At 47.2% G+C, this 243,793-nt stretch overlaps 1 protein-coding gene across 1 annotated transcript; it reads right to left on the reverse strand.

Moving 5' to 3' along the window:
- Positions 1 to 49,740: 49,740 nt before the first annotated feature.
- On the reverse strand, positions 49,741 to 243,447 carry LOC121282410 (tubby-related protein 3-like). Its single transcript, XM_041196126.1, has 17 exons — positions 243,353 to 243,447; positions 230,888 to 231,011; positions 224,778 to 224,879; positions 224,527 to 224,602; positions 221,161 to 221,222; positions 212,336 to 212,483; positions 208,201 to 208,365; positions 206,811 to 206,873; positions 204,722 to 204,838; positions 199,176 to 199,307; positions 194,859 to 194,944; positions 193,785 to 193,967; positions 190,482 to 190,594; positions 178,618 to 178,726; positions 177,433 to 177,531; positions 175,497 to 175,668; positions 49,741 to 49,874 (listed from the first exon to the last, which is right to left on the reverse strand). The coding sequence occupies exons 1-17, from the start codon at positions 243,445 to 243,447 to the stop codon at positions 49,741 to 49,743; spliced, it is 1,980 nt and encodes a 659-aa protein (XP_041052060.1).
- Positions 243,448 to 243,793: the final 346 nt, after the last annotated feature.

Here is a 243,793-nt window from a genome sequence, read left to right on the forward strand (position 1 = left end):
TCATCAACTGCTACTCTCCAACTTGGATGGCTCTGCATCCCTTTATATAGACCCATCAAGTTTCAGTCTGACCATAAGCTTTGGTTTCAAAATCTGAGTTGCAGTTTTTGTTTCCATAGAAACTTGGGGGGGGTGAGGTTTCAGTTTTCTTTCTCAGTTTCCTCTTTCGTTTAGGGTCTGCCTCAAAAAACACAAGATGGCATCCAAGGATTCCATGACACTGTGTAGAACCATAAAATCTTACAGCACAGAAAGAGACCATTCAGCCCATCATGCCTGTGCCAGTTCTTCGTTAGAGCTATTCAATTTGTCCTAGTCCCTTGTTCATTCCCCTTAGCACTGGAAATTTTTCCTCTCGAAAGTTACTATTAAATCTGCTTCCACCACCCTTTTAGACAGTTGTTTCCTGATGCTAACAATTTGTTGCATAAAAATACTTTTCCTCATTTTACCCTGGTTCTTTTGCCAATTATCTTAAATCTGTGTCCTCTAGTTACCAACTTTTCTTGCGCTGAAAAATTTTCACCCTAATTAACCTATCAAAACTCCTCATCATTTTGAACACCTCTATTGATTCTCATCTCAACCTTCTCAGCTCTAAGCAGACAGTTATAACTTCTCTTGTTTCTCCATATAACGGAAATCCCTCATTCCTGCTATTATTTTAATAAATCTCTTAGGCAACCTCTCCAAGGTCTTGACCTCCTTCTCAAAGTCTGTGTCCCAAATATTTTATTTATAGCCCCGAGCTACCTTCAAAAAAGAATTGGTTCAGGCACAGTCAAGGTATATTCCATCGAAAGGGAAAGGTAGGGCAAACAAATCCAGAGCTCCCTGGATGACAAAGGAAATAGAAATTAAGATAAAGAAGAAAAAGTGTGCTTATGGCAGGTGTCAGATAAATAGTGTTGTACTCTCAAGTGAGAGTAGAAATTGCAGGGGCACAGGCCATGATCTTTCAGTCTTCCCTAGACCCAGGGGTGATGCCAGAGGACTGGAGAATTGCAAACATTATGCCCTTTTTCAAAAAAGGTTGTAAGGATAAGCAGAGCAATTGCAGATCAGTCAGTTTAACTTCAGTGGTGGGCAAGATTCTAGAAACAATTATTTGGTATAGAATTGGTAGTCACATAGAAAAATATGGGTTGATAAGGAAGAACCAGCATGGATTTCTAAAGGAGAAACTGTATTTAACTAACTTGCTGGAGTTTTTTGAAGAGGTAATAGAAAAAGTCAATGAGGGTAATGCTGTTGATGTGATGTACATGGACTTTCAAAAGGCATTTAATACAGTGCCACACAACAGACTTGTGAGAAAAGTTATTGTTCATGGAATAAAAGGGATAGTAGCAAAGTGGAAACAAAATTGGCCAGAAAATAGGAAGCAGAGAGTAATGGTCAATGGATATTTTTCAGGCGGGAGGAAGATTTGTAATGGAGTTCCCCGGGGGTTGGTGTTGGGACCATTGCTGTTCCGGATATATATTAATGATCTAGATCTTGGTTGCAGGGGACAATTTCAAAGTATAGGGATGGTATGAAGCTTGGGAGTGTCGTGAACTGCGAGGATGACAGAGTGGAATTTCAAAAGGACATAGACAAGTTGGTGGAGTGGGCAGAAAGGTGGCAGATGAAGATCAATGCGGAGAAGTGTGAGGTGATGCATTTTGGTAGGAAGAACATGGAGAGGCAATATAAAATAAGGAGTGAAATTTTGAAGGGGATGCAGGAGCAGAAAGAACTGGGTGTATATGTTTGTAGGTCTTTGAAGGTGGCAGGACAGGTGGAGAGAGCAATTAATAAAGCATATATTATCCTGGGCTTTACTAATAGGGGCACAGGGTACAAGAGCAGGGAGGTTATGGTGAATTTATATAAGATACTGGTTAGACCTCAACTGGAGTATTGTGTATAGTTCTGGGTGCCACATTATAGGAAGGATGTGAACACATTGGAGAGAGTGCAGAAGAGGTTTACAAGAATGGTTCCAGGAATGAGAAACCTCAGCTATGAGGATAGATTGGAAAGGTTGGGACCATTCTCCTCGGAGAGAAGAAGGTTATGAGGAGATTTGATAGAGATGTTCAAAATCATGAGGGGGCTGGATAGAGTAGATAGGGAGAAACTGTTCCTGCTCATAAAAAGATCTAGAACGAGAGGGCACAGATTTGCAAAAGAAGCAAACGTGACGTGAGAAAAGCTTTTTCACACAGCAAGTGGTTCGGGGCTGGAATGCACTATCTGGAAATGTGGTGGATGGTTCAACTGAGGTATTCATGAGGATATTAGATGATTATTTGAATAGAAAAAATGTGTAGGGGTATGGGGTAAAGGCAGGGCAATGGCACTAGGTCATAAGGCTCATTTGGAGAGCCGATGCAGACACAATGGGCCGAATGGCCTCCTTCTGTGCTGTTAAAATTCTGTGTTTCTGTGATTCTAAGTTCTGGTCCTGCCTGTAAGAGAGGAAATTTTATCCATAATGACCTTATTCATACCTCTTTCATAATCATGGAGACCTTTAGCAGATCACCCCTCAGTCATCTCTTTTCTAGTGTCTTACCTGCTCAATATTTCCTGATAAGTTGCTAAAATCAACTGAAGAGGCAGCATTTCCAGAAGCTGGTTCCAATGCTGCTGCATCCAGAGCTCACTCAGGCACTGTGCATGTGTGTGTATAACTTCCTCTAGAAAAGGGGCTAATTGTTTGTAGCATTTGAACGAGGTAATTTTGACAAGATTTGACCATCATTCAAATTTAACTTGGGTTCCCCATCACCACTGGAAGAAAGATGAAAAGGTTGTCTGAAAATTCAAGGGGTAAATTAAAAGATACAAATTTGGGCATCAGTAAATGCTCAGTGCTCACAGCTATTCTCTTACTTCCTTTTGGAAAATGGTTTGTTGAGAGTACTTATGAGCTCAATTTGTGGTCTTCCTTGTGAAGGTATTTAGAGCCACAGCGTCAGGATGAATGGGACCACTGGTGTCTTAGCTAAGGCCTCCAAAGAGGAGCTAAATGACCATCAGCAGCATCCTGGAGCGGAGAACACCAGAGCCCCTCCAAATCAACCAGGAGTATTCAGATACTGTAAGGTATTTCATTCCATCAATATGCAGTTGGTGTGCGGATATTTCAGCAGGCGTGAGCCATATTCTCAGGGAACTGCCCTGGTGCCTTTGTGCTCTGGCAGCCCAAACTCCTTGACCTTTATAGATCTGCAAGCGGACTTAAAGGGTGGTTGCTAGGAGACAAAAGATATAAATTCAAACTTGCCTGGTGACTCCTGTCAGAAAGCCTACCAATGAAGTCCAAGGGCAGTACAATGACAGCCATATAACAACCTGACATGTGGGTTGGCATGTTTAAGACATGCTTCAGGTGCCTGGATGTCCAAGACATGCCCTTACCGGCGGGGTCTCCAGAATAATCGGTGTGTGCTGCACTCTGCAACATTTTTCAGCAGCATGTATTGGGGCTGTAGGAGAAGCATGGATCTGAGCTACAAGAGCAGGCCAGAGGATGGGAATTCTGCAGAGAGTAACTCACCTCCTGACTCCCCAAAGCCTGTCCACCTCCACAAGACAATCAGGAGTGTGATGGAATACTCTCCACTTGCCTGGATCAGTGCGGCTCCAGAAGCTCAACACCGTTCAAGACAAGCAACCCAATTTATTGGCACCCCATCCACGACTCTAAACGTTCACTTCCTCTACCACTGACGCACAGTAGCAGCAGTGTATATCATCTACAAGATGCACTGCAGAAATTCACCAAGGCTCTGAGGCAGCACCTTCCAAATCCATGACCACTGCCATCTAGAAGGACAAGGGCAGCAGATACATGGGAACGCCACACCTGGAAGTTCCCCTCCAAGTCACTCACCATCCTGATTGGAAATATATCACCCTTCCTTCACTGTCACTGGGTCAAAATCCTGGAGCTCCCTCCCTTACAGCACTGTGGGTGTACCTACACCACATGGACTACAGCAGTACAAGAAGGCAGCTCACCACCATCTGCTCAAGGGCAATTAGGGATGGGCAATAAATGCTGGCCTAGCCAGTGACACCCACATCCCATGAACAAACTTAAATAAAAACAACCCTTCAGTAAGTCACAGATTCTGTATAACTCTCAGCAGTTCTCCTTTACATTGACTGGCCCACTGTATAGCGCCTTGAGCTTAGAGAGGGCTGTACCTGAAATGTGGACTCCCCACTGCTGACCCTACCATCACTTCTCATACTCACTTGTGAATTGTGATTCACTAGATAAATACCCAACTATTTGTCTAACTTGTCCCATGAACTCCACAACCGCTGCCCTGCTGAATGGCCCAGTGGAGAAAAAAGATACAAATTAGAATTGCCTTGGCAAAAATGTTGCTACATTATGAAGGTGATTATATTTCACTCACTGCTGAAATCAAGTTAGTGTGACTAAGTGTTTTATGACATGTTGGCTGCTGATATTGAATTGAGTCATTGATAGCTGGGAGTTCCCGATCTCTCCATCTTCAATGGCCAGGGGTGCTGAAACACTAATGACCTCCAGCACTTCCTGCTCTGAAGCTGTCAACTGCATGACCTTTAGAGGTTCATCTCTGGCTTTCTCTCTCTCCCTTTTATTCTGCACTCTTTTCACCCCCATCGTGGGAAAGAACAGGCCTATGACTGACTGTAATGGCATGTGTCCACTTGATGGCTGGAGTGCATTTAATGAAGGTGACTATCAGGGAGAGGTATGAAGCTGCATGAAGATCTGGTGAGTCGGAATGGTGGCTGGATAGATGGGGATGTGAGGAAGCGCATAGAAGATAAAGGAAGGGTGTAGCTTCAAGATAAATGGTGTGGGGGCAATGTGATGGAACAGGTTCAGAAGATAGTGAAGGTAGGGGTGATATGCACAGCAGGATGTGGTTGATCATGCGACTGTGCAACTCCTTTCCTGACAAAATTAGATCATTAAAGCACTTCCTGCACTGGATCCAGGAGTGTGGTGCCATGCTCTTGTTGCTGACCTCCTGGGCCATCTCCAGCCATTCTACTTCTTCCTCCTGTTACTGGGGAAGAGAATCTTTCTGACTCCTCACTGATCCTCACTACAATGCATCAAAGGATGTATCATCCTGAATCTATTATCTCCTTCATTTTGATGCAACTTCCCAACTTCTCCAAATGCCATCCTTGCATTAGCCTTTTTGATACTCCAGGTGAGGTTACATTGGATCATTTGTGTCATTGATGGGGAGATTGTAGTGTCATGAAAATATAATATTTCTCATAATATTATTGTGATTTATTGTAAAAGTAGGTTAATAGTGGGGTTGGGATAGCTTGTGTGTGTGTGTGTGTGTGTGTGTGTGTGTGACTTAATTGAATTGGAGACAGCCGGTCTGGAGGCATTGACTCATCAAAAGAAACTAGGTTTGAAATGCTAAATACGTAAACATGGCCGAAGTCTTAGAATGTGAGATAAAGAGAATCTGTATTTTTAGATAACTCAGGGTAGTTTGAATTTCAAAGAGATGGTAGGATGTTACATCTAGCCAGGGAAGCTAGGCCAAGCAGTGTGTTTATTTTTCCCAAAGGTTACTGATAATACTAGCACCATGAAAAGATTTATATTATGAGAAAGGTAAAATTCCAAAGACATATAGGAACAATGGGATCTACATTAAAAGGGAGAAACATGTATAAAGGAGAAGAGGCTATGTGTCAGGGAAGGCATTGTAAGGTCTACCAGAAGTGTGAAAAGCCTCCAGTATTTGTGTATCAAGTCTGCTGTCTACAGAAACCGAACTGGGAAAAGCCACTTTGAATTCTACTGTCCAGGGTACTGTGTTGACTTGCCTGGATCTATTTAAATCTATTTATTTTTACTGTAGCCTTAATGGGGGTGTAACCAGAAACCAGATTTTAGGAGTTATTATAGTGGTAATTTGTAGGCCTATGTATGTGCCTGAAATCTTTTCTTTTGTTAATAAATGTTTAATTTAGTGTTGTAAAAATCTCTGAAGTCTTGATAAACTTATTACTTCTGAATTCAAGGCACGCATCTTGAAATAAATACAAATTGCAAAACAGTTGTGACTGCGTGATCTAGTTTCCCTTGTGGATTTGATCCTCCTGGCACACATCAACTGCCGCATCATAATGTCATTGGAATAGTAATCCAGAGGCCCTGGCTAATGCTATGAGGACATGGGTTCAAATTCCACCATGGCAGCTGGTGGAATTTAAATCCAATTAATAAATCTGGACTATAAAGCTGGTCTTGTGACAACAATCACTGATTGTTGTAAAAACCCATCTGGCTCACTCACTAAGGAAAGGAAATATGCCATCCTGACCTGGTCTGGCCTACATGTGACTCCAGATCTACAGGATTGTGATTGACTCTTAACTGCCCTCTGAAATGGCCTAGCAAGGCACTCAGAATGGGCAACAAATGCTGGCTTTGCTAGTCACATCCACCTCCCATGAAAGAATAATATAAAAAGATTTGTCTGCTGTCATGCATAACACAAGCCAAACCCTGAAAGTAATTTTATAATGAGGTGTCCCTTTTGACATTCCCATGGCCGAGATTCATTCTGGGTTTCACAGCAGTTCCAAACATGCCTCTGAGTTATTATCGGGTCCACTGTACCTGCTGAGACCTAACCAGAGATTCATTAAGGTTTAGCATAATGTCCTTACATGTATGTTATTTATAGGATAAAATAGCTGATTAGCAAGAGAGCAGCATCCTCTCATTGTTGAATCTGGCAGGGCATAAGAGGACCACTCATACAAAGCCATCAGAACTGATAATGAGGTTTGATCCACCACATGGCTTTAACTGACTGATCATGTCTACACTACAAGTTGTTTTGTCAGTGCTCCCTGGAAAGTCCCTGTTCATTGTATAATCTACACTCTTGGAACTTTTATATAATTTACAAATTCAATTGCTTGCATTACCTGACAAAGAAATAATTTAAAACATTTTCCACAAACACATCCAGTCACTCGCACAATACATTGATTTATTCTTTAAATCTACTGAAATGCAAGTGAAAACGCTTTGAATGAAGCTACTTTCCTAAATTTTCCCTGTGAGTGTCAATGACCACACACAAAAAAAGATGCAGATAGGAGGCTTTTCCAACACATGGGGCAGAATTTTGCCGTCGATGTGCGGGGGGGTGCCCGACACGCTGACACGTAAAATGACACGTGATGACGTTGGTTGTGTGTCCTGACATCACTGCCTGCCATTGCGAGATTTCAGAGGCATGCTATGACTTCTAAGGTGCACTTGCCATTAATTACTGGGCCAGTTAAGGCCCTTGAAGTATTAATTGATAGCGATTTCTAGCAGCCCGTGTGATTTTCAGTGCATCGCACAGGCACTACAGGCAGATGGGTAGGCCACATTGTTAAAAACCTCATCCACGGATGGGATAGAGGGGTGACCGAGCTCGCGAATGTGAGTTGTTAGTACTTTACTTTTTAAACTTACTGCTGCTTGCTTGTGTGAACAGAACAACTTCATTTCACTTCAGAGCTGCTTTGACAGAAATAATAGGTTTCAGTTTAGGAGTCTGGAGGAAACATAATTCTTGGGGCCTTGCAGGTTTCATGCATCCCTTACCCTGAGAATGAAGGTTGTGCTATCCACTGGAGGCTCCTCCTGTGAGGAGGAGACGGCCAGAAGGGGAAGGAGACCAGGAGTCCATATTCAGCTCCAGGGAAGCCACCTATGGGAGGACAGGCACAGGCACAAGGGGCACAGGGCCAACAGGAAGTGCAAGGCAGAAGGGGCCACAGAAGATGCCACTATCCTGCTGCCAGGGTTTACAGGCGACGATATAGCTACCTCAATATGTCTGAGGTGCAGTGCCGAAGGAGGCTCTGTCTCTCAAGGGAGATAGTGATCTCCATCTATTAGGTGATTGGCCCTGAGATCAGCTCCAAATGTGTGGGTGGACACCCCATGCCAGTGGCTCTGAAGGTCACAATTGCCCTCAACTTCTATGCCTCCGGCTCTTTCCAGGGGTCGGTGGATGATCTTTGTGGAGTTTTCCAGTCAGCTGTCCACAGTTGTGTCAAGCTGGTGACAGACGCTGTCTTCAGGTGGGCATTGACATTCATTCACTACCACTGGGACAAGGCCAGACAGACACAGTGAGCCAGCAGCTTCGCGGCAATTGCTGGCTTCCCCCGCATCCAGGGTGCTATAGACTGCACACATGTGGCCATCAGGGTGCCAGTGGGCGAGCCCGGTGCCTTTGTCAACTGGAAGGGCTTCCACTCCATGAACGTGTAGATAGTGTGTGACCACAAGGTGCTGATTCTACAAGTCTGTGCAAGGTATCCAGGTGGCTCCCACGTCGCCTACATCCTGAGACATTCCCAGATGCCGGGGCTCTTCAGTGCTCCAGCTTGGCAGGATGGATGACTGCTGGGTGACAACGGCTACCCCCTCAGAAGGTGGCTCATGACGCCTCTCCACTATCCAAGAACAGAGGCTGAGCAGCGGTACAATAGGAGCCACGCCTCCACAAGGGCTGTGGTGGAGAGAACCATCGATCTTCTCAAGATACGCTTCAGATGCCTGGACTGCTCAGGGGGCGCACTCCAATACCCCCCAGATTGTGTGTCACTGATAGTGGTTGCATGCTGCGGTCTCCACAATTTGGCACTGGAAAGGGGGTTGCAGTGGAGGAATAAGAGGTGGTGCAGATGCTCTGGCTGCAGTCAATGAGACCAGTAGTGAGTCCGAGGATGAGCATGCTCAGGAGAACGTTGAGGAGATAGACACCAATGCAGGCACCCTCCAGGGAGGCAGGGAGACCTGGGAGGCTTTGTTCTAAAGCTCCTTCAGCTAGCCTACCAAAGATGAACCACCAACACATGCCAGGGCTGCAGGCTTTATACTCGATACCTGAGAACAACATTTGCCTGGTTAGGAACATTAACAATGTTCCTTGTCAATAAAACTCAATGACAAACAAGCCACTCATAACATCATGGGTTCCCCTTCACCTACAGAACTAATGAAGCACCCAGAGACTTGTTGAGAACAAAAGTTAAATGCTTGCATACTTGCAAACAGAAATCAAAGTCGATTAAAAGGTGTTGAACAGCACATCTACTGAGAAACAACTGAAACGGGGGAAAAAGAAACCCACCCCAGTGATAAGCCCATGTTGTGCCTAAGGTGATTTACGTTTATGTTTGTGGGTGCTATGTCTGGGTGCTCCCCCCTCGCTGGCACCGGCATTGGAGACATTCTGCTCACTCTGCTGTCTTATTGGCTTTGATGACCTTGGAGGGCATCCTCTGGCCCATGGAGCCTGTGCTGGCCACGCCTGAGAGGGAGTGGCCAGTGCCACAGCTGGCATCACCCTCATCAGATGCCATGGTCACTGACGGAGGGGCGGGGGAGCTGCTGCCGTCATTCGGAGCGCCCTGAGAGGAGACAACAGTGACCTCCCTGCTCACCATTTCCCTCATTGACACTGACCACCTGAGGTCAATGCCGCTGTGAAGGCTTGCAGGTCTGAGTGCATCCCCAGGAAGGCCTGATTATTCTCTAGGAGAAGCCGCGCCGTAAGAGTCGCCACTCTCTCTATGGAGGAGGCAGTGCACTCGGCCATGAGGGTCATTGCATTGTTCATGCTCTGCAGGGACTCCTCCATCACGGACCCCATGGCACACATTCCCTCATGTATCTCCGCCAGATCCTCCTGCACACCCTGCTGGACTTCCAGCATCTGCTACCTCAGGGACAACTCCAGAGGCTCATCATCAGCCACCGACTGACCACTGTCCTGGTCCCCAGCAGCCCTCTGACTGCTGGCACCCTGGTCACTCTCTGCCTCCACCTGCACCTCAAGTGATTGTGAGGTACCCTCACTGCTGTGCACCAAGACACTAGCTGACAATCTTAGCCCCACCGAGGTGCTGGTATCTGTGCTGTGCCTGCCTGGCAGAGATGGTGTGACACTGGTGCATTTATACCTTATGGTCCACAGGGGTCAGCGGCGGTCCCTCTGCCTCCAGAGTGTGGGCGTGCTCCGGAGAGGCTGAAAGGCAGATCAAGGACATTTGATTAGCAGAAGTCACTACAGTGTTAATGTGTATGCCTGGCACCTGGATCAGGATGCACTCCTCCTTCTATTATCAATGGACATCCCATGTTGGAGGCTGAAATCAATATACAGTCAACAGTGGAAGGTTTGCACTGACAGACATTGTGACCTCAGAGCATGTCAATCTTACCTCCCAGTGGCAGCCCAATCTCACTGCAGCGGTTGACCTGGGCACATGGTACCTCTCCAGCTCCAGTGCCTCCTGCTCGTATCTGGTCATGATGAGAACATGGGGCTGCCCTCTGCCAGTCTGCGGCCTCAGCATATTGCGTGCAGTCTTCTCCAGAAAGGAGAAAGGAGAGAGGAGCATTGATTAGTCCACCCTGTTCCTGCATTGCCATTGCAGCCTGGCCAATCCCACCTGAGTGAAACCTTGCAGGGCTCATCCAATTCATGACTGTGGAGCCGCCATACACTCACTCTAAGCAGCCAGGGCTGGCCCCCTTGCCCAGATGCTCCCTCCATCACGTTTGCCACTCACACTCTAAGACCTTCCAAACCCATGAGCACTACCACCTAGAAGGACAAGGACAGCAGATAGATGGGTACACCGCCACCTGGAAGTTCCCCTCCAAGTCGCTCAGCATCCTGACTTTGAAATGTTTTCGCTCTCCACTACTGTACCTCAGTCAAAATCCTGGAGCTCACCCCCAAACACTACTGTGGGTGTTCCAGCACCACATGCAGTGGGTACAGAAGGCAGCTCAGCTCCACCCTCTCAGGGGCAACTAGGGATGAGCAATAAATGCTGGCCCACCCGGCGAAGGCCATATCCCAAGAATGAATGAATACAAAAACAAAATTCTGAGTTGGGGTTGTGGCGGTGGGGCGCCAGCTGTGCTAAGTGCAATGCCAACATGGTACTCAGCTTTCCTGATCGCAAGAGGTTATTAAACCGCTTGCGGCACTGCACCTAGGTGTGTCTCACCACATTGTGGGAGCTGACCCTTTCTGCCACCTCCTCCTAGGCACCTATTGTTAGGTGGGGTGGGGGGGCCTCCTCCTCCCGTCCCAAGGCACAAGGATGTCGTGGCATGCTGCCACCTCCTCGAGGAGGGCAGCAAGGCATTCATCTGAAAATCTCGGAGCAGACTGCCCCTCCCACCTGGCCTGCTCTCCAAGAGCGCTGTCTGACATCCTCCTGTGCGACATCAGTGACGGTCTTTGGAAGGATGCTTGCGCTGTTTTTGAATAGGCCGCTGGGTCGCCATTGGACCTGGTGGTCATTGGCTTGCCACCACCGCCTACCCCTTCCCGCTGTTCTTGGGAGCTGTGATTCATGCTGGGCGGGCCTTAAATGTCTCGCCCACGTAAAATGGCAGCGTGAAGCCGATCGCGGGTGGCGATCAGCTCAGTGCTCCCCCGTGCCCGCTCCCGACCAGCCCACCAACCATAAGTAAAATCCTAGCCATGGGGTCCAGTTCTATGGAGTACTGTTTCTGCATAGTACTAAACTCAGGGGGCAGAATTTTCTGGGTGACATATGGGTGGCGGGATGTCAGCGTGCGCCATTGCAATATTTAGCTGGGTGGGCACGCGATGAAGTGCGATGCACGCCCGTCATTAATTAAAGGCCTTGTTAAGGCCCTTAAATTGGCAATCTACACCGATTTTGAGGAGCCCGTGCGAACTTTGGCTCGGCGCATGGGCCCAATGGACAGGTGGGTAACTGATTTTTTAACAAACCTCATCCACGGGTGGGATATGTGGGCTCAGGGGGGTTGTCAATGTTTTATGTAAAGTATTTATTCCAGAAAGTGTGATTGTTAGCAGTTCAGATCGATGTCCAACAGCTTTCTCTGTACTTTGAAGCTTCAGCTCAGCACTCTGCAGTCAGGAATCTTTATCGGGCCTGCAGCTTTCCGGAGGTCTCCATTTACCCTGGGTATGGGTTTTGACATCTCCACTGGAGGCAGATCCTCTGAAGGAAGAAGGGAGGGATAGAATAAGAAGGAGGCCAGGAGTGTGCAATCAGCCTCCAGGGGAGCCACCTTTGGGATGCCAGGCGCAGGCACAAGGGGCACAGGGCCAAGAGGTAGGCCAAGCCGGAAGTAGCCAGAAGACGCCACTATTCTGCTACCAGGGTATAGAGGTGGCGAAGCAGCTACCTCAATATGTCTGAGGTGCAGTGCCGAAGGAGGCTCCGGCTGTCAAAGGGGAGAGTGAACTATATCTGTCAGATGATTGGCCCTGAGAACTCCCCTAACTGTGTGGGTGGACACCCCATGCCAGCAGCTCTGAAGGTCACAGTTGCCCTCCACTTCTATGCATCTGGCTTTTTCCAGGGCTTGGTGGGTGATCTTTGCGATGTCTCCCAATCAGCTGTCCACACTTGTGTCAAGCAGGTCACAGGTGCTCTGTTCAGGCCTGCACTGACCTTCAACCACTTCCGCAGCAACCAGGCAAATCAGGAACAGCGAGCCAGAGGCTTCGCAGCCATTGCTGGCTTCCTCCGTGTCCAGGGTGCTATAGGCTGCACACATGTAGCCATCAAGGTGCCAGAAGGTGAGCCCAGTGCCTTCGTCAACAGGAAGGGCTTCCACTCCATGAATGTGCAGATAGTGTGTGATCACAGGATGCAGATTCTACAAGTCTGTGCAAAGTACCCAGGCAGATCCCACGACGCCTACATCCTTAGGCACTCCCAGGTGCCGAGGCTCTTCTGTGCTCCAGCCCAGCTGGATGGATGGCTGCTGGGTGACAAGGGCTATCCCCTCAGAAGGTGGCTCATGATGCCTCTCCACCATCAAAGAACAGAAGCTGAGCAGCGGTACAATGGGAGCCATGCCTCCACAAGGGCTGTGGTGGAGAGAACCATCAGTCTTCTCAAGATGCGCTTTTGTTGTCTGGACCGCTCAGGGGGCGCACTCCAGTACCCTCCAGATCTTGTCTCTGTGATAGTGGTAGCATGCTGCACTCTGCACAATCTTGCGCTGGAAAGGGGGATGCAGTTGACGATGAAGATCTTGACGCAGTGGATGCGGCTGCACATGATGAATCCAGCAGTGGTTCAGAGGATGAGGAAGCACAGGGTGATGATGAGGGGCAGCACGCCAACCCACTACTACATCAAGGAGGCAGGGACCTCCGGGACACTTTAATCCAACGAACCTTCAGCTAGCTCCATACACATGGATCTGCAAGACTAGCATTGCCTGGCGCTTCCACATGTGGCACTTAGGTGCTACATCTTCCACCTCATCAGCTGCAACTAAGGCCTTAGTGCAGAAACATCAAGGTCCACTCAAACACTCATGATTTGTCTGTGAAACAGACAAATGCAGCACAAAGGAGACACCCTCAGCCATGGTCACAAATGTGAATTTTACTGCCATCCATCAGATGGTGCCACCAAAAACATTACAAAACGTTCACAAAAATAAATTCCCTAATCTAGAGGCAACAGAAAAGCACCAGTGACAAACCCGTGGAATGCCTAACGTGCCTTATGCTTACGTTTGCGTGTGCCTTGTCTTGGTGCCGCCCCATCACTTGGATTGGTTTGTGAGACAGCCTGCTGTCCTGTTAGGCTCGATGACCTTGGTGGACGTCCTCTGGCCTGTGGAGCCTGTGATGGCCCCGCCTGGGAGGGAGTGGTCAGTTCCACAGCTGGCATCTCCCCAGTTGTCGCAGCCTCAATGGAAGCAACGGTCACTGGTGGAGGGGTGGAGGAGCTGCTGCCCTCATCCGGAGCGTCCTGAGAGGGGCTCGGAGAGATGCCAGGCAGCTGCTGCACTGACGTGAGGTCATATTGGACCTCCCTGCTCACCACAGATGGATGGGCACCGAGCTGCGACAGTTGGTGCCCAGAACATCTTCCATATTGCCATTGACCACCTGTGGCCATTAGCGCTGTGAGGGCTTGCAGGTCAAAGCGTAACCCAATCAGAAGAGTCTCAATCTGCTGGAAGCCCCTCTCAACGAGCGTCGCCAATCTCTCAATGGAGGAAGCCTGAAGTTCTGTCCTGAGGTTTATGCCATCACTGACACTCTGCTTGGATTCCTCCGCCACAGAGACCAAGTGAAGCACATTCGCATGCAACCCTCCTAGATGCTCCCGCGCACCCGGCCGCTTGTCCTGCAATTGCTGCATGGCCGACATCTCCAGAGGCACATCATCACTGCCCAACTCAGCAGTGCCTGGTCCCCTGCAGTCCTCCGGCTGCTGGTGCCATCGGCACTCTCTGTCTGTGCCATCCCCTCCAGCGATTGTGAAGTGCCCTCTCCACTGTGTCCTGGGACACTAGCCGACGTTATATTCCTCACCGATGTGGTAATCACTGTGCTGGTGCCTGTCTTGCTGAAATGATGTGACGCTTGTGCCAATTTACACCCCTCAGGCGTGGAAGGGGGACTCTGGACGTCCTCCTGGCGGCCATGTGGTGGTGATGCTAAAATTAACAACAAGGACAGTAGGTCAGTTAGCGTTCAGTCAGTAACACAATTCATCCCTTTCCCCTCAGGCTCGTAATGCGCTCAACCTTCAAGAACCTAAGGAGATGAACATTGCTGGGGTGGTAAAGAGTCAAGAGGAGTCCCAAACATTACATGTGTATACAGACAGGCTGGTCAGATAGCCTAAGGATTGGCACATAGAATGTTATGTGGATAAATGTTCGGTTAAGCACTTGGGCCAGACAAACAAGGTACGGGAATACAGGAGAAATGGTAGGACCGTGGAAAGTAAGGACGATTACAGAGACCTTGCTGGGCAGACCTGTTAAGAATGCAGAACAGGAACCTAAGGCGTTTAACAAGGTAAAAGCCAGACTTGCCTTTATTCGCCGAGGAATAGAATGTAGGAAAAGGGAGGTCATGTTGCAAGTGCATAAAACACTGTCGATGCCACAGCTACACTTCTGCGTTCAGTTGTGATCTGCGCTTCATGGAAGGGATGGCATTGGAATGGGGAGAGTGCAGAGGTTCCTGACCTGGATGCATGCTGGCCTGGAGAGTTGGAGTGATGAGGAAACATTGCATTCATTTGTGACATTTGCCGTGGAGCACAGGAGATTGACAGGTCACGTAATTGACCTTCATACCATTATGAGGATATAGACCGGGTGGACAGAAAGCAACATTTCCCCTTGATGGATGGATGGCTAATGTGGTGGCATTTATTTAAGTTGAGTGCCATGAGGTTGATAGGTGAGGTGCTGAGGACCTTTTGGACAGAGTAATGTCGTATGCACTGGCTGAAAGGGTGGTGGAGGTACAAACCCTCCTAAGAAGCAATAAGTATTTGGATGTGCAGCAGCGATGCCATGGCATGTTAGGCCCTGGGGATAGTGGTCAGAAATGGGATAAGGTGACTTTGGAAGGTGCTAGAGACTCGCATCCTCAAGGGGCTGAGGGACCTTTGTGTATGACCCACACGTCTGACTGTATCAGTCTGTGAATGAGCAGTGTTGCTGCATTAACGATTGCAGCAACCATCAGTGCTTTGGACGGTGGGAAGACAGAGGGGATGGGACTGCGGGCCTCAAACACCTGGCCGCTGCCCCCCCAGCATCACTGACACCTGCTGACCTGGCCGCTTGATGCCTGTCTAGCTCCATGGCCTGTTCTTTGAAGTGGGTCAGTGTGTGCAGCATGGCTTGTCCACCACCAGGGCGCAAACGCTCATGGATGTTGTGCGCAGTTTTTGCCTGCAGAATAGAGAACACCATTTATTGGGGCAGAATGCTCATGTACTCTGCATGCGCACGCCGCACCCCAACCACAGTTGCCCATCTGAGGCCTCCAGCGACTCCTGTCCACACTACTGGTGATCAATCACCAGAAGATAGTACGGCTGCTCCCAACCCCCTCCCCCAACGGCCACCTCGGACACATTCGGCGTCCATCACTTTCAATAACACACGGGTCTTAGTGCCCATGGCAAGGAGGCGCAACTAGGTGTGGTACCAAGGCCAGCAGATGGCACTTTGCCATGACACCTTAAGGCTCCCCTTCCACCATCTCATCACCATCAATAAGACATGCGTTGGAGTTCTGAGTATGTGTCAAGCTGCCTCCCCTGCAGGTCGCCCCCAGACTATTCAAATGCGACAAACACCAATATATGCTGCGGGGAGAACCCATCTTCTCCTCAACCCCTAAGGCTGATGTAAGCATAGTTACTAACTGTTTGCCCACCCAGCATGTGCCAAATGTCCAATGCAGTAACGACAGTAAGACATGGGGGAGGGGAGGGGGCTTCAAAGGCTAAGGCTACCTGCTGGGTTAAATGGCCAAGGCTCACATGGTACTCACCCTTCCAGAGTGCAACAAATCATTGAAGCTCTTGCGGCACTGGGTCCCTGTTCGACGGACAGCATCTTGGGAGCTGACCACCTATCCCACCTTCTGCCAGGCCCGCTTTGTGATGCACGGGGCCCTCCTCCTCCCAGCCTGGGGAAACAGGATCTCTCGCCGTTATGCCACCTCCTCGAGAAGGGCATCAAGGCAGGCATCAGAAAAGCGAGGGGCACATTGGGCCCCTGCTGGCCTACCCTGCAACCTGCCCTCCTCCTCTGGCCTTCCCTCCACCGGAGCCTGCTGTGCAGACCCCCTGCACCTAGAGCTGGCCATGGTGATCAGCCTAAAGGAGGCTGCCTGGCCTTTCTTTATACAGATTGTCGGTACCCCATTGGAACCAGCGGGCTGTACACGCCTGCCGCAATTTTACAAATCCCGCTCTCCACGGCCTTAATTGCCCCATCCGCACAAAATGGCGGCATGGTCCGGATCGCCGGTGGCGATTGGGTCAGCTCAGCCCACCCGCCAAACGGAAAGTTCAGCTCAGGGAGTTTGGTGAGTGGGATACTTTTAATGGTTTTAATGGTAAATCTCTTTCTAAAACGTAGTTAAGTTTTGCATTCAGCATTTAACTTTAACCTTAGCTTTTAGTTTCTTTCACAGTGGAAGTCAATGGTAAACAAGTTGCCTGTTCGTGGCAATTACACAGTTAGTTAATTAGGTGGCGAATTAGAACTGGTAATTACTGTCAACAGGGACTGACTCAGCTCTTTGGAATTTTTGCAAGTATAAATGCTGGAGGCTTTTACTAATGTACCGAGTAAGAAGCATGGAGATCAGTTTTATAGAGTACTGCTTCCATAAAATACTAAACTTGAAGAACTCAGTGTGTGAGCAGAGAGATGCTGTTATGGTGTTTTTTTTAAAAAAAGTAGTGATCTGAGAGAGTGGGCAGGAGATGGCAAGACCTGACAGCTGAGATCCAGAGGTATTAATTAGAATTAATAGTTGCAGCAAAGTACTAACTAGATTCTAAAAGAGGGAATAGAGTTTTATTTTAGATCATGGGTGGTCTGCTGAGACCTGTTGTTTGCAAGTCCTGCAGCATGTGGAGCTCCAGGACACTCTGCATGTCTTGGTGACCACGTTTGGGAAGTGTCTCCAGTTGCTCCAGCTCGAGCTCAGGATTTCTGAGCTTGAGGACTAGCTGGAGTCACTGTGGAGCATCAGGGAGGATGAGAGTTTCCTGGATCATGCGTTCCAGGTGATTGCTACCCCAGAAGTATTGTAGGTGGATGGCCATCTGGAAAAGTAGGAAGAGGCAGGTAGTGGGTTCTCCATTTGGGTCTGTCAAAGGTTGTTTTTTTCAACATGTATTGGAATCTAGCTTGCAAGCTCTGAGGTTGGCTTTCAGATTGTCTTTATTTCTAAGCTTTGGAGGTCCTGTGATAAGGGTTTCAATGCTCAGCTAGCTGTAGAGCACTGCCTTTGATATACAGGAATCCTCTGTGTGAATCACATGACCATCCCAGAAAAGATGAGCTCTGATGGACATGCTTTCAATGCCAGGTATGCAGCACCTTGCAAGAACCTCAATTTGGGGATTTTGTCCTGTCAGCTGACACTGCAGATAGATCTTAGACAGCAGAAGTGTAATGCTTCCAGTTGTTTTATGTGATGCCGGTAGGTTGTCCAAGTATTGCACCCATAAAGTAATGGAAGAACTTGGTAGGCTTTGATCTTTGTTTGCAGACGAATTCCATATTATTTCCAAAGTCTGTGAGTGAGCCTGCCAAATTCTGGGTAGGATTTTACCATCAGCGAGCGGGGGCGGGGCCCGCTCACCGATGCATAAAATGATGCGGGATGACGTCGGGCGGAACTCCCAATGTCACCGCGCCCCATTTAAATTTTCAGGAAGGCGGGGGCGCAGCAAAATCAGCTGTGGGCCCGCCGACCTGTCAATGGCCAATTGAGGCCATTGACAGATCAATTAAAGTAATTAGTGGACCTGCCCGTCCAACCTTAAGGTCGGCAGGTAGGCCAGGAGCCCCGGCAGGAAGTAGAAAAATCATGAAACTTCATCCACAGGTGGGATGAGGTTTCATGTAGGGTTTTAAAAATTTTAATAAATTTTTGTTGGAAATTATGAACATGTCCCAATTAATGTGACATTGTCACATGAGGGGACATGTAAGAGAATTTTTTTTTTCTATTTTTTATATTTTTTCATGTAGATGTGATCTCCCTGAGGCTGCACTTAGCCTCAGGGAGATGAGTGAGCTCTTTCAACCACATGCGCGGAAGAGCTCACTCTCGATTTTAGGCAACCCTCCCTCCGTCCGCACAGGGAACGCATAGCACTTCCCGATGGACGTCACGCGTAATTGGCCCGCCCATGTAAAATGGTGCCGTGCCTCCGATCAGGGACGCTGATCGGAAGCGCGCCTACACCCGCCTGCCCATCAACTTCCTCCCTGACGGGGGAAAATTCAGCCCTCTGAGTTTGCTTTTGCCAGGTGATGGTTGATTCTGTCACCCAAAGTAGTGTTATTGGAGAAGATACTTCCAAGGTAGCAAAACTTCTGAACTGAACAGAGGGGTGTATTGTTAATGGTGACTGTGATGACTGTGGTGTCTTCGAGTATGTGGCCAAGGGCAATAAGTCTGAAGGAGACAGAGATCCTGTATCAACCAACTTCATTGCCAATAACAAGATTTGAGAGCACATAAGGTGGCACGGGTGTTTTTTCAAATTTAAATTTCACTTGTAAATATTTTATTCTACATTGGTTTCACTTTATTCATGGGCTGAATTTTGCACTTGATGGGCAGGCGGGCAGCCGATCCCCGCTGCTGAAATGGGCCACGCTGCCATTTTGCACAGGTGGGCCAATTAAGGCCTGCCCAACAGGGTTCTGACTCCCGTGTTCATCGGGAAAATTAAATCAGCGGCGGGCGTGTTCAGACCGCTGGTTCCAATGGGGAACTGACAGTCTGTATAAAGAGCGGCCAGGCAGCCTCCTTTAGGCTGTTGACCATGGCTAGTCATCGGGCAGCACAAGAGGTGAGGGCAGAGGAGGAGGGGGGGGAGGGCAGGCTGCAGGGTAGGCCAGCGGGGGGCCACTGTGCCCATCGGTTCCCAGATGACTGCCTTGCCGTCCTTCTCCAAGAGGTGTCAAATTGTTGGGATGTCTTGTTTCCGGAGGATAGGAAGAGGAGGGCCCCCCACGTGACTAGGCAGGCATGGCAGGAGGTGGCAGAGGCTGTTAGCTCTCATGATGCTGTGTGGCGCACCGGAACCCAGTGTCATCCCTCCCATGAAGCGCAGATCACAACTGAACGCATAAGTATAGATGTTGCCTCGACAGCGTTTTCTGCACTTGCAACATGACCTTCCTTTTCCTACATTCTATTCCTTGGCTAATAAAGGCCAATAAAGGTTAAACACCTTATGTTCCTTTTCTGCTACCTTAACGGGTCTGCCCAGCAAGGTCCCTGTAATCGTTGTGACTTCCCACGGTCCTACTATTACTCATGTATCCCCGTTACTTGTTGGTCTTGCCCAAGTGCTTAACCGCACACTTATCCACATAACATTCCATGTGGTAATCCTTAGGCCATCTGACCAGCGTGTAATGTCTGGGCCTCCTCTTGACTATTTACCACACCACCAATGTTCATCTCCTTAGGTTCTTGAAGGTTGAGCGCATTATGAGCCTGGGGGTGGAGGGAAGGGATGAATTGTGTTACTGACTGAATGCTAACTGAGCCACTGTCCTTGTTGTTAATTTCAGCATCACCACCGCATGGCCGCTAGGAGGATGTCCAGAGTCCCCCTTCCACACCTGAGGGCCAAGACTTGCAACTTGTGTCACATCCTTTCAGTGAGCCAGGCACCAGCGCAGTGACAAACACTTCGGCTGGGATTATGACGTCGGCAAGTGTCCTGGGGCACAGTGGAGAGGGCACTTCACAATTGCTGGAGGGGATGGCATGGACGTAGAGTGCCAATGGCGCCAGCAGCCAGAGGACAACTGGGGAGGTGCCAGTTCTGGAAATGGCCACTCCCTCCCAGGCGGGGCCATCACAGGCTCCACGGGCCAGAGGAGGCCGCCAAGGTCATTGAGGCCAACAGGACAGCAGAGACAGCAGGATGTCTCAGATGCCACTCCGAGCAATGGGGTGGCACCTAGACGTAGCACCTGGAAACATAAGCATAAGGCACATTAGGCACTCCACGGGTTTCTCATAGGTGATTTTGTGTTGGCCCTAGATTAGGGAATGTTTCATTATCTGTGTCTGAGCGACGTTTGTGTTTTATTTTGGTGAGAATAAAGTCCACTTTTCTGACCATTAAGAAATAATTGTAGGGGAAACATTTTATCTATATCTACTAACAGATATATTAAAAGCCAAAAAGTACCACCGCACCTGCCTAAGAACAGTAAAAGGGATTGCTTAGTCCATGAACATTCTAAAAGATTTTGTAGCATTCTGTTTCCTTTGTGCTGCATTTGTCTGTTTCACAGACATATCATGAGTGTCTGAGTGGACATTGATGTTTATGTACTAAGCCCTTAGTTGCAGCTGATGAGGTGGAAGATGTAGCACCAAAGTGCCACGTGTGGAAGCGCCAGGCAATGCTGGTCTTGCAGATCCATGTGGGTGGAGCTAGCTGAAGGTTCATTGGATTAAAGTGTCCCGGGTGTCCCTGCCTCTTTGGTGTAGTAGTGGGTCGGCGTGCTGCCCCTCATCATTGCCCTGTGCTTCCTAATCCTCTGAAGCACTGCTGGATTCATCATGTGCAGCCTCATCCATTGCGTTAAGGTCTTCATCATCAACTGCATCCTCCTTTTCCGGTGCAAGATTGTGCAGAGCGCAGCATGCTACCACTATCACAGAGATGAAATCTTGAGAAGAATGATGGTTGTCCACCACAGCCCTTGTGGAGGCGTGGCTCCTATTGTACCGCTGCTCAGCTTCTGTTCTTGGATGGCAGAGAGGCATCATGAGCCACCTTCTGAGGGGATAGCCCTTGTCACCCAGCAGCCATCCATCCAGCCGGGCTGGAACACTGAAGAGACCCGGCACCTGGGAGTGTCTGAGGATGTAGGCGTCGTGGGATCTGCCTGGGTACCTGGCAGAGACTTGTAGAATCTGCATCCTGTGGTCACACACTATCTGCACGTTCATGGAGTGGAAGCCCTTCCTGTTGACGAAGGCACCGGGCTCACCTGCTGGCGCCTTGATGGCCACATGTGTGCAGCCTATAGCACCCTGGACACGGGGGAAGCCAGCAATGGCTGTGAAGCCTCTGTCTCGCTGTGCCTGACTTGCCTGGTCGCAGCGGAAGTGGTTGAAGGTCAATGCATGTCTGAACAGAGTGTCTGTAACCTGTTTGACACAGGTGTGGACAGCTGATTGGGAGACACCGCAAAGATCACCCAGCGAGCCCTGGAAGGAGCCAGGTGCATAGAAGTGGAGGGCAACTGTGACCTTCAGAGCTGCTGGCATGGGGTGTCCACCCACACAGTTAGGGGAGATTTCAGGGCCAATCATCTGACAGATATAGTCGACTGTCTCCCTTGACAAACGGAGCTTCCTTCAGCACTGCACCTCAGACATAGAGGTAGCTGCTTTACCACCTGTATACCCTGGCAGCAGGATAGTGGCATCTTCTGCGGACCCTTCCACCTTGGACTACCTCTCGGCCCTGTGCCCCTTGTGCCTGTCCCTGCCCTCCCAATGGTGGCTCCCCTGGAGGATGATGGTCTACTCCTGGCCTCCTCCTTATTCAATCCCTCCCTTCTTCCTCAGAGGAGCTGCCTTCAATGGAGATGTCTGAACCCATACCCATGCTAAATGGAGGTCTCTGAAAAGCTGCAGGCCCGATCAAGATTACTGTCTACGGAATGCTGAGCTGACGCTTCAAAGTACAGAGAAAGCTGCTGGAAATCGATCTGACCTGCTAACAATCACACAGGCAAATTTAAAACACTTTCTGCAATAAATACTAATGAAAAAAAATGAATAACCCCACTGAGCCCACATATCCCGCCCGTGGATGAGGTTTGTTAAAAAATGTGTTATCTGCCTGCCCGTTTGACCCATGCGCCGAGCCGAAGATCGCATGGGCTCCTCAAAATTGGCTTCAATTGCCGAATTAAGGGCCTTAACAAGCCTTTTAATTAATGGTGAGCATGTGTTGCGCTTCATTGCGCACCCGCCCAGCTAAATATCGCGATGGTGCGCGCTGACATTGGGACGCTCGTCCGACGTCACCACGCGACATTTTAAACGCTGGCATGCGGGGTCCACCACCCTCACGTCAGCCATAAAATTCTGCCCCATGTGTTCTTTGTTGAGACTAGCTCAGTCAGGGCTCTAAATGTACTGGTACACCTCATAGTTGGCACACATTGAAGATCTTAAGGGAGTTCGGGGCATTTTCTTTGTTGTGGAAGAAACAATGTTGTGTTTTATCGTTCATTTTTGTTGAATGTTCATGGTAGTTTCCAGTGTTGTACTCACCACTCTGTGGGACGTGGCTGAACTTGCAGGCTCGGCCTGCCCTCCCTTCTATGGATTGTAAAGGACATTATCCGAGACCACTCTCACCAGGGGGTAATTGAATTGCTGTAGATGAGCTTGAGCAGAATTTTTTAGTCGGTGTGTGGGGGCAGGCCCGACACGCCAACGTGTAAAATGATGTGCGATTATGTAAGGCGTGCGCCCCGACACCATCGTGCTGAGTAATGGTGTTTTGTTCGGCGGGCACGCCAGAGTCAGCTGCACGCCTGCTGATATGTAAACAGCCTATTAAGGCCATTAAGGATCTAATTAAAATTATTCTGAACGCTGCCCGTCCAACCTTAAGGTTGGTGGCAGGCGAAAAGGCCAAACGGCCTTTGCGTTTTTTAGGAAACCTCATCTACGAGCGGGATGAAGTTTCTTAAAGCTTTTATTAAATAAATTTTAAAATTTCATTAATATAAAACATGTCCCATCTCATGTGGCACAGTCACATCAGATGGGACATGTTTACAGCCATTTATAAACCTTCCATTTAATTTTTTGAACATCGATTCAATCTCCCTGAGCCAGCTCTCCCTCCTCCCCCCTCCCGCACAGGTAGCGTTGAGAGCTACTGGTCGCGTCTCCCGCCGAGTCCACCTGCCATATGTAAAATTCTGCCCCTCAAAATCCTGGAAGAACTCAGCCAACCAACAACCTGAGATATGGACCCACAAATGGACAATACTGACACTGTCCTTCAGGCCCTTGTAGAAACAACTCTGGGAGGCTTCTTAGTCAAACAAAACAAACTTTATTTACATGAGAGCTTCTGTGGCTGCTTGTATCCAGCCAGCTCCTCATACAACCATTTTTCCAAGGAAACGCCTCTCTAGAATTTTTTTCCCCAGCGCTAGCCATACATTGGATGAACAAATTAGGTGACTCAGTTGAGCTGATTTTAAAGTGACAGTCACACCCCTCATTTTCTCACCTTGACTGACTTGACCACCACCACACCCAGGACACCTGGCCCTTCCCACCTCACTTCTCCATGCTCCCAACCTCATCCTCTTTTCCCCTGGATTCCTCTTCCACCCCTTCATGCTCCAATCCCACTCCACAGCACCCCCACCTCACCATTGACTCATGCTTGCTGGTCCCGAGCCTCCATGCAAGCTGCCATTCTCCTGCTCCTGTACTTTCTGCCCTGGAGTTAAACAAGGAAAGCCGCTGACCTTACACACAACCACTCAAAGCTGGTTGATGCACTTCACCTTTAAACGAACGTAAATTGGGTGCCATGAAATTCTCGCGCGCTGTTGACTCTATCTTGAAGGTAGGATCAATTAATAAATTTTTTATGTTGATGATATTTATGGTATTGAAATGTAAACAAGTAGGAACCTGCAATGGGCCAGCATGAAGCTCAATACACCACAAACACGGCGCTTACTTTATCGCTGCATCAACTTGCTGTCAGGAAATCAAAATTTCACATTCCACCTAATTCAGTCACCCTGCACACCACGTTTCCGCTCTTGCGGGCTCCATAAAATCCATGTCATTAACTCTGTTTCTCTCTCTGCAGATTCTGCCAGACCTGCCGAGAATTTCCAGAATTTTCTGCCTTTATTTCAGATATTCAGCATCCGCAGTATTTTACTTTTGTGTTTGACTAATCTGATTGAATTTTTTGATGACGTAACAGAGACAGCTGATGAAAGGAATGGTGGATATTGCCTATGTGGTTTTAAGAAAGCATTTGACAAAATACCACACAAATAGCTGGCCAGCAGATTGAAGCTCGTGGAATAGGATGGCCAGTGTCAGCTTGAAGAAAAAAAAGCTTAAGGGCATATCAGCAAGTCATGATAAATGGTTGTTTCTCAGACTGGGCAGCAGTGTTTCCCAATGGTCAGTGGTAGGTCCACTCCTTTTTTGATACATATAGGTGACTTGGATATTGGAATTCAGAGTATAATTTCAAAGTTTCTCAATTATACCAAACCAGAGGGCCTGAATTTTTCAGTCGGTGAGTTGGGGGCGGGGTCTGCTCGCTGACGCGAAAATGACTCGGGATGTAACCCCCGACGTCATCCCGCCCCATTTAAATATTCAGGAAGGCAGGTGGACAGCGAAATCAGCTGTCCACCCACCGATCCGTCAATGGCCAATTGAGGCCACTGACAGGATAATTAAGCCAATTAAATGCCCTGTCCATCCAAGCTTAAGGCTGGCGGGCAGGCCAGGAGCCCCAGCGGGCTTCTGAATAAACATGAAATCTCATCCACTGGCGGGATGAGGTTTCATATCTGTTTTAAAAAACTTTAATAAACTTTATGTGATATTTATTAACATGTCCCATCTCGTTTGACATTTTCACATGAGGGGGACATGTTAATAATTTTTTTATTTTTCTATTTTTAAGTTTATAAAACTTTCAACGGTCTCCCTGAGACAGCACTTAGTCTCAGGGAGATGTGTGCTCTTTCGTGCGCTTGTGCAAAAGAACACATTTTGACAGTTAGGGAATCCCCCCCGCCTGCACAGGAAGCGCATAGCGCTTACTGTCGGGCAGGCCGCTGGGCCAGCCTTAATTGGTCCACCCACTTAAAATGGCGACAGGGCCCGTTTCGGCGGCGGTGATCGGCTGCCCGCCCGCCAGTGAGCCATTGGGGCCTGTCCACCCATCAAGGGCTAAATTCTGCCCGAAATGTGGCAAGCAGTGAGGATGATAAGTTGACTGAGAGAGGACATTGGCAGGCCAGCAGAATGGGCATACAAACATATGAGCAAAGAGCAGGAGTAGGCCATTCAGTCCCTCGAGCCTGCTCCACCATTTAATAAAATTATGGCTGATCTGATAGTAACCTCAAAGCTGCATCCCATCTACCCCCATAACCTATCACTCCCTTGCTTACTAAGAATCTATCTGCCTTAAAAATATTCAAAGACTGCTTCCATCGCCTTTTCAGGAAGAGAGTTCCAAAGACTCATGACCCTCTGAGAGAAAAAATTTCAACTCATCTCCATTTCAAATGTGCGATGCCTTATTTTTAAACAGTGACCACTAGTTCTAGATTCTCCCATAAGAGGAAACATCCTCTCCACATCCACCCTGTCAAGTCCCCTCAGCATCTTAAAGGTTTCAATCAAGTCACCTCTTACTCTTCTAAACTCCAGTGGATACAAGGCTACTGTCCAACCTTTTTTCATAAGACAGCCCACCCATTCCAGATATTAGTCTGGCAAACCTTCTCTGAACTGCTTCCAATGCATTAACATTCTTTCTTAAAAAAGGTGACCAATGCTGTGCACAGTACTCCAAATGTGGTCTCACTGTATAACTGAAGCATAACCTCCCTACTTTTGTATTCTAGTCCTTTCGCAATAAATGATAATATTCTATTAGCTTTCCTAATTACTTGATGTACCTGCATACTAGCCTTTTGTGACTCATGCACAAAGACACCCAGATCCCTCTGCATCTCTGAGCTCTGCAATCTCTCACCATTTAGATAATAAGCCTCTCTTTTATTCTTCCTGCCAAAATGGACAATTTCACATTTTCTCACATTATACTCCATTTGCCAGATCTTTGCCCACTCACTTAACCTATCTTTATCTTTTTGTAGTCCCCCTATGTGCCCTCCTCACAAATTACTTTCCTACCTATCTTTGTGTCATCAGCAAATTGATTGGCAACCATCCCATCCATCCCTTTGCCCAAGTCATTTGAATAAATTGCAAACAGTTGAGGTCCCAGCACTGATCTTTGTGGCACACCACTCGTTACATCTTGCCAACCTGAAAAATACACATTTACGCCTATTCTGTGCTTCCTGTTAGCCAGCCAATCTTCTGTCCATGCCAACATGTTACCCCCATACCATGAACTTTTATTTTCTGCAATAACCTTTGATGTGGCAGCTTATCAAATGCCTTCAGAAATCTAAGTACAGTACATCCACCGGTTCCCCTTATCCACCGCACATGTTACTTCCTCAAAGAACACGAATAAGTTGGTTAAACATGATTTCCATTTTACAAATCCATGTTGACTCTGCCTGATTACCTTGAACTTGTCCAAGTGCCCTGCTATCACTTCTATAATAATAGCTTCTAATGTTTTCCCTATGACAGATGTTAAGCTAACTAGCCTCTAGTTCCTTGCTTTTTGTCCCCTCCCTCTTTTTGTATAATGGAGTTACATCTAATGGAACCTTTCCCGAAACTAGGGAGTTTCAGAAAATTAAAGCTAACGCATCAACTATCTCACTAGCCACTTCTTTTAAGATGCTAGGATGAAGTCCATCAGGACTCGAGCACTTGTCAGCCCGCAGCTCCAACAATTTACTCAGTACCACTTCCCTGGTGATTGTAATTTTCTTAAGTTCCTCCCTCCCTTCCATTTCCTGATTTACTGCTGTTTCTGGGATGTCACTTGTATGCTCTAGAGGACTGATGCAAAATACCTGTTCAATTCATCTGCCATTTCCTTGTTTTCCATTATCAATTCTCCAGGCTTACTTTCCATAGGACCAATGCTCACTTTGTTAACTCATATCTTTTTAAGTATTTTCAAAACTCTTACTATCTGTTTTTATATTTCTGACTAGCTTTCCCTCATGCTCCAATTTTTCACTCCTTATTAATCTTTTAGTCATCCTTTGCTGTTCTGTATATTCTGTCCAATCTTCTGGCCTTCCACCTATCTTTGCACAATTATATACATTTTCTTTAAGTTTGATACTTTCTTTAACCTATCTAGTTAACCACGGATGGTGTGTCTGTCCCTTGGACTTTTTCTTACTCATTGGAATGTATCTGTTCTGTGTATTCTGAAATACCCCCGTAAATGTTTGCCACTGCATCTCTATTGAACTATCCCTTAACTTAATTTGCTAATTCACTTTCGCCAATCTGCTTTCATGCCCTCATAATTGCCCTTATTTAAGTTTAAAAACATAGTCTCGGACCCACTCCTCTTTCCCTCAAACTGAAAGTAAAATTCAAGCATATTATGGCCGCCGCTACCTAGGGGCGCCTTCACTATGAGATAATTAATTAATCCCATCTCATTGCACAATACCAGGTCCAGTATAGCCTGCTCTCTGGCTGGCTCTGGAACACGTTGTTCTAAGAAGCTATCCTGGAAACGTTCTATGAACTCCTCATCTTGGTTACCTTTGCCCATTTGATTTTTCCAGTCTATATGTAGATTAAAATCTCTTATGATTATCACTGTGCCTTTCTGACAAGCTCCCTTTTTCTCTTCATTTATGCTCCATTCTACCATATGGTTACTATTAGGGGGCCTGTACACAACTCCCACAAGTGATTTCTTGTCTTTACCATTCCTCATCTCTACCTAAACTGTTTCAACATCCTGGTTTCCTGAACTTAGGTCATCCCTCTCTATTGTGCTGATACCATCGTTAACTAACTGAGCCACCCCTCCACCTTTTTCTCACTTCCTGATCTTCCTAAATGTCCTATACCCTTCAATATTCAGCTCTCAACCTATGTCCTCTTGCAGCCATGTCTCTGTAATGGCTATCAAATCGTCCTTATTTATTTCTATGTTCACTCTCAGTTCATCCATTTTGTTTTGATTGCTTCATGCATTCAGATACAGAGCCTTTAGTTTTATCCTTTATTCTTTTTATAACCTCTAGTCTCACCTGTTGATTTACTGTTTCATTGGTACTCTCTAAGCTTTCCTGTCACTACCCATTATAATATCTTTCTCTTTTGCCTCGTCTCTACTCTTTGACTTACAACATCTTCCCAGATTTGTACCCTTTCCCCCAATAATCAGTTTAAATCCCTCTATACCTCCCTAGTTATGTGGCTCGCAAGAACACTGGGTCCTAACACGATTCAGGTGTTGACCATCCCAACAGTACCAATCCCACTTTCCCCAATACTGGTACCGGTGCCCCATGAACCAGAACCCACTTCTCCCACACCAGTCTTTGAGCCACGCATTCATCTCCCTAATCTGATTTGCCCTAATCTAATTTGCACGTGGCTCAGGTAATAATCCAGAGATAATGACCTTTGAGGTTCTGCTTCTTAATTTGGTGCCAAGCTCCTCACACTGACTATGCAGAACCTCCTTCTTTGTCCTGCCTATGTCATTGCTACCAACATGGATCACAATGACTGGATCCTCACCCTCTCACTGCAAGTTCCTCTCCAGCCTCGAGCAGATGTCCTGAATCCTGGCACTGAGCAGGCAACACAGCCATCTGGACTCACACTATTTGCTGCAGAGAATGGTTTCAATCCCTTTGACTATACTGTTCCCTACTACCACTTCATTCCCTGTAACTCCCCCAGCTGGAGTTCCTGTGCCTTCCTGTACCATAGTGCCATAGCCAGTTAGCTCATTCAACCTGCAGCCCCCACTCTCATCCAAACAAGCTGAAAAAACCTCAAACCTGTTGGGCGATTGCAAGGGCTGAGGCTCCTCCACTCCTGCTCTCTGGTCCCCCTCACTTGCAGTCACACCCTCCTGTCCCTGACCACTGGCCAAATCAGAAGACTCCATCCTAAGGGATGTGACTCCCTCCTGGAATAAAGTGTTCAGGTAACTTTTCCCCTCCCTGATATGCTGCAGTGTCTGCAGCTCAGCCTCCAGCTCAATAACTCGGAACCAAAGTTCCTGCAGCTGCAAATATTTACTGTAGATGTGTTTTCCCTTGATCACACCACTATCCAGAAGCTCCTGCATCCTGCAGTCACAGCACATCACCTGCCCTGCCAACTCTAATACATATTAATTAATTAGCTGCTAATTAATTAATTATAATTAATAGAGCTTACACTTCCCAATAGGTTTTGGCACTGCCAGTAAACTTTACAATATTGATAAAACAACACAGTAATTACAATATTGATGAAATATTACCAGTTACTGGTTTACCTGCTCCTGCTGCGCCAAATTAGAAATCAAACACCCTGAAAAAGAGTAGAAGGAAAAAATATGCACCTTCTCCCCACCCTTCAATGAACTCCCCACTCAGCACACTTTACTTCTTGCAGTAAGCCTTACCTAAAGCACCTCTTTCCCCCTACGGACCAAATTCCCACTTTGAAACAAATTCCCAAATATACTCTCTCGGTCTTTCTCACTCAGGCCGAAGTCTTTCCTCTGTGACTGTGCGCATCTTACTGACTGACAGACGGAATTTAATGCAAAGGAATATGAAGTGATGTGATTTGGCAGAAAGATAGGGAGAGGCAATATAGACTTAATGAAAGAGTTCTGCTGCGTGTGCAGGGACATAGGAACCTGGGGGTGTACGTGTGTAGATCTTTGAAGGTGGCAGGATATATTGAGAGAGTAGTTAATAAAGTATGTGGGACCTTGGGCTTCATAAATGGAGGCATTGAGTACAAAAGCAAGAAGATTATGCTGAACATTTATAAAGCCCTGGTTAGGCCACAGGTAGAGTATTGTATCCAGTTCTGGTCACCAGACTTCAGGAAGGATCCGAGGGCACTTGAGAGGGTGCAGCTAGGAGATTTATCAGAATGGATACGGGGTGAGGGAATTTAGTTACAAAGTTAGGTTGAGAAAGCTGGGGTGGTTTTCCTTGGAGAGAAAGGAGATTGTGGGGAAATTTGATAGAGGTGTACAAGATTATGGGCTGGATTTTATGGCCCCCTGCAGGTGTGTCTGAGGGCCGGATGATTGTAAAATGCAACACGAGGCCTTCCCACCATCTCCCCACCTGCCCCCAAACTGTCTCCAATTTTATGTGGGTGGGTGGGTGGGTGGGGGGGGGGGGGAGGAGGAGGAACGGGAGAGGTGTCAGACAGCCTGCCTGCCCTTGGGCCTATTGAAGCCCTTAAGTGGCCAATTAATGGCCACATGTGCCTAATTCCTCCTCTGTTGCTATTTTACCCATGCCAGGTGGGCAGCCTGGCGTTTTGACTGTATAGGATGATGTCAGGCAACAGGGGGAGTTTGGGGGTTCCCTGTGCTCATCAGAGGCACCAGCATCCCCCACCCCCCACCAAGACCATAATCCCCTTTAATTCTCGCAGCCAAGCCCTCTCAAACGAGGTTCCCCACCCCAGGCCCCACCAATAACTCAGACTTACCTTCAGTCCAGCCTTCATAACCTTCTCTTCTTCGGGGAATGGTTGTAGCCCCAGCAGTGACCATAGCTCGAAACAGGCAACACAGGGACTGATTGACCAGCAGCTCTCTAAGGTGGGGCATCCTCTCCAGACAGGGGGGGGGATGTTTCATCCTGAGCCAAATAGTGCTGCATCCAGTGTAAACTGGCTATGGGGCAACAGGCCTTTTGGTGGGTGGGCTCCTGACCGATGTTTTATTCAGTATGGTGGGGACAGGTGGAATATGGTGCCCGTAAGGGGGTGGTGAATACAGCACCCCATAAAATCCAGTCCTACGACAGGTTTTGATAAGGTAGGCAAAGACAATTTGTTCCTATTAGCTGTTTTTAGAAGAACCAGGGGACACAGATTTTAGGTTTTGGGCAAGAAATACAAGAGCAGTGTGAGGAAGAACATTTTTAAGCAGTGAATGGTGATGACCTGGAATTCGCTACCCACAAGAGTGGTGGAAGCAGAGATGATAAATGTTTTCAAAAGGAAATGGGATGGGCACTTGAGGGAAATAACCCTGCAGGGCTATGGGGATCAAGTGGGAGAAAGGGACTGAGTGGATTGCTCTACAGAGTCAGTATATATACTGATGGGTTGAATAGCTTCCTTGTATGCCATAATGACTCTAATTCTCCGTGACTCTATACTTGATATATTTGATTGTAATTAAAGATCATTGTGCACAGTTTATTTGAAAACATTTATTTCAGCTATTATCTGCTCTCATTCAAGTTATCAACACTGATAATATTGAGTTTTTTTTGTTTAATGTGATCTTATGTTGGATTTTATTAATTGCCTCACCTCAGTTTGAAGACATCACTTGTACGATTGCCTTTCGTCATCCCAGGGTACCCTTGTGTGCTATACTTAAGTAGGCAAGTGAGCACTGACACATTAGACAGGAGGAATCCCCTTTACATTGACAATGGATGGACTCTACACTGCTGCAGTCTGCTGCAGCCTCCACTGCAACCCTTCTGCACTCTGCTGCCACCCCCATGGAAACCCTGCTGCAGTCTGCGCAGCCTCCACTGCAACACTGCTGCAGTCTGATGAAGCCTCCATTGCAACCCTGCTGCAGTCTGCTGCAGCTTCTACTGCGACCCTGCTCCACTGCAACCCTGCTGCAGTCTGCTGCAGCCTCCACTGCAACCCTGCTGCAGTCTGATGCAGCCTCCACTGCAACCCTGCTGCAGTCTGATGCAGCTTCCACCTGCAATGTGATGCAGCATCCACTGCAACACTGCTGCAGTCTGATGCAGCCTCCACTGCACCCTGCTACAGTCTGCACAACCTCCACTGCAATCTTGCTGCTGTCTCTACAGCCTCCACTGTAAACCTGCTGCAGTCTACTGCAACCTCCACTGCAACCCTGCTACACTCTGTGCAGCCTCCACTGCAACCTGCTACACTTTTATGCCGTCTCCATGGCAACCCTGCTGCAGTCTGATGCAGCCTCCACTGCAAATCTGCTGCAGTCTGCTGCAACCTCCACTGCATCCCTGCTGCACGTGGCGCAGCCTCCACTGCAACCCTGCTGCATTCTAATGCAGCCTCCACTGCAAACCTGCTACAGTCTGCTGCAGCCTCCACTGCAACCCTGCTGCAGTCTGAAGCAGCCTCCACTGTTGCAGTCTGTTGCATCCTCCACTGCAACCCTGCTGCTATCTGATGCAGCCTCCACTGCAACCCTGCTGCAGTCTGCACAATTTCCACTGCAACCCTGCTGCAGCCTACACAGCCTTCACTGCAACCCTGCTACAGTCTGCTGTAGCCTCCACTGCAACACTGCTGCAGTCTGCTGCAGCCTCCACTGCAACCCTGCTACGGTCTGCTGCAGCCTCCACTGCAATCTGCTGCAGTCTGCAGGGATAATTGGCTTCTCAGGGACTCACAGCCTGATTGTGCAAACATAACGTGGACAGCTCCATAATCATCTGTAAATATTCTCAGTCTTGTGTCTGACAGCTGAGCCCCCCTCCCAGTGAAACACACAACTGTCTCAAGGTGCTGGTAAGAAACTCCATGCCCGATCAAAGTGGCAGAAACACTACTCTTTCAACAGCCTCCCTCTTCCCCCGCCCCACTGGGAAAGTGACTGTAAGATTTTTGACACATTCCTGTTTCACTCTGGATGCAATTTAAACCTTTCCAGGATTAAGAAAAGGCAAATAACAGACTGGAAGATTGGGTTTGGAGCCCCTGACATTTGTTCCTGCAGAGGCAAATTTTCCCTGTCCTTCAACACCCGCAATCCCATATCAATCATGTTAAGTAGCTATGATTTTTCCTGGACTGGTGGGATCCACCAGCTGGTGTATCACAGCTTCCTCCTGTGAATATCTGAAGGTTGTATCTCACATGCTTTGAGGGGTAAGAGGATCTTTGTAATATCTGTGTGGCAAGTTTTTCTAAATCTCTCTCATATTGAGTTGTACAATATTGTTATAGGATGGCCGAGTTGTACTATTAATGATAGAGTTGATCTGCAGACACTTCTTGGGTGGAAATTTTAAGTTTATTTATAATATACTCAGCAGCAACTACACCTGTGCTTTCAACTCTAACTATATCTCTACACTGACTGCTAAGGTAGCCCGAGCTACTCTCCATTTGATTACTACAGATCATGCGATCTTGCCTAATAAGTATTATTCTTAAAGGTACATTGCACACAAAACAAAACCAGAATTACTACATTCCTCCCCCTATAACTTGGCTATACATATTATATTTACAAGTACATATTTTTCAAGACAACATAATATTTACACTGGGTAAGGAATTTACAAGTTCAGTCTATCAGGTGGCTTCCTGCTATGTGTGGAACGTCGCAGCTCCACCACTTCAGATTCTTTGTCAGGAACCTTCTTTTCCGGAGTTGCCTGAACATTAGGTGCTTTGGTGGGCACTTGCAGTTCTGTATCCTCAACTCTTGCAGGAACATCAGACATGTCAGTCCTGGGTTGAGTATCCTCAACAGGAAATGCAGACTCAGTCATGATCACCGGTAGAACCAAATCTTGGTGATTTGACTCTGTCTTCCTTAAATGGTCCACATGTTTATGGATGATCCGGCCTTCCATCTCCACTTGGTAAGATAGAGGTCCAGTCACCGCACTTATTTCATCCAGTAACTACTTTGGTCCTTCACTGACGTATTTCACATATACCGGCTCTCCCACAGTAAATTTCCTCTCACGACTTTGTCAATCATGTCTAGTTTTCTGGATTCCCTGATTCCACTCCACCTTCCCTTCTAAATTCGGCATTATTAAGCTCAATCTCGTCCTGAGATGGCATTTCAACAATAACTCCACAGGTGTGACACCTGTTGTGTGAGAGGTAGTCCTGTAATGATAAAGAAAGCATGCTAGCTTGGTTGCCAGGAAATCCCCAGTTAGCTTTTTCATGCCTGTCTTGAATGTTTGAGTTGTCCTTTTGGCCAGTCTGTTTGAGGGAGGGTGGTATGGTGCAGTTTTCACATGAGTGACACTGTTGAGGCTGATAAACCATTGAAACTCAGCACTCGTAAATGCTGTGCCGTTATCAGAAACGGCTACTTCTGGTAGTCCAGGAATGGCAAACTCTGACGTAGTTTCTCAATTGTAGCGGCCGAGGTTAGTGACTTCACCTCATACACGTCCAACCATTTTGGATGGGCATCGACAATGGGCAGAAACATTGTTCCCAGGAAAGGTCCAGTGCAGTTAATGTGCAATCGCACCCAGGGTCTGCTTGGCCACTCCCATGGGCATAACAGAGCTGTCACTGGCAACTTTTGCAGTTGCCGACATTGCACACAGTTCTTTACTAAACTCTCCATTTTGCCATCCATACGAGGTCACCATAGGTAGCTGCATGCTATGGTCTTCATTCAGGAAATTCCTGGATGGGCACTGTGTAGTTCAACTGAAAGTGGCTCCCTTCCCTTTGGAGGAACTATCATTCATGCTCCCCACAATAAGATGCCATCCTGGTTGGTTATTTCACGTTTCCGTTGAAGTACAGTTTCATTTCATCAGATACCAGCTCCTGTGACCAACCACGCAGCACTTGTTCTTGTGCTTGAGACAGGATTGGGTCCTGACTTGTCCAGTCTCTGATCTCTTGAGTACGTACCGGTGAGGAATCTAAGAAATTTAACAATAAAACAAGTTCCTGTGGAACTGGGACATGCTGATTATTTTCTTGTAAAGGCAAATGACTTAGGGCATCGGTGTTTGCGATTTGATTGCCAGGCCTATGTATGAAAGTGTATTTGAATGCTGCCAGAATTAAAGCCCATCGTTGTATTCTTGCTGAGGCTATGGATGGTGTAGCCTTGTCCTCACTAAACAATCCTAGCAATGGTTTGTAGTCTGAAATGATTGTAAAATGGCAGCCATATACATGATGAAATTTCTTGACACCAAAGATGATGGACTATCTGTGAGAATCCCCTTTTCCGCTGTGGTGAGCATTCTTGACATATATCCTATAGGCCATTCTGTGCCATCGTCCATCCAAAGAGATAGCACTGCTCCCACTCCGTAGGGAGACATGTCAGCACCAATTCTTTCGTCTGGTCGTAATGCACTAATAGATTGGATGAGTGCAATAATTGCTTCACCTTTATGAAAGCTTCTTTCTGGGGCACCTACCAAAACTAACATTGGTTCTTTTTGAGTAGAGAATGCAGGGCAGGGGGGCCAGCACTGTAGACAAATTGGGTAAGAACTGCCCATTATAGTTGATCATTCCTAGGAATGATTTGAGTTTGAGGCATTCTTTGGTGCAGGTGCCTCTCTTATGGCTCTTGCTTTCTCCTCAACCAAGTGGAGGCCCAGTGAATCTACCCAGTAACCCAAATGGATTACCTCCCTGGCTCGGAACGGGCACTTTTCATTTTTTTAGTGCACTCCAGCTTGGATAACGCCTCCTAGGAATCTATCACAATTAATACCCAGAAAGGGTTGTACCAATATATACGATTGCCTTTCGGCATCTCCTCAGCTTGTGCCATCTTACAGAGAACAATGGAAAGTTTTAAGACTTCTCCTAAATTTGCCAAATGATCTTTCTCAGTGAATCCTGTCATCAATACATCATCTAAATAGATTACAACCTGGGGCAGTCCCTGCAGTAAGCTTTCCATTGTTCTCTGTAAGATGGCACAAGCTGAGGAGATGCTGAAAGGCAATTGTGTACATTGGTACAACCCTTTGTGGATATTAATTGTGACAGATTCCTAGGAGGCATTATCCAACTCTAGTTGTTGAAAAGCATGACTCATCCCTCCTGCCAGCTTGGCATATAGGTCTTCAATTTTTGGAATGGGGTGCTAGTCTAGCTTTGCTACTTTATTAACCATCAGTTTGTACCCCCACAAATTCGGATGCTTTGGTTGGGCTTAAGGATGGGGACTATGGGTGCTGCCCATTCTGAGAACTGAACAGGTTGTATGACACCCAGTTTCTCTAGTCTGTTCAGTTTAATGTTGACTTTTTCTCACAGGGCATGTGGCACCGGTCTCATCTTCATGAAGTGAGGGGTTGCTTCCAGAACCAGATGAATCTTGGCCTTCAGGCCCTGGATTTTCCCCAGTTCGTTCCTAAAGACTGTGGCGTACTTTCTAATTAGCTATGGCAGTCCAATTGCTCTCAACTGGAAAATTTCAGTCCATTCTAACTTAATCTCCTTTAACCAATTTTGCCCGAGGAGGTTTGGCCCTTCACCTGCTACCACCATCAAGGATAGCTTTGTCGATTGGCTTCCATAATGGACAGTTACTCTGCTTATGCCTTTTACTTGAATGTCTTCACCCGTATATGTTTTTAGCTTGGTGGTTGTTTCTTCTAATCTTAACTGATGTTCACCATTATTCAAATATCTAAAGGTATGTCCCCCATTACTGTAGTGGAAGGTCCTGTGTCCACTTCCATTCTAACAGGTTTGCCATTTACTTTCACTGAGACAAATATTGGTTCTGTCTTTCCAACTTTCAGATTAAGCAACAAGTAAATGTCTGAATTTGTTGTTTCAGGCTCTTCTACATTGTAGATTTCATTGGGCTTCTTCTTCTGTTTACAAGTCTGCTTGAATCTTTCCCTTCATTGCCTCAGACGTCTATTTCTGCAACAATAGTAGCATTCGATTTTTTTAAACTGCCAATCACTAAAAGACTGATTCTTTCCACCTCTATTAAAATTATTCTTCGATTTTGCTGCTAAGTTATCTTTCTTTATTCTTCAGCTAGCAAGGACTGTTTCCTGCTTCTTGGCAGAGTCTCGCTATTTTGTCCCTCTTTCGGTTGTGGTTTCCTGCCCAATGTGGAGGACGGCACCATTTTGCACACCCTGTATTGCTTTTGAATCTCTTACTGCACTTTCCATGGCCCTGTGCTATCTCTAGCGCCTTTTTGAAATCCAGGTTCACTTCGGACAATAATCTTTTCTGAATAGTGTCCTCTTTCACATTATGCACTAAACGATCTCTGAGCATGTTGTTCAGAGTCTTACAGAACTCACAATGTTTTCATTAACTGCTTCAAATTTGCCACAATTGTCTCACTCAGGGTTCTATTTCGTGAATTAAACCTGAACCTTTGCATCGTGACTGAGGGCTTGGGTTGAGGTCCGCCAATTCACCGAAATTCTTCCAATCTGGAGCACTGGGTGCCATCAAACTTCGAATGAAGCTGTAGATTTTGCTCCCACAAGTACTCAAGAGGATCGCTCGCCTCTTCTCTTCCCCCATAATCTCATTTACTTGAAAAAAAACGAGAGACATTCTAGGTATTGAAACCAATTGTCTGGCTGGCTCAAAAGGATCAATTCATCCAAATTGTGGCATTTTGAGAGGGGATAACTTCTTCAGTTCTAATGGAGCTTGCTACTTACAATCATTGGGTGAGGTACAATGTCAACTTCTTTCTAACTTGATTTCTTCTGTCCAATTCTGTTTTATCCTCATTGCCAGTTTATTGTAAGGTGATCGAGTTGTACTATTAATGGTTGAGTTGATTAGCGGACACTTCTTGAGTGGAAGCTTTAAGTTTATTTACAATATACTCAGCAGCAACTATACATGTTCTTTCAACTTCAACTCTAAATCTGCCTGCTGAGGCAGCCCGAGCTACTCTCCTAGTGATTACTACAGATCATGTGACCTTGCCTAGCAAGTATTACTCTTTAAAGATACATTGCACACTAAATAAAACCATAATTCAATATTTGAACACTTTTTTTAGGCCCTGTGACAGCAAGGTGCACATTGCAATAGATTGCATATCAATAGCTGTGTCGATCGAGGCCCCAACATCCTGGTGCCTACTCCTCTGCTGTAGGCTTGGTGGAACAAAATCCCAAACTGTTCCAGCTCCATGGCCAGAACTTTACGGCCCCATTGTGACAGGGGCCAGGCCAAAATTGCAGTGAGCCATTCAAAAGTCCCTTGACTTCAGCGGAACTGTAACATCCTGCTAGCATAAAATGTGGCAGCTGTATGATTCTCTGGTTAGAGCTTATTGAGAGCATTGCACCTCAGGAAAGATATATTGGAGGGGATGCATTGCAGATTCAGCAGGATGATACCAATTGAGATTAAATTATAAGAGCAGTTTGCAAAGACTAGGCCTGCATTTCCTCGAGTACAGAAGATTAGAGGGTGATCTAAAAGGAGTTGATAGGGTAGATGGAAACCATTGCTTCTTGTGGCAGAGTCCAGATGATGGGAGTATAACCTGAAAGAGCTAGGCCATTTAAAGATGGTGTCAGGAAGCACTACTTCACACCTAAGGTAATGGAAATCTGGAACTCTGGAACTCTCTTCCCACAAAGATGTTGAGGTTGGATATCAACTGAAAACTCCCATGCTGAGAGGAACCGCTTTTTGTCAGGTAATTGAGTTTGGATATAAATCAGCCATGATCTAACTGAATGGTTAAACATAGGCTGAAGGTGCTGGCTACGGTCACCACTGGTATTTAAAAAGACAGCAGACAGGACAGAATCCTGGCATAAACCTCCAGCTCTACAACACTCCAATTCTGGCCTCTTGCGTCTCTCCAACTACATTCACCCTACCAGCAGGACAAATCCAACCCAGCCAATTCCTCCCCCCTCCCCCATCAGCCTACTCTCATCATCAGTAAAGTAATGGAAGGGGTCATCAACCATGCTATCAAGCAGCAGTTGCTTAGCAATAACCTGCTCACTGACGCTCAGTTTGGGTTCTGCCAGGGCCACTCAGCTCCTGACCTCATTACAGCCTTGGTTCAAACATGGACAAAAGAGCTAAACTCCAGAGGTGAGGCTGGAGTGACTACCCTTGACATCAAGGCCGCATTTAACTGAGTGTGGCATCAGTGAGCCCTAGCAAAACTGGAGTTAATGAGAATCAGGGGAAAACTGTCCACTAGTTGGAGTTGTACCTAGCACAAAGAAAGATGGTTGTGGTTGTTGCAGGTCAATAATCTCAGTTCCAGGATATCCCTGCAGGAGTTCCTCAGGGTAGTGTCCCCAGCCCAACCATCTTCAGCTGCTTCGTCAATGACCTTCCTTCCATCATAAGGTCAGAAGTCGAGATGTTCGTTGATGTTTGTACAACGTCCAGCACCATTCGTGAATCCTCAGGTACTGAAGCAGTCCATGTCCAAATGCAGCAAGACCTGGACAATATCCAAGCTTGGGCTGACAAGTGGCAAGTAACCTATGTGCCACACAAGTGCCAGGCAATAACCATCTCCAACAAGAGAGAATCTAACCATTGCCCTTGACATTCAATGGCATCACCATCACTGAACCCTCTGCTATCAACATCCTGGGGGTTACTATTGACCAGAAAACTGAACTGGACCAGCCATGTAAATACTATGGTTATGAGAGCAGGTCAAAGGCTAGGAATCCTGCAGTGAGTAACTCACCTCCTGACTCCCCAAAGCTTGTCCACTATCTACAAGGCACAAGTCAGGAGTGTGATGGAATACTCCCCACTTGCCTGGATGAGTGCAGCTCCTACAACACTCAAGAAGATTGATAACATCCAGGACAAAGCAGCCCGTTTGCTTGGTACCACATCCACAAACATTCATTCTCTTCACCACTGATGCACAGTAGCAGCAGTGTGTACCATCTATAAGGTGCATTGCACCTTCCAAACACACAACAGGTACCACCTAGAAGGATGAGGGCAGCAGACACCATTGGAACACCACCACCTGAAAGTTCCCCTCCAAGTCACCCACCATCCTGACTTGGAAATATATCGCTGTTCCTTCACTGTCGCTGGGTTAAAATCCTGGAACTCCCTTCCTAACAGCACTGTGGGTGTACCTACACCACATGGACTGCAGCGGTTCAAGAAGGCAGCTCATCATCACCTTCTCAAGGGCAGTTAGGGATGGACAATAAATACTGGCCTAGTCAGCGACACTCACATCGTGTAAATGAATAAAAAAAAACTTGTGGTGGCTGTGCTGCTAGTTGTATAGTCCCTAAACCCTACCTACATCTCTCCTCCTATAAGATACTCCTTGCAAGCTATTTCTTTGAATAAATTTAGTCAGTCATGCTCCTTCTTTCTGTAGATGTTTAATTTTTGTCTTATTTACATCCTTGTGTAAAACACTGTGGGACATTTTACTATGTAAAGGCACTATCCAAATGCAAGTTGTTGTTGTTGCTGTAACTGGGTTACATTTCAAACTGTTTGTCCCCCTCTCTAGGGTGGAAGGTAATCTTCTTACTCTCTGCAGCCTCAGGAATGTGGAGACCCTTAAGAGATCCAATAAGTTCGCATAGGGCAGAATTTTGCCCTTGGCATGTGGGATCAGCGGGGGGTGGGGGCAGTCAGGAAGCTGACTGCCGCCCATGATTGAAAGCGCACTGCGGCCCGCCAGCGTGATATGCGAGCAGCAGCGCTGAACGCTTCCTGTGCAGATGGGTGGCGGAGGGCGAGCAGGCCGAGCGCGCACTTTGTGCATGCGCGTGAAAGAGCGCTGAATAATGTCCTTGAGACATGGGGCTGCCTCAGGGAGATGAACAATATATTGAACAAATTATTGAACATCAGAAAAAGTTAATAAAACACGTCTTCTTGTGTGAATCTGTCCCATGAGGAGGGACATGTTTCTAATTAAAAATTAAAGTTTTGATTTCATTTGTATTTTTTTTGGAAACCTCATTCTGCCCATGGATGAGGTTTCTAAAAAAATGCAAAGGCTGCTTTGGCCTTTTTGCCTGCCCATCAAATTGATAACATAATGGCCTTAACAGGCCTTTTAATTGCCAGCAGGTGCTCAGCCAATGTCATTGTGCATCATCTCACGCTTGGTCATGTTGGGCATGTGCCCATCCACCGAGCTAAAAATTCTGGCCATAGTTCTGCACAGATGTGTGATCACACTCTCCTGGCCACTGAAGGGAGATTTCTTTTCGTATCTCCTTTATGGAGTTCTGTTTGGATTTTATCTTCATTATTTCTTCCCAGGGTCAGATATCCTTGTCTCTAACTCCCTGCCGATGGCACTTTATCAAATGTTGAGCTACATTTATACTAATGACATTAATCCTTGTTTTTTTTGCAGAGCGTTATGACACAGCAGTTGGTAAAGGCCGAGTTGTTTAAGTCCCAGAGGGAAACTTGAACAACTTCATAACCTTTATTTTCAATTGGCATGTTTGAGATGCAGCTCTGAATTCAGAAATGAAACCACCAAGCCTCAAGAGGTTTTTTATATAAACTAAATTAAACATTTATTAATTTAACAAGAAATTAAACACATACATATGCCTGCAAATTATTACCATAATAACCTTTAAACAAATCCCCAAATTAATCACTCCCAGGTAAACCTTCACCAAGGCCATAGACGTTAAACAGGCGCCAGACAAACACAGAGATAAAAACAAAAAAACTGCGGATGCTGGAAATCCAAAACAAAAACAGAATTACCTGGAAAAACTCAGCAGGTCTGGCAGCATCGGCGGAGAAGAAAAGAGTTGACGTTTCGAGTCCTCATGACCCTTTGACAGAACTTGAGTTCGAGTCCAAGAAAGAGTTGAAATATAGCAAGGCAAAAGAGAGGAATGGAAATCTTGTCGCAGAAAAGAACAGAACTTCTTCAAGGAGGTAGGCATTTCTTGAAGAGCAGTGGCAGTCAGTTAAACACAGAGATAAAAACAAAAGAACTGTGGATGCTGGAAATCCAAAACAAAAACAGAATTACCTGGAAAAACTCAGCAGGTCTGGCAGCATTGGCGGAGAAGAAAAGAGTTGACGTTTCGAGTCCTCATGACCCTTCGACAGAACTTGAGTTCGAGATGCTGCTAGACCTGCTGAGTTTTTCCAGGTAATTCTGTTTTTGTTTTGGATTTCCAGCATCCGCAGTTTTTTTGTTTTTATCTCTGTGTTTAATTGACTGCCACTGCTCTTCAAGAAATGCCTACCTCCTTGAAGAAGTTCTGTTCTTTTCTGTGACAAGATTTCCGTTCCTCTCTTTTGCCTTGCTATATTTCAACTCTTTCTTGGACTCGAACTCAAGTTCTGTCGAAGGGTCATGAGGACTCGAAACGTCAACTCTTTTCTTCTCCGCTGATGCTGCCAGACCTGCTGAGTTTTTCCAGGTAATTCTGTTTTTGTGCCAGACAAACACATTTGACCTTATGAATCCAGAATGAGGTTCCTTTGCAGACACAGTTGTAGAGTTTACAGGCTGCTTAGATCTTACATGTCTCTGACCTGCACACACACACACACACAAACTCCTCTCGGGTTATATCTAGCTTTCCCTTTGAATGTAAATTCTCATTGTATCACTAGGTCTTTGAACTCCACCTCTTCTATTCTAACAATAAAACACCTTTCATAGCACCAATTTTATTAGTAATATGAACACATTGCTTGATGTCTCCTATCTCAGTGCAAGCCTTTATTCCCTTCTTTTGAATGGTTTATTCAACAAATGCAAATATAGTCTTTACCTTATAGTCTTACGTTCCTCCAATTAACATCTCAAACTACTGTACTTCAAAGCACTGAGTAGCTGGCTTTAATCCAATTAAGCAATACACAGACACAGACTCTACTACAAGTCCAGTTTAAAAATAATTTCCAGTAACATTATATACATTAATATCTCTTCATGACAAGAGGGAACCCAACCTGCGGTCTCCTCTACATTGGAGAGACTAAACGTAGACTGGGTGACTGCTTTGTGGAACACCTTCAGTCTGTCCGCAAGCATGACCCAGACCTTCCTGTCACTTGCCATTTCAACACACCACCCTGCTCTCATGCCGTCCGTCCTTGGCCTGCTGCAATGTTCCAGTGAAGCTCAATGCAAACTGGAGGAACAGCACCTCATCTTCCGACTAGGCACTTTACAGCCTTCTGGACTTAATATTGAGTTCAACAACTTCAGATCATGAACTCTCTCCTCCATCCCCACCCCCTTTCCGATTCCCCTTTTTCCAATAATTTATAATTTTTAAAAAATATATTTTTCTTTTCCCTTCTATTTTTAAATTTATTTTGCTCTATTGTTTTATCTTCACCTTTTAGCACATTTCGATCCCTTCCCCCCACCCCACCCCCAATAGGGCCATCTGCCACTTGCTCATCCTGCTTTCTACCCTTAATGTCCCCATTAGCACACCCTTTAGCTAATATCACTACCGTTAACACCCCTTTGTCCTTTTGTCTATGACATCTTTGGCAATCTCTTCTTTGCCTCCACCTATCACTAGTCCTCTATCCAGCTCTACCTGTCCCACCCCCCTCTACCAGTTTATATTTCACCTCACTTCTCTATTTCCTTAGTTCTGATGAAGATTCATACGGACTTGAAACATCAACTGTGTTCCTCTCCGCAGATGCTGTCAGACCTGCTGAGTTTTCCCAGCTATTTTTGTTTTTGTTTCAGATTTCCAGCATCAGCAGTATTTTGCTTTTATGCAGGATATTCTTATTGTGAGCAACCTGGGCCTGTGTCAGCTGTGGCTCAGTTGATAGTGGCCTTGCCAGGAGCTTGTGGGTTCAATTCCTGGTCCAGTACAGTGCTGAGGGAATGCAGCACTGTTAGAGGTGTCAAAGATCACATGTTAAACCGAGGGTTTGTCTGTCCATTCAGGTGGATTTAAAGGTCCCATGGTGGCTATATCAAAAATGGGGATTTCTTCCCGGTGTCCTGATCAATATTTATCCATCAGTGAACATCCTGGCCATTGCTGTTTGTGGGACCTTGCTTTGTACAGATTGTTTGCTGCATTCCCTACATTACAACAGTGACTACACTTCATTGGCTGTAAAGTGCTTTGGACAACCGAAAGTTATGAAAGTTACTATACAAATGCAAGTTATTTCTTTTTTCTATATAATTTGGGGGGCAGATATTAGTGTGGCTTTGGGTTCCCTGCAAAATAAAACCTACATGTCCCACATAGGTAGCTCCATAGGCTCTCAGTAACATGAGGAAGACAGCTTAACTCACCCCGCCATTTAACCCTGCTCTGCCTGGCTCCTCACATGGCCCACCTAATGTCAGGAATACAGTGGTCTTTTGGAGACAGGTCAGGGTGACAGCTGAAATTCTGATCATGTGAAGTTCTGCAAGAGCCTGAAGAGTGAATTTGGTCATTAATAAACACTTCCACATCATAAATTATGCTTCAATTTGGGAAAAAAAACAGACTTTTGCTGCCCGGTTTACATTCTTGCAATTTCTGACAGCCCATTCAGAGAAAGCGGAACACTTGGACAAGTGGTGACTTGAATCAGTAAGTCATGCAAAGAATTTAGATGGAATTTCTTTACTCAGAGTGGTGTGAATGTGGAACTCGCTGACATATTTAAAGAGAACCTTGATGCATACACAAGGGAGAAGGGAATGGAGGGATATGGGGAGCTGGTGGTGCTGGGATTTGGCTGATCAGGGTGGAACGAGTTGATTAGAATGAGACAAGCTCGATGGTGGATATAACTAACAGCATAGACCAGCTGGGCTGAAATATTAGTTTCAGCACTGTAGATACTATGTAAATTTTGGGGGAGATGGTGGCATAATGGTAATGTCAAGTAATGCAGAGGCCCAGGCTAATACACTGGAGATAAGGGGTCAAATCCCACCATGGCAGCTGGTGGAATTTAAATTCAATTAATAAATCTGGAATTGAAGGCTAGTCTCAGTATTGGTGACCATGAAACTATCACTGATTGTTATAAAAACCAATGCCCCTTTAGGGAAAGAAATCTGCAATCCTTACTTGGTATGGTCTACATGTATCTCCAGATTCACAGCAATGTGGTTTACTCTTAATTGTCCCTTGAAATGGTCCAGCAAGTCACTCATTTCAAGGGCAATAAGGGATGGACAACAAATTCTGGCCTTGCCAGTGACGCCCAGATCTTGTAAAAGGATAAACAGAACCAACTGCCACATGAGGAAAAGCTTTTTCCGCATTGTGACTGGTTAGGATCTGGAATATACTGTCTGGCAGTGTGAAGGAGGCAGATTCAATCAAAGGAACACAGGAGCAGAAGTAGACCATTAGGCCCATCAAGCCTGCTTGCTCCACCATTCAAAGAGACCATGGCTGATCAGCTACCTCTATGCCATTTTCCCCATATCCCTTGATGTTATTAGTCTCCAGAAATCTATCAACTTCTGCCTTGAACATGCTCAATGATGTAACTCACATAGCCCTCTGGGGTAGAGAATTCAAATTAATTATTTGAATTTAAATTTCACCAGCTGCCATGGTGGGATTTGAACCCATGTCAACACATAATTCATCTGGGCATCTGGTCCAGTAACATTACCACTATGCCACCATCTCACCATTAAAACGAGCTTGGGTCACAGTGCATCTGAATCTTCTCTCCACCGCAACTTCCTACCGTCTCCCCCAACCCATTGACTCTCCCAACAAATTATAGCTTTTTAAAGGGAACTGGATGAATACCTGAGGAGAAAAAAATTGCAGGGCTACAGGAAAAGCACAGGGAGTGAGGCTACCTGAGTTGCACTTGCAGAGAGCTGGCATGGGCATGGCAGGCTGAATGGTCTCCATCTTTGCAGTAACCATTCTATGGTACCATATTGTCGTTGTACTTGGGTTTGTCAGTGGATAGTGAAACTGGACCACTGAACTAAAAACTCTTGAATCAGCTAAAGCTACAGAACTCTGTTAGTCCAGGATGCAAATTTCTGACTCTCTTCTCTCAGGATTGGTGTCACTGTAACACCCGGTGGAGGTGAATGTAGCACCCTCTGCTGAAACAACTGAAATATTGCAGATCACACAGTCTTAGTCGATGAATTGCCTCTTGTTATTGATTGGCAGCAGGACAATTATATCATTATAATCATATAATTATAACCATAAATTATTTTCTTTCCAGTTCTTATTTATATGTACCATTGACCGCTTTAACTATTTAGCCTCATTTACACTCAATTTTTTCCCTGAGGGAGCGGTCATATAGCTCAAATGACATCTCGTACATCAATCATAAAATTCAAGTTGGGTCAATGACCCACAGAGTATGATTGCTCCCAGATCCCTCCTCACAGATTGAGAGCAATGAGCTCTGTTCGGAGACTCCATTCCTTCCAGCCTAGTGCACATACAACAAGCTGATATAATGAATGAATGCACGTGCCTGAGGTTACTCCCGCCATTCTACCTGTAGTGGTCTCCCGCCTTGTAGCTTAGGTGAAATGGGCAGGATGCCACCAAAGATGAAAAGTGTCAGGATTAAAATTCTGAAGGCTGTAGGAAGAAGGATTGTCTGAGAAGTTAGAAGAAGCTGTACCGTTTTGAGGGCCTCGTAATGTTAAGAGTAGAGGATGATAGAGTGAATCCTCATCACAACAGAGGGTGCAGACAGCAGGAAGAATGCACAGGACGTTATATTTGCAGCTTGGGAGTAAGAAGAGAGGAAAGGTCAGAGGACCATAGAATCATAGAAAGTTACGGCACAGTAAGAGGCCACTCGGCCCATTGTTTCTGCCCCTGCTGTAAAACGAACCACCCAGGCTATTCCCACTTTCCAGCATTTGGCCGGTAGCCCTGCAGAGTACAGCACCTGAGGTTCATTTCCAGACACCTTTTAAATGAGTTGAGGGTTTCTGCCTCTACTACCATTTCAGGCAGCGAGTTCCAGACCCCCATAACACTCTGGGTGAAAACACTTTTCCTCATCTTCCCCCTAATCTTTCTACCAATCACTTTAACGCTATACCCCCTCTTCACTGACCTCTCTGCTAAAGTAAATAGGTTCTTCCCATCCACTCTATCCAGGCCCCTCATAATTTTGTGTATCTCAATAAATCTCCCCTTAGCCTCCTCTGTTCCAAGCAGAACAGCTCCAGCCTATCCAATCTTTCCTCATAGCTACAATTTTCCAGTCCTGGCAACATCCTCGTAAATCTCCTCTGTACTCTCTCTAATGCAATTACAACCTTTCTGTAATGAGGTGACCAGAACTGAACACAGTACTCAAGTTCTGGGATCACTAATGTTTTATATAGTTCTAGAATAACCTCCCTGCTATTGTTTTCTATGCCTCGGCTAATAAATGAAAGGATTCCATATGCCTTCCTAACCACCTTATCAACCTGTCCTGCTACCTTCAGGGATCTATGGACATTCATTCCAAGGTCTCTCACTTCATCTACCCCTCTCAGTAGCCTCCCATTTATTGTGTAATCCTTAACCTTGTTTGACCTCCCAAAACACATCACCCCACACTTCTCTGGGTTGAATTCCATTTGCTATTTTTCTGTCCACCTGGCCAGTCCATTGATATCTTCCTACAGTCTAGAGTAATCCTTTTCGCTACCTACTGCGCGGCCAATTTTTGCATCATCTGCAAACTTCTTGATCATTCCCCTACATTTATGTCCAGATCATTAATATATACCACAAAAAGAGGGGACCTAGTGCTGAAACATGCAGAGATATTTGTTAGAATAAAGAGACAAATAAAGAGGGAGATAGAGAAAGGAGAGAGTGGAAGCTGTAAGAGAGAGGAAAATAATTGCAGAGGACAAGTTTGTCCTGCTTCATGTCCAGGAGCATGAGCAGGGCTGGATGTTTAGGGGTGGGTTTCACCAGATATGGGAGCAGCATTCAACCCTTGGATGACCATGGGGTGTCTGTAGCGGTCAGAGTTATTTGTGTGTCCAATGTCCATAGTGGTTCAATATACACCCATTGGTTTGGTCCTTCCAGCTACCACTCAAACATGGGACTTCCAATCTGTGCAGTTGTCCAGGGATCATTCTACACACATCACTGTGGTTATGTAGGGACCATAAATTAATCTCATTTGTTTCAAAGAAGATGGTTGATGTTAGGAATAAACACTGAAGTTGATGTGGGAGAATATTGGTGCTTTTATTTCAGACTCTGGAACATCCTCACCAAAGCTCATTTATTCACATAGGGGAAATCCTGGGGTACTACAGTATGCCAGGGTACCCTCTGGTATTCAACTAACAATATGCAGGACAAAATATCAATGGTCAGCGCTTACATTAAGCATTTCAATATGGGACTGGAGTCCTTCCGTGACCACCCCCTCGAGAATGGAAGCATTCGATCCCACCTCCCAGAACTGTAGGAGTTTACTATTGCCCTCTCTCTCACTGTACAATCCCATCAATTATACTGATGAAGGTTACAGGCTCAATCATTATAACCCATCTTTTCTTTATACAGATGCAGACTGGCTTGCTGCGTATTTCCAGCATTTTCTCTAAATATCTCCAAGTTTCCAGCATTTGCAGTTTGCCTTTATAATTTCCACCGGTTTAATGGCTCTTTTTTTAGAACTCGCTCAATCTGTGAACCCCTTAAAGTGAAAGGGAAAACTCAAACGGGTACAATTTTTACTCCAATTGTACCCTCCGCCCCTACCTTGAAGGGACTCTGATATTATAATAACCCGCTTTATCTTGCCTTATGAAGCTTGTGGGTTTGTATATCTCTCCCTCCCCTAGGATCTGTTCCAATGTGATGGGAAGGTGTGCAACCAAAGAGGCTCCATTTATTTCAGAGGAGGGGGGGAGATGGTGGAAAGGGTTGCCTGTAACTCCACAATTTCAGTTAATATGGAGCAATTACTCCACCAAAACACACTGGTAATATAGCAGGTGGTGCAGAACACTGGCTATAATGCATTACTTTAAAATAATGCAAGCAGAGATTTTGAACAGGTTAGTCAGAGAAAGTTAAACTTCTGGAATTCCGCATTTCAAAGCTGGTCTCTGCATCTCTCTCATATCCCAACTTTAATGAATCAGAAAATGGTTTACACAGCATAAAACCTACAGGCACCCAACATCCTCATCGATATTTTTATTTAATTCTCCTGCTGAGAGGAGAATTAGGAACAGACATTTAAAGAATGGTGTCATAAACTAAAAACATCATCCTCCAACCTTAGCCAAGTTAATACAACACAAAATGCAAAAAAAGAAAATGCCTCCTCCCATTTTGAGAGCTTCAATTGCACAGTTTGATCACAGAGACAAGTATTTCTTTTGTTTCCAGCCCTACTGCCCAGGTTTGTCCTTGAGAACATAATGCAGACATGCTTTCCACTTATGTCGTCTCTTTATTCTAACACTAGTCGTACATCTTAAGTAAAGCGCACTTCAGTAACAAAGACGGATGGAGGGGCAGGAGATGAGCCGTACATGTCATTCACACGCCAATTTCCCATCAAAGCTGGAGAGGGCGATGGCGAAGGCCTGGACAGCGCACATCGGGTAGCTGTAATCCATGGTGAATGCATCATCTGCCACACGGCCAAACTGCATCACAATGTAGTCAACTGCAAGGGAGGGAGGAGAGAGAAGCTGAGGCGGGCTTCACACCACTAGACAATGCATTCAAGCCTGAAGGGAACAGTTTTTAAACTGGCCACATTCTCATCCCATTACATAGTGCTCCTTCGACAGCACCTTCCAGACACACGACCTTTACCACCTGGAAGGACAAGGGCAGCAGATAGATGGGAACACCACCACCTGTAAGTTCCCCTCCAAGTCATTCACCATCCTGACTTGGAAATATACACCATTCCTTCACTGTCGCTGGATCAAAATCCTGGAACTCCCTCCCAAACAACTGTGGGTGTACTTACACCACATGGACTGCAGCAGTTCAAGAAGGCAGCTCACCACCACCTTCTCAAGGATAATTAGGGATGGGCAATAAATGCTGGCCCAGCCAGTGAAGCACACATCCTATGAACGAATAAATAATAAAAAAAATCATTTCATTCACAATTCTCTTGCCCTCCCTCAAGTTTCCAAACCTCCAGGATTGTCCTGGTTTTTCCATGAATAAAGATTAATCTCCTGGACACTGCAATGAATAGCCTGGGGAAGACCCAAAAAAAAAATCCCAGATCCATACAAAAATACATTGGGTGTTTTCTTTTTAGGCATCATTCCATTTATTAATTATACAATTACTGGGGATTGGACAAAAAGGCTGCTTCACTGAGTCAAGGAGCATCTAATTGGATAACTAATTGGCATGGAATGCAGTGCCCCGTGAAGATGGACATGTTGGGTGTCCAATGGTGGGAGAGTGGGGGTGGAGTGATTGGAGTTAAGCTGTCATGTGATGAGACCTTCAGGAATGTTCCAGTGTTGGCAAGCCTTCACCCACCCTCTCTACCACCGTCCCACCCCTACATTCCCATTGCATCCCCTACACCCATCCCCATCCTCTCTACTATCATCCATCCCCTCTATCACCATCCCATTCCTGCCCACTCCCATCTCCACCCCCTATACCCCCACTGCCACAATTAACAGGCCAGATATTTCCTGCAACTTGGCTATGGGAAGCCTCTCCGGTATCAAACCTCTGAGCCTAGCCAATGGGTTTCATCAGCTGTTAGACCATGGGGGCAGAACTACAGCTGAGCCTGGTGATATCCTTGCCCAATGTGTTATAATGGCAACTTGCCAGCAGGAGTCAGGGATCGGGGGCAGGATTTCAAGCTTCTTTTTATTCTCCCCTTCCTCCTTTAAGGGCAATTGTCTGGTTCCAATGCCACTTCCAACTCAGGCCAACCGACCAAGAATTGTGTCTGGCACCATCCAGTAATTCCTGAAAAGGTCTTCTTCTCATTTTGCTGCTGATTCCAATTGGAACCTGATCCCACCCAAACACAGGCAAAGTTCCAAAATTGGGGAAGGGACTTGAAAGATATGTGGGCTATCTGGCTAATTTGAGGAATGAAAGATGGGTGAAATATGAGTGAAGTGTCAGGTGGATACCTAATTTTACCAAAGCACTGTGTAGCAATGGTGTGAGGCTAATGGAATCAGGATTAATGTTCAGGAACTATCTTGCAGTTGCTATGTCACAGACTGATAATCTGGTTAAAGTGAGTCCAGGTCCTGGAACAGCTGTTTGAGAATTTGAACCCAGTTAAGGTGCAATATTGGTATCAATGACAGCGACTATGAAGCTTCAAGGTTATTGTAAAAACCCAACTGGTTTGCTAATGTCCTTTAGGGAAGGAAATCTGCCGTCCTTACCCAGCCTTGGTCTATGTGTGACTCCAGTCTATAACAATGCCGTTGACACATAACTGCCAACTGAAGTAGCTTTGCAAGCCATTCAGTTGCATCAAACCATTCCCGGTGGTTCAAGAGGAGGGACACTGACTGTGAGATGCTCCCTAAAGACACAGAGGAGGAACACAGACTGTGAGATGCGCCCTAAAGACACAGAGGAGCAACACTGGCTGTGAGACCCTCCTTACAGACACAGAGGCGAGACACTGACTGTAAGACGCTCCCAGAAGACACAGAGGAGAGACACTGACTGTGAGACGCTCCTTAAAGACACAGAGGAGTGATACTGACTGTGAGACCTGCCCAAAAGGCACAGAGGAGAGACACTGTCTGCGAGACCCTCCCTAAAGCCACAGAGGACAGACAATGACTGTGAGACCCTGATTGAAGACCAGAAGAGAGATACTGATTGTGAGAACCTCCGTGAAGACACAGAGGAGAGATACTGATTGCAAAACACTCCTTAAAGACACAGAGGAGAGACACTGACTGTGAGATGCTCCCTAAAGACACAGAGGAGAGATACTGACTGTGAGATGCTACCTAAAGACACAGAGGAGAGACACGGACTGTGAGATCCTCCCAGAAGACACAGTGGAGAGACACTGGCTGTGAGACCCTCCCTAAAGACACAGAGGAGAGACACTGATTGTGTGACTCTCCCTGAAGACACAGAAGAGAGACACTGAATGTGAGACCCTCCCTAAAGACACAGAAGTGAGACAATGGCTGTGAGACACTCCTTGAAGGCACAGAAGACAGATATTGAATGTGAGACCCTCCTTAAAGACACAGAGGAGAGATACTGATTGCAACACACTTCTTAAAGTCACAGAGGAGGGAGACTGAGTTTGAGAACCTCCTTAAAGACACAGAGAAGAGACACTGACTGTGAGATACTACCTAAAGACACAGAGGAGAGACACTGACTGTGAGAGGCTCCCTAAAGACACAGTGGAGAGGCACTGACTGTGAGACATTCCCCAAAGACACAGAGGACAGACAGTGACTGTGAGACCCTCGCTAAAGACACAGAGGAAAGACATTGAGTGTGAGACCCTCCTTGAAGACACAGAGGAGAGATACTGACAGTAATACTCTCCCTAAAGACACAGAGGAGAGACACTGTCTGTGAGACATTCCCCAAAGACACAGAGGTGAGACACTGACTGTGAGAACCTCCTGAAAGACACAGAGGAGAGACACTGACTGTGAGATGCTCCCTAAAGACACAGAGGAGAGATACTGACTGTGAGACCTGCCCAAAAGACACAGAGGAGAGACGCTGACCATGAGACTCTCCCTAAAGCCACAGAGGACAGACACGGACTGTGAGACCCTCCTTGAAGAAACAGAAGGGAGATACTGACTGTGAGACCCACCTGAAAGACACAAAGGAGAGATACTGACTGAGAAGTTCCCTAAAGACACAGAGGAGAGGCACTAAATGTGAGATGCTCCCTAAAGACACAGAGGAGAGACAATGACTGTGAGACCCTCCTTAAAGACACAGGGGAGAGATACTGAGTGTATGACGCTTGCTAAAGACACAGAGACGAGACACTGACTGTGAGACCCTCCGAGACAACACAGAGGAGATACACTGACTGTAAGACCCTCCCTAAAGACACAGAGGAGAGACACTTACTGTGAGACGCTCCAGAAAAACACAGAGGCGAGACACTGATTGTGAGACGCTCCCAGAAGACACAAAGGAGGGACACTGCCTGTGAGACCCTCCCAGAAGACACAGAAGAGAGACACTGACTGTGAGACCCTCCTTAAAGACACAGAGGACAGATACTGACTGTGAGACCCTCCGAGACAACACAGAGGAGGGACACTGACTGTGAGATGTTCCCTAAAGTCACAGAGGAGATACACTGACTGTAAGACGCTACCGAAAGACACAGTGGAGAGGAATTGAATGTAACACACTCCCTAAAGACACAGAGGAGAGACACTGACTGTGAGACCGTCCCAGAGGACACAGAGGAGGGACACTAACTGTGAGATGCTCCCTAAAGACACAGAGGAGGGACAATGAAAGTGAGAGCCTCCTGAAAGACACAGAGGAGAGACACTGACTGTGAGACGCTCCCTAAAGACACAGAGGAGAGGTACGGACTGTGAAACACTAACTAAAGACACAGAGGAGAGATGTTGTCTGTGAGACCCTCCCAGAAGACACAGAGGAGGGACACTGACAGTGACACCCTCCCAGAAGACGCGGAAGGGCGACAATAAATGTGAGACGATCCCAGAAGACACAGAGGAGAGACACTGACTGTGAGACCCTCCCAAAAGACACACAGGAGAGGCACTGAATGTGAGGTGCTCCCTAAAGACACAGAGGAGAGATACTGACTGTGAGACCCGCCTTGATGACACAGAGGTGGGACACTGACTGTGAGATGCTCCCAGCAGACACAGAGGAGATACACAGACTGTGAGATGCTCCCTAAAGACACAGAGGAGAAACAGTGGCTATGAGAACCTCCTTAAAGACACAGAAGCGAGACACTGAATGTAAGACGCTCCCAGAAGACACAGAGAAGTGGCACGGATGGTGAAACGGTACCTAAAGACACAGAGGAGAGACACTGACTGTGAGACCCTCCTTAAAGACACAGAGGAGAGACACTGAATGTGAGAGCTTGCCAAAAGACACAGAGGAGGGATAATGACTGTGAGACCCTCCCAGAAGACACAGAAGAGAGATACTGACTGTGAGACCCTCTCAAAAGTCAGAGAGGGGAGACACTGATTGTGAGACCCCCCCCTAAAGACACAGAGGAGAGACACTGAATGTGAGAACTTCCCAAAAGACACAGAGGAGAGACACTGACTGTGAGACCCTCCCAGAAGATACATGGGAGAGACACTGACTGTAAGACACTACCTAAAGACACAGTGGAGAGGAATTGAATGTAAGACGCTCCCTAAAGATACAGAGGAGAGACACTGACTGTGAGACACTCCTTGAAGACACAGAGGAGAGATACTGACTGTAAGACTCTCCCTAAAGACAGAGAGGAGAGACACTGACTGTGAGACCCTCCTGAAAGACACAGAGGAGAGACACTGTCTACGAGACCCTCCCTGAAGCCACAGAGGACAGACACTGACTGAGAGACCCTCCTTGAAGACACAGAAGAGAGATACTGTCAGTGAGATGCTCCTTAAAGACACAGAGGAAAGACACTGACTGTGAGACCCTCCCTAAAGACACTGAGGAGAGACACTGATTGTGAGACCCTCCTGAAAGACACTGAGAAGAGACACTGACTGTAAGATCATTCTTGAAGACACAGTGGAGAGATACCGAATGTAAGACGCTCCCTAAAGGCACAGAGACGAGACACTGACTGTGAGACTCTCCCAGAAGACACAGAGGAGGGACACTGACTGTGAGACCCTCCCTAAAGACACTGAGGAGAGACAATGACTGTGAGACACTCTTGAAAGACACTGAGGAGAGACACTGACTGTGAGACGCTCCCTAAAGACACAGAGGAGTGACACTGATTCTGAGACCCTCCCAAAAGTCACAGAGGAGAGACCCTGCTTGTGAGGCCCTCCCTAAAGACACAGAGGAGGGACACTGACTGTGAGACCCTCCCAGAAGACACAGAGGAGGGACACTGACTGTGAGATGCTCCCCAAAGACACAGAGGAGGGACAATATCTGTGAGACCCTCCTTAAAGACACAGAGGAGGGACACTGAATGTGAGACGCTCCTTAACGACACAGAGGAGCGACCCTGACTGTGAGGTCCTCCTGAAAGACACAGAGGAGAAACACTGACTGTGAGATGCTTCCTAAGGACACAGAGGAGAGAAGCTGACTGTGAGATGCTCCCACCAGACACAGAGGAGATACACAGACTGTGAGATGCTCCCTAAAGACACAGAGAAGAAACAGTGGCTGTGAGAACGTCCTTAAAGACACAGAAGCGAGACACTGAATGTAAGACGCTCCCAGAAGACACAGAGAAGTGGCACGGATGGTGAAACGGTACCTAAAGACACAGAGGAGAGACACTGACTGTGAGACCTTCCCAAAAGACACAGAGGAGAGACACTGACTGTGAGACCCTCCTTAAAGACAGAGAGGAGAGACACTGAATGTGAGAGCTTGCCAAAAGACACAGAGGAGAGACACTGACTGTGAGACCCTCCTTAAAGACACAGAGGAGAGACACTGAATGTGAGAGCTTGCCAAAAGACACAGAGGAGGGATAATGACTGTGAGACCCTCCCAGAAGACACAGAAGAGAGATACTGACTGTGAGACCCTCTCAAAAGTCAGAGAGGGGAGACACTGATTGTGAGACCCCCCCTAAAGACACAGAGGAGAGACACTGAATGTGAGAACTTCCCAAAAGACACAGAGGAGAGACACTGACTGTGAGACCCTCCCAGAAGACACACGGGAGAGACACTGACTGTAAGACACTACCTAAAGACACAGTGGAGAGGAATTGAATGTAAGACGCTCCCTAAAGATACAGAGGAGAGACACTGACTGTGAGACACTCCTTGAAGACACAGAGGAGAGATACTGACTGTAAGACTCTCCCTAAAGACAGAGAGGAGAGACACTGACTGTGAGACCCTCCTGAAAGACACAGAGGAGGGACACTGTCTACGAGACCCTCCATAAAGCCACAGAGGACAGACACTGACTGAGAGACCCTCCTTGAAGACACAGAAGAGAGATACTGTCAGTGAGATGCTCCTTAAAGACACAGAGGAAAGACACTGACTGTGAGACCCTCCCTAAAGACACTGAGGAGAGACACTGATTGTGAGACCCTCCTGAAAGACACTGAGAAGAGACACTGACTGTAAGATCATTCTTGAAGACACAGTGGAGAGATACCAAATGTAAGACGCTCCCTAAAGGCACAGAGACGAGACACTGGCTGTGAGACTCTCCCAGAAGACACAGAGGAGGGACACTGACTGTGAGACCCTCCCTAAAGACACAGAGGAGGGACACTGACTGTGAGACCCTCCCTAAAGACACTGAGGAGAGACAATGACTGTGAGACACTCTTGAAAGACACTGAGGAGAGACACTGACTGTGAGACGTTCCCTAAAGACACAGAGGAGTGACACTGATTCTGAGACTCTCCCAAAAGTCACAGAGGAGAGACACTGCTTGTGAGGCCCTCCCTAAAGACACAGAGGAGGGACACTGACTGTGAGACCCTCCCAGAAGACACAGAGGAGGGACACTGACTGTGAGATGCTCCCTAAAGACACAGAGGAGGGACACTGTCTGTGAGACCCTCCTTAAAGACACAGAGGAGGGACACTGAATGTGAGACGCTCCTTAACGACACAGAGGAGCGACCCTGACTGTGAGGCCCTCCTAAAAGACACAGAGGAGAGACACTGACTGTGAGACCTTCCCAAAAGACACAGAGGAGAGACACTGACTGTGAGACCCTCCTTAAAGACACAGAGGAGAGACACTGAATGTGAGAGCTTGCCAAAAGACACAGAGGAGGGATACTGACTGTGAGACCCTCCCAGAAGACACAGAAGAGAGATACTGACTGTGAGACCCTCTCAAAAGTCAGAGAGGGGAGACACTGATTGTGAGACCCCCCCCTAAAGACACAGAGGAGAGACACTGAATGTGAGAACTTCCCAGAAGACACACGGGAGAGACACTGACTGTAAGACACTGCCTAAAGACACAGTGGAGAGGAATTGAATGTAAGACGCTCCCTAAAGATACAGAGGAGAGACACTGACTGTGAGACACTCCTTGAAGACACAGAGGAGAGATACTAACTGTAAGACTCTCCCTAAAGACAGAGAGGAGAGACAACTGACTGTGAGACCCTCCTGAAAGACACAGAGGAGAGACACTGTCTACGAGACCCTCCCTAAAGCCACTGAGGACAGACACTGACTGAGAGACCCTCCTTGAAGACACAGAAGAGAGATACTGTCAGTGAGATGCTCCTTAAAGACACAGAGGAAAGACACTGACTGTGAGACCCTCCCTAAAGACACTGAGGAGAGACACTGATTGTGAGACCCTCCTGAAAGACACTGAGAAGAGACACTGACTGTAAGATCATTCTTGAAGACACAGTGGAGAGATACCGAATGTAAGACGCTCCCTAAAGGCACAGAGACGAGACACTGACTGTGAGACTCTCCCAGAAGACACAGAGGAGGGACACTGACTGTGAGACCCTCCCTAAAGACACTGAGGAGAGACAATGACTGTGAGACACTCTTGAAAGACACTGAGGAGAGACACTGACTGTGAGACGCTCCCTAAAGACACAGAGGAGTGACACTGATTCTGAGACCCTCCCAGAAGACACAGAGGAGGGACACTGACTGTGAGATGCTCCCCAAAGACACAGAGGAGGGACAATATCTGTGAGACCCTCCTTAAAGACACAGAGGAGGGACACTGAATGTGAGACGCTCCTTAACGACACAGAGGAGCGACCCTGACTGTGAGGCCCTCCTGAAAGACACAGAGGAGAGACACTGACTGTGAGATGCTTCCTAAGGACACAGAGGAGAGATGCTGACTGTGAGATGCTCCCTAAAGACACAGAGGAGAAACAGTGGCTGTGAGAACCTCCTTAAAGACACAGAAGCGAGACACTGAATGTAAGACGCTCCCAGAAGACACAGAGAAGTGGCATGGATGGTGAAACGGTACCTAAAGACACAGAGGAGAGACACTGACTGTGAGACCCTCCTTAAAGACACATGGGAGAGACACTGAATGTGAGAGCTTGCCAAAAGACACAGAGGAGGGATAATGACTGTGAGACCCTCCCAGAAGACACAGAAGAGAGATACTGACTGTGAGACCCTCTCAAAAGTCAGAGAGGGGAGACACTGATTGTGAGACCCCCCCCTAAAGACACAGAGGAGAGACACTGAATGTGAGAACTTCCCAAAAGACACAGAAGAGAGACACTGACTGTGAGACCCTCCCAGAAGACACACGGGAGAGACACTGACTGTAAGACAATACCTAAAGACACAGTGGTGATGAATTGAATGTAAGACGCTCCCTAAAGATACAGAGGAGAGACACTGACTGTGAGACACTCCTTGAAGACACAGAGGAGAGATACTGACTGTAAGACTCTCCCTAAAGACAGAGAGGAGAGATACTGATTGTGAGACCCTCCTGAAAGACACAGAGGAGAGACACTGTCTACGAGACCCTCCCTAAAGCCACAGAGGACAGACACTGACTGAGAGACACTCCTTGAAGGCACAGAAGAGAGATACTGTCAGTGAGATGCTCCTTAAAGACACAGAGGAAATGCACTGACTGTGAGACCCTCCCTAAAGACACTGAGGAGAGACACTGATTGTGAGACCCTCCTGAAAGACACTGAGAAGAGACACTGACTTTAAGATCATTCTTGAACACACAGTGGAGAGATACCGACTGTAAGACGCTCCCTAAAGGCACAGAGATGAGACACTGACTGTGAGACTCTCCCAGAAGACACAGAGGAGGGACACTGACTGTGAGACCCTCCCTAAAGACACTGAGGAGAGACAATGACTGTGAGACACTCTTGAAAGACACTGAGGAGAGACACTGACTGTGAGACGCTCCCTAAAGACACAGAGGAGTGACACTGATTCTGAGACCCTCCCAGAAGACACAGAGGAGGGACACTGACTGTGAGATGCTCCCCAAAGACACAGAGGAGGGACAATATCTGTGAGACCCTCCTTAAAGACACAGAGGAGGGACACTGAATGTGAGACGCGCCTTAACGACACAGAGGAGCGACCCTGACTGTGAGGCCCTCCTGAAAGACACAGAGGAGAGACACTGACTGTGAGATGCTTCCTAAGGACACAGAGGAGAGACGCTGACTGTGAGATGCTCCCAGCAGACACAGAGGAGATACACAGACTGTGAGATGCTCCCTAAAGACACAGAGGAGAAACAGTGGCTGTGAGAACGTCCTTAAAGACACAGAAGCGAGACACTGAATGTAAGACGCTCCCAGAAGACACAGAGAAGTGGCACGGATGGTGAAACGGTACCTAAAGACACAGAGGAGAGACACTGACTGTGAGACCCTCCTTAAAGACACAGAGGAGAGACACTGAATGTGAGAGCTTGCCAAAAGACACAGAGGAGGGATAATGACTGTGAGACCCTCCCAGAAGACACAGAAGAGAGATACTGACTGTGAGACCCTCTCAAAAGTCAGAGAGGGGAGACACTGATTGTGAGACCCCCCCTAAAGACACAGAGGAGAGACACTGAATGTGAGAACTTCCCAAAAGACACAGAGGAGAGACACTGACTGTGAGACCCTCCCAGAAGACACACGGGAGAGACACTGACTGTAAGACACTACCTAAAGACACAGTGGAGAGGAATTGAATGTAAGACGCTCCCTAAAGATACAGAGGAGAGACACTGACTGTGAGACACTCCTTGAAGACACAGAGGAGAGATACTAACTGTAAGACTCTCCCTAAAGACAGAGAGGAGAGATACTGACTGTGAGACCCTCCTGAAAGACACAGAGGAGAGACACTGTCTACGAGACCCTCCCTAAAGCCACAGAGGACAGACACTGACTGAGAGACACTCCTTGAAGACACAGAAGAGAGATACTGTCAGTGAGATGCTCCTTAAAGACACAGAGGAAATGCACTGACTGTGAGACCCTCCCTAAAGACACTGAGGAGAGACACTGATTGTGAGACCCTCCTGAAAGACACTGAGAAGAGACACTGACTTTAAGATCATTCTTGAACACACAGTGGAGAGATACCGACTGTAAGACGCTCCCTAAAGGCACAGAGACGAGACACTGACTGTGAGACTCTCCCAGAAGACACAGAGGAGGGACACTGACTGTGAGATGCTCCCTAAAGACACAGAGGAGGGACACTGTCTGTGAGACCCTCCTTAAAGACACAGAGGAGGGACACTGACTGTGAGATGCTCCCTAAAGACACAGAGGAGGGACACTGTCTGTGAGACCCTCCCTAAAGACACTGAGGAGAGACAATGACTGTGAGACACTCTTGAAAGACACTGAGGAGAGACACTGACTGTGAGACGCTCCCTAAAGACACAGAGGAGTGACACTGATTCTGAGACCCTCCCAAAAGTCACAGAGTAGGGACACTGACTGTGAGATGCTCCCTAAAGACACAGAGGAGGGACACTGTCTGTGAGACCCTCCTTAAAGACACACAGGAGGGACACTGAATGTGAGACGCTCCTTGACTGTGAGGCCCTCCTGAAAGACACAGAGGAGAGACACTGACTGTGAGGCCCTCCTGAAAGACACAGAGGAGAGACACTGACTGTGAGACCCTCCTTAAAGACACAGAGGAGAGACACTGAATGTGAGAGCTTGCCAAAAGACACAGAGGAGGGATACTGACTGTGAGAGCCTCCCAGAAGACACAGAGGAGGGACACTGACTGTGAGACCCTCCCTAAAGACACTGAGGAGAGACAATGACTGTGAGACACTCTTGAAAGACACTGAGGAGAGACACTGACTGTGAGACGCGCCCTAAAGACACAGAGGAGAGACCCTGCTTGTGAGGCCCTCCCTAAAGACACAGAGGAGGGACACTGACTGTGAGACCCTCCCAGAAGACACAGAGGAGGGGCACTGACTGTGAGATGCTCCCCAAAGACACAGAGGAGGGACAATATCTGTGAGACCCTCCTTAAAGACACAGAGGAGGGACACTGAATGTGAGACGCTCCTTAACGACACAGAGGAGCGACCCTGACTGTGAGGCCCTCCTGAAAGACACAGAGGAGAGACACTGACTGTGAGATGCTTCCTAAGGACACAGAGGAGAGATGCTGACTGTGAGATGCTCCCAGCAGACACAGAGGAGATACACAGACTGTGAGATGCTCCCTAAAGACACAGAGGAGAAACAGTGGCTGTGAGAACGTCCTTAAAGACACAGAAGCGAGACACTGAATGTAAGACGCTCCCAGAAGACACAGAGAAGTGGCACGGATGGTGAAACGGTACCTAAAGACACAGAGGAGAGACACTGACTGTGAGACCTTCCCAAAAGACACAGAGGAGAGACACTGACTGTGAGACCCTCCTTAAAGACACAGAGGAGAGACACTGAATGTGAGAGCTTGCCAAAAGACACAGAGGAGGGATAATGACTGTGAGACCCTCCCAGAAGACACAGAAGAGAGATACTGACTGTGAGACCCTCTCAAAAGTCAGAGAGGGGAGACACTGATTGTGAGACCCCCCCCAAAGACACAGAGGAGAGACACTGAATGTGAGAACTTCCCAAAAGACACAGAGGAGAGACACTGACTGTGAGACCCTCCCAGAAGACACACGGGAGGGCCACTGACTGTAAGACACTACCTAAAGACACAGTGGAGAGGAATTGAATGTAAGACGCTCCCTAAAGATACAGAGGAGAGACACTGACTGTGAGACACTCCTTGAAGACACAGAGGAGAGACACTGTCTACGAGACCCTCCCTAAAGCCACAGAGGACAGACACTGACTGAGAGACCCTCCTTGAAGACACTGAGAAGAGACACTGACTGTAAGATCATTCTTGAAGACACAGTGGAGAGATACCGAATGTAAGACGCTCCCTAAAGGCACAGAGACGAGACACTGACTGTGAGACTCTCCCAGAAGACACAGAGGAGGGACACTGACTGTGAGATGTTCCCTAAAGACACTGAGGAGAGACACTGACTGTGAGACTCTCCCAGAAGACACAGAGGAGGGACACTGACTGTGAGACCCACCCTACAGTCCCAGAGGACAGACAGTGACTGTGAGACCCTGACTGAGGACTCAGAAGAGAGATACCGACTGTGAGAACCTCCTTGAAGTCACAGAGGAGAGATACTGAATGTGGGACACCCTTAAGAAACAGAGGAGAGATACTGATTGCAATTCACTCCTAAAAGACACAGAGGAGAGACACTGAGAGTGAGACCATCTCAAAAATCACAGAGGAAAGACACTGATTGTGAGACCCTCCCTACAGACACAGAAGAGGGACACTGACTGTGAGATGCTCCCTAAAGACACAGAGGAGGGACACTGTCTGTGAGACCCTCCTTAAAGACACATAGGAGGGACACTGAATGTGAGACGCTCCTTAACGACACAGAGGAGCGACCCTGACTGTGAGGCCCTCCTGAAAGACACAGAGGAGAGACACTGACTGTGAGATGCTTCCTAAGGACACAGAGGAGAGGTACAGACTGTGAGACACTACCTAAAGACACAGAAGAGAGACGTTGTCTGTGAGACCCTCCCAGAAGACGCAGAGTGGCGACAATAAATGTGAGATGCTCCCAGAAGACATAGAGGAGAGACACTGACTGTGAGACCCTCCCAAAAGACACACAGGAGAAGCACTGAATGTGAGATGCTCCCTAAAGACACAGAGGAGAGATACTGACTGTGAGACCCTCCTTGATGACACAGAGGAGTGATACTGAATGCAAGATACTCCCTAAAGACACAGAGGCGAGACACTGACTGTGAGACTCTCCCAGCAGACACAGAGGAGAGACCCTGACTGTGAGATGCTCCCAGCAGACACAGAGGAGGGACACTGACTGTGAGATGCTCCCTAAAGACACAGAGGAGATACACAGACTGTGAGATGCTCCATAAAGACACAGAGGAGAAACAGTGGCTGTGAGAAGCTCCCTAAAGACACTGAGGAGAGACAATGAATGTGAGACCCTCCTGAAAGACACTGAGGAGAGACACTGACTGTAAGACGCTCCCTAAAGGCACAGAGGAGAGACACTGACTGTGAGACGCTCCCTAAAGACACAGAGGCGTTCACTGACTGTGAGACTCTCCCTGAAAACACAGAGGAGAGATGTTGACTGTGAGATGCTCCTTAAAGACACAGAGGAGAGATGCTGATTGAGACCTGCCTAACAGACACAGAGGAGAGACACTGAATATGAGAGTTTCCCAAAAGACACAGAGGAGAGACACTGACTGTAAGATGCTACCTAAAGACACAGTGGAGAGGAATTGAATGGAAGACGCTCCCTAATGACATAGATGAGAGACACTGTCTGTGAGACCCTCCCAGAAGACACAGAGGAGAGATACTGACTGTGAAACCCTCTCAAAAGTCACAGAGGAGAGATACTGATTGTGAGACCCTCGCCACAGACACAGAGGAGAGAGACTGAATGTGAGACTTTCCCAAAAGACACAGAGGAGAGACACTGAGAGTGAGACCCTGCCAGAAGACACAGAGGAGAGATACTGACTGTGAGACCCTCTCAAAAGTGATTGAGGAGAGACACTGATTGTGAGACACTCCCTAAAGACACAGGGAGAGACAGTAACTGTGAGATCCTACTTGAAGACACAGAGGAGAGATGCTGACTGTAAGATGCTCCCTAGAGACACAGAGGAGAGACAATGACTGTGAGACGCTCCCTAAAGACACAGAGGCAGGACACTGACTGTGAGACTCTCCCTAAAAACACAGAGGAGAGACGTTGACTGTGAGATGCTCCATAAAAACACAGAGGAGAGACACTGTCTGCGAGACCCTCCCTAAAGCCACAGAGGACAGACACTGACTGTGAGACCCTGACTGAAGACTCAGAAGAGAGATACTGACTGTGAGACCCTCCTTGAAGTCATAGAGGAGAGCTACTGAATGTGGGACACCCTTAAAGACACAGAGGAGAGATACTGATTGCAACTAACTCCTAAAAGACACAGAGGAGAGACACTGACTGTGAGACGCTCCCTAAAGACACAGAGGAGAGATACTGACTGTGAGACCCTCCTTGATGACACAGAGGAGAGATACTGAATGCAAGACACTCCCTAAAGACACAGAGGCGAGACACTGTGAGACCCTCCCTGGAGACACAGAGGAGAGACACAGAATGTGAGACCCTCCCTAAAGACACAGAAGTGAGACACTGACTGTGAGACCCTCCTTAAAGACACAGAGGAGAGACACTGACTGTGAGACCCTCCTCGAAGACACAGAGGAGAGATACTGACTGTGAGACCCTCCCTAAAGACACAGAAGTGAGACACAGACTGTGAGACCCTCCTTAAAGACACAGATACCGACTGTGAGACCCTCACTAAAGACACAGAGGAGAGACACTGACTGTGAGACCCTCCTTGAAGACACAGAGGAGAGATACTGACAGTGAGACCTGCTCAAAAGTCACAGAGGAGAGACACTGATTGTGAGACGCTCCTAAAGATACTGAGGAGAGACACTGACTGTGAGACGCTCCCCAAAGACACAGAGGAGAGACACTGACTGTGAGATGCTCCCTAAAGACACAGAGGAGAGATACTGACTGTGAGACACTCCCAAAAGATGCAGAGGAGAGACACTGACTGTGAGAACTGCGCAAAAGACACAGAGGAGAGACACTGACCGTGTGACTCTCCCTAAAGACACAGAGGAGAGACGCTGTCTGCGAGACCCTCGTTTGAGACACAGAAGAGAGATACTGACAGTGAGACGCTCCTTTAAGTCACAGAGGAAAGACACTGACTGTGAGAACCTCCCTTAAGACACTGAGGAGAGACAATGACTGTGAGACCCGCCTGAAAGACACTGAGGAGAGACACTGACTGTAAGAAGCTCCTTAAAGACACAGAGGAGAGATACTGACTGTGAGACCTGCCTAACAGACACAGAGGAGAGACACTGAATGTGAGAGCTTCCCAAAAGACACAGAGGAGAGACACTGACTGTAAGATGCTACCTAAAGACACAGTGGAGAGGAATTGAATGGAAGACGCTCCCTAAAGACATAGAGGAGAGACACTGTCTGTGAGAGCCTCCCAAAAGATACAGAGAAGAGACACTGATGCTGAGACCCTCCCAGAAGATACAGAGGAGAGATACTGACTGTGAGACCCTCTCAAAAGTCACAGAGGAGAGATACTGATTGTGAGACCCTCACTACGGACGCAGAGGAGAGAGACTGAATGTGAGACTTTCCCAAAAGACACAGAGGAGAGATATTGAGAGTGAGACCCTGCCAGAAGACACAGAGGAGAGATACTGACTGTGAGACCCTGTCAAAAGTCACAGAGGAGAGACACTGATTGTGAGACGCTCCCCAAAGACACAGAGGAGAGACACTGACTGTGTGACGCTGCCCAAAGACACAGAGGAGAGACAGTGACTGTGAGACCTCGCTAAAGACAGAGAGGAGGGACACTGACTGTGAGATCCTACTTGAAGACACAGAGGAGAGATGCTGACTGTAAGATGCTCTCTAAAGACACAGAGGAGAGTCACTGACTGTGAGGCGCTCCATAATAACACAGAGGCAGGACACTGACTGTGAGACACTCCCTAAAAACACAGAGGAGAGACCCTGTCTGTGAGACCCTCCCAGAAGACACAGAGGAGAGCTACTGACGATGAGACCCTCTCAAAAGTCACAGAGGGGAGATACTGATTGTGAGACCCTCCCTACAGACCCAGGGGACAGACAGTGACTGTGAGACCCTGACTGAGGACTCAGAAGAGAGATACTGACTGTGAGAACCTCCTTGAAGTCACAGAGGAGAGATACTGAATGTGGGACACCCTTAAGAAACAGAGGAGAGATACTGATTGCAACTCACTCCTAAAAGACACAGAGGAGAGACACTGAGAGTGAGACCATCTCAAAAGTCACAGAGGAAAGACACTGATTGTGAGACCCTCCCTACAGACACAGAAGAGGGACACTAAATGTGAGACCTTCCCAAAAGACACAGAGGAGAGACACTGATTGTAAGATGCTACCTAAAGACACAGTGGAGAGGAATTGAATGTAAGATGCTCCCTAAAGACACAAAGGAGAGACACTGACTGTGAGACCCTCCCAGAAGACACAGTGGAGAGACACTGGCTGTGAGACCCTCCCAAAAGTCACAGAGGAGAGACACGAACTGTGAGACCCTCCCGAAAGACACAGAAGTGAGACACTGACTGTGAGACCTTCCTTGAAGACACAGAAGGGAGATACTGAACGTAAGACGCTCCCTGAAGACACAGCGGAGCGGCATTGACTGTGAGACGTTCCCCAAAGACACAGAGGACAGACAGTGACTGTGAGACCCTCACTAAAGACACAGAGGAGAGACAATGACTGTGAGACCCTCCTTGAAGACACAGAGGAGAGACACTGACTGAGACCCTCCTGAAAGACACAGAGGAGAGACACTGACTGTGAGACGCTCCCTAAAGGCACAGAGGAGAGACACTGACTGTGAGATGCTCCCTGAAGGCACAGAGGAGAGACACTGACTGTGAGACCATCCTGAAAGACACAGAGGAGAGATACTGACTGTGAGACCCTCCTGAAAGACACAGAGGAGAGACACTGACTGTGAGGCGCTCCCCAAAGACACAGAGGAGAGATACTGACTGTGAGACCCTCCCTAAAGGCACTGAAGAGAGACAATAACTGTGAGATGCTCTTGAAAGACACTGAGGAGAGACACTGACAGTGACACGATCTCTAAAGACACAGAGGAGAGGCACTGAATGTGAGATGCTCCCGAAAGACACAGAGGAGACACAATGACTGTGAGACCCTCCTTGAAGACACAGAGGAGAGATACTGACTGTGAGACTCTCCCAGATGACACAGAGGAGGGACACTGACTGTGAGATGTTCCCTAAAGACACAGAGGAGGAACAGTGGCTGTGAGCTCTTCCTAATAGACACAGAGGAACACTGAATGTGAGAGCTTCCCAAACGACACAGAGGGGAGACACTGACTGTAAGATGCTACGTAAAGACACAGTGGAGAGAAATTGAATGTAAGACGCTCCCTAAAGACATAGAGGAGAGACACTGTCTGTGAGACTCTCCCAGAAGACACAGTGGAGAGATACTGACGGTGAGACCCTCCCTACAGACACAGAGGAGAGATATTGACTGTGAGAACTGCTCAAAAGTCACGAAGGAGAGCCACTGATTGTGAGACGTTCCCCAAAGACACAGAGGACAGACAGTGACTGTGAGACCCTTGCTAAAGACACAGAGGAGAGACACTGACTGTGAGACCCTCCTGAAAGACACAGAGGAGAGACATTGACTGTGAGACGCTCACTAAAGGCACAGAGGAGAGACACTGACTGTGAGATGCTCCCTGGAGACACAGATGAGAGAAACTGACTGTGAGACCCTCCTGAAAGACACAGAGGCGGGACACTGACTGTGATTCCTGCCCAAAAGGCACAGAGGAGAGACACTGTCTGCGAGACCCTCCCTAAAGCCACAGAGGACAGACACTGACTGTGAGACCCTGACTGAGGACTCAGAAGAGAGATACTGACTGTGAAACCCTCCTTGAAGTCACAGAGGAGAGATACTGAATGTGGGACACCCTTAAAGACACAGAGGAGAGATACTGATTGCAACTCACTCCTAAAAGACACAGAGGAGAGACACTGACAGTGAGACCATCTCGAAAGTCACAGAGGAGAGACACTGATTGTGAGACGCTCCCTAAAGACACAGAGGAGGGACACTAAATGTGAGAACTTCCCAAAAGACACAGAGGAGAGACACTGATTGTAAGACGCTACCTAAAGACACAGTGGAGAGGAATTGAATGTAAGACGCTCCCTAAAGACACTGAGGAGAGACACTGACTGAGACCCTCCTGAAAGACACAGAGGAGAGACACTGACTGTGAGACGCTCCCTAAAGACACAGAGGCGGGACACTGACTGTGAGACCCTGGCTAAAGACACAGAGGTGAGACACTGACTGTGAGACCCTCCTTGAAGACACAGAGGAGAGATACTGACTGTAAGACTCTCCCTAAAGACACAAAGGAGAGACACTGACTGTGAGACCCTCCTGAAAGACTCAGAGGAGAGACACTGACTGTGAGATGCTCCCTAAAGACACAGAGGAGAGAAACTGACTGTGAGACCATCCCAAAAGATGCAGAGGAGAGACACTGACTGTGAGACCATCCTGAAAGACACAGAGAGACACTGACTGTGACCTGCTCCCTAAAGACACAGGGGAGAGACACTGATTGTGAGACCCTCCAAGAAGTTACAGAGGAGAGACACTGACTGTGAGATGCTTCCTAAAGCTACGGAGGAGAGACACTGACTATGAGACCATCCTGAAAGACACAGAGGAGAGACACTGACTGTGAGACGCTCCCTAAAGACACAAAGGAGAGATACTGACTGTGAGACCCTCCCTAAAGACACAGAGGAGACTCAATGACTGTGAGACCCTTCCTGAAGACACAGAGGAGAGATACTGACTGTGAGACTCTCCCAGAAGACACAGTGGAGGGACACTGACTGTGAGAAGTTCCCTAAAGACACAGAGGAGATACACTGACTTGAGATGCTCCCTAAAGACACAGAGGAGGAACACTGGCTGTGAGACGCTCCTTATAGACACAGAGGAGAGACACTGAATGTGAGAGCTTCCCAAAAGACACAGAGGGGAGACACTGACTGTAAGATGCTACGTAAAGACACAGTGGAGAGAAATTGAATGTAAGTCGCTCCCCAAAGACATAGAGGAGAGACACTAACTGTGAGACCCTCGCTATAGACACAGAGGAGAGACACTGACTGTAAGACCCTCCATAAAGACACAGAGGAGAGACCCTGACTGAGAGACCCTCCAGAAAGACACAGAGGAGAGACACTGACTGTGAGACACTCCTTAAAGGCACAGAGGAGAGACACCGACTGTGAGCTGCTCCCTGAAGACACAGGGGAGAGACACTGACTGTGAGAACCTCCTGAAAGACACAGAGGAGAGACACTGACTGGGAGATGCTCCCTAAAGACACAGAGGAGAGATACTGACTGTGAGACCCTCCTGAAAGACGCAGAGGAGAGACACTGACCGTGTGACTCTCCCTAAAGACACAGAGGCAGGACACTGACTGTGAGACTCTCCCTAAAAACACAGAGGAGAGACAATGTTTGCGAGACCCTCCCAGAAGACACAGAGGGGAGATACTGACGGAAAGTCCCTCTCAAAAGTCACAGAGGGGAGATACTGATTGTGAGACCCTCCCTACAGACACAGAGGAGAGAGACTGAATGTGAGACCTTCCCAAAAGACACAGTGGAGAGACACTGACTGTGAGACCCTGCCAGAAGACACAGAGGAGAGATACTGACTGTGAGACCTGCTCAAAAGGCACAGAGGAGAGACACTGTCTGCGAGACACTCCTTAAAGCCACACAGGACAGACACTGACTGTGAGACCATGACTGAGGACTCAGAAGAGAGATACTGACTGCGAGACCATCCTTGAAGTCACAGAGGAGAGGCAGAAAGACACAGAGGAGAGACACTGAACGTGAAACCTGCGCAAAAGACACAGAGGAGAGACGCTGAGTGTGTAACTCTCCCTAAAGACACAGAGGCAGGACACTGACTGTGAGACTCTCTCTAAAAACACAGAGGAGAGACACTGTCTGCGAGACACTCCCAGAAGACGCAGAGGAGAAATACTGACGGTGAGACCCTCTCAAAAGTCACAGAGGGGAGATACTGATTGTGAGACCCTCCCTACAGATACAGAGGAGAGAGACTGAATGTGAGACCTTCCCAAAAGACACAGAGGAGAGACACTGACTGTGAGACCCTGCCAGAAGACACAGAGGAGAGATACTGACTGTGAGACCTGCTCAAAAGGCACAGAGGAGAGACACTGTCTGCGAGACACTCCTTAAAGCCACACAGGACAGACACTGACTGTGAGACCATGACTGAGGACTCAGAAGAGAGATACTGACTGCGAGACCATCCTTGAAGTCACAGAGGAGAGGCAGAAAGACACAGAGGAGAGACACTGAACGTGAAACCTGCGCAAAAGACACAGAGGAGAGACGCTGAGTGTGTAACTCTCCCTAAAGACACAGAGGCAGGACACTGACTGTGAGACTCTCTCTAAAAACACAGAGGAGAGACACTGTCTGCGAGACACTCCCAGAAGACGCAGAGGAGAAATACTGACGGTGAGACCCTCTCAAAAGTCACAGAGGGGAGATACTGATTGTGAGACCCTCCCTACAGATACAGAGGAGAGAGACTGAATGTGAGACCTTCCCAAAAGACACAGAGGAGAGACACTGACTGTGAGACCCTGCCAGAAAACACAGAGGAGAGACACTGACTGTCAGACCTTCCTTGAAGACACAGAAGAGAGATACTGAATGTAAGACGCTCCCTAAAGACACAGCGGAGTGGCACTGACTGTGAGACGTTCCCCAAAGACACAGAGGAGAGACACTGACTGTGAGACCCTCCTGAAAGACACAGAAGAGAGACACTGACTGTGAGATGCTCCCCAATGACACAGAGGAGAGACACTGCCTGTGAGAGCCTCCTGAAAGACACAGAGGAGAGACACTGACTGTGAGGCGCTCCCCAAAGACCCAGAGGAGAGATACTGACTGTGAGATCCTCCCTAAAGGCACTGAAGAGAGACAATGACTGTGAGACCCTCTTGAAAGACACTGTGGAGAGACACTGACAGTGACACGTTTCCTAAAGACATAGAGGAGAGGCATTGAATGTGAGATGCTCCCGAAAGACACAGAGGAGACACAATGACTGTGAGACCCTCCTTGAAGACACAGAGGAGAGATACTGACTGTCAGACTCTCCCAGAAGACACAGAGGAGGGACACTGACTGTGAGACCCTCCTTATAGACACAGAGGAACACTGAATGTGAGAGCTTCCCAAAAGACACAGAGGGGAGACACTGACTGTAAGATGCTACGTAAAGACACAGTGGAGAGAAATTGAATGTAAGACGCTCCCTAAAGACATAGAGGAGAGACACTGTCTGTGAGACCCTCCCAGAAGACACAGAGGAGAGATACTGACGGTGAGACCCTCTCAAAAGTCACAGAGGAGAGATACTGATTGTGAGACCCTCCCTACAGACACAGAGGAGAGAGACTGAATGTGAGACCTTCCCAAAAGACACAAAGGAGAGAGACTGAATGTGAGACCCTGCCAGAAAACACAGAGGAGAGATACTGACTGTGAGACCTGCTCAAAAGTCACAGAGGAGAGACACTGATTGTGAGACGTTCCCCAAAGACACAGAGGACAGACAGTGACTGTGAGACCCTCGCTAAAGACACAGAGGAGAGACACTGACTGTGAGACCCTCCTGAAAGACACAAAGGAGAGACATTGACTGTGAGACGCTCCCTAAAGGCACAGAGGAGAGACACCGACCGTGAGATGCTACCTGGAGACACAGATGAGAGAAACTGATTGTGAGACCCTCCTGAAAGACACAGAGGAGAGACACTGCCTGTGAGACCATCCCGAAAGACGCAGAGGAGAGACACTGACTGTGAGACGCTCCCCAATGACACAGAGGAGAGACACTGCCTGTGAGAGCCTCCTGAAAGACACAGAGGAGAGACACTGACTGTGAGGCGCTCCCCAAAGACCCAGAGGAGAGATACTGACCGTGAGATCCTCCCTAAAGGCACTGAAGAGAGACAATGACCGTTAGACCCTCTTGAAAGACACTGAGGAGAGACACTGACAGTGACATGCATCCTAAAGACATAGAGGAGAGGCACTGAATTTGAGATGCTCCCGAAAGACACAGAGGAGACACAATGACTGTGAGACCCTCCTTGAAGACACAGAGGAGAGATACTGACTGTCAGACTCTCCCAGAAGACACAGAGGAGGGACACTGACTGTGAGACCCTCCTTATAGACACAGAGGAACACTGAATGTGAGAGCTTCCCAAAAGACACAGAGGGGAGACACTGACTGTAAGATGCTACGTAAAGACACAGTGGAGAGAAATTGAATGTAAGACGCTCCCTAAAGACATAGAGGAGAGACACTGTCTGTGAGACCCTCCCAGAAGACACAGAGGAGAGATACTGACGGTGAGACCCTCTCAAAAGTCACAGAGGAGAGATACTGATTGTGAGACCCTCCCTACAGACACAGAGGAGAGAGACTGAATGTGGGACCTTCCCAAAAGACACAAAGGAGAGAGACTGAATGTGAGACCCTGCCAGAAGACACAGAGGAGAGATACTGACTGTGAGACCTGCTCAAAAGTCACAGAGGAGAGACACTGATTGTGAGACATTCCCCAAAGACACAGAGGACAGACAGTGACTGTGGGACCCTCGCTAAAGACACAGAGGAGAGACATTGACTGTGAGACGCTCCCTAAAGGCACAGAGGAGAGACACCGACTGTGAGATGCTCCCTGGAGACACAGATGAGAGAAACTGACTGTGAGACCCTCCTGAAAGACACAGAGGAGAGACACTGATTGTGAGACCATCCCGAAAGACGCAGAGGAGAGACACTGACTGTGAGACGCTCCCCAAAGACACAGAGGAGAGACACTGACTGTGAGACCCTCCTGAAAGACACAGAGGCGGGACACTGACTGTGAGATGCTCCCCAAAGACACAGAGGAGAGACACTGACTGTGAGACCCTCCTGAAAGACACAGAGGCGGGACACTGACTGTGAGACTCTCCCTGAAAACACAGAGGAGAGACGTTGACTGTGCGACGCTCCTTAAAGACACAGAGGAGAGATACTGACTGTGAGACCTGCCCAAAAGGCACAGAGGAGAGACACTATCTGCGAGACCCTCCCTAAAGACACAGAGGACAGACAGTGACTGTGAGACCCTGACTGAGGACTCAGAAGAGAGATACTGACTGTGAGACCCTCCTTGAAGTCACAGAGGAGAGATACTGAATGTGGGACACCCTTAAAGACACAGAGGAGAGATACTGATTGCAACTCACTCCTAAAAGACACAGAGGAGAGACACTGACAGTGAGACCATCTCGAAAGTCACAGAGGAGAGACACTGATTGTGGGACACCCTTAAAGACACAGAGGAGAGATACTGATTGCAACTCACTCCTAAAAGACACAGAGGAGAGACACTGACAGTGAGACCATCTCAAAAGTTAGAGGAGAGACACTGATTGTGAGACCCTCCCTACAGACATAGAGGAGGGACACTAAATGTGAGACCTTCCCAAAAGACACAGAGGAGACACTGATTGTAAGATGCTACCTAAAGACACAGTGGAGAGGAAATGAATGTAAGATGCTCCATAAAGACACTGAGGAGAGACACTGACTGTGAGATCTCGCTAAAGACACAGAGGAGAGACACTGACTGTGAGATCCTCCATGAAGACACAGAGGAGAGACACTGACTGTGAGACCCTCCTTGAAGACACAGAGGAGAGACACTGACTGTGAGACCCTCCCTAAAAGCACAGAGGAGAGACAGTGACTGTGAGATGCTCCCTGAAGACACAGAGGAGAGACACTGACAGTGAGAGCCTCCTGAAAGACACAGAGGAGAGACACTGACTGTGACATGCTCCCTAAAGACACAGAGGAGAGATACTGACTGTGAGACCCTCCCAAAAGACGCAGAGGAGAGACACTGACTGTGAGACCATCCTGAAAGACACAGAGGAGAGACACTAACTGTGAGACCCTCCTGACAGACACAGAGGAGAGACACTGACTGTAAGACTCTCCCTAAAGACACAGAGGAGACTCAATGACTGTGAGACCCTCCTTGAAGACACAGAGGAGAGATACTGACTGTGAGACTCTCCCAGAAGACACAGAGGAGGGACACTGACTGTGAGTGTTCCCTAAAGACACAGAGGAGATACGCTGACTGTGAGATGCTCCCTAAAGACACAGAGGAGGAACACTGGCTGTGAGACCCTCCTTATAGACACAGAGGAGAGACACTGAATGTGAGAGCTTCCCAAAAGACACAGAGGGGAGACACTGACTGTAAGATGCTACGTAAAGACACAGTGGAGAGAAATTGAATGTAGACGCTCCCTAAAGACATAGAGGAGAGACACTGACTGTGAGACCATCGCTAAAGACACATAGGAGAGACACTGACTGTGAGACCCTCGTTGAAGACACAGAGGAGAGATACTGACTGTAAGACTCTCCCTAAAGACACAGAGGAGATAATGACTGTGAGACCCTCCCTAAAGACACAGAGGAGACTCAATGACTGTGAGACCCTCCTTGAAGACACAGAGGAGAGATACTGACTGTGAGACTCTCCCAGAAGACACAGAGGAGGGACACTGACTGTGAGTGTTCCCGAAAGACACAGAGGAGATACACTGACTGTGAGATGCTCCCTAAAGAAACAGAGAAGGAACACTGGCTGTGAGACCCTCCTTATAGACACAGAGGAGAGACACTGAATGTGAGAGCTTCCCAAAAGACACAGAGGAGAGACACTGACTGTAAGATGCTACGTAAAGACACAGTGGAGAGAAATTGAATGTAAGACGCTCCCTAAAGACATAGAGGAGAGACACTGACTGTGAGATGCTCCCTAAAGACACAGAGGCGGGACACTGACTGTGAGACTCTCCCTAAAAACACAGTGGAGAGACGTTGACTGTGAGATGCTCCTTAAAGACACACAGGAGTGATACTGACTGTGAGACCTCGCTAAAGACACAGAGGAGAGACACTGATTGTTTGACTCTCCCTGAAGACACAGAGGAGAGACACTGACTGTGAGACACTCCCTAAAGACACAGAAGTGAGACAATGACTGTGAGACCTTTCTTGAAGACACAGAGGAGAGACACCGAATTTGAGATGCTCTCTAAAGACACGGAGGAGAGACACCGAATGTGAGATGCTCTCTAAAGACACAGAGGAGAGACACTGACTGTGAGACCCTCACTAAAGACACAGAAGTGAGACACTGACTGTCAGACCTTCCTTGAAGACACAGAAGAGAGATACTGAATGTAAGACGCTCCCTAAAGACACAGCGGAGCAGCACTGACTGTGAGACATTCCGCAAAGAAACAGAGGACAGACAGTGACTGTGAGACCCTCGCTAAAGACACAGAGGAGATACACTGACTGTGAGACCCTCCTTGAAGACACAGAGGAGAGATACTGACTGTAAGACTCTCCCTAAAGTCACAGAGGAGAGACACTGACTATGAGACCCTCCTGAAAGACACAGAGGAGAGACACTGACTGTGAGACGCTCCCTAAAGGCACAGAGGAGAGACACCGACTGTGAGATGCTCCCTGAAGACACAGAGGAGAGACACTGACTGTGAGACCCTCCTGGAAGACACAGAGGAGAGACACTGACTCTGAGATGCTCCCTAAAGACACAGAGGAGAGATACTGATGGTAAGACTCTCCCTAAAGACACAGAGGAGAGATACTGACTGTGAGACCCTCCCGAAAGACGCAGAGGAGAGACACTGACTGTGAGACCTGCGCAAAAGACACAGAGGAGAGACACTGACCGTGTGACTCTCCCTAAAGACACAGAGGAGAGGCACTGTCTGCGAGACCCTCCCTAAAGCCACAGAGGATAGACAGTGACTGAGAGACCCTCCTTGAAGACACAGAAGAGAGATACTGACAGTGAGATGCTCCTTAAAGACCCAGAGGCGGGACAATGACTGTGAGACTCTCCCTAAAAACACAGTGGAGAGACGTTGACTGTGAGACGCTCCTTAAAGACACAGAGGAGTGATACTGACTGTGAGACCTCCCAAAAGGCACAGAGGAGAGACACTGTCTGTGAGAACCTCCCTAAAGCCACAGAGGACAGACACTGACTGTGAGACCCTGACTGAGGACTCAGAAGAGAGATTCTGACTGTAAGACCCTCCTTGAAGTCACAGAGGAGAGATACTGAATGTGGGACACCCTTAAAGACACAGAGGAGAGATACTGATTGCAACTCACTCCTAAAAGACACAGAGGAGAGACACTGACAGTGAGACCATCTCAAAAGTCACAGAGGAGAGACACTGATTGTGAGACGCTACCTAAAGACACAGTGGAGAGGAATTGAATGTAAGATGCTCCCTAAAGACAAGGAGGAGAGACACTGACTGTGAGACCTCACTAAAGACACAGAGGAGAGACATGACTGTGAGATCCTCCTTGAAGACACTGAGGAGAGTCACTGACTGTGACATGCTCCCTGAAGACACAGAGGAGAGACACTGACTGTGAGACCCTCCTGGAGGACACAGAAGAGAGACACTGACTCTGAGATGCTCCCTAAAGACACAGAGGATAGATACTGACTGTCAGACCCTCCCGAAAGACGCACAGGAGAGACACTGACTGTGAGACCTGCGCAAAAGACACAGAGGAGAGACACTGACCGTGTGACTCTCCCTAAAGACACAGAGGAGAGGCACTGTCTGCGAGACCCTCCCTAAAGCCACAGAGGATAGCCACTGACTGAGAGACCCTCCTTGAAAACACAGAAGAGAGATACTGACAGTGAGACGCTCCTTAAAGACACAGAGGAAAGACACTGATTGTAAAACCCTCCCTAAAGACACTGAGGAGAGACAATGACTGTGAGACCCTCCTGAAAGACACTGAGGAGAGACACTGACTGTAAGACGCACCCTAAAGACACAGAGGAGAGACACTAACTTTGAGATGCTCACTAAAGACACAGAGGCGGGACACTGACTGTGAGAGTCTCCCTGAAAACACAGAGGAGAGATACTGACTGTGAGACCTGCCCAAAAGACACAGAGTAGAGACACTGACTGTGAGACGCACCCTAAAGACACAGAGGAGAGACAGTGACTGTGAAACTCTCCTTAAAGTGATAGAGGAGAGACACTAACCATGAGACGCTCCCTTCAAGACACAGAGGAGAGATACTGCCTGTGAGACCCTCCTTGAAGACACAGAGGAGAGACACTGATTGTCAGACCCTCCAAGAAGTTACAGAGGAGAGACACTGACTGTGAGACGCTCTTTAAAGATGCAGAGCGGGCATACTGAATGTGAGACCCTCCCTAAAACACAAAGGAGAGATACTGATTGCGACACACTCCTTAAGGACATGGAGGAGAGACACTGACTATGAGATACTCCCTAAATCACAGAAGAGAGACACTGACTGTGAGACGCTCCCTAAAGACACAGAGGAGAGACATTGACTGTGAGATGCACCTTAAAGACACAGAGGAGAGACATTGATTGTGAGACCCTCCTTAAATACACAGAGGAGAGATACTGAGTGTGAGAGCCTCTTTGAAGACACAGAGGAGAGATACTGACTGTGAGATGCTCCTTAAAGACACAGAGGATAGACACTGACTGTGAGACCCTCCTTGAAGACAAAGAGGAGAGATACTGATTGTAAGACGCTCCCTAAAGACACAGAGGATAGACACTGACTGTGAGACGTACCCCAAAGACACTGAGGAGAGACCCTGACTCTGAGACGCTACCTAATGACACAGAGGAGAGGCACGGACTGTGAGACCTTTCCTAAAGACACAGAAAAGAGACATTGACTGTGAGATGCTTCTTAAAGACACAGAGGAGAGACACTGACCGTGAGGCCCTCCTTGAAGACACAGAGGAGAGATACTAACTGTGAGACGATCCTTAAAGTGACAGAGGAGATATACACTGTCTGTGAGACCGTACTTGAAGACACCGAGGAGAGACACTGACTGTGAGACGCACCCTAAACACACGGAGGAGGGACACAGACTGTGAGAAGCTCCTTAAAGACACAGATGAGAGATATTGACTGTGAGACACTCCTTGAAGACACAGAGGAGAGATATAGAATGTAAGGCGATCACTAAAGGCACAGATGAGAGGCACTGACTGTGAGATGTTCCCCAAAGACACAGAGCAGAGACACTGACTGTGAGATACTCCCTAAATCACAGAGGAGAGACACGGTCTGTGAGACGCTCCCTAAAAACACAGAGGAGAGGCACTGAATGTGAGACGCTCCCTTCAAGACACAGAGGCAGAACTCTGACTGTGGGACCCTCCCAGAAGAAACAGAGGAGGGACACTGACTGTGAGATGCTCCCTAAAGACACAGAGGAGAGATACTGACCCTGAGATGCTCTTTAAAGATGCAGTGCGGTCATACTGAATGTGAGACCCTCCCTAAAGACACAGAGGAGAGATACTAATTGCAACACACTTCTTAAAGTCACGGAGGAGAGACACTGACTGTGCGATGCTCCTTAAAGACACAGAGGAGAGACACTGATTGTAAGATGCTACGTAAAGACACAGTGGAGAGAAATTGAATGTAAGACGCTCCCTAAAGACATAGAGGAGAGACACTGTCTGTGAGACCCTCCCAGAAGACACAGAGGAGAGATACTGACGGTGAGACCCTCTCAAAAGTCACAGAGGAGAGATACTGATTGTGAGACCCTCCCTACAGACACAGAGGAGAGAGACTGAATGTGAGACCTTCCCAAAAGACACAAAGGAGAGAGACTGAATGTGAGACCCTGCCAGAAAACACAGAGGAGAGATACTGACTGTGAGACCTGCTCAAAAGTCACAGAGGAGAGACACTGATTGTGAGACGTTCCCCAAAGACACAGAGGACAGACAGTGACTGTGAGACCCTCGCTAAAGACACAGAGGAGAGACACTGACTGTGAGACCCTCCTGAAAGACACAAAGGAGAGACATTGACTGTGAGACGCTCCCTAAAGGCACAGAGGAGAGACACCGACCGTGAGATGCTACCTGGAGACACAGATGAGAGAAACTGATTGTGAGACCCTCCTGAAAGACACAGAGGAGAGACACTGCCTGTGAGACCATCCCGAAAGACGCAGAGGAGAGACACTGACTGTGAGACGCTCCCCAATGACACAGAGGAGAGACACTGCCTGTGAGAGCCTCCTGAAAGACACAGAGGAGAGACACTGACTGTGAGGCGCTCCCCAAAGACCCAGAGGAGAGATACTGACCGTGAGATCCTCCCTAAAGGCACTGAAGAGAGACAATGACCGTTAGACCCTCTTGAAAGACACTGAGGAGAGACACTGACAGTGACATGCTTCCTAAAGACATAGAGGAGAGGCACTGAATTTGAGATGCTCCCGAAAGACACAGAGGAGACACAATGACTGTGAGACCCTCCTTGAAGACACAGAGGAGAGATACTGACTGTCAGACTCTCCCAGAAGACACAGAGGAGGGACACTGACTGTGAGACCCTCCTTATAGACACAGAGGAACACTGAATGTGAGAGCTTCCCAAAAGACACAGAGGGGAGACACTGACTGTAAGATGCTACGTAAAGACACAGTGGAGAGAAATTGAATGTAAGACGCTCCCTAAAGACATAGAGGAGAGACACTGTCTGTGAGACCCTCCCAGAAGACACAGAGGAGAGATACTGACGGTGAGACCCTCTCAAAAGTCACAGAGGAGAGATACTGATTGTGAGACCCTCCCTACAGACACAGAGGAGAGAGACTGAATGTGAGACCTTCCCAAAAGACACAAAGGAGAGAGACTGAATGTGAGACCCTGCCAGAAGACACAGAGGAGAGATACTGACTGTGAGACCTGCTCAAAAGTCACAGAGGAGAGACACTGATTGTGAGACATTCCCCAAAGACACAGAGGACAGACAGTGACTGTGGGACCCTCGCTAAAGACACAGAGGAGAGACATTGACTGTGAGACGCTCCCTAAAGGCACATAGGAGAGACACCGACTGTGAGATGCTCCCTGGAGACACAGATGAGAGAAACTGACTGTGAGACCCTCCTGAAAGACACAGAGGAGAGACACTGATTGTGAGACCATCCCGAAAGACGCAGAGGAGAGACACTGACTGTGAGACGCTCCCCAAAGACACAGAGGAGAGACACTGACTGTGAGACCCTCCTGAAAGACACAGAGGCGGGACACTGACTGTGAGACGCTCCCCAAAGACACAGAGGAGAGACACTGACTGTGAGACCCTCCTGAAAGACACAGAGGCGGGACACTGACTGTGAGACTCTCCCTGAAAACACAGAGGAGAGACGTTGACTGTGCGACGCTCCTTAAAGACACAGAGGAGAGATACTGACTGTGAGACCTGCCCAAAAGGCACAGAGGAGAGACACTATCTGCGAGACCCTCCCTAAAGACACAGAGGACAGACAGTGACTGTGAGACCCTGACTGAGGACTCAGAAGAGAGATACTGACTGTGAGACCCTCCTTGAAGTCACAGAGGAGAGATACTGAATGTGGGACACCCTTAAAGACACAGAGGAGAGATACTGATTGCAACTCACTCCTAAAAGACACAGAGGAGAGACACTGACAGTGAGACCATCTCGAAAGTCACAGAGGAGAGACACTGATTGTGGGACACCCTTAAAGACACAGAGGAGAGATACTGACAGTGAGACCATCTCAAAAGTTAGAGGAGAGACACTGATTGTGAGACCCTCCCTACAGACATAGAGGAGGGACACTAAATGTGAGACCTTCCCAAAAGACACAGAGGAGACACTGATTGTAAGATGCTACCTAAAGACACAGTGGAGAGGAAATGAATGTAAGACGCTCCATAAAGACACTGAGGAGAGACACTGACTGTGAGATCTCGCTAAAGACACAGAGGAGAGACACTGACTGTGAGATCCTCCATGAAGACACAGAGGAGAGACACTGACTGTGAGACCCTCCTTGAAGACACAGAGGAGAGACACTGACTGTGAGACCCTCCCTAAAAGCACAGAGGAGAGACAGCGACTGTGAGATGCTCCCTGAAGACACAGAGGCGGGACACTGACTGTGAGACTCTCCCTGAAAACACAGAGGAGAGACGTTGACTGTGCGACGCTCCTTAAAGACACAGAGGAGAGATACTGACTGTGAGACCTGCCCAAAAGGCACAGAGGAGAGACACTATCTGCGAGACCCTCCCTAAAGACACAGAGGACAGACAGTGACTGTGAGACCCTGACTGAGGACTCAGAAGAGAGATACTGACTGTGAGACCCTCCTTGAAGTCACAGAGGAGAGATACTGAATGTGGGACACCCTTAAAGACACAGAGGAGAGATACTGATTGCAACTCACTCCTAAAAGACACAGAGGAGAGACACTGACAGTGAGACCATCTCGAAAGTCACAGAGGAGAGACACTGATTGTGGGACACCCTTAAAGACACAGAGGAGAGATACTGACAGTGAGACCATCTCAAAAGTTAGAGGAGAGACACTGATTGTGAGACCCTCCCTACAGACATAGAGGAGGGACACTAAATGTGAGACCTTCCCAAAAGACACAGAGGAGACACTGATTGTAAGATGCTACCTAAAGACACAGTGGAGAGGAAATGAATGTAAGACGCTCCATAAAGACACTGAGGAGAGACACTGACTGTGAGATCTCGCTAAAGACACAGAGGAGAGACACTGACTGTGAGATCCTCCATGAAGACACAGAGGAGAGACACTGACTGTGAGACCCTCCTTGAAGACACAGAGGAGAGACACTGACTGTGAGACCCTCCCTAAAAGCACAGAGGAGAGACAGCGACTGTGAGATGCTCCCTGAAGACACAGAGGAGAGACACTGACAGTGAGAGCCTCCTGAAAGACACAGAGGAGAGACACTGACTGTGACATGCTCCCTAAAGACACAGAGGAGAGATACTGACTGTGAGACCCTCCCAAAAGACGCAGAGGAGAGACACTGACTGTGAGACCATCCTGAAAGACACAGAGGAGAGACACTAACTGTGAGACCCTCCTGACAGACACAGAGGAGAGACACTGACTGTAAGACTCTCCCTAAAGACACAGAGGAGACTCAATGACTGTGAGACCCTCCTTGAAGACACAGAGGAGAGATACTGACTGTGAGACTCTCCCAGAAGACACAGAGGAGGGACACTGACTGTGAGTGTTCCCTAAAGACACAGAGGAGATACGCTGACTGTGAGATGCTCCCTAAAGACACAGAGGAGGAACACTGGCTGTGAGACCCTCCTTATAGACACAGAGGAGAGACACTGAATGTGAGAGCTTCCCAAAAGACACAGAGGGGAGACACTGACTGTAAGATGCTACGTAAAGACACAGTGGAGAGAAATTGAATGTAGACGCTCCCTAAAGACATAGAGGAGAGACACTGACTGTGAGACCATCGCTAAAGACACATAGGAGAGACACTGACTGTGAGACCCTCGTTGAAGACACAGAGGAGAGATACTGACTGTAAGACTCTCCCTAAAGACACAGAGGAGATAATGACTGTGAGACCCTCCCTAAAGACACAGAGGAGACTCAATGACTGTGAGACCCTCCTTGAAGACACAGAGGAGAGATACTGACTGTGAGACTCTCCCAGAAGACACAGAGGAGGGACACTGACTGTGAGTGTTCCCGAAAGACACAGAGGAGATACACTGACTGTGAGATGCTCCCTAAAGAAACAGAGAAGGAACACTGGCTGTGAGACCCTCCTTATAGACACAGAGGAGAGACACTGAATGTGAGAGCTTCCCAAAAGACACAGAGGAGAGACACTGACTGTGAGACCCTCCCTACAGACCCAGAGGACAGACAGTGACTGTGAGACCCTGACTGAGGACTCAGAAGAGAGATACTGACTGTGAGAACCTCCTTGAAGTCACAGAGGAGAGATACTGAATGTGGGACACCCTTAAGAAACAGAGGAGAGATACTGATTGCAACTCACTCCTAAAAGACACAGAGGAGAGACACCGAGAGTGAGACCATCTCAAAAGTCACAGAGGAAAGACACTGATTGTGAGACCCTCCCTACAGACACAGAAGAGGGACTCTAAATGTGAGACCTTCCCAAAAGACACAGAGGAGAGACACTGATTGTAAGATGCTACCTAAAGACACAGTGGAGAGGAATTGAATGTAAGACGCTCCCTAAAGACACAAAGGAGAGACACTGACTGTGAGACCTCGCGAAAGACACAGAGGAGAGACACTGACTGTGAGATCTGCCTTGAAGACACAGAGGAGAGACACTGACTGTGAGACGCTCCCAGAAGACACAGAGGAGAGACACCGAATGTGAGATGCTCTCTAAAGACACAGAGGAGAGACACTGACTGTGAGACCCTCACTAAAGACACAGAAGTGAGACACTGACTGTCAGACCTTCCTTGAAGACACAGAAGAGAGATACTGAACGTAAGACGCTCCCTAAAGACACAGCGGAGCAGCACTGACTGTGAGACATTCCGCAAAGAAACAGAGGACAGACAGTGACTGTGAGACCCTCGCTAAAGACACAGAGGAGATACACTGACTGTGAGACCCTCCTTGAAGACACAGAGGAGAGATACTGACTGTAAGACTCTCCCTAAAGTCACAGAGGAGAGACACTGACTATGAGACCCTCCTGAAAGACACAGAGGAGAGACACTGACTGTGAGACGCTCCCTAAAGGCACAGAGGAGAGACACCGACTGTGAGATGCTCCCTGAAGACACAGAGGAGAGACACTGACTGTGAGACCCTCCTGGAAGACACAGAGGAGAGACACTGACTCTGAGATGCTCCCTAAAGACACAGAGGAGAGATACTGATGGTAAGACTCTCCCTAAAGACACAGAGGAGAGATACTGACTGTGAGACCCTCCCGAAAGACGCAGAGGAGAGACACTGACTGTGAGACCTGCGCAAAAGACACAGAGGAGAGACACTGACCGTGTGACTCTCCCTAAAGACACAGAGGAGAGGCACTGTCTGCGAGACCCTCCCTAAAGCCACAGAGGATAGACAGTGACTGAGAGACCCTCCTTGAAGACACAGAAGAGAGATACTGACAGTGAGATGCTCCTTAAAGACCCAGAGGCGGGACAATGACTGTGAGACTCTCCCTAAAAACACAGTGGAGAGACGTTGACTGTGAGACGCTCCTTAAAGACACAGAGGAGTGATACTGACTGTGAGACCTCCCAAAAGGCACAGAGGAGAGACACTGTCTGTGAGAACCTCCCTAAAGCCACAGAGGACAGACACTGACTGTGAGACCCTGACTGAGGACTCAGAAGAGAGATTCTGACTGTAAGACCCTCCTTGAAGTCACAGAGGAGAGATACTGAATGTGGGACACCCTTAAAGACACAGAGGAGAGATACTGATTGCAACTCACTCCTAAAAGACACAGAGGAGAGACACTGACAGTGAGACCATCTCAAAAGTCACAGAGGAGAGACACTGATTGTGAGACGCTACCTAAAGACACAGTGGAGAGGAATTGAATGTAAGATGCTCCCTAAAGACAAGGAGGAGAGACACTGACTGTGAGACCTCACTAAAGACACAGAGGAGAGACATGACTGTGAGATCCTCCTTGAAGACACTGAGGAGAGTCACTGACTGTGACATGCTCCCTGAAGACACAGAGGAGAGACACTGACTGTGAGACCCTCCTGGAGGACACAGAAGAGAGACACTGACTCTGAGATGCTCCCTAAAGACACAGAGGATAGATACTGACTGTCAGACCCTCCCGAAAGACGCACAGGAGAGACACTGACTGTGAGACCTGCGCAAAAGACACAGAGGAGAGACACTGACCGTGTGACTCTCCCTAAAGACACAGAGGAGAGGCACTGTCTGCGAGACCCTCCCTAAAGCCACAGAGGATAGCCACTGACTGAGAGACCCTCCTTGAAAACACAGAAGAGAGATACTGACAGTGAGACGCTCCTTAAAGACACAGAGGAAAGACACTGATTGTAAAACCCTCCCTAAAGACACTGAGGAGAGACAATGACTGTGAGACCCTCCTGAAAGACACTGAGGAGAGACACTGACTGTAAGACGCACCCTAAAGACACAGAGGAGAGACACTAACTTTGAGATGCTCACTAAAGACACAGAGGCGGGACACTGACTGTGAGAGTCTCCCTGAAAACACAGAGGAGAGATACTGACTGTGAGACCTGCCCAAAAGACACAGAGTAGAGACACTGACTGTGAGACGCACCCTAAAGACACAGAGGAGAGACAGTGACTGTGAAACTCTCCTTAAAGTGATAGAGGAGAGACACTAACCATGAGACGCTCCCTTCAAGACACAGAGGAGAGATACTGCCTGTGAGACCCTCCTTGAAGACACAGAGGAGAGACACTGATTGTCAGACCCTCCAAGAAGTTACAGAGGAGAGACACTGACTGTGAGACGCTCTTTAAAGATGCAGAGCGGGCATACTGAATGTGAGACCCTCCCTAAAACACAAAGGAGAGATACTGATTGCGACACACTCCTTAAGGACATGGAGGAGAGACACTGACTATGAGATACTCCCTAAATCACAGAAGAGAGACACTGACTGTGAGACGCTCCCTAAAGACACAGAGGAGAGACATTGACTGTGAGATGCACCTTAAAGACACAGAGGAGAGACATTGATTGTGAGACCCTCCTTAAATACACAGAGGAGAGATACTGAGTGTGAGAGCCTCTTTGAAGACACAGAGGAGAGATACTGACTGTGAGATGCTCCTTAAAGACACAGAGGATAGACACTGACTGTGAGACCCTCCTTGAAGACAAAGAGGAGAGATACTGATTGTAAGACGCTCCCTAAAGACACAGAGGATAGACACTGACTGTGAGACGTACCCCAAAGACACTGAGGAGAGACCCTGACTCTGAGACGCTACCTAATGACACAGAGGAGAGGCACGGACTGTGAGACCTTTCCTAAAGACACAGAAAAGAGACATTGACTGTGAGATGCTTCTTAAAGACACAGAGGAGAGACACTGACCGTGAGGCCCTCCTTGAAGACACAGAGGAGAGATACTAACTGTGAGACGATCCTTAAAGTGACAGAGGAGATATACACTGTCTGTGAGACCGTACTTGAAGACACCGAGGAGAGACACTGACTGTGAGACGCACCCTAAACACACGGAGGAGGGACACAGACTGTGAGAAGCTCCTTAAAGACACAGATGAGAGATATTGACTGTGAGACACTCCTTGAAGACACAGAGGAGAGATATAGAATGTAAGGCGATCACTAAAGGCACAGATGAGAGGCACTGACTGTGAGATGTTCCCCAAAGACACAGAGCAGAGACACTGACTGTGAGATACTCCCTAAATCACAGAGGAGAGACACGGTCTGTGAGACGCTCCCTAAAAACACAGAGGAGAGGCACTGAATGTGAGACGCTCCCTTCAAGACACAGAGGCAGAACTCTGACTGTGGGACCCTCCCAGAAGAAACAGAGGAGGGACACTGACTGTGAGATGCTCCCTAAAGACACAGAGGAGAGATACTGACCCTGAGATGCTCTTTAAAGATGCAGTGCGGTCATACTGAATGTGAGACCCTCCCTAAAGACACAGAGGAGAGATACTAATTGCAACACACTTCTTAAAGTCACGGAGGAGAGACACTGACTGTGCGATGCTCCTTAAAGACACAGAGGAGAGACACTGATTGTAAGATGCTACCTAAAGACACAGTGGAGAGGAATTGAATGTAAGACGCTCCCTAAAGACACAAAGGAGAGACACTGACTGTGAGACCTCGCTAAAGACACAGAGGAGAGACACTGACTGTGAGATCCGCCTTGAAGACACAGAGGAGAGACACTGACTGTGAGATGCTCCCTAAAGACACAGAGGCGGGACACTGACTGTGAGACCCTCCCAGAAGACACAGTGGAGAGACACTGGCTGTGAGACCCTCCCAAAAGTCACAGAGGAGAGACACGAACTGTGAGACCCTCCCGAAAGACACAGAAGTGAGACACTGACTGTGAGACCTTCCTTGAAGACACAGAAGGGAGATACTGAACGTAAGACGCTCCCTAAAGACACAGCGGAGCGGCATTGACTGTGAGACGTTCCCCAAAGACACAGAGGACAGACAGTGACTGTGAGACCCTCACTAAAGACACAGAGGAGAGACAATGACTGTGAGACCTTCCTTGAAGACACAGAGGAGAGATACTGACTGTAAGACTCTCCCTAAAGACACAGAGGAGAGATACTGACTGAGACCCTCCTGAAAGACACAGAGGAGAGACACTGACTGTGAGACGCTCCCTAAAGGCACAGAGGAGAGACACCGACTGTGAGATGCTCCCTGAAGGCACAGAGGAGAGACACTGACTGTGAGACCATCCTGAAAGACACAGAGGAGAGATACTGACTGTGAGACCCTCCTGAAAGACACAGAGGAGAGACACTGACTGTGAGGCACTCCCCAAAGACACAGAGGAGAGATACTGACTGTGAGACCCTCCCTAAAGGCACTGAAGAGAGACAATGACTGTGAGATGCTCTTGAAAGACACTGAGGAGAGACACTGACAGTGACACAATCTCTAAAGACACAGAGGAGAGGCACTGAATGTGAGATGCTCCCGAAAGACACAGAGGAGACACAATGACTGTGAGACCCTCCTTGAAGACACAGAGGAGAGATACTGACTGTGAGACTCTCCCAGAAGACACAGAGGAGGGACACTGACTGTGAGACGCTCCCTAAAGACACAGAGGAGTGACACTGATTCTGAGACCCTCCCAAAAGACACAGAGGAGGGACACTGACTGTGAGATGCTCCCCAAAGACACAGAGGAGGGACAATATCTGTGAGACCCTCCTTAAAGACACAGAGGAGGGACACTGAATGTGAGACGCTCCTTAACGACACAGAGGAGCGACCCTGACTGTGAGGCCCTCCTGAAAGACACAGAGGAGAGACACTGACTGTGAGATGCTTCCTAAGGACACAGAGGTACGGACTGTGAGACACTACCTAAAGACACAGAAGAGAGACGTTGTCTGTGAGACCCTCCCAGAAGACGCAGAGTGGCGACAATAAATGTGAGATGCTCCCAGAAGACATAGAGGAGAGACACTGACTGTGAGACCCTCCCAAAAGACACACAGGAGAAGCACTGAATGTGAGATGCTCCCTAAAGACACAGAGGAGAGATACTGACTGTGAGACCCTCCTTGATGACACAGAGGAGTGATACTGAATGCAAGACACTCCCTAAAGACACAGAGGCGAGACACTGACTGTGAGACTCTCCCAGCAGACACAGAGGAGAGACACTGACTGTGAGATGCTCCCAGCAGACACAGAGGAGGGACACTGACTGTGAGATGCTCCCTAAAGACACAGAGGAGATACACAGACTGTGAGATGCTCCATAAAGACACAGAGGAGAAACAGTGGCTGTGAGAAGCTCCCTAAAGACACTGAGGAGAGACAATGAATGTGAGACCCTCCTGAAAGACACTGAGGAGAGACACTGACTGTAAGACGCTCCCTAAAGACATAGAGGAGAGACACTGAATGTGAGACGTTCCCCAAAGACACAGAGGACAGACAGTGACTGTGAGACCCTCGCTAAAGACACAGAGGAAAGACAATGACTGTGAGACCCTCCTTGAAGACACAGAGGAGAGATACTGACTGTAAGACTCTCCCTAAAGACACAGAGGAGAGACACTGACTGAGACCCTCCTGAAAGACACAGAGGAGAGACACTGACTGTGAGACGCTCCCTAAAGGCACAGAGGAGAGACACTGACTGTGAGATGCTCCCCAAAGACACAGAGGAGAGATACTGACCGTGAGACCCTCCCTAAAGGCACTGAAGAGCGACAATGACTGTGAGATGCTCTTGAAAGACAGTGAGGAGAGACACTGACAGTGACACGTTCTCTAAAGACACAGAGGAGAGGCACTGAATGTGAGATGCTCCCGAAAGACACAGAGGAGACACAATGACTGTGAGACCCTCCTTGAAGACACAGAGGAGAGATACTGACTGTGAGACTCTCCCAGAAGACACAGAGGAGGGACACTGACTGTGAGATGTTCCCTAAAGACACAGAGGAGGAACAATGGCTGTGAGCTCCTCCTAATAGACACAGAGGAACACTGAATGTGAGAGCTTCCCAAACGACACAGAGGGGAGACACTGACTGTAAGATGCTACGTAAAGACACAGTGGAGAGAAATTGAATGTAAGACGCTCCCTAAAGATATAGAGGAGAGACACTGCCTGTGAGACCCTCCCAGAAGACACAGAGGAGAGCTACTGACGATGAGACCCTCTCAAAAGTCACAGAGGGGAGATACTGATTGTGAGACCCTCCCTACAGACCCAGAGGACAGACAGTGACTGTGAGACCCTGACTGAGGACTCAGAAGAGAGATACTGACTGTGAGAACCTCCTTGAAGTCACAGAGGAGAGACACTGAATGTGGGACACCCTTAAGAAACAGAGGAGAGATACTGATTGCAACTCATTCCTAAAAGACACAGAGGAGAGACACCGAGAGTGAGACCATCTCAAAAGTCACAGAGGAAAGACACTGATTGTGAGACCCTCCCTACAGACACAGAAGAGGGACTCTAAATGTGAGACCTTCCCAAAAGACACAGAGGAGAGACACTGATTGTAAGATGCTACCTAAAGACACAGTGGAGAGGAATTGAATGTAAGATGCTCCCTAAAGACACAAAGGAGAGACACTGACTGTGAGACCTCGCGAAAGACACAGAGGAGAGACACTGACTGTGAGATCTGCCTTGAAGACACAGAGGAGAGACACTGACTGTGAGATGCTCCCTAAAGACACAGAGGCGGGACACTGACTGTGAGACGCTCCCAGAAGACACAGTGGAGAGACACTGGCTGTGAGACCCTCCCAAAAGTCACAGAGGAGAGACACGAACTGTGAGACCCTCCCTAAAGACACAGAAGTGAGACACTGACTGTGAGACCTTCCTTGAAGACACAGAAGGGAGATACTGAACGTAAGACGCTCCCTGAAGACACAGCGGAGCGGCATTGACTGTGAGACGTTCCCCAAAGACACAGAGGACAGACAGTGACTGTGAGACCCTCGCTAAAGACACAGAGGAGAGACAATGACTGTGAGACCCTCCTTGAAGACACAGAGGAGAGATACTGACTGTAAGACTCTCCCTAAAGACACAGAGGAGAGACACTGACTGAGACCCTCCTGAAAGACACAGAGGAGAGACACTGACTGTGAGACGCTCCCTAAAGGCACAGAGGAGAGACACCGACTGTGAGATGCTCCCTGAAGGCACAGAGGAGAGACACTGACTGTGAGATCCTCCTTGAAGACACAGAGGAGAGACACTGACTGTGAGATGCTCCCTAAAGACACAGAGGTGGGACACTGACTGTGAGACCCTCCCAGAAGACACAGTGGAGAGACACTGGCTGTGAGACCCTCCCAAAAGTCACAGAGGAGAGACACGAACTGTGAGACCCTCCCGAAAGACACAGAAGTGAGACACTGACTGTGAGACCTTCCTTGAAGACACAGAGGAGAGACACTGACTGAGACCCTCCTGAAAGACACAGAGGAGAGACACTGACTGTGAGACGCTCCCTAAAGGCACAGAGGAGAGACACTGACTGTGAGATGCTCCCTGAAGGCACAGAGGAGAGACACTGACTGTGAGACCATCCTGAAAGACACAGAGGAGAGATACTGACTGTGAGACCCTCCTGAAAGACACAGAGGAGAGACACTGACTGTGAGGCGCTCCCCAAAGACACAGAGGAGAGATACTGACCGTGAGACCCTCCCTAAAGGCACTGAAGAGACACAATGACTGTGAGATGCTCTTGAAAGACAGAGGAGAGACACTGACAGTGACACGATCTCTAAAGACACAGAGGAGAGGCACTGAATGTGAGATGCTCCCGAAAGACACAGAGGAGACACAATGACTGTGATACCCTCCTTGAAGACACAGAGGAGAGATACTGACTGTGAGACTCTCCCAGAAGACACAGAGGAGGGACACTGACTGTGAGATGTTCCCTAAAGACACAGAGGAGGAACAATGGTTGTGAGCTCCTCCTAATAGACACAGAGGAACACTGAATGTGAGAGCTTCCCAAACGACACAGAGGGGAGACACTGACTGTAAGATGCTACGTAAAGACACAGTGGAGAGAAATTGAATGTAAGACACTCCCTAAAGACATAGAGGAGAGACACTGCCTGTGAAACCCTCCCAGAAGACACAGAGGAGAGATACTGACGGTGAGACCCTCCCTACAGACACAGAGGAGAGATATTGACTGTGAGAACTGCTCAAAAGTCACGAAGGAGAGCCACTGATTGTGAGACGTTCCCCAAAGACACAGAGGACAGACAGTGACTGTGAGACCCTTGCTAAAGACACAGAGGAGAGACACTAACTGTGAGACCCTCCTGAAAGACACAGAGGAGAGACATTGACTGTGAGACGCTCCCTAAAGGCACAGAGGAGGGACACTGACTGTGAGATGCTCCCTGGAGACACAGATGAGAGAAACCGACTGTGAGACCATCCCGAATGACACAGAGGAGAGACACTGACTGTGAGACCCTCCTGAAAGACACAGAGGCGGGACACTGACTGTGATTCCTGCCCAAAAGGCACAGAGGAGAGACACTGTCTGCGAGACCCTCCCTAAAGCCACAGAGGAGAGACACTGACTGTGAGATACTCCCTAAATCACAGAGGAGAGACACTGACTCTGAGACGCTCCCTAAAGACACAGAGGAGAGACACTGAATGTGAGACCCACCCTAAAGTCACAGAGGACAGACACTGACTGTGAGACCCTCACTGAAGACACAGTAGAGAGATACTGACTGTGAGATGCTCCCTAAAGACACAGAGGCGGGACACTGACTGTGAGACGCTCCCAGAAGACACAGTGGAGAGACACTGGCTGTGAGACCCTCCCAAAAGTCACAGAGGAGAGACACGAACTGTGAGACCCTCCCGAAAGACACAGAAGTGAGACACTGAACGTAAGACGCTCCCTGAAGACACAGCGGAGCGGCATTGACTGTGAGACGTTCCCCAAAGACACAGAGGACAGACAGTGACTGTGAGACCCTCGCTAAAGACACAGAGGAGAGACAATGACTGTGAGACCCTCCTTGAAGACACAGAGGAGAGATACTGACTGTAAGACTCTCCCTAAAGACACAGAGGAGAGACACTGACTGAGACCCTCCTGAAAGACACAGAGGAGAGACACTGACTGTGAGACGCTCCCTAAAGGCACAGAGGAGAGACACTGACTGTGAGATGCTCCCCAAAGACACAGAGGAGAGATACTGACCGTGAGACCCTCCCTAAAGGCACTGAAGAGCGACAATGACTGTGAGATGCTCTTGAAAGACAGTGAGGAGAGACACTGACAGTGACACGTTCTCTAAAGACACAGAGGAGAGGCACTGAATGTGAGATGCTCCCGAAAGACACAGAGGAGACACAATGACTGTGAGACCCTCCTTGAAGACACAGAGGAGAGATACTGACTGTGAGACTCTCCCAGAAGACACAGAGGAGGGACACTGACTGTGAGATGTTCCCTAAAGACACAGAGGAGGAACAATGGCTGTGAGCTCCTCCTAATAGACACAGAGGAACACTGAATGTGAGAGCTTCCCAAACGACACAGAGGGGAGACACTGACTGTAAGATGCTACGTAAAGACACAGTGGAGAGAAATTGAATGTAAGACGCTCCCTAAAGACATAGAGGAGAGACACTGCCTGTGAGACCCTCCCAGAAGACACAGAGGAGAGCTACTGACGATGAGACCCTCTCAAAAGTCACAGAGGGGAGATACTGATTGTGAGACCCTCCCTACAGACCCAGAGGACAGACAGTGACTGTGAGACCCTGACTGAGGACTCAGAAGAGAGATACTGACTGTGAGAACCTCCTTGAAGTCACAGAGGAGAGATACTGAATGTGGGACACCCTTAAGAAACAGAGGAGAGATACTGATTGCAACTCACTCCTAAAAGACACAGAGGAGAGACACCGAGAGTGAGACCATCTCAAAAGTCACAGAGGAAAGACACTGATTGTGAGACCCTCCCTACAGACACAGAAGAGGGACTCTAAATGTGAGACCTTCCCAAAAGACACAGAGGAGAGACACTGATTGTAAGATGCTACCTAAAGACACAGTGGAGAGGAATTGAATGTAAGATGCTCCCTAAAGACACAAAGGAGAGACACTGACTGTGAGACCTCGCGAAAGACACAGAGGAGAGACACTGACTGTGAGATCTGCCTTGAAGACACAGAGGAGAGACACTGACTGTGAGATGCTCCCTAAAGACACAGAGGCGGGACCCTGACTGTGAGACGCTCCCAGAAGACACAGTGGAGAGACACTGGCTGTGAGACCCTCCCAAAAGTCACAGAGGAGAGACACGAACTGTGAGACCCTCCCTAAAGACACAGAAGTGAGACACTGACTGTGAGACCTTCCTTGAAGACACAGAAGGGAGATACTGAACGTAAGACGCTCCCTGAAGACACAGCGGAGCGGCATTGACTGTGAGACGTTCCCCAAAGACACAGAGGACAGACAGTGACTGTGAGACCCTCGCTAAAGACACAGAGGAGAGACAATGACTGTGAGACCCTCCTTGAAGACACAGAGGAGAGATACTGACTGTAAGACTCTCCCTAAAGACACAGAGGAGAGATACTGACTGAGACCCTCCTGAAAGACACAGAGGAGAGACACTGACTGTGAGACGCTCCCTAAAGGCACAGAGGAGAGACACCGACTGTGAGATGCTCCCTGAAGGCACAGAGGAGAGACACTGACTGTGAGATCCTCCTTGAAGACACAGAGGAGAGACACTGACTGTGAGATGCTCCCTAAAGACACAGAGGTGGGACACTGACTGTGAGACCCTCCCAGAAGACACAGTGGAGAGACACTGGCTGTGAGACCCTCCCAAAAGTCACAGAGGAGAGACACGAACTGTGAGACCCTCCCGAAAGACACAGAAGTGAGACACTGACTGTGAGACCCTCCTTGAAGACACAGAGGAGAGATACTGACTGTGAGACTCTCCCAGAAGACACAGAGGAGGGACACTGACTGTGAGATGTTCCCTAAAGACACAGAGGAGGAACAATGGCTGTGAGCTCCTCCTAATAGACACAGAGGAACACTGAATGTGAGAGCTTCCCAAACGACACAGAGGGGAGACACTGACTGTAAGATGCTACGTAAAGACACAGTGGAGAGAAATTGAATGTAAGACGCTCCCTAAAGACATAGAGGAGAGACACTGCCTGTGAGACCCTCCCAGAAGACACAGAGGAGAGCTACTGACGATGAGACCCTCTCAAAAGTCACAGAGGGGAGATACTGATTGTGAGACCCTCCCTACAGACCCAGAGGACAGACAGTGACTGTGAGACCCTGACTGAGGACTCAGAAGAGAGATACTGACTGTGAGAACCTCCTTGAAGTCACAGAGGAGAGATACTGAATGTGGGACACCCTTAAGAAACAGAGGAGAGATACTGATTGCAACTCACTCCTAAAAGACACAGAGGAGAGACACCGAGAGTGAGACCATCTCAAAAGTCACAGAGGAAAGACACTGATTGTGAGACCCTCCCTACAGACACAGAAGAGGGACTCTAAATGTGAGACCTTCCCAAAAGACACAGAGGAGAGACACTGATTGTAAGATGCTACCTAAAGACACAGTGGAGAGGAATTGAATGTAAGACGCTCCCTAAAGACACAAAGGAGAGACACTGACTGTGAGACCTCGCGAAAGACACAGAGGAGAGACACTGACTGTGAGATCTGCCTTGAAGACACAGAGGAGAGACACTGACTGTGAGACGCTCCCAGAAGACACAGTGGAGAGACACTGGCTGTGAGACCCTCCCAAAAGTCACAGAGGAGAGACACGAACTGTGAGACCCTCCCTAAAGACACAGAAGTGAGACACTGACTGTGAGACCTTCCTTGAAGACACAGAAGGGAGATACTGAACGTAAGACGCTCCCTAAAGACACAGCGGAGCAGCACTGACTGTGAGACATTCCGCAAAGAAACAGAGGACAGACAGTGACTGTGAGACCCTCGCTAAAGACACAGAGGAGATACACTGACTGTGAGACCCTCCTTGAAGACACAGAGGAGAGATACTGACTGTAAGACTCTCCCTAAAGTCACAGAGGAGAGACACTGACTATGAGACCCTCCTGAAAGACACAGAGGAGAGACACTGACTGTGAGACGCTCCCTAAAGGCACAGAGGAGAGACACCGACTGTGAGATGCTCCCTGAAGACACAGAGGAGAGACACTGACTGTGAGACCCTCCTGGAAGACACAGAGGAGAGACACTGACTCTGAGATGCTCCCTAAAGACACAGAGGAGAGATACTGATGGTAAGACTCTCCCTAAAGACACAGAGGAGAGATACTGACTGTGAGACCCTCCCGAAAGACGCAGAGGAGAGACACTGACTGTGAGACCTGCGCAAAAGACACAGAGGAGAGACACTGACCGTGTGACTCTCCCTAAAGACACAGAGGAGAGGCACTGTCTGCGAGACCCTCCCTAAAGCCACAGAGGATAGACAGTGACTGAGAGACCCTCCTTGAAGACACAGAAGAGAGATACTGACAGTGAGATGCTCCTTAAAGACCCAGAGGCGGGACAATGACTGTGAGACTCTCCCTAAAAACACAGTGGAGAGACGTTGACTGTGAGACGCTCCTTAAAGACACAGAGGAGTGATACTGACTGTGAGACCTCCCAAAAGGCACAGAGGAGAGACACTGTCTGTGAGAACCTCCCTAAAGCCACAGAGGACAGACACTGACTGTGAGACCCTGACTGAGGACTCAGAAGAGAGATTCTGACTGTAAGACCCTCCTTGAAGTCACAGAGGAGAGATACTGAATGTGGGACACCCTTAAAGACACAGAGGAGAGATACTGATTGCAACTCACTCCTAAAAGACACAGAGGAGAGACACTGACAGTGAGACCATCTCAAAAGTCACAGAGGAGAGACACTGATTGTGAGACGCTACCTAAAGACACAGTGGAGAGGAATTGAATGTAAGATGCTCCCTAAAGACAAGGAGGAGAGACACTGACTGTGAGACCTCACTAAAGACACAGAGGAGAGACATGACTGTGAGATCCTCCTTGAAGACACTGAGGAGAGTCACTGACTGTGACATGCTCCCTGAAGACACAGAGGAGAGACACTGACTGTGAGACCCTCCTGGAGGACACAGAAGAGAGACACTGACTCTGAGATGCTCCCTAAAGACACAGAGGATAGATACTGACTGTCAGACCCTCCCGAAAGACGCACAGGAGAGACACTGACTGTGAGACCTGCGCAAAAGACACAGAGGAGAGACACTGACCGTGTGACTCTCCCTAAAGACACAGAGGAGAGGCACTGTCTGCGAGACCCTCCCTAAAGCCACAGAGGATAGCCACTGACTGAGAGACCCTCCTTGAAAACACAGAAGAGAGATACTGACAGTGAGACGCTCCTTAAAGACACAGAGGAAAGACACTGATTGTAAAACCCTCCCTAAAGACACTGAGGAGAGACAATGACTGTGAGACCCTCCTGAAAGACACTGAGGAGAGACACTGACTGTAAGACGCACCCTAAAGACACAGAGGAGAGACACTAACTTTGAGATGCTCACTAAAGACACAGAGGCGGGACACTGACTGTGAGAGTCTCCCTGAAAACACAGAGGAGAGATACTGACTGTGAGACCTGCCCAAAAGACACAGAGTAGAGACACTGACTGTGAGACGCACCCTAAAGACACAGAGGAGAGACAGTGACTGTGAAACTCTCCTTAAAGTGATAGAGGAGAGACACTAACCATGAGACGCTCCCTTCAAGACACAGAGGAGAGATACTGCCTGTGAGACCCTCCTTGAAGACACAGAGGAGAGACACTGATTGTCAGACCCTCCAAGAAGTTACAGAGGAGAGACACTGACTGTGAGACGCTCTTTAAAGATGCAGAGCGGGCATACTGAATGTGAGACCCTCCCTAAAACACAAAGGAGAGATACTGATTGCGACACACTCCTTAAGGACATGGAGGAGAGACACTGACTATGAGATACTCCCTAAATCACAGAAGAGAGACACTGACTGTGAGACGCTCCCTAAAGACACAGAGGAGAGACATTGACTGTGAGATGCACCTTAAAGACACAGAGGAGAGACATTGATTGTGAGACCCTCCTTAAATACACAGAGGAGAGATACTGAGTGTGAGAGCCTCTTTGAAGACACAGAGGAGAGATACTGACTGTGAGATGCTCCTTAAAGACACAGAGGATAGACACTGACTGTGAGACCCTCCTTGAAGACAAAGAGGAGAGATACTGATTGTAAGACGCTCCCTAAAGACACAGAGGATAGACACTGACTGTGAGACGTACCCCAAAGACACTGAGGAGAGACCCTGACTCTGAGACGCTACCTAATGACACAGAGGAGAGGCACGGACTGTGAGACCTTTCCTAAAGACACAGAAAAGAGACATTGACTGTGAGATGCTTCTTAAAGACACAGAGGAGAGACACTGACCGTGAGGCCCTCCTTGAAGACACAGAGGAGAGATACTAACTGTGAGACGATCCTTAAAGTGACAGAGGAGATATACACTGTCTGTGAGACCGTACTTGAAGACACCGAGGAGAGACACTGACTGTGAGACGCACCCTAAACACACGGAGGAGGGACACAGACTGTGAGAAGCTCCTTAAAGACACAGATGAGAGATATTGACTGTGAGACACTCCTTGAAGACACAGAGGAGAGATATAGAATGTAAGGCGATCACTAAAGGCACAGATGAGAGGCACTGACTGTGAGATGTTCCCCAAAGACACAGAGCAGAGACACTGACTGTGAGATACTCCCTAAATCACAGAGGAGAGACACGGTCTGTGAGACGCTCCCTAAAAACACAGAGGAGAGGCACTGAATGTGAGACGCTCCCTTCAAGACACAGAGGCAGAACTCTGACTGTGGGACCCTCCCAGAAGAAACAGAGGAGGGACACTGACTGTGAGATGCTCCCTAAAGACACAGAGGAGAGATACTGACCCTGAGATGCTCTTTAAAGATGCAGTGCGGTCATACTGAATGTGAGACCCTCCCTAAAGACACAGAGGAGAGATACTAATTGCAACACACTTCTTAAAGTCACGGAGGAGAGACACTGACTGTGCGATGCTCCTTAAAGACACAGAGGAGAGACACTGATTGTAAGATGCTACCTAAAGACACAGTGGAGAGGAATTGAATGTAAGACGCTCCCTAAAGACACAAAGGAGAGACACTGACTGTGAGACCTCGCTAAAGACACAGAGGAGAGACACTGACTGTGAGATCCGCCTTGAAGACACAGAGGAGAGACACTGACTGTGAGATGCTCCCTAAAGACACAGAGGCGGGACACTGACTGTGAGACCCTCCCAGAAGACACAGTGGAGAGACACTGGCTGTGAGACCCTCCCAAAAGTCACAGAGGAGAGACACGAACTGTGAGACCCTCCCGAAAGACACAGAAGTGAGACACTGACTGTGAGACCTTCCTTGAAGACACAGAAGGGAGATACTGAACGTAAGACGCTCCCTAAAGACACAGCGGAGCGGCATTGACTGTGAGACGTTCCCCAAAGACACAGAGGACAGACAGTGACTGTGAGACCCTCACTAAAGACACAGAGGAGAGACAATGACTGTGAGACCTTCCTTGAAGACACAGAGGAGAGATACTGACTGTAAGACTCTCCCTAAAGACACAGAGGAGAGATACTGACTGAGACCCTCCTGAAAGACACAGAGGAGAGACACTGACTGTGAGACGCTCCCTAAAGGCACAGAGGAGAGACACCGACTGTGAGATGCTCCCTGAAGGCACAGAGGAGAGACACTGACTGTGAGACCATCCTGAAAGACACAGAGGAGAGATACTGACTGTGAGACCCTCCTGAAAGACACAGAGGAGAGACACTGACTGTGAGGCACTCCCCAAAGACACAGAGGAGAGATACTGACTGTGAGACCCTCCCTAAAGGCACTGAAGAGAGACAATGACTGTGAGATGCTCTTGAAAGACACTGAGGAGAGACACTGACAGTGACACAATCTCTAAAGACACAGAGGAGAGGCACTGAATGTGAGATGCTCCCGAAAGACACAGAGGAGACACAATGACTGTGAGACCCTCCTTGAAGACACAGAGGAGAGATACTGACTGTGAGACTCTCCCAGAAGACACAGAGGAGGGACACTGACTGTGAGACGCTCCCTAAAGACACAGAGGAGTGACACTGATTCTGAGACCCTCCCAAAAGACACAGAGGAGGGACACTGACTGTGAGATGCTCCCCAAAGACACAGAGGAGGGACAATATCTGTGAGACCCTCCTTAAAGACACAGAGGAGGGACACTGAATGTGAGACGCTCCTTAACGACACAGAGGAGCGACCCTGACTGTGAGGCCCTCCTGAAAGACACAGAGGAGAGACACTGACTGTGAGATGCTTCCTAAGGACACAGAGGTACGGACTGTGAGACACTACCTAAAGACACAGAAGAGAGACGTTGTCTGTGAGACCCTCCCAGAAGACGCAGAGTGGCGACAATAAATGTGAGATGCTCCCAGAAGACATAGAGGAGAGACACTGACTGTGAGACCCTCCCAAAAGACACACAGGAGAAGCACTGAATGTGAGATGCTCCCTAAAGACACAGAGGAGAGATACTGACTGTGAGACCCTCCTTGATGACACAGAGGAGTGATACTGAATGCAAGACACTCCCTAAAGACACAGAGGCGAGACACTGACTGTGAGACTCTCCCAGCAGACACAGAGGAGAGACACTGACTGTGAGATGCTCCCAGCAGACACAGAGGAGGGACACTGACTGTGAGATGCTCCCTAAAGACACAGAGGAGATACACAGACTGTGAGATGCTCCATAAAGACACAGAGGAGAAACAGTGGCTGTGAGAAGCTCCCTAAAGACACTGAGGAGAGACAATGAATGTGAGACCCTCCTGAAAGACACTGAGGAGAGACACTGACTGTAAGACGCTCCCTAAAGACATAGAGGAGAGACACTGACTGTGAGATGCTCCCTAAAGACACAGAGGCGTTCACTGACTGTGAGACTCTCTCTGAAAACACAGAAGAGAGATGTTGACTGTGAGATGCTCCTTAAAGACACAGAGGAGAGATGCTGATTGAGACCTGCCTAACAGACACAGAGGAGAGACACTGAATGTGAGAATTTCCCAAAAGACACAGAGGAGAGACACTGACTGTAAGATGCTACCTAAAGACACAGTGGAGAGGAATTGAATGGAAGACGCTCCCTAATGACATAGAGGAGAGACACTCTCTGTGAGACCCTCCCAAAAGACACAGAGAAGAGACATCGATGGTGAGACCATCCCAGAAGACACAGAGGAGAGATACTGACTGTGAAACCCTCTCAAAAGTCACAGAGGAGAGATACTGATTGTGAGACCCTCGCTACAGACACAGAGGAGAGAGACTGAATGTGAGACTTTCCCAAAAGACACAGAGGAGAGATACTGAGAGTGAGACCCTGCCAGAAGACACAGAGGAGAGATACTGACTGTGAGACCCTCTCAAAAGTGATTGAGGAGAGACACTGATAGTAAGACGCTCCCTAAAGACACTGAGGAGAGACACTGACTGTGAGACACTCCCTAAAGACACAGAGGCAGGACACTGACTGTGAGACTCTCCCTAAAAACAGAGGAGAGACGTTGACTGTGAGATGCTCCATAAAAACACAGAGGAGAGACACTGTCTGCGAGACCCTCCCTAAAGCCACAGAGGACAGACACTGACTGTGAGACGCTGACTGAAGACTCAGAAGAGAGATACTGACTGTGAGACCCTCCTTGAAGTCACAGAGGAGAGCTACTGAATGTGGGACACCCTTAAAGACACAGAGGAGAGATACTGATTGCAACTAACTCCTAAAAGACACAGAGGAGAGACACTGACTGTGAGACGCTCCCTAAAGACACAGAGGAGAGATACTGACTGTGAGACCCTCCTTGTTGACACAGAGGAGAGATACTGAATGCAAGACACTCCCTAAAGCACAGAGGCGAGACACTGACTGTGAGACCCTCCCTGAAGACACAGAGCAGAGACACAGACTGTGAGACCCTCCCTAAAGACACAGAAGTGAGACACTGACTGTGAGACCCTTCCAAAAGACACAGAGGAGAGACACTGACTGTGAGACCCTCCTCGAAGACACAGAGGAGAGATACTGACTGTGAGACCCTCCCTAAAGACACAGAAGTGAGACACAGACTGTGAGACCCTCCTTAAAGACACAGATACCGACTGTGAGACCCTCACTAAAGACACAGAGGAGAGACACTGACTGTGAGACCCTCCTTGAAGACACAGAGGAGAGATACTGACAGTGAGACCTGCTCAAAAGTCACAGAGGAGAGACACTGATTGTGAGACGCTCCTAAAGATACTGAGGAGAGATACTGACTGTGAGACGCTCCCCAAAGACACAGAGGAGAGATACTGACTGTAAGACGCTCCCTAAAGACACAGGGGAGAGACACTGACTGTGAGACACTCCCAAAAGATGCAGAGGAGAGACACTGACTGTGAGAACTGCGCAAAAGACACAGAGGAGAGACACTGACCGTGTGACTCTCCCTAAAGACACAGAGGAGAGACACTGTCTGCGAGACCCTCGTTTAAGACACAGAAGAGAGATACTGACAGTGAGACGCTCCTTTAAGTCACAGAGGAAAGACACTGACTGTGAGAACCTCCCTAAAGACACTGAGGAGAGACAATGACTGTGAGACCCGCCTGAAAGACACTGAGGAGAGACACTGACTGTAAGAAGCTCCCTAAAGACACAGAGGAGAGACACTGACTATGAGACGCTCCCTAAAGACACAGAGGCGGGACACTGACTGTAAGACTCTCCCTGAAAACACAGAGGAGAGATGTTGACTGTGAGATGCTCCTTAAAGACACAGAGGAGAGATACTGACTGTGAGACCTGCCTAACAGACACAGAGGAGAGACACTGAATGTGAGAGCTTCCCAGAAGATACAGAGGAGAGACACTGAATGTAAGATGCTACCTAAAGACACAGTGGAGAGGAATTGAATGGAAGACGCTCCCTAAAGACATAGAGGAGAGACACTGTCTGTGAGAGCCTCCCAAAAGATACAGAGAAGAGACACTGATGCTGAGACCCTCCCAGAAGATACAGAGGAGAGATACTGACTGTGAGACCCTCTCAAAAGTCACAGAGGAGAGATACTGATTGTGAGACCCTCACTACGGACGCAGAGGAGAGAGACTGAATGTGAGACTTTCCCAAAAGACACAGAGGAGAGATACTGACTGTGAGACCCTCCTTGAAGTCACAGAGGAGAGCTACTGAATGTGGGACACCCTTAAAGACACAGAGGAGAGATACTGATTGCAACTAACTCCTAAAAGACACAGAGGAGAGACACTGACTGTGAGACGCTCCCTAAAGACACAGAGGAGAGATACTGACTGTGAGACCCTCCTTGTTGACACAGAGGAGAGATACTGAATGCAAGACACTCCCTAAAGACACAGAGGCGAGACACTGACTGTGAGACCCTCCCTGAAGACACAGAGCAGAGACACAGACTGTGAGACCCTCCCTAAAGACACAGAAGTGAGACACTGACTGTGAGACCCTTCCAAAAGACACAGAGGAGAGACACTGACTGTGAGACCCTCCTCGAAGACACAGAGGAGAGATACTGACTGTGAGACCCTCCCTAAAGACACAGAAGTGAGACACAGACTGTGAGACCCTCCTTAAAGACACAGATACCGACTGTGAGACCCTCACTAAAGACACAGAGGAGAGACACTGACTGTGAGACCCTCCTTGAAGACACAGAGGAGAGATACTGACAGTGAGACCTGCTCAAAAGTCACAGAGGAGAGACACTGATTGTGAGACGCTCCTAAAGATACTGAGGAGAGATACTGACTGTGAGACGCTCCCCAAAGACACAGAGGAGAGATACTGACTGTAAGACGCTCCCTAAAGACACAGGTGAGAGACACTGACTGTGAGACACTCCCAAAAGATGCAGAGGAGAGACACTGACTGTGAGAACTGCGCAAAAGACACAGAGGAGAGACACTGACCGTGTGACTCTCCCTAAAGACACAGAGGAGAGACACTGTCTGCGAGACCCTCGTTTAAGACACAGAAGAGAGATACTGACAGTGAGACGCTCCTTTAAGTCACAGAGGAAAGACACTGACTGTGAGAACCTCCCTAAAGACACTGAGGAGAGACAATGACTGTGAGACCCGCCTGAAAGACACTGAGGAGAGACACTGACTGTAAGAAGCTCCCTAAAGACACAGAGGAGAGACACTGACTATGAGACGCTCCCTAAAGACACAGAGGCGGGACACTGACTGTAAGACTCTCCCTGAAAACACAGAGGAGAGATGTTGACTGTGAGATGCTCCTTAAAGACACAGAGGAGAGATACTGACTGTGAGACCTGCCTAACAGACACAGAGGAGAGACACTGAATGTGAGAGCTTCCCAAAAGATACAGAGGAGAGACACTGAATGTAAGATGCTACCTAAAGACACAGTGGAGAGGAATTGAATGGAAGACGCTCCCTAAAGACATAGAGGAGAGACACTGTCTGTGAGAGCCTCCCAAAAGATACAGAGAAGAGACACTGATGCTGAGACCCTCCCAGAAGATACAGAGGAGAGATACTGACTGTGAGACCCTCTCAAAAGTCACAGAGGAGAGATACTGATTGTGAGACCCTCACTACGGACGCAGAGGAGAGAGACTGAATGTGAGACTTTCCCAAAAGACACAGAGGAGAGATACTGACTGTGAGACCCTGTCAAAAGTCACAGAGGAGAGACACTGACTGTGTGACGCTCCCCAAAGACACAGAGGAGAGACAGTGACTGTGAGACCTCGCTAAAGACAGAGAGGAGAGACACTGACTGTGAGATCCTACTTGAAGACACAGAGGAGAGATGCTGACTGTGAGGCGCTCCCTAATAACACAGAGGCAGGACACTGACTGTGAGACACTCCCTAAAAACAGAGGAGAGACCATGTCTGTGAGACCCTCCCAGAAGACACAGAGGAGAGCTACTGACGATGAGACCCACCCAAAAGTCACAGAGGGGAGATACTGATTGTGAGACCCTCCCTACAGACCCAGAGGACAGACAGTGACTGTGAGACCCTGACTGAGGACTCAGAAGAGAGATTCTGACTGTGAGAACCTCCTTGAAGTCACAGAGGAGAGATACTGAATGTGGGACACCCTTAAGAAACAGAGGAGAGATACTGATTGCAACTCACTCCTAAAAGACACAGAGGAGAGACACTGAGAGTGAGACCATCTCAAAAGTCACAGAGGAAAGACACTGATTGTGAGACCCTCCCTACAGACACAGAAGAGGGACACTAAATGTGAGACCTTCCCAAAAGACACAGAGGAGAGACAAAGATTGTAAGATGCTACCTAAAGACACAGTGGAGAGGAATTGAATGTAAGACGCTCCCTAAAGACACAAAGGAGAGACACTGACTGTGAGACCTCGCTAAAGACACAGAGGAGAGACACTGACTGTGAGATCCTCCTTGAAGACACAGAGGAGAGACACTGACTGTGAGATGCTCCCTAAAGACACAGAGGTGGGACACTGACTGTGAGACGCTCCCAGAAGACACAGAGGAGAGACACTGGCTGTGAGACCCTCCCAAAAGTCACAGAGGAGAGACACGAACTGTGAGACCCTCCCGAAAGACACAGAAGTGAGACACTGACTGTGAGACCTTCCTTGAAGACACAGAAGGGAGATACTGAACGTAAGACGCTCCCTGAAGACACAGCGGAGCGGCATTGACTGTGAGACGTTCCCCAAAGACACAGAGGACAGACAGTGACTGTGAGACCCTCGCTAAAGACACAGAGGAGAGACAATGACTGTGAGACCCTCCTTGAAGACACAGAGGAGAGATACTGACTGTAAGACTCTCCCTAAAGACACAGAGGAGAGACACTGACTGAGACCCTCCTGAAAGACACAGAGGAGAGACACTGACTGTGAGACGCTCCCTAAAGGCACAGAGGAGAGACACTGACTGTGAGATGCTCCCCAAAGACACAGAGGAGAGATACTGACCGTGAGACCCTCCCTAAAGGCACTGAAGAGCGACAATGACTGTGAGATGCTCTTGAAAGACAGTGAGGAGAGACACTGACAGTGACACGTTCTCTAAAGACACAGAGGAGAGGCACTGAATGTGAGATGCTCCCGAAAGACACAGAGGAGACACAATGACTGTGAGACCCTCCTTGAAGACACAGAGGAGAGATACTGACTGTGAGACTCTCCCAGAAGACACAGAGGAGGGACACTGACTGTGAGATGTTCCCTAAAGACACAGAGGAGGAACAATGGCTGTGAGCTCCTCCTAATAGACACAGAGGAACACTGAATGTGAGAGCTTCCCAAACGACACAGAGGGGAGACACTGACTGTAAGATGCTACGTAAAGACACAGTGGAGAGAAATTGAATGTAAGACGCTCCCTAAAGATATAGAGGAGAGACACTGCCTGTGAGACCCTCCCAGAAGACACAGAGGAGAGCTACTGACGATGAGACCCTCTCAAAAGTCACAGAGGGGAGATACTGATTGTGAGACCCTCCCTACAGACCCAGAGGACAGACAGTGACTGTGAGACCCTGACTGAGGACTCAGAAGAGAGATACTGACTGTGAGAACCTCCTTGAAGTCACAGAGGAGAGACACTGAATGTGGGACACCCTTAAGAAACAGAGGAGAGATACTGATTGCAACTCATTCCTAAAAGACACAGAGGAGAGACACCGAGAGTGAGACCATCTCAAAAGTCACAGAGGAAAGACACTGATTGTGAGACCCTCCCTACAGACACAGAAGAGGGACTCTAAATGTGAGACCTTCCCAAAAGACACAGAGGAGAGACACTGATTGTAAGATGCTACCTAAAGACACAGTGGAGAGGAATTGAATGTAAGATGCTCCCTAAAGACACAAAGGAGAGACACTGACTGTGAGACCTCGCGAAAGATACAGAGGAGAGACACTGACTGTGAGATCTGCCTTGAAGACACAGAGGAGAGACACTGACTGTGAGATGCTCCCTAAAGACACAGAGGCGGGACACTGACTGTGAGACGCTCCCAGAAGACACAGTGGAGAGACACTGGCTGTGAGACCCTCCCAAAAGTCACAGAGGAGAGACACGAACTGTGAGACCCTCCCTAAAGACACAGAAGTGAGACACTGACTGTGAGACCTTCCTTGAAGACACAGAAGGGAGATACTGAACGTAAGACGCTCCCTGAAGACACAGCGGAGCGGCATTGACTGTGAGACGTTCCCCAAAGACACAGAGGACAGACAGTGACTGTGAGACCCTCGCTAAAGACACAGAGGAGAGACAATGACTGTGAGACCCTCCTTGAAGACACAGAGGAGAGATACTGACTGTAAGACTCTCCCTAAAGACACAGAGGAGAGACACTGACTGAGACCCTCCTGAAAGACACAGAGGAGAGACACTGACTGTGAGACGCTCCCTAAAGGCACAGAGGAGAGACACCGACTGTGAGATGCTCCCTGAAGGCACAGAGGAGAGACACTGACTGTGAGATCCTCCTTGAAGACACAGAGGAGAGACACTGACTGTGAGATGCTCCCTAAAGACACAGAGGTGGGACACTGACTGTGAGACCCTCCCAGAAGACACAGTGGAGAGACACTGGCTGTGAGACCCTCCCAAAAGTCACAGAGGAGAGACACGAACTGTGAGACCCTCCCGAAAGACACAGAAGTGAGACACTGACTGTGAGACCTTCCTTGAAGACACAGAAGGGAGATACTGAACGTAAGACGCTCCCTGAAGACACAGCGGAGCGGCATTGACTGTGAGACGTTCCCCAAAGACACAGAGGACAGACAGTGACTGTGAGACCCTCGCTAAAGACACAGAGGAGAGACAATGACTGTGAGACCCTCCTTGAAGACACAGAGGAGAGATACTGACTGTAAGACTCTCCCTAAAGACACAGAGGAGAGACACTGACTGAGACCCTCCTGAAAGACACAGAGGAGAGACACTGACTGTGAGACGCTCCCTAAAGGCACAGAGGAGAGACACTGACTGTGAGATGCTCCCTGAAGGCACAGAGGAGAGACACTGACTGTGAGACCATCCTGAAAGACACAGAGGAGAGATACTGACTGTGAGACCCTCCTGAAAGACACAGAGGAGAGACACTGACTGTGAGGCGCTCCCCAAAGACACAGAGGAGAGATACTGACCGTGAGACCCTCCCTAAAGGCACTGAAGAGACACAATGACTGTGAGATGCTCTTGAAAGACAGAGGAGAGACACTGACAGTGACACGATCTCTAAAGACACAGAGGAGAGGCACTGAATGTGAGATGCTCCCGAAAGACACAGAGGAGACACAATGACTGTGATACCCTCCTTGAAGACACAGAGGAGAGATACTGACTGTGAGACTCTCCCAGAAGACACAGAGGAGGGACACTGACTGTGAGATGTTCCCTAAAGACACAGAGGAGGAACAATGGTTGTGAGCTCCTCCTAATAGACACAGAGGAACACTGAATGTGAGAGCTTCCCAAACGACACAGAGGGGAGACACTGACTGTAAGATGCTACGTAAAGACACAGTGGAGAGAAATTGAATGTAAGACACTCCCTAAAGACATAGAGGAGAGACACTGCCTGTGAAACCCTCCCAGAAGACACAGAGGAGAGATACTGACGGTGAGACCCTCCCTACAGACACAGAGGAGAGATATTGACTGTGAGAACTGCTCAAAAGTCACGAAGGAGAGCCACTGATTGTGAGACGTTCCCCAAAGACACAGAGGACAGACAGTGACTGTGAGACCCTTGCTAAAGACACAGAGGAGAGACACTAACTGTGAGACCCTCCTGAAAGACACAGAGGAGAGACATTGACTGTGAGACGCTCCCTAAAGGCACAGAGGAGGGACACTGACTGTGAGATGCTCCCTGGAGACACAGATGAGAGAAACCGACTGTGAGACCATCCCGAATGACACAGAGGAGAGACACTGACTGTGAGACCCTCCTGAAAGACACAGAGGCGGGACACTGACTGTGATTCCTGCCCAAAAGGCACAGAGGAGAGACACTGTCTGCGAGACCCTCCCTAAAGCCACAGAGGAGAGACACTGACTGTGAGATACTCCCTAAATCACAGAGGAGAGACACTGACTCTGAGACGCTCCCTAAAGACACAGAGGAGAGACACTGAATGTGAGACCCACCCTAAAGTCACAGAGGACAGACACTGACTGTGAGACCCTCACTGAAGACACAGTAGAGAGATACTGACTGTGAGATGCTCCCTAAAGACACAGAGGCGGGACACTGACTGTGAGACGCTCCCAGAAGACACAGTGGAGAGACACTGGCTGTGAGACCCTCCCAAAAGTCACAGAGGAGAGACACGAACTGTGAGACCCTCCCGAAAGACACAGAAGTGAGACACTGAACGTAAGACGCTCCCTGAAGACACAGCGGAGCGGCATTGACTGTGAGACGTTCCCCAAAGACACAGAGGACAGACAGTGACTGTGAGACCCTCGCTAAAGACACAGAGGAGAGACAATGACTGTGAGACCCTCCTTGAAGACACAGAGGAGAGATACTGACTGTAAGACTCTCCCTAAAGACACAGAGGAGAGACACTGACTGAGACCCTCCTGAAAGACACAGAGGAGAGACACTGACTGTGAGACGCTCCCTAAAGGCACAGAGGAGAGACACTGACTGTGAGATGCTCCCCAAAGACACAGAGGAGAGATACTGACCGTGAGACCCTCCCTAAAGGCACTGAAGAGCGACAATGACTGTGAGATGCTCTTGAAAGACAGTGAGGAGAGACACTGACAGTGACACGTTCTCTAAAGACACAGAGGAGAGGCACTGAATGTGAGATGCTCCCGAAAGACACAGAGGAGACACAATGACTGTGAGACCCTCCTTGAAGACACAGAGGAGAGATACTGACTGTGAGACTCTCCCAGAAGACACAGAGGAGGGACACTGACTGTGAGATGTTCCCTAAAGACACAGAGGAGGAACAATGGCTGTGAGCTCCTCCTAATAGACACAGAGGAACACTGAATGTGAGAGCTTCCCAAACGACACAGAGGGGAGACACTGACTGTAAGATGCTACGTAAAGACACAGTGGAGAGAAATTGAATGTAAGACGCTCCCTAAAGACATAGAGGAGAGACACTGCCTGTGAGACCCTCCCAGAAGACACAGAGGAGAGCTACTGACGATGAGACCCTCTCAAAAGTCACAGAGGGGAGATACTGATTGTGAGACCCTCCCTACAGACCCAGAGGACAGACAGTGACTGTGAGACCCTGACTGAGGACTCAGAAGAGAGATACTGACTGTGAGAACCTCCTTGAAGTCACAGAGGAGAGATACTGAATGTGGGACACCCTTAAGAAACAGAGGAGAGATACTGATTGCAACTCACTCCTAAAAGACACAGAGGAGAGACACCGAGAGTGAGACCATCTCAAAAGTCACAGAGGAAAGACACTGATTGTGAGACCCTCCCTACAGACACAGAAGAGGGACTCTAAATGTGAGACCTTCCCAAAAGACACAGAGGAGAGACACTGATTGTAAGATGCTACCTAAAGACACAGTGGAGAGGAATTGAATGTAAGATGCTCCCTAAAGACACAAAGGAGAGACACTGACTGTGAGACCTCGCGAAAGACACAGAGGAGAGACACTGACTGTGAGATCTGCCTTGAAGACACAGAGGAGAGACACTGACTGTGAGATGCTCCCTAAAGACACAGAGGCGGGACCCTGACTGTGAGACGCTCCCAGAAGACACAGTGGAGAGACACTGGCTGTGAGACCCTCCCAAAAGTCACAGAGGAGAGACACGAACTGTGAGACCCTCCCTAAAGACACAGAAGTGAGACACTGACTGTGAGACCTTCCTTGAAGACACAGAAGGGAGATACTGAACGTAAGACGCTCCCTGAAGACACAGCGGAGCGGCATTGACTGTGAGACGTTCCCCAAAGACACAGAGGACAGACAGTGACTGTGAGACCCTCGCTAAAGACACAGAGGAGAGACAATGACTGTGAGACCCTCCTTGAAGACACAGAGGAGAGATACTGACTGTAAGACTCTCCCTAAAGACACAGAGGAGAGACACTGACTGAGACCCTCCTGAAAGACACAGAGGAGAGACACTGACTGTGAGACGCTCCCTAAAGGCACAGAGGAGAGACACCGACTGTGAGATGCTCCCTGAAGGCACAGAGGAGAGACACTGACTGTGAGATCCTCCTTGAAGACACAGAGGAGAGACACTGACTGTGAGATGCTCCCTAAAGACACAGAGGTGGGACACTGACTGTGAGACCCTCCCAGAAGACACAGTGGAGAGACACTGGCTGTGAGACCCTCCCAAAAGTCACAGAGGAGAGACACGAACTGTGAGACCCTCCCGAAAGACACAGAAGTGAGACACTGACTGTGAGACCCTCCTTGAAGACACAGAGGAGAGATACTGACTGTGAGACTCTCCCAGAAGACACAGAGGAGGGACACTGACTGTGAGATGTTCCCTAAAGACACAGAGGAGGAACAATGGCTGTGAGCTCCTCCTAATAGACACAGAGGAACACTGAATGTGAGAGCTTCCCAAACGACACAGAGGGGAGACACTGACTGTAAGATGCTACGTAAAGACACAGTGGAGAGAAATTGAATGTAAGACGCTCCCTAAAGACATAGAGGAGAGACACTGCCTGTGAGACCCTCCCAGAAGACACAGAGGAGAGCTACTGACGATGAGACCCTCTCAAAAGTCACAGAGGGGAGATACTGATTGTGAGACCCTCCCTACAGACCCAGAGGACAGACAGTGACTGTGAGACCCTGACTGAGGACTCAGAAGAGAGATACTGACTGTGAGAACCTCCTTGAAGTCACAGAGGAGAGATACTGAATGTGGGACACCCTTAAGAAACAGAGGAGAGATACTGATTGCAACTCACTCCTAAAAGACACAGAGGAGAGACACCGAGAGTGAGACCATCTCAAAAGTCACAGAGGAAAGACACTGATTGTGAGACCCTCCCTACAGACACAGAAGAGGGACTCTAAATGTGAGACCTTCCCAAAAGACACAGAGGAGAGACACTGATTGTAAGATGCTACCTAAAGACACAGTGGAGAGGAATTGAATGTAAGACGCTCCCTAAAGACACAAAGGAGAGACACTGACTGTGAGACCTCGCGAAAGACACAGAGGAGAGACACTGACTGTGAGATCTGCCTTGAAGACACAGAGGAGAGACACTGACTGTGAGACGCTCCCAGAAGACACAGTGGAGAGACACTGGCTGTGAGACCCTCCCAAAAGTCACAGAGGAGAGACACGAACTGTGAGACCCTCCCTAAAGACACAGAAGTGAGACACTGACTGTGAGACCTTCCTTGAAGACACAGAAGGGAGATACTGAACGTAAGACGCTCCCTGAAGACACAGCGGAGCGGCATTGACTGTGAGACGTTCCCCAAAGACACAGAGGACAGACAGTGACTGTGAGACCCTCGCTAAAGACACAGAGGAGAGACAATGACTGTGAGACCCTCCTTGAAGACACAGAGGAGAGATACTGACTGTAAGACTCTCCCTAAAGACACAGAGGAGAGACACTGACTGAGACCCTCCTGAAAGACACAGAGGAGAGACACTGACTGTGAGACGCTCCCTAAAGGCACAGAGGAGAGACACCGACTGTGAGATGCTCCCTGAAGGCACAGAGGAGAGACACTGACTGTGAGATCCTCCTTGAAGACACAGAGGAGAGACACTGACTGTGAGATGCTCCCTAAAGACACAGAGGTGGGACACTGACTGTGAGACCCTCCCAGAAGACACAGTGGAGAGACACTGGCTGTGAGACCCTCCCAAAAGTCACAGAGGAGAGACACGAACTGTGAGACCCTCCCGAAAGACACAGAAGTGAGACACTGACTGTGAGACCTTCCTTGAAGACATAGAAGGGAGATACTGAACGTAAGACACTCCCTGAAGACACAGCGGAGCGGCATTGACTGTGAGACGTTCCCCAAAGACACAGAGGACAGACAGTGACTGTGAGACCCTCGCTAAAGACACAGAGGAGAGACAATGACTGTGAGACCCTCCTTGAAGACACAGAGGAGAGATACTGACTGTAAGACTCTCCCTAAAGACACAGAGGAGAGACACTGACTGAGACCCTCCTGAAAGACACAGAGGAGAGACACTGACTGTGAGACGCTCCCTAAAGGCACAGAGGAGAGACACTGACTGTGAGATGCTCCCCAAAGACACAGAGGAGAGATACTGACCGTGAGACCCTCCCTAAAGGCACTGAAGAGTGACAATGACTGTGAGATGCTCTTGAAAGACAGTGAGGAGAGACACTGACAGTGACACGTTCTCTAAAGACACAGAGGAGAGGCACTGAATGTGAGATGCTCCCGAAAGACACAGAGGAGACACAATGACTGTGAGACCCTCCTTGAAGACACAGAGGAGAGATACTGACTGTGAGACTCTCCCAGAAGACACAGAGGAGGGACACTGACTGTGAGATGTTCCCTAAAGACACAGAGGAGGAACAATGGCTGTGAGCTCCTCCTAATAGACACAGAGGAACACTGAATGTGAGAGCTTCCCAAACGACACAGAGGGGAGACACTGACTGTAAGATGCTACGTAAAGACACAGTGGAGAGAAATTGAATGTAAGACGCTCCCTAAAGACATAGAGGAGAGACACTGCCTGTGAGACCCTCCCAGAAGACACAGAGGAGAGCTACTGACGATGAGACCCTCTCAAAAGTCACAGAGGGGAGATACTGATTGTGAGACCCTCCCTACAGACCCAGAGGACAGACAGTGACTGTGAGACCCTGACTGAGGACTCAGAAGAGAGATACTGACTGTGAGAACCTCCTTGAAGTCACAGAGGAGAGATACTGAATGTGGGACACCCTTAAGAAACAGAGGAGAGATACTGATTGCAACTCACTCCTAAAAGACACAGAGGAGAGACACCGAGAGTGAGACCATCTCAAAAGTCACAGAGGAAAGACACTGATTGTGAGACCCTCCCTACAGACACAGAAGAGGGACTCTAAATGTGAGACCTTCCCAAAAGACACAGAGGAGAGACACTGATTGTAAGATGCTACCTAAAGACACAGTGGAGAGGAATTGAATGTAAGACGCTCCCTAAAGACACAAAGGAGAGTCACTGACTGTGAGACCTCGCGAAAGACACAGAGGAGAGACACTGACTGTGAGATCTGCCTTGAAGACACAGAGGAGAGACACTGACTGAGAGACGCTCCCAGAAGACACAGTGGAGAGACACTGGCTGTGAGACCCTCCCAAAAGTCACAGAGGGGAGACACGAACTGTGAGACCCTCCCTAAAGACACAGAAGTGAGACACTGACTGTGAGACCTTCCTTGAAGACACAGAAGGGAGATACTGAACGTAAGACGCTCCCTGAAGACACAGCGGAGCGGCATTGACTGTGAGACGTTCCCCAAAGACACAGAGGACAGACAGTGACTGTGAGACCCTCGCTAAAGACACAGAGGAGAGACAATGACTGTGAGACCCTCCTTGAAGACACAGAGGAGAGATACTGACTGTAAGACTCTCCCTAAAGACACAGAGGAGAGACACTGACTGAGACCCTCCTGAAAGACACAGAGGAGAGACACTGACTGTGAGACGCTCCCTAAAGGCACAGAGGAGAGACACCGACTGTGAGATGCTCCCTGAAGGCACAGAGGAGAGACACTGACTGTGAGATCCTCCTTGAAGACACAGAGGAGAGACACTGACTGTGAGATGCTCCCTAAAGACACAGAGGTGGGACACTGACTGTGAGACCCTCCCAGAAGACACAGTGGAGAGACACTGGCTGTGAGACCCTCCCAAAAGTCACAGAGGAGAGACACGAACTGTGAGACCCTCCCGAAAGACACAGAAGTGAGACACTGACTGTGAGACCTTCCTTGAAGACACAGAAGGGAGATACTGAACGTAAGACGCTCCCTGAAGACACAGCGGAGCGGCATTGACTGTGAGACGTTCCCCAAAGACACAGAGGACAGACAGTGACTGTGAGACCCTCGCTAAAGACACAGAGGAGAGACAATGACTGTGAGACCCTCCTTGAAGACACAGAGGAGAGATACTGACTGTAAGACTCTCCCTAAAGACACAGAGGAGAGACACTGACTGAGACCCTCCTGAAAGACACAGAGGAGAGACACTGACTGTGAGACGCTCCCTAAAGGCACAGAGGAGAGACACTGACTGTGAGATGCTCCCTGAAGGCACAGAGGAGAGACACTGACTGTGAGACCATCCTGAAAGACACAGAGGAGAGATACTGACTGTGAGACCCTCCTGAAAGACACAGAGGAGAGACACTGACTGTGAGGCGCTCCCCAAAGACACAGAGGAGAGATACTGACCGTGAGACCCTCCCTAAAGGCACTGAAGAGACACAATGACTGTGAGATGCTCTTGAAAGACAGAGGAGAGACACTGACAGTGACACGATCTCTAAAGACACAGAGGAGAGGCACTGAATGTGAGATGCTCCCGAAAGACACAGAGGAGACACAATGACTGTGATACCCTCCTTGAAGACACAGAGGAGAGATACTGACTGTGAGACTCTCCCAGAAGACACAGAGGAGGGACACTGACTGTGAGATGTTCCCTAAAGACACAGAGGAGGAACAATGGTTGTGAGCTCCTCCTAATAGACACAGAGGAACACTGAATGTGAGAGCTTCCCAAACGACACAGAGGGGAGACACTGACTGTAAGATGCTACGTAAAGACACAGTGGAGAGAAATTGAATGTAAGACACTCCCTAAAGACATAGAGGAGAGACACTGCCTGTGAAACCCTCCCAGAAGACACAGAGGAGAGATACTGACGGTGAGACCCTCCCTACAGACACAGAGGAGAGATATTGACTGTGAGAACTGCTCAAAAGTCACGAAGGAGAGCCACTGATTGTGAGACGTTCCCCAAAGACACAGAGGACAGACAGTGACTGTGAGACCCTTGCTAAAGACACAGAGGAGAGACACTAACTGTGAGACCCTCCTGAAAGACACAGAGGAGAGACATTGACTGTGAGACGCTCCCTAAAGGCACAGAGGAGGGACACTGACTGTGAGATGCTCCCTGGAGACACAGATGAGAGAAACCGACTGTGAGACCATCCCGAATGACACAGAGGAGAGACACTGACTGTGAGACCCTCCTGAAAGACACAGAGGCGGGACACTGACTGTGATTCCTGCCCAAAAGGCACAGAGGAGAGACACTGTCTGCGAGACCCTCCCTAAAGCCACAGAGGAGAGACACTGACTGTGAGATACTCCCTAAATCACAGAGGAGAGACACTGACTCTGAGACGCTCCCTAAACACACAGAGGAGAGACACTGAATGTGAGACCCACCCTAAAGTCACAGAGGACAGACACTGACTGTGAGACCCTCACTGAAGACACAGTAGAGAGATACTGACTGTGAGATGCTCCTTAAAGACACTGAGGAAAGACACTGACTCTGAGACCCTCCTGAAAGACACAGAGGAGAGGCACTGACTGTGAGACGCTCCCTATAGACACAGAGGAATGGCACCGTATGTGAGACGCCCCCAAAGACACAGAGGCGAGACACATACTGTGAGACCTTCCCAGAAGACACAGAGTAGCTCCACTCACTGTGAGATGCTTCCTAAAGACACAGAGGAGATACACTGACTTTGAGATGCTCCCTAAAGACACAGAGGGGGGATACTGAACGTGAGACTCTCCCTAAAGACACAGAGGAGAGATACTGATTGCAACACACTCCTTAAAGACAAAGAGGACAGACACTGACTGTGAGACGCTCCCTAAAGACAGAGATGAGAGACACTGACTGTGAGACGCTACCTATAGTCACAGAGGAGAGACACTGACTGTGAGACCCTCCTTAAAGACACAGAGGAGAGACACTGATTGTGAGACCCTCCTTGAATACACAGAGAGACACTGACTGTGAAACTCTCCCAAAAGACACAGAGGAAAGACACTGTCTGTGAGATGCTCCTTAAAGACACAGAGGAGAAACACTGACTGTGAAACTCTCCCAAAAGACACAGAGGAGAGACACTGTCTGTGAGACACTCCTTGAAGACACAGTGGAGAGACACTGACTGTGAGACGTTCCCCAAAGACACTGAGGAGAGACCCTGACTGTGAGACGCTACCTAAAGACACAGAGGAGAGGCACAGACTGTGAGACGCTCCTTAAAAACACAGAGGAGAGACACTGACTGTGAGACCCTTCCGAAAGACACAGAGGAGAGACATTGACTGTGAGATGCTCCTTAAAGACACAGATGAGAGATACTGACTGTGAGACGCTCGTTAAAGTGATAGAGGAGAGACACTAATTATGAGATGCTCCCTAACGACACAGAGGAGAGATACTGACTGTGAGACCCTCCTTGAAGACACAGTGGAGAGATACTAAATGTAAGACGCTCCCTAAAGACACAGAGGAGAGACACTGTCTGTGAGACACTCCTTGAAGACACAGTGGAGTGACACTGACTGTGAGACGTTCCCCAAAGACACTGAGGAGAGACCCTGACTGTGAGACGCTACCTAAAGACACAGAGGAGAGGCACGGACTGTGAGACGCTCCTTAAAACACAGAGGAGAGACACTGACTGTGAGACCCTTCCGAAAGACACACAGGAGAGACATTGACTGTGAGATGCTCCCTAAAGACACAGAGGCGGGACACTGACTGTGAGACGCTCCCAGAAGACACAGTGGAGAGACACTGGCTGTGAGACCCTCCCAAAAGTCACAGAGGAGAGACACGAACTGTGAGACCCTCCCTAAAGACACAGAAGTGAGACACTGACTGTGAGACCTTCCTTGAAGACACAGAAGGGAGATACTGAACGTAAGACGCTCCCTGAAGACACAGCGGAGCGGCATTGACTGTGAGACGTTCCCCAAAGACACAGAGGACAGACAGTGACTGTGAGACCCTCGCTAAAGACACAGAGGAGAGACAATGACTGTGAGACCCTCCTTGAAGACACAGAGGAGAGATACTGACTGTAAGACTCTCCCTAAAGACACAGAGGAGAGACACTGACTGAGACCCTCCTGAAAGACACAGAGGAGAGACACTGACTGTGAGACGCTCCCTAAAGGCACAGAGGAGAGACACCGACTGTGAGATGCTCCCTGAAGGCACAGAGGAGAGACACTGACTGTGAGATCCTCCTTGAAGACACAGAGGAGAGACACTGACTGTGAGATGCTCCCTAAAGACACAGAGGTGGGACACTGACTGTGAGACCCTCCCAGAAGACACAGTGGAGAGACACTGGCTGTGAGACCCTCCCAAAAGTCACAGAGGAGAGACACGAACTGTGAGACCCTCCCGAAAGACACAGAAGTGAGACACTGACTGTGAGACCTTCCTTGAAGACACAGAAGGGAGATACTGAACGTAAGACGCTCCCTGAAGACACAGCGGAGCGGCATTGACTGTGAGACGTTCCCCAAAGACACAGAGGACAGACAGTGACTGTGAGACCCTTGCTAAAGACACAGAGGAGAGACAATGACTGTGAGACCCTCCTTGAAGACACAGAGGAGAGATACTGACTGTAAGACTCTTCCTAAAGACACAGAGGAGAGACACTGACTGAGACCCTCCTGAAAGACACAGAGGAGAGACACTGACTGTGAGACGCTCCCTAAAGGCACAGAGGAGAGACACTGACTGTGAGATGCTCCCCAAAGACACAGAGGAGAGATACTGACCGTGAGACCCTCCCTAAAGGCACTGAAGAGCGACAATGACTGTGAGATGCTCTTGAAAGACAGTGAGGAGAGACACTGACAGTGACACGTTCTCTAAAGACACAGAGGAGAGGCACTGAATGTGAGATGCTCCCGAAAGACACAGAGGAGACACAATGACTGTGAGACCCTCCTTGAAGACACAGAGGAGAGATACTGACTGTGAGACTCTCCCAGAAGACACAGAGGAGGGACACTGACTGTGAGATGTTCCCTAAAGACACAGAGGAGGAACAATGGCTGTGAGCTCCTCCTAATAGACACAGAGGAACACTGAATGTGAGAGCTTCCCAAACGACACAGAGGGGAGACACTGACTGTAAGATGCTACGTAAAGACACAGTGGAGAGAAATTGAATGTAAGACGCTCCCTAAAGACATAGAGGAGAGACACTGCCTGTGAGACCCTCCCAGAAGACACAGAGGAGAGCTACTGACGATGAGACCCTCTCAAAAGTCACAGAGGGGAGATACTGATTGTGAGACCCTCCCTACAGACCCAGAGGACAGACAGTGACTGTGAGACCCTGACTGAGGACTCAGAAGAGAGATACTGACTGTGAGAACCTCCTTGAAGTCACAGAGGAGAGATACTGAATGTGGGACACCCTTAAGAAACAGAGGAGAGGTACTGATTGCAACTCACTCCTAAAAGACACAGAGGAGAGACACCGAGAGTGAGACCATCTCAAAAGTCACAGAGAAAAGACACTGATTGTGAGACCCTCCCTACAGACACAGAAGAGGGACTCTAAATGTGAGACCTTCCCAAAAGACACAGAGGAGAGACACTGATTGTAAGATGCTACCTAAAGACACAGTGGAGAGGAATTGAATGTAAGACGCTCCCTAAAGACACAAAGGAGAGACACTGACTGTGAGACCTCGCGAAAGACACAGAGGAGAGACACTGACTGTGAGATCTGCCTTGAAGACACAGAGGAGAGACACTGACTGTGAGACGCTCCCAGAAGACACAGTGGAGAGACACTGGCTGTGAGACCCTCCCAAAAGTCACAGAGGAGAGACACGAACTGTGAGACCCTCCCTAAAGACACAGAAGTGAGACACTGACTGTGAGACCTTCCTTGAAGACACAGAAGGGAGATACTGAACGTAAGACGCTCCCTGAAGACACAGCGGAGCGGCATTGACTGTGAGACGTTCCCCAAAGACACAGAGGACAGACAGTGACTGTGAGACCCTCGCTAAAGACGCAGAGGAGAGACAATGACTGTGAGACCCTCCTTGAAGACACAGAGGAGAGATACTGACTGTAAGACTCTCCCTAAAGACACAGAGGAGAGACACTGACTGAGACCCTCCTGAAAGACACAGAGGAGAGACACTGACTGTGAGACGCTCCCTAAAGGCACAGAGGAGAGACACCGACTGTGAGATGCTCCCTGAAGGCACAGAGGAGAGACACTGACTGTGAGATCCTCCTTGAAGACACAGAGGAGAGACACTGACTGTGAGATGCTCCCTAAAGACACAGAGGTGGGACACTGACTGTGAGACCCTCCCAGAAGACACAGTGGAGAGACACTGGCTGTGAGACCCTCCCAAAAGTCACAGAGGAGAGACACGAACTGTGAGACCCTCCCGAAAGACACAGAAGTGAGACACTGACTGTGAGACCTTCCTTGAAGACACAGAAGGGAGATACTGAACGTAAGACGCTCCCTGAAGACACAGCGGAGCGGCATTGACTGTGAGACGTTCCCCAAAGACACAGAGGACAGACAGTGACTGTGAGACCCTCGCTAAAGACACAGAGGAGAGACAATGACTGTGAGACCCTCCTTGAAGACACAGAGGAGAGATACTGACTGTAAGACTCTCCCTAAAGACACAGAGGAGAGACACTGACTGAGACCCTCCTGAAAGACACAGAGGAGAGACACTGACTGTGAGATCCTCCTTGAAGACACAGAGGAGAGACACTGACTGTGAGATGCTCCCTAAAGACACAGAGGTGGGACACTGACTGTGAGACCCTCCCAGAAGACACAGTGGAGAGACACTGGCTGTGAGACCCTCCCAAAAGTCACAGAGGAGAGACACGAACTGTGAGACCCTCCCGAAAGACACAGAAGTGAGACACTGACTGTGAGACCTTCCTTGAAGACACAGAAGGGAGATACTGAACGTAAGACGCTCCCTGAAGACACAGCGGAGCGGCATTGACTGTGAGACGTTCCCCAAAGACACAGAGGACAGACAGTGACTGTGAGACCCTCGCTAAAGACACAGAGGAGAGACAATGACTGTGAGACCCTCCTTGAAGACACAGAGGAGAGATACTGACTGTAAGACTCTCCCTAAAGACACAGAGGAGAGACACTGACTGAGACCCTCCTGAAAGACACAGAGGAGAGACACTGACTGTGAGACGCTCCCTAAAGGCACAGAGGAGAGACACTGACTGTGAGATGCTCCCTGAAGGCACAGAGGACAGACAGTGACTGTGAGACCATCCTGAAAGACACAGAGGAGAGATACTGACTGTGAGACCCTCCTGAAAGACACAGAGGAGAGACACTGACTGTGAGGCGCTCCCCAAAGACACAGAGGAGAGATACTGACCGTGAGACCCTCCCTAAAGGCACTGAAGAGACACAATGACTGTGAGATGCTCTTGAAAGACACTGAGGAGAGACACTGACAGTGACACGATCTCTAAAGACACAGAGGAGAGGCACTGAATGTGAGATGCTCCCGAAAGACACAGAGGAGACACAATGACTGTGATACCCTCCTTGAAGACACAGAGGAGAGATACTGACTGTGAGACTCTCCCAGAAGACACAGAGGAGGGACACTGACTGTGAGATGTTCCCTAAAGACACAGAGGAGGAACAATGGTTGTGAGCTCCTCCTAATAGACACAGAGGAACACTGAATGTGAGAGCTTCCCAAACGACACAGAGGGGAGACACTGACTGTAAGATGCTACGTAAAGACACAGTGGAGAGAAATTGAATGTAAGACACTCCCTAAAGACATAGAGGAGAGACACTGCCTGTGAAACCCTCCCAGAAGACACAGAGGAGAGATACTGACGGTGAGACCCTCCCTACAGACACAGAGGAGAGATATTGACTGTGAGAACTGCTCAAAAGTCACGAAGGAGAGCCACTGATTGTGAGACGTTCCCCAAAGACACAGAGGACAGACAGTGACTGTGAGACCCTTGCTAAAGACACAGAGGAGAGACACTAACTGTGAGACCCTCCTGAAAGACACAGAGGAGAGACATTGACTGTGAGACGCTCCCTAAAGGCACAGAGGAGGGACACTGACTGTGAGATGCTCCCTGGAGACACAGATGAGAGAAACCGACTGTGAGACCATCCCGAATGACACAGAGGAGAGACACTGACTGTGAGACCCTCCTGAAAGACACAGAGGCGGGACACTGACTGTGATTCCTGCCCAAAAGGCACAGAGGAGAGACACTGTCTGCGAGACCCTCCCTAAAGCCACAGAGGAGAGACACTGACTGTGAGATACTCCCTAAATCACAGAGGAGAGACACTGACTCTGAGACGCTCCCTAAACACACAGAGGAGAGACACTGAATGTGAGACCCACCCTAAAGTCACAGAGGACAGACACTGACTGTGAGACCCTCACTGAAGACACAGTAGAGAGATACTGACTGTGAGATGCTCCTTAAAGACACTGAGGAAAGACACTGACTCTGAGACCCTCCTGAAAGACACAGAGGAGAGGCACTGACTGTGAGACGCTCCCTATAGACACAGAGGAATGGCACCGTATGTGAGACGCCCCCAAAGACACAGAGGCGAGACACATACTGTGAGACCTTCCCAGAAGACACAGAGTAGCTCCACTCACTGTGAGATGCTTCCTAAAGACACAGAGGAGATACACTGACTTTGAGATGCTCCCTAAAGACACAGAGGGGGGATACTGAACGTGAGACTCTCCCTAAAGACACAGAGGAGAGATACTGATTGCAACACACTCCTTAAAGACACAGAGGACAGACACTGACTGTGAGACGCTCCCTAAAGACAGAGATGAGAGACACTGACTGTGAGACGCTACCTATAGTCACAGAGGAGAGACACTGACTGTGAGACCCTCCTTAAAGACACAGAGGAGAGACACTGATTGTGAGACCCTCCTTGAATACACAGAGAGACACTGACTGTGAAACTCTCCCAAAAGACACAGAGGAAAGACACTGTCTGTGAGATGCTCCTTAAAGACACAGAGGAGAAACACTGACTGTGAAACTCTCCCAAAAGACACAGAGGAGAGACACTGTCTGTGAGACACTCCTTGAAGACACAGTGGAGAGACACTGACTGTGAGACGTTCCCCAAAGACACTGAGGAGAGACCCTGACTGTGAGACGCTACCTAAAGACACAGAGGAGAGGCACAGACTGTGAGACGCTCCTTAAAAACACAGAGGAGAGACACTGACTGTGAGACCCTTCCGAAAGACACAGAGGAGAGACATTGACTGTGAGATGCTCCTTAAAGACACAGATGAGAGATACTGACTGTGAGACGCTCGTTAAAGTGATAGAGGAGAGACACTAATTATGAGATGCTCCCTAACGACACAGAGGAGAGATACTGACTGTGAGACCCTCCTTGAAGACACAGTGGAGAGATACTAAATGTAAGACGCTCCCTAAAGACACAGAGGAGAGACACTGTCTGTGAGACACTCCTTGAAGACACAGTGGAGTGACACTGACTGTGAGACATTCCCCAAAGACACTGAGGAGAGACCCTGACTGTGAGACGCTACCTAAAGACACAGAGGAGAGGCACGGACTGTGAGACGCTCCTTAAAACACAGAGGAGAGACACTGACTGTGAGACCCTTCCGAAAGACACACAGGAGAGACATTGACTGTGAGATGCTCCCTAAAGACACAGAGGCGGGACACTGACTGTGAGACGCTCCCAGAAGACACAGTGGAGAGACACTGGCTGTGAGACCCTCCCAAAAGTCACAGAGGAGAGACACGAACTGTGAGACCCTCCCTAAAGACACAGAAGTGAGACACTGACTGTGAGACCTTCCTTGAAGACACAGAAGGGAGATACTGAACGTAAGACGCTCCCTGAAGACACAGCGGAGCGGCATTGACTGTGAGACGTTCCCCAAAGACACAGAGGACAGACAGTGACTGTGAGACCCTCGCTAAAGACACAGAGGAGAGACAATGACTGTGAGACCCTCCTTGAAGACACAGAGGAGAGATACTGACTGTAAGACTCTCCCTAAAGACACAGAGGAGAGACACTGACTGAGACCCTCCTGAAAGACACAGAGGAGAGACACTGACTGTGAGACGCTCCCTAAAGGCACAGAGGAGAGACACCGACTGTGAGATGCTCCCTGAAGGCACAGAGGAGAGACACTGACTGTGAGATCCTCCTTGAAGACACAGAGGAGAGACACTGACTGTGAGATGCTCCCTAAAGACACAGAGGTGGGACACTGACTGTGAGATGCTCCCCAAAGACACAGAGGAGAGATACTGACCGTGAGACCCTCCCTAAAGGCACTGAAGAGCGACAATGACTGTGAGATGCTCTTGAAAGACAGTGAGGAGAGACACTGACAGTGACACGTTCTCTAAAGACACAGAGGAGAGACACTAACTGTGAGACCCTCCTGAAAGACACAGAGGAGAGACATTGACTGTGAGACGCTCCCTAAAGGCACAGAGGAGGGACACTGACTGTGAGATGCTCCCTGGAGACACAGATGAGAGAAACCGACTGTGAGACCATCCCGAATGACACAGAGGAGAGACACTGACTGTGAGACCCTCCTGAAAGACACAGAGGCGGGACACTGACTGTGATTCCTGCCCAAAAGGCACAGAGGAGAGACACTGTCTGCGAGACCCTCCCTAAAGCCACAGAGGAGAGACACTGACTGTGAGATACTCCCTAAATCACAGAGGAGAGACACTGACTCTGAGACGCTCCCTAAACACACAGAGGAGAGACACTGAATGTGAGACCCACCCTAAAGTCACAGAGGACAGACACTGACTGTGAGACCCTCACTGAAGACACAGTAGAGAGATACTGACTGTGAGATGCTCCCTAAAGACACAGAGGCGGGACACTGACTGTGAGACGCTCCCAGAAGACACAGTGGAGAGACACTGGCTGTGAGACCCTCCCAAAAGTCACAGAGGAGAGACACGAACTGTGAGACCCTCCCGAAAGACACAGAAGTGAGACACTGAATGTAAGACGCTCCCTGAAGACACAGCGGAGCGGCATTGACTGTGAGACGTTCCCCAAAGACACAGAGGACAGACAGTGACTGTGAGACCCTCGCTAAAGACACAGAGGAGAGACAATGACTGTGAGACCCTCCTTGAAGACACAGAGGAGAGATACTGACTGTAAGACTCTCCCTAAAGACACAGAGGAGAGACACTGACTGAGACCCTCCTGAAAGACACAGAGGAGAGACACTGACTGTGAGACGCTCCCTAAAGGCACAGAGGAGAGACACTGACTGTGAGATGCTCCCCAAAGACACAGAGGAGAGATACTGACCGTGAGACCCTCCCTAAAGGCACTGAAGAGCGACAATGACTGTGAGATGCTCTTGAAAGACAGTGAGGAGAGACACTGACAGTGACACGTTCTCTAAAGACACAGAGGAGAGGCACTGAATGTGAGATGCTCCCGAAAGACACAGAGGAGACACAATGACTGTGAGACCCTCCTTGAAGACACAGAGGAGAGATACTGACTGTGAGACTCTCCCAGAAGACACAGAGGAGGGACACTGACTGTGAGATGTTCCCTAAAGACACAGAGGAGGAACAATGGCTGTGAGCTCCTCCTAATAGACACAGAGGAACACTGAATGTGAGAGCTTCCCAAACGACACAGAGGGGAGACACTGACTGTAAGATGCTACGTAAAGACACAGTGGAGAGAAATTGAATGTAAGACGCTCCCTAAAGACATAGAGGAGAGACACTGCCTGTGAGACCCTCCCAGAAGACACAGAGGAGAGCTACTGACGATGAGACCCTCTCAAAAGTCACAGAGGGGAGATACTGATTGTGAGACCCTCCCTACAGACCCAGAGGACAGACAGTGACTGTGAGACCCTGACTGAGGACTCAGAAGAGAGATACTGACTGTGAGAACCTCCTTGAAGTCACAGAGGAGAGATACTGAATGTGGGACACCCTTAAGAAACAGAGGAGAGATACTGATTGCAACTCACTCCTAAAAGACACAGAGGAGAGACACCGAGAGTGAGACCATCTCAAAAGTCACAGAGGAAAGACACTGATTGTGAGACCCTCCCTACAGACACAGAAGAGGGACTCTAAATGTGAGACCTTCCCAAAAGACACAGAGGAGAGACACTGATTGTAAGATGCTACCTAAAGACACAGTGGAGAGGAATTGAATGTAAGATGCTCCCTAAAGACACAAAGGAGAGACACTGACTGTGAGACCTCGCGAAAGACACAGAGGAGAGACACTGACTGTGAGATCTGCCTTGAAGACACAGAGGAGAGACACTGACTGTGAGATGCTCCCTAAAGACACAGAGGCGGGACACTGACTGTGAGACGCTCCCAGAAGACACAGTGGAGAGACACTGGCTGTGAGACCCTCCCAAAAGTCACAGAGGAGAGACACGAACTGTGAGACCCTCCCTAAAGACACAGAAGTGAGACACTGACTGTGAGACCTTCCTTGAAGACACAGAAGGGAGATACTGAACGTAAGACGCTCCCTGAAGACACAGCGGAGCGGCATTGACTGTGAGACGTTCCCCAAAGACACAGAGGACAGACAGTGACTGTGAGACCCTCGCTAAAGACACAGAGGAGAGACATTGACTGTGAGATGCTCCTTAAAGACACAGATGAGAGATACTGACTGTGAGACGCTCCTTAAAGTGATAGAGGAGAGACACTAATTATGAGATGCTCCCTAACGACACAGAGGAGAGATACTGACTGTGAGACCCTCCTTGAAGACACAGTGGAGAGATACTAAATGTAAGACGCTCCCTAAAGACACAGAGGCGAGACACTGACTGTGAGACCCTCCCAGAAGACACAGATGAGGGACACTGCCTGTGAGACGCACCTTAAAGACACAAAGGAGAGACACTGATTGTGAGACCCTCCTTGAATACACAGAGGAGAGATACTGACAGTGAGATGCTCCCAGAAGACACAGAGGAGAGATACTGACTGTGAGATGCACTTTAAAGATGTAGAGGGGGCATACTGAATGTGAGAACCTCCCTAAAGACACAGAGGAGAGATACTGATTGCAACACACTCCTTAAAGACATGGAGGAGAGACACTGACTGTGAGATGCTCCCTAAAGACACAGAGGAGAGACACTGACTGTGAGACGCTCCCTAAAGACACAGAGGAGAGACACTGACTGTGAGATACTCCCTAAATCACAGAGGAGAGACACTGACTCTGAGACGCTCCCTAAAGGCACAGAGGAGAGACATTGACTGTGAGACGCACCTTAAAGACACAGAGGAGAGATACTGATTGCAACACACTCCTTAAAGACATGGAGGAGAGACACTGACTGTGAGACCCTCCCAAAAGTCACAGAGGAGAGACACTGATTGTGAGACCCTCCCCAAAGACACGGAGGAGAGACAATGACTGTGAGATGCCACCTAAAGACACAGAGGTGAGACACTGAATGTGACATGCTCCTTAAAGACACAGAGGAAAGACACTGACTGTGAGACCCTTCCGAAAGACACAGAGGAGAGACATTGACTGTGAGATGCTCCTTAAAGACACAGATGAGAGATACTGACTGTGAGATGCTCGTTAAAGTGATAGAGGAGAGACACTAATTATGAGATGCTCCCTAACGACACAGAGGAGAGATACTGACTGTGAGACCCTCCTTGAAGACACAGTGGAGAGATACTAAATGTATGACGCTCCCTAAAGACACAGAGGAGAGACACTGTCTGTGAGACACTCCTTGAAGACACAGTGGAGTGACACTGACTGTGAGACGTTCCCCAAAGACACTGAGGAGAGACCCTGACTGTGAGACGCTACCTAAAGACACAGAGGAGAGGCACGGACTGTGAGACGCTCCTTAAAACACAGAGGAGAGACACTGACTGTGAGACCCTTCCGAAAGACACAGAGGAGAGACATTGACTGTGAGATGCTCCTTAAAGACACAGATGAGAGATACTGACTGTGAGACGCTCGTTAAAGTGATAGAGGAGAGACACTAATTATGAGATGCTCCCTAACGACACAGAGGAGAGATACTGACTGTGAGACCCTCCTTGAAGACACAGTGGAGAGATACTAAATGTAAGACGCTCCCTAAAGACACAGAGGCGAGACACTGACTGTGAGACCCTCCCAGAAGACACAGATGAGGGACACTGCCTGTGAGACGCACCTTAAAGACACAAAGGAGAGACACTGATTGTGAGACCCTCCTTGAATACACAGAGGAGAGATACTGACAGTGAGATTCTCCCAGAAGACACAGAGGAGAGATACTGACTGTGAGATGCACTTTAAAGATGTAGAGGGGGCATACTGAATGTGAGAACCTCCCTAAAGACACAGAGGAGAGATACTGATTGCAACACACTCCTTAAAGACATGGAGGAGAGACACTGACTGTGAGATGCTCCCTAAAGACACAGAGGAGAGACACTGACTGTGAGACGCTCCCTAAAGACACAGAGGAGAGACACTGACTGTGAGATACTCCCTAAATCACAGAGGAGAGACACTGACTCTGAGACGCTCCCTAAAGGCACAGAGGAGAGACATTGACTGTGAGACGCACCTTAAAGACACAGAGGAGAGATACTGATTGCAACACACTCCTTAAAGACATGGAGGAAAGACACTGACTGTGAGACCCTCCCAAAAGTCACAGAGGAGAGACACTGATTGTGAGACCCTCCCCAAAGACACGGAGGAGAGACAATGACTGTGAGATGCCACCTAAAGACACAGAGGTGAGACACTGAATGTGACATGCTCCTTAAAGACACAGAGGAAAGACACTGACTGTGAGACCCTTCCGAAAGACACAGAGGAGAGACATTGACTGTGAGATGCTCCTTAAAGACACAGATGAGAGATACTGACTGTGAGATGCTCGTTAAAGTGATAGAGGAGAGACACTAATTATGAGATGCTCCCTAACGACACAGAGGAGAGATACTGACTGTGAGACCCTCCTTGAAGACACAGTGGAGAGATACTAAATGTATGACGCTCCCTAAAGACACAGAGGAGAGACACTGTCTGTGAGACACTCCTTGAAGACACAGTGGAGTGACACTGACTGTGAGACGTTCCCCAAAGACACTGAGGAGAGACCCTGACTGTGAGACGCTACCTAAAGACACAGAGGAGAGGCACGGACTGTGAGACGCTCCTTAAAACACAGAGGAGAGACACTGACTGTGAGACCCTTCCGAAAGACACAGAGGAGAGACATTGACTGTGAGATGCTCCTTAAAGACACAGATGAGAGATACTGACTGTGAGACGCTCGTTAAAGTGATAGAGGAGAGACACTAATTATGAGATGCTCCCTAACGACACAGAGGAGAGATACTGACTGTGAGACCCTCCTTGAAGACACAGTGGAGAGATACTAAATGTAAGACGCTCCCTAAAGACACAGAGGCGAGACACTGACTGTGAGACCCTCCCAGAAGACACAGATGAGGGACACTGCCTGTGAGACGCACCTTAAAGACACAAAGGAGAGACACTGATTGTGAGACCCTCCTTGAATACACAGAGGAGAGATACTGACAGTGAGATTCTCCCAGAAGACACAGAGGAGAGATACTGACTGTGAGATGCACTTTAAAGATGTAGAGGGGGCATACTGAATGTGAGAACCTCCCTAAAGACACAGAGGAGAGATACTGATTGCAACACACTCCTTAAAGACATGGAGGAGAGACACTGACTGTGAGATGCTCCCTAAAGACACAGAGGAGAGACACTGACTGTGAGACGCTCCCTAAAGACACAGAGGAGAGACACTGACTGTGAGATACTCCCTAAATCACAGAGGAGAGACACTGACTCTGAGACGCTCCCTAAAGGCACAGAGGAGAGACATTGACTGTGAGACGCACCTTAAAGACACAGAGGAGAGATACTGATTGCAACACACTCCTTAAAGACATGGAGGAAAGACACTGACTGTGAGACCCTCCCAAAAGTCACAGAGGAGAGACACTGATTGTGAGACCCTCCCCAAAGACACGGAGGAGAGACAATGACTGTGAGATGCCACCTAAAGACACAGAGGTGAGACACTGAATGTGACATGCTCCTTAAAGACACAGAGGAAAGACACTGACTGTGAGACCCTTCCGAAAGACACAGAGGAGAGACATTGACTGTGAGATGCTCCTTAAAGACACAGATGAGAGATACTGACTGTGAGATGCTCGTTAAAGTGATAGAGGAGAGACACTAATTATGAGATGCTCCCTAACGACACAGAGGAGAGATACTGACTGTGAGACCCTCCTTGAAGACACAGTGGAGAGATACTAAATGTATGACGCTCCCTAAAGACACAGAGGAGAGACACTGTCTGTGAGACACTCCTTGAAGACACAGTGGAGTGACACTGACTGTGAGACGTTCCCCAAAGACACTGAGGAGAGACCCTGACTGTGAGACGCTACCTAAAGACACAGAGGAGAGGCACGGACTGTGAGACGCTCCTTAAAACACAGAGGAGAGACACTGACTGTGAGACCCTTCCGAAAGACACAGAGGAGAGACATTGACTGTGAGATGCTCCTTAAAGACACAGATGAGAGATACTGACTGTGAGACGCTCGTTAAAGTGATAGAGGAGAGACACTAATTATGAGATGCTCCCTAACGACACAGAGGAGAGATACTGACTGTGAGACCCTCCTTGAAGACACAGTGGAGAGATACTAAATGTAAGACGCTCCCTAAAGACACAGAGGCGAGACACTGACTGTGAGACCCTCCCAGAAGACACAGATGAGGGACACTGCCTGTGAGACGCACCTTAAAGACACAAAGGAGAGACACTGATTGTGAGACCCTCCTTGAATACACAGAGGAGAGATACTGACAGTGAGATGCTCCCAGAAGACACAGAGGAGAGATACTGACTGTGAGATGCACTTTAAAGATGTAGAGGGGGCATACTGAATGTGAGAACCTCCCTAAAGACACAGAGGAGAGATACTGATTGCAACACACTCCTTAAAGACATGGAGGAGAGACACTGACTGTGAGATGCTCCCTAAAGACACAGAGGAGAGACACTGACTGTGAGACGCTCCCTAAAGACACAGAGGAGAGACACTGACTGTGAGATACTCCCTAAATCACAGAGGAGAGACACTGACTCTGAGACGCTCCCTAAAGACACAGAGGAGAGACATTGACTGTGAGACGCACCTTAAAGACACAGAGGAGAGATACTGATTGCAACACACTCCTTAAAGACATGGAGGCGAGACACTGACTGTGAGACCCTCCCAAAAGTCACAGAGGAGAGACACTGATTGTGAGACCCTCCCCAAAGACATGGAGGAGAGACAATGACTGTGAGATGCTACCTAAAGACACAGAGGTGAGACACTGAATGTGACATGCTCCTTAAAGACACAGAGGAGAGACGCTGCCTGTCAGACCCTCCTTAAAGACACATAGGAGAGGCACTGACTGTGAGACGTTCCCCAAAGACCCAGAGGAGATATACTGACCATGAGACCCTCGCTAAAGACACAGAGGAGAGACACTGACTGTGAGACGCTCCCTAAAGACACAGAGGAGAGACACTGACTGTGAGATACTCCCTAAAGACACAGAGGAGAGACACTGACTCTGAGACGCTCCCTAAAGACACAGAGGAGAGACATTGACTGTGAGACGCACCTTAAAGACACAGAGGAGAGATACTGATTGCAACACACTCCTTAAAGACATGGAGGCGAGACACTGACTGTGAGACCCTCCCAAAAGTCACAGAGGAGAGACACTGATTGTGAGACCCTCCCCAAAGACATGGAGGAGAGACAATGACTGTGAGATGCTACCTAAAGACACAGAGGTGAGACACTGAATGTGACATGCTCCTTAAAGACACAGAGGAGAGACGCTGCCTGTCAGACCCTCCTTAAAGACACATAGGAGAGGCACTGACTGTGAGACGTTCCCCAAAGACCCAGAGGAGATATACTGACCATGAGACCCTCGCTAAAGACACAGAGGAGGGAAACTGACTGTGAGATGCTCCTTAAAGACACAGAGGAGATACACTCATTGTAAGACGCTCCCTAAAGACACAGAGGAGAGACACTGACTGTGATGCCCTCCTGAAAGACACAGAGGGGAGACACTGACTGTGAGACTCTCCTTGAAAACACAGAGTAGAGATACTGAGTGTGAGAGCCTCCTTGAAGACACAGAGGAGAGATACTGACTGTGAGACGCTCCTTAATGACACAGAGGAGAGACACTGACATTGAGACCCTCCTAAAAGACACAGAGGAGAGACTCTGACTGTGAGACCCTCCCTAAAGACACAGAGGAGAGACATTAACTGTGAGACGCTCCCTAAAGACACAGCAGAGAGATACTGATTGCAACACACTCCTTAAAGACACAGAGGACAGACACTGACTGTGAGGCAGAGGAGAGATACTGATTGCAACACACTCCTTAAAGACATGGAGGAGAGACACTGACTGTGAGACCCTCCCAAAAGTCACAGAGGAGAGACACTGATTGTGAGACCCTCCCCAAAGACACGGAGGAGAGACAATGACTGTGAGATGCTACCTAAAGACACAGAGGTGAGACACTGAATGTGACATGCTCCTTAAAGACACAGAGGAGAGACGCTGCCTGTCAGACCCTCCTTAAAGACACAGAGGAGGGAAACTGACTGTGAGATGCTCCTTAAAGACACAGAGGAGATACACTCATTGTAAGACGCTCCCTAAGACACAGAGGAGTGACACTGACTGTGATGCCCTCCTGAAAGACACAGAGGGGAGACACTGACTGTGAGACTCTCCTTGAAAACACAGAGTAGAGATACTGAGTGTGAGAGCCTCCTTGAAGACACAGAGGAGAGATACTGACTGTGAGACCCTCCCTAAAGACACAGAGGAGAGACTCTGACTGTGAGACCCTCCCTAAAGACACAGAGGAGAGACATTAACTGTGAGACGCTCCCTAAAGACACAGCGGAGAGATACTGATTGCAACACACTCCTTAAAGACACAGAGGACAGACACTGACTGTGAGACGCTCCCTAAAGACACAGAGGAGAGACACTGACGGTGAGATACTCCCTAAATCACAGAGGAGAGACACTGACACTGAGACGCTCCCTAAACACACAGAGGAGAGACACTGACTGTGAGACACTCCCAGAAGACACAGAGGAGAGACACTGACTGTGAGACACACCTTAAAGACACAAAGGAGAGACACTGATTGTGAGACCCTCCTTGAATACACAGAGGAGAGATACTGACAGTGAGATGCTCCCAGAAGACACAGAGGAGAGATACTGACTGTGAGATGCACTTTAAAGATGCAGAGGGGGCATACTGAATGTGAGAACCTGCCTAAAGACACAGAGGAGAGATACTGATTGCAACACACTCCTTAAAGACATGGAGGAGAGACACTGACTGTGAGATGCTCCCTAAAGACACAGAGGAGAGACACTGACTGTGAGACGCTCCCTAAAGACACACAGGAGAGATACTGACTGTGAGATGCACTTTAAAGATGCAGAGGGGGCATACTGAATGTGAGAACCTCCCTAAAGACACAGAGGAGAGATACTGCTTGCAACACACTCCTTAAAGACATGGAGGAGAGACACTGACTGTGAGATGCTCCCTAAAGACACAGAGGAGAGACACTGACTGTGAGACGCTCCCTAAAGACACAGAGGAGAGATACTGACTGTGAGATGCACTTTAAAGATGCAGAGGGGGCATACTGAATGTGAGAACCTCCCTAAAGACACAGAGGAGAGATACTGCTTGCAACACACTCCTTAAAGACATGGAGGAGAGACACTGACTGTGAGATGCTCCCTAAAGACACAGAGGAGAGACACTGACTGTGAGACGCTCCCTAAAGACACAGAGGAGAGATACTGACTGTCAGATGCATTTTAAAGATGCAGAGGGGGCATACTGAATGTGAGAACCTCCCTAAAGACACAGAGGAGAGATACTGACTGTCAGATGCACTTTAAAGATGCAGAGGGGGCATACTGAATGTGAGAACCTCCCTAAAGACACAGAGGAGAGATACTGCTTGCAACACACTCCTTAAAGACATGGAGGAGAGACACTGACTTTGAGACGCTCCCTAAAGACACAAAGGAGAGACACTGATTGTGAGACCCTCCTTGAATACACAGAGGAGAGATACTGACAGTGAGATGCTCCCAGAAGACACAGAGGAGAGATACTGACTGTGAGATGCACTTTAAAGATGCAGAGGGGGCATACTGAATGTGAGAACCTGCCTAAAGACACAGAGGAGAGATACTGATTGCAACACACTCCTTAAAGACATGGAGGAGAGACACTGACTGTGAGATGCTCCCTAAAGACACAGAGGAGAGACACTGACTGTGAGACGCTCCCTAAAGACACAGAGGAGAGATACTGACTGTGAGATGCACTTTAAAGATGCAGAGGGGGCATACTGAATGTGAGAACCTCCCTAAAGACACAGAGGAGAGATACTGCTTGCAACACACTCCTTAAAGACACAGAGGACAGACACTGACTGTGAGACGCTCCCTAAAGACACAGAGGAGAGACACTGACGGTGAGATACTCCCTAAATCACAGAGGAGAGACACTGACACTGAGACGCTCCCTAAACACACAGAGGAGAGACACTGACTGTGAGACCCTCCCAGAAGACACAGAGGAGAGACACTGCCTGTGAGACACACCTTAAAGACACAAAGGAGAGACACTGATTGTGAGACCCTCCTTGAATACACAGAGGAGAGATACTGACAGTGAGATGCTCCCAGAAGACACAGAGGAGAGATACTGACTGTGAGATGCACTTTAAAGATGCAGAGGGGGCATACTGAATGTGAGAACCTGCCTAAAGACACAGAGGAGAGATACTGATTGCAACACACTCCTTAAAGACATGGAGGAGAGACACTGACTGTGAGATGCTCCCTAAAGACACAGAGGAGAGACACTGACTGTGAGACACTCCCTAAAGACACAGAGGAGAGATACTGACTGTCAGATGCACTTTAAAGATGCAGAGGGGGCATACTGAATGTGAGAACCTCCCTAAAGACACAGAGGAGAGATACTGCTTGCAACACACTCCTTAAAGACATGGAGGAGAGACACTGACTGTGAGATGCTCCCTAAAGACACAGAGGAGAGACACTGACTGTGAGACGTTCCCTAAAGACACAGAGGAGAGACATTGACTTTGAGACGCACCTTAAAGACACAGAGGAGAGATACTGATTGCAACACACTCCTTAAAGACATGGAGGAGAGACACTGACTGTGAGACCCTCCCAAAAGTCACAGAGGAGAGACACTGATTGTGAGACCCTCCCCAAAGACATGGAGGAGAGACAATGACTGTGAGATGATACCTAAATACACAGAGGTGAGACACTGAATGTGACATGCTCCTTAAAGACACAGAGGAGAGACGCTGCCTGTCAGACCCTCCTTAAAGACACAGAGGAGGGAAACTGACTGTGAGATGCTCCTTAAAGACACAGAGGAGATACACTCATTGTAAGACGCTCCCTAAAGACACAGAGGAGTGACACTGACTGTGATGCCCTCCTGAAAGACACAGAGGGGAGACACTGACTGTGAGACTCTCCTTGAAAACACAGAGTAGAGATACTGAGTGTGAGAGCCTCCTTGAAGACACAGAGGAGAGATTCTGACTGTGAGACACTCCTTAAAGACACAGAGAGACACTAACATTGAGACCCTCCTAAAAGATACAGAGGAGAGACTCTGACTGTGAGACCCTCCCTAAAGACACAGAGGAGAGACATTAACTGTGAGACGCTCCCTAAAGACACAGCGGAGAGATACTGATTGCAACACACTCCTTAAAGACACAGAGGACAGACACTGACTGTGAGACGCTCCCTAAAGACACAGAGGAGAGACACTGACGGTGAGATACTCCCTAAATCACAGAGGAGAGACACTGACACTGAGACGCTCCCTAAAGACACAGAGGAGAGACACTGACTGTGAGACCCTCCCAGAAGACACAGAGGAGAGACACTGCCTGTGAGACGCACCTTAAAGACACAAAGGAGAGACACTGATTGTGAGACCCTCCTTGAATACACAGAGGAGAGATACTGACAGTGAGATGCTCCCAGGAGACACAGAGGAGAGATACTGACTGTGAGATGCACTTTAAAGATGCAGAGGGGGAATACTGAATGTGAGAACCTCCCTAAAGACACAGAGGAGAAATACTGCTTGCAACACACTCCTTAAAGACATGGAGGAGAGACACTGACTGTGAGATGCTCCCTAAAGACACAGAGGAGAGACACTGACTGTGAGACGTTCCCTAAAGACACAGAGGAGAGACATTGACTTTGAGACGCACCTTAAAGACACAGAGGAGAGATACTGATTGCAACACACTCCTTAAAGACATGGAGGAGAGACACTGACTGTGAGACCCTCCCAAAAGTCACAGAGGAGAGACACTGATTGTGAGACCCTCCCCAAAGACACGGAGGAGAGACAATGACTGTGAGATGCTACCTAAATACACAGAGGTGAGACACTGAATGTGACATGCTCCTTAAAGACACAGAGGAGAGACGCTGCCTGTCAGACCCTCCTTAAAGACACAGAGGAGGGAAACTGACTGTGAGATGCTCCTTAAAGACACAGAGGAGATACACTCATTGTAAGACGCTCCCTAAAGACACAGAGGAGTGACACTGACTGTGATGCCCTCCTGAAAGACACAGAGGGGAGACACTGACTGTGAGACTCTCCTTGAAAACACAGAGTAGAGATACTGAGTGTGAGAGCCTCCTTGAAGACACAGAGGAGAGATTCTGACTGTGAGACACTCCTTAAAGACACAGAGGAGAGACACTGACATTGAGACCCTCCTAAAAGACACAGAGGAGAGACTCTGACTGTGAGACCCTCCCTAAAGACACAGAGGAGAGACATTAACTGTGAGACGCTCCCTAAAGACACAGCGGAGAGATACTGACGGTGAGATACTCCCTAAATCACAGAGGAGAGACACTGACACTGAGACGCTCCCTAAACACACAGAGGAAAGACACTGACTGTGAGACCCTTCCTAAAGACACAGAGGAGAGACATTGACTGTGAGATGCTCCTTAAAGACACAGATGAGAGATACTGACTGTGAGATGCTCCCTAAAGACACAGAGAAGAGACACTGACTGTGAGACCCTCCCTAAAGATGCAGAGGAGAGACACTGAGTTTGAGACCCTCCTTAAAGACACAGAGAAGAGACACTGACTGTGAGATGCTCCCTAAAGACACAGAGGAGAGACACTGCCTGTGAGATGCACCTTAAAGACATAGGGGAGAGACACTGATTGTGAGACCCTCCTTGAAGACACAGAGGAGAGACACTGACCGTGAGACCCTTGCTAAAGACACAGAGGAGAGACTCTGACTGTGAGAGCCTCCCTAGAGACACAGAGGAGAGACATTAACTGTGAGACATTCCCTAAAGACACAGTGGAGAGACACTGACTGTGAGATGCTCCCTAAAGACACAGAGGAGAGACACTGCCTGTGAGATGCACCTTAAAGACATAGGGGAGAGACACTGATTGTGAGACCCTCCTTGAAGACACAGAGGAGAGACACTGACCGTGAGACCCTTGCTAAAGACACAGAGGAGAGACTCTGACTGTGAGAGCCTCCCTAGAGACACAGAGGAGAGACATTAACTGTGAGACATTCCCTAAAGACACAGTGGAGAGACACTGACTGTGAGACGATCCACAAAGACACAGAGGAGAGACCCTGACTGTGAGACACTACCTAAAGTCACAGAGGAGAGACATTGACTGTGAGATACTCCCTAAATCACAACAGGAGAGACACTGATTGTGAGACGCTCCCTAAAGACACAGAGGCGAGACACTGACTATGAGACGCACCTTAAAGACACAGAGGAGAGACACTGATTGTGAGACCCTCCTTGAATACACAGAGAGACACTGACTGTGAAACTCTCCCAAAAGACACAGAGGAGAGACACTGTCTGTGAGATGCTCCTTAAAGACACAGAGGAGAGACACTGACTGTGAAACTCTCCCAAAAGCCACAGAGGAGAGACACTGTCTGTGAGACACTCCTTGAAGACACAGTGGAGAGACACTGACTGTGAGACGTTCCCCAAAGACACTGAGGAGAGACCCTGACTGTGAGACGCTACCTAAAGACACAGAGGGGAGACACTGACTGTGAGACTCTCCTTGAAAACACAGAGTAGAGATACTGAGTGTGAGAGCCTCCTTGAAGACACAGAGGAGAGATACTGACTGTGAGACGCTCCTTAAAGACACAGAGGAGAGATACTGACTGTAAGATGCTCCTTAAAGACACAGAGGAGAGACACTGAATGTGAGACCCACCCTAAAGTCACAGAGGACAGACACTGACTGTAAGAACCTCCTGAAAGACACAGAGGAGAGATACTGACTGTGAGATGCACTTTAAAGATGCAGAGGGGGCGTAGTGAATGTGAGAACCTCCCTAAAGACACAGAGGAGAGACATTAACTGTGAGACGCTCCCTAAAGACACAGTGGAGAGAAACTGATTGCAACACACTCCCTAAAGACACAGAGGAGAGACACTGACTGTGAGATACTCCCTAAATCACAGAGGAGAGACACTGACTCTGAGACGCTCCCTAAAGACACAGAGGAGAGACACTGACTGTGAGACCCTCATTGAATACACAGAGGAGAAATAATGAGTGTGAGAGCCTCCTTGAAGACACAGAGGAGAGATACTGACTGTAAGACGCTCCTTAAATACACAGAGGAGAGACACTGAATGTGAGACCCACCCTAAAGTCACAGAGGACAGACACTGACTGTGAGACCCTCACTGAAGACACAGTAGAGAGATACTGACTGTGAGATGCTCCTTAAAGACACTGAGGAAAGACACTGACTCTGAGACCCTCCTGAAAGACACAGAGGAGAGGCACTGACTGTGAGACGCTCCCTATAGACACAGAGGAATGGCACCGTATGTGAGACGCCCCCAAAGACACAGAGGCGAGACACATACTGTGAGACCTTCCCAGAAGACACAGAGTAGCTCCACTCACTGTAAGATGCTTCCTAAAGACACAGAGGAGATACACTGACTTTGAGATGCTCCCTAAAGACACAGAGGGGGGATACTGAACGTGAGAATCTCCCTAAAGACACAGAGGACAGACACTGACTGTGAGACGCTCCCTAAAGACACAGAGGAGAGACACTGAATGTGAGACCTTCCCAAACGACACAGAGGAGAGACTCTGACTGTGAGAGCCTCCCTAAAGACACAGAGGAGAGACATTAACTGTGAGACGCTCCCTAAAGACACAGTGGAGAGACACTGACTGTGAGACGATCCCCAAAGACACAGAGGAGAGACCCTGACTGTGAGGCGCTACCTATAGTCACAAAGAAGAGACACTGACTGTGAGACGCTCCCTAAAGGCACAGAGGAGAGACACCGACTGTGAGCTGCTCCCTGAAGACACAGGGGAGAGACACTGACTGTGAGAACCTCCTGAAAGACACAGAGGAGAGATACTGACTGTGAGATGCACTTTAAAGATGCAGAGGGGGCGTAGTGAATGTGAGAACCTCCCTAAAGACACAGAGGAGAGACATTGACTGTGAGACGCACCTTAAAGACACAGAGGAGAGACACTGATTGTGAGACCATCCTTGAATACACAGAGGAGAGACACTGACTGTGAAACTCTCCAAAAAGACACAGAGGAGAGACACTATCTGTGAGACGCTCCTTAAAGACACAGAGGAGAGACACTGACTGTGAAACTCTCCCAAAAGACACAGAGGAGAGACATTGACTGTGAGACCCTCCTTGAAGACACAGAGGAGAGATACTAAATGTAAGACGCTCCTTAAAGACACAGAGGCGAGACACTGACTGTGAGACGTTCCCCAAAGACACTGAGGAGAGACACTGACTGTGAGATGCTCCTTAAAGACACAGAGGAGAGACACTGACTGTGAGATGCTCCCTAAAGACACAGAGAAGAGAAACTGACTGTGAGATGCTACCTAAAGATACAGAGGAGTGGCACTGCCTGTCAGACCCTCCTTAAAGACACAGAGGAGAGACACTGACTGTGAGACCCTCCTTGAAGACACAGAGGAGAGATACAGAATGTAACACACTCACTAAAGGCACAGAGGAGAGGCACTGATTGTGAGACGTTCCCCAAAGACACAGAGTAGAGACACTGACTCTGAGACGCACCCTAAAGACACAGAGGAGAGACAGTGACTGTGAGACTCTACTTTAACTGATAGAGGAGAGACACTAACCATGAGACGCTCCCTTCAAGACACAGAGGTGAGACACTGAATGTGACATGCTCCTTAAAGACACAGAGGAGAGACGCTGCCTGTCAGACCCTCCTTAAAGACACAGAGGAGAGACACTGACTGTGAAACTCTCCCAAAAGACACAGTGGAGAGACACTGTCTGTGAGACACTCCTTGAAGACACATAGGAGAGATACTGATTGTAAGATGCTCCCTAAAGACACAGTGGAGAGACATTGACTGTGAGACGTTCCCCAAAGAGACTGAGGAGAGACCCTGACTGTGAGACACTACCTAAAGACACAGAGGAGAGGCACGGACTGTGAGACGCTCCTTAAAAACACAGAGGAAAGACACTGACTGTGAGACCCTTCCTAAAGACACAGAGGAGAGACATTGACTGTGAGATGCTCCTTAAAAACACAGATGAGAGATACTGACTGTGAGATGCTCCCTAAAGACACAGAGGAGAGACACTGACTGTGAGACTCTTGCTAAAGACACAGAGGAGAGACTCTGACTGTGAGACCCTCCCTAAAGATGCAGAGGAGAGACACTGAGTTTGAGACCCTCCTTAAAGACACAGAGAAGAGACACTGACTGTGAGATGCTCCCTAAAGACACAGAGGAGAGACACTGCCTGTGAGATGCACCTTAAAGACACAGAGGAGAGACACTGACCGTGAGACTCTTGCTAAAGACACAGAGGAGAGACTCTGACTGTGAGAGCCTCCCTAGAGACACAGAGGAGAGACATTAACCGTGAGACATTCCCTAAAGACACAGTGGAGAGACACTGACTGTGAGACGATCCACAAAGACACAGAGGAGAGACCCTGACTGTGAGACACTACCTAAAGTCACAGAGGAGAGACATTGACTGTGAGACCCTCCTGAAAGACACAGAGGGGAGACACTGACTGTGAGACTCTCCTTGAAAACACAGAGTAGAGATACTGAGTGTGAGACCCTCCTTGAAGACACAGAGGAGAGATACCGACTGTGAGACGCTCCCTAAAGACACAGAGGAGAGACATTGACTGTGAGATACTCCCCAAATCACAACAGGAGAGACACTGATTGTGAGACGCTCCCTAAAGACACAGAGGCGAGACACTGACTATGAGACGCACCTTAAAGACACAGAGGAGAGACACTGATTGTGAGATGCTCCTTAAAGACGCAGAGGAGAAACACTGACTGTGAAACTCTCCCAAAAGACACAGAGGAGGGACACTGTCTGTGAGACACTCCTTGAAGACACAGTGGAGAGACACTGACTGTGAGACGTTCCCCAAAAACACTGAGGAGAGACCCTGACTGTGAGACGCTACCTAAAGACACAGAGGAGAGGCACGGACTGTGAGACGCTCCTTAAAAACACAGAGGAGAGACACTGACTGTGAGATGCTCCTTAACGACACAGATGAGAGATACTGACTGTGAGATGCTCCTTAAAGTGATAGAGGAGAGACACTAATTATGAGATGCTCCCTAACGACACAGAGGAGAGATACTGACTGTGAGACCCTCCTTGAAGACACAGTGGAGAGATACTAAATGTAAGACGCTCCCTAAAGACACAGAGGCGAGACACTGACTGTGAGACCCTCCCAGAAGACACAGATGAGGGACACTGACTGTGAGAAGCTCCCTAAAGACACAGAGGAGAGACACTGCCTGTGAGATGCACCTTAAAGACACAAAGGAAAGACACTGATTGTGAGACACTCCTTGAATACACAGAGGAGAGATACTGACAGTGAGATGCTCCCAGACGACACAGAGGAGAGATACTGACTGTGAGATGCACTTTAAAGATGCAGAGGGGGCATACTGAATGTGAGAACCTCCCTAAAGACACAGAGGAGAGATGCTGATTGCAACACACTCCTTAAAGACATGGAGGAGAGACACTGACTGTGAGATGCTCCCTAAAGACACAGAGGAGAGACACTGACTGTGAGACGCTCCCTAAAGACACAGAGGAGAGACACTGACTGTGAGATACTCCCTAAAGACACAGAGGAGAGACACTGACTCTGAGACGCTCCCTAAAGACACAGAGGAGAGACATTGACTGTGAGACGCACCTTAAAGACACAGAGGAGAGATACTGATTGCAACACACTCCTTAAAGACATGGAGGCGAGACACTGACTGTGAGACCCTCCCAAAAGTCACAGAGGAGAGACACTGATTGTGAGACCCTCCCCAAAGACATGGAGGAGAGACAATGACTGTGAGATGCTACCTAAAGACACAGAGGTGAGACACTGAATGTGACATGCTCCTTAAAGACACAGAGGAGAGACGCTGCCTGTCAGACCCTCCTTAAAGACACATAGGAGAGGCACTGACTGTGAGACGTTCCCCAAAGACCCAGAGGAGATATACTGACCATGAGACCCTCGCTAAAGACACAGAGGAGGGAAACTGACTGTGAGATGCTCCTTAAAGACACAGAGGAGATACACTCATTGTAAGACGCTCCCTAAAGACACAGAGGAGAGACACTGACTGTGATGCCCTCCTGAAAGACACAGAGGGGAGACACTGACTGTGAGACTCTCCTTGAAAACACAGAGTAGAGATACTGAGTGTGAGAGCCTCCTTGAAGACACAGAGGAGAGATACTGACTGTGAGACGCTCCTTAATGACACAGAGGAGAGACACTGACATTGAGACCCTCCTAAAAGACACAGAGGAGAGACTCTGACTGTGAGACCCTCCCTAAAGACACAGAGGAGAGACATTAACTGTGAGACGCTCCCTAAAGACACAGCAGAGAGATACTGATTGCAACACACTCCTTAAAGACACAGAGGACAGACACTGACTGTGAGGCAGAGGAGAGATACTGATTGCAACACACTCCTTAAAGACATGGAGGAGAGACACTGACTGTGAGACCCTCCCAAAAGTCACAGAGGAGAGACACTGATTGTGAGACCCTCCCCAAAGACACGGAGGAGAGACAATGACTGTGAGATGCTACCTAAAGACACAGAGGTGAGACACTGAATGTGACATGCTCCTTAAAGACACAGAGGAGAGACGCTGCCTGTCAGACCCTCCTTAAAGACACAGAGGAGGGAAACTGACTGTGAGATGCTCCTTAAAGACACAGAGGAGATACACTCATTGTAAGACGCTCCCTAAAGACACAGAGGAGTGACACTGACTGTGATGCCCTCCTGAAAGACACAGAGGGGAGACACTGACTGTGAGACTCTCCTTGAAAACACAGAGTAGAGATACTGAGTGTGAGAGCCTCCTTGAAGACACAGAGGAGAGATACTGACTGTGAGACCCTCCCTAAAGACACAGAGGAGAGACTCTGACTGTGAGACCCTCCCTAAAGACACAGAGGAGAGACATTAACTGTGAGACGCTCCCTAAAGACACAGCGGAGAGATACTGATTGCAACACACTCCTTAAAGACACAGAGGACAGACACTGACTGTGAGACGCTCCCTAAAGACACAGAGGAGAGACACTGACGGTGAGATACTCCCTAAATCACAGAGGAGAGACACTGACACTGAGACGCTCCCTAAACACACAGAGGAGAGACACTGACTGTGAGACCCTCCCAGAAGACACAGAGGAGAGACACTGACTGTGAGACACACCTTAAAGACACAAAGGAGAGACACTGATTGTGAGACCCTCCTTGAATACACAGAGGAGAGATACTGACAGTGAGATGCTCCCAGAAGACACAGAGGAGAGATACTGACTGTGAGATGCACTTTAAAGATGCAGAGGGGGCATACTGAATGTGAGAACCTGCCTAAAGACACAGAGGAGAGATACTGATTGCAACACACTCCTTAAAGACATGGAGGAGAGACACTGACTGTGAGATGCTCCCTAAAGACACAGAGGAGAGACACTGACTGTGAGACGCTCCCTAAAGACACACAGGAGAGATACTGACTGTGAGATGCACTTTAAAGATGCAGAGGGGGCATACTGAATGTGAGAACCTCCCTAAAGACACAGAGGAGAGATACTGCTTGCAACACACTCCTTAAAGACATGGAGGAGAGACACTGACTGTGAGATGCTCCCTAAAGACACAGAGGAGAGACACTGACTGTGAGACGCTCCCTAAAGACACAGAGGAGAGATACTGACTGTGAGATGCACTTTAAAGATGCAGAGGGGGCATACTGAATGTGAGAACCTCCCTAAAGACACAGAGGAGAGATACTGCTTGCAACACACTCCTTAAAGACATGGAGGAGAGACACTGACTGTGAGATGCTCCCTAAAGACACAGAGGAGAGACACTGACTGTGAGACGCTCCCTAAAGACACAGAGGAGAGATACTGACTGTCAGATGCATTTTAAAGATGCAGAGGGGGCATACTGAATGTGAGAACCTCCCTAAAGACACAGAGGAGAGATACTGACTGTCAGATGCACTTTAAAGATGCAGAGGGGGCATACTGAATGTGAGAACCTCCCTAAAGACACAGAGGAGAGATACTGCTTGCAACACACTCCTTAAAGACATGGAGGAGAGACACTGACTTTGAGACGCTCCCTAAAGACACAAAGGAGAGACACTGATTGTGAGACCCTCCTTGAATACACAGAGGAGAGATACTGACAGTGAGATGCTCCCAGAAGACACAGAGGAGAGATACTGACTGTGAGATGCACTTTAAAGATGCAGAGGGGGCATACTGAATGTGAGAACCTGCCTAAAGACACAGAGGAGAGATACTGATTGCAACACACTCCTTAAAGACATGGAGGAGAGACACTGACTGTGAGATGCTCCCTAAAGACACAGAGGAGAGACACTGACTGTGAGACGCTCCCTAAAGACACAGAGGAGAGATACTGACTGTGAGATGCACTTTAAAGATGCAGAGGGGGCATACTGAATGTGAGAACCTCCCTAAAGACACAGAGGAGAGATACTGCTTGCAACACACTCCTTAAAGACACAGAGGACAGACACTGACTGTGAGACGCTCCCTAAAGACACAGAGGAGAGACACTGACGGTGAGATACTCCCTAAATCACAGAGGAGAGACACTGACACTGAGACGCTCCCTAAACACACAGAGGAGAGACACTGACTGTGAGACCCTCCCAGAAGACACAGAGGAGAGACACTGCCTGTGAGACACACCTTAAAGACACAAAGGAGAGACACTGATTGTGAGACCCTCCTTGAATACACAGAGGAGAGATACTGACAGTGAGATGCTCCCAGAAGACACAGAGGAGAGATACTGACTGTGAGATGCACTTTAAAGATGCAGAGGGGGCATACTGAATGTGAGAACCTGCCTAAAGACACAGAGGAGAGATACTGATTGCAACACACTCCTTAAAGACATGGAGGAGAGACACTGACTGTGAGATGCTCCCTAAAGACACAGAGGAGAGACACTGACTGTGAGACACTCCCTAAAGACACAGAGGAGAGATACTGACTGTCAGATGCACTTTAAAGATGCAGAGGGGGCATACTGAATGTGAGAACCTCCCTAAAGACACAGAGGAGAGATACTGCTTGCAACACACTCCTTAAAGACATGGAGGAGAGACACTGACTGTGAGATGCTCCCTAAAGACACAGAGGAGAGACACTGACTGTGAGACGTTCCCTAAAGACACAGAGGAGAGACATTGACTTTGAGACGCACCTTAAAGACACAGAGGAGAGATACTGATTGCAACACACTCCTTAAAGACATGGAGGAGAGACACTGACTGTGAGACCCTCCCAAAAGTCACAGAGGAGAGACACTGATTGTGAGACCCTCCCCAAAGACATGGAGGAGAGACAATGACTGTGAGATGATACCTAAATACACAGAGGTGAGACACTGAATGTGACATGCTCCTTAAAGACACAGAGGAGAGACGCTGCCTGTCAGACCCTCCTTAAAGACACAGAGGAGGGAAACTGACTGTGAGATGCTCCTTAAAGACACAGAGGAGATACACTCATTGTAAGACGCTCCCTAAAGACACAGAGGAGTGACACTGACTGTGATGCCCTCCTGAAAGACACAGAGGGGAGACACTGACTGTGAGACTCTCCTTGAAAACACAGAGTAGAGATACTGAGTGTGAGAGCCTCCTTGAAGACACAGAGGAGAGATACTGACTGTGAGACACTCCTTAAAGACACAGAGAGACACTAACATTGAGACCCTCCTAAAAGATACAGAGGAGAGACTCTGACTGTGAGACCCTCCCTAAAGACACAGAGGAGAGACATTAACTGTGAGACGCTCCCTAAAGACACAGCGGAGAGATACTGATTGCAACACACTCCTTAAAGACACAGAGGACAGACACTGACTGTGAGACGCTCCCTAAAGACACAGAGGAGAGACACTGACGGTGAGATACTCCCTAAATCACAGAGGAGAGACACTGACACTGAGACGCTCCCTAAAGACACAGAGGAGAGACACTGACTGTGAGACCCTCCCAGAAGACACAGAGGAGAGACACTGCCTGTGAGACGCACCTTAAAGACACAAAGGAGAGACACTGATTGTGAGACCCTCCTTGAATACACAGAGGAGAGATACTGACAGTGAGATGCTCCCAGGAGACACAGAGGAGAGATACTGACTGTGAGATGCACTTTAAAGATGCAGAGGGGGAATACTGAATGTGAGAACCTCCCTAAAGACACAGAGGAGAAATACTGCTTGCAACACACTCCTTAAAGACATGGAGGAGAGACACTGACTGTGAGACCCTCCCAGAAGACACAGAGGAGAGACACTGCCTGTGAGACACACCTTAAAGACACAAAGGAGAGACACTGATTGTGAGACCCTCCTTGAATACACAGAGGAGAGATACTGACAGTGAGATGCTCCCAGAAGACACAGAGGAGAGATACTGACTGTGAGATGCACTTTAAAGATGCAGAGGGGGCATACTGAATGTGAGAACCTGCCTAAAGACACAGAGGAGAGATACTGATTGCAACACACTCCTTAAAGACATGGAGGAGAGACACTGACTGTGAGATGCTCCCTAAAGACACAGAGGAGAGACACTGACTGTGAGACACTCCCTAAAGACACAGAGGAGAGATACTGACTGTCAGATGCACTTTAAAGATGCAGAGGGGGCATACTGAATGTGAGAACCTCCCTAAAGACACAGAGGAGAGATACTGCTTGCAACACACTCCTTAAAGACATGGAGGAGAGACACTGACTGTGAGATGCTCCCTAAAGACACAGAGGAGAGACACTGACTGTGAGACGTTCCCTAAAGACACAGAGGAGAGACATTGACTTTGAGACGCACCTTAAAGACACAGAGGAGAGATACTGATTGCAACACACTCCTTAAAGACATGGAGGAGAGACACTGACTGTGAGACCCTCCCAAAAGTCACAGAGGAGAGACACTGATTGTGAGACCCTCCCCAAAGACATGGAGGAGAGACAATGACTGTGAGATGATACCTAAATACACAGAGGTGAGACACTGAATGTGACATGCTCCTTAAAGACACAGAGGAGAGACGCTGCCTGTCAGACCCTCCTTAAAGACACAGAGGAGGGAAACTGACTGTGAGATGCTCCTTAAAGACACAGAGGAGATACACTCATTGTAAGACGCTCCCTAAAGACACAGAGGAGTGACACTGACTGTGATGCCCTCCTGAAAGACACAGAGGGGAGACACTGACTGTGAGACTCTCCTTGAAAACACAGAGTAGAGATACTGAGTGTGAGAGCCTCCTTGAAGACACAGAGGAGAGATACTGACTGTGAGACACTCCTTAAAGACACAGAGAGACACTAACATTGAGACCCTCCTAAAAGATACAGAGGAGAGACTCTGACTGTGAGACCCTCCCTAAAGACACAGAGGAGAGACATTAACTGTGAGACGCTCCCTAAAGACACAGCGGAGAGATACTGATTGCAACACACTCCTTAAAGACACAGAGGACAGACACTGACTGTGAGACGCTCCCTAAAGACACAGAGGAGAGACACTGACGGTGAGATACTCCCTAAATCACAGAGGAGAGACACTGACACTGAGACGCTCCCTAAAGACACAGAGGAGAGACACTGACTGTGAGACCCTCCCAGAAGACACAGAGGAGAGACACTGCCTGTGAGACGCACCTTAAAGACACAAAGGAGAGACACTGATTGTGAGACCCTCCTTGAATACACAGAGGAGAGATACTGACAGTGAGATGCTCCCAGGAGACACAGAGGAGAGATACTGACTGTGAGATGCACTTTAAAGATGCAGAGGGGGAATACTGAATGTGAGAACCTCCCTAAAGACACAGAGGAGAAATACTGCTTGCAACACACTCCTTAAAGACATGGAGGAGAGACACTGACTGTGAGACCCTCCCAGAAGACACAGAGGAGAGACACTGCCTGTGAGACACACCTTAAAGACACAAAGGAGAGACACTGATTGTGAGACCCTCCTTGAATACACAGAGGAGAGATACTGACAGTGAGATGCTCCCAGAAGACACAGAGGAGAGATACTGACTGTGAGATGCACTTTAAAGATGCAGAGGGGGCATACTGAATGTGAGAACCTGCCTAAAGACACAGAGGAGAGATACTGATTGCAACACACTCCTTAAAGACATGGAGGAGAGACACTGACTGTGAGATGCTCCCTAAAGACACAGAGGAGAGACACTGACTGTGAGACACTCCCTAAAGACACAGAGGAGAGATACTGACTGTCAGATGCACTTTAAAGATGCAGAGGGGGCATACTGAATGTGAGAACCTCCCTAAAGACACAGAGGAGAGATACTGCTTGCAACACACTCCTTAAAGACATGGAGGAGAGACACTGACTGTGAGATGCTCCCTAAAGACACAGAGGAGAGACACTGACTGTGAGACGTTCCCTAAAGACACAGAGGAGAGACATTGACTTTGAGACGCACCTTAAAGACACAGAGGAGAGATACTGATTGCAACACACTCCTTAAAGACATGGAGGAGAGACACTGACTGTGAGACCCTCCCAAAAGTCACAGAGGAGAGACACTGATTGTGAGACCCTCCCCAAAGACACGGAGGAGAGACAATGACTGTGAGATGCTACCTAAATACACAGAGGTGAGACACTGAATGTGACATGCTCCTTAAAGACACAGAGGAGAGACGCTGCCTGTCAGACCCTCCTTAAAGACACAGAGGAGGGAAACTGACTGTGAGATGCTCCTTAAAGACACAGAGGAGATACACTCATTGTAAGACGCTCCCTAAAGACACAGAGGAGTGACACTGACTGTGATGCCCTCCTGAAAGACACAGAGGGGAGACACTGACTGTGAGACTCTCCTTGAAAACACAGAGTAGAGATACTGAGTGTGAGAGCCTCCTTGAAGACACAGAGGAGAGATTCTGACTGTGAGACACTCCTTAAAGACACAGAGGAGAGACACTGACATTGAGACCCTCCTAAAAGACACAGAGGAGAGACTCTGACTGTGAGACCCTCCCTAAAGACACAGAGGAGAGACATTAACTGTGACACGCTCCCTAAAGACACAGCGGAGAGATACTGATTGCAACACACTCCTTAAAGACACAGAGGACAGACACTGACTGTGAGACGCTCCCTAAAGACACAGAGGAGAGACACTGACGGTGAGATACTCCCTAAATCACAGAGGAGAGACACTGACACTGAGACGCTCCCTAAACACACAGAGGAGAGACACTGACTGTGAGACCCTCCCAGAAGACACAGAGGAGAGACACTGCCTGTGAGACACACCTTAAAGACACAAAGGAGAGACACTGATTGTGAGACCCTCCTTGAATACACAGAGGAGAGATACTGACAGTGAGATGCTCCCAGAAAATACAGAGGAGAGATACTGACTGTGAGATGCACTTTAAAGATGCAGAGGGGGCATACTGAATGTGAGAACCTGCCTAAAGACACAGAGGAGAGATACTGATTGCAACACACTCCTTAAAGACATGGAGGAGAGACACTGACTGTGAGATGCTCCCTAACGACACAGAGGAGAGACACTGACTGTGAGACGCTCCCTAAAGACACAGAGGAGAGATACTGACTGTCAGATGCACTTTAAAGATGCAGAGGGGGCATACTGAATGTGAGAACCTCCCTAAAGACACAGAGGAGAGATACTGCTTGCAACACACTCCTTAAAGACATGGAGGAGAGACACTGACTGTGAGATGCTCCCTAAAGACACAGAGGAGAAACACTGACTGTGAGACGCTCCCTAAAGACACAGAGGAGAGACACTGACTGTGAGACCCTCCCAAAAGTCACAGAGGAGAGACACTGATTGTGAGACCCTGCCCAAAGACACGGAGGAGAGACAATGACTGTGAGATGCTACCTAAAGACACAGAGGTGAGACACTGAATGTGACATGCTCCTTAAAGACACAGAGGAGAGACGCTGCCTGTGAGACTCTCCTTGAAAACACAGAGCAGAGATACTGAGTGTGAGAGCCTCCTTGAAGACACAGAGGTGAGATACTGACTGTGAGACCCTCCCTAAAGACACAGAGGAGAGACATTAACTGTGAGACGCTCCCTAAAGACACAGCGGAGAGATACTGATTGCAACACACTCCTTAAAGACACAGAGGACAGACACTGACTGTGAGACGCTCCCTAAAGACACAGAGGAGAGACACTGACGGTGAGATACTCCCTAAATCACAGAGGAGAGACACTGACTGTGAGACCCTCCCAGAAGACACAGAGGAGAGACACTGCCTGTGAGACGCACCTTAAAGACACAAAGGAGAGACACTGATTGTGAGACCCTCCTTGAATACACAGAGGAGAGATACTGACAGTGAGATGCTCCCAGAAGACACAGAGGAGAGATACTGACTGTGAGATGCACTTTAAAGATGCAGAGGGGGCATACTGAATGTGAGAACTTGCCTAAAGACACAGAGGAGAGATACTGATTGCAACACACTCCTTAAAGTCATGGAGGAGAGACACTGACTGTGAGATGCTCCCTAAAGACACAGAGGAGAGACACTGACTGTGAGACGCTCCCTAAAGACACAGAGGAGAGACACTGACTGTGAGATACTCCCTAAATCACAGAGGAGAGACACTGACTCTGAGACGCTCCCTAAAGACACAGAGGAGAGACATTGACTGTGAGACGCACCTTAAAGACACAGAGGAGAAATACTGATTGCAACACACTCCTTAAAGACATGGAGGAGAGACATTGACTGTGAGACCCTCCCAAAAGTCACAGAGGAGAGACACTGATTGTGAGACCCTCCCCAAAGACACGGAGGAGAGACAATGACTGTGAGATGCTACCTAAAGACACAGAGGTGAGACACTGAATGTGACATGCTCCTTAAAGACACAGAGGAGAGACGCTGCTTGTCAGACCCTCCTTAAAGACACATAGGAGAGGCACTGACTGTGAGACGTTCCCCAAAGACCCAGAGGAGATATACTGTCCATGAGACCCTCGCTAAAGACACAGAGGAGTGACATTGACTGTGAGACGCACCTTGAAGACACAGAGGAGAGACACTGATTGTGAGACCATCCTTGAATACACAGAGGAGAGACACTGACTATGAAACTCTCCCAAAAGACACAGAGGAGAGACACTGTCTGTGAGACGCTCCTTAAAGACACAGAGGAGAGACACTGACTGTGAAACTCTCCCAAAAGACACAAAGGGAGACATTGACTGTGAGACCCTCCTTGAAGACACAGAGGAGAGATACTAAATGTAAGACGCTCCCTAAAGACACAGAGGCGAGTCACTGACTGTGAGACGTTCCCCAAAGACACTGAGGAGAGACACTGACTGTGAGATGCTCCTTAAAGACACAGAGGAGAGACACTGACTGTGAGATGCTCCCTAAAGACACAGAGAAGAGAAACTGACTGTGAGATCCTCCCTAAAGATGCAGAGAAGAGACTCTGAGTTTGAGACCCTCCTTAAAGACACAGAGAAGAGACACTGACTGTGAGATGCTACCTAAAGATACAGAGTTGAGACACTGTTTGTGAGATGTTACCTAAAGACACAGAGGAGAGGCACTGCCTGTCAGACCCTCCTTAAAGACACAGAGGAGAGACACTGACCGTGAGACCCTCCTTGAAGACACAGAGGAGAGACACTGACTGTGAGATGCTACCTAAAGATACAGAGTTGAGACACTGTTTGTGAGATGTTACCTAAAGACACAGAGGAGAGGCACTGCCTGTCAGACCCTCCTTAAAGACACAGAGGAGAGACACTGACCGTGAGACCCTCCTTGAAGACACAGAGGAGAGATACAGAATGTAACACACTCACTAAAGGCACAGAGGAGAGGCACTGATTGTGAGACGTTCCCCAAAGACACAGAGTAGAGACACTGACTCTGAGACGCACCCTAAAGACACAGAGGAGAGACAGTGACTGTGAGACTCTACTTTAACTGATAGAGGAGAGACACTAACCATGAGACGCTCCCTTCAAGACACAGAGGTGAGACACTGAATGTGACATGCTCCTTAAAGACACAGAGGAGAGACGCTGCCTGTCAGACCCTCCTTAAAGACACAGAGGAGAGACACTGACTGTGAAACTTTCCCAAAAGACACAGTGGAGAGACACTGTCTGTGACACTCTCCTTGAAGACACATAGGAGAGATACTGATTGTAAGATGCTCCCTAAAGACACAGTGGAGAGACATTGACTGTGAGACGTTCCCCAAAGAGACTGAGGAGAGACCCTGACTGTGAGACACTACCTAAAGACACAGAGGAGAGGCACGGACTGTGAGACGCTCCTTAAAAACACAGAGGAAAGACACTGACTGTGAGACCCTTCCTAAAGACACAGAGGAGAGACATTGACTGTGAGATGCTCCTTAAAGACACAGATGAGAGATACTGACTGTGAGATGCTCCCTAAAGACACAGAGAAGAGGCACTGACTGTGAGACCCTCCCTAAAGATGCAGAGGAGAGACACTGAGTTTGAGACCCTCCTTAAAGACACAGAGAAGAGACACTGCCTGTGAGATGCACCTTAAAGACATAGGGGAGAGACACTGATTGTGAGACCCTCCTTGAAGACACAGAGGAGAGACACTGACCGTGAGACCCTCGCTAAAGACACAGAGGAGAGACTCTGACTGTGAGAGCCTCCCTAGAGACACAGAGGAGAGACATTAACTGTGAGACATTCCCTAAAGACACAGTGGAGAGACACTGACTGTGAGACGATCCACAAAGACACAGAGGAGAGACCCTGACTGTGAGACACTACCTAAAGTCACAGAGGAGAGACATTGACTGTGAGACCCTCCTGAAAGACACAGAGGGGAGCCACTGACTGTGAGACTCTTCTTGAAAAGACAGAGTAGAGATACTGAGTGTGAGACCCTCCTTGAAGACACAGAGGAGAGATACCGACTGTGAGACGCTCCCTAAAGACACAGAGGAGAGACATTGACTGTGAGATACTCCCTAAATCACAACAGGAGAGACACTGATTGTGAGACGCTCCCTAAAGACACAGAGGCGAGACACTGACTATGAGACGCACCTTAAAGACACAGAGGAGAGATACTGACTGTGAGATGCACTTTAAAGATGCAGAGGGGGCGTAGTGAATGTGAGAACCTCCCTAAAGACACAGAGGAGAAACACTGACTGTGAAACTCTCCCAAAAGCCACAGAGGAGAGACACTGTCTGTGAGACACTCCTTGAAGACACAGTGGATAGACACTGACTGTGAGACGCTACCTAAAGACACAGAGGGGAGACACTGACTGTGAGACCCTCCTTGAAAACACAGAGTAGAGATACTGAGTGTGAGAGCCTCCTTGAAGACACAGAGGAGAGATACTGACTGTGAGACGCTCCTTAAAGACACAGAGGAGAGATACTGACTGTAAGATACTCCTTAAAGACACAGAGGAGAGACACTGAATGTGAGACCCACCCTAAAGTCACAGAGGACAGACACTGACTGTGAGACCCTCACTGAAGACACAGTAGAGAGATACTGACTGTGAGATGCTCCTTAAAGACACTGAGGAAAGACACTGACTCTGAGACCCTCCTGAAAGACACAGAGGAGAGGCACTGACTGTGAGACGCTCCCTATAGACACAGAGGAATGGCACCGATTGTGAGACGCCCCCAAAGAGACAGAGGCGAGACACATAATGTGAGACCTTCCCAGAAGACACAGAGTAGCTCCACTCACTGTGAGATGCTTCCTAAAGACACAGAGGAGATACACTGACTTTGAGATGCTCCCTAAAGACACAGAGGGGGGATACTGAACGTGAGAATCTCCCTAAAGACACAGAGGAGAGACACTGAATGTGAGACCTTCCCAAAAGACACAGAGGAGAGACTCTGACTGTGAGACGCTCCCTAAAGACACAGAGGAGAGACATTAACTGTGAGACGCTCCCTAAAGACACAGAGGAGAGACCCTGACTGTGAGGCGCTACCTATAGTCACAAAGGAGAGACACTGACTGTGAGATGCTCCCTAAAGACACAGGGGAGAGACACTGACTGTGAGAACCTCCTGAAAGACACAGAGGAGAGATACTGACTGTGAGATGCACTTTAAAGATGCAGAGGGGGCGTAGTGAATGTGAGAACCTCCCTAAAGACACAGAGGAGAGACATTAACTGTGAGACGCTCCCTAAAGACACAGTGGAGAGATACTGATTGCAACACACTCTCTAAAGACACAGAGGAGAGACACTGACTGTGAGATACTCCCTAAATCACAGAGGAGAGACACTGACTCTGAGACGCTCCCTAAAGACACAGAGGAGAGACACTGACTGTGAGACCTCCTTGAATACACAGAGGAGAAATAATGAGTGTGAGAGCCTCCTTGAAGACACAGAGGAGAGATACTGACTGTAAGACGCTCCTTAAAGACACAGAGGAGAGATACTGACTGTAAGATGCTCCTTAAAGACACAGAGGAGAGACACTGAATGTGAGACCCACCCTAAAGTCACAGAGGACAGACACTGACTGTGAGACCCTCACTGAAGACACAGTAGAGAGATACTGACTGTGAGATGCTCCTTAAAGACACTGAGGAAAGACACTGACTCTGAGACCCTCCTGAAAGACACAGAGGAGAGGCACTGACTGTGAGACGCTCCCTATAGACACAGAGGAATGGCACCGTATGTGAGACGCCCCCAAAGACACAGAGGCGAGACACATACTGTGAGACCTTCCCAGAAGACACAGAGTAGCTCCACTCACTGTGAGATGCTTCCTAAAGACATAGAGGAGATACACTGACTTTGAGATGCTCCCTAAAGACACAGAGGGGGTATACTGAATGTGAGAATCTCCCTAAAGACACAGAGGACAGACACTGACTGTGAGACGCTCCCTAAAGACACAGAGGAGAGACACTGAATGTGAGACCTTCCCAAAAGACACAGAGGAGTGACTCTGACTGTGAGAGCCTCCCTAAAGACACAGAGGAGAGACATTAACTGTGAGATGCTCCCTAAAGACACAGTGGAGAGACACTGACTGTGAGACGATCCCCAAAGACACAGAGGAGAGACCCTGACTGCGAGGCGCTACCTATAGTCACAAAGGAGAGACACTGACTGTGAGACGCTCCCTAAAGGCACAGAGGAGAGACACCGACTATGAGCTGCTCCCTGAAGACACAGGGGAGAGACACTGACTGTGAGAACCTCCTGAAAGACACAGAGGAGAGATACTGACTGTGAGATGCACTTTAAAGATGCAGAGGGGGCGTAGTGAATGTGAGAACCTCCCTAAAGACACAGAGGAGAGACATTGACTGTGAGACGCACCTTAAAGACACAGAGGAGAGACACTGATTGTGAGACCATCCTTGAATACACAGAGGAGAGACACTGACTGTGAAACTCTCCCAAAAGACACAGAGGAGAGACATTGAATGTGAGACCCTCTTTGAAGACACAGAGGAGAGATACTAAATGTAAGACGCTCCCTAAAGACACAGAGGCGAGACACTGACTGTGAGACGTTCCCCAAAGACACTGAGGAGAGACACTGACTGTGAGATGCTCCTTAAAGAAACAGAGGAGAGACACTGACTGTGAGATGCTCCCTAAAGACACAGAGAAGAGAAACTGACTGTGAGATCCTCCCTAAAGATGCAGAGGAGAGACACTGAGTTTGAGACCCTCCTTAAAGACACAGAGAAGAGACACTGACTGTGAGATGCTACCTAAAGATACAGAGTTGAGACACTGTTTGTGAGATGTTACCTAAAGACACAGAGGAGAGGCACTGCCTGTCAGACCCTCCTTAAAGACACAGAGTAGAGACACTGACTCTGAGACGCACCCTAAAGACACAGAGGAGAGACAGTGACTGTGAGACTCTATTTTAACTGATAAAGGAGAGACACTAACCATGAGACGTTCCCTTCAAGACACAGAGGTGAGACACTGAATGTGACATGCTCCTTAAAGACACAGAGGAGAGACGCTGCCTGTCAGACCCTCCTTAAAGACACAGAGGAGAGACACTGACTGTGAAACTCTCCCAATAGACACAGTGGAGAGACACTGTCTGTGAGACACTCCTTGAAGACACATAGGAGAGATACTGATTGTAAGATGCTCCCTAAAGACACAGTGGAGAGACATTGACTGTGAGACGTTCCCCAAAGAGACTGAGGAGAGACCCTGACTGTGAGACACTACCTAAAGACACAGAGGAGAGGCACGGACTGTGAGACGCTCCTTAAAAACACAGAGGAAAGACACTGACTGTGAGACCCTTCCTAAAGACACAGAGGAGAGACATTGACTGTGAGATGCTCCTTAAAGACACAGATGAGAGATACTGACTGTGAGATGCTCCCTAAAGACACAGAGAAGAGACACCGACCATGAGACCCTCCCTAAAGATGCAGAGGAGAGACACTGAGTTTGAGACCCTCCTTAAAGACACAGAGAAGAGACACTGACTGTGAGATGCTCCCTAAAGACACAGAGGAGAGACACTGCCTGTGAGATGCACCTTAAAGACACAGAGGAGAGACACTGACCGTGAGACTCTTGCTAAAGACACAGAGGAGAGACTCTGACTGTGAGAGCCTCCCTAGAGACACAGAGGAGAGACATTAACTGTGAGACATTCCCTAAAGACACAGAGGAGAGACACTGACTGTGAGACGATCCACAAAGACACAGAGGAGAGACCCTGACTGTGAGACACTACCTAAAGTCACAGAGGAGAGACATTGACTGTGAGACCCTCCTGAAAGACACAGAGGGGAGACACTGACTGTGAGACTCTCCTTGAAAACACAGAGTAGAGATACTGAGTGTGAGACCCTCCTTGAAGACACAGAGGAGAGATACTGACTGTGAGACACTCCTTAAAGACACAGAGGAGAGACACTGACATTGAGACCCTCCTAAAAGACACAGAGGAGAGACTCTGACTGTGAGACCCTCCCTAAAGACACAGAGGAGAGACATTAACTGTGAGACGCTCCCTAAAGACACAGCGGAGAGATACTGATTGCAACACACTCCTTAAAGACACAGAGGACAGACACTGACTGTGAGACGCTCCCTAAAGACACAGAGGAGAGACACTGACGGTGAGATACTCCCTAAATCACAGAGGAGAGACACTGACACTGAGACGCTCCCTAAACACACAGAGGAGAGACACTGACTGTGAGACCCTCCCAGAAGACACAGAGGAGAGACACTGCCTGTGAGACACACCTTAAAGACACAAAGGAGAGACACTGATTGTGAGACCCTCCTTGAATACACAGAGGAGAGATACTGACAGTGAGATGCTCCCAGAAGATACAGAGGAGAGATACTGACTGTGAGATGCACTTTAAAGATGCAGAGGGGGCATACTGAATGTGAGAACCTGCCTAAAGACACAGAGGAGAGATACTGATTGCAACACACTCCTTAAAGACATGGAGGAGAGACACTGACTGTGAGATGCTCCCTAAAGACACAGAGGAGAGACACTGACTGTGAGACACTCCCTAAAGACACAGAGGAGAGATACTGACTGTCAGATGCACTTTAAAGATGCAGAGGGGGCATACTGAATGTGAGAACCTCCCTAAAGACACAGAGGAGAGATACTGCTTGCAACACACTCCTTAAAGACATGGAGGAGAGACACTGACTGTGAGATGCTCCCTAAAGACACAGAGGAGAGACACTGACAGTGAGACGCTCCCTAAAGACACAGAGGAGAGACATTGACTTTGAGACGCACCTTAAAGACACAGAGGAGAGATACTGATTGCAACACACTCCTTAAAGACATGGAGGAGAGACACTGACTGTGAGACCCTCCCAAAAGTCACAGAGGAGAGACACTGATTGTGAGACCCTCCCCAAAGACATGGAGGAGAGACAATGACTGTGAGATGCTACCTAAATACACAGAGGTGAGACACTGAATGTGACATGCTCCTTAAAGACACAGAGGAGAGACGCTGCCTGTCAGACCCTCCTTAAAGACACAGAGGAGGGAAACTGACTGTGAGATGCTCCTTAAAGACACAGAGGAGATACACTCATTGTAAGACGCTCCCTAAAGACACAGAGGAGTGACACTGACTGTAATGCCCTCCTGAAAGACACAGAGGGGAGACACTGACTGTGAGACTCTCCTTGAAAACACAGAGTAGAGATACTGAGTGTGAGAGCCTCCTTGAAGACACAGAGGAGAGATACTGACTGTGAGACACTCCTTAAAGACACAGAGAGACACTAACATTGAGACCCTCCTAAAAGATACAGAGGAGAGACTCTGACTGTGAGACCCTCCCTAAAGACACAGAGGAGAGACATTAACTGTGAGACGCTCCCTAAAGACACAGCGGAGAGATACTGATTGCAACACACTCCTTAAAGACACAGAGGACAGACACTGACTGTGAGACTCTCCCTAAAGACACAGAGGAGAGACACTGACGGTGAGATACTCCCTAAATCACAGAGGAGAGACACTGACACTGAGACGCTCCCTAAAGACACAGAGGAGAGACACTGACTGTGAGACCCTCCCAGAAGACACAGAGGAGAGACACTGCCTGTGAGACGCACCTTAAAGACACAAGGGAGAGACACTGATTGTGAGACCCTCCTTGAATACACAGAGGAGAGATACTGACAGTGAGATGCTCCCAGAAGACACAGAGGAGAGATACTGACTGTGAGATGCACTTTAAAGATGCAGAGGGGGCATACTGAATGTGAGAACCTCCCTAAAGACACAGAGGAGAGATACTGCTTGCAACACACTCCTTAAAGACATGGAGGAGAGACACTGACTGTGAGATGCTCCCTAAAGACACCGAGGAGAGACACTGACTGTGAGACGTTCCCTAAAGACACAGAGGAGAGACATTGACTGTGAGACGCACCTTAAAGACACAGAGGAGAGATACTGATTGCAACACACTCCTTAAAGACATGGAGGAGAGACACTGACTGTGAGACCCTCCCAAAAGTCACAGAGGAGAGACACTGATTGTGAGACCCTCCCCAAAGACACGGAGGAGAGACAATGACTGTGAGATGATACCTAAATACACAGAGGTGAGACACTGAATGTGACATGCTCCTTAAAGACACAGAGGAGAGACGCTGCCTGTCAGACCCTCCTTAAAGACACAGAGGAGGGAAACTGACTGTGAGATGCTCCTTAAAGACACAGAGGAGATACACTCATTGTAAGACGCTCCCTAGAGACACAGAGGAGTGACACTGACTGTGATGCCCTCCTGAAAGACACAGAGGGGAGACACTGACTGTGAGACTCTCCTTGAAAACACAGAGTAGAGATACTGACTGTGAGACACTCCTTAAAGACACAGAGGAGAGACACTGACATTGAGACCCTCCTAAAAGACACAGAGGAGAGACTCTGACTGTGAGACCCTCCCTAAAGACACAGAGGAGAGACATTAACTGTGAGACACTCCCTAAAGACACAGCGGAGAGATACTGATTGCAACACACTCCTTAAAGACACAGAGGACAGACACTGACTGTGAGACGCTCCCTAAAGACACAGAGGAGAGACACTGACGGTGAGATACTCCCTAAAGACACAGAGGAGAGACACTGACACTGAGACGCTCCCTACACACACAGAGGAGAGACACTGACTGTGAGACCCTCCCAGAAGACACAGAGGAGAGACACTGCCTGTGAGACACACCTTAAAGACACAAAGGAGAGACACTGATTGTGAGACCCTCCTTGAATACACAGAGGAGAGATACTGACAGTGAGATGCTCCCAGAAGATACAGAGGAGAGATACTGACTGTGAGATGCACTTTAAAGATGCAGAGGGGGCATACTGAATGTGAGAACCTGCCTAAAGACACAGAGGAGAGATACTGATTGCAACACACTCCTTAAAGACATGGAGGAGAGACACTGACTGTGAGATGCTCCCTAACGACACAGAGGAGAGACACTGACTGCGAGACGCTCCCTAAAGACACAGAGGAGAGATACTGACTGTGAGATGCACTTTAAAGATGCAGAGGGGGCATACTGAATGTGAGAACCTCCCTAAAGACACAGAGGAGAGATACTGCTTGCAACACACTCCTTAAAGACATGGAGGAGAGACACTGACTGTGAGATGCTCCCTAAAGACACAGAGGAGAGACACTGACTGTGAGACGCTCCCTAAAGACACAGAGGAGAGACATTGACTGTGAGACGCACCTTAAAGACACAGAGGAGAGATACTGATTGCAACACACTCCTTAAAGACATGGAGGAGAGACACTGACTGTGAGACCCTCCCAAAAGTCACAGAGGAGAGACACTGATTGTGAGACCCTCCCCAAAGACACGGAGGAGAGACAATGACTGTGAGATGCTACCTAAAGACACAGAGGTGAGACACTGAATGTGACATGCTCCTTAAAGACACAGAGGAGAGACGCTGCCTGTCAGACCCTCCTTAAAGACACAGAGGAGGGAAACTGACTGTGAGATGCTCCTTAAAGACACAGAGGAGATACACTCATTGTAAGACGCTCCCTAAAGACACAGAGGAGAGACACTGACTGTGATGCCCTCCTGAAAGACACAGAGGGGAGACACTGACTGTGAGACTCTCCTTGAAAACACAGAGTAGAAATACTGAGTGTGAGAGCCTCCTTGAAGACACAGAGGAGAGATACTGACTGTGAGACACTCCTTAAAGACACAGAGGAGAGACACTAACATTGAGACCCTCCTAAAAGACACAGAGGAGAGACTCTGACTGTGAGACCCTCCCTAAAGACACAGAGGAGAGACATTAACTGTGAGACGCTCCCTAAAGACACAGCGGAGAGATACTGATTGCAACACACTCCTTAAAGACACAGAGGACAGACACTGACTGTGAGACGCTCCCTAAAGACACAGAGGAGAGACACTGACGGTGAGATACTCCCTAAATCACAGAGGAGAGACACTGACTGTGAGACCCTCCCAGAAGACACAGAGAAGAGACACTGCCTGTGAGACGCACCTTAAAGACACAAAGGAGAGACACTGATTGTGAGACCCTCCTTGAATACACAGAGGAGAGATACTGACAGTGAGATGCTCCCAGAAGACACAGGGGAGAGATACTGACTGTGAGATGCACTTTAAAGATGCAGAGGGGGCATACTGAATGTGAGAACCTGCCTAAAGACACAGAGGAGAGATACTGATTGCAACACACTCCTTAAAGTCATGGAGGAGAGACACTGACTGTGAGATGCTCCCTAAAGACACAGAGGAGAGACACTGACTGTGAGATACTCCCTAAATCACAGAGGAGAGACACTGACTCTGAGACGCTCCCTAAAGACACAGAGGAGAGACATTGACTGTGAGACGCACCTTAAAGACACAGAGGAGAAATACTGATTGCAACACACTCCTTAAAGACATGGAGGAGAGACACTGACTGTGAGACCCTCCCAAAAGTCACAGAGGAGAGACACTGATTGTGAGACCCTCCCCAAAGACACGGAGGAGAGACAATGACTGTGAGATGCTACCTAAAGACACAGAGGTGAGACACTGAATGTGACATGCTCCTTAAAGACACAGAGGAGAGACGCTGCTTGTCAGACCCTCCTTAAAGACACATAGGAGAGGCACTGACTGTGAGACGTTCCCCAAAGACCCAGAGGAGATATACTGACCATGAGACCCTCGCTAAAGACACAGAGGAGTGACATTGACTGTGAGACGCACCTTGAAGACACAGAGGAGAGACACTGATTGTGAGACCATCCTTGAATACACAGAGGAGAGACACTGACTATGAAACTCTCCCAAAAGACACAGAGGAGAGACACTGTCTGTGAGACGCTCCTTAAAGACACAGAGGAGAGACACTGACTGTGAAACTCTCCCAAAAGACACAAAGGGAGACATTGACTGTGAGACCCTCCTTGAAGACACAGAGGAGAGATACTAAATGTAAGACGCTCCCTAAAGACACAGAGGCGAGTCACTGACTGTGAGACGTTCCCCAAAGACACTGAGGAGAGACACTGACTGTGAGATGCTCCTTAAAGACACAGAGGAGAGACACTGACTGTGAGATGCTCCCTAAAGACACAGAGAAGAGAAACTGACTGTGAGATCCTCCCTAAAGATGCAGAGAAGAGACTCTGAGTTTGAGACCCTCCTTAAAGACACAGAGAAGAGACACTGACTGTGAGATGCTACCTAAAGATACAGAGTTGAGACACTGTTTGTGAGATGTTACCTAAAGACACAGAGGAGAGGCACTGCCTGTCAGACCCTCCTTAAAGACACAGAGGAGAGACACTGACCGTGAGACCCTCCTTGAAGACACAGAGGAGAGACACTGACTGTGAGATGCTACCTAAAGATACAGAGTTGAGACACTGTTTGTGAGATGTTACCTAAAGACACAGAGGAGAGGCACTGCCTGTCAGACCCTCCTTAAAGACACAGAGGAGAGACACTGACCGTGAGACCCTCCTTGAAGACACAGAGGAGAGATACAGAATGTAACACACTCACTAAAGGCACAGAGGAGAGGCACTGATTGTGAGACGTTCCCCAAAGACACAGAGTAGAGACACTGACTCTGAGACGCACCCTAAAGACACAGAGGAGAGACAGTGACTGTGAGACTCTACTTTAACTGATAGAGGAGAGACACTAACCATGAGACGCTCCCTTCAAGACACAGAGGTGAGACACTGAATGTGACATGCTCCTTAAAGACACAGAGGAGAGACGCTGCCTGTCAGACCCTCCTTAAAGACACAGAGGAGAGACACTGACTGTGAAACTCTCCCAAAAGACACAGTGGAGAGACACTGTCTGTGAGACACTCCTTGAAGACACATAGGAGAGATACTGATTGTAAGATGCTCCCTAAAGACACAGTGGAGAGACATTGACTGTGAGACGTTCCCCAAAGAGACTGAGGAGAGACCCTGACTGTGAGACGCTACCTAAAGACACAGAGGAGAGGCACGGACTGTGAGACGCTCCTTAAAAACACAGAGGAAAGACACTGACTGTGAGACCCTTCCTAAAGACACAGAGGAGAGACATTGACTGTGAGATGCTCCTTAAAGACACAGATGAGAGATACTGACTGTGAGATGCTCCCTAAAGACACAGAGAAGAGGCACTGACTGTGAGACCCTCCCTAAAGATGCAGAGGAGAGACACTGAGTTTGAGACCCTCCTTAAAGACACAGAGAAGAGACACTGCCTGTGAGATGCACCTTAAAGACATAGGGGAGAGACACTGATTGTGAGACCCTCCTTGAAGACACAGAGGAGAGACACTGACCGTGAGACCCTCGCTAAAGACACAGAGGAGAGACTCTGACTGTGAGAGCCTCCCTAGAGACACAGAGGAGAGACATTAACTGTGAGACATTCCCTAAAGACACAGTGGAGAGACACTGACTGTGAGACGATCCACAAAGACACAGAGGAGAGACCCTGACTGTGAGACACTACCTAAAGTCACAGAGGAGAGACATTGACTGTGAGACCCTCCTGAAAGACACAGAGGGGAGCCACTGACTGTGAGACTCTTCTTGAAAAGACAGAGTAGAGATACTGAGTGTGAGACCCTCCTTGAAGACACAGAGGAGAGATACCGACTGTGAGACGCTCCCTAAAGACACAGAGGGGAGACATTGACTGTGAGATACTCCCTAAATCACAACAGGAGAGACACTGATTGTGAGACGCTCCCTAAAGACACAGAGGCGAGACACTGACTATGAGACGCACCTTAAAGACACAGAGGAGAGATACTGACTGTGAGATGCACTTTAAAGATGCAGAGGGGGCGTAGTGAATGTGAGAACCTCCCTAAAGACACAGAGGAGAAACACTGACTGTGAAACTCTCCCAAAAGCCACAGAGGAGAGACACTGTCTGTGAGACACTCCTTGAAGACACTGTGGATAGACACTGACTGTGAGACGTTCCCCAAAGACACTGAGGGGAGACCCTGACTGTGAGACGCTACCTAAAGACACAGAGGGGAGACACTGACTGTGAGACCCTCCTTGAAAACACAGAGTAGAGATACTGAGTGTGAGAGCCTCCTTGAAGACACAGAGGAGAGACATTGAATGTGAGACCCTCCTTGAAGACACAGAGGAGAGATACTAAATGTAAGACGCTCCCTAAAGACACAGAGGCGAGACACTGACTGTGAGACGTTCCCCAAAGACACTGAGGAGAGACACTGACTGTGAGATGCTCCTTAAAGAAACAGAGGAGAGACACTGACTGTGAGATGCTCCCTAAAGACACAGAGAAGAGAAACTGACTGTGAGATCCTCCCTAAAGATGCAGAGGAGAGACACTGAGTTTGAGACCCTCCTTAAAGACACAGAGAAGAGACACTGACTGTGAGATGCTTCCTAAAGATACAGAGTTGAGACACTGTTTGTGAGATGTTACCTAAAGACACAGAGGAGAGGCACTGCCTGTCAGACCCTCCTTAAAGACACAGAGTAGAGACACTGACTCTGAGACGCACCCTAAAGACACAGAGGAGAGACAGTGACTGTGAGACTCTACTTTAACTGATAGAGGAGAGACATTAACCCATGAGACGTTCCCTTCAAGACACAGAGGTGAGACACTGAATGTGACATGCTCCTTAAAGACACAGAGGAGAGACGCTGCCTGTCAGACCCTCCTTAAAGACACAGAGGAGAGACACTGACTGTGAAACTCTCCCAATAGACACAGTGGAGAGACACTGTCTGTGAGACACTCCTTGAAGACACATAGGAGAGATACTGATTGTAAGATGCTCCCTAAAGACACAGTGGAGAGACATTGACTGTGAGACGTTCCCCAAAGAGACTGAGGAGAGACCCTGACTGTGAGACACTACCTAAAGACACAGAGGAGAGGCACGGACTGTGAGACGCTCCTTAAAAACACAGAGGAAAGACACTGACTGTGAGACCCTTCCTAAAGACACAGAGGAGAGACATTGACTGTGAGATGCTCCTTAAAGACACAGATGAGAGATACTGACTGTGAGATGCTCCCTAAAGACACAGAGAAGAGACACCGACTGTGAGACCCTCCCTAAAGATGCAGAGGAGAGACACTGAGTTTGAGACCCTCCTTAAAGACACAGAGAAGAGACACTGACTGTGAGATGCTCCCTAAAGACACAGAGGAGAGACACTGCCTGTGAGATGCACCTTAAAGACACAGAGGAGAGACACTGACCGTGAGACTCTTGCTAAAGACACAGAGGAGAGACTCTGACTGTGAGAGCCTCCCTAGAGACACAGAGGAGAGACATTAACTGTGAGACATTCCCTAAAGACACAGTGGAGAGACACTGACTGTGAGACGATCCACAAAGACACAGAGGAGAGACCCTGACTGTGAGACACTACCTAAAGTCACAGAGGAGAGACATTGACTGTGAGACCCTCCTGAAAGACACAGAGGGGAGACACTGACTGTGAGACTCTCCTTGAAAACACAGAGTAGAGATACTGAGTGTGAGACCCTCCTTGAAGACACAGAGGAGAGATACCGACTGTGAGACGCTCCCTAAAGACACAGAGGAGAGACATTGACTGTGAGATACTCCCTAAATCACAACAGGAGAGACACTGATTGTGAGACGCTCCCTAAAGACACAGAGGCGAGACACTGACTATGAGACGCACCTTAAAGACACAGAGGAGAGACACTGATTGTGAAACCCTCCTTGAATACACAGAGAGACACTGACTGTGAAACTCTCCCAAAAGACACAGAGGAGAGACACTGTCTGTGAGATGCTCCTTAAAGACAAAGAGGAGAAACACTGACTGTGAAACTCTCCCAAAAGACACAGAGGAGAGACACTGTCTGTGAGACACTCCTTGAAGACACAGTGGAGAGACACTGACTGTGAGACGTTCCCCAAAGACACTGAGGAGAGACCCTGACTGTGAGACGCTACCTAAAGACACAGAGGAGAGGCACGGACTGTGAGACGCTCCTTAAAAACACAGAGGAGAGACACTGACTGTGAGACCCTTCCGAAAGACACAGAGGAGAGACATTGACTGTGAGATGCTCCTTAAAGTCACAGATGAGAGATACTGACTGTGAGACGCTCCTTAAAGTGATAGAGGAGAGACACTAATTATGAGATGCTCCCTAATGACACAGAGGAGAGATACTGACTGTGAGACCCTCCTTGAAGACACAAAGGAGAGACACTGATTGTGAGACCCTCCTTGAATACACAGAGGAGAGATACTGACAGTGAGATGCTCCCAGAAGACACAGAGGAGAGATGCTGACTGTGAGATGCACTTTAAAGATGCAGAGGGGGCATACTGAATGTGAGAACCTCCCTAAAGACACAGAGGAGAGATAATGATTGCAACACACTCCTTAAAGACATGGAGGAGAGACACTGACTGTGAGATGCTCCCTAAAGACACAGAGGAGAGACACTGACTGTGAGACGCTCCCTAAAGACACAGAGGAGAGACATTGACTGTGAGACGCACCTTAAAGACACAGAGGAGAGATACTGATTGCAACACACTCCTTAAAGACATGGAGGAGAGACACTGACTGTGAGACCCTCCCAAAAGTCACAGAGGAGAGACACTGATTGTGAGACCCTCCCCAAAGACACGGAGGAGAGACAATGACTGTGAGATGCTACCTAAAGACACAGAGGTGAGACACTGAATGTGACATGCTCCTTAAAGACACAGAGGAGAGACGCTGCCTGTCAGACCCTCCTGAAAGACACAGAGGAGGGAAACTGACTGTGAGATGCTCCTTAAAGACACAGAGGAGATACAATCATTGTAAGACGCTCCCTAAAGACACAGAGGAGAGACACTGACTGTGATGCCCTCCTGAAAGACACAGAGGGGAGACACTGACTGTGAGACTCTCCTTGAAAACACAGAGTAGAGATACTGAGTGTGAGAGCCTCCTTGAAGACACAGAGGAGAGATACTGACTGTGAGATACTCCTTAAAGACACAGAGGAGAGACATAGACATTGAGACCCTCCTAAAAGACACAGAGGAGAGATACTGACAGTGAGATGCTCCCAGAAGACACAGAGGAGAGATACTGACTGTGAGATGCACTTTAAAGATGCAGAAGGGGCATACTGAATGTGAGAACCTCCCTAAAGACACAGAGGAGAGATACTGCTTGCAACACACTCCTTAAAGACATGGAGGAGAGACACTGACTGTGAGATGCTCCCTAAAGACACAGAGGAGAGACACTGACTGTGAGACGCTCCCTAAAGACACAGAGGAGAGACATTGACTGTGAGACGCACCTTAAAGACACAGAGGAGAGATACTGATTGCAACACACTCCTTAAAGACATGGAGGAGAGACACTGACTGTGAGACCCTCCCAAAAGTCACAGAGGAGAGACACTGATTGTGAGACCCTCCCCAAAGACACAGAGGAGAGACAATGACTGTGAGATGCTACCTAAAGACACAGAGGTGAGACACTGAATGTGACATGCTCCTTAAAGACACAGAGGAGAGACGCTGCCTGTCAGACCCTCCTGAAAGACACAGAGGAGGGAAACTGACTGTGAGATGCTCCTTAAAGACACAGAGGAGATACACTCATTGTAAGACGCTCCCTAAAGACACAGAGGAGAGACACTGACTGTGATGCCCTCCTGAAAGACACAGAGGGGAGACACTGACTGTGAGACTCTCCTTGAAAACACAGAGTAGAGATACTGAGTGTGAGAGCCTCCTTGAAGACACAGAGGAGAGATACTGACTGTGAGACACTCCTTAAAGACACAGAGGAGAGACACTGACATTGAGACCCTCCTAAAAGACACAGAGGAGAGACTCTGACTGTGAGACCCTCCCTAAAGACACAGAGGAGAGACATTAACTGTGAGACGCTCCCTAAAGACACAGCGGAGAGATACTGATTGCAACACACTCCTTAAAGACACAGAGGACAGACACTGACTGTGAGACGCTCCCTAAAGACACAGAGGAGAGACACTGACACTGAGACGCTCCCTAAACACACAGAGGAGAGACACTGACTGTGAGACCCTCCCAGAAGACACAGAGGAGAGACACTGCCTGTGAGACGCACCTTAAAGACACAGAGAAGAGACACCGACTGTGAGACCCTCCCTAAAGATGCAGAGGAGAGACACTGAGTTTGAGACCCTCCTTAAAGACACAGAGAAGAGACACTGACTGTGAGATGCTCCCTAAAGACACAGCGGAGAGACACTGCCTGTGAGATGCACCTTAAAGACACAGAGGAGAGACACTGACCGTGAGACTCTTGCTAAAGACACAGAGGAGAGACTCTGACTGTGAGAGCCTCCCTAGAGACACAGAGGAGAGACATTAACTGTGAGACATTCCCTAAAGACACAGTGGAGAGACACTGACTGTGAGACGATCCACAAAGACACAGAGGAGAGACCCTGACTGTGAGACACTACCTAAAGTCACAGAGGAGAGACATTGACTGTGAGACCCTCCTGAAAGACACAGAGGGGAGACACTGACTGTGAGACTCTCCTTGAAAACACAGAGTAGAGATACTGAGTGTGAGACCCTCCTTGAAGACACAGAGGAGAGATACCGACTGTGAGACGCTCCCTAAAGACACAGAGGAGAGACATTGACTGTGAGATACTCCCTAAATCACAACAGGAGAGACACTGATTGTGAGACGCTCCCTAAAGACACAGAGGCGAGACACTGACTATGAGACGCACCTTAAAGACACAGAGGAGAGACACTGATTGTGAAACCCTCCTTGAATACACAGAGAGACACTGACTGTGAAACTCTCCCAAAAGACACAGAGGAGAGACACTGTCTGTGAGATGCTCCTTAAAGACAAAGAGGAGAAACACTGACTGTGAAACTCTCCCAAAAGACACAGAGGAGAGACACTGTCTGTGAGACACTCCTTGAAGACACAGTGGAGAGACACTGACTGTGAGACGTTCCCCAAAGACACTGAGGAGAGACCCTGACTGTGAGACGCTACCTAAAGACACAGAGGAGAGGCACGGACTGTGAGACGCTCCTTAAAAACACAGAGGAGAGACACTGACTGTGAGACCCTTCCGAAAGACACAGAGGAGAGACATTGACTGTGAGATGCTCCTTAAAGTCACAGATGAGAGATACTGACTGTGAGACGCTCCTTAAAGTGATAGAGGAGAGACACTAATTATGGGATGCTCCCTAATGACACAGAGGAGAGATACTGACTGTGAGACCCTCCTTGAAGACACAAAGGAGAGACACTGATTGTGAGACCCTCCTTGAATACACAGAGGAGAGATACTGACAGTGAGATGCTCCCAGAAGACACAGAGGAGAGATGCTGACTGTGAGATGCACTTTAAAGATGCAGAGGGGGCATACTGAATGTGAGAACCTCCCTAAAGACACAGAGGAGAGATAATGATTGCAACACACTCCTTAAAGACATGGAGGAGAGACACTGACTGTGAGATGCTCCCTAAAGACACAGAGGAGAGACACTGACTGTGAGACGCTCCCTAAAGACACAGAGGAGAGACATTGACTGTGAGACGCACCTTAAAGACACAGAGGAGAGATACTGATTGCAACACACTCCTTAAAGACATGGAGGAGAGACACTGACTGTGAGACCCTCCCAAAAGTCACAGAGGAGAGACACTGATTGTGAGACCCTCCCCAAAGACACGGAGGAGAGACAATGACTGTGAGATGCTACCTAAAGACACAGAGGTGAGACACTGAATGTGACATGCTCCTTAAAGACACAGAGGAGAGACGCTGCCTGTCAGACCCTCCTGAAAGACACAGAGGAGGGAAACTGACTGTGAGATGCTCCTTAAAGACACAGAGGAGATACAATCATTGTAAGACGCTCCCTAAAGACACAGAGGAGAGACACTGACTGTGATGCCCTCCTGAAAGACACAGAGGGGAGACACTGACTGTGAGACTCTCCTTGAAAACACAGAGTAGAGATACTGAGTGTGAGAGCCTCCTTGAAGACACAGAGGAGAGATACTGACTGTGAGATACTCCTTAAAGACACAGAGGAGAGACATAGACATTGAGACCCTCCTAAAAGACACAGAGGAGAGATACTGACAGTGAGATGCTCCCAGAAGACACAGAGGAGAGATACTGACTGTGAGATGCACTTTAAAGATGCAGAAGGGGCATACTGAATGTGAGAACCTCCCTAAAGACACAGAGGAGAGATACTGCTTGCAACACACTCCTTAAAGACATGGAGGAGAGACACTGACTGTGAGATGCTCCCTAAAGACACAGAGGAGAGACACTGACTGTGAGACGCTCCCTAAAGACACAGAGGAGAGACATTGACTGTGAGACGCACCTTAAAGACACAGAGGAGAGATACTGATTGCAACACACTCCTTAAAGACATGGAGGAGAGACACTGACTGTGAGACCCTCCCAAAAGTCACAGAGGAGAGACACTGATTGTGAGACCCTCCCCAAAGACACAGAGGAGAGACAATGACTGTGAGATGCTACCTAAAGACACAGAGGTGAGACACTGAATGTGACATGCTCCTTAAAGACACAGAGGAGAGACGCTGCCTGTCAGACCCTCCTGAAAGACACAGAGGAGGGAAACTGACTGTGAGATGCTCCTTAAAGACACAGAGGAGATACACTCATTGTAAGACGCTCCCTAAAGACACAGAGGAGAGACACTGACTGTGATGCCCTCCTGAAAGACACAGAGGGGAGACACTGACTGTGAGACTCTCCTTGAAAACACAGAGTAGAGATACTGAGTGTGAGAGCCTCCTTGAAGACACAGAGGAGAGATACTGACTGTGAGACACTCCTTAAAGACACAGAGGAGAGACACTGACATTGAGACCCTCCTAAAAGACACAGAGAAGAGACTCTGACTTTGAGACCCTCCCTAAAGACACAGAGGAGAGACATTAACTGTGAGACGCTCCCTAAAGACACAGCGGAGAGATACTGATTGCAACACACTCCTTAAAGACACAGAGGACAGACACTGACTGTGAGACGCTCCCTAAAGACACAGAGGAGAGACACTGACACTGAGACGCTCCCTAAACACACAGAGGAGAGACACTGACTGTGAGACCCTCCCAGAAGACACAGAGGAGAGACACTGCCTGTGAGACGCACCTTAAAGACACAAAGGAGAGACACTGATTGTGAGACCCTCCTTGAATACACAGAGGAGAGATACTGACAGTGAGATGCTCCCAGAAGACACAGAGGAGAGATACTGACTGTGAGATGCACTTTAAAGATGCAGAGGGGGCATACTGAATGTGAGAACCTGCCTAAAGACACAGAGGAGAGATACTGATTGCAACACACTCCTTAAAGACATGGAGGAGAGACACTGACTGTGAGATGCTCCTAAAGACACAGAGGAGAGACACTGACTGTGAGATACTCCCTAAATCACAGAGGAGAGACACTGACTCTGAGACGCTCCCTAAAGACACAGAGGAGAGACATTGACTGTGAGACGCACCTTAAAGACACAGAGGAGAGATACTGATTGCAACACACTCCTTAAAGACATGGAGGAGAGACACTGACTGTGAGACCCTCCCAAAAGTCACAGAGGAGAGACACTGATTGTGAGACCCTCCCCAAAGACACGGAGGAGAGACAATGACTGTGAGATGCTACCTAAAGACACAGAGGTGAGACACTGAATGTGACATGCTCCTTAAAGACACAGAGGAGAGACGCTGCCTGTCAGACCCTCCTTAAAGACACATAGGAGAGGCACTGACTGTGAGACGTTCCCCAAAGACCCAGAGGAGATATACTGACCATGAGACCCTCGCTAAAGACACAGAGGAGAGACACTGACTGTGAGACCCTCCTTGAAGACACAGAGGAGGGAAACTGACTGTGAGATGCTCCTTAAAGACACAGAGGAGATACACTCATTGTAAGACGCTCCCTAAAGACACAGAGGAGAGACACTGACTGTGATGCCCTCCTGAAAGACACAGAGGGGAGACACTGACTGTGAGACTCTCCTTGAAAACACAGAGTAGAGATACTGAGTGTGAGAGCCTCCTTGAAGACACAGAGGAGAGATACTGACTGTGAGACGCTCCTTAAAGACACAGAGGAGAGACACTGACATTGAGACCCTCCTAAAAGACACAGAGGGGAGACTCTGACTGTGAGACCCTCCCTAAAGACACAGAGGAGAGACATTAACTGTGAGACGCTCCCTAAAGACACAGCGGAGAGATACTGATTGCAACACACTCCTTAAAGACACAGAGGACAGACACTGACTGTGAGACACTCCCTAAAGACACAGAGGAGAGACACTGACTGTGAGATACTCCCTAAATCACAGAGGAGAGACACTGACTCTGAGACGCTCCCTAAAGACACAGAGGAGAGACACTGACTGTGAGACCCTCCTTGAATACACAGAGGAGAAATAATGAGTGTGAGAGCCTCCTTGAAGACACAGAGGAGAGATACTGACTGTAAGACGCTCCTTAAAGACACAGAGGAGAGATACTGACTGTAAGATGCTCCTTAAAGACACAGAGGAGAGACACTGAATGTGAGACCCACCCTAAAGTCACAGAGGACAGACACTGGCTGTGAGACCCTCACTGAAGACACAGTAGAGATACTGACTGTGAGATGCTCCTTAAAGACACTGAGGAAAGACACTGACTCTGAGACCCTGCTGAAAGACACAGAGGAGAGGCACTGACTGTGAGACGTTCCATATAGACACAGAGGAATGGCACCGTATGTGAGACGCCCCCAAAGACGCAGAGGCGAGACACATACTGTGAGACCTTCCCAGAAGACACAGAGTACCTCCACTCACTGTGAGATGCTCCCTAAAGACCCAGAGGAGATACACTGACTTTGAGATGCTCTCTAAAGACACAGAGGGGGGATACTGAATGTGAGACTCTCCCTAAAGACACAGAGGAGAGATACTGATTGCAACACACTCCTTAAAGACACAGAGGACAGACACTGACTGTGAGACGCTCCCTAAAGACAGAGATGAGAGACACTGAATGTGAGACCTTCCCAAAAGACACAGAGGAGAGACTCTGACTGTGAGAGCCTCCCTAAAGACACAGAGGAGAGACACTGACTGTGAGACGCTCCCCAAAGACACAGAGGAGAGACACTGACATTGAGACCCTCCTAAAAGACACAGAGGAGAAACTCTGACTGTGAGACCCTCCCTAAAGTCACAGAGGAGAGACATTAACTGTAAGACGCTCCCAAAAGACACAGTGGAGAGACACTGACTATGAGACCCTCCTTGAAGACACAGAGGAGAGATACCAACTGTGAGACTCTCCTTAAAGGCACAGAGGAGGGATACTGATTGTAAGACGCTCCCTAAAGTCACAGAGGAGAGACACTGATTGTGAGACATTCCCCAAAGACACAGAGGAGAGACACTGATATTGATACCCTCCTAAAATCCATAGAGGAGAAACTCTGACGGTGAGACCCTCCCGAAAGACACAGAGGAGAGACGTTAACTGTGAGACGCTCCCTAAAGATACAGTGGAGAGACACTGACTGTGAGACGTTCCCCAAAGACACAGAGGAGAGACCCTGACTGTGAGATGCTACCTAAAGACACAGAGGAGAGACACTGACTGTGAGACCCTCCTTGACGACACAGAGGAGAGATACTGACTGTGAGACGATCCTTAAAATGACAGAGGAGATATACACTGTCTGTGAGACCCTACTTGAAGACACAGAGGAGAGACACTGACTGTGAGACGCCCCCTAAAGACACGGAGGAGGGTTACTGACTGTGAGACGCTCCTTCAAGACACAGAGGAGAGACACTGATCTTGAGACACCCCCTAAAGACACAGAGGAGAGACAGTGACTGTGAGACCCGCCTTAAGGTGATAGAGGAGAGACACTTACTATGAGATGCTTCCTAAAGACACAGAGGAGAGACACTGACTGTGAAACTCTCCTTAAAGACACAGAGGAGAGACTCTGACTGTGAGATGCTCCCAAAAGACACAGAGGAGAGACACTGACTGTGAGACCCTCCTTAAAGACACAGAGGTGAGACACTGACTGTGAGACCCTCCCTAATGACAGAGAGGAGAGATATTGAGTGTGAGACACTCCCTAAAGACACAGAGGAGAGACACTGACTGTGAGACCCTCCCTAATGACAGAGAGGAGAGATACTGAGTGTGAGACACTCCCTAAAGACACAGAGGAGAGACACTGACTGTGAGACCCTCCCTAATGACAGAGAGGAGAGATACTGAGTGTGCGACGCTCCCTAAAGACACCGAGGGGATACACTGAGTGTGTGATGCTCCCTAAAGACACAGAGTAGTGACACCGACTGTGAGACTCACTCTAAAGACACAGTGATGTGAGAAGAGGCCAGGTTCCTCTGACACTCGGCCAAAGTCAGAGAGTTTTAGGTCTGCGAGCAGCTCTCCGAGGCCTCTCCGTGAGATAGCAAAAGGACAAAAATCAAATGAGAGTGGAGCAGAATTCTAAAACCTAAGAGAGGCCGTTATATTCACATAAACAGATACTTAAAGTATTTACTCAGTATAAACATGACAGATTGTGCATGTAACTTACCATCATTCTCGTGGACTATTTGGAAATTCTTCACTGAAGCATGTGTCACTCTCCCATGGAAGTTTAACACATAAGACTGAGTATCATTGTTCCACACTGGAGTCTTATTGTGCAGCTCGATTAAGTTCTCCATGTTTTTACTTTGCCGTCTCGAGAGCAGACCATCTCTGTCCTAAAGGGATGATCACATTTCCTCATTACTTCACCTCCCTCTGCAAATGCACGGCCCACATTACTCAACAATCTGGGGCAACTTTATAGGCCCTGAGCCCTCAGTTCAGCGCCAAAGCTGGAATCTCTAACCCAATGTGCTGGGGTTTCAGGCACTGATTCAGGCCATCAGAAAATTTGCATTGTTATAAAGCTTTAATTTACTCTGTTTGATACAATGTAAGCTGATTGATCAAGGAAGTGTGCATATTTCACAGAATCTGGTTGATTGAAATGGGATGGGACAGTTTACTGCAGCAGATGAAGGGTGAGTGTTTACTCCATTACTCCAGTAGGGGGGAGAGATTTGCCCCATTACTCCAGTGGGGGGGAGAGATTTGCCCCATTACTCCAGTGTGGGGGAGAGATTTGCCCCATTACTCCAGTGAGGGGGAGAGATTTGCCCCATTACTCCAGTGAGGTGGAGAGATTTGCCCCATTACTCCAGTGAGGGGGAGAGATTTGTCCCATTACTCCAGTGAGGGGGAGAGATTTGCCCCATTACTCCAGTGAGGGAGGGGGGAAGAGATTTGCCTCATTACTCCAGTGAGGGGGCAAGATTTGCCCCATTACTCCAGTGAAGGGGTGGGGGAAGAGATTTGCCTCATTACTCCAGTGAGGGGGAGAGATTTGCCCCATTACTCCAGTGAGGGGGAGAGATTTGCCCCATTACTCCAGTGAGTGGGGGGGGGGAGAGATTTGCCTCATTACTCCAGTGAGGGGGAGAGATTTGTCCCATTACTCCAGTGAGGGGGAGAGATTTGCCTCATTACTCCGATGAGGGGGCGAGATTTGCCCCATTACTCCAGTGGGGGGGGGGGGGGGAAGATTTGCCTCATTACTCCAGTGGGGGGGAAAGATTTGCCCCATTACTCCAGTGAGGGGGAGAGATTTGCCCCATTACTCCAGAGAGTGGGGGGGGGGAGAGATTTGCCACATTACTCCAGTGAGAGGGAGAGATTTGCCCCATTACTCCAGTGGGGGGGGGGGGAAGATTTGCCTCATTACTCCAGTGGGGGGGAAAGATTTGCCCCATTACTCCAGTGAGGGGGAGAGATTTGCCCCATTACTCCAGTGGGGTGGAGGGAGAGATTAGACCCATTACTCCAATGGGGGTGAGAGATTAGACCCATTACTCCAGTTGGGAGGGGAGGGTGCTAGTGGTTTGCACCATTATCCCAGTTGGGGGGGAGTAGTTTGCCCCATCACTCCAGTTGGGGGGGGGGGGTTGGTTTCCCCATTATTCCAGTGGGGGAGAGTGGTTTTCCCCATTACTCCAGTGGGGGTGAGAGATTTGCCCCATTACTCCAGTGGGGGTGGGGAGGGGGTGGGGAGGGGGTGGGGTGGGGTGGAGGGGGATGGTTTGCACCATTACCCCAGTAAGGTGGGGAGTAGTTTGCCCCATCACTCCAGTTGGGGGGGGGTTTGGTTTCCCCATTACGCCAGTGGGGGAGAGTGGTTTTCCCCTTTACTCCAGTTGAGAGGGGTTGGGGGAGGTGGGGATGTTTGCCCCATTACTCCAGTAAAGGGGGGGCGTGGTTTACACCATTACCCCAGTGTGAGGGTTGAAGAGTGGGGGTGGTGTTTGTTTTACTCTGCTAGCAGATCATTTCCTGAAATTTACGTCCCTGTATCTCAGATGAGAACCTGGTCAAGAGACAAGGAACTCAATTACTTGGTGAAAGGTCATAAAGACCCACATATTTAATGTTTCCTTCAAACTCACATTGCGTGGTCGGAAGGGAATACGTTCTTGGTCCTCATCCATCGCTGGGATAATCACTGTCATCTTCCTGGGACCTTTAAATCCAAGGACATTTGTCTCCTGTAAACAATTTACAAATTTGTGTTAAATGACACTAAACCACAAGGACACCACATTGATCAGAAGGCAGTACCACCTGGCCATGTTTCAGGTTTATCTATGATTACTAACTATCCCTCATTAACTCTTATTATAAACTTCACATATTAATTACCCTGATCTGAGACATTCAATATGGAACACAAGGGACAGAGGGCCAAAGTGTAGCCCCTGTATCTCTCATAGAAGCTGTGACTGTAATGATCAAGGGTTACAGTCCCAATTCACGTGTAGACACATTAGAGGATCAGCTTGAAAGAATATTGATGATAGAAATTATAGGATATCGGAGAGGAATTGCCTAACTTCTATCCCCCGCATTGGCTTGTTTTTAAAATAAATTTGTTGTTTCTGTCTCTTCCAGGAAATGACACAGACTGTTAGGTGGGGAGCATTTGTATTGTGAGGTCAAAGCTTGTGGGACAGGCTGAAAGGACGAGTGGATCTTACCTGTGCATCAATTCTGTATGCACATCTTCCGTCATGTCTGTTCCAATGCTATTCAGTTGTAAAGAATGACCAACTGCCAGGGCATGATATAAATGAGATACCATACCTGCCCAACTGAACTGACCTCTCCCTTGAAGGACACAGGAAGCGCAGAATGTGGGCAGGTAATGTAGGCTATAGATAGGAGCTGTGCGCCAGCTGGGGGGAATCCAAAGTACTGGCAGTAGTTGCAGAGCCTACTCATGACTTCAAGAAAGTGGAGCCCCAGATCCCTGTCTCATTGAGGATGAGGAGGAGGCTGCCATCACACTATTGAGCTGGCACTGAGAAAGGTGAATTTTGTAGTTGTTTGCCGTTAATCAATGGTTGTGACATGGACATAACTGACATTAAGTGATCACACATTTTCCTGCTATCGCATTTCCTAAACTTCAAGCAGTGTTTCATTGGCTGTAAAGTATTTTGGGATATCCCAAGGTTGTGAAAGGTGCCATCAAAATGCAGATTCTTTCTCTCTAACAAGTGAAAGTATGATACAAACCTGAAGCCAATGACAATTTGCTGAGGCAAGTCCATCACTTCACTACAGATACTTACATAAGTGACGGCAGCAAGCTCCTGACGGATGTTGGAACGGTTGGCCTTTCCCCTCTCAGGATTGACTCCATTGTCAAACACTGTAAACTTGGTCCCCATCAGGTTCGACCTTAGCAAGTTCAAACAGACCAAAATAAAGCTGGTGCACATCAATTGGCAAATCATTAGGAACACAGTCACAAAAGGAACAAGGGAGAGAAAGACTTCAAAACTTGAGCATATGAACAATGACAGACATGGTGAAGATCCTCTGGTTCATCCAGCCTTTTCTGCACAATTTGAAACACCTCGAGCGTCATGATACATAGATTCTGTACCCTACCCAAAGCTATGTGAAAAGAGGTGAAAAATCAGATAAAATGTGACTCCAATGGGAAATGCCTCTCCAATCTTCCTTAGGTAATTTAAACTTGTCCAAGAGATCACTCTGGCATTCCTTAGTGTGACACCTGAGTCAAACAGCAGTACTGTCTTGAACTGGACACGGTAAAGGGATAGGTCCACTCGAGGACATAAGACCTACCCTTTGCACAAAGTGATCTCCATCCTGGCCAGAAACAGATCCAGCTCTCGCTTGCAGGAATTCAGCAAACTGGCATCCTCTGCATGAGCTGGCATGTTCCAGAGCTCCTCTTTCTCGGGGAAAAGTACCACCTCCTGATATCCAGCCTAGATAAGGCCTTTTACAACTTAAAATAGTGACCTCTGCTTCTCCCTAGCCTCCTTCCTTTGCAAATCAGTAGAGAGTCAACGAAAAGTCTTTCTTGGTGAACCATGCACTGGTTTGTGCATCAATCAATGCATTATAGAGTCAAATGTTAATGGAAAGATTAAATTTACAGCAGATTCCAGGGAATATTTCTGTACACTGAATGTGATCAACAGCTGGAATTGTCATTGAGAAGGTCGATTGAGGTAAGGACACTGGAGTCATTTAGAAACAGCTGATGTGGTAATAGGGTTATGGTAGGGCTGGAATTCTGGAAGGAGAAGATCAAATAGGCTGAAGGGTCTTCATACAGATTTATTTTGTGATCTTTTTGTTGAACTTCACAGTCCCAAATTTTTCCCTCACTCTCTTCTGTATGACAAGTGCATGGAGCAGGACATCTACTGAGGAGCACAGGGGAGAAGGAGTAGTCATTTAGGTGCAAAAATTCCCCTGGGAATGGGTGGTTTTTCTGGAATAGGGAGGGAACATTCCCAGTGCAGATTTGGAAGTTCCATGGCAATATTTCAGTAAAGGTCTGGGGATGTTTTTCTACATAAAGGGTGACAGATAAATTCATGGTGTTGCTGTTGTTGTCAGCAGTTTCCTGATGTCCAGCCTGTGTCGTCTGGCTGTTATGAAAACAAATGGTCTCCAGTCTGACTGTTCCTCCTCACTGGCCCATTAATCAGAGTAAATCATCCTCCTGTCCTCAACAAAGAAATGGCTCATGATGGAGATAATGTGAAAGAGATCCCTAAATCACATAAAAATATGAAATTCAAAACAGGATATGTTAAAAAGACTCAGCCGGTCTGGTAGCAACTATGGGGGGGGAAACAGCGTTAATGTTTCGGATCGACCTGAAGCACCAACTCTGTCTGACCTGCTGAATGGTTTATAACATTTTTTATTTTTATTTCAGATTTCCAGCATGCAACATTTTGTTTTTGTTATAGAGAAGGTAATCATTTCGATCATCAGTTGACAGAATGTGCCTGTCATGAATCAGATACAGGAATATGTCGCTTCAGGCTAGATCCAGAAACAGCTATTAGTTGGAAGCTGGAGACAAAATCTTTCTTCCTCACATCAACATTTTTCCTCAATTAGATCCTTATGTCTTTGCAAGGACAGGCACAATAAATTAACATGGGATTATCTATAAATGGTAAAAACAATTTAGAACTGAGGAGATATCCAAACCCAAATTATATCCTTCTTTTTGTAGTCGTGGGGCTACTAGGCATGAGCAAGGAATGGTAGGGGTTCAGGATGATGTGGGTGGATAGAGTTTGCAATGAGCTGTAGTTTGAGCGGAATGGAACTCAGAAGACTGGAAAGTGTGGGAAAAATTAAACATCGAGGCGATTGAAGCCTGGTTGAGTGTTTGAGTGGTAGGGGGTATGAGGTAATGGGTTGAGGTAATGTTACTGAGATAGAAGAGAGTGTGTGGTAGCCTGAATAGTATGTTAATAGTGTTAATATTGAGAATTCAGGAGGCATCAGATTTTAAAATGTGAAAGATTTTAGAAGTAGGTAAAGAGTTCCAGTATGTGGGAGGTGCTGGACACCAAGGTGATCCAGAGTGAACATGTCTGTAGTAAGTATTTGCAGCTCGAGGAATTTTGGATCTGAGTTGAGGAGCTGGAGCCTGAGCTGCAGACATTGCACCACATCAGGGAGTGGGAAAGTTACCTGGACACTTTGTTTCAGGAGGCAGTCACACCCTCGGATTAGGTAATTCGAATTTGGTCTGTGATCAGGGACAGGAGGGTGTGACTGCAGGTGAAGCAGGTATGGGAACCCAGGGGGTAGCATTCGTGGATCTTCGGCCCCTGCAGCTGTCCAACAGTTACAAGGTTCTTGCAAACTGTGTGGACAAGAGCGGGGATTGCAGGGAGGATGAGTGAACTGACCATGGCACCATGGTAAAGGGAGCCAATCAAGTGAGGGAAGGAAATAGGAACGTAGTAATGGTGGGGGACAGTATAATTAGGGGGACAGATACTGTGCTCTGCAGCTGTGAGCGTGAGTCCCAAACGCTGTGTTGCCTGCCCGGTGCCAGGGTTAAGGACATCTCCTCAGGACAGGAGACGAACTTGGAGTGGGAGGGGAGGGATCCAGTTGTTGTTCACGTTGGGACCAACGACATTGATAGGACTAGAAAGGAGATTCTGTTGAAAGAATTTGAACAGTTGGGAGCTAAATTAAAAGGCAGAAACTCCAAAGTAATAATGTCGGGATCACTACCTGAACCACAGTCAAACTGGCTTAGGTTAAATAAAGTCAAGGAGTTAAGTGTATGGCTCAAAGTTTGGTGTGGGAGGAATGGGTTTCAGTTCATGGGGCACTGGTACCAGTACTGGGGTAGAAGGGAGTTCCGGTGGGACGGGCTTCGCTTGAACTGTGCTGGGACTAGTGTCCTGTTGATTCGAATAATTAGGGCTATAAAGAGGCTTTAAATTAAATGGAACGGGGGGTAGGGAGCGAGTTCTGGAGAGGGGATATGTAGGCTTACAAAGCAAAAAGGTATGGCAGGGCAGGGCAGCTATTTAGTTAACGATACCTGGAAAGAGTGTACAAACATAAAAAAGGCAGCAAATAGGGTCAAAGGGGTAAAAATAGTAAAAAGGCAAAATTAATGGCTTTTTACTTAAATGCACGTAGTATTTGGAACAAAATAAATGAATTAATGGCACAAATCGAAGTCAATGGGTATGATCTTATAGTCATTACAGAGACATGGTTACAAGGAGATCAAAGCTGGGAACTAAATATTCAGGGGTATGTGACTTTTCAAAAGGGGAAGCAGGAAGGAAAGGGTGGTGGGGTAGCTTTGTTAGTATGAGATGGGATAAGTACGATAGGAAGAAATGATCATGGATCGGAAGATGTAGAATCCATATGGGTGGAGGTAAGAAATAACAAGGGGAAGAAGACACTGCTGGGAGTAGTCTATAAGCCCCCTAACAGTAGCTATATTGTAGGACAGAGAATAAAGCAGGAGATAATGAAGACATGTAAAAAAGACACTACATTAATCATGGGTGACTTTAATCTTCATGTAGATTGGAAAAATCAACTTGGCAGAGGTAGCCAAGAGCAAGAATTCATAGAGTGTATTCAGGACAGTTTTCTGGAACAATATGTTATGGATCCAACCAGGGATCAGGCTATTTTGGATCTGGTAATATGTACTGAGGCAGGTTTAATAAATGATCTCAGAGTAAAAGATCCCCTGGGAAACAGTAACCATAACATGGTAGAATTTAGCATTCAGTTTGAGAGTGAGAAACTTGGGTCGGAAACAACTGTGCTAAACTTAAATAAAGGTAATTACAAAGGAATGTGGGCAGAGTTGGCTGCTGTGGATGGGAAAGGAGTTTAGCAGAAAAGACGGTTGATGAACAATGGAAGATGTTTAAGAAAATAGTTCATGACTCACAACAACGATATATCCCAGTGAGGAAGAAGGATTCTAGGAATGAGATAAATCAACCATGGTTAACCAATAAAGTTAAGGATGGTGTCAAATTGAAAGAAAAGACATTCAATGTGGTAAGTGGCAAGGATTAGTGGTAAGCCAGAGGATTGGGAAAGTTTTAAAAACCAACAAAATATGACAAAAAATAATAATAAAAGAGGGAGAAAATCAACTTTGAGGGTAAACTAGCAAGTAATATAAAATGGACAGTAAGAGCTTCTTTAAATATACAAAAATGAAGAGAGAGGCCAAAATGAACTTAGGCCCCTTAGAGAATGAGGCTGGGGAAATAATAATGGGGGACCAGGAAATGGCAGAGGAGTTAAATAAATACTTTGCATCAGTCTTCATGGTAGGAGACACTAATAGCATTCCAAAGATACTAAATAATCAAGGGGCAAAAGCAGGGGTGGGGGGAGGAAATAAATACAATAATTATCACTAGAGAAGTAATGGGGAAACTAATGGGGCTAAAAGTGCAATAAGTCTGCTGGATCTGATGGGTTGCATCCTAGGATATTAAAGGAAGTAGCTATGCAGATAGTGGATGCACTGGTAGTAACTTTCCAAGAATCCTTAGATTCTGGAAAAGTCCCAGAGGATTGGAAAACTGCCAATCCAGTGCCCTTATTCAAAAAGGGTGGGGGACAAAAAACAGATAACTATAGGCCAGTCAGCTTAACATCCATCATTGGGAAAATGTTAGAGCCTATTATAAAGGATGTAATAGCAGAGCAATGAGAAATGCACAATATAATCAAGCAGATTCAGCATAGCTTCATGAAGGGGAAATCATGCCTGATAAATTTATTAGAATTCTTTGAGGAGGTAACAAGCAGGAAAGTGAAAGGGGGACAAGTAGATTTAATATATTTAGATTTCCAAAGAGGCGTTTGATAAGGTACCACACATAAGGCTACTTAATAAGATAAGAGCCCATGGTGTTGGGGGTAGTATATTAGCATGGATAGAGGATTGACTAACTAGTAGAAGGCAGAGAGTTGGGATATGGGGGACATTTTCAGGATGGCAATCTGTAACTAGTGGAGTGCTACAGGGATCAGTGCTGGGGCCACAATTATTTACAATATATATCAATGACTTGGATGAGGGAAATGAATGTATTATTGCCAAGATGACACAAAAATAGGTGGGAAGGCAAGTGGTGAGAATGACACAAAGAGTCTACAGAGGGATGTAGACAGGTTAAGTGAGTGGGCAAAAAACTTGGCAGATGGAATATAATGTGGGAAAATGTGAGGTTATGCGCATTGGCAGGAAGGATAGAGGAGCTGAATGTTATTTAAATGGAGAAAGACTGCAGAAAGCTGCAGCACAGAGGGATTTGGGGGTCCTCATGCATGAACCCCAAAAAGTTAACATACAAGTTCAGCAGGTAATAGGGAAGGCAAATGGGATGTTGGCCTTGATTTCAAAGGTTATGGAGTATAAAAATAAGGATGTCTTGCTAAAAGTGTACAAGGCACTAGTTAGACCACACCTAGAATATCGTGAACAGTTTTGGTCTTCTTATCTAAGGAAAGATATACTGGCATTGGAGGCAGTCCGCGAGGTTGATCCTGGATGTGGAGGGATTTTCTTATGAGGAGAGATTGAGTAGGTTGCATCTGTCCTCATTGGAGTTTTGAAGAATGAGAGGTGACCTTATTGAAATATAAAAGATTCTTAGGGGGCTTGACAGAGTAGATGCTGAGAGGTTGTTTCTTCTTGTCGGAGAGTCGAGGACCAGAGGGCATAATCTCAGAGTAAGGGGGTGCCCATTTAAGACAGAGATGACGACGAATTTCTTCTCTCAGCGGGTAGCGAATCTGTGGAATTCTTTACCGTAGAGGGCTGTAGAGGCTGGGTCGTTAAGTATATTCAAGGCTGAGATAGATATTTTTTAATCAGTACAGGAATCAAGGGTTATGGGGAAAAGGCAGGCAAGTGGAGTTGAGGATTAACAGATATCTAATGTACAAAATATAATATAATATCAGATATTTAAGGTTCACCATGACAGGAACATAGAAACATAGAAAATAGGAGCAGGAATAGGCCATTCGGCCCTTTGAGCCTGCTCCGCCATTCATTATGATCATGGCTGATCATCCAACTCAATAGCCTGCCCCAGCCTTCTCCCCATATCCTTTGATCCCTTTCACCCCAAGAGCTATATCTAACTCCTTCTTAAAAACATACAATATTTTGGTCTCAACTGCTTTCTGTGGTAGTGAATTCCACAGGCTCACCACTCTCTGGATGAAGAAATTTCTCCTTGTCTCAATCCTAAATGGTCTACCCCGTATCCTCAGACTGTGACCCCTGGTTCTGGACTCCCTCACCATCGGGAACACCCTTCCTGCATCTACCCTGTCTAGTCCTGTTAGAATTTTATAAGTTTCTATTAGATCCCCTTCATTCTTCTGAACTCCAGTGAATATAATCCTAACCAACTCAATCTCTCCTCAAAAGTCAGTCCTGTCATCCTAGGAATCAGTCTGGTCAACCTGCGCTGCACTCCCTCCAAAGCAAGAACATCCTTCCTCAGATAAGGAGACCAAAACCGCACACAATATTCCAAGCATGGTCTCACCAAGCCCCTGTATAATTGCAGCAAGACATCCCTGCTCCTGTACTGAAATCTTTTGGCTATTAAGGCCAACATACCATTTGCCTTCTTTACTGCCTGCTGCACCTGCATGCTTACCTTTAGCGACTGGTGTACGAGGACACCCAGGTCTCATTGCACATTTCCTCTCTCAATTTATATCCATTCAGATAATAATCTGCCTTCCTGTTTTTGCTACCAAAGAGGATAACCTCACATTTATCCACATTATACGGCATCTGCCATGCATTTGCCCACTCACTCAGCATGTCCAAATCATACTGAAGCATCTCTGCATCCTCCTCACACTCACCCTCCCACCCAGCTTTGTGTCATCTGCAAATTTGGAGATATTACATTTAGCTTCCTCATTAAAATCATTAATATATATTGTGAATAGCTGGGGTCCCAGCACCGATCCCTGCAGTACCCCACTAGTCACTGCCTGCCATTTGCAAAAAGACCTGTTTAGTCCTACTCTTTATTTCCTGTCTGCCAATTAGTTTTCCGTCCATCTCAATACACTACCCCCAATCCCACGTGCTTTACTTACATGCTAATCTCCTATGTGGGACTTTGTCGAAAGCCTTTTGAAAGTCCAAATAAACCACATCCACTGGCTCCCCCTCATCAACTCTACTAGTTACATTCTCGAAAGATTCCAGTAGATTTGTCAAGGATGATTTCCCTTTCATAAATCCATGCTGACACTGTCCGATTCTGCACTGTTTTCCAAGTGATGGTCTCATTGAAAGGCAGAACAGACCCGATGGACTGAATGGCCTACTTCTGCTCCTATGTCTTATGGTTTTATAGTTCAGGCTCAGCCAGAATTAATCTTTGTGTTAAATATACACAATGATACATTGGAGGTGGGCCTGTGTCAAAAGCCTCTCTATTGTTCAGGTGTCACTGTAACCCAGAGCTATCCCTGTATCTGGCTCAATGTCACATCCAGCATCGACAAGGTGCTGGAGTCCTGAATAATTAACAGAGAGGAGTGGGTCAGACATGCCTGGAGCTTATTTTCCGACGCAGTCTGGTGAACAATTTGTAATCTTTGGGGAAGAAAGCAGTGGGTAGGAAGTGACACAATTTGAATTTTTAAAGTATCACTAGCCTCCTCTGCCACTTCTGGTTTCAGGAAACTGCATTTTACAGGAGATGAGAACTTGAGGTCTGAGTGTGATGTGATCTGAGTACATCCTGCAGCCTGAGTGAAAAAACTGTTGGAGCTCTACAATAAACCTTCTGTCTGTGTACTCTTAGCACTCAAGACTAAATGGTAAATATAGAGTCACACTTACACTTAACAATCATGTTTACTTTTGCAGAGTTATAGAGTCATTACAGCACAGAAGGAGGACATTCAGCCCATTGAGTCTGTGCTAGCTTAGTGTAGAGAAATCCAGTCAGTCCCATTTCCCTGTTCTATGCCCAAAGCCCTGCAATTTTATTTCTTTCAAGCGCCCATTCAATTTCCTTTTCAAATCTGTCACAAAACTATAATATTTTTCATAGTATCATGGTGGGATATTGTAAAATAGGCTTATGTGTTTGTGTGTGAGTGTGTGTGTGTGGATGGTTCTGTCTGTGTGACAGATTTAATTAAATAAGAGATGGGTAGACTGGAAGGTTGAAATTATCAAAAGAGTTAGGTGTAAAAAGGGCATTTGAAATGCTAATGTGTGAGCTAGGGTAAAGTCAACAGATAGGGGGTGAATGAAATTTTCATTTTTAGATACGGGAAAAGTTGTTGGATTTTCAAAGGGGCATGAGAAGGTTTTTACGGCTGGCAAAATAAATACGGCAAGGTTATTATGTTGATTTTTCCCAAAAATGCTGTCCATAATGATAATATGAAAGATTTTTATATCATGAGAAAAGTAAATTCCAAAGACATGGGGAACAATGGGATTTACAGGTCAAAGAAAGAAAAATATATTTAAAGAAGGATGGAAAGCTGTGCGGTGTGTGGCCGCGTGAGATCTAAAAGATACACCGTGTGAAACAGATTTGAGGAAAAAGCCTCCAGCCACTATGCAGAAATCTGCTGTTCCAGTAAACAAAGTTGTGTTAAAAGCCTTTGGAATTCCACTGTTGAGTGGGTGCATGTGGTAACCTTGCTGGATTGTCTTTATAAATTTAAAGTCTATTTTGGACTGTTGCCTTAAAGTGGGTGTGTAGTTGGCAGTCCAGCTAATTAGGAATTTTTGGAATTGTTATAATATTAAGTAACTGTGATATTGTGTGTGTGTTTTATTCTTTTCTTTTGTTACTAAATGTTTTCATATAATTTTTAAAATCTCTAAAGGTATTAGTGGACTCATTGGCTAGGATTTCCTGGTCAGTGAGCGTGGGGCGGGGTCCACTTGCCGACTTGTAAAATGACCTGGGATGACGTCGGGGGCTCAGCAGAATCAACTGCATGCCTGCCGACCTGTCAATGGAAAATTGAGGCCATTGACAGAGTATTTAAAGTAATTAATGGACCTGCCCGTCTAACTTTAAGTTTAGTGGGCAAGCCAGGAGCCCTGACGGGCATTAGAAAAAGCATGAAACCTCATCCCCGGGCAGGATGAGGTTTCATGTAGGTTTTAAAAAATATAATTAAAGTGGATTTAAAAGTGATGGACATGTCCCATCTCATGTGACAGTGTCACATGAGGGGACATGTCAGGGAATTTTTTTTTTTCTATTTTTAAGATTTTTTACTGTAGAACCGATCTCCCTGAGGCAGCACCTAGTCTCAGGGAATCCCTACTCCGCCCACACAGGGAGTGCATAGCACTTTTATGCGGAGGTCACACTGGGCGGGCCTTAATTGGCCCACCCACATAAAATGGCAGTGCACCTCCGCGACCCACTCTTCAACTTCCTCCCCAACGGGGTTAAAATTCTGCCCATTATTTCTGAATTCAGCGCACAAACCTTCTCATAATAAATACAAATTTCAAAACTATTGTGATTGTGCTGCCAAGTTTCTCTTGTGGATTTGGTCAGCCTGGCAAATGCCACCTGCTGTATCATAACAAATCATTAACCATCTTTGCTTCCCCCACCCTCGTGTGCAGCAGTTCCAGGTCATTACCACCCACCATTTAAAAACATTCTTCCTCACATTCCCCCCTTCACATCTTGCCCAAAACCTGAAATCTGTGTCGCCTAATTCTTTGTCGAACCTATCTAAACCTGTCATAATCTTGTATAACTCTATTAAATCTTCTCTCAACCTCCTTGACTTCAACGCCAACTTCTCCATCCTAATTTTGTAGCTAAAATCTCTCATCCCTGGAACCTCATCTCATCTCTGCCCCTTCTCAAGAACCCTCATAACCTTCCTATTGTATGGTGACCAGAACTGGAGCTTTTATAAATGTTCAGCAGCATTTCCCTGCTTTTGTATCCAATGCATCTATTTATTAAGGCCAAGAGCCTATATGCTTTGCTAACCGCTCTCTCAGTATGGTCCTGCCACCTTCAAAGACCTATGTCTAATCAGCCCAGGTTCCTCTGTCCCCTTTATGCTTCTTTTTACATCAACATTTTTCTTTAAATTTGCACTTCCTTTTAAGTTTACACTTCTATTAACACTTGCATTTATATAAATCTAGATTTTGATTTAAGTTGGAACTTGTGTTTAAGTTTGCTCCAATATTTACATTTATTCGGTGAAGTTATTCCGCCCTACACTTTAGAAGGTGCCCAGGTCTGGTTCCAGGTGACATCCTTTCCAGAACCAGGGACAGCTCCACCTGAAAATAAAGTGGATGGTGTTGTTGCTTTCAGGTTCTCATAGCTTAAGCTGACTAAGCTCCAGGGGCACTTGGGGTTCTGAAGCAGAGGCTCCTGCCATCTTGCTCCCTGGCTTCATGTGGGTGTGCTGTACCTGTCCCAGGGCAGTGCCCCCTCTAGTTATCTGGCGGTCTACTGTGGATACCTCAACAGTTTGCTTTGGAGGCTTTTGATCACGGCAATGGGTTTCCAAATGTATCAACTGATCAAAACAGTTTGCTGACATAAGGAGAGTTGGCAGATTAGTAAATGCTCCTTGGAATAGCTTGAATATCCTATAGACACTGATACTGGCAATGTAGAGAATACAGAGTATGATTGGGCTATTTGGAAATAATTCACCCGAAATATAGTGACAATATCTGAACTCCAGTGATTGGTCTTCTCCTGTCCCTATGTTCCAGTGTTTATTATAATAGCTCTGCTTTAGGTCTTTACTGAGCTATTACTAATTACAACAGATGATGGTGGTCTTGGGCACCAATAAGCTGTAATAGGGAAAAGTAAGTCATAGCTTGTAACCACGAATGTTAGTCTGAGACATGGCACCTTGCAGAATTACTAAATGGTCAAGGTTATCAGGGGATGAACCATGCTTTGGGCGAACTCACACAACTTGTGGAGGCTGGCTGAGGGCAGAATTGCCAGAGGATTGGAGCATGTCACCTACTTGCCTGTTAAGTTGACACGATAGGATGTGACAGAGAGGTGACAGTGAAGTGATGGGAAATGGGTATTTTAGCCAGTGAGTAGCTTTGTGATACAGATTGGGAAAGGCCTCAGGTTCAATCTTCAACCTGCATAAAGAGTTGGCTCCTCTCAGCAGAGAGACAGCATAAGATGGGTCAGCATCCCTGGAGTTGGAAGCGAGGAGATTATTCAATGTCCCTGTAGATAAAGACTTTATTCCACTGAGTTTGTTTGGATTTGAAAGTGGATGTTAGAGGCAGGGTGGAAATTCATGTTGGAATGTAGTGCCGTGCAGACGGTATTGATCATCCACTCATTAAACTCCCTAGTAATAATCAGTTCCATCAGGTGTAATGTGTAACAGGCAGCTGATACCCATTTAACACTACCTCACAAGGTGAACCTCTAAATCAGCATCTAACCTATTGTCGACACAATACTTGTTCTACATACTCCTGACCTGCTGAAAAGGTAAGGTGGGTTGTAGAATGGAAGCACATGATGATATCACATCTGGTTGGTGTTGAGAATAGAGACTACAGAAAGGATGGACAAATGGTAGCGGGCACAACCTGAGCTTTCCAATGAAGTTTTCTCCCCCCCTGGACATGTCAGTCGGGTCAATTGAAATGAGGTAGTTGGATGTCTTGCTCTTCTTGCGTTTCCTCCCAGCCAGCAGGAAAACCTGGGGAGAAAGAGAAAGGTTTAGATAGGAGCACAGTTAATACCAGGATTAGACAATGCTATAGCATCTGGATCGAAATTCCAAACAGAAATCAGCTCAACTCAGGTTATTCCTTACTGGGGCTTTCAGCACTGAGTAACATCCAGTTAATGTGAGCTTTCATGTATTGTCTGGTGATTGGATGAGCAGCCCAGGTTTGTCAGTTATTCTATAAAATGTGAGTCTGTTTGTGACCAGCTTGGTAACCCCACAAATGGAGCTGATAACCCAGATCCCTATAGTTACTGACACTCTAGTTCATTTAGCCTCACTGCTCGCTTTTCCCCATTCTCTAACAGGTTATAAAGAGATGCTCAGTGAACTGAAGGAAGATTCCATTACTTTGTTTCTGGACAGATTTGAACAGTCAAACAACCCCCATGATACTTTCTGCCAGCTTTATTTCACAGATGGATCTGTACAGAAAAGGTACCCCAGACAGCACATACAAGGCCAAAGTGAGATTAGTAGCCTGAGGCTTTGAAGAGTGACCAGGAGATCAGGATGTCAGAGTGGACTCATCTACTGCGGGGAAAGTGAGTTTGAAGTTTTTTTAGCTACTTTGGCATCCTATTCCTGGGTGTGCAAATCGATTGATATAAAGGCTGCGTCTTTACAGGGGGAGAAATTTCAAAGGGAAGTTTTTTGAAACAGCCCAAAGAAGCCAGGGATTGAATGATGTGTCAAGAGTATGGTATTTTTCCGTGAGGTCTGTCCTCTTGAAAACAGGTTGCATTCAGTTAAAGGCAGACCCTGTGATGTTCTACTGGTACCATAAGGAGAAACTAGCTGTAATCTTTATCACGCATGTTGATGATTTCCCGTGAGGAGGATCTGTAGAATTTGAACAATGGGTAATTGAGAAGATAAAGGAGTTCCAGGTCAGAAGTCAGCTTTCAGGGGCTTTAAATACATAGGTTTAGGCATTAAGCAGAGCAAGTTGGGAGTGACATTGAATCAACAATCTTATCTAGAAAATGTTAATCATATCCCAATAATTCATGATAGATCCTTGCAAAAAGATGATCCTGCTACTGAGGAAGAAATGGAACAGTTGAGAAGCTTGATTGGGTAGTTGAACTGGTTGTGCACTCAGACTAAGTCTGACTCTAGTTATGGTGTGTTGGAATTGAGTACCATGATGAAACATGCTACAGGTGAGCACGTTCTGTCAGCAAATAAAACACTTAAAAAATTAAATTCTGAGAGATGTGTGCTCAAGTTTCCAGCCTTGGGTGATCCAGAAGATATGAGGTTGGTCATTTTTAGTAATGCTTCACATGTCAATCTTCCAGATGGGTACTCCAACACAGCAGGGTTTATCGTATTCTTGGTGGGAAAGAATGATAAATGTTGCCCACTGGCTTGGGAGGCCAAGGAAATAAAAAGGGTAATGAAAAGCACCTTAGCAACTGAAACACTGGCCTTGGTGGAAGCATTAGACATGGGGGTTTACTTATTCAATATACTGGCAGAAATATTATATAAGGGGTAATGTGGGAAAAATTTACCGATAGAATTTTATGTTGATAACCAGTCTCTTTGGAACAACGTTCATTCTACGAAAAGTGTCACAGAAAAAAGGATACGGATAGACCAAGCCAGCATAAAAGAAATGTTAGAGAGAAGAGAGATCTCTAAAATAAAATGGATTGACACAAATCAACAACTATCAGGCTGTTTTATGAAAAGAAGTGCCTGCTCTACGAAATTATTAAATATGTTGGAAGAGGGGTGTCTTATTTAATGATGCAATGAAAAAAATTTTTTTGTTTTATAATTGTTTATATATGTGGTAAAAGAAATTTGGGAATTATAGATATGGAAATAAAAGACACTATTTCCTTCTGTTTGTTTAAAAAAAAATTTAAGTTTTTTTTAGCTTTAATAAGAAAAGAGGGGAATCTGTCAATATGGCAATCATCTTGTTAAAAACAATTGCTAGTTAAACAGGTGATGGGCATTGATTATCCCATCTAAATAGAATAAAAAGATACAGCTTGAACACTTTATGTAAAAACTACTTGGAATTCAATAGCATTGAAGAGTTATCTTGAAAATAAACTAGCCTGGATTGATTCTGCCACCACAACCTCTTATTGTGAGCAGCATCAACATCTTGGGGGTTACCATTGACCAGAAACTGAACTGAACTAGCCATATAAATACTGTGGGTACAAGAGCAGGTCAGAGTCTAGGGATTTTGTGCTGAGTAATTCATCTCCTGACTCCCCAAAGCCTGTCCACCATCTACAAGATACAAGTCAGGAGTGTGATGGAATACCCCCTACTTGCCTGGATTAGTGCAGCTCCCACAACATTCATGAAGCTTGACACCATCCAGGACAAAGCAGCCCTTTTGATTAGCACCACATCCACAAACATTCACTCCCTTCACCACTGCCCCACACTGGCAGCAGTGTGTACCATCTACAAGAATTCTGCAGGAATTCAAGGCTCCTCAGACAGCACCTTACAAACCCATGACCACTACCATCTAGAAGGACAAGAGCAGCAGATAGATGGGAACACCACCACCTGGAAGTTCTCCCTAAGTCACTCACCACCATGACTTGGAAATATATCGTCGTTCCTTCACTGTCACTGGGTCAAAATCCCTGAACTCCTATCAGCACTGTGGGCATACCTACACCACATGGACTGCAGCGGTTCAAGAAGGCAGCTCACCACCACCTTCTCAGGGGCAATTAGGGATGGGCAATAAATGTTGGCCTAGCCAGCATTGCGAATTTACAAAATGAAAATATTGGTGCAATAGTCAATTCTCTGGCCTAGTCACAATTACAAAGCAAACAAGGGAAAAACAATCTTATGTTTTATTAAAACATTGTCTGACTGTAAACTGTAACTTCCTCACTCACAGAGTACTGTTCCCTGTCTAGCATCTTCCGTTTGCTTTTTAAAGAATTTCTTAACAAGCCAAAACAAAATTTACACTTTGAAAACTGGAGATCAAACTTCAGTAACAATTGCTAAGGATGGTGACAGCTCAGAGATATTTGTGAGATCAAATCTGGTCGAGGTAAAGACCCAAACCCCATTCTCAAACAATCTAGATTTGATGGTTCATCTATATCAACAGCACCTGAAGGAAGGCCTGCAGTCTTGTTTGCGTACTTTGGTACTCTACCTTTTTACTCTCGTCTGTATCCAGATGCAGGTAGTATGTGGGATAAAGGCCTCGATCCATGCCTTTCTTGTCTCTCGTGACTCTGCATTTGATGGTCACGCCTTGTGCTGCAGGTGTCAAAACAAACTTCTCCAGGTCATCAATCTCCAAAATGGGAGACTCTGCCCTACATATGACATTATCCTGGAATTAGAAAATGGGGGATGATCAGTTATGACGTGCTCAATGATGGACTTTAGACTTGAGCAGTACACCTTTGCCCTGCTCCAGCAAACATTACTTCTTCCATCTTTAGTTTAGCCATCATCGGTGGGCCACTGGGTGGTCCAGAGGATCTCAATTCCGATATATTTTGGGGCACCTACAGCGCAGCTTATAGAGAAGCAGAGGATAATAAAGATCTTCTTTTAGAAATTGGCATCATCTCTTGATATGAACAGCAGGTTAGGAATGGGAGCAATTTTAACTCCCATTTGGGGAACTGGCCAAACAAATGGCTGGTCTGACTGGAAGCAGCAACGGGAACCTCAGCCCATTTTAAGGACCAAATAACAAGCCACGGCCGACTTTAAGTCCAGGAGGTCGGTGGGAAACAATACAAAATCAAGCAGCCCAGAGGCCTTTGGCCATGTTCTAGGTAAGAGTGGGAACAAGGGTTTCTAGCATAATCAGTGGTTTGGTAAAGGGGTGGGAATGTGGGGGCATCCAGGTAATGGAGGTTTATAGTTTCCTTATGGTGCGGGGTGGAATACTCTGACTGCACTGGACCCCATGATGAAAAGTTTTAAATTTATCTTCGGAGGTTTTGACCAGATAGTTGCTGTTGGGATGGCCACACTTACTGGTTAAGATGTCATTAGGTTCTTAGGATTCTGATACTTACTCCATTAAAATATCTACCTCCCAAACATTGGATGGATCTCAGTCTTGTCTCTGACCCGAATATCAGCCCTCTGCCTGACTCTTAATGGACCCGTTGTCATCCAGTTTATCAGAGGTTAACCAAACTACAGATGGTTCAAGTGGATCATGAAATGCTTTGCAGTGTCTGCATTATAAGAAAAATAAACTCACATTGCTTGATTTTTTCTTTAAAGATTTTCCCTTTTTGTTACTGTTCTTTTGTGTGCTTGTGTTTTGCTCGTCCTCATCATTGGAGCCTATAAGATCAGAGATACACAGTTACTCGCAGCCAGACAGTATACCACAAAATGATCCTGGGTGGTGGGCACCAGGATCACTGTATCTTATACAAAAGCAAAGTACTGCTGGAAGTCTAAAATAAATACATAAAATGCTGGAAATACTCAGCAGGTCAGGCAGTATCTGTGGACAGAGGCACAGGGCCAGTTCTGATGAAAGGTGAGAGGTGGACCTGAAACCTTGGGCAGAATTTTGCCCTTGATGGGCGGGCGGGCCCGACCAACTCGGCGGCGGGTGGGCAGCCAATCACCACCACCGAAATGGGCCCCGCTGCTATTTTAAGTGGGTGGGCCAATTAAGGCCCGCCCAGTGGGCCGCCCAATGGGAAGTGCTATGCACTTCTTGTGTGGGTGGGGGGGGATTCCCCAACTGTGAGAGTGCGCTCTTTTGTGCATGTGTGCGAAAGAGCACACATCTCCCTGAGACTAAGTGCTGCCTCAGGGACAGCGCTGAAAGTTTTTGAAGGTTTAAAAATAAAAAAATAAAAAAAATATTAACATGTCCCCCTCATGTGACAATGTCACACGAGATGGGACATGTTAATAAATATCACAGAAACTTTATTAAAACTTTTAAAAACCGACATGAAACCTCATCCCGCTGGTGGATGAGGTTTCATGTTTTATCAGAAGCTCACTGGGTCTCCTGGCCTGCCCACCAGCCTTAAGCTTGGACGGGCAGGGCCTTTAATTGATTTAATTATCCTGTCAATGGCTTCAATTGGCCATTGACAGGTCGGCGGGTGGACAGCTGATTGCGCTGTGCCCTGGTCTTCCTGAATATGCCCCGCCCCCAGCTTGCCGACGGAAAAATTCTGCCCCTTAATTCTGTTTCTCCCTCCACAGGTGCTGCCTGACCTGCTGAGTATTTTCAGCATTTTCTATTTTTGTATCATGGGATCTTATAATCACCAAGACCAGAATCTGACCCAGCCCATTGATGCAGGCAGGATAATTACATAGATAACTTAAGTTAGGCAATCGAAATTATATCAGTGTGCTGTTTGCTTATTTACTTTAACTAAGGCTTATTAATGACAATTAATGAGCTATAATCATGGGGAGAATTTTCTCCCTGTCAGGCTGGCTGGGCGGGAGAGGGCGCACAGCTGATCACTGCCTGCGATTGGCTGCGCGCCACCATTTTACGTGGGTGGGCCAATTAAGGCCCGTCCAGCATGACATGCACCTGGAAGCGCTGAGCACTCCCAGTGGGGGTGGGGTAGGAGGGAGAGTCGGGGCCTGCGCTCTGTCACACATGTGTGCAAAAGAGCGCAGAAATCTCCCTGAGGCACAGAGATTACTTTGATGTTGAAAAATTGAAATAAAGAAAAAAAAAATATTCAGACATGTCCCCTCATGTGACAGTGTCATATGAGGTGGGACATGAAATAAACTGTAATAAAAATTTTTGCTAAACTTATACACCCTTCATGAAATGCTCGTGGATGAGGTTCCATGAAAAATGCAAAGGCCGCCTGGGCTCTTCTCATGCTCGCCAAGCTTAAGGTTGGACGGGCAACCCTGTTAATTGTGACAATTGGTTTCTAAGTGGCCTTAATAGGCCTTTGACAGTTCGGCGGGTGCCAAAGATCGGAATGACACATGGTGACGATGGAACGCACGCCAGACGTCACCTTGCTTCATTTTTTGCGTCGATGAGCCAACCAGAAGATTCAGGCCCAAGTCATTAACTTCCACCCCTTCCTATTTTCACCTTAAAGCTGGAATACACTTTGGGTTAAATAATCCCAGGCCTGTCCAAGGACCAAAAGCAAAAGGCAAAATAATACATCGGGTCAACTAACTGATGCATTCCCACTTCTGAGTGATCGTGTTGGATGCAAGTCAATTCAGCAGAGGTTGCCTGCTAGCTGAAGATGCCACTGGAATCGTCCCCAAGGTGACAGGCCTCCTGCTGAGACTGGAGCTCAGCAGGTAACTGGAGGCAGCCTCCTATCAAGAGATGGGGTAGGAGAGGTGGGGGTTCTATCGGTACCTTCTCACACTCCCCTCAGCACAGACTCCCTGGGTTATAGCAGCCGTAAGCCATCCTATGTGTGCCTCAAGTATAAAGTTACCATTCTTCTATATCAATCCCTCCATGGCCTCACCCATCCTTATCTCAGTGCTGTCTACCTGATTGTCAGAAACTCACCTAAACTTCTTCATAAGCACTTCCCAAGCCGGCAAACTCCACCATCTGGAAGGACAGGTGCAGATATATGGGAAAACCAACACCTCCAAGTCAAGCATCCCGACTTGGAATTATATCGCCTAAACAGCTGAAGTTATATCACTGTTCCTTCACTGTTGTTGGGACACCATCCTGGAACTCCCTCCCTAACAGGACTGTGGGTGTGCAGCAGTTCAAGAAGACAGTTCCCCACCACCTTCTCAAGGGCAGTTAGGGATGGGCAATAAATGCTGACCTTGTCAGTGATGCCAGCAGCTTAGGTATGAATCAAAAGAAAATATGCTGAAGGATAATGGCCTTGCATTGGCAGTTTCACTGTGCCAGAATAATTGGTATTCTCATCACCCCCCAATCTCCATGTCCCATGTGGGGATTTTCCCATTATGGCCGACACCTGTCGCACTAATGCCTACTCTCCCTGTCAATCTCCTGAACAAAAGTAGGAAAGCCAGGTGACCAGTTGGTAAACTTACACACACATTTATCTGAGTTCAACTATTGACTTAATTTAGCTCTGCCATTCCAATCAGGGACCTTGTGCTAACCCGAGACCAAATAACACATTTCAGGGACCAGGCCAAAACAATAGGACAGGGGCACCTAACAAAGTACAATTGATTTATTGTTACACATGTGGCGCACATATGGGTGATTTATATCCTGTGCAATCTCTGATGGCTGAAAGCCAGATAGTGTCAAGGATACCTGCAGCTTGTAACATGTTAACCTGGCAATGGGATGTGCAGCTGCTGTGAAACATCTGGGGATGGCATTTCCATGGAAGGGAGGGGCTTATTTAGTAAAAGAAAGCAGGAACCCTGAAGGAATGACATGAACAGCCATTTCTCTGGAGGTTTTGTTGGAAGTTACGGTGGGAAAATGGGAGAACTCTCTTGGAAATTCTACTGAACAGTGGAATGCACATAGTTGCCATTCCCCCATACACGTTTTCCCTCTTATCTCACAGACCATTGGGATACCATTCCAAGTCTGTGCTCATCTATTAGCTATCTGTCACATGTCAGTCCAGCCCAGCCTTTCCCTTTGGGAGTCACCACAAACAAATTCAATTGTGTTCATCGCTGGGTGCAACAGCTGATGGTCATCCAGCACTGGGCAGTCATCAGGAGCTGACTGCCAGTTCTGAGCTGCATTCTACTCTCTAGCCCAGAGATTCTGAGGGCAAAAGTAACAGTTTCATCATTGCTCTGGGCTGAGAGCAACTCACTCTGTCAGAGCACAATTCAAATCTGCGTATAGATAAAGACCAGCAATATGGTGTCAGCTAACTAATTATACGTGACAGATATTCTAACAATAACCATTGCACTGAGGTCATTCAGAATATTGATTTACATTGGTTTCTCCTCTAAGTTTCTTGGAAACCTTTAGACTTTAATGGACAGCTTTTTTCTGTTATTATTACTGAAAGCTGCACCTGAAGAATCAAGGTCCATAGTATAAGAAAAGTTACAGATTAAAAACAGCATGGTAGAAGGTGAGATAATTCAAGAAGGAGTGATTAGGTGACACCAAGGGACACTGAGGTGATTGACAGTTTTAAAGTCCTGATTTAGGAGATAGCATGATGGGTAGCAGGGGTGGAGATGTTAATTGTATCTTGGGTGATGGTGTAAATTGGGAAATATTAAATTTGCCACCCACTGTAAAGCATACCTAATAGACCTGATTCTCTTCATGGAACACAATGGAAGAGGGAATAAGGCAGGGATGTTTAATGGCCAAGCAGTTCATTGCACCTATATCATACCATCAGGCAGAGTTACAATTACACACCACAGCCAGGGTGCAGGAAGCATAGCTATCACTGTAATCCTACGAGAATTCTGCCCAGGCTCTGTCGTAGAGTGTGATCACATCTTAGGAATAGGACCTTATTCATTGAGGGTGATGAGTGGGGCAGAGATGAGGGTGAAGATCTGAGGGATCCTTGGTGAAGTAATAAGCTACAACGACTGAAACAGTTGTAACCTTTCTTTTTGATCTTTCTCTCCTTTTTAGTGGAATCAGCCTGGAACATGTTGGCTGTGTTCCTCTTCTTCTTCTTCACTTTTGTAGGTTTTAGATTGGGTTCTGAGTCCTCGTTCTCATCCTGTTCTGCTTCTGGGTGATGGAGAGACAGATAGAATGGGAGGAAAGGACAGGAAGGTTAACAGCATAGATCAAAAGATGGAGGGAAGCAAAAACTTCAGAGTCTGAAGAAAATTAAGATACTTTGGGAATAATTTGGAATGAACAATCATGCAAGAAGGGTCACATTGATTCAGCTACTTGTTATGTACCTCTCTTGGTATGTACTTGCTATGTAAATCTCCTGCCACCCATTTCCATTGAAGTCTATCACCCATTTGGATAATCATCCAAAGTTCTAATGACCCTTATTGTAAAGGATAGATTTAAGTTGACTGCTTTCCCAGTCACCTATGTAAATGGAGATTTGGTATCCCTGATTTACACCACTATTCAGAGAAGATGGTGAAAACAGTGAGGTTGAACATGCCAGTTATTCTTACCCCTGGGACATTTGGACCTTGATCTTAGACTGAATTTAACCCAGAACTGGACCACTCACAGTATCTTCCCAATCCAGAATTGATCTTTCCAGGCTCAAGACTTCATTGAACAGAAAGAACTCCCATTACCATGATGGATAATTATCTGTTTTTTGACTTTGGGCTTCATAAATAGAGGAATAGAGCACTAAAGCAGGAAGTTATCCTGAACCTTTGTAAAACTTTGCTTAGGTCACAATTAAAGCATCACATCCAGTTCTGGTCACCACACTTTGGAAAGAATGTGAAAGTCCTTGAGAGGGTGCAGAGGAGATTTACCAGAATGGCTCAGGGATGAGAGAATTTAGCTATAAGGTTAAGTTGGAGAAGCTGGGATAAAAGCAAAATACTGCGGATACTGGAAATCTGAAATAAACACAGAAAATCCTGGAAAAACTCAGCAGATTTGGCAGTATCCGTAGAGGGAAAAACAGAATTAATATTTCAAGTCCATATGAATCTTCTTCAGAGCTAAAGAATGTAGAATAATAAATATATTATAGAATAATAATGAAGAATATAGAATAATATTGGAGAAGCTGGAGTTCTTCTCCTTGAAACAAAGGGGATTGAGGGGAGATTTGCAAGAGGTGTACCAGATTTTGACAGGTTTAGATAAGGTAGACAAAGAAAAGCTATTCCCAGCAGCTAAAACTATACGGACTGAGGGACACAGGTTTGAGGTTCTAAGGGGGGATGTGAGGAAGAACATTTTTATGCAGCAAGTGGTAGTGATCTGGAACTCACTGCTTACAAGGGTGGTGGAAGTGGAGGTGATCAATGATTTTAAAAGGAAATTAGACAGAAATTTGAGTGAATAAATCTGAAGGGCTATGGGGATAGAGAAGAGGAAAGGACTGATTGGATTTGTCTACAGAGAGCCAGCATGTCCTCATTGGGTTGAATGGCCTCCTTCTGTGCCACTATGGCTCTCTAACTATGAAAATTGTCCTGTTTTACAGTGAAAATATATAAAGCTCCACATTTTACATTCTGATGTGATCAGTTATTAAGGTTTTCAATCAATCTCCCATCCCCAATGCCTTGCCCAGTTTTGGTCTTGGGTACTGGTGCCCACTTTGCACGATATCTGCTCAGCTCATCTTTGCCATATACAATCAAACAGCACAGAAGGAGGCAGTTGGGCCCATCTTGCCTATACTAGCTCGATGAAAGAGCTGTCCAATCCATCCTTCTCCCTTCTTTCACCATTGTATTCCAGATTTTTCATTTTCAAGCATTGATTCAATTCCCTTTTGGAAGTTATTGTGAAATCTGTTTCCACAGCCCCTTCAGGCAGTGTGTTCCAGATCATATAACAACTTGCTGTGTAAAAAAAGGCATTTTGCCCACTTTCCCTCTGGATCTTTTGGCAAGAATCTTAAGTACGTTTCCTCTTTTACCAACTCTCACACCAGTGGAGATGATTGCCCTTTATTTATTCTATCATAACCTCACCCTACCCCCTTCATTGGGTGTGATACCTATTATTCCATATGGAATCTGAGAAAGTAGAATGCAAGTGCTTTGAGATAAAAGGAAAGAGTAATTGAAGAGGAAATAAAGCTGACCTTTTTTACTGCTTTTGCCTTTTTTCTCACCCCCAGCCTGAAACACGAGGGTCGGGTCCTTTTTCTTCCCAGTTTTGCCTTTGGCCTTGGATTCACATTTGTTTTCCTCTGAGGGTCAACCAGTGAATGATACAAAGGGCGAGGTGATGAAGAAGAAAAGCCAGTGAGGGCAGAGAACGAAGAAACAGACAGAGAGGGATTGGGGGCTCATAAAAACTGTTCTTACAGGAGACACTTAGCAACATTTTAAACTTTTGCAATTTAATTACCAATTTAATCAGGTTTTTGCAATTGTTCCAATGCACAATCACAACGATAGAAGAGAGAGAGAGACGTAGACATAGACATACACACAAGAATATTCCTCTTCACAGGGGGACTTGATGTGTCTTTCACATCCTCAGGATGTTTCAAATCATTTTGCAACCAATTAAATACTTTTTGAAGATTCTACAAATAGTGATAAGACAATGACCAATAGCTTGTTTTTGTGATGTTGATTGAGGGATAAACTTTGGCCAGGATATCAGGGATAACTCTCCTGCACTTCTTCAAAATAACATCATGGGTGAACAGGAACTCAGTTTAACATCTCCATGTGAAACATGGCACCTCCAGTCCTTTAGTGTAGAAATGGCAAAAACTAAAAAACAGAAAGATTGAGACACTTAAAACTGGCATAAAGTGATTAAAACTCCAGTTAAAGACCTGATATATCAATTATTCAAGGTCTGTCATAGGTGCCCAGGTGGTGAGGTCTGAGTACAGACAGTCCTAGCCACATAGAATTCCTTCCCTATCATTGTCAACCAGGAAAAAGCTGTGTGTGTGTGCATGTGCGTGTGGCTATGTGTGTGTTTGTGTGCATGTCGGTGCATGTGTTTCTGCATGTCAGTTTATGCTCATTTGTATGTACATATATTCTTGCATGTGTATGTGTGTCTGTGCGTGTATGTGTGTGCATGTGCGTGCGCATGTGTGAAGCTCTGTACTGGGACTGAGAATTTGTAAATGATGCATTACAGCTTGGGAATGATGCTTTATGATATTATGGTTCAGGTGCTTTCAACTGAACAGTTTAAATCCTCTGTTAATTAGCAAAGATGTTAAGCTTTCACACAATAATATTGCACTATTAACTTTCCAAGTTTAATTCCTCCCTTTCCTTCAAACATTCACAGTTTAAAGATGACATGAATGCTACTGCCAAACACACAGACTTCACTACTTGGCAGGAAGCAACTGACTTTAAAGTGATTAGGGAAATAAGCAATGCACTTTTTGCTACACATCCCTAAGTAGAACGATGCTATACGCAGTCACACTGACACTAGTCCAACCGAAAATCACAGCTATGAATTCACCAGGTAAATCCCTGACATACTTTCACAGCCTTTGTTATATTTTAAGTAAATTTCATCTTTGGTTTGTGTCTTTTTCTAGTGCTGAAGTCACATCTGAAATCTGTTCACAGAATTACCTGACAACAGCCTTTTTTGAAGACGGCCACCATCATGAATGATTTCAATCAGTCACAATTGCCCGTGTGATTAAGAAAAGTTGGGCTATTGAACAGGAATATAGATCAATGAGATATCTGGAAGGAGATAATAGTGTCAGCTATGGCTCAGTTGGTAGCACTATTGCATCTTAAATCACAAAGTTCTGGGTTCAAATCCCACTACAGGGCTTGAGTGCATAAAAACAAAGTCTGACTTTCTAGTGCAGTATAGAGAGAGCACTGCACTGTCAGAGGTGCTGTCTTATGATGAGATGTTAAGCTGAGGTCCCAACTGCCTGTTCAGCTGGGTACAAAAGAACATGGCACTATTTGAAGAAGAGCAAGAGACTTAACCACATGTCCTGGTCAATATCTGTCCCTCGAACAACAACATAAAAAACAGATTATCTGACCATTATCACAATGTTCACCACATTTGTAAATGTTGTTGGAATACAGATGTTTGTCTGATATGAGCAGAATACCATAATAGATGTTATTCACTCCCAGATATATATATATATATATATATATATACACTTTTTATATCCATGAGATGTGGGCTTTGCTGGCTGGGTCAGCATTTATTGCCCACCTCTGGTTGCCCTTGAGTAGGTGGTGGTGAGCTGCCTTCTTGAACCGCTGCAGCCCATGTGGTGTAGATACACCCACAGTGCTGTTAGGAAGGGAGTTCCAGGATTTTGACTCAGTGACAGTAAAGGAATGGCGATATATTTCCAAGTCAGGATGGTGAGTGACTTGGAGGGGAACTTCCAGGAGGTGATGTTCCCATCTATCTGCTGCCCTTGTCCTTCTAGGCGGTAGTGGTCGTGGGTTTGGAAGATGCTGTTGAAGGAGCCTTGGTAAATTCCTGCAGTGCATCTTGTAGATGGTACACATTGCTGCTACTGTGCGGACGGAGTGAATGTTTGTGGATGTGATGTCAATCAAGCAGGCTGCTTTGTCCTAGATAGTGTCAAGCTTCTTGAGTGTTGTGGGAGCTGCACTCATCCAGGCAATGGGGAGTATTCCATCATACTCCTGACTTGTGCCTTGTAGATGGTGGACAGGCTTTGGAGAGTCAGGAGTTGAGCTACTTGTCGCAGGATTCCTAGCCTCTGACCTGCTCTTGTAGCCACATATGGTTAGACCAGTTCAGTTTCTGGTCAATGGTAAGCCCCAGGGTGTTGATAGTGGGGGATTCAGTGATGGTAAAGCCATTGAATATCAAGGGGCGACGGTTGTATTCTTTCTTGTTGGAGATGGTCATTGCCTGGCATTTGTGTGGTGTGACTGTTATTAGCCACTTGTCAGCTCAAGCCTGGATATTGTCCAGGTCTTGTAGCATTTGGACATGGACTACTTCAGTATCTGAGGAGTCACGAATAGCGCTGAACATTGTGCAATCATCAGCGAATATCCCCACATCTGACCTTATGATGGAAGGAAGGTCATTGATGAAGCAGCTGAAGATGGTTGGGCCATCACTACCCTGAGGAATCCCTGCAATGATGTCCTGGGACTGAGATGACTGACCTCCAACAACCACAACCATTTTCCTTTGTGCTAAGTATGACAGTGGAGAGTTTTCCTCCATTGACTCCAGTTTTGCTATGGCTCCTTAATGCTAACACAACAGAAGCAGAAAACCATAATAGATATTATTCACTCTCTAGACACACCCAGATATATTCAACACGAACTCCTGCAAAGAGCATCAACACATACATTGGCACCATATACACCAACACTCATTACTTTTAGCTTATCCCTACAGACACATCCCATTTAAACACACATGGTCTCATACTCATATAATCAAACACACACACACAAACTCTGTCCCCCACCACCACCCATATCTTTTAATGTGATTCCAATTATTTGCCTGACCTTTCTGCTTTGGCTTTTTCTCCCTTAGGACCTTCTTTTTAGTATGTTTTGTAGAAGTTGCCTCTAAATCATCTTCCTCCACCCTGTTTTCACGATCAATCTCCTCTTCAGACTCTTCTAAATGAAAATAATACATAAAGACATTCTTAGGTCAAATAAGCACAGTACCAGTGATATTGTTGACACTACAGTGTCAGTGCAGCAGAATGGACATGTATTATTGTTGGAAACAGCTCACACTATAAATATTCAGACATAATGAACAAAGATGCACATGAACAGTTTCTTCAGGGGCATATGGATTGACACGGCAGTGTATTTATTCTTAGATGCCACAGTTTCTGGGTTTTCACATTTGTTATTTACTCTGCTTCAGTGTCACTATTCCACTCTTCCATAAATGGACTTCATGTTCTCAATCACTCAGACTGTACTCTTTCCTACTCAACATAAACAATAGCATGATCTGTAACAAAGAAACCCACCACTAAACAGTGACTATAAATAATGTCCCACAATGTGAAATCTTGGGCCAGAACTTTGCAGAGTCAGCCCAACTCCAGAAGCTTTAAAAATGGTCTGTGGGACCCAGATGCAGAAACCCCACCCCCATTTCCAACTGATCCAATTTTTGCTGGCTGGGAGAAGGGGCATGAGTCACACAGGAGGGAAATAAAAACTCAGCAGGGCCATTTGAACTTAGTGCTGAGTTCAAACAGATCCCATTTTGGCTGTTCTAAAGGCCTTAACTCACAGTGTGGGAGTCATGAATTGATGGAGTAGGTGTGAATGTTCTTGAAGAATGGACAAGGTCAGTTTAAGTGCCATGAACTTAAGCTTTTAAAATCTCCCAATCTTCAAACATGAAAAAATACAGGCTTAAGCTGTCAGTGAGAGTTAAAAAAAAACCCGCTGCTGGACTGCTTTGATTGACTGGGCATCCAGTGTAGGTGAGAAAAAACATTACCATCTGTTCATGCAGTTTCAATAGAGGTCTTTGTTGACATTTCCTAAGGGCTAGTATTATGCCATTATGAATAATTGGCTGAGTTTCAAAAGCTCTAATTACCTCAGCGGGGGTTCTAAGTTCATCGTTTGATTGACAGTTTAAAGAGGTTATTAAAATATTAGCTGTCTTTGATGTGGTGTCTGAACAGAAGTTTGGTTATTTTTATAAGAGATTAACCACGTCAGGAGATTTAAAAGTTATAAATTGGCTTTCATGAATGGGAGTTCTTTTCACTATTAATTGTGTAGTTTGTTAGAAAATTTATCATCTCCACATAGCTCCTGAGGTCTGCCAATGGTGGACACTGGGTGAGTGGCTATGGAGGTGGAATGGAGGTTTAAGGTGGCATAACTGGTGGGTTGGAGCATGAGTTGGCATGGAGAAGGCATGGGGGTACGGGGGCTTATTGGCTTCTAAAACAACTGGGATGAAGTCTTGTACAAGGACATAATAGTGTGCCTAATCTTAAACTTGCTTGTCTTATGAATGCATCCTCAATACCTTATTTGTCTAGATATTCCTTTATGCGCAAATGTTCAAATCTCTTTCTTTCTACATCTTTTGTAATGTTTTTCCATGAAAAGTGTGGGAAATATGAGCATTCACCCTGCCCATGTGCATCAACTGCACTTACCCAAATTACACATTGTTTACTAGTTATTAAACCCAATCTCCCAACACATTAAGAACCAACTGAAGTTGATGAGCGTCATCTATAGTCCTAACACTCACTAAAATCTTAGTATAATTTGCAAGTCAGGCACCTAGATAGAATAGATTCCATTCCCTCTGATGGGGTGGGTCCAGAATAAGGTGGAATGTAATGACCTTATCATTCAGGGATGAAATCAGGAAGCACTTCTTCACAAAGAAATTGTAATGGAAATCTGGAACTTTCCGCAAAAATTGAGTTCTTACTCGTAGTTGGAATAACAATGTGATCTTTTTGGCCCAAAAGTTCCAAGGCCAAGAAGTTCTGGTTTGGTTAATGGAATGACATTGACTGGGAGGATGGTTAAATGTGGAGTAGAGTGAAACATTTCTGCTCCTCCTGGCTCCACATACAGGTGAGTTACTTACCTTCCTGGTTAGCATGCAATCCGAAAGATCGATTTCCCGGAATGCAGCCTGTGAGGGTGATGGCTGATTCCAGGAAAATCAGCTTAGGAAAAGGGACCTCCAACAGGTGTTAGGCTCCTTGTTACATATACAAAGGGCCTAATGCTTGCTTTGGGTGTGGGTAAAGATTGCTGCCTGTTTGTCCTTAACCCAATACAGCAGACACACATTCTTCGCAGGATGCATGTGTGTGTGCTGTGCTGTGCAGTCTAACAGCCAGGTCCACTGACTCTGGCACTTATGTCAGGATCATACCTAATAGCAGCCTCCAGCACTAACCTGCTGCCATTTATAGGGCTAACAGTTGGACAGCTCATCACATGGGAAAGGTGCAGCTTTATGAACTGATATGGACAGTAACTCCACCAGTTATCAAGCAGATGCTGCTTTCCAACAGCTGAACTACCATTAGCTTTTGTGTGTTAGTGAAAAAGGCCAGTCCTTTAAAACTGTGCAAAGCTAATCATACGAGCACCAAACATGTTTGTATTTAATTCCATTATCCACTGCTAACACAGTGTAATTATAAGACTCGGAACTCCACTCAGCACATTCCTCACAGGGTGGACCGACGTGTTGTACTGTGGACTTTCAGCCCTGCTTCAGATATGAAGTGCAGCTTAAAAACAAAAGAAAAATCTTAACAGCAAGAGTGGCATGGAATGTGTGGGACCTGTATGGTGAAACAATATGCTGGCATTTTCTCTTTAAAGTGGAATTAACCTGTTTGTTGCAATATGTTGGCTACAGATGCTATTGGTGTAGGGGGTGCGTTGAGAGGAAATTCAGCCTAGGTGAGTGCAGTGTAGAAGAAGCGATGGGACTTAAATTCCTCAGGATTCCTCCAATCTGCTGCCCAAAGTCTGATAGGAAACTGCTGGAATTCCATAGGAAATAGCAGAAAATCAATTGTGTTGCTTCTGGGAATTTCCTGGCTGTTTTGGAAAGGGTCAAACCATCAGTAATAAGGAGATGTTGCACTGTTTCTGATGACTTGTTAAACCAAGGCCCTATTTGTGTGAAAGATCACATGGCACTATTTGGGGAAGAATAAGAGAGTTCTCCTGGATGTCCTGGCCAATATTAACCTCTCAACCAACATTATGAAAATAGATTATCTGCTATCACATTGCAGGATGTGAAACTTTCCTCTGCACAAACTGGCTGCTGCATTTCCATTGCATCAGTGAATACACTTCAAAAGTATTTCATTGGCTGCAAATCACTTTGGGATGAACTGAGGTCATAAAAGGTGCTCAATAAATGCAAGTTCTTTCTTGCACATATTGGGTTTAATTTTCTAGGGAAATGTATGGTGTTGGATCTAGCACTGTGTGCATGGCCGATGTACCTTGTTGTTGTTTTTTGGATACTTTGTCGACAGTGAAATAGGTAGCAGGATTCTCCTTCTTCTTCTTGGGGTCTTTGATAAACTTGGCATATGGGTCTTTCTCTGGTTCTGGAACTTCCAGCTCGGCCTTCAGCTTCTTTTTCCTTGGTTTCTTTTCTGTGACATCTTCTTGTGTTTGCATGCACATCCAGGTGGGAGAAAGCAAGCAATGTCATTGGTGAGAGACTTCCAGAACAATCTAAAGGAATCTGCTGAGCATGGTTGCACCGGGTTTATGTATGGGAGGGGGTGGAGAACTACTAAGGATCTGTGGAGTTGGGGGAGGGGGGGCAGGGTCATGGGTCAGGAATGATGGCAGCTGATGGACACACATTGAGGAAAGGTTTGATAAGCAATGCATCCTATGGCTGAGGATGTAACATAAAGCATGACCTCAGAAGCACTTGGCACAAATCAAACACATTGTTATATTAATGGGATAATCTCTGTGAGCTCTGTGCACACTGTAATAAATAAACACATAAATCCCATGTTACATTTATTAAATATTAACTTTTGGAAAAATAAGCACCACTGAAAGGAGGTGAAGTTCCCTCCTCTAGTATAAATAGTTTGTAGGCCATTCAACTCGCCAGCTCCCTCTCTGTGGTTGGAGTATCTACTTTCCTCCATTGCATTTTTCTCCAATCCGCTCTAAAAAGCTTGCTTACATTTCAGTTTTCACTTCTAATGTTGGATTATACCTGAAACATTTACCTGCCCACTCTCTCCACAGGCACTGATTCACCAGCCATGTTTCCATAGTGTTTGGTTCTTAATTTCAGAATTCCAGCATTTGCAGCCTTCTCTTTGGCCTCCTTTTCTCTTGCTAGGCACTTGGTATATGGTCTCATTCATTTAAAGTATGAAATATGGGAGGTAGATTGCTTTGTGAAAGTTTCTAATATAATAAACATGGGATGGGGAAGGAGAGGATAAGCATGCCTGTAGTCACTGTGGGGAAAGACATCACCTATCTGTGTACAAAGCTTTCCTCCTCTAAGCATATCTATCCATTTGCTCCTCACTCACCTACATAACAATTCACTGTGTATAGAATCTAGAATGTTACAGCATAGAAAGAGGCCATTCAGCTCATCGAGCCTACGCCAGTTCACTGAAGGAGCTATCCAATACTTCTTACTCCCTTGCTGTTTTCCCATATCGCTCTATTTTTTTTGTTCCTTTTTAAGTATTTATCTAATTTTCTTTCGAAGGTTACTATTGAATCTGCCTCCACTACCCTTACAGGCAGAGCATTCCGGATTGTAGCAATTCACTGTGTGGAAAAAAAACCTCTTCTTCTCCTTGCCTTTAGTTTAAATCTAGTATTAGATTTAGCTAGAGGCATGGTTGGACAACATTTTAATGAACACATTCCAGACGTGGCTGAACATGAACCAGAAGCTTTCTTACCTCTTAACGACCATCCACAGATGATCTCATTGACCCCTGTCCACCCCTGATCTTTCATCATCAGAAGCTTGGGTCCCTGAGCAGATGCTAGAGAGGGATCTAATGTTCTCTCACCTCCTCCTTGAGATGTGGACACATGGGGCAGGTTTTTCTGGTCGGCGAGCGGGGCTGGTGCCCACTCGCCAACGTGTAAAATGATGTGGGGATATGCCGAATCGAAATCACTCCCCCTGCCCGCTCAGGGACCGCATAGCGCTTCCTGGTGGACGTCATGCTAGGCAGGCCTTAATTGGCCTGCCTACGTAAAGTGGCAGCACTGATCAGAAGCCCACCTACACCCCCGCCTGCACTTCCCCCCCCAACAGGGGGAAATGTTGTCCATGGTCACTTAAGAAAGATAGATAAAGGCAACTTTTCTTTATAGATGTCACTAGCTAGGCCAACATTTATTGCTCATCCATAATTGCCCCTGAGAAGGTGGAGGTGAGCTGCTGCAGTCCATGTGTTGTAGGCTCTGGGCATTTAGGAGTCAACCGCATTGCTGTAGGTCTGCAGTCACCAGAACAGGTAAGGATGGCAGACTTCCTTCCCTAAAGGGGCACTAGTGAACCAGATGGGTTTTTACAATTGTGGTTTCATGGTCATCATTAAACTTTTAATTTCAGATTTCTAATTTCATCATCAGCCATAGTGGGATTTGAACCCTGGTCCCAAGAGCATTATTCTGGGTCAGTGATAACACCACCACGCCACCCCTTCCCTCAGATCATCAAAGCCTATCTCTGCCACACATTGCCCATCCCATGGTGGGTTATAATGTCAGTGCTGGTGAGTATCTGGCAGCTCCGTCCATTCTTCACATGCAAGTTTGGACATTGAGTGTCAGTAATCTAGTCAATCCTGGGGGTCATCATGTGTAGCATAAAGGGTTAATAGATGGGATATGCTAATGTATGACGTAGATGTACCACTGACATCAGTCAGTCATGTGCTAGATTCTCGAGAGAGAGAGTTTGGATTCATGCCTAGGAGCTACATGCCTATTCTGTAACCAGTTTAGGTGTAGCACAAGTGTTAAGTGAAAGTGGCAATATGAAACTCTGTATAAAATGTAAACCACACTTAAATCATTTAAAAGAACTGGATACCCTCCAAAATATTCTTTCTCTAATATCTCTCTGTTTCTCTTCATGTAGTGTCCTTGTCCGAGGGATAGATCTTGGCTTTGCTATGCAATATAATGTAAAATGGGTGATCATTAGTCAGCAGCCCATCTTATAACTCTCCTAATTTTTATTCTTATTAACTTCAATAAAAATTAAGTCAAATATAAAGTGGGTTGCGGCTTGTTATCATTCATTTAACACAAAGTCGAGTTCTACCCCTGAGGCTGTCAGTAGTGAGCAGGGCTTGGCTGTGTCTGTGCTGTGTCTCCTTGATCCACTAATAATGTTAATCTTTCTCTGGCTGGGGAAAGTATTTTATTGCTTACAATATAAAACGATTATTTTTCCATTCTTCTCACCTGTTACTAAGAGTGGGGGAGAACACGTTATTAAATACCATGTCAGAACTTCTGCTTACATTCTCAACATCAGCGCATTGTGTAAGTCCATAAAATATTGCAAAATGCACAGAAATCATCAGCATGCACAGGAAAGACAGCTATTCTGATTTTTCCTCTGTGATGTTGTGAGATGTGCCCTTCTATCTTGGACTCTAGGCATGGGACTTGGTTCTGAGACGGACTGTAGACATACATGGGTAGACGCTTAACAATGGATTTATCCAGGGAGCAAGCACCAGATCAGTACCTCATTGTCATCCTAATGTCACACAGAAGCTTCCAGATTAAATTCCAAAAGAAATCTTCCTCAGGTTCTTGCTGATGCCCTGCTGAAGGCACTAATTCATACTGATATAGAGTTACACAGTTAGTGGCAGAATTAATGTAGCTCAACTATTCTCAATCTTGCTGAAAAGAGAGACACGTTGCTGAAGATTTTCATCTTGCATTCATCAGGACAGACGCAAGAATGTCAAATTTCAAACGATCCCAATAATTTATGCTGATTAGTTGGCAAATTGACTCTGATTGGCTGAGAAGTAGCCATGGAATTTGGAGCTTGGGGTTCTCCGTTGCCTTCCCCATTGAAACAACTCAACCAATCAGAGTTGATTTGCCAACAAATCAGCAACCTTTTCTCCTGTACTTTAGATTGTTGTAACTGTTTGAAATTTGGCATTCTTGTGTTTGTCCTGATGAGTTCAAGATGAAAAACTTCAGCAACACGTCTCTTGTTTCAGCAAGTTTCAAGTTCTGTACTACCAAGTGCCTCTTCTCGATGTGTGAATCCAGACAATGGATGATACCAACACTGAGTCTGATCCTATTGTTACCACAACCACTACACACCTGTACTTTCCAACTAGTGGGCATGGATAGCGATTTCCTCCTCTGCCTTAAGGAAGGTCAGTTGTAATGCACTGACTGATCTGCCCTGCTATTTCCAGTGTTAGAACAGGCTCCAGTACTACTGAATAACCATAGATCACATTGGGACATTTGGACGTGGAACTTTCCATTGGTGTACAGCCCTGGAATGCTACTCAGACATAGTGCTTCCTCGGTTGGGATGTCCTAACCCATACAACTATTGGCATGACCAGCATGTCTTACCTTGGTTCACAGTCTTTGCTTTGACCAATGGGGCTTGTTCGTCAGAGCGCTTAGCCTTGGTTTTCTTGAGCTTCTTGTCCTCGGTGTTGGATTGAACCATCAGAGGCTCCTGACGTTTCTTTTTCTGTTTCTGCTCCAACAGTGCACGCTGTGTGAACAGGGAAAACAGATTTTATTAGGTACATATTCAGTCATTGAGAATGAGAACTATCCAGGATCATAGAGCCAAAGTAAGGAGAAGGAAAGTGTTAATGTAAAACACACTCTGTACGAAATGTAAATCACACTTAAATCATTTAAAAGAACTAGATACTCCCCAGTGTGCTCCTTCTCTAATATCTCTCTCTCTCTCTCTCTCTCTCTCTTTCTCCATGTAGTGTCCATGTAGTCAGAGGGTTGCTAATCATGCCTCAGTGGGGTAAGTAGATGAGGCAGGCCCCAAGAACAATCTCAGCTGGTACAGAGATTGTGCCCATCACATCATTGTTTCTTTGAATATCAGCTCAGCACTCAGACTTGTGCACCCAACTCTGCACCGACATCAGTAAACAATTAATTTCTGACCTAAAAATGTAAATGGCAAATATTTTGAACCAACTGGTTGGCACCATGTCAGTCTCAGTTTGACCTCTGGCAATACGGCTAAATGTAGCCAAGATTTATGTCTCTTCTCTGAAAACTGTGTACGGAAATCCCTTAAGTACTGATCTGTCCTGTAGAGTTTGTCTTGGAGATCAATTCAGATTGTGCAAAAAAGTTAATGCCAGGTGCAATTTCTTCAATTAAAAAAAACCCCTTTCTGCTTCTGAGGCATGTCCACAGTGTCAGCAGAACTGCTCAAACCTTGATCTAAGTGACAATGTAAGAGAAGTACTATCAATCCCAGAGATTCACAAGCAAGGTCTGACTGCATCCAACTGAGTGGAGGTTGGCTGATCCAGTGAATCAAAGCTTCTTCGATCTTTAATTTAGCAACATGTAACATGAGATTTAAGCACATGGACTGCATGAAGGTTAAAAAACAAGGCTCCTTTATTCCACCGCCATCAAAGTTGTATAAGCACTCAAGTGAAAGCTTAACTTCAAGGAATAAACTATTTACAGAGAATGTTCACAGCCAGTGCTCAAGGTCTCTGCCCTATTCATGGCTTCAGCTCCTCAATGCAGTGTCTCATATGTCTTGAACTACTGCTCCAGCCCAGCTCTCCTCTCTCTCCACGGGTCTTCCCAGACTCAAGAGTGTCAGTCTGACTAGTCTCCAATTCCCCTTTCTGGCTCTTTAGCCACCCTCAGGGACTTCATGCTGCCTTATTCATGACCTTGGCTCCTGCCACACTACCACTCACAAGTCTTGGATTTGTCCTTCCTACTTTCTTCCTCGCCTAATGGCATCTGTCTCAGCCCCCCTCAGCTCACCAATGACACTGCTCCCTACAGGAAGGGGCCCGCAGGAGCTGACCAGATCCCCTGTTTAGTGTTCCCCCTACCATCGCCAACTGCTGCCAGAGGCCCAGCTACAAGCATCAGCAGTAACCTTTGCCACAACGGTGCGACAGTGAAGAAAAAGAACTGTATCATATTTTATAATCTTATTTTGTGCAGGATGATGATCAAAGTGATTTCTTGCACTGCAGGCCAAATTGGGGCAAGATTTCCTGTAGAACACTGGCTGCTAAGTGGTTATGGGGCTTCTGGACAATGGGCTTAAGGGCCGTTACCCAGACTAACAAAAGATGAGAAGTGCTGGGAGCACCAGCATCATTTACCATTTACATAAATGCTTTTGAATTGGGAATCAGAAGTACAACATCACAAATTACAGACAACACCAAATTAGGAGGGAATAGTTAAGACTGAAAAGACTGCAAAACATGCAAGAAAATATTAGCAAATATGCAGAATGGGTGTGTAAATTGAAAATGAATTGAATAAATTCAGTTCAGATCATTTGCTGAGAAGTGTGGTTTGCTAGAGCTGTATGGTAATTGAACAGTGACAAGTTCAGAGTGAGATATACTGGATACATTTCTTCAGTTGCAAAATGGAGCTCATTCACCCATTGGTCCTGAAGAGACACCAAACAAACGACTGGATTGTTCTAGATTCAATGGGTGAGCGGTTTGAAAAGCATAGTCCTCCTAAGTCAATGGATCAGTGTGACTCCTGTCCTGTCTCAGCTACACAGAAGAAAAACATGCTACTCCTGGACTCTTGAGAGTTAGTCCTAAGATTTTCAGGAATTTATTTCTTTCTGTTTGTTGGGCCCATCCTCACTTAGCAACCTGAATTGTATTTCACTCCTTTCTTTCTAGTGGCTACCAGTTAGCATTTTGTTTCTGAGGTAGTCAAACATTTGCCTAAATTGGGAACCCAAGGTCAAGGGCCATGGGCCATAGTGCAGAGCACCAACAGGGCAGTAAAGAATAAAAAAGGTGAATTAGGAAACAGTGGTTAGGCCTAGGATAGGAGGAGAAAAGAAAGGTTGAGTGTGATAAAAGTTCCAAAATTCTAAAAAACGAGTTGGAGTGTGATCTGTTATAATTTTAACTGGAGCATAATGAGGAGTCAGATTAGGAAGAGGTGCTGTATTTAGAGTTTAGAATGACCAGGTAGGAATCTTATTAGATCACGTTCATAGCATTAAGAAAACATAAAGAAGGACAAGAAAGATTGTGATGGAGAGGCAGTCATTATAGGCTCAAGGGAAAAGAAAGAGGTAACTGAGCCTCATGGAGGCAAAATGAAGCCATGAGTGTTGCCTGAGGAAAGAAGGACTAACACAAAACCAAAGATGGCCACTGCAAACTGGATGGTCACTGTAGGGGAGGTGGTGGTGTAGTGGTATTGTCACTGGACTAGTAATCCAGAGACCCAGGGTAATGCTCTGAAGACCCAGGTTCAAATGCCACCATGATAGATGGGGGAAATTGAATTCAATCAATAAAAATCTGGAATTAAAAAATCTAGTGATGACCATTGTTGATTGCCATACTGAAAAAACATCTGGTTCACATATGTCTGAGGGTGCACTTTCCTTTAGGGAAGGAAATCTACCATCCTTACCTGGCCTGGCCTATGTATGACTTCAGACCCACAGCAATGTGGTTGACTGCAATTAGGGATGGGCAACAAATTCTGGCATTGAAAGAGTAAGAAAAACTTGCTGGGTTGAATTTGGAAGAGACCTGAGGAAACCAAGGGTACACTTTCCACTTTCAAATTAGGGATCATTCAACTTTCACTTCGAACTATTTCAATAAGAATATCAGGTGAATTCCATAATGGATGCGTATTCAATTCTACTGGTTGACCGCTCAAGGAGTGAAGGTGAAGATTATGCCAAGTCAAGAATTGGGAGTGACAAGGAGGGGAAATTTGACTTGGGCAGGAATGCAAACCGGATGGTATTACATTGATTACCAGTTATACGTATCTCCTGCATATCTCATTCTGTTCCATTCATTGGAATGGAATGGAACCTGAGGCAAGGTGTACAGCTGGCAGCAGATATGATATTGTCCATTTTACATTCCCATCCAAGGCAAATTAATCCCCAAGAAGGCATGGAGAAAATCAAAAAGTGGTGATTCGGACACTGTAAGAAGTCATGCTGATAAATAGTTGGAGCGGGCTAGGCCCTTTCTCAGGCTTGTGAGATGTCCAAAGTGATGTCAGTTGATTAATCAAAAGCAGAGTTAGAAAGGCATGTAACACTGACAACACGATCAACAGTAACTGAGCATCCTGAGAACCAGAACTTACAAAGCCAATGGATAAATTGAAAGTAAATGTCCTCCTCTTCAGTAAACTGTGTTAATTCAACTGCAGTTAGTGGGAAAATATTCCATGCTGTAACAGTAACTCCCTGGGAATGGATTTAATCATGTGTAAATGCCTTGGACTAAGGAATCTCAACTTCCATCGGATAGCGAAGTCCATCATCCCATCAAGTTGAATTTTAAACATTAACCAACAAGAAGATAATCCAAAACAGTGCATTCCCCAGCAAAATAGGTTTCCCTATTGTAACAGTAATAGGAAAATGAATTAATCCCGTGGGACACTAAAGTGTGAATGCTGAATGTATTGATTTCTTATCGCTTTTGAAACTGAGGCATTAAACGATTAAAAATAAACAGGTTAACACCTTCACTAAGATGGAGGAGGAAGGAACTTTAGATCAATGCACTGAACACCCATCACTAGTATTACATAGGATTACATAGGATATAGGACACAGAAACAGGCCATTCGGCCCAACCAATCCATATGGTGTTTATGCTCCGCTTAAGCCTCTTCCCAACTTTCTTCATCAAATCTATCATAACCATCTATTCCCTTCTCCCTCATATGCTTGTCTAACTTTTCCTTAAATGCCTCTATTCTATTTACTTCAACCACTCCCTGTGGCAGCGATTCTCACATTCTCACCACTTTTTTTGTAAAGAGGTTTCTTTTGAATTCCCTATTGGATTTCTTAGTGACCATCTTATATTGATAGCCTCTAGTTATGCGCTTCCCCACAAGAGGAAACATTCTCTCTGTATGTATGTCACAATGTAATTTCATATGCCCTCATATTATTAAAGTAAAACTCTCCTCATCTACCCCCTCCCTTCTCCCCTTGATCACTGTGCTTGCTACCTCTCTCTGTAGCTTACTTTTCTGCCAACTCATCTATCAACAACTGATGTAAAGCTGAGCAATAGAAGCTGAAAGGGGATGAGAGGTTCATTATTCATTGCAGGGTTTCAGTTCAGCCACTGTCAATGTACTCTCTCAGGATTTTTCACTTCTGCAGTACACTGTCGCCATTGTTTCAAACATTGAGCAACCGCTGACATGTATTTTTAATCTGTTCGAGCATTTGACATATGGATTCAGTGAAGGAAGTAATGCAGACAAGGTGCAGCTCTCTCGACGTGATGTCTACATGTCACCACTGGACAACTTAGTCAATCAGGAGTGCTCTATTCTCTAATATTTTACCTTTTTGGGGGGTCCAATTAGTTCCACTCAAGTATTGTAATCCTCAAGTGGGCTGAATTGTTAACATTTTTGATTGAAGCTCCTCTCTCTTTTTGCCTAATAACCCATTCAAACCCAATGGTCCCAGGTCAGAGGAAACTATGGCTCGCCATCACATTTCACAAGAGCTAGTCAATAATCCCATTTCCTATTATCTCTGGATGTTAGCTGTGGCTCACTTGTGGCAAACCCACCTCTGGGTCAGAAGTCTAAAAGTTTAAGCCCTATTCCTAAGGCTTGGACTCAAAATCTAGGCTGACATTCCAGAAACAGGGGGAGTGCTGCACTGTTAGAGGTGCTGATTTTGGGACGAGACATTAAACCCATGCCCCATCTCCCTTCTTGTGTGGCCCTGAAAGATTTCATTGCACTATCTGAAGAAGAGTAGTGCTGTCCTGGTCAACATTTATTTCTCAACCAACATTACTAAAATAGATTATTGGTCATAAACACATTGCTCTTTGCGGGAGCTTGCTGTGCACAAATTGGATATTGTGTTTCCTACATCACAATAATAACTATACTTCAAAAGTAAAACTCTTTGAGATATCCTGAGGGTGTGAAGGGTGCTATATAAATGGAAGTTCTTTCTAGGTAAAATTTTCCTGAAGTCAGTTCAACACCTCAAATCGCTTTACTGATATAACAATCATTGATGCTCAAGAACAGGAACAGGGAGATTATGACTGGACATAGAATACACTGACAGGATGTGCCAGTTTTGACAAAATGACAAGGGAATTAGTTTAAAGTGCCTTCACTTGCAACTAATGCTTGTACATATAGGGCAGGATTTTTAGGTCGGCGTGCGGGCACAATCGGCGGGCCTGGAAGTGGCCAGGGAACCAACTGCTGACCACGATCGGCCCCCCCAACCGTGATTTCATGCTGGCTGGCCAATTAATGGGCAGCCAGGGTGCAGCATGCGCCAAAATGCTCAGCGCTGCCGGGGTGGGGGAGGGAGAAGGGTGGGCGCTGATGTAAACACGGGGGTGGATGAGCGCTGAATGAAAGCTCCCTGAAAGCAGAGAGCTGCTTCAGGGGGCTGAAGGCTTTAAAACAGTTAAATAAAGTTTGTAAAATAAGGAAAAAAATGTGCAAGCATCTCAGTCATCTGAACACATATGTGATAAAAATGCTGTCCATAGATTTTTATTTATTTTTTATTTTATAATGGAAACCTCATCCCACCCTTGGATGAGAGTCCGCCTGGCCAATTTGCCTGTCCACCAGGCTGGACAGAGCACGAAAAATCAGAAACAATTGCAACTTTGATGACCTTAATAGGCCTCTTAATTGTTGGCACTTCCAACTTCTGTGCCTGCCCGCTGACTGAAATATCACACAAGTGCGAGACGACATCGGGACACTCACTCGGTGTCACCTCGCGCGATCTTGCATCCGATTGGGTTGGGTGCGCGCCTACATGCCGACCTAAAAATTCTGCCCATAGATTTTAACATAGGGATCATAGAATAATACAGTACAGAAAGAGGTCATTCAGCCCATTCAGCCTGTGCCAGCTCTTTGAAAGAGTTATCCAATTAGTCCCATTGCACTGCTCTTACCCTACGGCCCCAAAAATTTCTCATTTACAAATAAAAATCCCATTCCCTTTTGAAAGTGAGTACTGAATCTGCTTCCAACAACTTTTCAGGATGCACTTTCCAAATCATAACTCTCTGTGTAAAATAAACTCATCCACTTCCTCGTTCTTTTACCAAAGACCTTAAATCTGAGTTCTCTGATGATTGACCTACCCACCAGTGAAAGAAATTTCTCCTTATTTACTGTCAAAGACACTCAATTTTGAATTCCTTTTTAAATCTCCCTTTATTCTTTTTTGCTCTAAGGGGAACAATCTCAGCTTCTCTAAGTGTTTCCATATAACTGAAGTTCCTCACCACTGGTACTACTCTAGTGAATCTTGTCTCACCCTCTCCAAGTTCCTTCTGAAAATGTGGTGGCCAGAATTGAACACAACCTAGAGCAAATCTTCCATTGCCAATGAACTGCCAATTGGTGCTATGCTTTTGATCACTCTAATACAACTCAGCCAAAAATATCTGAAGAAGAGTCATATGAGCTCAAAACATTAACTCTGTTTCTCTCTTCACAGATGCTGCCAGATCTGCTGAGTTTTGCCAGCAGTTTCTGTTTTTATTGCAGATTTCCAGCATCTGCACTATTTTGCTTTTATTTCAGCCACCAAAAAATACATTTGCTCCTGTAATCATCACTCTGAGAGCCTTTAGGAAATCGAACATACTGTTCACTTCAAAGTGAAGATTTTTTCTGTCTTCACGCTCCTGGTTGGGGCTGTGGGGGATGGGTGGCATATCTATCAGGAGACAATATGTAAAATAATCAGAATTAAATTCTGAGGACAGGTTGCCTAAACTTGGTTTGTATTCACTTAATTATTAAAGACTGAGGGGTGATCTATCTGAGGTGTTTGGAATCTTAAAATGATTTGATAGGGTAGGCACATAGAAACTATTTCATCTGGTGCAATGGAATATAACCTTAAATTTAGAGCCAGTCCATTCAGGAGGGAAACCAAGAAGCCCTTTATCACACAAATAGCTCCTTCAAAAATCTGTGGATTGTGGGAAGCAACTTAAAATTTTAAGACTGAGTTCAATAGGTTTTTGTTCCTTAATGTGAAGGGATATGGGGCAAAGACAGGTGAATGAAGTTATGGTGCAGATGAGCCATGGGCTAATTGAATGGTGGTGCAGGTTTGAGGGGCTGAATGCCTCCTCCTGTTCCCATGTTCATAAGATTTTGATAAGTGTTTCGGGTATGAGAGGCTCCCTCCTGGGAGCACACCATTAAAGAATTACCCATCCAGTATCAGTTCTGGGAAATGGTGGCTTAGTGGTAATGTCACTAGACTAGTAATCTAGAAGTCTGGGCTAATGTGCTATGGGCATGTGTTCAAATCCCACCATGGCAGCTGGTGGAATTTAAATTCAATTAATACATCTAGAATATCAATAAATAAATCTGGAATATAATGCTTGTCTCAGTAATGGTGACCATGACAACTATCATTGATTATTTTTTAAAAACCTATCTGGTTCACTAATGCCCCTTTAGGGAGGGAAATCTGCTATCCTTACCTGATCTGACTCCAAACCCACAGCAATGTGGTTGACTCTTAACTGCCCTCTGAAATGGCTGAGCAAGCCACTCAGTTGAAGGGCAATTAGGGATAGGCAACAAATGCTGGCCTTGCCAGCGATGCTCACATCCCGTGAAAGAATAAATAAAAACAAGCACTCCCACGTCAGAACTTGTCTGTACAGTGCTGAAGCCTGGTTTCCAATCTAGCCCAGACTGATGGGTGAATGTCAGGTGTGGCACAGTTAGATAGAGAATATTCTCCACATTGCCCAATTTAGATATCTTAACAAAAACCTTAGAAGAAACATTCCTAATACGTTAGTGTGGCATTTTCCACATGCTTATGCGGTTCAGTGTCAAGTTCTGTCTGATAAAACTCCTGTGAAGATCCTTGGGACGTTTTCCTACATTAAAGGTCTATGCAAATGCACTCTTGTTGTTACTTCAGCCAACCTGCACTCTCTCTAAGTGAGACTGCCAATATCATGCAGAATTAAAGACTTTAGAACTGGATTGAGGTGGCCAAAGCCACTTCACTCAAGATCCATCGCTGGCATTTATCCCATCTGTCTGGGCTAGAACGGACACCAGTGCCCAGAAGAGTTGCTGATTTACAATCTGTTTAAAACTCTGTTTAATGTACAATGAATGTAAGAGAGGTCACTTACCCGCCGGAGAGCAATGAAATGAGAGCAAGCAAGGAGAACAGAGAAGGATTTGTTACACCAGGCTGGAAGAACAATAAAGGACAACTTTAACAAGCAAGAGTAATAAAAAAAACAGGAATGAAAGTTTATAGATCATTGCCATGGAGTCGAGAAGCTAATGAACCCACTGCAGTGTTATAGAGAGCCTAGTTTTCACCATTGTAATGTTTGTTGGTGCTAGTTGTTCCTACTCCTTGCCTGAAAACACTGACTCATGCTGGGCTACAGACCCGGAAAACTCACCATTCTGGCTTACAGACCTGGGGAACCTCACCATGCTGCGTTACAGACCTGGAGTACCTCACCATGCTGGGCTACAGACCCGGAAAACCTCACCATTCTAGGTTACAGACCTGGGGTACCTCACCATGCTGGGTTACAGACCTGGAGTACCTCACCATGCTGGGTTACAGACCTGGAGTACCTCACCATGCTGGGTTACAGACCTGGAGTACCTCACCATGCTGGACTACAGACCCGGAAAACCTCACCATGCTGGGTTACAGACCTGGGGTACCTCACCATGCTGGGTTACAGACCTGAGGTACCTCACCATGCTGGGTTACAGACCTGGGGTACCTCACCATGCTGGGTTACAGACCTGGAGTACCTCACCATGCTGGGTTACAGACCTGGGGAACCTCACCATGCTGGGTTACAGACCTGAGGTACCTCACCATGCTGGGTTACAGACCTGGGGTACCTCACCATGCTGGGTTACAGACCTGGAGTACCTCATCATGCTGGGTTACAGACCTGGGGTACCTCACCATGCTGGGTTACAGACCTGGAGTACCTCACCATGCCGGGTTACAGACCTGGGGAACCTCACCATGCTGGGTTACAGACCTGAGGTACCTCACCATGCTGGGTTACAGACCTGGGGAACCTCACCATGCTGGGTTACAGACCTGAGGTACCTCACCATGCTGGGTTACAGACCTGGAGTACCTCACCATGCTGGGTTACAGACCCGGGGTACCTCACCATGCTGGGTTACAGACCCGGGGTACCTCACCATGCTGGGTTACAGACCTGGAGTACCTCACCATGCTGGGTTACAGACCTGGGGAACCTCACCATGCTGGGTTATAGACCTGAGGTACCTCACCATGCTGGGTTACAGACCTGGGGAACCTCACCATGCTGGGTTACAGACCTGAGGTACCTCACCATGCTGGGTTACAGACCTGGAGTACCTCACCATGCTGGGTTACACACCTGGGGTACCTCACCATGCTGGGTTACAGACCTGGAGTACCTCACCATGCTGGGTTACAGACCTGAGGTACCTCACCATGCTGGGTTACAGACCTGGAGTACCTCACCATGCACAAATCCATGTTTTTTTTCCACATGAACCTTGAAATGACTTTTTGCCCATGGATTGTATTACAACTGAGCCTAATCCTAACTTCACCACATGTCCCCACAATTCAACAGTGGTCACTATATACACACACACACACACACACAAATACACAAGTGTATACACAAATGCAAATATACACATAGAGACACACAAGGACACACACCTATGTTTCTCCATATAAATGTACAAATGCACACATACATTTTTTAAAATTCATTCACAGGATGTGGGTGTCACTGGCTAGGCCAGCATTTATTGCCGATGCCCAATTGTTCTAGAGAAGGTGGTAGTGAGCCTCCTTCTTGAACCACTGCAGTCCATGTGGTGTAGATACACCTACAGTGCTGTTAGGGAGAGAGTTCCAGGATTTTGAGAGTGAAGGAATGGCGATATAGTTCTAAATCAGGATGGCATGTGGCTTGGAGGGGAACTTGCAGGTGGTGGTGTTCCCATGCATCTGCTGCCCTTGTCCTTCTAGGTGGTAGAGGTCGCAGGTTTGGAAGGTGCTGTTGAAGGAGCCTTGGTGAGTTGCTGCAGTGCATCTTATAGACGGTACACACTGCTGTTACTATTCCTCAGTGGTGGACGGAGTGAACGTTAGAAGTGGTAGATGAACTTGTACGCAAACATAAGTTGTTATGAAAACAAAGTTTATAAAATTGGTACATTTTGGGACTGTCTCTTTAATTTAAGGTAAAATAGAGGAATGAAGGGAGTCACATGACTCCTCTGAATTCGGCTGACAGCAAACCTGAATGGCTTGGGTTGTTAAGGGTTAAAGTAGGCTGTGTGGGGCGGTTCAAGTTAATTTACTGGGAAGAAAGCAAAAGATGTTCACACCTGTAGACAGAGGAGAGAGCAGTGGTGCTGTCCGTGTGTAGATTGTCAGTCTCTAAGGGATGTGTTATGAGAGTCAGGCTGTCTCTTTAATTCCAAGTTAGAATGGCGTTGATGTTTCGCATTTCTACTTGGATACAGGCCCTTATGATACAAGTTGTCATGGAGATGAGATTTGGGAAGGGAAAAGTCAATAGAAAGCCATTGTAGTATTGGGTTGTGGATTTCCAAAGATATCACTGAACCTCCCAGTCATAAGTTAGTGTACAGCCATCTGAAAGGCAGACAGCAGGAGATAGAGATAGCCAGTCCTGCACCAAAGCAGAGAAAATGCTGATTCCATTTGTCACCATGCAGGATGTGGGTAGAAGCTTGGGATTATATTGAAGAGACCAAGAGTGTGCAGATTTAAAGGAGGCTGGAAGATTCACCTGGGATAGAGGGAAACAATCTCCAGCGTAACCATCACAGTGAAAATCAGTTTTGGGATTTGAGGATATCTGTCTGGGAAAGAATAAAGGAAGCAAGCTCTTAGGAGCTGAGAATAATTTAGGACTGGTTCCTGAAGAATAAAGTGTCTATTTAGGGGCAGTGTAAATATAATTGTGACATGGGATTTTCAGCCGTGTTAGGAGCTAAATGGGAAATTTCTTTTCTGTAGTTTGGAGTATAAGTTGCCTACTGAATAACATTTAGTCCATGTTATTTATAGTTTGTTTGTTACAGTAAAAGTCTTAAAACTTGAAACATTGTCATGTGATCTTCTCAGTTGGTCACTGGAAATTCAAATACCTTTTAAAAAGTTAACGGTTTGTACCGGGATCATAACAAAGATACATATCAAAACATATGGTTGAATTTTTGGGGCCCACTAAAGTTGGGAACAGAGGCCAAGGGCATGGGGGCGGGGGTGGGAACTGCCACTGCCACCGGGTGGCAAATATCAAGACACTTTCTGGTGCTGGCAATAACCATTAGTGTGGCGGGGTGGGGGTGGAGAGGATGGGACTGGAATCCCACTCTCCTCTCAATTGTGGCCAATTAAATTAGTTAAAAAAAACTCATTAAGAGATTGACAAAGTTTCTGCTTTAAACTTTTCAAGGGGAAGACTGGATACCCATGCCTCCAGAAACAAATCCACCTGAAGGGAAATGGGTACAGAATAGGAAGTCTGTCATCATATTATCCTTGTCCTATAAGAAGATAAGTGGGGCAAACAGATTTTGGCACTTGATAAGCGGGTGGCTGATCAGGTGATGTGGAGAGGGGGCACTCAGTACTCCAACAATCAACTGGATCAGGATCACCCTGGCATCATGGGGACAGAAGAGCATGGAGAAAGGCTGCCAAGAACATTTGAGAGGCTACCTGCCCAGAAGGAAGGTCATAGCTGGCAAAGGCGGGCATGACAGTCAGGTTTTGAGCCAAGTGGTGATGAGCATTAATGCCCTTTGCAGAAAGGGTGGAACTCTGGGAATTAAGAGGGCACAGGAAAGGAAAGAGAGGCAGGAAGGCAATGGAAGCCAAACTTTCAACACAGGATCTATTGCTGAAGACAGATCTGTCTGGGGGTGACCGAGAACTAATGCTGCAGGAGACTGAGACACTCCCAATAGATGGTCACAGATATCTGTGCCTTCATTGCAGAAGACCCTGCACCTTGCAGCTCTGGACGCCATGCCCTTCCAGTGGCCGCCAGTCCCCGCGTCCTTGAACTTCTTTGCTTCTGGCTTTTTCCAAGGATCTGCAGACCTTAGCAGCAACTCACAAACAGCTGCACACCACTGCATCTCACTGGTCAATGATGCCCTCTTTGCCAGAGCTGGACAGCACATTCATTTAAAGACAGACACAACCTCATGGGGACAGAGGGCACTGGGTCTCGCCTCCATCACTGGATTTCCCCAGAGGGAGAGCATCATTGATTGCACCCATGCGGCCATCAAGACACCAAGCAGCCAGTGTGATCCATCAACAAGATGGGCTTCCACTCCCTCAATAGTCAATGCACTTGCTTTCCTGGCAGCTACTGTCATTTTTCATCCTCTGGCAGTCCAGGCTGCTTCAGATCATCATTCCAACTACCGAAGTGTCCTGATGGATCCTAGAGGATGAGGGATATCCCTTGAAGAAATGGCTACTGATCCCTCCGCTCTCTGTGAGAGCAGCAAACAGGCGCAGAGGTAACACAACCAATGCAATCTAGAGCTTTCCCTCACTTAAAATCATAACTTTCCCACCGGAGGCTGGTTTCTGACATGAAGACAAACCTAGCTCCTGTTTCCCGCATCCATGCCGAAGATTCAGACCACACGTGCGGAGGCAAACAAGAACACATAACACATACAACACACTCAGCCACATAACCATGTGTATACCCACACACACAAGACACACCCTCGTACACATGTACCCACACTGATATAAACATATGTGTATACACTCAGAATACACATGTGATGCACTCCCCTCACCTGCATACACACACTTATACACAAATACCTGTAAACATGCACAGAGCACACAGCCTTTCACACAGACCCTTTAAATATCCATCGACAGGTCCCTGTGAATGTCATGGTGGGCTGATCAACAGATTAACCTGGCAGTAAGGCTATTAACTCCAGAATTAGACTGTTACTGTCCCATTAACACCCATAATCTCCAGTGAAAATCTGCACCACTGTCTCAAGCTCAAAGCTTTCCTGGAGGGACTGGCCTCTCTCCAGTCCTGAACTGACCAATCACCACACCTTTAGTTTAATGTGATTGTGATAAATTTATGTTTGCGCTGTTGAACAAATGTGGTGCTGGGTGTTTCAACTGAGAGAGAGATTGGGGAGTGCAATAGGGTGAGAAGGGGTGATTGGGAGTGGCAATTGTGCCCAACCCTGGCAGCCTATACTTCTGGATGGTTTTAACTCCTGGTGTCCAACCCACAGTAAGGGACAGGGAGAGGCTGTGGGGGGAAGAGTCTCAGGATGGGTGCAAGGGAGCCCAGGGCAAGGGAAGACTGATAATCCTCCATTCACCTGCTCCTCTTGACCCACAAGAAATGTTGAAGGGCTTTCCTTCAAGAATTCCTAGTCCTAGACCTTCTTAATGCCGTCTTCATCTCTAGCTAGTGCGGCTTTCCCCAGTATCACAATCAGAGCCTGTCCACCCAATTAAAGAAGGACCCTGCTGGTTTTCAGGCTGGTGTCCTTCATCATCAGCTGTGGATGGAAAGATTAAATGGAAGATAGGGTGATCAGATGGCATACCAGTGGGTAATTCACCTGGGGACAGTTTAAATGCCCACACGCAAAGTTTTTGCCAAAGAGTGCAATTAAAATCCTCAACTCAGTGCTAGAAATAACAGAACACAGAGACATCCAAAAATGTGAATCTCTGAGATGAGAACAAGAAATGAAAATCATAGAAGCTGAGAAAACACGGGGATCACAACCAATGAGAATAACTCAGTTAATGGTTGATTTGAATTAAATTGGTGCTCATAGGAATTTGGGACAAATGTGTTACCAGCTGGCTTCACAGCTCAGAGATATTTCAACTAGTTGCTGGTCACAACCAGTTGTGCCGTTATAAACTGGCGAGCATTGATGCTTTCCAGCATTAATTAATAGGCACTGTGCATAAGGCAGAGAACTTGCATTTATATGGCACATGTCATAACCTCAGAATGTCACATACTTTACAGCCAATGAAGCAATTCTCAGTCATTATGTAATGTAAGAAATGCAACAGCCAATTCACACACAGCAGAGTCTCACAAACAGCAATGTGATAATGATCAAATCATGTGTTTTTAGTGATGTTGATTGAAGGTTAATTGCTGGCCAGGACAGTGTGAATAACACTCCTACTTTTGTTCAAAGTAGCCTGATTTGTACCTGGGGTGGGGGTTACTCTTATCAATGACTACATTTAAATGGAGTTAAAGTTCAGTAAGTCATCTATGGGAGTATAATTGGATGAAAATTGACACTGAGCTAAGGAAGGGGACACAGTGAGGTAGGGTAGGAGAGCTGTAAAGGAGCAGAGTGCAAGATGGAGAGGTTGAGTGGAGGAATTGCAGTGCTTAGAGCCCAGGTAGCTGAAAGCATGGCCACCAGGAGGGAATCGGGGATGCATAAGAGTCCAGCACTGGAGGAACACAGAGTTTTTGGAGAGTTGTAGGACTGGAGGAGGTTTTGTTGATAGACTGGGGCAAAGCCATGGAGGAATATGAGTAGGAGGATGAGAATTTTAAAATTGATGTATTGCTCACCAACACAGGAATGATGGGTGGAACAGGATTTGGCACAAGTTAAGATATGCAAAGATTTGGAAGAGCTTAAGTTTATGGAGATTACAAGATGGGGGGTTTTCCAAAAAAGCATTGGGATTGTCAATCCTGGAGGTAACAATTGCCTGGATGCAGGATTCAACAGCAGATGGGCAGCTGCAGGGATGGAGAATATTAATGATACCATAATATTGAGTCTTGCCAATTGCTATATGTTGTAGGGTGGCTGAGTTGTACTATTATTGATAGAGTTGAACTACAAACACTTCTTGGCTGTAAACTTTAAGTTTATTTATAATATACTCAGCAGCAACTACACGCTTTCAACTCCAACTCTATCTCTACACTGATTGCTGAGATAGCCTGCGCTACTCTCCTATTAGTTACTACAGACCATGTATTCTTCCTTAACAAGCATTATTCTTAAAGGTACATTACACTAAATAAAACCAGAATTACTACATTCCTCCTCCTTTAACTTGGCAATACATATTATATTTACAAGTACATATTTTTCAAGATAACGTAATATTTACACTGGGTAAGGAATTTACAAGTTCAGTTTCCTGGTATGTGTGGAACATCACAGCTCCACCACCTCAGATTCTTTGTGAGGAACCTCATTTTCTGAGTTGCTCTAACATCAGGTGCTTCAGTGGGCACTTGAAGTTCTGTATCCTCAACTCTTACAGGAATATCAGACATGTCAGTCCTGGGTTGAATATTTTCAACAGGAAATGCAGATCCGGTCATGATCACTGGTGGAACCAAATCTTGCTGATTTGTTTCTCTCTTCCTTAAATGGTCCTCATGTTTAGAGATGATCCCACCTTACACCTCCACGTGGTAAGATAAAGGTTCAGTCACCATACTTATTTCACCCGGTAACCACTTTGGTCCTTCCCTGAAGTTCTTCACGTATAGTGGCTCTCCCACAGTCAATTTCTTCTCATGACTATGCCAGTCATGTCTAGTTTACTGGCTCCCCTAGCTTCTCTCCACCTTCCCCTCTAAATTCAGCATTATTAAGCTCAATTTCATCCTGAGATGGCGTTTCAATAACTCCGTAGGTGTGACACCTGTTGTTGTGTGAGAGGGAGTCCTTTAATGAAAAAGAAAGCATGCTAGCTTGGTCGCCAAGGAATCACCAGTTAGCTTTTATATGCCTGTCTTGAATGTTTGAATCACCCTTTTGGCCAGTCTGTTTGCAGAAGAGTGGTAGGGTGCCGTTTTCACATGAGTGACACCATTGAGGCTGATAAACTGTTACAACTCAGCACTTGTAAATACCATGCTGTTATCAGAAATGACTACTTCTGGTAGTCAGTGAATGGCAAAACTCTGAAACAGTTTCTCAAGTGTGGCGCTCGATGTTGGTGACTTCACCTCATATACACCCAACCATTTTGAATGGGCATTGATAATGAGCAGAAACATTGTTCCCAGGAAAGGTCCAACGTTCTCAATGTATAACTGCGCCCAGGGTCTTCCTGGCCACTCCCATTGGCGTAATGGAGCTGTCACTGGCAACTTTTGCAGTTGCTGACATTACACACAATGCTTTACTAAACTCTCTATTTCACCATCCATCCCAGGCCACCATAGTCAGCTCCATGCTATGGTCTTCATTCGGGAAATTCCTGGATGGGCACTGTGTAGTTCAATTAAAAGTGGCTCCCTTCCCTTTGGAGGAACTATCACTCGTGCTCCCCACAATAAGATGCCATCCTAGCTGGTTATTTCATGTTTTCTGTTGAAGTACAGTTTCATTTTGTCAGATACAGGCTCCTGTGACCAACCATGTAGCACTTGTTCTCAACCTGAGATAGGACTGGGTCCCGACTTGTCCAGCCTCTGATCTGTCGAGCACATGTTGGGGGGTGTCTAAGAAATTTAACAGTAAAATAAGTTCCTGTGGAACTGGGACTTGCTCATCATTTTCTTGTAAAGGCAAATGATTAAGGGCATTGGCGTTTGCGATTTGATTGCCAAACCTATGTGTGAAAGTGTATTCGTATGCTGCCAGAATTAAAGCCCATTGTTGTATTCTTGCTGAGGTTATGGTGGTACAGCCTTGTCCTCACTAAGTAAACCTAGCAATGGTTTGTGGTCTGAAACAATCATAAAATGGCGGCCATGTACATACTGGTGAAATTCCTTGACACCAAAGATGATGGACAAGCCTTCTTTTTCTATCTATGAGTATCTCTTTTCTGCTGTGGTGAATATTCTTGATACATAGCCTATTGGCCGTTCCATGCCGTCAAACATCTAATGAGAGAGCACTGTTTCCTTGCCATAAGGGGATGTGTCACATGTCAGCACCAATTCTTTCGCCTGGTCATAATGCACTAATAGAATGGACGTGTGCAACAATTGTTTCACCTTTATAAAGCTTCTTTCTGGGGTGCCCCCCAAGACCAACATTAGTTGTTTTTGAGTAGAGAATGCAGGGCGGGGGAGCCAGCGCTGTAGACAAATTGGGTAAGAACTGCCCATAATAGTTGATCATTCTTAGGAATGATTTGAGCTTGAAAGCGTTCTTTAAGAGTGTACCTCTCTTATTGCTCTCACTTTCTCCTCAACTGGGTGGAGGCCCTGTGAATTTACCCAGTGACCAAATAGATTAACTCTCTCGATTGGAATGTGCACTTTTTTAAAATGTGCTCCAGCTTGCAAGAAACGTTTTAAGACTTCTTCTAAGTTTGTGAAATGCTCTTTTTCAATGATTCCTGTCATCAGCACATCATCTAAATTGACTACAACCTGGGGCAGTCCCTGCAGTAAGCTTTCCATTGTTCTCTGAAAAATGGCACAAGTGGAAGAGACACCAATAGGCAATTGTCTATACTGGGACAACCTTTTATGGGTATTAATTGTGACAAATTCTGGGGAGGCATTATCCAACTCTAGTTGTCGATAAGCATTGAATCATGTCAAGCTTTGTGTACGTTGCTCCTCCTGGCAGTTTGGCATACAGGTCTTCGATTTTTGGAATGGGGTGCCTGTCTAGCTTAGCTAATTTATTAACCATCAGTTTGTAGTCTGCACAAATTTGGACACTTTGGTCGGGTTTAAGGATGTGGACTTTGGGTGCTGCCCATTCTGAGAACTGAACAGGTTGTATAATGCCCAGTTTCTCTAGTCTGTTCAGTTCAATGTTGACTTTTTCTCTCAGGGCATGTGGCACCTTCATGAAGCGAGCAGTTGCTTCTGGATCTGCATGAATCTTGGTCTGCAGGCCCTGGATTTTCCCTAGTTGGTCCTTGAAGATGGTGGCGTACTTCCTAAATAGCTCTGGTAGCCCACTTGATCTGAACTGGAAAATTTCAGCACATTCTAACTTAATCTCCTCTACCCAATTTTGTCCCAGGAGGTTGGGCCCTTCACCTGCTACCACCATCAAGGATAGCTTTGCTGATTGGCTTCCATAATGGACAGTTACTCTGCTTATATAAAAACAAAAAAACTGCGGATGCTGGAAATCCAAAACAAAAACAGAATTACCTGGAAAAACTCAGCAGGTCTGGCAGCATCGGCGGAGAAGAAAAGAGTTGACGTTTCGAGTCCTCATGACCCTTCGACAGAACTTGAGTTCGAGTCCAAGAAAGAGTTGAAATATAAGCTTGATTCCTCTGACACCTTACGTCACATCAACAATTTCCAGTTCCCTGGCCCCAACCGCTTCCTCTTCACCATGGACGTCCAATCCCTCTACACCTCCATCCCCCACCAGGATGGTCTGAGGGCCCTTAGCTTCTTCCTCGAACAGAGGCCCGAACAATCCCCATCCACCACTACTCTCCTCCGTCTGGCTGAACTTGTTCTCACGCTGAACAATTTCTCCTTCAACTCCTCTCACTTACTCCAAATAAAAGGTGTGGCAATGGGTACCCGCATGGGCCCCAGCTATGCCTGTCTCTTTATGGGGTATGTGGAACATTCCTTGTTGCAGTCCTACTCCGGCCCCCTTCCACAACTCTTTCTCCGGTACATCGATGATTACTTCGGTGCCGCTTCATGCTCTCGTCAGGACTTGGAAAAATTTATTAATTTTGCTTCCAATCTCCACCCCTCCATCATTTTCACGTGGTCCATCTCTGACACTTCCCTTCCCTTCCTTGACCTCTCTGTCTCAATCTCTGGTGATAGACTGTCCACCAATATCCATTACAAACTCACCGACTCCCACAGCTATCTCAACTACAGCTCCTCACACCCCGCTTCCTGTAAGGACTCCATCCCATTCTCTCAGTTCCTTTGCCTCCGTCGCATCTGTTCCGATGATGCTACATTCAAAAACAGTTCCTCTGACATGTCCTCCTTCTTCCTGAACTGAGGTTTTCCACCCACGGTCGTTGACAGAGCCCTCAACCGTGTCCGGCCCATCTCCCGCGCATCCGCCCTCACGCCTTCTCCTCCCTCCCAAAAACATGATAGGGTCCCCCTTGTCCTCACTTATCACCCCACCAGCCTCCGCTTTCAAAGGATCATCCTCCGCCATTTCCGCCAACTCCAGCATGATGCCACCACCAAACACATCTTCCCTTCACCCCCCTTATCGGCATTCCGTAGGGATCGCTCCCTCCGGGACACCCTGGTCCACTCCTCCATCACCCCCTACTCCTCAACCCCCTCCTATGGCACCACCCCATGCCCACGCAAAAGATGCAACACCTGCCCCTTCACTTCCTCTCTCCTCACCGTCCAAGGACCCAAACACTCCTTTCAAGTGAAGCAGCATTTCACTTGCATTTCCCCCAACTTAGTCTACTGTATTCGTTGCTCCCAATGTGGTCTCCTCTACATTGGAGAGACCAAACGTAAACTGGGCGACCGCTTTGCAGAACACCTGCGGTCTGTCCGCAAGAATGACCCAAACCTCCCTGTCGCTTGCCATTTTAACACTCCACCCTGCTCTCTTGCCCACACGTCTGTCCTTGGCTTGCTGCATTGTTCCAGTGAAGCCCAACGCAAACTGGAGGAACAACACCTCATCTTCCGACTAGGCACTTTACAGCCATCCGGACTGAATATTGAATTCAACAACTTTAGGTCGTGAGCTCCCTCCCCCATCCCCACCCCCTTTCTGTTTCCCCCTTCCCTTTTTTTTCCAATAAATTATAAAGATTTTCCTTTTCCCACCTATTTCCATTTAAAAAAAACCCCACTAGAGCTATACCTTGAGTGCCCTACCATCCATTCTTAATTAGCACATTCGTTTAGATAATATCACCAACTTTAACTTTAACACCTATGTGTTCTTTTGTACTATTGTCGTTGACATCTTTTGATGATCTGCTTCTATCACTGCTTGTTTGTCCCTACAACCACACCCCGCCCCCCCACCTCTCGGTCTCTCTATCTCTCCGCACCCCCCCACACACACTTTAAACCATCTTATATTTCAACTCTTTCTTGGACTCGAACTCAAGTTCTGTCGAAGGGTCATGAGGATTCGAAACATCAACTCTTTTCTTCTCCGCCGATGCTGCCAGACCTGCTGAGTTTTTCCAGGTAATTCTGTTTTTGTTTTAGTTACTCTGCTTATGCCTTTTATTTGAATGTCTTCACCCGTATATGTTTTTAGCTTGGCAGCTGTTTCTTCTGAACTTATTTGATGTTCACCATTATTCAGATATCTGAAGGTATCTTCCCCAATTACTGTAGTGGAAGCTCCAATGTCCGCTTCCATTCTAACAGGTTTGCCATTTACTTTCACTGTGACAAATATTGATTCTGTCTTTCCAACTTTCAGATTAAACAACAGAGTCTGGGAAGAGTGTCCTGCAGTCAGCATCATGGTGAAGCAGTCTGGGAAGAGCATCTTGCAGTCAGCATCACAGTCTGCACTGGAGTGCTGCTTTGGGAGTTTGCTGAAGAGGGAACGAGGTGATCCTTTGAGAACGGTTGGGGAAGCATTTACTACTTTTATCGCTTATAGTTTTTAAGGTCTTATTTTGTGGTTCATCATTTGTAAGGGCTATATTCTGTAACAATGAGGAGCAAGGAAGAAAGGCCCTTGAGTAATTGATATTATTTGATATTAAGTATCTTCCCAAAGGTTTAATTTAATTTATAGGGGTAAGTCATGGCAAGAGAGCTCAAAGGGATGGTGTGCTCCTCCTGCTCTAGTGGGAAGCCAGGAACATTTCCAGTGCCTGGGGCCAGCATGTGTGCGGGAAGTGTCTCCAGCTGCAGCTCCTGGAAGCCCAGGTTTCGGAGCTGGATCGGCAGCTGGGGACATTATGGAGCATCCATGAGGCGGAGGATATCGTGGAAAGCACGTATAGAGAGATGGTCACACCCCAGGCAAAGAGTCCACAGGCAGGAAGGGAATGGGTGATCACCAGGCAGAGCAAGAGGACTAGACAGGCAGTGCAGGAACCTCCTGTGGCTATTCCTCTGCAAAACAGATATACCACGTTGGATAATGTTGAGGGGAATGGCCTCTAAGGGAAAGCAGCAACAGCCAAATTCGTTGCACCATGGTTGGCTCTGCTGCACAGGGGAGGAGTAAAAAGTGTGGGAATGCAATAGTTATAGGGGGTTCAATTGTAAGGGGGATAGATAGGTGTTTCGGTGGCCGCAAACAAGACTCCAGGATGGTATGTTGCCTCCCTAGTGCTGGGGTCAAGGATGTCTCAGAGTGGCTAAGGACATCCTGAAGGGGGAGACCGAACAGCCAGTGGTCATGGTACACATTGATACAAATGACATAGGTTAAAAAAAAGGGGTGAGGTCCTAAAAGCAGAATATAGGGAGGTGGAAGTAAGTTGAAAAACAGAACCTCAAAGGTAGTGATCTCAGGATTACTATCAGTGCCATGTGCTAGTCAGAGTAGAAATAGCAGGATAAAAACAAAAAACTGCGGATCCTGGAAATCAAAACAATAACAGAATTACCTGGAAAAACTCAGCAGGTCTGGCAGCATTGGCGGAGAAGAAAAGAGTTGACGTTTCGAGTCCTCATGACCCTTCAACAGAACTGATTTTTCTTTACAATGAGAGGGGTGAAATATAAGCTGGTTTAAGGTGGGGGGGCGGTTGGTGGGGGGAGAAGTGGAGGGGGGGTGTTGTTGTAGGGACAAGCAAGCAGTGATAGGAGCAGATCATCAAAAGATGTCACAGACAAAGGAACAAAAGAACACATAGGTGTTGAAGTTGGTGATATTATCTAAACGAATGTGCTAATTAAGAATGGATGGTAGGGCACTCAAGGTATAGCTCTAGTGGGGGTGGGGGGAGCATAAAAGATTTAAAAATAATGGAAATAGGTGGGAAAAGAAAAATCTATATAAATTATTGAAAAAAAAACAAAAGGAAGGGGGAAGAAACAGAAAGCAAGTGGGGATGGAGGAGGGAGCTCAAGATCTAAAGTTGTTGAATTCAATATTCAGTCCGGAAAGCTGTAAAGTGCCTTGTCGGAAGATGAGGTGCTGTTCCTCCAGTTTGCGTTGGGCTTCACTGGAACAATGCAGCAGGCCAAGGACAGACATGTGGGCAAGAGAGCAGGGTGGAGTGTTAAAATGGCAAGTGACAGGGAGGTTTGGGTCATTCTTGCAGACAGACTGCAGGTGTTCTGCAAAGCGGTCGCCCAGTTTACGTTTGGTCTCTCCAATGTAGAGGAGACCACATTGGGAGCAACGAATACAGTAGACTAAGTTGGGGGAAATGCAAGTGAAATGCTGCTTCACTTGAAAGGAGTGTTTGGGCCCTTGGATGGTGAGGAGAGAGGAAGTGAAGGGGCAGGTGTTACATCTTTTGCATGAGCATGGGGTAGTGCCATAGGTGGGGGTTGAGGAGTAGGGGGTGATGGAGGAGTGGACCAGGGTGTCCCGGAGGGAACGATCCCTATGGAACGCCGACGGGGGGGGGGGGGGGGGGGGGGTGAAGGGAAGATGTGTTTGGTGGTGGCATCATGCTGGAGTTGGCAGAAATGGCGGAGGATGATCCTTTGAATGCGGAGGCTGGTGGGGTGATAAGTGAGGACAAGGGGGACCTTATCATGTTTCTGGGAGGGAGGAGAAGGTGTGAGGGCGGATGTGCGGAAGATGGGCAGACACGGTTGAGGGCTCTGTCAACGACCGTGGGTGGAAAACCTCGGTTAAGGAAGAAGGAGGACATGTCAGAGGAACTGTTTTTGAAGGTAGCATCATCAGAACAGATGCAAAGGAACTGAGAGAATGGATGGAGTCCTTACAGGAAGCAGGGTGTGAGGAGCTGTAGTCGAGGTAGCTCTGGGAGTCAATAGGCTTGTAATGGGTATTGGTGGACAGTCCGATTAGGCACTTTACAGCCTTCCAGACTGAATATTGAATTCAACAACTTTAGGTCTTGAACTCCCTCCTCCATCCCCACCCTCTTTCTGTTTCTTCCCCCTTCCTTTTTTTTTCCAATAATTTATATAGATTTTTCTTTTCCCACCTATTTCCATTATTTTTAAATCTTTTATGCTCCCCCACCCCCACTAGAGCTATACCTTGAGTGCCCTACCATCCATTCTTAATTAGCACATTCGTTTAGATAATATCACCAACTTCAACACCTGTGTTCTTTCATCTGTGACATCTTTTGATGATCTGCTCCCATCCTAACACCTCCCCCCTCCACTTCTCCCCACCCCCCCCAACCTTAATCCAGCTTATATTTCCCTATTCTTGTAAAGAACGATCAGTTCTGTTGAAGGGTCATGAGGACGCGAAACGTCAACCCTTTTCTTCTCCGCCGATGCTGCCAGACCTGCTGAGTTTTTCCAGGTAATTCTGTTTTTGTTTTCAACTAAATATATACTTTGGTTCTGTCTTCAATAAGGAGGATATAAATAACATACCAGAAATGTTGAGGAACACAAGGTTTAGTGACAGGGTTGAACTGAAAAAAATTAGTATTAATAGGGAAATGGTGTTGGGGAAATTGATGGGATCGAAGGCCAATAAATCCCCAGGACCTGATAATCTACATCTCAATTACTTAAGGAAGTGGCCCTGAAAATAGTGGAGGCATTGGTGGTCATCTTCCGAGATTCTATAGACTCTGAAACAGTTCCTACAGATTGGAGGGTAGCTAATCTAACTCCACTATTTAAAAAGGGACGTAGAGAGAAAGAAGGGAATTATAGGCCAGTCAGCCTGACGTCGTTAGTGGGGAACATTCTAGAGTCCATTATAAAAGCTTTAATAGCTGAACAGAATTGGACAAAGTCAGCATGGATTTGTGAAAGGGAAATCATGCTTGACAAATCTACTGGAATTTTTCAAGGATGTAACTAGTAGAGTTGATGAGGGGGAGCCAGTGGATGTGGTTTATTTGGACTTTCAGAAGGCTTTCGACAAAGTCCCACATAAGAGATTAGTGTGTAAAATTAAAGCGCATAGGATGCGGGTAGTGTTGAGATGGATAGAAAACTGGTTGGCAGACAGGAAACAAAGTGTAGGAATAAACAAGTCTTTTTCCGAATGGCAGATATTGATTAGTGGGGTACCACAGGGATTGGTGCTGGGACCCCAGCTATTCACAATATATATTAATGATTTTGATGAGGGAACCAAATGTAATACCTCCAAATTTGCAGATGAGACAAAGCTGTGTGGGAGGGTGAGCTGTGAAGAGGATGCAGAGATGCTTCAGTGTGATTTGGACAAGCTAAGTGAGTGGGCAAATGCATGGCAGATGCAGTATAATGTAGATAAATGTGAGGTTATCCACTCTGGTAGCAAAAACAGGAAGACAGATTATTATCCGAGCAGCTATAAATTGAGAGAGGGGAATGTGCAATGAGACCTTGGTGCCCTTGTACACCAGTTGTTGAAGGTAAGCATGCAGGTGCAACAGGTGGTAAAGAAGGCAAATGGTATGTTGGCCTTCACAGCCAGAGAATTTGAGTACAGGAGCAGGGATGTCTTGCTGCGATTATACAGGGCCTTGATGAGACCACACCTGGAATATTGTGTGCAGTTTTGGTCTCCTTATCTGAGGAAGGATGTTCTTGCTATAGGGGGAGTGAAGCGAAGGTTTACCCGACTGATTCCTGGGATGGTGGGGCTGACATATGAGGAGAGATTGAGTCGGTTAGGATTATATTCACTGGAGTTCAGAAGAATGAGGGGGTCTCATAGAAACCTATAAAATGCTGATAGGACTAGACAGGATAGGTGCAGGAAGGATGTTCCCGATGGTGGGGGAGTCCAGTCCAGGGGTCACAGTCTGAGGATATGGGGTAGACCATTTAGGACTGAGATGAGGAGAAATTTCTTCACCCAGAGAGTGGTGAGCCTGTGGAATTCGTTACCACAGAAAGTAGTTGAGGCTAAAATGTTGTATGTTTTCAAGAAGGAGTTAGATATAGCTCTTGGGACGAAAGGGATTAAAGGATATGGGGAGAAAGCGGGAGCAGGCTATTGAGTTGGATGATCAGCCATGATCATAATGAATGGCAGAGCAGGCTCGAAGGGCTATTTTCTATGTTTCTATGTTTAAATATCAGAATTTACTGTTTCAGGCTCTTCTACATTGTAGATTTCATTGGGCTTCTTCTTTTGTTTACAAGTTTGCTTGAATTTTTCCTTGCATTGCCTCATCATATGTCTATTTCTGTGACAATAATAGAATTCTATTTTTTTAAAGTGCCAATTGCTAAAAGACTGCTCTCTTGCTCGCTTCCACCTCTATTAAAATTATTCTTTGATTTTGCTGCTAAGTTGCTTTTCTTTATTCTTCGGCTAGCTTGGGCTATTTCCCGCTTCTCAGTGGAGTCTTGCTTTCCCGCGCCTCTCTCGGCTGAGGTTTCCCACCTGATGTGGAGGATGGCGCCATTTCAAGCACCCTATATTGCTTTTGAATCTCTTACATTGCTTTCCATGGCCAGCATTATCTCTCGCGCCTTCTTGAAATCCAGATTCACTTTGGACAATAATCTTTTCTGAATTGAGTCCTCTTTCACACCACACACTAAACAATCTCTGAGCATGTCATTCAGAATCGTACCAAACTCATAATGTTCCCTTAACTACTTCAAATTTGCCATGTAGCATGCAATTGTCTCACCCGGGGCTCTATTTTGTGAATTAAACCTGAACCTCTGCATCATGACTTCAGGGCTTGGGTTGAAAGTGACCCTTAATGAGGTCCACCAATTAACAAAATTTTTTGAATCTGGGGCATTGGATGCCATCAAACTTCGAATCAAACCATAGGTTTCGCTGCCACAAGTACTCAAGAGGTTTGCTCACCTCTTCTCTTCCCCTGTAATCTCATTCATGTGAAAAAAGAACGTGCAGCATTCTATTTATTGCGACTAATCATTTGTGGCAGGTTCAAAAGGACCAATTCTCCCAAATTGTGGCATTTTGAGGGAGGATAACGTCTTCAATTCTAGCTTACAATTGTTACTTACAATCACTGGGTGAGGTACAGTGCCGATTTCTTTTTAACTTGACTTCTTCTGTTCAATCCGGCTTTATTCTCATTGCTAGTTTGTTGTAGGATGGCCAAGTTGTACTATTAATGATAGGGCCGAACTGCAGACACTTCTTGGGTGGAAACATAAGTTTGTTTACAATATACTCAGCAGCAACTACATGTGTGTTTTCAACTTCAATTCTATCTCCACACTGTCTGCTGAGGCAGCCCACGCTACTCTCCTATTGGTTATTACAGATCATGTGATTTTCCATACCAAGTATTATTCTTAAAGGTACATTACACATTAAATAAAACCATAATTATAACACTATCTGAACGTTTGAACAGCATTCAGAATGTGCTCATCTGTAGAAGTACTGCAGCCTGGCTTTTAAGGTTTGCTGCAGCCAATTTCAGGTTCATTTCAGGTCCTTCTCTGACTGATATTAGTCGCACTACTCTTTCCTCCTCTCCAGCAGACACAAACTGTTGCATAGTGAGATTCCATAGCTGCAGTTGACCCACTTGCTCCTTGCTCAAATGGCTGCTCATCATGTGTGCACCTGGATGCTGAGTGCTGACAGGCTATTGGGAAATTATGGGCATGCTGGCTGAGGCTGATCTTGTGCTCAGCTGACACTTTATCGGGGAATAACTCAAAAATGATTTGTTTTCAGCCTTACCATAGTGAATACAATGCTGTTTCTAATTGGCTGTGAAATACTTCAGGATATCTGAGGTCACAGAAGGCGATATATAAATGGAGTTCTTTTTTGCCAAGGAAACAGTAAAGACCAACTGTAGCTCTCCGGCCACTGAGTTCAGTGCACTCGCTACTCAATATCAATCAAACCTAAACTTTGTGTGGTGTCTCATTGCACTGCAGTGCACTTAGCAACTTTCCCTCTGACAATATTTCCATTCAGTAACTGCCTTTGACTCGAGATGCAATTAGCAGATATGGAGCCTGCGCCAAGCTCATTCCCTCAGCTTATTGGCACTGCAGCCCTAGCCATAAAGCAGATCATTTGAAGCTCTAGCAATGAAGTAAGAGAAGGATTAGAGAAGATATTCTTGCGCTAATTAACATGCCACATTGTGCATTGATTTTTCTTTATTCCAGAAGATTCCTCCTCCATGTTGTACTTCCTGTTTCATGTGAATAATACTGGTTCTAAAGGGTTCAATTATGAGGGTAGGCTGCATAAACCTGACCTACATTTGCTTGAGAGTAGATTAATACAAAGAATTATACTGAATATATAGTTCAGGATGCTTCCTGGCTTTCACTGTTAGCTGATATTGTTAATGGTTCTGACTTCTTCAAATCAGCTGTCATCACACCTCTGCTCAAAAAACCAACACTTGACCCCTCTGTCCTTGTGAACTACTATCGCCCATCTCCAACCTCCCTTTCCCTTTCAAAGACCTTGAGCGTGTTGTCACCTCCCAAATCCCTGCCCATATTTCCTGGAACTCTGCATTCAGGACTCTCCTCCAATCAGGTTTCTGCCCCTGACACATACCAAAGTGTTGGAGCTGGGTGCAAAGGCCTTCATTTGCTTCCATTCTTATCTAATTGAAGTCAGAGAATGATGCTGATGACTTCTCTTCCTGCTCCTGCAATGTTAACTCTGGGGTTCCTCAAGGATCAATTCTTGGCCTATTCTTGGCCTATTTCTCATCTACAGGCTGCCCCTCAGTAAAATCATCTGAAAACACAGCATTCATTTTCATATCCACACTGTGACACCCAGCTCTACCTCACCACTCACTCCTGTGACCCCTCCACTCTCTCTAAATTAGCAGACTGTCCAAATACCAGTATTGGATGAGCTGAAATTTCCTCCAAGTATTGGGAAGACTGAAGACAATGGGCGGAATTGTCCCAGATTTATGCTAAGTGCAGTAGTGGGCGTGGAGAATGTCATTATACCTGTTGGCCGCAGTGGCAGGTTTTCGCTCTGTATTGTCCCATTCCCAGTGCGTCCTGCCTCATTAATAATGCATTCACTCCAGATCGCTGGTGGGCAGGCTCAGATTTGCCTGCCACGCCATGACCTTTGCTCCGGGCACCATATTTAAAACGCACCAGAGCGCATGCCTACTTCATGTCTTTAGACCAGGACTGTTCCAGGCAACAAATGGCCCCAGAAGCAAAGGCGGCGCCAGCCCCCAAATTTAGTGATGCTTCTCTGGGACACCTGCTGACGCAGTGAAGGCTACCGCAATGTCCTCTACCCCTACTCTGGCTGCAGGAGGTCCACCAGAGTCACCAATCTGGCCTGGGAGGTGGTGGCAGCAGTGGTCAGTGCTACCAGAGCACAGAGGAGGCCAGCCATCCTGTACCGGAAGATAATGAATGTTCTCATCTGTTCCACCAGGGTAAGTCAACTACCTTATCACTTGCAACTCATACACTCACAAACCCATCACATATCCACAGGGATCTCACACCTTCAGGGACAACACCACTAACTCTCACATACACCCTCACCTCCCCATCAGGCTCATATCCTCTGGAGCTCACGTCCTCATTCCGTCCATGACTCCACTTACCACACAAACATTCCATGCAGTGCCCTGTGTCCTGCTCACACTCTCTCCATCTGTTTTCATGCAGGAGAAGCTGGCTCACATCAGCAGGGAGAGGTCGCAGACTGGGGGTGGAGTGGCCCAGATTAGACCCTTCACTCACTTTGAGGAGTGTGCCATTGCGCTGACTGGTGAGGACGTGAAACGTGCCTGTGGTAATGGTGAGGTCGGCAGTGAATACCCAAGTGAGGATCCTGCACTGCATCATCCCTCTCTCAAAGCAACTGTGAGTGCTCTCTCTCCTGCTTTTGACTCTGCTGTCATGCACTAATTATCTCTACTTTGGTTCACAGGACCCTCTGCCAAACAATTGACACCATCAGCCTGCCAATCCCTCAACTCCATCCAGGTCCCCACCTCCAGCCAATAGGACACATCTTCCATCTGTCACAGCGCTTACCCACACCCTCCACCAGCACAGAGACACCCACCTCGGTGGGACCTGGATCTAGAGCAGGCTTGGTTCATAATCTGGTGGTCACTGCACAGACACGTGTCCGCAGCAGCAGGAGGCATGTTCAGCTGAGCTCCCTGGAAATTGGAGGACTGCTGGGGAAGAGGCATCTGCGAGGTCCGAGTCAGATGACAAACCTCTGGATTTGGCCTTCCAACTCATCGTGGAAAGTCAACAGAAGATGGGGGAACATCACACAGTGCTGTTGGAAGCCCTCAACACGAGACAGAGGAGTGTGTCTGCCTGCTCTTTGATGAAATGGTGTCCACATGTTTGCACATGGAGATCTCCATGGGGAGGATAACGGATGCCATGGAGACCCTGATCTAGCAGAATACAGAGATGTGCGCAGACCTGCACTCCATTGCGGTAGCCATGGGTAAGTTCCTGCAGTGGCAATGCAAGAGGCAAACAGGGCACCTGGATGTCCCTCCAGGTGCTCCTTCCCCTAAAGGAATCAGGCTGGTGCACTTGGGCACCCAAAGGGAGGAGGAGCGGCAGCTGGACACCCCTGGGCCATCCACTCAGGAATCTCAGAGGCTGTCTGCTCCTTTGGAGTCCCCTTTGCCTGTGACCCCCTCAACCTCATCCTCCATCACCACAGAGGGAGCAGCTGGCCCACAGGAGGACAACCAAAGTAAGCCAGGGTTCCCAGGGCCTCAGCTCTCCAGAGGACACGCACCAAAGTCACCAGAGGCAACAGGGTCAACCGTTGCACAGGCTGTCTCTGCCCCTGCTGTGGATGTCAGGGCTGCACCTAAAAGAAGTGGTAGGCCTAGAAAAGTTAAGAAATTCTTAACGCATAGGTGAATACATTTTGTCACTTTATAGTCTGGAAATATATTCACTTTCATTGAATAATGTGTAATGTTGTCTTTCAGCTTCATTTACAGGCTTTGAGAGTTCTCTGCGTTTCTGGGGTTCTTTTTCAGTTGTCCATCTGAGCTGATCTGCATCTCCACACATTCACTGAACACACTCCCAGGCAGCACCCATGCCCGTCCAACATGAGTCTCCGCTCACTTTCCATTTCGACAGCCATGTTAGTCATTAAGTTTCTGATCAGCTTCCCCTTCCTTTACCCTCCCCCAGTCACCCATGTCCATTCTCCCACCCCCACCCTCACCCCCCTAATCACACCATCACCTACCAGCCCAAACCCTTTTCTTTCTGGGATATCCAGGTGAATGTGCATGTTACCTACCTTCCTAAGAATCCCACCCCCATCCACATTGAGCTCCTCCTTTGCAACTGAGAGTCCGTGTCTGCCTCCGGGTCTCCACCAACATCCTTTGCCATCCCTTCTACTGCTACCTATGCACCCTCATCCTCCCACACTTCCAGCTCATTTTGCCTCCTCTCATACTCACCATTCTCTCCCACCATGCCCACCCTCAGTTCACTCCCAGGAGGCAGTCATTGATTCCACAGACCCCTCCCTTGCATGTTCACCTGGACATTCCCCAACCTTACTTCCCCCCTCACCTTTCCTCCCTTCTCCTTTCTTACTCCCTCCTCCACCATTATTCCCTCCTCCCACTAGGCACCTGGCCCCCTCTGAACTCCCTCCTCCTCCTGGACAACATCCCCCCACCGAACTCCCTCTCCCCCACCTCTGAACTCCGTCTCCCACCCCTGCAAACTC

Source organism: Carcharodon carcharias, chromosome 9, assembly GCF_017639515.1.
Source record: "Carcharodon carcharias isolate sCarCar2 chromosome 9, sCarCar2.pri, whole genome shotgun sequence".
NCBI classification, from domain to species: Eukaryota; Metazoa; Chordata; class Chondrichthyes; order Lamniformes; family Lamnidae; genus Carcharodon; species Carcharodon carcharias.

Coding starts and splice junctions, on each gene's coding strand:
- LOC121282410 (XM_041196126.1), bottom strand. CDS start 243,447: ATGGCAAAGGATGTTGGTGGAGACCCGGAGGCAGACACGGACTCTCAG. Junction 204,839..206,810: donor ATTGCATGCTAACCAGGAAG/GTAAGTAACTCA, acceptor ATTTTCATTTAG/AAGAGTCTGAAGAGGAGATT. Junction 177,532..178,617: donor AGCTTGCTGCCGTCACTTAT/GTAAGTATCTGT, acceptor AATTGTTTACAG/GAGACAAATGTCCTTGGATT.